This window comes from Podarcis gaigeae, assembly GCF_964106915.1.
Source record: "Podarcis gaigeae genome assembly, chromosome: 7".
In the NCBI taxonomy this organism is placed as follows: Eukaryota; Metazoa; Chordata; class Lepidosauria; order Squamata; family Lacertidae; genus Podarcis; species Podarcis gaigeae.
Genome location: NC_139683.1, coordinates 62,310,097 through 62,598,454, shown reverse-complemented (window position 1 = coordinate 62,598,454; position 288,358 = coordinate 62,310,097). Strand labels below are relative to the sequence as shown.

Below are 288,358 nucleotides of genomic sequence, written 5' to 3'. Positions count from 1 at the left end.
CGATATTACTAAACACAAGGCGGTTTACAAGCTGAAGAAACAACTAAACAGACAGCAAATATCACACACCGAATAACAATCTGATCCAATACAAAAAAGTCATAATAAAAACATAACTTTAAAATAAACCGATTGTATCCAATAAAGCAATATTCCATATTCCATTAGAATGTTGAGCATAAAAAAAATCAAGAAGGAAGCCCAAGAAACGAATTCCACTGAAACTAGTAGGACTAACAAAAAAAACCCAGCCATAACAACGTGACAATGCTACTTATATGTAATAATATTTAATAATTATTAATAATACTTTTTATTTTATTTATCTTCCAGGAGTTCAAGGCTGCGTGCATTGCTCTCAAACTGCTCGTTTTATCTCCACAACAACCCTGTGGGGTGGTGAGGCGGAGAGACTAGGACCTGAACCAAGGTCAGGCAGTGAGTGAGCTTCATGGCGAGTGCAGTTTTGAACACTCTAACCACTCCTCCATGCTGCCTCTCCTAAAAACTGCCCGATGCTGTTGGGCGATGTATATACTTGATCAATTATCCATGAGTGTGAACAATTAATTGCGGGGGGGTGTCAAAGATTTCTGAAGTGCTTGTTGAAATTATCTCTCCTCTCTCTCCATGCGTCCTGGGTACAGATAACCCTTTTCTGAACCTAGTGCAGATCAATTTTCCCTAATTGTATGTTATTTTCATTCAAGTCCCAAATCAAGTCTGTTTTCCCTGGGCGGAGCGAAATAATAAATAGCCCGACAACCTGTATACTACTAGACCAAAAACAATGCAGAGAATCTCCTTGCTCTGGACAACATTCCAAGATTACCGGGGGGGCGGGGTCCGGATAAATTGCCATCGAAGTTACAGTGGGAAACCCTCGATCGTCTGCTTGGAATCACCTGTGGAAACTAATCCCAGAGAATACTCCCATGTCTTCTACAAGACCTCCGTGAGATTATCCCCGAAATAATTGCCACCTGGGAGTGTTTTGCAACAGTGCTCTAATCCCTTTTAGGGTTGTATATGGAAGACAGGGTTAAAATTGGTGAATATGATGCCCAGTTATGGTTATAGACGTAGTGCGTTCTCCTCCACTCCTCTTCCAGCTGCATTACAGCCCGGAAGGAAAAGCTGAAATATGTAGACTCAAAGTCCAGAGGCACAAGAAAGCACCTATATTGCATTGGTTTTCTTCACATTTTTAAAAAGGTGCTTAATTTAGGCTGGGTTGTGCTATTTACAGTGCGGTTAAAGTGTGGTCGAGGTAACCTGACCCAGGAAGATTTGTTAAGGCGCAACCTTCCAGAATTAATGAGTGTCTGCTGCGATAATAAAAAGAGGTCAACAACAAAGAAAGGGTAGGATCCAGCTGAAGTTAACCACTTTCAGTGCAATCCTATGCATGTCTACCCAGAATTCCTCAGGTAAATGTGTATAATAGGGTGGCAGTCCCTTCCAGTTCCACTGATTTCAATGGCAGAAATTCACTCCCATTAAAATCAATGAGGTTTTCTAGGACTTCGTTTTGGCTGGATTGCTGCTCATGTTAAAGATGAAACTAGGGGTTCGGTCTCATTGAACTCATTGAGATCATCCTTGAGAAATCTTTCTCCTGTACTTGTTTGCTTGGAATAAAAGTAAGATATCCAAAGTTCCTGTGCATCGTTATTAGAACAATAGTTTACAAATGTAAGTATCACGATGATTTAAGTCTGACGGGTAGGGTTTCCCCCCAAAATATAATTTTTAAAACATACATATTAAGTTTATTTCATTCTTTGTATACAATGAAAAAATCTATATTTTTTAAAAAACTTTTAAAATTAATCTTAATGTAATGTAAGATTTGCACGTAATGCAGAGAGCAGTCTAAGAAAATTTTCAGAGATTCTGTAGTTCGAAGTAGGGGATCTCTGAAGTTCTTCCTTCTTCTAGGGCTTGTGATTAAATATATAAAACACGTTTCTAAAAGTATCTGCAGCCCGGCTATTCTCCAGACCTTGTTTTTCTCCGAGACCTTAAGGAAAAGGTTCTATAAAGGCCATTTCCTGTTCAAAATTAAGCGTGCTGATGGTTTTCTTCTTTTAGATGCAGCACAAAGAGAATGGAATAGGCTTGGACCATGTGAAAAGTCCTGTTTCCTTAAGTGAGAATGGTGTTGGGTATTTATTTGACCTTCTGGCATGAGCTGGTCCATGCCGCACCTGCTGCACCCTCTCTGTCCGACAGCAGATTTCACTAAACACTGAAGCTGGCGACCCAAATCCTTCACGACATTCGCCTACCTTGTCCCAAGTCAGGCTGTTATGCATAGCCTACTTGATCTGGCTGCAGTTCTCCAGCGTCTCAGGCGAGGCTCAACGGCACCATCCAGTCCTTTGAATTGAAGATGTTAAGGACTAGATCTGGGAATTCCTGCATCAAGAAGGTGAGCCGTGCCGCTGAGCAGCGGTACCCTAGGATGGAGTGCAGAGTGCTTTGACATAATCTATGGAGCGAAAGCAATCTGGGCCACGAGGCACGCCGACCACTAAAAATAGACTAACCTGCCAGAGATGCTGCGATCTAATCTTGTTGTGTGCAGAGAGTTTATGGCATTGACCCCACCCCCAACCCAACCATTCTGCATCACAGGGGACCTATTTCGAGAGGGGTGGGGGCAAGATCGTAAGTCCCAGCATATTAAGGGAGGGAGGGGTGTTTGGCTGGATCCATAGACTTGTGAAATCGAAATTTCGAACCGAAAACGACATGCACTACTGATCCTGGCGTATTTTTTCTCTGAAGCAAGTCGCACTGAGCTCAGTGGGTTGAGCCCTGGGGATAACAGAAGAGGCTCAAAGCGAGTCCAACTCCGGTTTAAATCGACCGTGGGGTGTGTAATTGCACCCATAGTTAGGATTGGAGCTTCCCGAGGGTGCGACGGAAGTGAAATAAGCAACATAATTATTTTACTACGTACAGAGAAGAAACACTGTTTCGAACTTGCTGGTTTCGCTGGCCTCGCGAAAGAAACAAATCACGTTGTTTATACACAGCTTCGTGCACCTTTCTCCAAAAACGGCTGCGCAAATCCTGGGCAAACCGATTCCAGGCTTCTTGCCCCCCCCCACCCCGATATGTAAGCTATCTGACTCCGGATTCGTTTATCCGAAATAACTGACGTGCCTGGTGGTTCAATGTTCAAAAAGCACGAATGAGGACTGGGATCTGGATCCCATCGCTCTGGGGAAATGAGATGGGGGGGGGGAATGTTTGTTCCTCGGAGGGATTTCCGGAGCATTTCTGAACGTTCAAAAGAGCAGCTAATTCGGGTGAAGCGAGGTTGAGTCCGAATAGCCGTTCGCTTCTCCTAGAAATTTAGGCATGCGAGTGGGAAAAAAACACACACACACACACACACACAAGCACACGGTCCAGTCTTCTCTTTCACGGGGGGCTGTTTTCCATTCTTTAAACGGGAGCCACCGAGCGTGACTCACGGAAACGATCAAGAAGTCCTCCTCTCGGTCCTTCTACTCCTCCTACTCCTCTAGCTTGTAGTAAGAAATCTGGTGCGAGGGGATGGGATGGAGGCTATTCTGCACCTCTGCACGGTGGAAGGGTGTTGGGTTGGGGGGGGGGGAGCGAGAGAGAGAGAGAGAGAGAAGGGGGGGCATTAGTATTCCCGAACCTCTTCGCTTCCAGTCGCAACTCCAGCAGCAGCGGCGATGATGGAAAGTCCTTTGTCATGCCCGGCGCTCTCCCCCCCCCCAGTCGTGATCTAACGATCTGCTTCTGCTTTATGGCCCTGACCCCTGCGCCCAAGACTCGCCGGCTTCTCCCCCTATAATGGGCCGATAAAGGGGAAGGGGCTTTAACTGGGGGGTCGGTGTGGGAAGGGGAGCAGATGTTGGTTTTCCAGCACTTGTCTAACCTGATTATTCTTTGGACACGTTAGGCAAGCGGGAGTGATGGATAATGACGCTTCGTCGCGGAGGCCCCTTCCATCCGGAAAGAGCAGGGCTGGCTGGGCGGATGACGGCGCGAAGAGATGGAGGTGATGAGATCCATACAGAGGAAGAGATCAGCCGGGGCCCCGGCCAGTAGAAAAGCGTGCAAACGAGTTGATAGTGTGGTGGATCCGTAAGCCCGACGCGGGTGCCGTGGGCTGCTTTGTCTGTATGGGCGATCTAGCCAGATGTTGCTGCTGCTGCTGCTGCAAACTGCGTTTCTTATGACGAGGCTAATGGAGAGCTGCGGCTGAAGCCCCTGGTCCAAATCTCGATTTATTCACTAGATAAGCCTTGGACAAATGGTTGTCTCGCATCCTTGCCTCCTTTGGCTGGAATGTGGCGATAAAAAGAAATAACGGACCTACCTCGCAGGCTTGTTGTAAATACCAGTCACATAATGGGCGAGCGCTCACGCAGTGCTGCGCAAATGCCTCCACTTATAGCTCAATAGTGCATGAGACTCTTAATCTCAGGGCGCTGGGTTCGAGCCCCAAATTGGACCAAGGATTCCTGCATTGCAGAAGGGGTTGGACTAGATGGCCCTCGTAGTTCCCTTCCAGCTATATGATTCCATGATTCTAATAGTGAAGCTGGCAGTTGTCTAAATTGAGATGCAACGCTCAGCACTAACGAACGAAGTGTCGAAAGGGAGGTCTTTCAAGGCAACGATCATATTCCGCCTCTTTAACTCCATTAAGCGAGCTGCTGCGCCAAAAACAGGGTTCCTGGTTTTCTTCTTAAAAACTCCCTCGAAACATGCATATTCAGCTGTTTATTTAGGCTGTCGTTTTCCTCCGTTAAAATCAATGGGATGCATTCATTCATTCAGTTTCTTTGGCTTCAAGGAAGAGCTGAATTGCGACCGTGCAGCCCAATCCTATGTATGCTGATCTGGAGGAAAATCTCACCGTCTTCAGATAGGATTGTATCCTTACAGTCCAATCCTGTACCTGCGCGCCCAGAAGTCTCACCGAGTTCATCAGGCCTTCGCCCCCTTATAGGACTGGAGCCTTGGTTGTTAATGGCAAAAAGCCTTCGGGCGTTAATACTCCAAGTTGAGAGGGGCTATGGTTTTTGCGATGGCACTTCTTTATTTTGGCAGAGTTTATTCGTGAGATATACATTATCCTCATCTTGGTTTTGGCAGTGAGTTAAGTGGCAGCCCAGCTAACGAACGACATACTGAAGAATCAAGCACATTTTCTACTTCATCCTATACATGTATTGGAACTTCAGCCCGAAACACATTTACTTAAGAGTAGGTTCAGCCGGTTTCAATGAAACTTAATCTACATTCTGTGATCTAGCATCATAGATGTTTAAGTCGAACTCAGCGAAATCGTAGCTTGCCTGTGTATGTATGTGTGTGTGTTAAGAGAGAAAACGAGATATACCCATTATGGAATTTACAGCGATTCCAAGCAAACAAGCAAAGGCTTGATCTGATTATGCACTTAGATTTAACATGGGCAATCAAAGAAATCTCCTTTATATTTAAGGATTTGGATAAATGAATATTCCTAGCAAGTGAATAAAATGTATTCAATTAACTCAAAACCTCCTGCACTTCTGAACTGAAGTGGAATCGACTGTAATTGATTTATTTGAAACCAGAGGTTAAGGACTGAATTAGCTAAGTACAACTGGGTATTTCAAGCCACTGACTTATCAAATGTCAAATCTCTTCTATTTTAAATATTATTTCAGCTGCGGGGCATTGCTGTCCTGATGGCTGTTCCACCAGTTAAATCTCAAATTATATTAATATTCGATTTTGGAGGTTGGAAGGGAGGAGGGATAGATGATGATTTATTACAGAGGAGGGTGGTAACCATTCAACTCGAAGAAGCATTGTGCTACATTTTTAAAAATGCATAAATTAGCATAGCATGAAGGAACTGAGCTATAACTCATTAACATTTAACCATTCATCCTAATTTCAGATAATCTAAAGAGCAAAGGGAAAAAAACATTTTAGGGTTAGCAGCTAAAAGCATGGCCTAGAATTTGAAAGGCTGAAACAATGATTGATTACAATGTGTAAAATACCACCCTCCCCCCCCCAAAAAAAAGAATGTGAAAGTAATTAGCACGATTTGGTAACTGCACTTTGGTCACAGCAGATGAGCCCTAAACTTCAATGAGCTGCATTTCCATTAATTTTGCAGGCAAAAGTTACCAGTTCCCTTTGTTTGTTTTTTAAAAAAATGGTAAACAAAATGAAATAATAGTAGGATAGAAATTATTCAGTAATTTCATTCAATTTCTCAAAAGTGATATAGTGAGGGTACCTTACTAATAATCAACACCATAGTTCTAAGTAGGTTACTTCCACTGAAAATGCAAATGAATGAGATTATGTTCAAGTAAGGATCTAAACAGCTACACTGCACTGAAAATACATTTCAGGCTTATTCAGCTTATTTTGAGTGCAATGGAAGTTAGCATATATCAACAGTAAATTTCAAGAAAACTATCAATTAGCAACTCAGTTATAATGTTCACTTACTTCAAAGTAGACCCACTGATTTCAATTGACTTTACTTTGAAGTAAAGGTACTTAACATTGGATTGCGGGGGGGGGCATAGAATGCAATGGCAAATCTCTAATTGATTTCACTAGGCCTAGATTGTAGCCTTAAAAATATAGAAGTCTAAAATCAATTGGTTAATTATATATAATACACCTTTTAATATGGGCTATGTTAGTCATTCCTTACACTGACTTTGTATAATAATGTCACAAGGCCACAATCATGAAAACATCTTAAAACAGTTGTTTGCAGTGTATCAAATATGCAATATTATTCATTGCATTTAATTTCTTAAATTGTATTTTATAGCCACATCCTTAAAATTATTAGGACCTCCTTGTGTTTCAAGATTAAGTCTGTTTTTATACATTGCCCAGCTACAGCCTAAAACGATTAGGCAGACTTTTAAAAAAAAAGGAACAAGCATCTGTAAAACCAGATATGAATGAATGGTATTTAATAAGATTGTTTTTACTCATTTAAAAATGAGTATTTATGCATAGCTGGAGAAAGAGCAGCAGTGTGTGCATTGCTGTTTATGAATGCCATTGTGCCTGAGGTTAGGATCCCCCACACAATCTGTGATGCAGCCAACAAAAACAGCCCAGATAGACAATGCTTCACTTCACCTGCTAGAACGCTGTGCACTTCATTTATGTCAAGGCTGCGTGTACAGTTAGGGTTCATTCACCTCATTATTTTGTTACATCCACTTTACAGTTAACCAATGTATCTTGGGGAGGAAAAATGAATAAGCATTTTCAAAATGATGCCATCTTTACAAGCAGAAGATCTTCTCTCACTCACACACACACACACACACACACACACACACACACCCCATTTCACCAACAGTCTGTCGCTGTAAAAATAGCATTTCAATTTCACCAGCTCTCCTTCCTCTGCTTGACCACACTGGTTTTCTACTGCCTTCCCTAATGAGATTACCAAACTGGGAGAATGGAACATCTTGTGCTTTATCTTATGCGTTTGGCCTCACCCACCTACCAACAGGAAAAGCACAGAAGCAGCAGGCCCAATTCTCTTTGAAGATACACTGAGACATGCATCAAGCTTGCTAACCTCTCTCAATTCTGCCCGAGAAATAGAAAGCCTCCAAAAACACACAGTGCAAAGTTGCCTCATAAATACCATCACACATTCACCTATTTTGCAACGCTTCACGAAATACAAGATGGAGCCAACCAGATTGCACTGGGAGTTAAGTTTCACAATGTTTTGCTCACTCAGACGCTTCAGGTTTAGCATTCCAAATAAGCACTATAAGCAAATTGTTTTGCTGTTTTGTTTTTTTTTTCAAAGTTACCACAGGGAGAACATCTTAAGGACAGCCCTGGAGAGGGGCCCCACCTCCACTTCTGTTCTATCAAAGCCATCTTTGCATAGACAACCCTGCACCACAAAACACCACAATGAAGCTGAAACAATGAGGCTAACTGCGTTTTTTCCACAAGTCTACATTCTGAGACCATTTAAGTTGGTTAAAAACAAGCAAGTATCTGTTTCCACTGAATACCTATTCTGACTGGAGCTGAGATCTGCACAATATGAGAATATTCTATATCCAATATTTACTTTGCACTGATAATAATTTAGAACATTTATTACTGGGATGCCATGCATTTCACATCCTCCCTCATCCAAAACAATGAAAAAATATGCTGAAATCTATGAATAAATATGTACATCAGATAGATAGATATATATATATATATATATATATATATATATATATATATATATATATACTGAAACACAATTATTATAAAATATGAACAATAGGTATTGCTTCAGTATACCTTTATACCATTATATACTATAGTCACACATTAAATCCATTATTTAAAAGTTGTGTGCAAGCATTTGCATGTGTACACTTGCAATTATCCTTAACCAGGTATATGCTTTCCCCTTCCTCCCCAACTGGCTAATAGAGATTAAAAGGCAATGCAAATTAAGATTATGTCAGACATTTATGATAAGTAATACTGATCCTTAATTATGAAGCAGGAATAAAAACCTAAAGATCAAATAAATAAAATAAAACTTTATTTTTTAAAAAATAAAAGTACCTTTCAGTTAAAGAAAAGTATGCCATTTCTTTAACAGTACAATTTTTTTTTTATCCAAAAGAGTACATTGTGTTTTATTGTGTAATTTGTCTGAATACAGACTCAGTGGAATATCTAAATGATACCCTGCTCTGAACTCCAACTTGAAAGTAAGTTTTTATTATACTTGAGGGAAACAATGGGTTCAGCTGCTTATTGCAAGGAGCAATTGTCAAGGGAGAGTTAAACTCAATTACTGTAACCATACTGAATAAAAAATACTGCCAAGAACAAAAATACGCCTGGGTAAAGACAGCCACTGAATAAAAAAAAATCGACATAAAGCGTATCAAATATTTATTTATCTGGGCAACAAAGGACTATGATACATTGACAGGCATGGAAACTACTGCCAGCACAACTCAATACAATACAACTATAACTGCTTCCAATATGGATGGTGGAAATAGAGGATACCAGGTGGTCCCAAATGTATGGAAGTTCTTTGAATAAAAAAAACCAACTCAAAATGAAGGGGGGGTGAAGATCCCTAAATCCTTTATCTAAATAGACAATATCAATTTATTGCTCTGATGATGCTTTCAGTAGAAGAACACGGGATATAAACTTTTTGTTTATTTTTTTCCCCTTCTTTTTAAGCCACAACACATAAGGGGTTGTTAGAAACTACTAATACTTGAAAAAATCTGTCCTGAAGGAGACTGAACATCATTTCAGGTGGTGGTTAGGGGTCCTTTTCCGCTTTTATCCATTAGAAACTAAAGGTCATACTAATAATATATATTTTTTAAATCCAGATTATTTTATTTGTTTAGCTGCTTTATTGTTTCCTTTTAAAAAACATGCTACAACAGGGCTGAAGTGATGAATCCCAGAAAAATTCCACCCCCTCCCTCCAAAAAAGCTTCCCCCTCCCTTTTTTTTTTATTTCTAAATAAGTAACCATGAACCACAGTGATGGAACTAAGGAGGGGGAAAGATTTAAAAACCCACTAAACAAGAGGCAAACGAGATCACCAGATAAATAAAAAAAAAGTTTCAAACAGACTCACCATATTTACAATTCCCATTAAATTACACATAAATAAATATATACATACATGAACACTGATCCCCTTATAGAACAACTGTGGGTTGGTGTTACCATAAGAAAGTTCAAATTGGTCGCTTTACCTTGGGCAGGAGAAAAGTTCTACAACTGAAGACATGACATGGAACTGCATGTGGTTTGTGTTCAAGTTTATTCACAATACTGATAAAATGTCATCATCATCCTTTTTGTCTCTCTCTCGCTCTCTCTCTTTTAAATATGGCTACAATCTTAAACGGAAGTTTATGTAAGGGAAGATGGTGATTCAGTCCGATGAAACTCATTTGTTTTCTCCACATTTACTTAATTGTTTATTTATTGTTTGTTTTAGTTCTCTCTCTCTCACTCACTCACACTTTGTCCTTTTTTTTAGAAAAAAGTTCTATTTGTTTAGTTTTTTTGAATTTTTCATCGTTTTTGTTTGTTTTTGCTTTTTTTTTAAAAAAAATGGAAAGTCCACACAAACTGAGTCGACCAGAAATAAAAAATAAAAATCCTAGGCTGGCTCCATTGCCTTGTTCATCTTCCTAGGCTCCAGACTGGGCAGCAACTGAGAATGAACTGGGAAGTACAGGAGGGAGAAAGGGAGGGAGGAGATTGGGGGCGGGGAGGGCCGTGGGTTTCCAGTCCTACTACGTGGGGTAGAAGATCTCTGAGCTTCTGCTGCTGTAGCCTTGGGGCTGATGAGGGAAGGAGGGAGAGACCGAAAGGAAAATGCAGCGAGAGCCAGGCTGGCTGGTTGGACAGGGGGGTTTGGAGAAGCAAAAAAAATCCTCATTTTCTGTGCTTCTCCTCTTTGTCGCCGCTTTTGGTGCTGTTGTCTGTGTGGCTGTTCGGGTTGTTGCTGAGGTACATTTTGTCCATGGCCTTGAGCGCCTCGGTGAGATAGTTCTGCAGGGCAGTGACTGCAGCGCACACAGCAGGGCTGCCGAAGCCGTGCGAGATGAGGTTGAAATGGGTCAGGCAGCTCTGGATGCCCGGCTCCAGGATGGGGGTGGGCCGAGAGTTCCCCAGAGGAGATCGGTCCTGAGCCAGCAGGTCGGTGAACTCCTTGCAGATCTGTCTGCAGCACAAATGGAGCAGAGAGAAGGAGAAGAGGAGGAAAATGAGCCAGCCTTGTCAGCAAGCAGCCAAGCCAAGGAGTCAGTCAATGCCTTCAGAGATCAGCGGACACAAACACACACACACACCTCCATGTGCACATTTCTTTTCCAGGAGCAATATTTTCCTTTCTGCTTTCTAACACATCTATGCATTTTTAAACTGAAGAAACCTCTTTTTTTTGTATGCAACCCACACATTCTCGGCCAGCTTTCCTTTGTGTTTCTGCTAGTCTCCTAGGCAGTCTGCCTGAAGGAGGGGGCTGTGCCTTTATTTCCTTCTAAGAACAATATTTGGTTCCTGTTTACATTAACTAACAACAACAACATTGTCAAGAACACACTGTCTCAATAATCTTACTGAGCCACCCACAAAACCTTACAAAAGCACCATACAAATGCTATTAATAAATAAAGTAATCTCAACCCTACTCTCCCTACAACTATCAGATGTAACCTATCTAGCATTTATTCCTCCACTTGCAGGCACTCAGGTTGACTTCAGACACACAAGACCTCTCTCTCACACACAAGACAGGTCTCTCTCCCTTTAACACAACTCCTCACTTTCATAAACAGATGTGCATCTTCATACACACGCTAAATACAGCAGAAACCACACAGGCACACCCCTTCACTGCACAATTTCTCTTTCACTTCCTCTCTACATGTTCCTCCCCCCGCCGCCCCCCACACAAAATACATCCCTTTCAACCATTTTTAAAAACACCATACCCAAGTTCAAGTCAGCTGTTAGCTTATAGCATGATTTTAAAAGCCATTATTTGTTGGAAGTAAGTTGAAGTGACTGCAATAACACTTACACCCTAGTAAGATTTTAAAGAGATGGGCTCCTTTGAACGTCCTGCTAGGCCTATCAACCCAAGGACCTCCCCTTTGACAGAAGTAAGACCTACTTTCCCTGGAGTTGAAATGTGGAGGGTCCTGAGCAGAACTCACATTCAGAACAGTATCTGAGCCAATTGTTTGGGGTGGAGGGGAATACAGCAGAAAAATAAGTGGCATATTGAAACACTTGGCTCTCTAAAGGCCAGTGTTAAATATCTCCCAGGCATAAACTACCTCCAACTTCAGCTGGTGGGTGCCCTCTGGCGCAGTGCCCTTTGGTGACATCGCCACCGGTAATTAAGGAGTGCTAAACAAGGCTTTTAATTTCCAGCAAACACATCATGCACAACAGCCGGGGCTTCTCTCTCTTCCTCCCCCCACCCCACCCAACCTGGAAGTCTAGTTGGTTTTCTTATCCACTAGACTTACAAACACATATCCTTCTGCTAAAATAACCCCCATTGGCAGTTTTGCAGTTTGCAGGTTCAAATATCAATGGACAAAATAGGAAAAGGGTAGGGAAATGTTGCCAGTTCTTAAGATCTAGTATGCAGTCTGTCTGATCTTATACGTGTTTTGGGTATCTCAAGTTCCACTGAGATCAATCCTATTTACTCCCAAGTAAGTGAACACAGAATTCTGATATCCTATGTATGTTTACTTGGGAATAAGTCCCACTGTGTTCAGCGGGGCTTTTTCAAGGTAAGTGTGCAGAGGCTTACAGACTTAACGAGCCATTTTTACTTCACTGCTAAAAAATGGAATATCCTTCCTCTTTGAATTTATAAGCTCAGATCTAACCATCACTTTGCAGACATCACAATCTCGGGGGGGGGTGGGTATGTGGAAGGGTCCTTCTCAGTCATCTACACAAACTTGGTTTGGACAGTAATAATATACTCTTGAATGAATGCATGTTTTATAAAGTTAATTATACAATGTGAATCTTGTATGCATGGTGAAAGCTATCACCCACAATTAATAAATGTGAAAACTAATAATCACACAATATCAGAACAAGCAAGCAAGCAATGGAAAGCCTTCCTTACAGCTCAGTGATACTCCACAAAGGTAAATATCTTACTTTGTAGCTAGAAGCATGTTTTTTCTTGTGACTTGCTCATTTGGATCGGAATGTTGTCGGTTGAGAAATTCAGCTACTGCTTTGGCAGGAAATTCTGTTTCACAGACATAACCAAAATCTCTTGCTAGATGAACGGCTTCTCCTGAAATGAGGGGTAGGTGGAGTGGGAAGACAAAGCTAATCAATACACAAAGCTCAAGCAGGGCTGAGAAGGAGAACTTAGTAACATGGTTGAGCAGCTAGCCCACTCCATTACAATCAATGGGAGCTTTCTAGTTGACTTCCCTAGGTGTATAATTGCACATTTGGACTTTTAACATACACTCCAGACAATGAAGACCCCAAACTACTAAAAAATCTGCAAATGTATAATTTGTAAGTAAAAAAAAAAGCTGGTTTAAAGAAAGTACTATGAAAACCCTGGTGTAAGATTAATCAGAACACGTGATTGTTATAAATGTAAGATTTCAGCACAAGAAATATTTTGTAAGCATTTCCTGCAGGAAATGATCAGTTCCTCATTAGCTGCATTAGGAGAACACAGCTTTTTAAAACCTTGTTTTAAAATCAAGCAACGGGCATTGTTTACATAATGAACATTAACACTGAACATTGTCTCTTCACGGGCAACAGATCATATTAAAGTTTGTTAAAATTTGCTGTGGGAGGGGACTGTGATTAATAAACACCTTGGTTAAACTGCTTATTAATCCACTAAACTCTTTCAGTGTTAAATCGTACCACAATATATTTTATTTTAAAATACACAAAATTTATCTGGAATACTTATTTTCTGCAAAGTGAATAATGAGCTTGTGTTTGTACACTTAAGGAGATCCATTCACGCCTTATATACAGGAAGAAAATATATATATACATGCCTGGGCAAAAGCATATGTTTAAGATATGCTAACTCTTCTTATTTCTTATCACACACTAGAGATTAATATTGATTATTGATCACCATTAATTCTAGAGCTCCCCTAAATGGATTGCATTAAACAGTTAAGTGTTTAAAATTTAACTTGATCGCATATAATTATCCACCCTTCCCTTCCCCCCTCCCTTCAAACGATTAACCATAAGAATTTTAGGGTCATTCTGCTGAGTCTGTCTGTTTTGTTGATTTTCAAATCTTTGGTTTTAATTTCCTGAACCAGTTGGTTTTTACTGCAGGGCTTCCTGCCATTAGCTTTAGGTCCGGAAGAACGCATGCGCCAATTAGAGCTTCAAAGCCTCAGTCCAGTGAGCTTGTTTCCATAAAATGGAGCGGATCATAAACAATAACAGTACTTTAAAAACTGCCTCATCGCACAGGGACTCACAGCCAAAACAACTGTATATTATCTCTCAAAGGGGAAAAAATTGCCCACTATTATCAGTTTATCTGAGCATTAGCCTTTACTCCTTTGTTTTTTCTCTAATATAAGTGGATCAAACCCTAGCTAATTGTTATTTTTTATAAAACCTTTATAAAGAAAAGTATGAGGTCAGCAAATAGATCCTATTAAACCTTTTACATATTACTTAACATCGCAATAGCAATAGCATTAGCACTGGCCAGTTGCCCCTGCCAATTCTTTTTGTATGTTTCCCATTTTATTATTTTCTTCAGTATACATTGAATTCTTTTTTTCCCTTCAGCTGCTTGTAAACTTTGTTTTGCTTTGCTTGGTTACGCATCAGTTACTTATGCCATGGAAATATACTTTAGTTACAAACGACAAATGAAAATCTCCTTGATACTCTTTCAGTTGTGGCTGGCATTCTTAAAATACTCCAGCTTTACATCTTTGAACCGTTCAATATTTTTTAAAGCAGGCCACAAAGCAAAGAAAACTATTAGGCTATTTCTAAGCAAAACCAAAGCTAACCAGGGGTCAAGAAAAGCTTAAAAAACACTCTACAGTTATTGAAATCGGGGTTAAAGACCTCGAGAATTAAACACTGGAGAAGAAAGGTTGCATGAGTATCAACCCCATATCAACTTCCTTGTGTCAACAGCTGTGGCAAACTAACCCCACTTAAAGCTGGACCAATATGTTTCTTTCCACATTATAAGGCATTTGGCTAAATGAAGCTTCCTAGCCCTTGCACTCTCATTAATGTTAGAATAGTATGTCCTTCCTCCCCCTTTTTACAATTGGAAAAGATATCAAAGAATGTTCCCCCCATAATATGCAGCAATTGGGAACAAAGGCGGAGTTCAGTGGCTGGCTGCGAAGCTTTCAGGACACCATTAAATCATGACTTAGGTCAAGGATTCCAAAACTAATTCAGGAAGTAATGGTCATGCATTTCTCAAATGCAGATGTCAGAACAACTTAAATTATTTACTGGTATGCAGTTTGAAGCAGCAGAGGCTTACTTCTTTTCGGGTGGCTGCAGCACCTAGCATTTAAAGCTGCCTAGTGATGAACTGAGAATGAAAGGGGGAAGGCTGAAGATCTGCATTGAAAGATGGTCTGCTCAGATAGACCTGTTAGACTGCATCAACGCAGCACATAAATAAATTGCCAAATGAAAACAAAGAAGGGTCTGGCCTAATTTCTAAACAAGTTTCTTTTTTCTACCCAACTTCACAGAAATTGGAAAATTTGTTTGAGGCTGGAATTTGTTGGTGTGGTGGTATTCTTGGTGCAGCAACCGGCAAAAATCGGGGTCTTCCTAGCGAAGTGTAACACTGCCATACACTCTTTCAACGTAGGCCATTCATATAGAATGTGAGAGGCGGCCTGCTAGAATACTTTTAATGCGCTATTTAATCATGAACAGTAATCACATCCCACAGATTAATAGGCCAAGATGTTACTGGTAGTCTAGTGCTACCCCTGATATATGTATTACAGCTGTTGTGGTACAGGGGTCCGATTGCTGGACTAGGTCCAATGAGACCCTAGTTCAATTTCCCTCGCACTCATAAAGCTCATGGGGTGACCTTACCCAGCCTTTCTCAACCTCGGGTCCCCAGATGTTGTCAGACTACAACTCCCATCATTCCTAGCCAGCATGATGGGAGTTGTAGTTCAAGAACATCTGGGGACCTAAATTTGAGAGAGGTTGGCTCAATCTCACAGGGGTTTTTTGAAGATAAAATGAGGCTGGGGAAAACAGATAAGCCACCTTGACCTCTTTGGAAGAAAGGCTGAATATAAACTCTAATAAATAAGTATTCTGTCCAGCTTTATATTTGTTACATTTATAAGGCCTTCACTGGTGATGGGGCTTTTTGAGATTGGAAGTGGTCAACAATTATTGCAACGTATTAACATTTTGAATTCATTATAATGTTCTTTCTGCAAGCAGCTACTCATATAAGCCGCAAAGCAGCATGGGTCTCATTTTACACACAAAGCTCTTGCACAATTAAGAGTCATTTTGAACTTATTTAGGCCCATTCATTTCTGCAGAACTAACAGAACAGAACCACAGGCTTCAACAGTAATACACTTTTCTCTCAGTATTGCAATGAGTATTATTTGTGCCTGATTGTCATCTGGATTCACAAGCTAACCAAACAGGAATGTTCGAATTCAACCTGATTTGAAGATTACATACAGACCTACAATGCACTTAAGTTAACATATTTGGCTTTTAACAAATTTACACCCAGATCCTAAACACATTTAGGCTGCAATCAAACCAGGAGTACGGTATGTCTCATTGAACTCAGTGTGTTTTACTTCTGAGTAGACTTTCATAGGATGGTACTGTCATTGCGATCTGTTAATTCATTTATAACATATTTAGAGAGAAGTCTATTTGGAGAGCAGCCTTCATTCAATTGATGTGAATGACCTAAACAGGTTTAAATGCAACTGGACTACAGTTTTACATATCAATTTTAAAAAAAAAGTTCTACCCATATTGACTGGTGAATTGGAATCTAGTTACCTATAGTAGCACAATTAATCAGTTCATTAATAAACACTAAGTTTCACTTCTCCCGAAAATAAACTTCTTTTGACTAAGAAGTCCAGCTAAGTCATTTCTTGTTTATAAAACCGTCACAACCCCCAGTCCCTGTTGTCTGAATTAAGATGTGTACAATGATTGTACACATCACTACCATGCCCCTTTCACTGGGGACTGCACTGATGCAAAATCCAATTAAAATCCACCATGTCAATCAGTGATTAATAAATTAATTCATTAATTATGCTTAATTAATATTTTCAGCCCTACTTTTTTAATGCAAGTGAACAACCCAGTTAAACTGAACTTTCAGAATTTATAACCAACTTAGTTTCATTCACTTCAATGAGGTCTGGCAACCCAGAACCTAACCACATTACAGGGATTTAAGCCCAGATTTCAACAGAGCCGGCTTCCAAATATTTTGAGATAAATGGTTTCTGGACTGGGCTGACAGCTTCAATTCACCTTTTGAAAAAGTACAAAGCAAAAAGGTCAAAATGAGCATTTTCCTCAGACATAATGATTTAAATTAAACAATGCCCATAAACATTTCAGCACAGGCCTCCAAAAGGTTCTGGTTTTGTTCAGTGGTAAAAGCAAACGATAAAAATACACATTTCCCAAAGAATGCCCTTCTCCTCGCCAAATCCAAAGCCATCACTTACCTTCCACTAGTGATGTCAGCAGGGTAACATTAGCAGCCTTACGTCTCCCGGCTGGCAAATTTAATCCTATTTTGTCCAGTTTTTCTCTCAAAGATCTCCCTCCATTTTTTGATTTCGCCCTGTTCCACACATTAAAAAAACAACAACACTTAACACATGATTTGGAGTTCATATTGCAATTCATATTAGCAGTTCGTATTGCAATGCTTTCAAATATTTTCCTCCAAAGCTATTTTACAAATCCTTATTATAAGTGATATAGTGGCGTTCCATTTCAGGAAATGCTAGGTGTGGAAGACATGCTATGAAAGGGACAATGAAATGCAAAACAGGGAAATGCCCTGAAATATTTCCTTGTGTCTGAAATAACCAGGGAGATAGAACAGCTAAAATTAAGCCCTTTACGTTCTCACAGTGTCTACTACAAACCATAAACAGGCACCAGGTGGCCCTTACCTTATCATGGTCTTGACCAAAGTCATAACCACTGTTAGTGCTTTCACACATTTGCAATCCAATGGGGACTTGCTTAAGCCAACCCCATTTGCATTGTTAACCAGCCTAATTCACAACTGTCAAGTGTGTTCATTTGCCTTCCATTATGGAAACTGCACTCAGTTTGCTCAAAATATGAAGTTGGAATGATACCTGCTATTTTGTCCCTGTTCCGGTGTGGTTTTCTTTTAAAAAGAAAATACTTCATTGTATCCCTGTAGCAGGCGACTTGGATCAAATCTTTTTAATATCCCTTATTGTATTGTAGCTTAGCATTACTCGCTTGTTGCAGCATTACTCAGCAAAGCAATGCTGGCAGTGCCCTCAGCTGGTGTGTGTAAGCTTTCAAGATGTTTTGCTGAGATGCATGCCCTGCTATGATGAGGGGACAGTGCTCCTTGCTGAGGCTGCTGACTGGATGCATTGGCATTGTGTGGCAGTGTTGTGTGATTATGGCACATGCTACATACAACAACAACCACAATGATAACAGCAGATATAATTAATGTTTTTTTTTCATATTTAAGGTCATCTCTGCACTTTCAGTAAGCACATTTCTATCTGCAGTTTACAGGATGCTGTGTAACATGATCTCATTATTAACAACCCTGTGAGATGGGTGGTTCATTTTGCAGAGGGGTGTTGTTGTTTTTCAAGGCCCCAAACTAAGGCTGAAGAATAGTTACTTGCTCAACACATTTTCCAGGTTCAACGGCTTGAAAGCAAGTGATGTCCTCTCATTAAAGACACTCAGGTCACTACTGAACTTAGATTCTGATCTCAAAATATTCTGCAGAGCTGGTGTGTTCTGAGGTTAACTACTGCCTTCTCGTGCCCCATGTAACAACATATCCACACAAAAGGGATAACTTTTTACAATTGTGAACCCAGAACAAATATTAACACAAGAGGCACTGGGCTTTGCGGTAGCACTGAGGTGAGAACAAAACCACTTAACACGTGAGTAATATCTCGTCTGCAATTGTCAGAAATCAGGTGAGGCCACCACCTTGATGAAACTACGCAAGTCTGGGTCTGGTAAGTGGCTGGATGGAGAGACTGCCTGGGAACCACATATATGCCAGCTTGGGTTCCATGTTGGAAGAAAGGAGGGAAATAAACAAGTGAAAGATAAATATATACATTTCCCTCCAAAAATCTATTATACAGTATCCTTATTATGAAAGATACTTAGCTTATCCTGAAATGAAGCCATAGGCCATTAAGGCAAACTAGGCTGACATGATTTTACTGTTTCAGGTAGGTAGCATTGCTGGTCTGATGCACTCAAAATAAAAATTTAAAATTTAAAAATTGTCCAGTAGCACCTTAGAGACCAAGTTTGTTTGAAAGCTTATACCCAGAACAAACTTAGTTGGTCTCTAAGGTGCTACTGGACAATTTTAAAAAATAAATAAATATTTATTTCGATTATTTTATTGAAATAATTGTAGAGCTTGGCTTAAAACGACCAGGTTGGCAGCACCTGCTCTGGTCTCTTCTTGAATGTGACCCTGAAGCGTGTGGAGCATCATTGACAACACAAGCAAGAGCAGTTTCCCCTTCCCTCCTGACTAACCCAAGGCACCGTGGAGGATCTGCCTAGGTTTCTAGCCTAGGAGGATGCACACTGAGCAATGGTGCCTCGGGGCTTGGGAATTAAGCACCGGCAGAACTGTGGAGGAGTGGCGCCCTTTGGCGAGCAAGTGATTGGACGGGGCGCTACCACCTCAAGTCGCGCGCACGGTCCCTTCCAATGGGCTCCCTTCCCTCCAAAAAGAGATCCCGCCCCACCACCCTGCTTCGTTTCCCGCGACTCGGGCTGCCTCACCTCCGAAGCACTCCGCCCAGCAGAGACGCGTTGAGGCACTCCGGCGGGGACAGGCGCCTCTGCACTTCCGCCACCGTGACCTTGTACTTGGAGGTGGAGCTGAGGAGGGACAGGCGCCCGGGCACCGAGCAGAAGACTTCGTTGGGGTTCACCACGCCGCCGAAGAGCGTGTCCTTGTTGATGGGGATGGAGGAGACGGCGTTGGCGTTAGACTTGGACAGGGACACGGGGCCTGCAGAGTCCGGGAAGGGGGGGCGGGTTGGGTAGGAGAGGAAGAGGGGAGGGCGAGGGGAGGGAGAGCCGCGTTAGTGCACAAATGCTGAGGGGATTAGCAGCTGCCAGCAGCCTGAGGGGGAGGGGCGCCTGGGAGGGAGAGGAGCTGCCTCGGGATAAACTTCGTGGTGGGGAAGAAGACGACAACGACAAGCCAGGAAAGGTGGCGGCAGATGGAAGACGACAGGGATGAAAAGGAGGGGGGCGCTTAGTCGACCACTATGGCGGGCAAGAAGCGGGGGCCCCTCGGGCACTGTCCTCCGCGCCAAGGGACGCTGGAAAACCCCCGGGGGCGGCTGGCTGGCTGGCTGACTGGCGGCTGCTTCTTTCTTTCTCCCCCCCCCCCAGCTCCAAGCACCACTTCCTCCTACCCCCTCGCTTTTTTTTACTTTGAAGGCCGAAGGCTGAGAGAAGCAGTTTTCTCCCTTCCTTCCCGCACGTTGCACAGGAGGAGGCAGGAGGGGTGCCAACTCGAATAAAATACTCGGGGGAGCTGGGGCAGGTTAGCTCCCACCCCCCACATAATCGATCACAGGACACGGCACATGCACACCATTTGAATGGCCAGGCCCATCTCAGATATTTTATTGGCTCCTATGCGAGGAGAGAGAGGGAATGGGGGACGACGACACGAAGGCCTGAAAGCCCAGACTCCGCCGCCTGCTCTGAAATGCCACCGAATAAACAGGCAAACAAGCAGCTGCACCACCTGACTCAAGCCAAGATGTTATTTACAGAGCACGCCACGTTTGTTTTGTTTTGTTTTGTTTCTGGGGGCGGGGAGACATTGTGGGGAGGTGAAAGCTCAAGGGGCTTGCAATCTCTGGCTTAAAAGCCTGATGCATCCCGATGTATATTGACTATGCCTTGAACTGAATTAAGCTTCTTTAAAGGAGCTGGCATGAGGCAGGGACACCAACAAGGCGAGCGTCTGGGCTGGTTTGTTCTCCGCCCGCCCCCTTCGGGGAAAAGGCCAATCAGAAGCGGGGGTTGTGTCAAGCGGTGAGGAGGGGGCGGAGCTTACGGGGAATTGCCTCTCATCTGCTAAACGGTTCCAGGGGCATCTAAGTCCTATGGATCTCGCTGGAACTTGGAGCCAAATTAATGTTCTCAAGCTGGTAGCCTGATGAACACTTACCATACTCGCTATATCACAGAGAGAGAGAGATGTTACATTCATCCTTTTAGAGTTAAAAGCGAGACGTTCAAACAATGCACCTTAGCCGGTTCTGGAAGATCTAAGCGTGCCATTGTTCTAGAGTAGCCTCCCCGCTTCCCCAACACACACTGTCTCCAAGTGTTTCAAATAAACTGGGCCGAGTGTCGCAGCCTCTCTGCGTGCAACTTTTCACACTGGGAAGCGTGAAACAAGGGAGGCGGTTTCTATCGTCAAAAGAACATGACAGTGGAGCGCTTTGTTTAAAAGAAGAAGAAGCACGCCTAGATCCTTAAAGAGCTGCTTCTCAAAATGGGGAAAAAACAAAAACAAACCACCTCCCTACTGCCGCCTTCATATCTTTCCCCTTAAGAGACAGAAAGATCTAGGGCTTTGTTAGGAGATATCCAGGACCAGCACAAAACTCAGCAAGCCTTATTTTTCGTTTCCCAACTTGGCTAAGCATAAGTGGAAAAAATAAGGGCAGCCGCCTTTGCATGCGATGGGCGCTGTGCTCACGTTCCAGGCCGGTTACACTATAAATATTTACTCTTTTGTCATCATCTGCTTCTTCCCCTCGTTCCCAATCCCACCCCCGTTTCACATCCTCACTTTAGTGGGCCTAATCCAAATGTTAAAGGGTGGAGCGAGGGGGGGGGGATATCTAGGTTTTGGATAGATCACTTGTGACATTAATAGCTCTGGGGAGGCTAATAGAGACAATAGGAGTTAAACGAACTCTTGAGATTACTAATAAAAGAGCCAATTATCATGTCGACTCGGAAAGAGCATCTCTTTAAGATTTATTCCTTGCACATCTAATTTGACGTGACAAAAGCTCCCCAGATTGAGGGGGGTGGGTGTGGGTGAAACTTTAGCTTTCACTGTGGCGGTACTGAGGTTTCCAAAGCTTTGTAGAGCATCAGACCCTGGCGGTGCCTAAAATACCCAGACACTCCGCTAGAGCGAAGGCAAACACGCGCCCCTTTCCCAGCGAATAATAGCCAAGCGCTCAACCCGGAGAGAGCTTCACTCTCCAACAGCAGTCTTCCGAGCAGTACCCAAAAGGGGAGCCCATCGTTTCGCTCCCTTGCCAGCACTGAGAAATCAAGAAAAAGAAAGCCCGAGCCCATGAAACCCCTTGCAAAGTCATTTGAAAGGGGCTGGGAATGAGAGCACTCTGTCTTCTAGACACCCAACGACAGCACACCATTAAGAACCAGTAGCAGCAACAACAACCCAGAAGGGACTAGTCCAGAAACAAGCGGAAGCCACCGCCGCGGAGACAACACCAAAGCCCCCTTCCCATATCCTTAGCTCGCTTGCTACAACAAAGCCTACTGATATAAACAATTCAGAACAATCTCATAAACCTGAAGTCCGCCGTGGGGGTTGGGGGTGGGAGAGACAGAGAGACTAGGGTCTGGAAAGGGTTGGTGCGGGGTTCTGGTCAAGAGAGATAATTTCACTGTAGAAATTCGAAGTCAGTTCCTAACCGCGAATGGGATTATTAGGAAGAATTAAAACCTGGATCCGTTCGAGAGAGATAATATAATCGCACACATTCAAAAATCACGGCGCCGCGTTTGGGCTCGCGTGAAAGGTGGTTTGCAACCAGGACTGTCCATGTCGTTGTCCACTTTCAAAAGCCTGTTGTGAATTACATGGAAGGGGGTGAGGAGGGGAGGGGAACAATGGCTTTATCAAGTTCTCTCCGCAACAGCACCGAGCTTGTGAGGACATGCCTGGAATGTTAAAGGAAATGGCTTACCTTTCTTAATTACAGTTTGATCTGGGATGTTAATACCCGGGTCCTCTACGTGCTGCAACAAAAGGGATACACAAGGATGTGAATATTTAAACATACCAAAAGAAACATGTTACGAAGCTGCTTTTCTTTCTTTCTTCCTCTTTCTTTATTTCTTTTTCTAATGTTTCTGCCTTACGGTACTTGGATCCAAAACACACAAACAGATATGGATATATATGCAGTGCGGAAATGTTTCATTTCGATGCATTATAGTGCAAGGATTTAACAAAGGGGGGGCAATATTTTAACCATAGCCCCCAGGTCTAATCGGGATGGGGCATTTGGCTGGGCTGTTGGAATCTTACAATTAATAGCTCAGTCTTTTCGCTACGTTTACTCGACAGTAAAGCCGCATCGGTTTCAATACAACTTACTTCCAAAAACGCATGCACACGATTGCAGCCTGTGCAGGGGAACGCTGAACATATTTACTCGCAAGTAACACCCGCTGGCTACAAATATGGGCGTCTATTTGCAGCCACGCAACGGAATCTTATGCATGTTTACTCGGAAGTAAGTTGCAATTGTGTCCCCAGGAAATGTGCACAGGACTAGTGTCTTAGTCTTCCAGTATTAAAAAAAAAAGTGATTAAAGGTGATTTGGAGATTTCAGAATGGTAATTTTGTGCCACTACTGGGCACAGAGAACAGAGGGGAAAATACAATGGAAACCAGGGAGAAGAAGCAGAATAATCCGTTTGGGAAGGAGGCACAGAGGTGAGGACATTTTTTAGGGGGAAACGAACTGGAGGGGAAAGGAAGCCAGCTTTATATTAGCTGAATAACCCAAGAACATGAAGCCTCGCTCGCGGCTCTATTGTCCACTAGCAGATTCGGCTGATGCCTTTTTAATTCTCCTACAGATGGATTTGCGCGCGCGTGTGTGTGCCCGCGTGCCCGCGAGGCGCGCCCTCGACTTCGAAACGTGATTAGAAAGTAAAATGAAAATCATGTTTTCTAATTCCCAACCTGACAGTCAATCTAATGTGTCTGTCTGTGTTTACAAATTAGCACTAGCGCTGCTGAGATATAGAACATTTCGCGGCCGCGTTGCAAAAATTGCAGGCGACCGGCCGCCGTTCAAAACACAGCCGCGCAGAGATACCCCCAAACCCCCTTTTCCCCCTTCCTTCTCTGTCTCTGTCCAGCAATAATACCGAGCCTAACATTTTCCATTCTGCCTTGGATTTATGCTCCTGTTAATTGTGCCTGATCTCAATGATTCCGGGTGGATGGTACGAAGTTGCTTTATTACGGGTTTTATTGTACTCAATGCTCTCATTTGTAACTTGCCTAAAGTGCTTCTGGATTTGAGCATAATTAAATTGAGAAATGTTCAGAAATGACTAACGCTGCAGTTTTCTTTGGGGGTCTTTTTTTTTTTAACTATATAGGGAAATATGATCCCTTCAAGCAGGAGGCCCCAAACCCATAAAGTAAATGTAGTGGGGCGTAACGTTTTTATTTGTCTGATTCCTCTACCTATATGGAGTCCACGCAAGCCACCGACTGTTAGGTTTTAAAATCCCGCCGAGATATTTATGCTTAAATAATTCTCGCCCTCGACTTAGCATGTCTTCAGAACCGAGGACTCGCTCCTAGGAAAGGTTAACTGCGGCAGCAACGGGGACACTGAAAATGACCCTTTTTCTTTGACCCACATTTCTTGATAAAGGGATTCACAACCAACCCCACAAGCGATCTCTCTCTCTCTCTCTCTCTCTCTCTCTCTCTGTGTGTGTGTGTGTGTGTGTTCAATTGCCAAAGCAGTTTCATGCCACTTTTGTCTGCTTAATGGAACCACAACTCAAAGCTAGGTGATCCACCTTAACTGGGTTGTGGGTCCGGCTCACTTTAAGGGCGGGCGTGAGGAGTGGGAATTTAATCTAGCTGGCAACTGACTTTTCTGAAAACGTGCCAGCGATAAGTCATCTCTTGCCAGAGCAGGGAATAAAATGGGATGTATTTATCATTCAAATGCAATTTGCGCTTTGCAATAGACTTTGAACAAAACGAAATTCCGAAAGAGGAATATATTTTAGCTCATGTTCCTTGCAAGAACCGAAACCACAGCTGCTAGCTTCAAAATCGTTTACATCTTGACATGTGTTGGGAAGTCCCATTGGTTTCAACTGTACTCCTTTCTCTTGGAAGTAGATCCCGGCCATTTAAAAGGCGTTTCCATATAGAGAAGTATTTTTAAGAACCGCAGCCTGTCCCAAACGTGCTTTGCGTATTGTTCTGCTCTTTTCATCCCCAACCGTTCCCTAAATTCCCACACACGGGAATGCATGCGTTTGTTGCAAAACAACTGAAGGTAAAAATCTGTTTCGTAGGGAGGGCGGGATGTCACGAAATCCCCTATTCAACACCACCTCCAAGTATGATTTACTAAACCGGGAAGGAATAAAAGGCTTCCAAAATGACACCCAAATAGGTGAACCCATCGGAACATTATCCTTGCAACATGAAACTGTAAATCATTAAACTGTCAGTGGACATATTGTTATAATATTTGATCCTGTAATTTGGGGTGGCGTTTTAGCAACAACAGCAAAAATCACATCCAGATACCAGGAGCTGCTTCTACCAGCAACCAGCCCCAGCTCCCCCCCCCCCCCGCAAATGCTTTTTGCCTGTTATAATGAGCCTTGCATAATATTACTGGCCTACTCAAATACTCTTTTCAGCCGGGGAGCCAGAAGGCAAGGGGACCTCTGACGGCGAGTTCCCCTTTGGAGCCAAGCACGTAAGGTGCTTCCCCGCGGACAATGGCCCTCTTCGCTTGCAAAGGGGCCGAGATCCGAACGCGGGCTCCGTGAGAAATCTTCCCCAACGAGTAAGAGAGCCCAACTCCAGAATGTGGGCAGCAAATATTCAGGGTACCAAAAGATATTGGTCAGAATATGACTACTTATCTGTTGTCAGCTACTAGTACCTTCTCACCCCCAACGAATAAAGGACATTCATTAAAAAAACCACCCAAAAATAATGCATTCTCTTTCTTCCATCCGCCTGGCTAACCACTTCAGACTATGCCAATTCTTCAGTCCGGAATAACGTGGTTTTTTGTTTTGTTTTTAATGGTTTGGTGTTGATTTGCAATTCATTTTGCAGGCTCCCTTTCTTCTCCCGACCGAGAAATGCATGAAGCCTTAGGCATGTTTAGGTCGACTGATTGCTTTCCCAAGACATCTAGGATCCTACCGAAGGCAAGGCCCGAGGATCACATTAATTCTAATTCTAATACTATTATTATTATTATTATTATTATTATTATTATTATTATTACTACTACTACTACTACTACTACTACTATTATTACTGCACGGCCTTCCCTATAGCTCCCACTCATTGTCATTGGGCATGGGGGAAAAACCGTCAAGGATTATTTTCGTTGGATTATTTCTCCCCTGGTGCGTCTCCCTCTCAACTCCCCGTTAATGCAGTGGTAGGGACAGATGCAAACAACTATTACTGTGTGCTGGATATTACTACTATTATTCTATTTTTTGCAGGGGAGACGCTGGCGCGATTAAAATGGCCCGGTTGCAAACGGTGGAGAGACACCATTGCCTCGCTGCCTTTCTCTGCGGTCATTTGGCTGGGTGCGCCCAGCGCAAGTCCCATCCACCAGCCCGAGGGCGCGCGGGATGTGCGCAGCGCAGGCCGGAGAACGAGGCGTTGTTGGTGTCAGCCGCCGCGAGGATACAGGCACGGAGTTCTCCTTACCGGTACGTCTTCTAAAGAGTGAGGTATCGAATGAATGGGGATGTCGCCTAGTCCTGAGCTCAAGCCATGAGGTCCGTGCAATAGATCTTCATGCCGCCGGTAATCCCTTCGCGGATCCAAGCCGGAGAGCTGGTGCGGAAGTCCTCGGTGGGTGTGCAAAAGCCCCGTTTCCTGGTTCTGTCTCTGTCCCGGCCAGCCTGGGTGTTGGGGTTGGGGCTGGGCGTGAAGAGGGTTCAAGCTATAAGGGTCGTTAACGTGGGAATAGGGGTCTTGGGACTGAGGGTAGATGGGCTGGTACGGCGGCGGGAAGTAGGGGGGCTGGAAGTCAGCGTTGGGGGTGTGAGAGAGCGGTGGGGCGCTGGTGTAGGGCGACTGGCCCACGCTCCCCAACTGGGGTAGGCGGGCTGTCCCGTTGCTGGTGCCATCGTGACGGTCCTGAGGAACGAGGAAAAGAGGGGGAGAGAAAGAGAGAGCAGATCAAAATCAAGACGGTTTGAAGGCCTCGCACACACCCCATTATACACCCAACGCACACACACAAAGGATGCGATTTGCAAACATTTGGTTCCAAGCATCTTCCAAACGGAAACGCGTTGAAATTCCTTACAACAAAAGGAAAATCATAAATAGAAAAACCAACCAAATCCGTACGCTGACGGCAGATCCGAGGGCGGGGGAAATCTTAGAGGGGATTCTGGTTTTTTTTTTTGTCATTCGAAAATTCAGCCTATCTTTCTCCCATCCCCCACCCATCCAAAGCGTTCCCACACCATTTACGAAAAAGACTCTCATCTGCCTGGAACTTTTAAATGGGAACGACTGTAAATGGTGCAGAAGCGGACCTGTATCGTCGTCGCATTCCCAGGGCAACCCTACCCAAAAGAGCTGCTATTCCTTCAAAGCGCGTCCATAAATATGATCAAAATGTGGGTTTGAATAAGTTATTTGTAGAAAGAAAAATGATTGACGACTCATTAAAAATGTGCTGCTTTGTTAGTTGGAACTGTGATATAATATAAAATATCACACACACTATACATACATACATACATATATTGCATATGCACACACATTCTTCATAAAAGAATGAAATGTCCACAAATTAAGGCGAATAACTAGAAAACAAAAATAAAAATAAAGCGCGTGGGGAAAGAGGAACGAAAATGTAAATGGTTTTGCCGGCGTGCAATTGGGACTTGGAAGGTTATGAAATTATAGCCCACAGGTACGACTAAAGGAAATTAACAGCCACAGAAATGGAAAGGAGGGGGGACGGGCGAGGGCGGCAGTTGGGAATTATAAGAAAGATGTCGTTAAATGCCTTCGACTTCAATCTCTCAAGGAGTGTGATGATCCCCGGGAAAAAGAGAGGAGCGGAAAAGATGTGAAATCCAGCGGGGAAAGCGGGAAGGGACAGAACAGGACAAAAACACCAACACAATAGACGGGCATGGAAGCGGAAACGAGGATTTCTGTAGTTAACTTGCAGCAGCCAACGCAATAATAAGGAAGTTGGGGTTTTTTTGTATTCTCGAAATAAAAAATAAAAAAGGAGGAAAGACAGAGAGGACAGACAGAGCCTGGCAGGATGTGAAACACGCACACATATAATAAGCAAGACTGAGAAAAGGCACAAGCAGGACCATCCCATCCCGCCACCCCCCCGATAGAGAATGCTAAGAAAGCCACTCACCATCGCTGAGAAACTGTGAACTAACATCTGCGCGGATTCGGGGGGACCAAGTCAGGGCACAGGAGAAAAACAAAAAGGCAGAGAAAAGTCGGCTCTTTTTAGCTCTGGTTCTCGGGCTCTCTCGCGCTGCCTGCGTCTCTTGCTCTCTGCCTCTCCGGCACGCGAGCAGCGCGCTCTCCCTATCCCTCTCCTCTCTCACACACTCACACACACGCACAAAAGGAGGAGAAGAAGCCCAGGTCTAGACTGTGACTACACCAAGTGCCCAACGCCCAGGCTGGTCCGCGAGCAGCACTGGGGACGCGGCGCGACTCAAATCCATCAGAACTTGACCCAAACGCCCGGCGATCTGCAGCGGCGAAAAAAAGGCGAGGGAGAGCCGGATCCGGCGGTGCTATTGCGGTGCAAAGTTGTGTGTGTGTGTGTGTTCCTTAATCCGTGTGTGCGTGTGTGGTGCGTTGCCCCCACACACCTCTCTCTCTCTCCCCCTCCCTCTCCGACTGCTTCACGTGAGCTCCTAATAAGAGAGAGAGAGAGAGAGAAAGAGAGAAGGAGGGAGGGAGAGATCTGCGGCTCGCTTTCCTCGAGAGTCCTAATAGCAGATATTCATGACTGTTAATATTACACGAATACTTAATAAGGGAAGAATGGCTGGAAATCGAGCGTGAAGCGAGGAAGCAACTCAAGGCAGAGGCTGTTCTAAATGACGTCCATTGAATGAAGAATCAGTGTATCTAATCAGAGGGGGGAGGGGGAGCGAGAGAAGGGGGGGAGAGGACGGAGAGAGAGGGAGAGACAAAAAGAGAGCGAGGGGAGGGGGGAGGAAGAGAGAGAGAGCCATGCCGCCGCCGCTGCGTCTGACGAATCACAGGAAAGGGACAACATTTTAAAAGGTTGTAGGGCATGAAGAAGTGAGAGAGAGAGAGAGCCAGGCAGAAGCAAGAGGGTGGGAGCAGGCAGGCAGGCGGGGGGGGGGGGGAGAGAAGAAAGGCGAGTGGATAGGAGAAGGAAGGGCAGAGGGGTAAGTAGAGAGGGAGGGGAACGGGCAGCGCGCGTGGGAAAGGGAAGGAAAGAAGCGGCAGGCCGAGGAAAAGGTCTCGGGTGGGTTCCGGGGCTTGGGGTGAACTTGGGGAGGGGGCAGCAAGGGACTCACGGGGAGGGAGGAGAGAAAGAGACTGAGAGGGGAAGGCAGGAAGGCAGTGAACGAGGAAGAAGCGAGAGGGAAGAGACGGCCCGACGAGGAGCGCAGCAAGGAGGCAGGGAAAGAGGAGACCTGGGCCCGGTGGGGCAATCGTGGAAGGAGCGAGAGAGGCCCAGGCAAGGTCTGGGGCAGCAGGGAAGCGAAGAAGGGCGCACCTCGGGCGGCGGAGGCTGGGCGAAGGCCGCGCCGTCGAAGGGCAGCGCCAAGAGCTGCGCGTCTCCAGCTGCCCTCTTGCTCCGCGAGGAGCCGCTCTCGGAGGAGCCCGCCTCGGCGCCGCCGCCTCCTTTCAGCTGCCCCGGCTCTCCTGGGCCTGGCGGCTTGGCTCCGGCGGCGTCCTGCTGCGTCACGTCCATGGCTCGAGGGCCCGAGGCGGCGGCGGCAGCAGCAACAACAGGGCCTCGCCGGAGCCCCGGGCTGGAGGGGAAGGGCCCTCCCTGCTCCGCGCGTGGAATCTCCGCCGCCCTTTCGGAGCTCCGTTCTCCCAGAGGTTGTGGCGGCGGAGGGGACGGGAATCGGGGCGGCGGTGCTACTCTCGGGAACCCCGCGGAGCCCTTTTTTTCCCCTTTGGGGCTGAGGATCGTGGAAAAGGGGTGGTGAAGACTGTCGGGGGGGAGGGGAGGGAAAGAAAAAGGGAGGCGACTGGCGCTTGGCTGGCCCGGACAAGCTGGGGCTCCCAGGCTCGGCCCAACCCGCTCAACTGGCTGGGCAACTCGCAGCCAGTGAATCCTGGGAGGTGACAGGCATGCTTCACTTTTCCTGCTGCTGCCGACTTATCATAACAACAGGCGCTCTGCCGCCGACCGAGCATGTCCCTGCAAAACTCCCGGAGAGCGCACCTCGCCGAGTGGAGAAGGATAGGGGGCGGGGGGGGGCGGGGAGAGAAGCATGCACCTTCAGCTTTTGTAAGCCTGTTACCTCCCGACTTTCTATTTCCATATAGAGAAAAGCAGGAGAACTGTAGCTTCACCGCCGAAACACCCTCTCTTACGATTGCTTATGTCTCCAAATTGCTGCATGGGCGATTTGGGGCGCCATCCGAAGCCAAGCGCATTAAGCAAACGCCGAAGCAAGTTCAGTCCAGCTCAAGAGCACTACCGCGTTCCAGAAGCTGCTCCCGCACACAGACAGACTTTAGAAATAAAATTGAAATCAAGCCCATCTCCTCCGAACTCTGGAGCACTCAGTACCTTATGTATGTTTACCTGAAGTGAATCCCACTAGGATCAATGGGACTTACTTCTGCGTAAGTGGGCGGGTGTCACTGCAGCCATAAGCTGCAATTCTGCACCGACTGACCTGAGAGCAAACCCCATTTAACTCCCATGCACGTCTAGGATTGCGCGCACGTCTAGGATTGCGTTGCTAGTCCATTTCAAGTGCTGCTAGTCAGCTTCAAGCGTTGTGCTACCGCCCTAACCGTAGCGATACCTTCTCTTAACAGAAGAAAATCGCGCCTAAGCACTCACAGCTCTCCAAACACACCACCCTCGCCTACTCCGGAAGCCTCACCGCTGGATTGGTTTGTTTATCAGCTCCATGTGAAGCAACACAAGCCATTTCCAAGCAAATCCACAACCGCACGTGCACTTCGCTTAGACACTGAGAAGCGAACGGCTTTCGCCCTAAAACGGCTTTTTTCCGGACGTGTGGGTGAAAAAGAGGGAGAGAACCCCACATCCTTTTCCATTCTGTAGAGAAAGTGAGAATGAGATCTGCATGCCGCCTACTCTCAGTTTCTGACATTTGTAGACAGGCTCGCCTCTCCAAAGGAGCCATAAATCTCAGCACCAACCCACATTTGTTTTCTTAATTAATCTTCCAGGCTGGCGCTTGTCAGATTCTATTCTGTGCACAGAATTAAGGAAGCGTGCGTGTATTTGTGTGTGTTTGTGTGTGCGCGCAAAGAGAAATAATGTGTTGCTCACCAAACCGTTGGATTGAGATAGAAAAGAAAGACTTGCGAAACAGAGTTTTGAAGCACCAAATCCCACCAGGGAAACAAATATTTTAAAGTATTCAACAGTACAGCTCTTGTACACAGCCACTCTAAGATGCGTTTATTTGAAAAGCATCCTTGAGGTCACCCTAGCGGTTTAACCTATCCATCTATGCCTGTCTATGCACCTACCTCTCTGGCTTTTAAAAAATAATAATCAACATCAGACATCACATATATGCATCTCTCCGTCTCCTCCATCAACCTCCAACATCATCTCTAGTTACATTTTATATACCTCTAATAAATATCAAGAGTCTTGTAAAGCGAAGGAACGAGTAAGCATCTTCTCTGCCACCGCGCGCAGTAGGCACCCCTGATCTGCTTCTGTCTCTGTTCCACACTACCTGTGCGAGGAGCATCTCCCAATAGCCTTCGAGGAGGCTTTTGGAGTTTGAAAGGCGTGCTCTTAAAAGCCCAGCAACTCGTTAAAACCCTCACCAACTGGCTGAGAAGAATTGCAGCCAGCAAGATCTGACGCGGAAGTGACAACGGTCCAAACCAGAGAAAAAAGTCGCTCAGTGCGCCTCAGCAGAACTTGTGGCTCAAAAAGAGCTCTGTCGGGGGCAGTCCTCTTTAGGACATCTTGGGGCTCCTTCTGCTGACTCGAGGGTCGTCTCGATCGTCCTCATTCATTCGTTTTGCTCATCCATTCCATCTTCTCCCCCTCCTCTCCTCAATAACTGTTTCAGCACTGGTGCAGAAAGATCTGCCTGGGCTTCCTCCTCCCACCCCACCCGCTTCCTATCTCCTTCTGGTCTCCTTAGGCCGAGGAGGTCGATTCCCCCACCCCCACCCCCACCCCCACCCTGCCTAAGCACCCCCTTCCTTCCTCAACGCCTAGCCTCCTCCACCTGGCATCCAGGTATAAACCCACCACAGGCGCCCTCTCTCCAGCTGCGAAGTCTGCTCGGTCGCCTAGCGCAGAAGTTGGTCTTCCAACGACATCGCTAGCTGCTGCAAGGTGCTCCCCCAAAACAGCTGGGTTGTCTGTTTGTTTGTTTGTTAGGTGGAGCGGGGGTGGGGAAGGCTGGACGGATTGGGGGACGGGGGACCCGGAGATCCTCTCTGATGTGTGCCCCAGCCGCGGGAAAGCGCTTACCTCACATTCCTCATATTTGATATTATCCGTCAGTTTCCAAAGCATTTTCATGGATTGGCGTGGCGAGAGAACGAGAGAGACAGACCGATACAGACAGAGTCAGAAAGAGAAAAAGGGAGGGAGAGAGAAAGAGAGAAGGAGAAAGAGAGAGAAGAGGCTCTTTTGCCCTGCCTTGCCTGCCTTGCGCTCTCCTCTGGCATGCAGAGCGCGCCCGCTGGAGTGCTTGAGCAGGAGGAGGAGGAAGAGGAGGAGGAGGAAGAGCAGCAGGAGGAGGAGATCTCCTGTGCCCGCTCGGAGATCTCCCTCTAATGGTCGAAACTTTTCCCTTTTTTCTTTCCAAGCGAGTCTTTTCACCAACAGCCTAATCGCCTCATTAGCATAGCAACAATAGGCCAATTGCTCCGCTGCGCAACAATCTGCGCGCGAATGGACTCAGGTAGCCAAGAAAACGCCCGCTACCCTTGCGTTTGGCCTGGGTTGGGCTAAGCTACTTTTAAACAGCAGGACTCTTGGCAGGCGAGAGGGAGGGAGGTGAGACAGAGGAGGGGAGGGGTTTATTGTGATGGAGGGGCGTATGTGTGTTTTAAAGTCACCATTCTTGCGATCTTCTTCTTTGAGTCCATTTACTTTTTCGTTCTCACGTCCTTCTGTTCTTACTTTTGCTATCTAATTGCTCTCAGCCTCTCCCTTTCTCCCTCCTCTTTAAATAACTTTTAAACTTTAAACTAGATGCAGTTTTATTTGCAAAGCTGTCAAAAGGAACAGTTCCATGGGCGCGAACGGATCGCAACGTGCAACCCGATCCTATGCACGTTTACAAGTGTGCGGGGCGTGGCGCTAGTTTACTCCCGATTGTGATAAGGTTTTACCCGCGCAGCCCTGTCCTGTTCGTGTTTACCCAGAAGTGAGTCCTATCCCACCGAGTTCGATAGGATTCCTTTCCATAGGGTTGCAGTTCTTTTGACTTAAGGACGCTAAGGCGTTTAGGAGTTCCCAGCAAAGCACTCCATCCTTCCTTTTCTGATTTGGGTTTTGTTTCGCGAAACTGAGGCCTATCCCCCCCACCACCACCTCGTAAGGACCAGATTTGAACCAGCAGCTCCTTTTGGGGGACGAAAACAACAACGCCCACTTCCTGGGGTTTTTAACATCTCTCCCCCTCCCCGCCTCGCCGTGGGGACAACCGAGAGTCTGTTATGTATTTGTGTGGTTTTCTTTGCGTATAAGGACAAGCGACGCTTGGGCTGAAAGATACATTCGTGCAAATAATCCTAGACTGCGCCAGTATTGTCCAAACGTGGGATCCTGAGCGCAATTATTTCGGAATAAGTTCGGCAGAAATCGAGGAGAGCTGTGGCCAAGAAAGGCGGCGGTGCAGTTCGGGGAATTGTAGACTTCGCAGTTAATGGACTTGGTGGGGGGGGGGATATATCGTTACTTCAAGATGTGCCCTGACGTATTTGGGGGTCCTTTAACTTGTTCTGCTGAGTGGAGACCTGAATTCTTCTGCCCCCACCCCAATCCTGCCCTGTGAGGGCACCACTGAAGTACAGTATTAGGAACCGATCAGAGGGCAGAGACAGTGGACAGTGTAGGAAGTTGGGGGTGGGGTGGGGAGTGGTCTCCTACTCTACCTATTTGAACCCCATGCAAACCTTTCTCTCAGCCACTTGAAGAAAGGCATGAACGCTTAGCCGCAGGCTATTTTGCGCTGTGATCCTAAGCAGACCGCATTCAGACGAGTATAGACAGGCAATAAGATTTACTTCCGGAAGACTGCCGTGTTTAGGGTCGGATGGAGGATGTGAGGGAGAATCAGTGGTACCACCGGAGTCAATGCCACCTGAGCTTAAACTGGGAGCTGCGAGATCCAGCTTCAGTTCCCGTTACTCTCACCCTCTTTTATGCTAACCTGCTCTCTCTTTTCGGAACCCGAGGGCGAATGCTGGAACATGTGAAGTCATACTAGAAAGGACAGTGCCTCATAAGCATGTGCAGAGTGTTTTTCTCTCAACAGCACTCTGTCCCCGCAGCATTCAGGTTTAAAAAGCAGGTTGCAGAGCATCCTGACTGGTTCGATTAGGGTCCCGGAACTGCTGTTTCAATCAGCACTGACACCAGGGACAGACAGGTAGGTGCATATGTGAACCTGCCCCTAAGTATAGTGAGGACTGCAACCTTGCGCTCTCATGGGAACGGCTGCGCCCCCTTCCTCTCCAGCTCCCCTCTTCCTCACCCGACTCCTTTCTTATATTTGCTTTGTATATTATATTTTCTTATATTTGCTTTGTATAGCTCAAACACACTGTTTCATAATAGATCCCCTCCGACTGGGTTTTTATTTATTTTTTGCCGTGGCTGACACTGTTTTTGATTTTTACTCCGGATTCATTTCGGATCTCTCAGGTTGGAGTCCTCCTCTGTCTTTTACTAGAAACCGTGCTTCCTGAGACAAAGAAGCAACATCTTTCCTACTCTCCCAGCTTTGCAGGTCAGGATCAAAAGACACCAGGTGTCAAGGCAGGTGTGGTGCCGGCCCTTTTACAAGCGAATCGTCGCATTTGGCGGATTCAGATACCGCCATGCGTACATTCTCATTAGGGTCTGTACGTGTCTTCATAAAGAGGCCACCTAGAGCTGCAATTCGAGACCAGCCTCCTGAATAGAACCAACCTTCCGCGATGCGCTCCTATTGTTGAACCACAGCGAGATCTACAGGTCCAAGGAGGCAGAGGCATCCTTTGCACGGGAAACGCACTGCGATTCGCCTGTCTGGGAGACTCTGAAGTTCCCCCAAAAGGAGAACCCAAGCCAGTTAAACCGGATGAAATTGGATTAAGGTCCACTGGAGAATTTAGAATTTGGCATCGACTCAGGTTTGTTCCGGCTTAAGCAGCTTGTAGATCGGGATGGTAAGGGATTTTCTTTTTTGAGAGAGAGAGAGGGGGGGGGGGGAAATCTACAAGTCAACGCCACGGCGCCAGAGATTCTGGACGATCTAAGAAACGGCGAGTTTCCCCAGAGATTCTGGACGGCCACAAAACGGTGAGCCCCCTTTTTCGGATTCTGCAGGACCACCGCGCCTGGCTCGCCACCTCTGGGCTCTTCCTAGGAATAAAAGAGTCGGTGCACTGTCCATTGATGGTGTACTTCCAAGGGAGCTGTGGGGAGGTGGCGAGACAGAGGCGACTCCGAGGAAGGCGCGGTCTCCCTCGCTTTCACCCCTCCGATACACAGGAGTCCAGGGTCGGTCTAAAACGCCCATTGCCTTGACGCCAGGGCGCTCGGTGGCAGATCAATGTGCGCGCGCGCGCGCGGTCCTGCGCCTTCCAGCGGCGATTGCGCCACTGGGCTCCCAGGCTCTAACGGGAGTGGAAGATTCCCCCCCCCCCCAACACACAGACACACACACACACACCCCACAACTCAATACTACTGCGGGTTGCACGGACGCACGGGAAGGGGGTGGATCTCTCTCTCTCTCTCTCTCTTTCTCCACTCCTCTTCTCTCTTCCGCTGCCAGAGAGAGAGGGAATCAGTCCAACCGGCCTCCTTGGCGGCACAGCCGTGTGGGAACTTCGCAAAGCTTTGGGTGCTCCCTCTCGCCGAAGACTTCGGCGGTTGCGAAACCCAACAGAGAGCTAGAGGCGTGCAGCTTTTGCAAGACTCGGGGAATTGCATTCCCGGACAGGGCTTCAAGCCCTCGCAGGAACCGAAGCTAGTGGTAGTAGCTCACCAGGTGGCTGCAGAAAACCGACCTAAACACACACACTCGCGCGCGCACTCACACGCGCGTATCTATAAAGATTAGCGAGCGAAGGGCCTCAAGGCGCCGCGTCGCCTTCCCCTCCCTCTCCCTCGCAGCGCCTTCCTTCTGTTGCCCGCCTGATAGCGGCTGGATGAGTCCCAGTTGACTTCAGAGCCACAGGTCGAAAGCGAGGCGACTACTTGGGAGTAAGTGGAAAGAATGGCCGGCCCTGGGAATGTAAGGAAAACGCGGGGTCCTAATCAATCGCTTGGAGTCTTCTGTCCCCTTGAGCTGAAATCAGTGGCGCTTCCTTCCTTAGAATTAGTGGGGAAGGGGTGCTGCAAAGCCCACACCTTTTGTGACAATCCCCATACTGTTTGTAGTGTTTGTACAGCGCTATGGGGAAAGCATGATTAAGATGAAACTGGGACTAGTCCGGAATAAGATCTACTTGGATGGCTACCCATCTCGCGGTGGGAGGGAGGGAAGAATCGGTCCGAGGGGGCTAGGCTCAGAATACTATACATACACTATTTGCAACCCGATCAATATCTGCATAGCTGTACTTAAGTCAATGCCATTCTGTTAAATAGGGACAAAATAGGAAAACAAAGCAAAAGACCTTAACTTTAATCCAGCCTTATTTGGACACATTTTCCACGGAAGTGTGCTTAGGATCAGGTTTCTTATAGGTAAATTATGCTCCATTCAAACAAATGTCGGGTGTGTACCCCCCCCCCCCCAGCAAATGCCTTAAAGATTTAGGATTGCTCTCCATGACTCAGCCCAAGTTAAGCGCTCTTAAGGCCCTGGAGATTTTCAGTTGGAGAGAGTTTAGCTTCTGGTAAACCTTTCCAGTGAAGTTCCCTGTTTACGGTCGTTCCCAAAGGATAATTGGGGTACTGAAAAACCATTCGGAATAAAAGGAACGAAGGTAAGAGCTGAATTTTAACTTCCTCGGGATCGTTTACCCGAAGAGCAAAAGCCACCGGTTTCAATGGCGCACCGAGTTCACTTTTCCCTGCTTGCGGGGCCTGAAATCAGAAAAAAAGGCGCGAGCCACAAGGAAGAGGCGCAAGTTCGGCCACAGGTTGAGCATGGAAGTTCGACGCGGAGAGGGAGAGTTTCCCAACCCTGATCCACTTTGGAAAAGAAGGCCCCCTACCATTCACCCAGTAAAAGCCTGCGAGGCCTAGTCTAGCGCGGAGCAGCGTTCGCCTTTGAAAGTGCTCAGAATTGGAGCACTTTAAAGAGTTAGAACTCCTGCAAAACTTAGGCTGGGTCTATTAAAACCATTTTAAAAACCTTTCACACAAACTAGTTTTCGGCGCCCAACATAAAGAGAACCAGTTTACAGGAGAACTCCACCACCGGTTTGCCAGATCAGTGGTGGTTTGACATCAACAGCGATCACGCGGCAAGATTCTTTCGAAATGTCGGTGGGGGGCGATTGTTGTAGACGAGGAAGCCCGTGGCGCCGTTTGCTGCTCCGTGTGCTCTCTTCCCCCACCTGTTGAGCAGCCATCAAAGCTCTCCTTTACGCAAAGAATTTTACGCGCTGTGAATTGTCCTTATTAGGTGGCTTGCCCTCCCCAAAATGCCCCGAGAGAGGAACCCCAAGTCGCTCTTCGTCTGTTGGGTCTGGATCCGAGCCTCCTAGTTTTCCCTATCCTTATCCCCAGACAAAACGAGGAAGAAAAGCAAAGGCGGGCGGGGGTGGAGAGAAGAGAAGAGAAATCGCGTTACCTGCCAGTCTCCCATTTTCGCAAGGAGTGACATTCTGGCTCCGGGCTGCCTATCACAAGGTCCCTGCCGGTCATGGAAGGAGTGATCTGCCCGCCTGCCTCTCCTGCGATCTCTTTAGGCAAAGCCTTCTTTTACCTGCCTGAGGAGCTCACCTGGTCAAAAAAAAAAAAAAAGGCAGGGTGCTGCCTGCCCGCGCCTGCGCACTGGCGCAGGAATGCATTTTGACCAGCTCCCTTCCAGAGCTCGCAACCTGTCTCCGCGGATGATGGATTTATAGCAAACAGCAGCTCTCTGGAGCGGAGTTTCTTGACTTCCCACCTCCGGGGAGCCGTCCTGATCTCCTCCTGGAGGGGATCAAAACAGCAGGGAGGCAGAGGAGCTGCTGGGATTCCTCTTTCCCCTCTCGTCGCCTTTCTCCCCTCACCCCCACTCTCCTCCTATTGTTTGGCTTTGCTGCAGTGTGGAGAAAAGCCAGGGGAGTGAAATTGGGTGTATATTGGTGGGTGGGCGAAGAAAAAGGAGAACGAGAGAGATGGAGACCGGCAACTAACTCCCGCGGGCCTCAGAGATCCGGAGCGTGGAGCCGGCGCTGCTGGGCAACCTGATTTTAAGCTGGGAGGGGGGGAAGGGCGGGGGCAACGACCGAAATAAGGAGAGACGAGGAGTTGTGTGCCGAAAAAGCAGCTGCCACAAGGGTTCAATTGCAGATTTGGATGCTTTAGGTCTCCTGTTGCTCGGGGAAAATAAAGACTTAGCTAGAGAGAGGCTGTCTGCTGGGACAAGCAACCCCCCCCCCCGCTTCCAACGGAGGGCAATTGCTCTCCAGACCCGCCCCCCTTCTTTTCCCCGGCTTCGAGACGTGACTGGCGAGGATTCCCCGTCCGCTGCACTGTCTGCGCGGCATCCTTTCAACGGCCCTTTGCCAAGACGACCCACTTGCGCAGAAGCGCCCGTCGAGTCCAGATTGGAACTCGATCGGCTTCGGCGCAAAATAGCCGGGGCTGTAGGACGAGTTGAGGGCCAGAGCAGCAGCAGAGATGATATACACCGGGTCTCTCACGTTCAAATAAAGCGGGGATTGTTTTAAAATGTGTTCTGTATCCGTTAGCAAGACAGTTAAGACTTTTTGGAAAACTAAGCCTGGGGCGCGGGAGGCAGTAAAAGCAGTGCTGCGTACGCGGCAGAATTGCGGGTTCCAGTTGCTACAGCAAGAGGCACGATTCTGTTTAATCGTCGCCGTTCATGGGTTTAATTCAAATTGCGGATCGGGTTGTTAAATTCTGCACGGACTCTGTTTACCGAAACAATGCAGCTGTTGGAGTGATAATAGAATGGAGAAATGGGGTATAAGAGAACTAAAAGCAGCATCTTTTATGCCTTTAATATTTTAAGTGTTCGGGGTCTTTTCAAACGCGTCTGACTTCACTTTTCCATAGTGAACAAGGGGGCTTCCACTATTGTTCCAGAAGGAGCTGGGTCTGCTTATATGTATGAAAGGATATTTTTCACCTAATTACGGCGAGCGAGCAGCAGAGCCAGAGCAGATCACCGCAAGCTGTAGTTTTCGTTTTACCAACTTTCAGAGACTTTCCACAAAATTTTAAACTTCCTCCCACAAAATAAATAAATAACAAATCTTAAGACAAGGTCTAGGAGTTTTCAAAGCCTTCTTTTCCCGAGAGTTAAAAAAAAAAGAGGGGGGGAGCCGCATTTCCTGTGACGCCATTGTGTGCAAGTATCGGACGAGAGATCTGCGCGGAACTGTGCTTGTATCAAGACGAAACTTTGTACGTGGAAAAGGAAATACGGTAATAAAAAGAGTCACGCTCCTTTCTCCTTTTCAGCTCTGGTCTCGATGCGATGAGCCGGATCTCCGACCAGATGGGCGCCCACTTTGGCTAGGAAATAAGTTTTACTCTAGAGTAGCTCCGTAAAAAGTTTAGGGTCAGTGGCGTCTGTAGAAAGAAAGAAAGGCATTAGAGAGAGAGCTAGCCATGTATGTAGGATTTGACTGAAGGAGCGCTTTGATCCTGAACACTCTTCTCGAAAGCAACGCAACCTAGCAGGCGTAAACCTTGCTGCTTCTGCTTAACAGATTTATGGATCTGCCTCCTCCGAGTCAGGGAGACTAAAGTGCCCTCTAGCTTGATCGGGGTCGTAGACCCTCTTTGGATCCTGTTCACCAGTGATGCCTTCAGGGCGCAGGACCTTGGGACGGAAATCCAGGCCCCACCAAAACCAGCAGAAGGAGCAGGAGAGCTTCCCAAGGGCAACAGGTCCGGCTTCTCACATTTTAAAGCAATACACCTCACCTGTCTAAAAAGGGAACTCGCGCCCTCCCCTCCCCTCCACAGCGCCCTAACTGTACCATTGCTGCTCAAAACAACCCTAATTTAAGCAGAGAATAAGAGACCCTTTAAGTCACCAGAACTACATCAACTGCGTTGTTTTGCGGATCGGGGCCCTAGTTTTTACACAAGTTTTTCTCATGGGGGTTCTTTCTTCCTGGGAATCTATCCCTTCCCCGAAAGGAGGGAAGTTTTGCACGTGCCCTAAAGTGCGGTTCAGGTAGCTAAGCGATTTTTAAATTTTATTTTAAGGGAGCGTCCTTTATTTTTCCGAAGGGCAAAGAGTTCATCCGATTAGCAATTACGAGATTTCTATCCCTGCGGAGGTTGCAGGGCGGGCTGGGAAGTAGAAATCCGGGCCCAGCCAGAGATTTTAAACGAAACAGCCACCTATGACCACCAAACACTAGCGTCGTCTTCACCACGGTGCTTTGAACGCCAGGAGGGCCCAGAACCAAGCTATGCTCTGAATGAATCCAGCTCACCGATTTCCCCCCCTGACCAATTCTCCATTAGGATTGCTGGTTTCAAAGGTCTCCGGCCCAAATCCCTTGTGAATCTCAGTCCCACCAACGCCCACTGGCAAGCCTTTAAAATCAGCCAGCAGGAAAGGAAACGGATTAGATCTCCGATTAGATCCAGTCCCATGTGCCAATCCCTGTGGCATCACATTTTCCCTCTGCACCTGGTCCGTCCTATAAAAAAAGTTATATTAAGTGGCTCTAAACCCTTGGAGGAGGGCGAGAGGACGCCGTTTAATCGGAAAAGAAGAGTCCGGGTCTGCCCGATTTCTCCCCTTGGACAGCAAAAGCTCGAACGGGTTTACCCCGCTGAAGGGTCGGCTGTTCAGGGGGCGCTGCAACAGGTGAGAGTCGTTAGGAACTTCAACAGAGGAAGGCTTACAAGAGTGGCTGGGGAAACCCAGCCAGATGGGCGGGGAATACTAATAATGATGATGGTTGTGGGTGCAAGTCGGCTCGGACCCCTGTAGTGTTCTATTTTGGGTATCTGCTAATATTAATATTAATAATAATAATAATAGCGGGGACTTCAAACCCTTTACTGGGATGCAGTAGGGTCCTCAGTGGGATGTACCTCGTGAATCACCAACCAATTGCTTGGATTACAAATTCCTATTGCACACAATGGAACTTTGATTCAAGAATGTATGAAACTCACCCGATATTCCACTTTTCGAGTTTCTGCTTGTTAGAACATGAAACTGGCAACTTTTCCTTGCTGATTCCCAGCAAAATATACTGCTACTGTTAGTGGAGGTTCCACTGAGATATCATTCCGTTTGGGAAAACCTCGCGATAGACATCCCCCCCCCCCCATCCACATTTCTTTTTTTAGCCGTCTAAACCAACGGCTATCGACACATCTAGCGACTCTTTGAGCTCAGCGAGGCTTACTGCCAAATCAGTGGGCATAGGATCGCAGCCTACACACGGACGAGTTCCTGGTGTGCTGCAATCTCATTAGTCTGCAACTGACGGCCAACCAGTTGCATTTGAGTATATGGGACAAGTAGGGAAAAGTTTTTTCTGCATTCTTAGAACGTTATGACCCTCTTATCTTGCTTCTCGTCAGGATGAGCAAAAGGTAGTTTGGGATCTACTGGTAGATCTCAGGATGATTTAGATCAGCAAGGGTTTCCAAATCCCAAGAGCAGCAAAATTAGTTTGCTAGGGGAAGGGCGTTTATGGGGGGGAGCAGGAGTGGACTTACTGACATATTTAGTGTCATATGACTTAGGAGCTTGATTCTGGTACTGATCACACATTCATTAGCTCCTCGTGTTCTTTAGAGGCACATCTTTACTTACTTGTTAACTGAGTCACTATTTTGCACCCTGTTCTGATTGGTGGACCTCACGGTTGCATTTACAAAAATACAACAAAACCCCACAGCCCTGAAGTATGTGGGCTAAGCGAAGCGCAAATCTGCCCCAAGCAAATAAATGTGACTGAGGCGCTAGTCCGTGTGAATCTCGCATCTACTGTTTAATAACATACATTTAGAGCCAATAACAGTGCTAGGCGCTGCGGCTTCCCCCAGTTACGTGGGGGACCCCGAGTCTGGGCTAATATTGGACTTTGGGACATACTGGTCCTAGTCTTGCTCCCTATTCTTGCTGAAGCCAGATTCAGTCCTATGCCTATGTATCCCGAAGGAAGTCCCACTGAACCCAAGGGGATTTACTCGGAGGTAAATGCGTATTGCAGCCCTGGATGCAGTGTCCTCCATGGAAACCGAGCCGTCAATAACTTCACCTGGATAGGCGCCAAGATCAATTCAACAGGACATCATTTCCAAGCTAGTCTTGGGATGGAGGTCCGAGGCAGAAAATACCCTTGGGCTGTGTGGATTGAATCCCCAATCTCCCAGGGAATCGCGCGGACCATCGTAGATGGAGGGTCCCGGGAATTTCTCAGCCTAGCCACGCCCATGCAGAAACTATTCGACTTCATCCCAGTCCCAGCGCCTCGGGGAGACCTGCTGCAGTTTGTGGATGCAGTTAGAGTGAACCGGGAAACACGCGATCCGCATTATACGAGGTTAGATACGTTTAGGTCGTCGGACTGTAACAGCCGGCAAGGTAGAGGCGATGCATTAATTTCTCTCCCGCTCTCAAGGGTGGGATTCTACCCTGGGCCAAAAAAAAAAAAAGAGGAGGGCGGGGAAAAGTTAGCAAGGATCTGGGAAAGAACCATGAACGCGCCTCTTTGGCAGTGGAAAGGAGGTTGAAGGTGACACCTCAAAGGAACCTACACTTTTGCACCTTGGAGATTTGAGCCTTGAGGGGAGGGCTTGCCTCGTAGCAAAATTAATTGAGCAAAATTAAAGTGCTGCGTTCAGTAGGTTTCTTCCACAGTACTCAGTGCAGACTAGCCAAAATCTAATCTTGATACTTATACAGATATAACTGAAAGGAGAAAGGACACGATCCAGCTAACACTGAACTGTTTTAGATCTCTTTGGCTTCAGCTGGGGGAATCAATAAGACATAAAAATAGTTGGCTGGCTGGGGCGTCTTGCCTGCCTAAATCTCCTCGGATTTCATTGATGTTTTCCCAGATTGCAGCTCTGAAACCGCTGGTTCCCTCTCATGTAACCTACACGTGAACACAAGGGTGTCAGGGGGTTTTCTGGCCCCAGTACACTGTATGAAGTCTGAGTCCTCCACTTCACCCGCAATATACAGTGGTACCTCGGGTTACATACGCTTCAGGTTACAGTCTCCGCTAACCCAGAAATAGTGCTTCAGGTTAAGAACTTTGCTTCAGGATGAGAACAGAAATCGTGCTCCAGCGGCACAGCGGCAGCAGAAGGCCCCATTAGCTAAAGTGCTGCTTCAGGTTAAGAACAGTTTCAGGTTAAGAACAGACCTCCGAAACGAATTAAGTACTTAACCCGAGGTACCACTGTATTGGCAAAAACTACTATATCGCCTACCATACCCTCACTAGCTCCTCCTTTGGTTTATGGTTCTGTTGTTGTTGTTGCGGCTGCTACTTGGGAGTAAGTACCTTTGACTCTACTGGGACTTATTCCAGAGGAAACCTGCATAATAGGAAACCTGCGTAAAAGGCCACAACCTTTTCGGAAAAGCGGTCCAAGCGGCGGCCTATGATCAGGCCCCATATCCTTGACCCATGTATTGTGCGTTTAATCCAAAAACCCGGTGAGATGATAACGTATAATTTTATTTCTCTCGCACCCTCTCATTTGCTACCTAGAAACTGGCTAAGAACTGCCATCCCCGCAGAAGAGAACGTTGCGCCCGATCCAAAACAGATAACCAGATGTCCGGAAGTGGAGTCGCTGCAGCCAACAGGCGTGGACTTCGACCTTCCAGGCAGCCTCATCAAACTCCGTTAAACTAAAGCCCAATGGGGGCAAGGGATTAAAACTGGTTTAATCCCCAGTATTTTGGTTTACATCCGCCAACAAATACAACTAACCCAGCACTGGGTCCTCACCCCCTGTCCAGAGATTATTTCTTCCGTGGATCCTTTCAAAGTGCGCGCGCGGAGGGGGGGGGGCGTTTCTTCCCCCTCCCCTGCGGCGCAATTGGAGCCGGAGGATTGTTCTGTAAGCTTTCGCAAGTTGCTGCGGAGGCATGGCCATTATCAGCCTGAGATTTTCCTTCTGTTTACACAGCAATCCCGGCATCAAAGGAGGCGAAATCACCACTTATCCGTCCTGTCAAAAGTTTAATCCGCCCTGGAGGAAAAACCGTATAAATACTTGTGCAAGGAGAGGGACGGAGGCGAGGAAACCAGAGGACACACTTCAAAACGCAGCTTCATCTGTGACTTAAAGCGTATTTGAATATTGGCAAAGGCTGCCCGTGGAGCAAGATGCCCTCCCTCAATAAATCCATTGTCTGCTGAGTAATTTTCTTCTCTCCCCCCAAAATAAGAAAAGACATTAGAAGGAAAGACATTATCTACAATCCCATATCCATTTATCTGGAAGCCGCTTGAACTCCCATTGAGTTTCTTCGGGGTAGAGTTGTATAAGATTGCGCTGACAGGGAAGTGTCTGAGGCAGTTTATAGAAGCGTCCACTCCTTAGCCTTTTGTTGCGGAATGATCACCCTCAAAAATCAGAGGGAAGGCAATAATACTTTCCATAAAAAACTTCCCTGTTCAACAAGGATCCTTATAAATGGACTAGGAGTTCAGCTGGGAATTCCCACTGTTTTCCGTCGTGAAACGTCCACGGGTTGCAGTGGGGGAGGCTCAAATACGCCTTCCGTAGAAAGCGAAGGGAATTGAGGTTCTAGGCGAACTCCATTGGACTCAGCGCTGCTTCTGCGCAAAGATTCTCAGAGCAGGGTTTACCGGTACCTCCGGAGTTGCCTTTTGGCTAGAGATCGTGGCCCTGTCCGTTCACTTCACGTGATAAATTTGGAGGAAAGGGCTTGTTAAAAAAAAAAAGTTCTGGGTCAGAACAATCCCGACAAGCAACCGGATCTGGATCCCGGAACATGTTAAGGTCTAAACTGAATGAGGTTTGATGTGTAATTTGAGCGATAGATAGAGAGGACGGGTTGCTGCTCACATTACTGCCCTCGCTATAGTGACAAACCCACTTACCTGGAGGCAATGCGGAGCTGAAGACCAGTGGGTGACGGCTCGATCCTAAACACATTTACTCGGAAGAAAACAAGCCTCGGTTTTTTGCTTATAAGGGAGACTGATACGCCTTCAGGCAGGGCTAATTGTCCCTATATATACGTACGTGGGTGTGTATTTATTTATATATGTGTGTATACACACCCCGCCCCTCCCCTCCAGGTTTTCACATTACATTACCAACAGGCTTCTATGTACTGTATACGAACCCTCTCTTATCCAGTTTTGTGTTTACTTATCTTTAACATATAATCTGAGCATTAGTTATAAATAATATGTACATTTAGAGTAACCCTCGTGAATTATGCTGTCACCCTCAAGACAAGGTAGGTCAGTGTTAGTAAACAGAGCGAGATTATATACCATGTTAAAGTGCAATCCATGTTATACTTGGGTCTTCCTCTGTTTTACACACTTTCCCAAGTGTTTTGTATGAGTGTTGCTTTTTTCCCCCTAAGAAAAATTTTAAAAAACGTTTTAAATACACAATCATTAAAAAAAAACAACCCGAAAAGACTCGAGCTATGCAATCAAAGCAAACCACCTTGAAGCCCCTTTGATTTTAACTGGAATGCGAAGCGTCCATTGAAGTCAATGGGATTTAACGAGCGCTTCGCTTTGTGTCCCGCGCAACCTTCCAGCCCGTGACGTTTATCCGGCATGAATGTTGCTCTGCAAGCCTTTTACTCTGGTGAGATCTCCCTGAAACCCGGCTGTAAGTGCTCTACTAGAGTTACTCCAAAACCATGCTTTGGGGTGGATTACAAGCCTAGAAAAAGCCAAACGCTGCACCCAATGACGTGGGAGTCAGGTTGTACTTGTTTGAGGTGCTAACATAAATTATGCAATCTAGGATTCCGATATTTACGCAGGTTTTCTTAGACGTAACTGCCATTGGAAATAACGCAATTACTCCTGGATAAATAAGAGGGGAGGGACCCTAGAACACGTTCAGTCCTCGGCACCTCCAGTTGCAGTGAATAATAGTTATTCTTAGTCTGTGTTATTTTTTTTTCTTATTCTGTGTTATCTCTCCCCCCACCCCGAGATCACTGGGCTCCGCAGTCTGCTCCTCACAGAGTAACAAATCCTAGCAACCCTTAACGAATTCTTTGAGGGAAAGAACGTGCTTAGAACAATGCTTTAAATGTACCGTGTGAACACAGACTTCGTAAATATGAAGTGGGTTTGCAACGTTTGCGTGTTCCAGGGCGGGGCCTTTATGCAGGCCAGAGTTCTTGGGGTCGGGTAGGGTAAGGCACTCACAGAAGAACGAGCCTGATGCCCGCCCCCACCTGTTATGGGAGGTTCACTGCTTGCTTGAAGCAGAAGAAGTTGACCGACGTTCACCTTATCCACCAGGGGTCGCCAAAGCGGAGAGGTTTCCTGCAAAGGGACCCCTGACCATTAGGTCCAGTCGTGGCCGACTCTGGGGTTGCGGCACTCATCTCGCTTTATTGGCCGAGGTAGCTATACGTCTCCCCAAAAGTAAGTCTCACTGAGTTCGGCAGGAAGACTTGCTTCAAGTCAATGGATAGGATTGCAAATTTAGTCACCCCCTTGGATAATCTGAGGCTCGCAGTCTTATGGACTCTTACCTGGCGCAGGAAACCTTTTAGGACTTACTATTTGTGAGTAAACATGCATAGGGTTGAGGGAGGAGTCAGCCTCAACTAAGACGTTGGCATTTATATGTGAATACACATGAACTCCCATTCTTCTCAATGGGACTTAAGGACGACTCCCTTCTCTAGGTCGGGCCCAAGGGTGTGTTAAAAAAACAACTCAGTGGGGATTTTGTTTTAGTCTTAGGTGGTCGGGTGACGCCGCTTCTCCTGCACAGCCCTTAAAGGTGCAAGGAACCCTCTTTTGTTGTTCACCTGGACTCTTTAGTCTAGTTGTAGTAAGAGCTTTGCATCCACTCCACAGAAGAACATCCCACTCGCATTTCACCTGCAGACCAAAAGAGCAGAGAGTTTTGAAAGTTTCGCTTTCTGACAACTTCGAAAAACAGCTCTTCCTCATGACTGGGAAAGTAAAGTTTGGGGAAACGTGGATCTTTTTTCTATCGCGTTCAGGCTGATCATCTGCAACCACGAATGAAGAACTTAAAGCCCGCCCCTCTTGTGTGTAGGAGTGGCATTGTAATTCCAGGTGAATTACAAACTCGATCCTCAACTCAGTGGCTCTAGAACTGTATTTAGAAGAAATCCCCATGAGGGTGAATGGAACTGGTATTGTAACCAGCCGCGGATTTCGAGCAATTTATCTTGAGAAAAGTGATTGTTTAAATCTGATTGTAACAGATTGAGCATTTTCAAGGACTGCAGTATAACTTTATTCAGCTCTTCAGGCCGGATGCGCATGCTAAACGCACCTATTGGCCAAAGTAGATTCAATTGATTCGAAATCGAAACTGTTTCCAAGCTTCTACGCATGTTTATTCGCCACTGTTTGATAGGGTTACCCAGGGAAGTTTTCAGATGCTTGCAGCCATGCTTTCCAATCCTATACAACTGTAAGGTAAAAAAGGTAAAGGATCCCTGGACGGTTAAGTCCAGTCAAAGGCGAATATGGGGTGCAGCGCTCGTCTCGCTTTTCAGGCCGAGGGAGCCAGCGTTTATTCACAGGCAGCTTTCCGGGCCATGTGGCCATCATGGCTAAACCGCTACTGGCGCACGGAGGACTGTGACAGAAGCTAGAGAGCGGGGAAACGCCGTTTACCTTCCCACCGCAGCGGTACCTATTTATCTCCTTGCACCGGTGTGCTTTTGAACTGCTAGAAGCTGGAATAGAGCAACGGGAGCTCACCCCGTTGAGGGGATTCGTACCTCCGACGTTCCGATCAGCAAGCCCACGAGGCTCAGTGGTTTAGACCACAGCACCACCCACTCCCTTTTTCCTATACAAAGATCAACACCTGGCAGCCCGATCCCTATTTAGGTTTACTCGGAAGTAATTCCCACTGTGTTCAATGGGACTCACTCCTTTGAAAGAGCTGTAGTTTACCTCTGTGTAAGCTCCGGCTGTGCAGTTGCACTCCTCGGCACGTTTACCCGAGAGTGCACCTTTGGACTTAGTGTGACTTACTTCAAGTAAGGGCATATTATTGGGGTGCTCTTACCTTACTTTCAAAGATCAGCAAAGATATTGAAATGAGTATTTGGCAGCACAGGCGGCATTCGGCAAGTAGGTTATCAGGAGATCAATTTCTCTTGAGTGAAACGCAACCCTCCCCCTCCCCCGCATCATTTAGAAAGCTACCTCCAACGTTTTTTGGATGTGGAAATATACTCTTGGCAAAAAGACTATCAGCACATAACGTGCTTTCAGTCAGCAGAAGCCTCAATTAAAACCAGTCACAAAATTAATCTACATTTGAATTTCTAAAAAGTAAGACTTCCTCGATGAAGCACGACCAGTGCACTAAGTCTTACTTAAGGCACGCCAGGTGTGTTCAAAGTCAGGTTTCCCCAACCTGGTGCTCTACAGATTTTGGATCCCAGTTCGTATTTGCCCCAGCAAGCGGGATCCAAGTACGATGGTGAGCGGAGTCCAAACTACCTGGAGGGCACCAGATGGGGAAGCGTGGCCGAAATAAAAAGGGCGTCGCCCAGTAAAAAGTGTTATTGGAGCATAGACCGTTTCGGACTGCAGGTGAAAGACTGGCGAATGATATTCTCAGAACACGCAATGCAGGAATATGCAGTTGCAAATCTCCTTGTGCACAGAAAACTCAGGCAGAAGGATTCCAGGCACGGAGTTTTTACACCTATACAAAGCGATCCTCGCCTGCATGCAACAATATTGAGATGGATTGCCACATTACAAAAAAACCCCCAAAAACGCTAAACGTGTGCTTCCGCTAGGTGTCTAAGACAGCGGCTTTAGTTTAAAAGAACGTTTTCTAGGCAAACAAGCGAATCCTCCCCGCGGGTTCCTTCCTGGTATCTGTGTCAGCCAATAGCCGTCAAGGGACTTGACAAAACGTTCACCTTCCAAGCATTTGTTTGCTTTTCACACTTCTTCGCTTCCGATCTCTGGAATCCACCTGCAAAGCAACTCAGGAGGAGTCTCCTGCGGCAGGACTTGTTGGGCGGTTGCCAGCCGGGATTGGACAATTTCTCCTTAGGTCAGGTGCCAAAATGCAGCTGAATTAGCCTCCCAAAACCTGGTGCCCTCCAGATATTTTGGATTACAGTACAGTGTATACAATCCCCACAGTGCTGGGCGGGGCTGGTGTGTGTCGTAGCCCAAAATCTCTAGAGGCTGCGAAAGCATCGGCGCCTCCTTTCTTCCTCCAAGAAAGGCAAGATACGCAGGCAACCTCTGGATCCGGGATTCTGGGAAACCCAGGCCTGAGTTTCCCTTCTCCCTTCCAGCAAGGCATCCTTGGAACGCGACAGCGCCACCTTCCGAAGGAGATGGAGACTCGCGCATCCGGTTGTGGCTGGCGACACTTCCGGCAATGTTGGCAGCCACTGTCCCCATCGGTTAAATGGGCATAACCGTGCCTCCTCCCCACATAGTGTTGCCCTGAGGGTGACCACTGTAAAGATGAGAAAGAACTTTAAGGGGGCAGGGAGAGACACGGGGGGGGGGGGATTGAGAAGAGGCATAAATTGTGGGTTTAGCTTTGCTTCTGGTGCCAGATCTTGTGCGCGCGTTTATAACTGTTAGAAAAGGACTCAACCTTTAAAGCTGCGATTCTTCGCGCCCATTGATAGGCATTTAAAAAAACAAAAAACGGAGCGATTAGACTGCAGTCGGTTCAGTCTCAGTGCTGTTAACAGGAACGAAATCGCTTCCTAGGATTGACTGGGGCGCTCGCCTTTGGTGTCTGCTACTGAGCCATCCATCTGCCCTTAAAAACGTTGCATTGCTCTGGGTTCCTGCTTTATTTGACGAAATGTAGCTGCTGGCAAGCGCCGAGGCACCTTTGCCTTCCTCTTCTCCTTTGATCAGGACCTGATTTTCCGGGTGGGGCTGTTTGAATTCCTTTGCCCTGAGAACTTTTGTCAGCTTCCTCCCCTAGCGCCTCGGGAACGTGAAGGCGCCGCCCTAAAGACTTTCTCTGCTTGGAACAGCAGAATTTCAGAAGCCTCCTTTCCATTCGAATGGCTCCCCTCCCCTGCCCCCCAAAGCACAGGGTTGAGAACATGTGACCCTGCAGGTGTTTCTGGACTACAGAGCCCATCACCTGTGACCACTGGCTATGCTGGCTGGGGTTGATGGGAGTTGGAGTCCAACATTTAGAGACCCATTTGTTCCCTATCCAGAGGCAGATTTAGGGGAGCACAATTAGTTTGGGTGCACTGGGCGCAGAGCCTCTGGGAAGCTGCAGAGGACGCCACAACTGTTATTTAGAATGGAGTGTGCGAGAGGCAGCAGGACACTGAATTTTGGAGTTGCACAGGGTGCCACTGAAATTTGAGCCCTCAAGGTCCACTACTGCCCCGTCCTTTTTAAAGAACTTCTGGGAGGAATATTGTGAAAGCAGAGAACATCTCCAATGTATTGTTGGTGGCTGGGGGAAAACACCCTTCTGTCCACCACCCCAAGTTGAGTCAAAATGGGGCATGGAAGGTCTTTTAAAGCTGCAGGCCTGCCCTCTTTGTCCCCCACCAAGTGGAAAGCAGTCGAGCAACCATGATGATCCTTTTGTTTTGCAGTCCCCCTGACAGGTATAAAGATCGGGGTCCATCCAACATAGTTGATGGGTTTGGTTTGGTTTTCAAGCCTGGAATGGATAATTCAGCCCTGTATGTACAGGAAAGCATATCCCCAGAGTGGCTGGGGAAACCCAGCCAGATGGGTGGGGTAGAAATAAATTATTATTATTAGTAGTATTAGTATTATTATTATTATTCCAAATCCTTGCTCACCTATGAAGTTTAGTGGGTGACCTTGGGCACCCATGGTGCACAGTATTTATTAAGAAGGCTTACTGTGAAGTTTAAATGAATTCAACAAACACCACGATGAGCTCATCAGAGGATGGGCAGGAGATAAATGTCCTCACTGCTACTTAAGCACATTTGCAAGAGTGTGATATGATTGCTCCATCTGCACCCTGCTCCAGTCTGTTTTTTAGCTGGGAATGAAGTAAGTGAATCTAATATCCTTATGCCCAGCATTTCTCTCTTCCTATCTAAATTGCTGGAGTGCTGGACTGCAATACATTCAGCACATTTTTTGTCTGACATTGTGCTAGCATGCTGGTGGATACATCCTTTAAAAAACTTTTAAAGCTGTCTTAAACATGTTAAACTCTCTGAAGTGGTGCTTCTATTGCAAGCGTAGACCAAGCCTCAATCTGCCTCCAGGATTTTCCATGAGAACCACAGCATAGTTTCCAATCCCAAAGACACCCCCCAACACTTTATTTTGCAAGCTGATTTTTGTTTTGCACCCCGGCAAAGGTTTCTTTAACCACTTTCTTCCAGTGTGAACAGTGGGCTGAACTCTAACAAAGTCTCTCTTGTTGTTCCCATTTGGCAGAAGGGGCTTTTGGTGTGACAGGGCTTGTGCAGGAGCATATCAGTGCTCAGAGCCAAACTGTCTGGTCCTTCCACCCATATTCAATTCAGAAGATGGCCTTAGATTCCCAAGTCATAAAATCATAGAATTGTAGAACTGGAAAGGACCCAGAGGATCATCTACTTCAGGGTTCCCCAAATTTGGCCACCATCTGTTTTTGGACTACAACTCCCATCATCCTTAGCTAGCAGGGCCAGTGGTCAGGGATGATGGGGTTGTAGTCCAAAACAGCTGGAGGCCCAAGTTTGGGAAACTCTGATCTAGTCCATCCCCCTGCAATGCAGGAATAAACAGCTGTCCATTATGGGGATCAAGCCTGCAACCTTGGTGTTATCAGCATCATGCTCTAACCAGTTTCCCAGCATGGTCAATATGAGGTCCAAAGTTTCATTACAGGGAGCAGCATTGGTTTCTCTCTATAAGGCTCCAGTTTTCCAGTGCCAACTAAGGCTAACCCCAACTTACATGGGAGCGAGTGCCCACTGACTTCAGTAGGACTTTGGTTAGGCTTGCACAATGCACGAAACCTCTTGTGACTGAAGCCATGCATATGTCACTGCTGGGATGCCATGGTAGAGCAGACCTACAGGAGAGGAAGAGCTGGCAAAAGGTTTGTATTCAGGGGAAGGAGCTGAGGATGACACACTGCCCAGGCATGTCAGAGCGGCCTCCCTGAAACCCCGCCGTTCAGCAGTTTCAGAGGGCAGGAGTATAGTGGCATGGAGGAGCAAGGTTACTGAGTCCAAGGAGAAGCACTAATTAGCCTGTGATGCAGTGGGTGGAAATGTACAGCTCCATGATTGGAGAAGAGCCTGCCCAGCTGGATTCGCTCGGCTTATTTGTGCATCAAATAATAACCTTTGTTTGACTTCTGAGTGGGCAGCAGACACTGCAAGATTCAAATCACTCACTGCTCCTGAGTGATCTTATCTTACTGCCGTGACAGTAAAAAGATTGCCATCACCACAGCCACGAAGCACAAAACATTTCCCCATTTCATCGTTCAGATAGTTACCACTATGTGTCTCTTAAATTACATTGACGAGAGATTGCCATGTCTATACAGGGTGCAAATATACGATGCATTACAACAATAGTAGGAATTGTGTTTGCTAAGGCTGGAAGAATACCAGCCCCTCCCCCAACAAACTAGACACAATTAGGAAAATTTGGGAACAGCACTATGTAATCCAACTATCAGCGATGTTATGAAAGAAACATAATTGTGCTGATGTGCTAGACAAAGGAGTTTGATAGTTGAAGGGGTGGACTTCAGTCATAAGAGTTACCTATAACTTCAATATTTAATATTAATATTTTGTTAGATTTGTTACACTAGCACAGTGATGACTTAGGATGTATTCACTCTTTTGGGGTAGCTTCCCCCCTGTGTAATTTTGTTACTAGAAAGCTGTGTAGCATGAAAATACTGTAGCTGAATAAAACAGTAAAGTTAAGTTACCAGCAAGTATAATGAACTACAGATATATCAAATGGTGTTGATAGAGGTGTGAATTCCAGGAAGCAGCTATGAGTAGAAACAGGAAGTGGAGTGACACTCTGTTCTCTCTATCCCAAGCCAGGTGAGAAAGTTCAAGTTCAATGTTTAGACAAAGAGATATGTTTTTAGGAAGGTTGAGTATTGTTTCAGCAACATTATCAATCCAGGTATCAGCAGAGCTAGAATTTGCCCTGATACCATGAGATCAAAGCTATATGTGTTTACCTGGATGTGAGTCCCATTGATCACCGTGGTACTTACTTCTGAGTAGACAATGCACAGCACTTAACTATATCGGTTCCTAAGTCCATAAACTGAGTTGTTGTTGTTTAGTCGTTTAGTCGTGTCCGACTCTTCGTGACCCCATGGACCAGAGCACGCCAGGCACTTCTGTCTTCCACTGCCTCCCGCAGTTTGGTCAGACTCATGTTTGTAGCTTCGAAGACACTATCCAACCATCTCATCCTCTGTCGTCCCCTTCTCCTTGTGCCCTCCCTCTTCCCCAACATCAGGGTCTTTTCCAGGGAGTCTTCTCTTCTCATGAGGTGGCCAAAGTATTGGAGCCTCAGTTTCACGATCTGTCCTTCCAGTGAGCACTCAGGGCTGATTTCCCTAAGAATGGATCGGTTTGTTCTTCTTGCAGTCCATGGGACTCTCAAGAATAAACTGAGTAGGGTCCTGTAATTTTACCAGCTGCAGAAATGTAAGAATTCTACCATCAGTAACAGGAAAAACTGCCTCTGGTGGAACTCTGCCCTGTTCCATTCTTAAAGGTAGAAGAAGATTAATCTTGACCTGTCAGCCCTAATCAACTTTCTTCTTACTAAAATTAAAATAAGAGAACAGGCTAAACAAAAGTGAGAGTCAAGGTCTAAACTTAAGCTCTTACTTTTCCTTGAAGAAAGAGGTGATTTTATAAAGTTATGCAAAATGCCAAACATTGGGTTATCTGCTGGCATGTTTCACAATCATGGCGTTCACCAACCCACCAAGAATATATGAATCCTTAAAAGGCTACTTTCAGTGGGGTTTATGTGAGTTCATTACACAACAATGGCATCATGAAGCATTGATCACCATGTATATATGAGTCACCACAGATCAAACATTCAGGCAGAGCTTCCTATCACTGCAGCAACCATACCTCAATGGAAGCAAGTTCACATGGAGTCATTGAGCAATTTTATTTGCATGGATTTGTGTCACAGTGATTTATCAGGTTACTGATGAGTGGCATACACGTGGCTGCAGTCCAGTCTTTAAGAACATAATGAAAGCTCTGCTGGATCAGCCTCAAGTCCTATCTAGTTCAGCATCCACAGATGTCCATGGAAAGCCCAGAAACAGAACCTGAGAGCAAAAGTCTTCCATCCACATAGTGTGATTTGTTGATTCCTCACCACCACACACACATTCTTTAGCAGGTAAAATGTTTACCTAACAAGTCTTTATTCCAGTCAGAAGAATGAAACGCACCACAAAGGGGCAAATCTTCATATAATCTTTAGATTATCTCTTGCATTATTGTTGGACGATACTACTGAATGTAAAGTCCTTTTACTTCTCTGAATAAATTGAATAAGGCCAGGAAGAGGGACACTTGCTTCTTCTCACTGACTCTGTGTTTGCGTCAAGCACCATCAGAAATCACTTTCAGCTAAGCAGTTTTTCTACTCCTTCATAATGTTAAGTAAATACATCTAGCTATCACCAGCAAGCTGCCAAGGGAGAGGCTCTTCTTTCTTTTTCTTTTTTAAGAGAATGGGAGTCATTTTGTTGTCGCCATCATTAAACAACTGGCAGACAGAAACCCTTGTTGTATAAATGCCGGCATAAGATCTATGTGTACATCCAGATTTACTTACTTGCCTTAGAAATAATTTCCAAAGTGGAATGTACTCCACATTCATTACTTTACTCCACATTCAAGGTAGCGTCAGGAGGCAGCATTGAAAATGTCCCATGAAAACTTGTTATAGGCTGCACATCAAAACAGAAAGACTTGCCTTCATTTCTAAAACAGAAGATTCTTTTTACCTGGACTTCTCCATGATTTTTATAATGGAATATTAAAAGGAGAAGTTTGGCTGTGGTAAGGCATAAAAAGAACATTGAGGGAATCCCATTGATTCCCTGCATAACAACTGGTCACAAACCAACACAGTCTCAAATGCAATTAAAAACCCTTTGATGTCAACAGCTTTAGTGTGCTTAACTTTGTGTTGGACCAAGGCCACTCTGGAGACCTTCAAAATGTATTTGTGCCCTAGAATAGGGTTGCCAATTTGGAGCCTTTGCAGTTAACGTACATACACATATTTAACTTATTTTCCTAAGCACGTCTTTATTTTGTCCTGCATCGACAGTTGATGGTAGGTTTCAGGACATACAAAGTGATTATTATCTTAAAGCAGACTGCAAAAATGTGATTCTGGTTTTTTTTTTGGGGGGGACAGAGATAGACAAATCCCCCATTTAAAGTGTGGAGCCCTTTAGGCATTTCTCTTTGGCTGCTTGTCCTCTCAAATGCTGCTCATTAATGGCTGGATCCTGAAGACAATATTCAGACAAAACCTCCATTGTAGAGTCAGACAATAAGACTCAATCCTGCTAAAATTTACATGTGTGCTTAATTTTACCCAGTGAGTCATTCAGCAGATTTCAGCAAGCCTTTAGATCAGGGTCTGGGATGTAGTAATAAAGTTTTGTAGATGTTTTGCCTTGGGACAAGGGATCTGAAACTTGGCTGATCTTTCGTACCACAAAGGTCCATATTATGACAGTGATTGTATTGTTCCTTAGGGCTGTTGGGTCACTCCTGAGATTCTCACCTAACACACAGTACTGTAACTCGTCATTTCTTACACTCAAGGTAAGCCATTCCTTTGCTTGACACCACTTTGAGGTTTTGGAATCACACAAATTCAGACAGACCATCCTACCTCCTGAGACAGACAAAGAAGTTAAAAGCATTAAACAGGAATTTCCACAGAAATCCATCCCGAGAGTGCCATTTCAAGTGGTTGGATGAATATAAAGTTTTCAGTAGGAGCCTTGGGGCATAATTTATGGCATGATTCAAAGCTCATTCTGGATTGAATTCCATACAAAATGGGAGAAGACGACTATGGGTGGATCTACACTCAGGAAAAACCAGCTATAAATAAGTCAGAAATTAAATCATTATAAGAAAAGGGGGGGAAATCACTATGGAAAATTGCAGATAACTTTTTTTTTGCTCTCCAGCGCTATCTGGTGTTGCATGTTTATAATGCATTGAAAACACTGGGTGTTGTTGTTTTTTACTAATGTAGCTGACTCCTATATTAAACCATTTGTTGATGACATTTTCTTCTGCATTAAGTTGTATAGCTGTCATCAATGCAGATCAAACACTCACTGTTTGGTACACTGTTTTGTTTGGTCACTGTTTTGTACACTTGGGGGGCCCTTGTGCCCTTGGTATGACTAGGCAAAGGGAGGACTATTGACTTCTTGCACAAATTGTGGTCTTCTTGGAAGTATCTGGTTGGTTACTATAGGAAAGAGGATGCCAAAACTTGATGAACCTTTGGCCTGAATCAGCAAGATTCTTGTGTTTTTAAATTGTTCACAACAATAGACTTAATGTCTATAAAATCAGTGGAAGGTTCTACAGAGGTCCCCCCCCCAATTCTCTTCAGTCAGAGATGGGGAACCTGTGGCCTTCCAGATATTGTTTGGCTACAGTTATCATCTTTGACAGCTGGTATCTAACAACATCTGGAGGCAATCTTTTCCGTAACTGAAACCCTTGATTGACCCCTCTGGACAGTGATTGGCAAGATATGAGGTAGTAGTGAACAACAATTGTGTACCCTTTATGGATCCTAGCTGCTCAGGCTGGTGTAATGTTGACAAGGACTTAGCTCAGATGCTGTGATACAACCCACCCCACCCCCCAACCTTCTGTTGTCTTGTCAACAGCAATAGCTGGCCAGAATGACACATCTCCACTCCCTTCTTTCCCAACTAGTAGGATTCAGCGGTAGAAACACAGAGACAGAAAATGACTAAAGTCACACAGAGCCTGGTATTGTATTGAGAGTTACCATTGACCGTGCTTCCCTATGGATGGATCACTCTATACTGCCAAAATGAAAAGAAGCTGAGAGCAGAGGAAGGGAAGGAAACAGGACTCGGTTTCTGTAAGGAAGGACAATGTGCTATTCAGTTCTGGCACTCAAAAACAAATTCCTGGGCTCAGAATTCTGCAGTTTGAGTAAGTGAACCTGTCCGTGCCTGGGAGATTTGGGGGTTCTAGTAAAAAAAAAAGGAAAGAAAGTACTATTTATTTTTATTCATTGGATTTGTTTATTGACCATCCAATTATGACCGTTCACAACAAAATAACTGGACAGTTCACAATATATTAATAAAACAATAAAAATACCACCCATAAAACCATCACATGTAGGTAAAACCAGGAATTTACAGCTCCTCATGTCAGTACAGCAAACAATAAGAGCAATTTAGATGACCCAGCCATATACTCATACCGCCCAAAGGTCTGGATGAATAGGTGTGCCTTGAGGTGTGCCTCAAGGATCAATCGCTGGCATCTCCATGTAGGGCTGGCAAATATTCCTTGCCTGAAACACCAGAAAGCCACTGCTAGATGGCATGGGCAGTACTGACTTAGAGGGTCCACCAGTCTGACTCTGTATAATAAGGCTGAGTTCCTGTGTTCCTTTGTCCCTATACAGATCTGCTGGTCTGCACTGTTGCATGAAACGAAGATGAACCTGCAATATACTTAAGGCTTCCTGGGTGCTGAGCGTTGCTTGTGGAAGATTGACAGCTATAAGCAAGCCATCTGCCACTGAGGACATCTTGTTTGACTCATTACCGATCATCACATCACAAGAAGCTTCAATAAGCTTCCCAAGAATCCCAGGGATTCCTTAGAACAAAGCCTGGAATCCATTGTTCTTAGGGGTTGCTGCAGGTTTACAATGCTTTTGATATCATTTACTTTGGGAACATGCAAACTTTGGACATCATTTCAATCTTGTAACCTTGCTTTATATAACTTCTTGGCTCCTCCCCTCATGCCACATACACCAACATCCTCTCCCTCAGCTTCCATTTATTTTCAGACAGGTATACTTCCCAAGGCTTTCTCATCATTCAAGGCAGAAGATACAACTGTTGCCCTCCGCTTTGTTGCTAAAAATAATTCCTTTTGGTACAGTTGCCTGAAGGAGCATCTCTATCCCAGTTGCTCAGTCCGGATACTGAAGCCCAGCTCTGAGGGCCTTCTGGTGGTTCCCTCTCTGTGAGAAGTGAAATTACAGGGAACCAGGCAGAGGGCCTTTTCAGTGGCCACATCCACCCTGTGGAACACCCTCTCGGTAGATGTCAAAGAGCTGAACAACTGTATAAGTTTTGGTAGACATCTGAAGGTAGCCCTGTTTCAGGAAGTTTTTAATGTTTGATGGTGTGCTTTTGTTGGAAGCCACCCAGAGTGGCTGGGGCAACCCAGTCAGATAGGTCGGGTATAAGAAATAAATTATTATTATTGCTTTTTAATGGATCTTCTAATTAGTATTTTGTGCGTGCACACACCAGCTTAGCACCCTGTGCAGGGGAACCACCTGCATTGCCCTAAATCCAACACTTCTGTAGGGAAGTTGTACAGCTCCCATGATCCCTGACCATTGGCGATGCTGGCTGGGACTGATGGGAGTTGGAGTCCAGCAATATCTGGAAAGCACCAGGATCCGTGTCTCTCTACTCTACTTGCTTATTTTTAGTATGCCAGGGTCTGCTGGAAGATGCAGACTTGCACTAGGACAATGGTTAAGAACTTAATCCCAGAGGTAAAATTAATTGCAGCTGCAGCAATCTGGTGTAGATTAAAGAACACCGCTTTGTAAGTTTCCTGTCAAAATTATCTTTTAAGGCTTTGGGGGAGGAGGGGTAGGGGGAGATTAATATTGTTCAGGACATTGCAATCTTCAATCGTCAGTTTCCAGTCATGTTTTCGAAAGGCTCTGATTTTTTGTAGTTATGAAACCCTTAGTATTGAACATAATCTTTCTGATCATTGCCCAGATATCTGAGAAGACAATGGTGGGTAGGTGTATGTTTAAATCACAGACTAATGCCACATATTTCATACAATCTGCTTACAAACAATAACATGCATCAGGAAAAAAACTCCACTTCGGTTTCATGTCTCAAATCTTTAAAGAACTCAGATCAAAACACTTCAACACTGAAACTTAGCAGTCTCTGGGCATGATCTACCAGAGTGCTCACCTGGGCAGACATCGGTGAAATTAAGAGGAACTACACAAGAGCACAACCTGCCAGGAAGTTTTCCTGGGCAAGCCTGATTGACACGAAAGAGCCTCACTATCCTCTCAGGCAGCTCCCATTTAGTTCAATGGGATTCTGAATCAATGCATAGAGCTCAGCTTCTGAAAAATCAGCTTTTATCAGAGCAGAAAGGACTTGCCTACTGCTATATCCTGAAGGGTCCCTGACTTCAGCTGGTGTTGGACATGAATGCCTTATTTACATTAGAACACAGTGAAGCTAACCCCCATCTCACCTGCAGTCCAGCTTGGGAGAAAGGTGGGAAATAAATTTATTTACTAATAATACAGGCAAATTTCTTCCTCATTCTCAGGTCTTATTAGAATTTCTTCAGAACTTTTGGAGGGCACAGGGTTTAGTGTACTTTATCATTCCCAAGTGTCCATGGATGCTGCATGTGTTTTTCTTTCCACTAAATATTTCTACAGCAGTTATGAGTTACCAGTCTCTGCAGCCACAGCAGGCGCTGTGATTCTCCAGCAGTTTGGCTTCACCCCCAGAGGTGCAATCCATTGTCTCCTGAGACAGACAGATGCCAACAATAACTCTGCAGCCTCCTTGGCTTGCTGCACTTCCTGATACGAAAAAGGCCCACAGAACGACCTGGGATTGGTGTGTCTGCTGATTTTGTTTTAAGGGAAGTATTTCCTTTGACCTCTTAAAAAAAGAAAACCACACTGATGCCTTTAAAGGTTATGTTTAACAAAGTAAGAACAAGCAGCTGTCAGTGAAGAGTAGGCACCTCCCAGTGCTAACAGGAAAGCCCACTTGAGGATGTCATGGGGTTTGCAGGAAAGATGAGCACCCAGGAAGGCTGCAGAGTGCAGACCACCAGAGAAAAGGTATGTAAAATGAAAGAGAAGACCCTCACAAATGTCCTTTGGCTCACCTTGAAAGTAAGGTAAGCAAAGCAAAACCCTGCACTCCACCCATGAGAATGTTGCTGAAATTTTCACTCATCTTCAATAACTTTCAAATGCAATTTCTATATCATTAATTGATGGGAAATGGTTAAAAAATAATGCAGATTTTTGTGTGTGTGCTTGGGTGTGAAACCCTGCACTATTTTGAAAATATACTTTTCAAACAGTGTAATCCTTAGCCCAGAACAATATATTTATGGGATCAATAGGAACTAACCAGTTAAAGCACGAATATTTCAACTTAACTGGCCACACAATCCTATGCAATTTTTTAAGGAAGTTAGCTCCATTGAGCTCAGTGGCACCTACCTCTGAATAGAAAGCAGGACTGCACAACTCACTATGGATCAAAATTAAGACTTCATTAAGATTTACAGTACAATCCTGTTTTCATGAAACATTTTCAACGCTGCCCATTTTTAGAGCAGACAGTTTTAAAAAGAAAGTCAAGTACAAAAAAGGGAATAGTTTATTTCCATTTTATTGTTTAATTGTTTTATTTCATGTATCATGATCATCATTTTGCATTATGTTTGGTCCCACTGTGAAATGTTTTTCTGTAAACAACATAAAAATACAAAAAGAAGGACACAAATCACATAATAAAAGAAAAACAAACCAATAACCTGTCCCGCCGCTAAACACATTTAAAAGACCATAGAATGATCATCAGCCCAAGGCCTGGTTGTAGAGAGATGTTTTCACCTGGCACTTAAAGATATGTTATGAAGGTGCCAGGTGAGCCTCTCTGGGGAGAGAATTCCACAAACAGGGAGCCACTGCAGAAAAGGCCTGTTCTTCTGTTGCCACCCTCTGGACCTCTTGTGGAAGAGGCTCAAGTGATGATTGCAGGGTCACTACCAACCAAGCAACAACTATATGAAAAATAATTTATTGTTAATCCCTTTCCCCAAGGTATGGAGACACGTTAAAGTGTCTCATGCAACATGTTTGTCAACATGACTAAGAATCATTTCCATTAATCACAGTTCTTATAAAATTTGGTAAACCATTAAAAGGAAATGCATTGAAATTCAACCAAGGGGAAGTGAGGAAGTCACTTAACAATGTTAATAAGTGTAATTTTTAATAAGGTTATGATTTATGTTTGTTTGTTATATGTATTTGTTTATAATTTTGTGGAAATCAATAAAAAAATTGGGGGGGGGGGAGAATCATTTCCACCAATACTGCCTTTTTTTCATTTCTGATACATTCTGTGTGCGCCGTGAATTGATTTTGAAGAGACGCTGCCATAAAAGGAGCCTGGAGAAACTCTAAATCTTTTCCTAAGCTTTTGGCGCCCTCATGTGTCTAGTCCTGTTTAAGGCTAGAGAATTTTTTTTGGTCAATCGCATCCTTGCAAAACGGGAAGAGCAACTGGCACTGTGTGTGTCACAGTTTGTACTTGACGGGCAGGTATCAACTGACATTCTTTTCACAAGTATGCTGAAATAACAACACAAAGAACATGATTAAAAAATAATTGCTTGGTTGCCAGGAAGTAGCATGGCTTAGCTTTTCCTTTACAGCAGTGGCAGGAGGCAGGTAGAGTTAGGCTTACCAGATGTCCCTGGTTCCCAGGTACAGTCCCCAAATTCACCAATCTGTCCCTGGACAAAATCCATCCTCGGAATGTCCCCAGAATTTAATTAATGTCCCCTGATTTTTCCCAGAGAATGGGAAAGCCAAGCTGAGGAGGTGCAGGACAAGCCCTTCCCTCACACACTGGGCCACCGCTCTTGCCCTCCAAGCAGCTGCCCCACCCACCTGTCACTCTCCTTGGGCATCCCCAAGTACCAGCAGCAGCAGCCCCAGCAGCAGCCAGAGGCACAGCACACTCGGTGACGGCCACAGCACCAGCAGCAAGAAGGTGCTTTGCACCTCCACCGCTGCACCATTGGGCGGTCTCACTGCTCTTCTGCACAGAGCTCGACCTCTCTGGTTGTGTAGCACATGGGCAGAGAGAGAGAGAGAGAGAGAGAAGAGAGAGAAGAGAGAGGGAGGGAGGCGGAGGCGAGCTGTGCCCCATGCGGTGGGAGCAAGTCAGCGGGGCCTGTTGCAAATTCCTCGCGGCGCTTTTAGCAGAATGCTCAGAGTCCCAGGTTCTTCAGTGCAGTATTTATTATTGTGAGCTAAATATATATACAAATATCTACAGAAGCATATAATGAGACAGAGTACCTGGCTGCACCTTGAGGCAAAAAGAAGACACTCCTCTACACCACCACAATTACTATTGGACAGGCTTCCCTTTTAAACTGGTGACAGCCAATCACATTCTGACCCAGCACCTCCACAGAGAGTATTGCATCAGCCTGTTGTATAATCTAGCAAACTGAAGCCTGCAGACTTACTTACACAGCATCCTGTGAATCTCAACAGGGCCAGCGGTGTGACCAGCAGGAGGAGTGAAGAGACGTGCAATGGACGGTGCTTGGCTAGGTGAAGAGGAGAGAAGAGAGGGATTGGGGGGGCAACCAGATGCTTCAGAGAGGCAAGATTGGGTTGCTTTACCCACCGAGGAAGCGAGGGGGGCAGCGGGAGAGATTTCGCCAGATTTCACCGAGGGTGGCAACCCCAGGAAGTGTTGGCTTGACAACAGTGCATTATGAAAAGGATATAGGGTATTAGTAGACCAGAAGCTTAATATGCTTCAACAGGCTGATGCAGCAGTAAAAAATGATAATGTAATTCTAGGCTGCATCAACAGAAGTACAGTGTCCAGATCAAGGGAAGTAATAGTACCCTATTCTCCCTTGGTCAGGCCACACCTGGAGTCCTTTGTCCAGTTCTGGGCACCACAGTTTAAGAAGGATATGGACAAGCTGGAATGTGTGCCGAGAAGGTCAGCCAATATGATATTGGGTCTGGAAACCAAGCCTTATGAGCCGAGGCGAATCTGGGTTGGCCAGGTTGGTTCTGTGAAGAGCGCCTGTGGGGGGGGGCAAAAATCATGCCTTGCTACTCTGGCATGGTGTGGCTAGAAGCCCACACACTCCCTGGACTGCTCCTCCACTGCTCTGGGTGACCAGGTGAGATGTACAGGCTCCTCTGGCAAGGGCACATGAAGCAGGGGACACCGATACAGCTCCTTGCCAAGGAATTGTAGCTCTGTCAAGGGAATGGGAGTCTCCGAGCAACTCGCACTAGCCTTGCCAGGATCTTTGGAGGAACCCATGACTGTTTCAAGTTGTATGAAATTCAATGTAGCCCATTTAGCACCATCCACACACCAGAGGGAACTGTGAGCTTAGAGGTCAGCAGCACTCCCCAAAAATCTTTAGGGTGGGAAATCCTCAAGGGGGACCAAGGCCCAAAACAGCCCAGTGTGGACTGGTCACAAAATGCTCAGAAATAGCTCAAAAATGTCCAATTTCTTTGCAAAAAAGCTCAACAACTTCTAAAAATAGGTAGGTAGCCGTGTTGTTCTGACGCAATCGAAATGTAATTAAAAATACAACAAAGTTGTCCAGTAGCACCTTAGAGACCAACTAAGTTTGTTCTGGGTATAAGCTGTCTGAAGAAGTGTGCGTGCACACGAAAGCTTATACCCAGAACAAACTTATTTTAGAATTCTTTTTTAAAAAAGTGTCCCCAAATTCACTGGAAAAAAATCTGGTAACCATAGGTAGAGTGGAATCTACTCACATGCTGATTTGGGCTTGTATCTCAAGACATCAGAAGCTGTCTTAGGGCTTGTCCACACTTGACTTCTTCTGTGCCTAGGGATTTCATGTGGATTCTGCTTGCCCTATGCTTCCTATGCACAGATCTGAGCAGCTTTCCATTTGCTCTGCCACGTCCTCCCAGGGAAACCCAAGTTACATTTGCTCTGATTCAGCAGTAAAGGGCAGGTTTTCTGAGGAGAAAACAGCAAGGCAAGCAGTTGTGTGAATGATCAGATCCCAGCCAAGCAAAGCTGCTCAAAGGGAACACAAAGTCCTTCTCACACAGCCTTCCCTGAGCCAGCTCAGCTTTATGAGACTGGGATCGGATCAGATCTCAGCATTGCAAAGGAGCACAGGACTAGTTTGGGGAGGGTGGCATGAGTAAAAGGTAAAGGGACCCCTGACCATTAGGTCCAGTTGTGGCCGACTCTGGGGTTGCGGCGCTCATCTCGCTTTATTGGCCGAGGCAGCCAGCGTACAGCTTCCGGGGCAAGCGGCCAACATGACTAAGCTGCTTCTGGCAAAACAGAGCAGCGCACAGAAATGCCATTTACCTTCCCGCCAGAGCAGTACCTATTTATCTTTTTTTTTTTTTTTAAACATTTTTTATTGCTTTTTAGAAATACAGAAAAAAGAATAAAGAGTGGTTATAAGAAGATAGGGTATAAGTAACAAGTTTCCATATTCTTTTTCCATCTATTCTATAGGACTTCCCCACATCCTCCGAACCCTGCGTTCTCTGTCTTATAAAGCATCAGCAATTTGTTAACTTATTTCAAAACTTATTGTAACTTCCATTTTATCATGTTCCCTATTTTCAATTTTACTGTAACTCAATTCTTATATGTTTTATATTAAACACAATAAAGTTATTTCATTATTTTACCTCTGAATTCTTGTGTCTTAATTTTCATTTCATTAACTTACATTTGCTGAAGCTAGAATTTCCTGAAAGGTGCATTTTTTAACATTCATACAGCTTATAATGTTTTTTCAAATAGTCCTTAAACTTTTCCCAGTCCTCCTCAGTTGTTTCTTCTCCCACGTCTCGGATTCTGCCAGTCATTTCAGCCAGCTCCATATAGTCCATCAACTGCGACTGCCATTCCTCCAGCGTGGGCAAATCTTGTGTCTTCCAATATTTCGCAATCAGGATCCTTGCTGCTGTGGTAGCATACATAAAAAAGGTTCTGTCCTTCTTAAGCACTCTCTGATCTACCATGCCCAGAAGGAAGGCCTCTGGTTTTTTAGGTAAGGTAAATCTCAGTACCTTTTTTAGTTCATTATGGATCATTTCCCAGAAGGCCTTCACTTTCGGGCAGGTCCACCAGAGATGAAAGAATGTCCCTTCCGCCTCTCCACATTTCCAACATTTGTTGTCAGACAGATGATATATCTTGGCTAACTTGACTGGGGTCATGTACCACCGGTATACCATTTTCATAATATTTTCCTTCAAGGCAGTGCAAGCCGTGAATTTCAAACCGGTGTTCCATAACCTTTCCCAGTCTGCAAACATAATGTTATGCCCCACATCCTGAGCCCATTTTATCATGGCGGATTTGACTGTCTCATCCTGTGTATTCCACTTAAGCAGCAAGTTATACATTCTCGAAAGTAGCTTACTTTTTGGCTCTAACAATTCAATCTCCAGTTTCGATTTTTCCACCTGGAATCCAACTTTTTTATCTATTTTAAATACCTCTTGAATTTGCGCATAGTGCAACCAATCTCGTACCTTAGTTTTCAATTTCTCCAAACTTAGCAGCCTCCAATTGTCTCCAGTTTTTTCAATTATTTCCCAATATTTAGGCCAATGGGCCTCCATGTTGGGTCTCTTACGTGCCTTGGCCTCCACCGGTGAGAGCCACCTCGGAGTTTTACTCTCCAATAAGTCTTTGTATTTTATCCAGACCCTCCAAATTGCTCTTCTAACAATATGGTTTTTAAACAATTTGTGCACTTTAACCTTGTCATACCACAAATATGCATGCCACCCAAACGCATTGTCAAACCCTTCCAGATCCAGGACGTCAGTGTTCTCCAATAAAATCCAATCTTTCAACCAGCAGAAGGCTGCAGATTCATAATATAGCCTCAAGTCTGGCAGGGCAAATCCCCCTCTTTCTTTCGCATCAGTTAATATCTTAAACTTTATTCGGGGCTTTTTGCCCTGCCAAACAAACTTAGAGATATCCTTCTGCCACTTTCCAAAACATTCCACCTTGTCCACGATCTGTAGGGCCTGAAACAAAAATAACATTTTCGGCAATACATTCATCTTTACAGCAGCTATTCGGCCTAACAAGGAAAGTTTCAATCTTGACCATATTTCCAAGTCTCTTTTAATTTCTGACCAACATTTCTCATAGTTATCTTTAAACAAATTCAAATTTTTGGAGGTCAAGTACACCCCTAGGTATTTTACCTTTTTAACCACATTCAGCTCCATTTCTTTGGAGAACTCATCTGTTTCTGTAACTGTCAAATTTTTTGCTAAAACCTTAGTTTTTTGCTTATTTAACTTAAACCCCGCCACCCGACCAAAATCAGAAATTAATTCTAACACTCTTTTAGTGCTGGAGACTGGTTCCTGAAGTGTTAATACCAAGTCATCTGCAAATGCTTTCATTTTATATTGTTTCACTCCGACCTCGATTCCCTGAACCAACCGGTCCTTTCTAATCATATTTAGCAACACCTCCAGAACCGAAATAAACAATAGGGGGGATAGGGGGCACCTATTTATCTACTTGCACTTTGACATGCTTTCGAACTGCTAGGTTGGCAGGAACTGGGACCGAGCAACGGGAGCTCACCCCGTCGCGGGGATTTGAACCACCGACCTTCTGATCGGCAAGTCCTAGGCTCTGTGGCATGAGTAGCGCCCCCTAGACACACCCAGGGTGATTGCCCCAGCAGTGCTCCTCATGCTATGCCCCTGCATACAAGGAATACAGATCTTATTTCTGCCTAACTTGCCAAAGCAGAGTGAGGAGCATGTTCTGAACTGACTTCCAAGACATGTAAAAAAGAAAGCAAGATAGTAACTGATGGTCAGTTTGCACAATGAATGGAATGAAATGGCACTCACCCAGGGTCTGTGTTCCTTTGGAAAACTGAGACATGGTGGAAGCTGTCGTAGCTTTAAAAAATGGTTTATTCACCTATTTACACCTCCGGTCTGCATGGAGGGGGTCCAGATCTTACAGCATGGTCATTTCAAGAGGGGCTTGTCCCCCCACAGCAGTGCAGCATCAGAACTCCCAACCTGCCTTCAGTCAGCCTGCCCAAGATGGATCCCAGTCATTGTTCTCCTTCATCCCAGAACACCTTGCTCAAAAACCCTCTTGGCCTGGCTGCAGGCGGGGTCGTCCTCTTATATACCTGCTGGGATTGACAAGACAAGGCATCTGACCCTCACCTGAATCTCATAGCTCTCTTGATTAGTTATCATTTAACTCTTGGGGGTTCCATGCACACGTCATGTGCATGGAAGTTGCTGAACCAATTAACCAACTAGAAGGGTTACTGTTAATAGCACCAGTTTTCCTATAACTTCTTATTACTGGATAGTTCTGATGAACTGCAAAAGCATTTTTAGTTTGCTTTCTGTTGCTACCCTGGAATTTTTCTTTATTAGTGCTACTTTGTTTTGTACAATTCCTTGCAAATAAAGGAAAACAACTTTTCTGCTTGTATATGTTGATAATATAATTTTGGTTACTAAGGACAAACAAGATTGTACAAAAACAAGATTGGGTGCAGGCCTGGCCAGGACATAGGCATCCTGACTGTGACAAAGGTGACCTGTGTGCTTGCTTGGTTGATTAACAACTGTTGGGAACTTCAAGGTCCCTGCTCTTCCTTCTTATGGTCTTTGTACTGGACCTGAAGAGAGCATTCCATGTCAAGAAGGAGGGCAAGTGGGCACTCTATCAAATGACAGGGCAGGAGTTACACGGAGCAGGGCCATTTCACTGGTGGTGCCCATTGTATGCCTCGCTCTTCCCAGACCTACTCTCTTTTGGCCTGTATTTTGGAGCTTTATAATTTAGGAAGACTTTGGAAGAACTGGTTGACAAGTCTTATCAGTCGCTGATGTATGAGCAGATTTTATTTGCTGCTATTCTGGGCTCACCTAATAGCAACAGTTCTGCTACTCCTCCTTGCCAAAGTTGTGCTTTGTGCATGGAGGGAAAGCGGCGGGTTTAACCCTTTGCATGGAAGCCTGCTCTCATTTCATTTTAAAGCACATAAATATATATCAGTCACCCCCACCTCCACGCAGTCTCCGCTTTTCTTTTCCCCCCAACCACAATGGATGACGAGAAGGGCAGATGCCAGGAGCGCAAAAAGTGTAGCACAACAAGCAAGCCGGGTGGGAGATGTGATTGGGGGCAGGGGTGGAAGTGTTTCCAAGCCTCAGCCCCCGCCCCAAAAGCAATCGCAGAGAGTGACAGCTGTGAATGAACTGCCGCCGCCCCAAAAAACACAGACACCGAGCAAGCCCTATGGCGTGCCTAGAAGAAAGAAGAGCCAAGTGGAGGAAGAAGAGGAGACAACAGCTTGCTACCTCAAGTCGCTCGCAGCCCAGAAACTGGACAGGGATGGGAGCAGAGAAGAGAGAGACCCTGTCTGGGCAGAGGCGAGGTCAGGTGCAGGGAGCCGCGCTCACCTCTTGCGAAAGAGAGGGGGCGGCGGAGGGTCTCTCTCTGACATGTCACACCACCGCCAAGCTCCCGGAGTGCGCATGGGTGCACCCCCCAACACAGTTGGAGCCTCCCTCCTCCCTGGCCGGGAGGGAGGGAGGGAGGGAGGGAGAGGAGCTGCTTCTTTTGAAACCTGGGAAATTTAAGGGACTTTATCAATCTGGGACAGCAGCAGGACATGGCGCTGGGATAAGGGACTGTCCCGCCAAATAAGGGACGGTTGACAGCTAGGCCTAGAAGAAGGCTGGAGAAGGAAGGGTGTGTGTGTGTGTGTGTGTGTGTGTGTAAAGCTCTGGCCTTTTGTACAGCTGGAAATGTCACCTACTGTACATTTTCTCACCTGGCCCCACTTAGCACCGGTGCATGCTGTCCCAATAACATTGCCCCAGTGCAGCCCTTGCATTGAAAAGGTTTCCCCACCATTGGGGTAAATGAAAGTCAACGAGCCCGGTATGTATTTGTTTCCCTACAGTTCCTTTTTCTCAAGCGGAGACGCACTTGGGAAGTTACTACATGTTTCTTTGAAGGTTGAGATGCCTCCTTCCTTCCACAGTTAGTGTGTTTTACAGTGCAGCATGACAGCATGATTTTTATTGAAAATTAATTGTACAATTTCTCGTTCTTTCTCTAGTAACACTGGCTTACCCTTTCTGAACCAGGCGTGGGGAAAATGAGCCAACTACCATCTGCTGGTAGTAAATCATATATATTCCTCCTGGATTCACCATGATCTGTTATCTCACTGTTGCAATTGCTTGGTTTATTTTTTTTTTCATACAGAGAGAGCTTTGAATTATATCCTTGCATTGAAAAGTTCACAAGGTGGTATTCCCTTATTTAAAAAAGAAAAAGTTCAGAAGAAGAGGTGCATCTGAGAAAGTGGACTCCGGTCCATGAAAGCTTATGCCGTAAAAATTTTGTTCGTATTGAGAGTCCTACAAGAATTAATTGCTGCTCATTTTGTTGCTTTTAATGAACTACTTATTTGTATGATATATATTTGATGATGACTTCCTTGATTTATGTTTTCTGATGCTCCTAGCACGTTAGAAGGAGAACAGGATATAGAAATAAATAAACTTAGGTTTTCTGAGGTTTTGCTGCAATAGAGGAACGTCGCTGGAAATTTTGCCACTGATATCGGGCCCTACAAATCATAGAATCACAGAATTCCCAGTTTCACCCAGACTTGGGAATTGGATTGCAGCTTGCCTGCCTATTTGTCCAATGGCAGGCAGGCTGCAGCCCCAGTCCCAACACTGGGGCAGATCCGACTGAAGCAGCAGGCTTCACTCTGCTTCGCCCCATGGATTTTAAGAAATAATTTTACAATTTCAAGCTTCAAGGTGTCATATTTACAACAACATATTTCTTTACAATGTTGTAGGATGTAGGTAGAAATAAAGATACATAAAAGAATGCAAATTTGTCACGGCATCCTTCTGTTTGTTTGCTTAAAGAGGGTAGATTTCCGGGGGGGGCCCCCTGAGTTGTTTATTTATTTATTTTCTGAAAAGGGAGTGGTAAGCCAAATAAGTTTGGAAACCTCTGGTGTAAATGTTTCACATTTTATCAAAACTCAAAACATAGGCATGGTGTCCAAATGTAACCACTTCTTCCTTAAAGGAAAGCTTTCTCTAGTCCTTCCATAGAAAACAAGACATTCCAAAATGACAACTGATGTAGCTATAGATATAGGTGCAGAAAGATAGATATCCAACTTCTGCTAATGTGGGCACATGCAAATGTTTGTAGTACAGTACAGTGGAACCTTGCTTCCCGAACACCCACACTGTCGAACGTTTCAGTTCTCGAACGCCAAAAACCCGGAAGTAAATGCTTCCATTTTTGAACGTTCCTTGGAACTTGAACGTCTAACACAGCTTCCGCTGAGTGCAAGAAGCTCTTGCAACCAAACAGAAGCCACACCTCGGTTGTTAAATGTTTCAGAAGTCGAACAGTCTTCCAGAATGGATTACATTTGACAACTGAGCTATCACTGTACATTAAATTCTTTTCTGTATGTATGTATGAGAAAGAACTCTGTGCAACGCAAAACTTGGCATGTTCTGAATTTATCCCACACAATTTCTCCCTTTTCTTATTCAAGATCTTCTATGCCCTGGGGACTAAACAGTCTATTTCAAGCCTCCTATGGTCACCTGATACACTGAGTGCCTTTGACTCCCATGGTTCTGCTCACATTGCTGACCGTCAGTGGAAGGAAACAGCCAGAGAACAATCTTAGAGAGTGCTAGGCAACATAATAGCAGGTGCTACAGCAGATCTCAACCTATAATTTGGAAAGCTCCAAAAGCAACTGCTGCAGTTCTTTAACACAAATGCAAGCCATAACTAGCAGAGTTCTTAAGATATTGTGTCCCCCCAATTTACACCTTGCCCACGAGAAGATTTGTTACTTGATGCTAACAAGTTCGGGAGAGTTATTTTCCTTTGTTTGCTTTTAATAAGATGATCCCAGTTTAGTTGACTTCAATGGAATTACAGGAAGGTCTGCCCATCAAATGATTAATCCATTTCTTGAACAGATTGAGCCCCCCAAAAGCCTGCAAGGATCAAGAGATTGAAAACACCCTTCTTTTGATCACAGGGTTTGATGGTTCAATGGGGAAGAGATTTTTGCTATGTTTGCAATAGACTAGCTTTCTTTCTCATGTTAGCTGCTACTCATTCTTTCTTGCAGAAGAGTGTTTTCTTCACACCCCTCCGAAATGAGGACAAGCTAGAGCCTAGCATATGTCTGCCAAGCAGGGAGGCATTATTTAAAAGTAGAAAAATCAAAGAAGACGAAGAAACCACCTAGAGTAGGGAACTAAAGTGCAGTTCTTTGATTTCCATGTGATATTATGTTGTTTTGCAAAGAATAATTGAGCACCTTCACTACCCCTTTGTGTGGTCTGGCTGTGTGGTCTAACACAGCTGGAGCTTTCTGACACAGAAAATTTATTTGTCCTAGCAAGCAGTACCATGCTTGGACTCACAGCATTTCTGACAAGAGACAAGTCCAAAATGGATGCTAAGCAGAAAAACCTGTGAGGTGCAGGAGGAAACAGCAACATGGGCACCTGATGGCCTAATTGCAGTCTCAGTGCTGTCTATTGCTGGGAAAACAACTTTACTCAGTGACACAACCCTGGTACGCATCCCTATTACAAAACCCTATTATAAAATATCATCATAAAACATGTTCTCCATTTGGCATGAGTCAAATGCCATGGTCCAGCTGATTCCACTTCATGCCATATTCTTAGGTTTGTTGGACGAGAACAGCTTCAGCTCCTGGTTATAATTGTTTTAATTATAGTGCATTTCCCCTACTGCCTTGAAAACTGCAACTGATGTGTATGTATATGTGATGGATGATTCCGTCTGCTTAGCACAGTGGCATCAGATGGCGCTTGTTTATACAAGTGCTTTTTTACTTTTTTATTTTGTTTTTTGCTTAGCTCACATCTCTGTTGCAACAAAGCCAGCTGCATTCAAACAGAGAAAGAGAGAGAGGGAGAGAGAGAGACAGAGAATGCAGTTCAGCAAACTGGCAGGGCAGGAGAAGAGGGGAATTATGGAGCTTGTTCGAAACCTGAGTTGGCTTTAAGAATCTCCAAGCAAAAATGCTGGATGGCTGATGTAAGTTTATGGGAGATTTGATATTCTGCCCACTTGCTAGATAATGAACTGGCTGGGCCATCTGCCCTTGGAGAGGTGTAAGATGGCAGTGAACCCATCAGTTGCTTTTTTTTTGCTAGAAATATGTCTTGAATGCTGATATCTGGACATTTTGCTTATGTTTTAATGAGCCAAGATGATACTTCAAGCTCTATATCCCACCCACTGGTTTGGAAAATTGTTGCTTAAAAAATAATAATAATCCAGAGTCTTTGGAGCTTTTTGTCTTGTCATCAGGCAGACTACTATTTTTCTTCCATTCTTTTCCTTGTTGCCTCATTGAAGACCCTTAGCCAACAGTTGCAGGATAAAATACTCAGAGCTGAAGTTGATTGCATGGAAATAAATGCCAGCCAGTAAGTGGGCATTGCTCTCCAGAGGGAGAGTGCATTGAAACTAAGAGCAAATAAAAAGGGGATATAATCTGAGATTTTATGGGAGGGGGTGTATTTCCTCCAGAAATGTTGTGTGCATAGCAGAATTTAAATGCATGGACAAGCATTGCCCCTGTAAAATTCAGATTATAAGAAATACACAGTGGCAAAGAGGATCTTGTCTGGTTACTGACTTAAGAGAGTGTTTCAGCTGTAGAACAAACTACTTCAGGACATGGTGAGTGCTCCTTTGCTAGAAGCATTTAAGCAGAAGCTGGGAGACCAGCTGTCAGGGATTCATCTTTAGCCATTGATCCTTGCAGTCCTCTAAAATTCCTTCCAATTCTAGGATCAAATGCTAGGATTCTGTGCACCTCACAAATATGCATGAATCTAGCTCTTGAACAAAAACATAAAAGTCCAATCATGATTGTGATTATTTTTAATTATATTTTATTAAGTTTCAATGTTTTTAACATGCAGTCAAAACACAATTTCATATTTTCTCTCTTTTTTTGTCGACTTCCCACCCCTTTCCCCATGGAGTTGTTGTTTCTCTCCTTCTGCTGCACCCTATCTTCAAATCATAACCACAGTATTATAATCTAATTACTTTTGTTGCTCATAGCTCAAATCCTGCTTGCATGTTCACCATACTGTAATATTCCTTGCAGTAAGTAGTCCCAAAAAGTCACCCATTCTTCCATAAAACACGCATTAGATTCTCTAAATTTTGCTGTTCGTTTTGCCAGTTCTGCATAGCCCATTATCTTACTTATCCATGAGGATTGAATAGGAAACATGATGTCATGTAAAGTAGTATACAGTACTGATCCAGATATCTAATAAAGGGGCAGACTGACTGCAGGGCAATCTTTACAATGGGCATGAATGGCATTTATGACCAGCACAGGGCAGATGCTGTGGCTAGGGCACACTGCAGGCCCAGCGCCGCTCGCGGGGCTAGTGCCTGCCAGTTGTGTCCTTCCCAGCCACCCTCTGGCAGCTGGAGGGGGGTGCAGCAGCTTGGCGCTCTGAGAGCCCAGCCCCAGGCTACACTGCTTTGGGGAGTAGCATGCCAGGCTCTGGGGCGTCTGGACTTATGCATCACCTTGGGCTTAGGCGTGCCACCCCTAAAGGTAAGTGCCACCGGGGGCACCCTGCCATCTTGCCCCCTAGCTATGCTACTGTGTCACAGACTCTTCTTGTCCACTAACCCATTATCTATTCAGCTCCTGACATCTCCTCCTCCCAGTCTTCTCTCCCCCCCCCCCCCGGCCACTCATTGTTGTCCCACTACAAATGCTCTGGCTCTTAGCCTTCTTCCTTGTGGGTTCCCCAACTGGTGCCTTTCACCACTCATGCATCCAGCCAGTCAATGGCATTAAAGGGACCCCTGACCATTAGGTCCAGTCGTGACAGACTCTGGGGTTGCGGCGCTCATCTCGCTTTATTGGCCGAGGGAGCCAGCGTACAGCTTCCGGGTCACGTGGCCAGCATGACTAAGCCGCTTCTGGTGAACCAGAGCAGCACACGGAAACACTCTTTACCTTCCCGCCAGAGTGGTACCTATTTATCTACTTGCACTTTGACGTGCTTTCAAACTGCTAGGTTGGCAGGAGCAGGGACCGAGTAACAGGAGCTCACCCGTCGTGGGGATTCAAACTGCTGACCTTCTGATTGGCAAGTCCTAGGCCCTGTGGTTTAACCCACAGCACCACCTGCGTCCCTCCCGTCAATGGCGTTAGGGATAAATAAATAATTCTTTGTAACGTTTTCTGTTGCTTTGAACATCCATGCAAATAAGGAACTATCTCATGCTGCATCAGCTATGTTACTTTTCCTCACCCCGTGTGCCCCCAAAATCTGCTCTGGAGGTTCCCCCCAACCCTGCAGAAGTGATCTGAGAGCATGCAAGGGGGGGCTGGAGAGGGAGCTCCTTTGAGCACACAGAAGTCTGTTGCGCCAGCAAAGCTGTAGCATTGGATATGGCCCAAGGAACAACTTCATCGTCATAGCGTCTACAAGCGTAGCTTGGTCACCAAAAGAGCTCAGATGCAAATAATAATGTTCAGGCAGAACCTGCACAACCAAAGAAACCATTTTTTAAAAACTCCTTTTCAAATGGATATAGCCAGGAGGGACGGTAAATAGGGAGAGTATTTCTGAGTTGTGTCAAAGGAAGAGAATGTGGGGCACTGTTTTAGAAGGGGAGGGGAGGGGAGGAAACAAGCAACCAATAAAGCTGAAGAGAACGGCCCTTCTTTTGGGAAATACGATTTCTCTATTCTCCATGGGAGTGTGGGAAAAACTGGTTTCACAATATATAATCAGATATTAGATAGGCAGTCAAAAACCTGGAATCTTACACAACTCATGAATTAAATAAGAGCATTACCATTGGTGTACACAACCTAAGAATATACCGGTAAGTGGTATACTAACACTCTGTAGTTGCTGCAGTGTAGTATTTTTATCAACATGCTACAGTAACACTAATGGGATGATAACAAAATGAAAAAATAATGATAGTACATTAATTGCCATTGATGCGACTTAAGGGAATGAAATGTTGTCAGCATGGTGGGGAAAAGGAGACACGGCAGGTGCACACTTAATTCCAGAAGCTGTAAGTTTTCATACATGTATGTGCATGTCTGAAGCTGCCGTACTGGCATAATGCTGTGTGTGCTTACTCACTGTGTTCAATTGGCTTTACTTCCAAGTCAGCGTGCACAGGACTGCAGCATGGCAGGGCAATCCCACACTTCCTTTCCTGTGAACATCTTGTATAAAAATATTTGTTACAAATAAAGATGAAGTGAAATTAGTTGCAAACTAGTGGCTTTGGAAATAACAACTTCTGCTCAAGGCATTTGGGCTCTGCAATGCATTTTGCCACCTCAAAAAGGTAAAGGGACCCCTGACCATTCCTCTCATACTCGCCAGGTAAAATCTCCATTCTAAGGCACTTCTTTGTTTTGGTGTCCCACCCATGCTTCCTGGCCATCTCTTCTACTGCTGAGTAATTTGTACTCTGATAAGATTGCTCCTATCCCTTGCTAGCATTCTCCTGGGTTTGGGAGATTCCACTTAGATGATAATAATAATAATAATAATAATAATAATAATAATAATAATAATAATAATAATTTATTATTTGTACCCCGCCCATCTGGCTGGGTTTCCCCAGCCACTCTGCCACTGCTTTGCTTCCAGAAATTCAAGTCCTATCCATTTGCATATCTCCTTTCTCACATATTTTTTTTTTATAATAATTTTTATTAAGGTTTTCCAAATTAAAACAAATTAAATCAAATTAAATCCAATTTATAAACTTTTTGCCAATAACCAGGACTTCCCCTCCCTACCCCCTCTTGTGTTCCAAATCTTCCAAATAAGCAATTAAATTCAACAAGTTCTTATCCCCAAATTACACTCATCATCAGTAACCCAATTTATCCAAATTCCCATCCCCTAAGATCGATCTATTCCCTTCCACGAGTTCCCCCCTTTCAAACATAGTACAGATGGAAATAAAATAAATATGAGTAGTGATTTTACAACCTTTGGATTCCAACTTTCCCTCCCCTCTTTCCCCTTTGCGTTTCACCTATCCCTCTACTTCTAATATCTTCCTGGAGTTCCCACATTACACTATGTCCCTCAGGTTCTTTGCCAGTCTTTAATTACGAGTGTCCAATCATAGAAGGAGTCTATCAAAAAAGGGGCCCATTTCTTCTATCCAGGTTTTTATATCCAGGAGTAAAAACTCCAATTTTGTTTCCATAAGCTTGTCAAACCTGGATATCCCAAATGTTCCCTCTCCCAGTTCTGTCCAGTTCTTGTTGTTTCCTTGTTCTTGTCAATCATTCTCCTCCTTTTTGTTTCTCTGTTCTCCCACAGAAATGTTCTTTTTCCAAAAGTTTCTAGTGTCTCTGCAGAGGCTTGTTATTCAGGAGCAAAGCATTGCATCATGTTCCTTTCATTTTCCAACAAATAGTTCCATTGTTTCCTGTAGTGTATAGACCTCTGTAGACAAAATAATGTTCCATTCCTGCAGTTTCCCAGGAGATTAAAAGTTCCATTCAACTGTTCAAGTTTCCTGTCAAAAACACATGCAATATCCCTCAGCTCCTCTAGATGGATTACAGTAGCAAAGTTCCCTTCCAGAATCACATCCACCAGTCCAAGTAGCTTGTTAGCCCATATTTGAAACAGTTTATGTTCAATTTATAACAAATGTAACCGGCAAAGTCCTCATAACAAAGTCTCTATTTTAATCTTCCTTTTTGACAGCTCTTTGATAGCTGTCAAAACCTCCATTGCTTTTCTCCAGGCAGTTTCACGAATCGCTCCAGGGATTCCGGGGGGGGGGGGGTTGCTTTTTTAAAACAATTCCACTTTTCTCCTCCAGCTCAATCTTATAATTTTCCCTCGCGAAGTTGCTAATTCGGCGAAATAAGGTTACACTCGATCTTAGTTGTCCAGTCCTTTGTTTTGGCTCTTCTACAATTTAGGGGTGGGCTGACTTCCTTTTTTCCGCCTCCCCCGTTCGCTCCAAATTTTAAAAATTTATCCCTTTTTTTTTAGTCCATATTCCAATTACTCACGGGTTCTTCTTTAGATCCAAATTTTCAATAGAAGAAGTCAGCGCTCTCTGCCGGATGGCATGCAGCTGCGCTCGGCAGGGATAGCAGAGAACTCAAAGCACCACGCTTCTCCCCGGCACCCGATCCGTAGCCTTTAAAAAGGCTCCTTCACGAGTCGGGAGAGCGCTAACGGTGCCAGCCGAGTCTCCATGTCCACGGCCTCCTCTGGCCGTGGTTTTTAAGGGTCCCCGCATCGCCGGTGCGGTAGGACCCAGCCCCTGCCAAGCAGGCTCCCTCCGGAGCTCGGAGGGAGTCCGCCATTCGGCGATGGCGCCGACCCGGAAGTCCATATCTCCTTTCTCACATAGATTCATTTTAATTTCCAACCTGTGCATTATTGGTTTCCCCAGCCACTCTGCCACTGCTTTGCTTCCAGAAATTCAAGTCCTATCCATTTGCATATCTCCTTTCTCACATAGATTCATTTTAATTTCCAACCTGTGCATTACTGGAGCCTTTGGTTTAAGGGCATGTGAAAGAAACAGAGATCTTGAATGTGTGTGGGTGAGTGGGCAGGTTGGAGCCCATCTCTTCAGGTTGGTTAAAACCATACTAACCACCAAGAGGGTGCCTGAGGGGAAGAGAGCAGGCAAAGATTCCTTTAAAATATATATATATATTTATTGAAGTTTCAAAAAAGTTACAAAAATGAAAAAAGAAAAGAGAAAACACAAAATACAAAATACAGAAAAATAAAAACAATTGAAAACAAGTCAATCTTTCCATATCTTGTCTTTCATTTACTTGTTTCCCTGACCTCCTCACACCTCCCTTTTTTGTATTCTAGTTCAATTAGTTATTTCAGCAAATCCTTTCCATTTTTGCTTTTATCTTAATAATTTATCTTAATATATTGCAACTTTACATTAACAATCCATTTTTACATACCCCTTTGTAACATTACTGCTAAAACCACATAACTTCATTCCAGCATCCTTCTAACATTCCTTAATTTTACAGTGTTTCTGTAAATAGTCTTTAAATTTCTTCCAATCTTCTTCTACCAACTCTTCTCCCTGGTCTCGGATTCTGCCGGTCATTTCCGCCAGTTCCATGTACTCCATCACCTTCATCTGCCATTCTTCCCGGGTGGGTAGATCTTGTGTCTTCCAATACTTTGCGATAAGTATTCTTGCTGCTGTTGTAGCATACATAAAAAAAGTTCTATCCTTCTTTAACACCAATTGGCCAACCATGCCCAGGAGAAAGGCCTCTGGTTTCTTAAGGAAGGTATATTTAAATACCTTTTTCATTTCATTATAGATCATCTTCTAGAAAGCCTTAATCCTTGGGCACGTCCACCAAAGGTGAAAGAATGTACCTTCAGTTTCTTTACATTTCCAGCATTTATTAGCAGGCAAATGATATATTTTTGCAAGCTTGACTGGTGTCATGTACCACCTGTATACCATTTTTATAATATTCTCTCTTAAGGCATTACATGCCGTAAATTTCATACCTGTGGTCCACAACTGTTCCCAGTCAGCCAACATAATGTTATGTCCAACATCTTGTGCCCATTTAATCATAGCAGATTTCATCGTTTCATCCTGAGTGTTCCATTTCAACAGCAAGTTATACATTCTTGATAAAATCTTAGTTTTGGGGTCTAACAGTTCTGTTTCCAATTTTGATTTTTCCACCTGGAAGCCAATTTTCTTGTCCAAATTGTAAGCCTCCATTATTTGATAATAATGAAGCCAATCTCGCACTTTGTCTTTTAGTTTCTCAAAGCTCTGCAATTTCAATTTGTCTCCTTCTTGTTCCAAAATTTCCCAATATTTCGGCCATTTGGCCTCCATACTGAGCTTTTTCTGAGCCTTCGCTTCCATCGGTGACAACCACCTGGGGTTTTATTTTCAAGTAGGTCTTTATATCTTGTCCAGACATTAAACAATGCTTTCCTGACAATATGATTTTTAAACGCTTTATGTGCTTTGACCTTATCATACCACAAATATGTATGCCACCCAAATACGTTATTGAAACCTTCTAAGTCCAAAATGTCTGTGTTCTCAAGAAGCAGCCATTCTTTCAGCCAGCAAAATGCAGCTGATTCATAGTAAAGTTTAAGGTCTGGCAGGGCAAATCCACCTTTCTTTTACATCAGTTAGTATTTTAAATTTTATTCTGGGCTTCTTGCCCTGCCAGACAAATCTAGAAATATCTCTCTGCCACTTCTTGAAACAGTCCATTTTATCCAAAATTTGCAGTGTTTGAAACAAAAACAACATTCTTGGCAATACATTCATTTTTATCACAGCAATACGGCCTAGCAATGAAAGCTTCAAATTTGACCATATTTCTAGATCTTTTTTCACTTCCGTCCAGCATTTTTCATAGTTATCTTTAAATAAATTCACATTCTTAGCTGTCATATTAACCCCCAGGTATTTCACTTTCTTAACCAATGTTAAACCTGTCTCCTTCTGAAACCTCTCTCTCTCAATCACTGTTAGATTTTTCTCTAAAACCTTAGTTTTTAACTTATTCAACTTAAATCCTGCCAATTGGTCCCTTCTAATCATATTTAAGAGGACCTCCAGGACCGATATAAAAAGCAATGGGGAAACTGGGCAACCTTGTCGTGTCCCTTTCTCTATCTTAAATTCCTCCGTCACCACATTATTAACAATTAGTTTGGCCTTTTGTTCAGAATATATTGCACCTATACCATTTCCAAAACCTTGACCAACCCCCAACCCCTGTAGATTCTTCATAAAACTCCAAGAAATGTTGTCAAAAGCTTTCTCCGCGTCCACAAATATCAAAACTGCCTTAGTATTGATATTCACTTGTAGTTTTTCTAAGATGTTAATTATATTTCTCGTGTTATCAGACAAGTGTCTGCCTGGGAGAAAGCCTGAGAGCAGGCAAAAATTCCAGTTCTGTCCCATTAGCTGGTTCTTCCAGCTCCTCTAGCTTGATCTCCTGTTTTTCTCTCCACCGTGCTCTTCTACCCTCCCTCCCTCCCTCCCTCCCTCCCTCTTGCTTTCTGTTCCAGTTTGGGATGCAGCATTCCTACCACCACTACTCTGTTGACAAATAACTTACTCTCCCCTCACCAAATACCTGAAAGGGGCTAGGTCTGCTCAAGGGTCCTTTTCTGCTGGTCACTCTGCTCCATGACTGGCTCTCCGGATGGTAAGTGCTTACTTCTGACCATCTTTTCCAATTCCACAGACTCACTTTCATACAAACAAACAACCAACAAGTGTTGACAGGCTGGTCCTAGACCAGGAGTCAGCAAACTTTTTCAGCAGGGGGCCGGTCCACTGTCCCTCAGACCTTGTAGGGGGCTGGACTATTTTGGGGGGGGTGAACGAATTCCTATGCCCCACAAATAACCCAGAGATGCATTTTAAATAAAAGGACACATTCTACTCTTGTAAAAACACGCTGATTCCTGGACAGTCCGTGGGCCGGATTTAGAAGGCGATTGGGCTGGACCTGGCCCCCAGGCCTTAGTTTGCCTACCCATGTCCTAGACCAAATATCACCTCAGGCAAGGAAAGGTTTCGACACCTTTCTTCAATGTTTCAACTTTTGTAGAGCCTCTTTTTTACAAATGTATTTGCTTTCCAGTTCATGACTGGGATGCATGATTTGCAGACATGATTTATTATTTTTTAAAATAATTCAGGCCAGGATCAGATTAACTGTTTGTATTATTTGTTTCAACTGTTGACTAGATATTTAAGTAGATAGCCTACACAGCACGTGTGTGTGTGTGTGCGCCCATGCAAGCCTGGCACCCCAGGGAAATTTAGGGTCAATTGGTCCTAAAACTAGCCCTGCATGCATGCCACCCATTCACTCAAATACAACAGCATGGACCCATGAGAATCTCCCCCCACCCCCGCCTTCAGGTGCCCTTGTCCTGTGCTGCAGCTTTGGATTCTTGGTGTAAGAAGTGACTTACTCAGCTATGTATGGCTCTTTTGGTGACTCAGTGGGGAATCAGTGACAAGTCTCAGTGGAACGTTTGTAAAAAGCAGGTTGAAATATACGCTCTGTGCTCAGGTTTGCAGCTAAACAAGCAAGTGTGCAAACTGCTGGATCAGCTACTCTGTTTGTTGATGGTGGGGGTCAGTACAAAGAATTGAGGGGAAATAGAGAGGACTGTATCAGGGCTTGATTTTCCAGAACAAACTGTATATCTTGTTACGTATATCTGTATATCTCCCCTTTGGGAGCGGGGCAGACTCGCCATAATCTCTAGAGTCGGTAAAGAGCTAGAATTTGAGCAAACTCATAAATTCACAAAGTAAGGAAAGTCTGGTTTGTTAAAACTAAGCCAAGTGCTGTTGCATTCAGTTTAGGAGCAGGTAGCTAGCCAGGGATAAGCCAAGCCGATGACAAAAGGTGTTGATAGCCCATCTAAGTAACCACCCAGGTGGCATTTGGTGGTTTCTTTAGCTGGAGTTGAGGCAGTCTCACCTTGCCTGGGAGAAGCCCCACTGAATTCAGTGGGACTTACTTCTGAGAACACAGGTTAGGATTGCACTGTAAGTCCATACATTTCAAGCACATGACTCCCCCGCAAAAAAAAAACCAATAATGGGAACTGTAGTTTATTGAGGGTGATGGGAATTATAGCTATGTGAGGGGTAAACTACAATTCCCATTATTGTTTTCACTCTGTGTGTGATTTACATCCTTTAACTATGCTTTAAATGTATGGTATCAGTAATATTTAATCTTTTACTGCACCTTTAGACCAAACATTAATTTGGGGACCCATTTCTCCTTTTTTCCTATTTTTAAAACCACCAACTTTAATGCTGTGTATCTTCTTTGTTTTACCCAGCATTTTCAGCAGCGGCCATGAATTCACAAATGCGTCCCATTCTGACTCTTTTCATCTTTGTGGTTTTCCTCTCCATCCTATTATACACCTCAAGACTATCGGATGAAAATATCCCAAGGAGATTCAACCAGTCGGCCACCTCATTCTTAGCAGAAACTTGCAAAGCTATTACTGAAGGAAAAAAGCACTTCTCACCCCGAAAGATGCTGAAGACATCCTTTGGGGTACCAAACTGCAGTGATTACGTGACCCAAAGCCACTACATTACCAGACCCCTCTCTGCAGAAGAAGCTGCCTTTCCTTTAGCCTACGTGATAACCCTGCACAAAGAGTTTGATACTTTTGAGAGGCTCTTTAGGGCCATATATATGCCCCAAAATGTCTACTGTGTCCATGTGGACAAGAAGGCCACCCGTGCATTTAAGAGAAAGGTGGAGCAATTGCTAGGCTGTTTCCCCAATGCTTTCCTTGCTTCAAAACTGGAGCTGGTGGTTTATGCTGGGGTATCGAGGCTCCAGGCTGATCTGAACTGCATGAAGGATCTTGTAAAATCCAAAGTGCCCTGGAAATACCTTCTCAACACATGTGGGCAAGATTTCCCCTTGAGAACCAACAAGGAGATAGTTCGGTACCTGAAAGGGTTCAAAGGGCAGAACATCACTCCGGGGGTGTTGCCTCCACATCATATTCTTAAGAGGACAAAATACATCTACCGAGAACAGGTTTACAGCATCTTTTCCTTCATGCTGGGGACTTTTCTGCAGAAATCGCCACCTCCGCACAACCTGACCATCTATTTCGGCACTGCTTACATTGCACTTTCAAGGGAATTTGCAGACTTTATCCTCAACGACCGGAGGTCTCTTGATCTCCTTGAATGGTCTAAAGATACCTACAGTCCAGATGAACATTTCTGGGTGACACTCAACAGGCTGCCAGGTATGCTCCTTTTCCTTCAAAAAGTTGTTCTGTTGTTGATAATAACGGTGGTAGTAATAATAATAATAGTGTTACAAACGTCAGGTGCCCCCCCCTGCCGGGCGGTGGCAAGAGTTTATGGGGTTCCAGGCACTCACCCAGGGCCTGTGGTCCATTGGAGAATTGAGACATGACGGAGACTGTCATAGCTTTAATATTTACACCTTCAGTCTGCATGGAGGGAGTCCCAGTCTTACTGCATGGTCATTTCGCTGGATTTTACCCCCAGAACTAGAAAGGCCTCGGGCATCATGCAGACTAGACTAACCACACACCCCACCCCCAGCTCACAAATTATTTTTGAGGTTTGGCAACCAGAACTGAACACATTATTCCAGGTGTAACCACAGCCCAGATTTGTACCAACAGTTTCATTTTCAAATCATTTCCTCTTCATTCCTAACACACAGAATACAACTCCCCCCCCCCCCCCAAGTTACTCCATACTTTAATTCAGCTGTCCATCTCTTTCTTAGCTGGTCAATGCCTGTTCAAGCCCCATAGGCAAAAATGTGAAGTTTGGATTTCTTTTGCCACAAAGTTCCATCAACCCCAGGCAATACAGTCAATGATCAAGGAAGATGCAAGTTGTATTTCCACAACATCTGATGGGCACCACATTAGATACCTCTGACCTAGAAGGAGTCATTGTTAACGCTGGAAAATTTCCTCTGTTCGTGTTTCCCTACATTTTATTATATACATTATATGCTAATGTTCAAATAGTAACATATAAATAAAAAGACACCTGTATTTAAGAAAAATAATTTTGCAAGCTGAGTTCCCTGCAGCCCGTATCATGCTTAACTTCTTCAATCTAGGGAAATGCAATAGATGGGGAAGAGATGGGTATCAGGATGGTAAGAGGGAAGGGCTTGTGTTGTTTGTTTATGGAGCATTCAGTCTGATTTGTTTGTGCAAAGTTTGCAGGGAGGTCACATGACATCAGCTGTTTATTGAGGATTCAGTCTGATTTTTTTGCAAGGAGGTTAAGGGATGCCACTTCAAGAAGTTGTTATCCCACACCAGGGTTCAGCAACCTTTTTCAGCCGTGGGCTGGTCCACTGTCCCTCAGACCATGTGGTGGGCCGGATTATATTTTTGGGGAACAAATGAATGAATTCCTATGCCCCACAAATAACCCAGAGATGCATTTTAAATAAAAGACACATCCTACTCATGTAAAAATATGCTGATTCCCGGACTGTCCACGGGCTGGATTTATTATTTTTTTTAGCAAATAATATTTATTGCTTTTAAAGTTTACAAAAAAGGAAAAGAAGAAAGAAAAGACAAAAGAAAAAAACAAAAGAAACAAGAAAAACAATACAATACAAAATATAAACAATACACAACACAACCTTAACACATTAAACTAAACACATTAAACTAAACAAAACTCTATCCCTAACCCTAACCCTAAACTAAACAAAACAAAAACAAATTAAAAACATACATCACTCCTTTTCCATACTCTATTTTTCATTCCCTTGTTTCATCGACCTCCTCTCACCTCCCTTTTTGTATTCCACTTCTATTAATTGTTTCAGCAAATCCTTTCCATCTTTCTCTGTTTTCTGTCATACTATAAATATCTTAACATATTTTTAACCTTATTTTCCATTAAAACTAGAATACTTGTATATGCTTAACTCCTTATAACATTTCTACTAAGGCCATAAAATTTCATTCCAACATTTTTCTATCACTCATTAATTTTACAGTATTTCCATAAATAAACTTTAAATTTTCCAATCTTGTTCCACCATCTCTTCTCCCTGGTCTCGGATTCTGCCAGTCCTTTCCGTAAATTCCATATAGTCCATCAATCTGGAGATCTTATGTCCGAGGCTCTTAACTCTTTTCCAAGTCCCTTCTGCAGATCTTCTTCATATTCTTTAATGCTAAAGAGCAGATCTTGGGGAGACTCCAACCTAACAATGCTTTTATTCCTTCTCGACAGGTCAGCCAAATTTCCATAGCTAAAATTAAGATCCATAAAGTATTTCAGAACATGTTTCAAGCTTCCTCCAAATCCAAAGGCCCCCAGAGCTTCAATCTCCTCCTGGCCCAAGTCCATATCCCAAAAGTCCGTTGATCCCTGAATAGAGGGATCTTTCCAACTTTCCTTCTCCAATCCAAGCCGGGCTCCGATCCTCAAAATCTGACTTTTTCTAGATTCAATCATAAAAGGCCTCAACTTATAGTCGTCAGTTTGCTTCTGTAAGGCTGGGGCTTCCACTTGTATTACTTTAGGTTCGACAACAACAGCTTTCTCCTTCTTCTCCACAATTTGTCCTGCCAAAGTAGATTCCTGAACTAAATCCTGAATACTTTCTGTGTTGGTGCTCACTTTTTGTCTCAAATTAATCACTTTTTGTCCCAAGTTGTCAATTTTAATAGTCATGTCATCCGTCTTCTTGTGAGTCTGTTCCAGCGAGTAGCTTATCTTACATAATGCAGTCACTATGGCTTCTCCTGTCAACATTTTTAAATAGTCCAAGGTCAATCTCTGGTTCTGACAATTTCTTATCTTGCAGCTGGAGATTCCCCAGTTACACTCCTGTAACAGTTTCAAAAAGCTCCCTCTAGAGGGAAACAGTCTCCACTTGTATCAGTCCTTTCAGGCACAACTCAAGCAATAAAGATAGTTTCAATTTTCAGTTACTTTTCCTCCTTTTTAAACGCAGAAGAGGACAATGAAACAGTATCTTTCTCTTATCTAGCCAGCTGTCAAATATGTTCTGTTCACAGTCAATGAACTCTCCCAAAACATCACTCTTTCTGGCAGCCCGTTTCCAGGTTCAGAGCAGTGGTAATTTGATTTTTCACTCTCTCCTGCAGGCTCGCTAGGTCCAAAATTCCCCCCCTCTTCCCCTGCTTCCAAGGGGGGGATTGTAGTTTTAACCGATGGAAATTTAATCCTTTGCCAAAGGCTTTCCAAGACTTTAGCTTGTAACGTCTTTGCTTCGATCTATTTACAAAAGAGGAAGGCGAACTTCCTGTTTAAAACCTTCCTGTTTCGGTGCCAAATTAAGGTATTTAAAGATCCAATTTTCCGTTCTACTCACGGGTAGTTGTTTAAAGTCCAATTGTCCACAGGAAAAAGTCAGCGCTCTCTGGCAACAGCAATGCGGCTTCACTCCGTGAAAGAAGCAGTCAATTCGAAGCACCATGCCACTCACCCCACGTCGCTCCGGATCCCCAAAACAGGGTTTCCCCGTGAGTAGGGGAGGCGCAAAAGGTGCCAGCTGAATCCCAGGTTCACAAGCTTCTCCCGCCTGTGATTTCAGTGGGGCTCCGCCTTCGCCGTGGCGGTCAGACCCTGTTTTCCACGGAGCAAGTTCCTCCCGATCGGAGGAGCTCCGCCATTGCCGGACGCGCCAACCCAGAAGTCCCGTGGGCTGGATTTAGAAGGCAATTGGGCCGCATCCAGCCCCTGGGCCTTAGTTTGCCTACCTGTCCCATACTTCCCACCAGGGCATTTTCCTGTCACTTTCTTAACCACAAACAGTCTACGGGGCAGGAGAGAGAGGGGGGTTGCTGTTCAGGAGCACCTAATCTACTTTAACTGGGCAACCTGAATTTACAGGTATGCATTTTCATCCCACCCACAGAACAGTGACAGTCTGGAAGTGACCCTAGAGAAGAAATTGTGGGCTCAGGCTGTTAAGAGGTGTGGAACAGAAGAAAAGGAGGCATGTGAATTAAGAGATTGTGTAAAGTTGTGAGGAAACAGGGATGGGGCTGTGAGAATGTGCAACAACTCACTCTCTCCAACATAGCTATTAGAGAAACAGCCTGGAGTTGTACTAAATTGAAAACTGAAGCAACAACTTTGAAACAACAATTGATTAGAAAAGAAAGAAAAGCAAATGGGAATTTGGGAAATGTTTATTGATTATGCATCCTGATGTGTTTGCAGAGAGATTAGATGAAGCTGGCTATTTAATAAGCATTCACCCTGATTTGTGTTGCATCAAAGCACACTTTCCAGTGCATTTTCCTCTGTGTGTGTGTGTGTGTGTGTGTGTGTAGTCCAATCTTTTCAGGAACTGGGTTGTTACACAAGACCTCTAACTGACTGTAATGGTGCAACCTGGATTTCTAAGTATGTTATTGATTCCCACCTGAAAGTAGTGATATCTGGAAGCGCCCTTGGTAAAGTAAGAGGAATAGCCATGAAAGGTGTTGTCTGGTTGAACACCTGGCATAGACAAGTAGAAGTTTCATGGAATAGACAAGTAGAAGTATAAAGGTCACATATGCCTTTGGGGGAAATTTTTAGGTGGAGTAAACCTAATGGTTGAATTCAATGTCATTTCTGCTTGCCTGATGGAACCATCTCCCCTCTCTTCCTCCCTGTTCTATGGGCTCTCCCAGCCCCCCTAGAGCCAATCTGGGGAGCTCAGGGGTACTGGGGAGAAGAGGGGAAGCCCTGTTGCACTAGCAGGACTTGTTGCATTGGCTCTCAGTACCTCAACTATTTAGTTGGATCCAGTGGCGTAGCATGGGTTGTCAGCACCTGGGGCAAGGCAAGTAATTTGCGCCCCCTAATCCGTGGATTTGCGCCCCCTAACCCTAACCCCCAGATGTTGCGCCCGGTGCGGCCAACCCCCCCTGCACCCCCCCATGCTACGCTACTGGTTAGATCCAACTCAACAACTTGATCTGGAGCTGTGTTGGTGGTAACAGCCCATTCCTGATTTGATAACATATTGCAACATGGTGGCATCCTCAGCTGAAGGTACAGCACCACCACTCTTACCATTGTTATGTGACTCTTTGTACAACCTTTGGACATTACAGATACCATCTTCGTCATGCTTCCTTTCATTTGCAAAATCCAAAATGCTACCCATAGCTTCTTCCCTATCGCACTCGGTAATCAACATTTCCTCTTTGATTTGGAGAGGGTGTTTTCATGTCTTTCATAATCTACCTTCAGGTAATGTATAGGGGTGTCCCATTAAAACAGGACTCGCTGCATTTTTCTCCTCATATGGAGCAAGCACAGCTTCTCTCCCCCCGGCCCCCGGCCTCCAAATGCATTGGACAGAAGAAGCATGTCAGTAGAAGTGTCTATCTTGCCATGTGGAGCCACTAATGCCTTTGGACCCATTTGGAAATTTGAGAAAGTATTGTGGGCACCACCCCTCTTCACCTTGTCATTCTGTACATGCAGAGAAAGCACACACACACACACACACACCTTTTGCATTTCCATGGCCCTGGGTAAAAGTCGAACCCAGCAGAATAAAAAACGGATCCTCTTGGTTTTACATACCTCCTCCAAACTACCATCAGATTAAACTTTACATTGGTAGACTGCAGAGTAAAAAGAGAAACAGATCCGGTGCCTACCAGCACCACAACACCACTCATAAATCTCCTTGATTCTCACCTAGCATAACAATAAAGTCACCGACAAATAACAGAATACAACTGTGGACACATACGGTAAGTGGCCTGTTAATAGATGATGACTTTGAAGAGATCCCTTGTAAAAGTTATTCTGATCCACAAGTGAGTGTGATAGCTGGCTAGCTCACTTGGTAGAGCATGAGACTCTTAATCTTAGGGTTGTGGGTTTGAGCCCCATGTTGGGCAAAAGAGTTCTGCATTGCAGGGGGCTGGACTAGAGGACCCTTGTGGTCCCTTCCAACTCTACAGTTCTATTATTCTATAAGGATCTATTACTCACTTTTTGCACAATGGCAGCACTGGAAAGACTCAGATCTGCATTTTTTTTAATGAGTTATGTCAGTTTAAAATGTAAAACTGCACACGATGAGAGTATTTTGTTGTTGCTGCTGCTGCTTATTAAGGTTAACAAATTGATGTTTGTTTTATATCAGGAGTGTGGAAAGTAGTAATCAAATCATGGAGTGAGGGGAGATGCCTGCTTTTCTGGCTTGTGTTACCCCTTTTTGCATCTGAATGCTCTATTACCTTTATAAGGCATGTGTGTGTGTGTTTTCCTGTTTGATGTTTTTAATCTGAACTCATCAAGAATAAGGCAATGGAATGGTGGGACAGTGCTTTCCATCTGAAGTGTTGCAATGCAGTCTCCTAGGGAGATACAACAGGAAGGGAGGGGTTGGTTAAGTTGATTGCAGCCAGGGTGGGGTGATTAACTGCTTTCCTGCCCATGGGGGCAAAATAGCAGGGTTCTCAAGACGAATTGTTGCTGCGGGTATGAACATTTCAATGAGAACTTTCATGCTAAAACTCTCAAATCTTGTTTCACTTCTTTTTTTTTTAAAGTGACCTCCTGACTTTTGATGATAACGTTGCAGATGGATATGTTACTTCCTTTTTAAAACAATTTAAATCTTGAATTCATCCAAGCATGGGCATCTGAACAACATTGCTATAAATCTCATTTGCGTTTGAACCCCTTCCACAGCTGGTCTCGCACTGAATGTTGCATTGTCAATGCAGGATCAGTTGATGAAAAGCCTACAGTAATATAAATGCTTTGCAATGCATAAAACTTGAGTCTTTTGTGTGGTTTACGGTTGCCTGGTAGAATCCATCAGAGGCGGGTAGCTACCTTGGTCAGTAGATAGAAAAGAATGCATGGGCATAGCCAGGATTTTTGTTGGGGGGGCAGGCCTTGTGGGGGGGCAGAACCTCAGTCAGCTATGTATTTTTACTGATTTTTATTGATTACGGGGGAGCGGCTGCCCCTTCCTGCCCCCCCTCTCCTTGGTTATGCCCATGGTAGATTGTTCTGTATTTCACCAGCAAAGATCCCTGTGTTCTCCTAGGTCCTGCCTGGTGCATGGTCAGCCTGATTTGCAGTTAGGGATTGGTCAATGTGGGATTCTTTTTTGGCAACAGAATGTTCAATATTATTATTATTATTATTATTATTATTATTATTATTATTTATTTTTATTATTATTATTCTAAGTGGACCAATAATCTAATAATGCATGTATTATAATTACAGTTTCCTATGCATCAGTGTTAGTTTTCAGTGCTCCTCCTGACTCAAGTGCGTTCAGAATAAGATTGCAGGCTTCTTTTATTGTATCACATGCCTGCATGTGACATATGGTGAGCTTCTGTTTACCAATTTGCAAGGTGCTACCTATGGCCAGGGGACGTGGGTGGCACTGTGGTCTAAACCACAGAGCCTAGGGCTTGCTTATTTGAAGGTCGGTGGTTCGAATCCCTGCAACAGGGTGAGCTCCCGTTGTTCGGTCCCAGCTCTTGCCAACCTAGCAGTTCAAAAGCACATCAAGTGTAAGTAAATAAATAGGTACCGCTCTGGCGGGAAGATAAACAGCATTTCCATACACCGCTCTGGTTCGCCAGAAGCGGCTTAGTCAGGCTGGCCACATGACCTGGAAATGGTACGCTGGCTCCTTCGGCCAGTAAAGCGAGATGAGTGCCGCAACCCCAGAGTCGTCCGCAACTGGACTTAATGGTCAGGGGTCCCTTTACCTATGTCCAAGCCAGCAAAGGGTGAGAAAGTTCAACCAAATTAATGTGTGGGCTTGGGCAACCAGTTTATTCAGTGGTGTACAGACATGCACACAGTCAGAAGTCACAACAGCTTATTTATAGCAACCTCCTCCTTCCTGAACTCAATTATAAGATAAACTAGGAAGGCTATATTTCTATGCCTGTGAAGAAGAAATAAATAAATGGTCAAAAAGGTCAAAATCACACTAAGTGTGTTCTTTCTGTGCCAACATTTCCTCATATTTGACAGCACAGTATTTTAAATGGCTAGCAGCCATGAGGCATGACCTCAAACTGAGCATTAGGGAAGGCAGGAGTTAGTCATGCCTTCCTTATCCTTAGCATTAGGATTACCAGTAAATATTATTTATTCAGCTTTTGGGGTAGAATTAAAAAGTTTAATATTTAAGTTAAACGTAACATAGAGCAACACAATCAACCCTCCTTTAAGTTATTGCCACCTCCTTTATGAATCATATGTTTTACAGATTGCTTTTTCTTTCTTTCTCATTTATGATTTTATTGTCTAAATTATGCCAGTGAAGGCTGAATGAATGAACTGATGAATCATATGGGTGTAAATGTTAAGAATGTTTGGACAAATCAAATCAATCTTGGTTATATATTTGGCTTTGAAATAAAACGATGACTGAAAGGTTGACTTGTCACAGACTTACGGGCTTGCCAGACAAGCAATATTGCTGCCAGAGTCCTTTTATTTTACACAAACGTCAACTTCCGGATTCAGTACAAGGGTTGGGTAGCCAAAAGGGTAATTTTGGATAGGAGATGCAAGATACCATAATTCTCTACCCTAAAAATTGCACTGTAACAGCATTAGGCTATGCCTATGCCACAGATTTACAAGAACTTCAGTTCTCTGCAGTAATCGTGATTCTAGGCTTGAAACTGTGAATTGCAATTATATGAAAATGAGGGGGTTTGGCGGGGTGGGACACAGAATCAACAACTTTGATATTTCATCCCCTCCTGGAAATGCTTCTGTTTCACTAGGTGTTTTTTGAGAATGAATTTGCTTCAGTGTTAGTAATTTGTTCCGCATTTTATTTTATAATTTTGTGACATTTTAATGATTTTAGTGCATACCACCGTGATAGCTCTTTGAACGAGTTCATAGTTTATAAACACACTTATCAAGCAATATAAGTCATTTTCAGAACCCACTAATTCACTTTCAGACCAGATTAAATTTGCAATGTAGATATGCCAAATATTAACACAAATTTTAAAAGCATTTAAAACAATGAACTTTCAGATGAAGTTGTGCCATATCAGCAAATATTTCTATCACCTTAAAGTTTCTCCAAAAAAAGTGTCATTGGTCCCCATTCCACTACATTAAGTTCTGAAGTTGTTGAGGGGATGTCAAGGATGCTTTCTTAGGGAGGAAAGTGAGCCCCATTGTATTCAATGGGACATATGTATACTCCCTGTAGTGTGCAGGAGTGCAGTTGTGTTTATGCTGAAATATTGTGCATTCATTTTGTTTTCACCAGCGGTATCCTTGCTGAGCAATAATCTCCCCAGAGAGGCTTGTATGGAGCATCATTATGGCCCTTTTTATGTTTCAGGTTTTTAAAATTCTCTCAGGTTTTTAAAATCTCAGTTTTTATTATACTGGTCACATGGATATTGGTATATTGTGATTGCTGTTATAATATTTTAATATTGCATCTTATGAATTTTTCTTTTCTTTCTGAGCTGCCAATAAGAATATTGTGAGCTGCCTTGAGCACTGCTTTGTTGTTGTTTTTTAAAATAATCTTTATTACTTTTCAAACTTACAAGAAAAGAAAAAAGAAAAGAAAAGTCAGGGAAAAAAGACAAAATAGAGCAGACAAGAAAAAAGAACAAAAGATAAAACAATACAATAAACAATACAAAACACAACCTTAACACTAAACAAAACAACAACAATTTAAAAACATATAGCATGCCATTTCATTACTCTATCTTTCATTCCCTTATTTCATCGACCTCCTCTCACCTCCCTTTTTGTATTCCACTTCTGTTACTTGTTTCAGCAATTCCTTTCCATCTTTTTCTATTTTTATCATTATGAATATCTTAACATATTTTTAACCTTATTTTCCATTAATACTAAAGTACTTATTTATACTTAACTCCTTATAACATTTCTGCTAAAGCCATAAAGTTTCATTCCAACAATTTTCAAACACTCATTAATTTTACAATATTTCTATATACAAACTTTAAACTTTCCCAATCTTCTACCACCATCTCTTCTCCCTGGTCTCAGATTCTGCCAGTCATTTCCGTCCATTCCATATAGTTCATCAACCTGGAGATCTTCTGTCCGAGGCTCTTAAATCTTTTCCAAGTCCCTTCTGCAATTCTTCTTCATATTCTTTGATGCTGAAGATGCTGAAGAGCAAGTCTCGGGGGGGGGCCCAACCCAACGATGCCCCCATTCCCTCTCGACAGGCCAGCCAACTCTCCACAGCTAGAACCAAGGTCCATACAATATCTCAAATCATGTTTAAAGGCTCCTCCAGATCCAAAGGCCTCCTCAACTCCAATCACCTCCTGACCCAAATTCAGGACCCAAAGGTCAGTAAATCCCTGCATGAAAGAGTCTATCCAACCTTCCTTCTCCAGTCCAAGCAGGGCTCCAATCTTCAAATTCTGACGTTTTCTATATTCATTCATAAAAGGCCTCCACTTATAGTCCTCAATTTGCCTCTGTAAGGCTGGGGCTTCCACTTGTATTACTTTAGGTTCAACAACAACAACTTTCTCCTTCGTCTTCTCCCCAGTTTGTCCTGTCAAAGTAGGTTCCTGTGTCAAATCCTGAACAATTTCTGTATTGATGGTCACTTTTTGTCCCAAATTTATCAATTTTTGTTCCAAGTTCTCAAGTTTGGTATTCATGACATCCGTCTTCTTGTGAAGCTGTTCCAACGAATAGCTTATCGTACATAAAACAGTCACTAAGGCTCCTTCTGTCAACATTCTTAAAATCCAAGGTCAATCTCTGATTCTCACAGTTCTTATCTTGCAGCTGGAAAAAACCCAGCTCTACTCTTGTAACAGTTTCAAAAGCTCCCTCTAGAGGGAAACAGTCTCCACTTGTATCAATCCTTTCAAACACAATTTAAACTATAAAGTTAGTTTCAATTTTCAGTTACTTTTCCTCCTTTTTAAACGCAGAAGAGGACAATGGAAACAATATATTTCTCTTATTTAGCCATCTGTCAACATGCTTTCTGTTCACAGTCAATGAACTCTCCCAAAACATCACTCTTTCTGGCAGCCCGTTTCCAGGTTCAGAGCAGTGGTTATTTAATTTTTCACTCTCTCCTGCAAGCTCGCTAGGTCCAAAATTTCCCCCCTCTTCTCCTGCTTCAAAGGGGGATTTAATAGTTTTAACCGATGGAGATTTAATCCTTTACAAAAGACTTTCCAAGGCTTTAACTTGCAACGCCTTTGCTTCAATCTATTTACAAAAGAGGAAGGCGGACCTCCTGTTTAAAACCTTCCCGTTTCGATGCCAAATTAATGAATTTAAAGATCCAATTTCCGTTCTACTCACAGGTAGTTGTTTAAAGTCAAATTGTCCACAGGAAAAAGTCAGCGCTCTCCGGCAACAGCGATGTGGCTTCACTCCATGAAAGAAGCAGTCAATTCGAAGCACCGCGCCACTCACCCCACGTCGCTCCGGATCCCCAAATCAGGGTTTCCCCATGAGTAGGGGAGGCGCAAAAGGTGCTAGCCGAATCCCAGGTTCACAAGCTTCTCCCGCCTGTGATTTCAGTGGGTCTCCGCCTTCGCCATGGCGATCAGACCCTGATTTCCACAGAGCAACATTGCCTGGAGGAGCCAACCCTTGAGCACTGCTTTGATTTGTGTGCGTGTGTGTGTATGTGTTTGTTTTCAAGAGTGGAAAACCAGGATATATGCATATAAATAAATTCTTGCATTGTGGGAGACCTCTGCCACCTGCTACCTGGTTCACCCCTTACCAAATATAAGGCTTTGCTTCTTCAGCTCTAGGGCCACATTCTCTCACAGGGAAAATGGGGTGGGCTTGGAAGGAATGCCAGGGGTGAGCAGAGAGAAAACTGCATGGAGCCAGAAGCAAAAAGTGGGCAGAGCAATGGGTGTGACTCTTACCTTCGTACAATAGATTAAATTCCAGTCACATAAAAGTCAGAGGTTCCTACACATGTAAAGGTAAAGGGACCCCTGACCATTAGGTCCAGTCGTGACCGACTCTGGGGTTGTGGCTCTCATCTCGTTTTATTGGCCTAGGGAGCCGGTGTACAGCTTCCAGGTCATGTGGCCAGTATGACTAAGCCACTTCTGGTGAACCAGAGCAGCGCACGGAAACGCTGTTTACCTTCCCGCTGGAGCGGTACCTATTCATCTACTTGCACTTTGATGTGCTTTCGAACTGCTAGGTTGACAGGAGCAGGGACTGAGCAACGGGAGCTCACCCCATCGTGGGGATTCAAACCACCAACCTTCTGATCGGCAAGTCCTAGGCTCTGTGGTTTAACCCACAGCGCCACCCTTGTCCCTCCTACATATGTACACACCTCTAAAGGCTAGCAAGAGGCACTATCACAATTCAAACTAGGCAAAGAGGACTGGGGAGCAGTGTGGCTTGGGGAGCAGACATGTGTGCCCCAGGGAGAGCATTTCCAAGGCTGGATAGAAAGGGCATGGAGGGCTGCATACCCTTGTTTCAAACATAGCGGCAGTGACAGAGCTTTATGCTCCAGCACCGGGGGTGGGTGGGAGTGGAGAGCAGGCGGGGATGGGGCTGGCACGTGTCCCAGGGGTGTGCTACGCCGCCACAGGGGTGTGACATGCGTCCTGTAGGTGTGGAGCGCCACCCACAGGGATGTGGCATGCGCCCTTGGGGAGTGGTGCTTAGCGCAGGAGGGAGATGCAACTGCGATAGCACCACATTGGGATTGTGCTGCCAGGGGCGGTGCGCTCTCCCCACACTCCTCTTCCTCCTCCAGTGCATGGCAGGTTTTTCTTTGCATGAATCTACTCAACTACAGTGGTACACTGGGTTACATACGCTTCAGGTTACAGACTCCACTAACCCAGAAATATTACCTCAGGTTAAGAACTTTGCTTCAGGATGAGAACAGAAATCGTGCTCCGGCGGCACGGCGGCAGTGGGAGGCCCCATTAGCTAAAGTGGTGCTTCAGGTTAAGAACAGTTTCAGGTTCCGAACGGACCTCCAGAACGAATTAAATACGGTACTTAACCCGAGGTACCACTGCATATGCATACCAGAACAATTGTAAATTTTTTTGAAGTGCAGAACCCATGGAAACTCCCTCCGGATGTTGTGTGAGAATGCTCTTGTGATTTGAGATAGCAGGGATTTTATAAATCCTCACCATAGATGGGACTAGAGGGGGCAGGTGGGGCAATTGTCCCATTCCCCCACCCCCACTGCCACCACTGCCAAAGGAGCTCACTTCCTCTCTCGCCTCCCCATTTCTGAACTCCTGTCATTAACATCTGCTGTTATTTTTCTTTCGTACCCACCGAGAAATATAACCTGCTCCTCCTGCAACAATTTTTCTTTCTGGTGCTGCTACTTACTCTCACACGTGTGTGTGTGTGTGTGTGTGTGTGTGTGTGTGTGTGTGTGTGTGTGTGTGTCTTCTCTCTCTCCCTCCCTCCCTCCCCCTCCTTCCCCTCTCCTCCTATTTACACAATTTTTCAATTGTTGCAAAATTTTGAAATTGCCACTAGCTTCTAGTGCTTGGCCAGCTCGTTCCTTCACCATTCAAAAGCCTGTGCAAACATGGAAATAAATAAGCAAAAACCTCTCCTCAGGGCACAGCCAAATTCTGCCTTTTAACACAAAGGTGTACAATCAATAAGAATTAAGTTTGCAGCACACCCAGAAACTGGTTTGCTTCCCCAAAAGATGTTGGGGAAAAAACAGCAAGGCTGACCCTGTCAGGTTCATGAAAAGCAGGAAGAGGAAACCTGAACCAAGCTAATAGTTACACAATCCAGCACTTGGAGCCATCTGTTACTGTCCACTGCTGGGTTAAAGGCTACAGGAGTCTAGGGCCACACACACCGGCTTTGGGCCTCGTATCAGATCCTTACAGAGCCCTTTCTCCTGCTTCACAAGGAGAATGAGAATGCAGGTTCACAGTCTTGAGCACTCTATAATATTGTAAAACACCACCCCAATCTCTAGAGCTGGATCTAGACGCAGCAAAGAAGCATTTCAGTTTAAAGAGTTGTAAAGTTAAACAGGGAAAACAGATAGAGGAAAAGTGGGATTCCACGTTGCCATCTGTGGGCACAATGTTATACTGCACATACAAAGCATATGAATCGCTTTTTGTTTACCAGTCTAGCTGAGTCCTGGGCAAATGAGATATTCCAGCGTTTCCAGGTGCTCACCCAGGGTTCAGTTTCCTTGGAAGGGCAGCAGATGCCATGGTGTCTTAATAATATAAGGCTTATTTACACATATATACAACCTGGGGCTAATATGGAGGGACACACAGCGTTAACACCCCAAGAGGTCTTGCTTCTCCCATAGTCACAGCCTTGGGTTCAAGCAGAAATCAAGCATGGCTCTCATTCTCTCACTTCTGCCTGTTTATAACCCATCTCTCTCTCTCTCTCTCTCTCTCTCTCTCTCTCTCTCTCTCACACACACACACACACACACACACACACACCTACCTCTGACTTTTGTCTTTCTCACTACCAGCCAGGTGATGGAGGGACCCCCCCACCCACCTGCCCTCTGGCACAGAGCCACTTCCTCTGTTATGCTAAAAACACTATTTAAGCCATTATCTCACTAAGAAGCTTACCTGGCTAGTTCTTCAATAATGGAATCCTCTATTAGATTTAACCCTCACTGGATTTTACCCCAGGAACTAGAAAGGCCTCGGGCATCATGCAGACTAGACTAACCACAAACCACGCACCCCACCCCCAGCTCACAACAATTTTATTTTGGGGTTTGGCAACCAGAACTGAACACATCATTCCAGGTTTAGCCACACCCCAGATTTGTACCAACAGTTTTATTTTCAAATCATTTCCTCTTCATTCCTAACACACAGAATACAACTCCCCCCCCCCCCAAGTTACTCCATACTTTAATTCAGCTGTCCATCTCTTTCTTAGCTGGTCAATGCCTGTTCAAGCCCCACAGGCAAAAATGTGAAGTTTGGATTTCTTTTGCCACAAAGTTCCATCAACCCCAGGCAATACAGTCAATGATCAAGGAAGATGCAAGTTGTATTTCCACAACATCTGATGGGCACCACATTAGATACCTCTGACCTAGAAGGAGTCATTGTTAACGCTGGAAAATTTCCTCTGTTCGTGTTTCCCTACGTTTTATTATATACATTATATACTAGCGTTCAAATAGTAACATATAAATAAAAGACACCTGTATTTAAGAAAAATCCTTTTGCAAGCTGAGTACAACACGTCACACACTGGTTTTATTAGTTTTCTTCCCCACCTTAGGTAAATTTGGACTTTGGATAACTAGGTTCTGTCCTAACCAGGAAGTATGTATAGCTCATGTTAACAGTAAATCCATTAAAAAATAGCTCTAGTCTTTCACAATCCTCAAAGACTGTACATGGGGTGTTAATTTCCTATGCTGGCTATTCATATCTGTAAGATTTCAGCCTTAAGACCTGTGTTTTATACTAGTGTGTTCTGGAAGGACAACACTAAAAAAAAAATCACTTTAGAATTTTGATTATGCATTTGAGGCACAAGTCAAAGTGAAGATATGTCCTTTTTATTACTAAGCTATCTTATTTAATCTATCTTTTCAATGGGTTATTGATAAATATTGACATTTCTTACAAAATACAGCGGGCTATGATGGGAAACCCATTATTATCAAAAACTGGGAAAGTGCCTTGATCATCCTCTAGTCCAAGGTTTCCAAACTTGGGACTCCAGCTGTTTTGGACCACAATTCCCAGCAACCCTGACCACTGGTCTTGCTAGCTAGGGATGATGGGAGTTGTAGTCCAAAAACAGCTGGAGACCCCCATTTGGGAAACCCTGTTCCAATAACCTGCTGATACAAGAAATTCATAATAGGGGACCATCTAGGCTCTGCTTTAAAAACTCCAATGAAGGAGCATCCACCAGGCCTGACCTGGGGGCAGGATAGGAGGAGATGCGGTGGCAGCACCACTGGGCTGCCCAGTCTACCAGGGGAGCACCACACTTGCCCCACCCCGGGAGCCAGCAGCCACTGCTACACCACTGGTCCCTCATGTCCCTAAACTCTTGATTCATGCTGCTTGTGTCTGTGTGTGTGCATGTGAGCTGAGTTTGATAGGGGCGTGGGGACAAGCTGTCTTAGTCTCTGGGGAGATCTTCACTCCCCTCCCATACTGTTATACCAGAACCACCCTTGTTGCTCAGGGTGACAAAGCCCTCAACAGTTCATATACAAGTACCCATTCAACAACTTGCAGAGAAGTAGCCAGTCTCAGTGCATTTCTGCAGAAGACGGAGGGATGTCCAACGCCATATGGCAAAATTTGGTGCCTTCCATGGTACATTGGCCTACCAACTGAAGATAAAACACCTGATGCATCTCATGACTGGTCCATGACTGTCATCTGTTAGTCTTCAAGGTGCCACAAGACTCTTTTAAGGTATTCATTTATATTCGTGTAAATGTGGATATGAAGAACAGAGGTTTTGGTGACTGAAGTATAAAAGACGTGTGGCGTAAACGGTGGAAGTCTTTTAAAACATTTTAATTAAGGCTGATATCTAGCAAGATGGAAATATATGCAAGTATAGATCTTAAACTGTTGTTTATGGTGAACACTTCTATTTTCTAAATTTCCATTTTAATTTTTTCTTTCTTCTTTTCTTCTTTTCTTCCTTTTTTCTTTCTTCGTTTATTCTTTTTCCCCTCCCCCTCTTTCTTTCTGAATATTACTTTATAGATGTATAAATAACTATGTTTATGTGTATATGTATGAAATTTGTTTCGTATTTCTTTTCTTATTTGATATTCTTTTTTGTATTCAATAAAATTTACAATAATTTTAAAAAATTAAAAAATTTAAAAAAATTATTCGTGTAAACGTGGCTTGCTCAATGGAATGAAGACCCTGGGTTGCTGTTCAGCTCTTTGTTTCCCAATATGTTCGCCTTGGCTTGCAGGCCTTCTTCTCCCTCCTTCACCCTGAGGGTTTCCCTTTCACATGCTAAGCGGGTCGGGCGCCCCAAACCTGCTCCACGCGCGCCCGGAGGATTCGGGCCCCAAACCGACAGGTGGGCGTGGAAGCCGCGGCGCCAGCAGCCAATCACACGGCCGGGAGCAAAGAAGAAGCCCGTTCCCCGAAGGCGGGGCCGAGCCGCTGAACCAAAGGGCTACCAAAGAAGAGCCGGCGAGGAGTCCGGCGAGGAGCGCGCGCAAAGGAGAGGCGGCACAGGCGAGGCTCTCGCGCCTCTGCGCTCTTGAGGGAACGCTCAGCCTGCTTCCATTGCGGCCGCTAGGAAGAGGCAGCCCGGCGTCTTGCTTAGCAACAGGCTGAGCGAACACAAAAGCCCTGCCTTGGCGACCTCGCTAGCCGTGGGCATGCGGGAAGAAACCCCATGCAGCGCGGCGGCGCCCAGCTGAGGAGCCGCATGCCTCGCGCGCAGCAGGGCTGCAGCCGGCGGGAGCTCCTTCCTGAGGCGGTCGCGCTGCGCCTGGCGGCTTTGGCGTCGCGCGCCACAATGCTGCCTCGCAGGCTCTCCTACCTTCTGGTAGCCCTCGCCCTCAGCAGCCTGACGGCGTTGCTGGTTTTCCTCCGCGGCCAGCCCGACCCTCCGGGTCCCAAGGAGGAGGCCCGGCGGCCGCGGGGTCAACAGCCCCGGCAGCAGCCCCAGCCTGGGAGAGAAGGCGACTTCCTCCGCGGGGCTTGCGGCGCCCTGGCCGCTGAGGAGAAGGCGTTCGTGTGGGGCAACCACCTGCGCACGCCCTTCGGGCAGTCGCCCGACTGCGCCGAGTACGTGGAGGGCAGCCACTACGTCACGCGAGCCCTCTCGGAGGAAGAGGTCGCCTTCCCGCTCGCCTACGTCATCACCCTCCACAAAGAGTTCGCCACGTTCGAAAGAGTCTTCCGCGCGCTTTACGCGCCCCAGAACGTGTACTGCGTCCACGTGGACGAGAAGGTGTCCGGCGACTACAAGCAGAGCGTGGAGAGGCTGCTGGGCTGCTTCCCCAACGCCTTCCTCGTGTCCAAAGCCGAGCCGGTCATTTACGCGGGGATCTCGCGTCTCCAGGCCGACCTGAACTGCATGAAGGACTTGCTGCGCTCCGAGGTCCGCTGGAAGTATGTGCTCAACATGTGCGGCCAAGACTTCCCGTTGAAAACCAACAGGGAAGTCGTCCGCCACTTGAAAAACTTCAAAGGGAAGAACATCACCCCCGGCATCCTCCCTCCTGAGCCGATCACCGTAAGGACCAAGTACGTTTACAAGGAGCACATAGACAGAGAGTCCTCTTACATGAAAAGGACTGGTACCCTCAAATCACCTGCGCCCCACAATCTGACAATTTACTTTGGCTCTGCCTACATTGCCCTCACCAGACCGTTTGTGGAGTTCCTTTTCCAGGACAAACGGGCCCTCGATTTGCTGGAATGGTCCAAGGACACCTATAGTCCGGATGAACATTACTGGGTGACGCTCAACAGGATACCAGGTACGTTAATGGCATCTGGCAGTTTCTGATTTGGGTGGTTTCTGGTCTCCCAAGGCACGTTTCCAGATGGAGCCTCTTTAGCGTGGGAAATAATTCACTGCATCTCTCAAAACTCCAACTGTGAGCTGTCCAAACCACAGAGCAAAACCCTGGACAGTTTTCCACCTTGCTTTTATTTTTCAAGGACACATTTCCCACCTTTTCCAGTTCAACAATAAATCACATTGTTCCCAGTGGTGCAGGGAATAATTGCCTGGATACAGGCTCCGCTGTTAAGGGTTGATCACACAGGACACAAGTTATTGAGCTGTGTAATAATAACAGCGTATACCCAGCAGACTTTAGTGGAACTTAGTTAAAAGTCCTGCCCAGCTTGGCAGAAGCAGGATGAGAGGACAATGCCTCTTTCTTATAGATGGACAGATATATCAGAAAGAATGAAGTAGTGGAGTTTCCCAATAATCTTGTCCTGGGGCTATTTAATGTAATTTATTTGTGCGTGATCTGAAATTGAGGGTAAGCAGTGAGGTAGCCAGGATGAAAATTCAAGGAGGTAAAGCGCTCCAAAAGAATCTCACCAAATCTATGCCTGCAGGTGAGAAAAGGGAAAATGAAAGTGAATGTAAGTAGGTGTAAAATGATGCATATCTGGGGCAACCACACACACAGCTTTCCTTATGCACTTATGGGAGCTGAGCTGGCTGTGATTAACAGCACCACAGGAATGTCTGGAATGCCTGCCAGTGGCTGTTAACATGAAAACTAACAGTGCAGCGATATGCCTATCTATTTAGAAGTACAGTAAGCTTCATTGAGTTAGGTATTGCCACCTAAATGTTAGAGCCTCCATGCCTCTCAAAACCAGTTGCTGGGTAACTTACAATGGCAATGAGCTGATGCCTCCACATTTTACATTTTTCGGCTTCCCCGATGTATCTCCTTCAGAGGAAAGGTTAAACTTAGCAAGAGAAAACCATGAGTAAGGAGAGGGTGGCATGATAGGGATGTGTAAAATTATGTGGAATGTGGAGAAAGCAGATAAACTTATTTTATCCTTCTTTCATAATGCAATAACTTGGGTTGCATCAAATGAAGCTAAGAGTTGGAAGATTCAGGGCAGACAAAAACAAACACTTTTCCCACACCAAACCAAGTTAAAATATGTGATTTTACAATTGAAAAAGTGAATCTGTTCCTTTTGGCAATTGAAAACCTTAATTCCATGACAAGTTTGTAGCAAATGAATTGGCTGTGATGATTCTAGCAACTGACAAAGCTCTATGAAACATTGCGTTAAGAGATGAAACCGAGAAATGATATAATGGTATATGTGCTTGATGGCAGGACCTCAGGCTCAGAACAGGCATGCAAACTTGGACTCCAAGCATGTTGATTATGGAAAAGATAAACAAATAAACCCGATATTGTGTTAGGCTTAACATATTTTAACGTCAGAATATTTTCAATGTTGTCTCCTTGGTTACCTCATGTGGTCAGAAGAATGTGTGCAGTATACATTCGTTATGGTCTTCTGGCTTGAGATGCATTTCATTGCAGTAGCTGCAGTGATTTGGGGTGTCACACAGAATGTGAGGCACTCTCCCAAATCTTGCTTCAAAGGGAAACTCCACTCAGAGGCTTCCTAGCTTCATTTGCAGTGCCTGCCATGCCTCTATTGGGTACTGAACCGGATAGTAAATCACACTTTCATTTGACTTATAGAATCACAGAATTGTAGAGTTGAAAGGGATTACGAGGGTCATCTAGTCCAAACCCCAGTAATATATACACTCCCCCCCACACACACTTGTAGGTTATATAGTGGGTAAGCTTTAGACATAAAATGTGTCGTGAGATGCAACATGAAGATGCAAATGTGGCTTGGTCATTCCACCATTTTCTACAGACCCTCATTCCCGCCCCCAATCCCCCCCCCCTTTTCTTATTTATTGAATCAGTCTTATTGTAGCCCACTCGCCCCCCCCCCAGTTTTCGCTTTTCCTCTAAGAAAGATGTTTTCTTCATCTGACAGCCTGCCACCTTTGCTCTTTTGGTTGGGTGCCATACATTGGCCATACCAGCTCCCTGAAGGTATGGTAATAGCTAGTTAGTTGTCTCCTCTAACAAGCCCAGGCAGGTGAATTGGGCCTGTGGAGCAGGGTGGTTGCTATTATTGTCCATGCATCCTAGACACAGGAACATTTGGCACAGAGGGAATTCTCCGTGCCCTTGCCTTTTCTTCCTTTCAGATCTCTGGTTTCTCTTATTAATGTTGCTTCCCAAAAGAAAGCAGAAGCTTTGTTCACCTGTGTGTGTGTGTGTGTGTGTGCGCGCGCAATTTGAATTCGCAAACTATTTCCCAAAGAAATATAATAGAACTTGAAAGATGGGGACCCACCTCCAGTACATAAAGAAGGTTATTAGATGGCAGTGTCTTAATGCATTTCTGATAACTCAAAGGGATATATCTGACTCGCCCACACTCATAGCTGACTAATGAAATCAATAGTCTTAAGTTAATTGCATGTGATTTAAATCCATTCATTTTAGTGGGTCTACTCTGTGTATGTCTTGAATATAACTCAGTACAGGAGATTCCTGCAAAAGAAATACTGTATTTTGCCAAGAAAACTTCTGTAGGTGCTCTGGCCAGCTGATGATCTTGGAACATAAGAACCTCTACTGGATCAGGACAATGGCCGAACTGGTTCTGTTCTTGTAGTGGTCAACTAAATGCTTGTGGGAAGCACATAAGCAGAGCCTGAGCACAAGACTTGCCCTCAGCCCCCAGCAACTGATATTCAGTGGTATAGTGCTTCTGATAGTGGAGGTGCAATGTGATCACCATGGCTAGTAGCCACTGATAGTCTTATCCTCCATGAATTTGTCTGATTTTCTAAGTCAACCAAGTTGGTGGCCTTCACTGCCCGCTGTGGGAGTGAGTTCCACCATTTAACAGTGTGCATTGCTGAAGAATATCAACAATGGCCTTCATGGTGGAACTGGATGATTACTGTACTGGGTGCTGAAGCTTTAGAAAGGCGCATATTGCAGAATTATCCCATAAATCTGTTGGTTGGACTAGAAGGTCTGCTATGATCGTTCTATAAACCTTGGGACCTCACAAATCAGGTTGTTCCGTGGTTTCGTGGCATGGAACATGTTGCTTTTCTGATGTTATTAAATTCCTTCTCCCATGAGACCCAGCTAGCATGGCCAATGGTCAAGGGCTGTAGGAGCTTTAGTCCAGCAACACTTGACAAACTGGACTCTGGCACACAAAGGCTTGTGCCATTACAAATTTGTCATTTTTTGCTGCAGTGGAGCAACACCACTATCCCTTTGGAAACAGGACTGTGGAGAGGCAGAGAAGCTGAGCATCAGCACAAAGCAGAGATGGGGAAGCTGTAGCCCTTCAGTGCAGCCAATGGTCAAAGATGATGGGAGTAGGGGGCCCAGGAGCATCCGGGGGACCATCAGTCCCCATCCCTGGCAGTCTGCAGAACATGAGACTCCTAATCTCAGGGTCGTGGGTTTGAGCCCTATCTTGGGCAAAAAAAATCCTGCATTGCAGGGGGTTGGACGAGATGACCCACGTGGTCCCTTCCAACTCTGCAGCTCTATGATTCTATGATCCGCCAACCAATCCTTCTAGGAATGCCCATGATGAGCAGCCTGGTAAAGTAGCACAACCACCCTGGCTAAAGCACACAACAGCTTTGATGTATCGCAACAGTACTTGCTACTTGTTGTGTAATTCATTTTCTAAGAGCCCAGCCCTTTTCTTCCCGAGCTACTTTTCCTGACCTTTAAAGCTCCCCTGAGGGCACTCCTTTGTTAGGAGCGTTGCAAAGTGCTCATACTTGTCACCTGGGGTAAAGTAATGTTTCAACTGTCTTTCAAATTATACCCTTTGGCAAAAAAAGAAAAGAAAACCCACCTCCTTGGATCTTGTGAAAGCTACACTGGCTGGAAAGACAGGTCAGCCCTCTTGAGAGCTTCTGTTTTGCCCTTTCCATTGCTCCCAGCTATTTCACAATCTTCAGGAGTGAAACCTGAACAACAACGAAATGTCCAGATATTTACATGCCCTTTCATCCATTTCCTGGGGGGAGGGCAAATGAGCCAAAGAAAAGGAAGAAAGGATCTTAGGCATAACCTTGGGGTGGGGGGGATCAAAGTGTTTGGATGCCAGAAGAGCATAAAAGATAGCATAAAATTGGTTTCACCATCATGAGATTTCCAAAGAAGCTGGCCTAAGGATTATAGTGGGGGGGGGGTGTCCCAAGTAGTACTCACCTGAACCCCCCCCCCAAAAAAAAATTCAATTGGACTGCTGCTATTATTAGTTTATCTGCAGTGACTTTGATACGAAATATTTTTCCCATATTTTTCTTGGCCTCCGGCAGTCTCCTATACACAAACTCCAGAAAAAGCCTCATGAACAATAAATATACATACATACGCACATCATTTTTTTGGATGCATTTCCATAGTTAAAACCATGCTCAAGGCGGCTTACAACATGAAAAAGAAACCAGAATTACAAAAGTTGAGAGAAACAATAAATAAAACACATCAAAAAGCACACAACCAAATTGAACAGTTCCAAGATAAATCATAGTCTCTGGCCTCTTCAGCAGCCTTAGCATTTGTAGCTGGAGTCAGTCAGGGCCCCTCCCTCCCAGACCAGGTGGAGAAAGGCCTGCAAGGCAGGGAGGCAAGGTCTTCCAGGACTCACAGCCAATGTGGAATCATCCAAAACAAGGCTTTGATCCTAAGCTAAAGTTGACTGAAGGAAGTACATAGAAAGAGCATTTCTGTCCTTCCTTCTGCCACTCTTCGCACCCACATTTGCCAAGGCTGTGCCAAAGTGACTGCTGCTTCCAGGCCACCTCTGCCATCAGCAAAGCAGACTTGAGGAATCTGTGGCCTTCCAGATCTTGGTTGCTAGACTCCAAACTTCCATCAGCTGCAGGGCCAGTGATTGGGGATGATGAGAGCTGTAACCCAGCCACATCTGGGAGGCCACAGGCTCCCCAGCCTAGCATTAAACCCAGTGCGGTGGGATGACTTGCTGGAGACACTCTGCTCAGGGGCCCTTCATGCAACTTTGCTGCGATACCTAGCAGGTTGATAGACCAGCTAATAACCTGGGGTTATTCTTTTTTATCCCTCTTGCTTGAAAACTGGCACCACAATGCTAGTCTTCCAAACTCAGTAGGCTATTCCTTTTCCATTGATTGTGGCGAGTAATGCCACAAGACCAGAATGCCACCAGTTAAGGTTTGTTGTAGGGATTTGTTGCCCCCAAGAACCTTGGAGCTACTTACCATTTTTAATGAGATTCAGTTTCATTGGGGAACAAAGGAAGCCAACTAAGTATATCATCTAAGAATCAGTTCAGTATATATATCTGTGGTATTTGGAAGCTTAGCTGCTGAGCAGTGTCCTTGCAACACGCTGGGAATTGTTATTGTGATCAGCTGACGATGAGAGTCAGGAAAGAAACCCATCTGCTTCTACCATAGGAAGGAAGTGGAATTATGGAGTTGAGAGTAAGTGACATTTATTGAGCATAATTTGCTGTTGCAGGTTTGTTGCAGAATGTTGTGCGTTGATGCTACTATTGCGTTGTAAATAATATTATGCACGCTGTGTCTACTGTTACATTAGTGCTTTCCCTCTACCCCAGAGATAGGTAAACAAGCAGATCAGAATCTGCTGGTATATGTTTGTGTGATCTGTAGTAGATAGACACGGCTTTCTGACACCCAGTTGCTTAACAACAGGAAGTAAAATATGCAAGTTAAAAAACAAAACTCTCTGGGAGGAATTCAACATCATTATATGGCTAGCGGTGCATTTAGGGCAGCATGACTGGTTCCTCTGCACTGGGCGCCAAGCCTAGGGGGTGCTGCAGGACATTGCAACTGTAACGTAGTGAATTGAGCAGAACAGAAGATGAGAAGTGGAGGGTGCTGAATTTTGGGCCCACACAGGGCACTGCTGAAATTTGAAAGATCAAAATCTGCCTCTGCTATGGCCATTGTTCCACCAGTGCAAACATTTCAGTTTGCCAGGTGGAAGGGTCCCCCATCTCTTGTCTCCCCCCTGCACTGTTTTTTTAGGGGGGGTTCTCCCACCTACCTACTGAACCAATTTTGGGGGCACAAGGACAGGGGTAAGCAGCTCTGCATTACTAGAAGTCCTTATGTGGGCTTCTGTTAGCAAGACACATTTGCCGAATCTTTCCCTCTGTGCTGTTCACCTATAACAGGCTTCCTCAACCTTGGCCCTCCAGATGTTTTGAGACTACAATTCCCATCATCCCTGACCACTGGTCCTGCTAGCTAGGGATCATGGGAGTTGTAGGCCAAAACCATCTGGAGGGCTGAGGTTGAGGAAGCCTGACCTATAACATATTCATATTCATTGATTCCCTTTTACCACATCTTAGTGCAACCCTGTGGGGTAGTTTTAGAGGTTTGTGCTTAGAATCCTTAATCTGCAGTAACTCAATACATATATACACCTGGAGAATTTGGGCTACAGTAGGTAAGGCTCCCATGCTCCAAAAGCACCATTTTGCATTGTTCTGCAGCTGCTATTTTGCACCGGCTCTGATTGGTGGACCTTTGGGCCATAGTAAAAATGAAGTAGATGCCACAAATTTCACCTTTGCTGTACTCCATTCATGCCTGTGTGCAGTGCAACCAGTTCTGTTGACTCTCAGCATTTCTTCCAAAAGTTGGTATTGGGTCCAGGAACACAAACATTCCTTATGGCATTTGCAGGACGTATCATAAGCAGCACATGCAGACTGACCGGAGATAGTATTTCCTCCAGGCTCGTCCTTGTGCATGGACATTCAACTTTGTTTTACTGCAGGGTTCACAGGTCGACAGGAAAACCATACCTCCCTTTGTGATGCAGAAACTATTTGTACAGCTGGAGATTTTGGAAAAAAACTTTTAGAGATCAGGATATGTGTATTGTTTTTAACACAAGCTGGCTCGGGCAAAAGCCAGAGGCTTCCAAGTAGAAACCTTTGCCTTTGAAGAAACTGAGATGAATGAGGATCTCCAACAGGGTGGCACAACAGTGTTCACTTCTTCAAGAGCGAACCACCTCGTTTTAAGAATAAGACTTATATTTCTCTTGTGTTCTCTCTTCAACAAACAGGTGTCCCCGGCTCCATGCCAGATGGTAAATGGGAAGGTGACCTGAGAGCTGTCAAGTGGAGCAATGATGAAACTAAACATGGAGGATGTCATGGTAAAGAACACGTAGTTTTGGCGTTTTGTTTCAGTCAACCGTGGGAAGCTTGATTCTCCCCACTAATTTTTCCCCCAAAACCATTGTTAACATCCATAAAGTTGGAAAGATAAAGATCCAGTTAGTAAGGTAAAATGGGACTTTGTTTTTAGTAGACCTACATAAGGCTGCTCAGCTGTCTCACGTACACAAGCACACCCTTGCTCAGTTGACTATATCTGGGGAAAAATCCGTAGGAGACGGGACTGTGAAGAAAAAGAAAAGGAGAAGAAAAATCAGATGCACAGAGGGGGAGGAAAGGGAAGAGTAGGAGGCAGAAAGAGTGGCATATTGAGAGGAGGGCAGAAGGAAGGAAGGAGTAAAGAACAGGAGAAAAACAAAGATGTAATGAGCAGAAAACTATTGGCAAAATAGAAAAGAAAGGAAAGGAAAGGAAAAAATAGAAGGGAAGGCACACAAAACAATGGTTTTGAACTGCAGCCATAGTGAACAAGCTTAGAGGAAATGACAATGTGGGTGCAGCAGCCAGAATTTTCCTGGAAAGGGAACTGCCTGCTACTCCCTTCCCTCAGTAGTAGTGCATTGTCATTTTGCGCAGCCGCTAGAGATGGAGCCACCAGCCAGTGTGGAGGGAAGGGGGCTGCTTGGGGACAAGGATCCAGGGTGTGGTCGTTCCACCCCCCCTGAAGCAAACTGCCTTCCTTTGATTCCAGACAGGGCAGTCTCCTATTTCTGCTTCCTTTCTTTATTGCTCTTTTGTTTATTTCTCTGTAGCTTTGTGTACTTTGCTTATCCAGCCATGTAGCACACACCTCCTTGAATCTGAAAGGAAAACAAAGACGGGAATGTGGTTTTGCTACACAGCAGAGATTTCCCTCTTGCAACACAGCTCTCGATACTATGTGGTCACATTAAATGTTTCCATTGGTGATACACTGAGAATGCTCCACTAGCGCCCCCCTTTTTTTTAGTAATATGTAATATGGAAATTACATAAAATATTTACACACATAGAATCATACAATAATAGAATTACAATTACACACACAGAATCATAGAACTGTAGAGTTGGAAGGGACCCCGAGGGTCATCTATCTCAACCCCCTACAATGCAGGAATCTCAACTAAATCATACATGGCTGATGACCACCCAGCCTCTGCTTAAAAACATTAAAGGAAGGAGAGTCCACCACCTGGGATTCTGTTTCACTGTCAAACTCTTCTTACTGTCAGAAAGTTCTTCCTGATACAGTGGTACCTCGGGTAAAGAACTTAATTCATTCCGGAGGTCTGTTCTTAACCTGAAGCACCACTTTAGCTAATGGGGCTTCCCGCTGCTGCTGCATCGCCGGAGCACAATTTTTGTTCTCATCCTGAAGCAAAGTTCATAACCCAAGGTACTATTTCTGGGTTAGCGGAGTCTGTAACCTGAAGCGTATGTAACCCGAGGTACCACTGTATTTAGTTGGAATTTCCTTCCTTGTAACTTGAAGTCATTGGTTCGGGTCCTAGCCTCCAGACAATGAGAAAAAAAGCTTGCTCCATCTTTCATGTGACAGCCCTTTAGATACTGAAGATGGCTATCATATCTCCTTTCAGTCTCCTCTTTTCCAGGCTAAACATACCCAACTCCCTCAACCTTTCCTCATAAGACTTGGTTTCCACACCCTTAATCATCTTGGTTGCCCTCCTCTGCACAGATTCCAGCCTGTCAATATCCTCCTTAAATTGTGGCAGCAAGAAATGGACACAGTATTCTAGGAGTGGTCTGACCAACATAAGGTCTTGGGCACAGGCATGCATTCCAGGCCCTTCCTGTCTTGTCCACAAAAAAAGAAGAAAAGTTTTTGTGTGTGATTATTTTGTTCTTCCCCTATTCCTTGGCAGGTCGTTATGTCAGAGCCATTTGTATCTATGGAACTGGTGATCTGAAGTGGCTGCTGAAATCCAAAAGCCTTTTTGCTAACAAGTTTGAACTGGAAACATACCCACCAACCATGGAATGCCTGGAGTTGAGTGTTCGGGAGAGAGCACTCAATCAGAGTGAGATACCGGTGGAACCAAGTTGGTACCTATAGGAAAAGATACCTTTTAAGTTGTTGAACAGAAAGAATCATGGAAAGCCAGCATTTTGGATGGACCATTCATCGCACCTTGAAGCTGTGCTTCTTCAGAATACTCAATACGAGCCGTTTTTATAACACTTTAAATACCTTTGCACTAAGGCTGAAACAAGATTTCAGGGCAATCAATATATTAGCTGAACTTCCTTGATATTTTAAAGATTTTGGAAAAGGGTTATTCGCCCTGCCCAGAAAAAAACACTCAGGTATTATTTATTAATACTTTGGGAACTGGTTTGTATTAACCAAGAGAAAGACAGTGACTTCAGATTTCAAGCTGGTCATGTTAGAGCTTGCCCTTTGTTATAGTCAGGTCTCGCTAAGTGATGGTTCAGGTCAGTGGATTAAAATTGACTACATCTCTTCAGCTTCAGCTTTCAACTCGTTAGCTGGGCAACTTGTGCCAGCTTCTGCTGTCCTACATACAAGCATTGTACTTGATACTGAATTGACCTCTGCCAGCAATTTAGAAACCTGCTTCCTGGACCTCCAGGGTTCTCTCAGTAGAAGGAGAACCCCACACCCAACCCCACAAATGTTAACTGAGTTTTATCTCCCCTCTTTAGCCCAGGAAGTATTGCATGTATGGCAGGGATAGTGTGGGAAGTCTGAATCACAGCCCCAGAGGGTTAAGTAGGAGAGTGAAATAGAAACTCAGAGATGGGAAGGGAAATGTTTCTATTGGACCAGTTGCCTGTTTACACTTGCTACATTTGGATTGACTGTTAATTGATCCCAGAAATAAAAAAGAAAGGGGCTATCAGTGGTGTCCAGGACCTAGTTCATTAGGCCCAACTCTCTTTGTGGCAAGGAACTGTTGCTTGGGAGAAACGAGACTGCTTTATTCAGAGGAAATGAGCCTAAGCACTATTGCACACATTCTGATAAAGTTAAGCCAGAGCTGTATCTAGCCAGGTTTTTTTCCTCCCAGGTGAAGCCTCCAGGGGGCACCATTGAGAATCCCAGCCTGTGTATGTGTGTACACAAATGCGCATGTGGGGGGGGGGGTTGCAAACTGGGTCTTTGACTCGGGTGAAATAAAGTCTAGTTTCACCTCTGGTTAAGCAGGAGTCATTTCCACTTCTGAAAACATATCTGCCCACAATCTAAATCTCCCAACTTCTGGGATTTAGAGAGAAGACAGAAAAGGTGATTAAGAAGTGCTTAAAAGCATTGGGGAGAAAGCTAAATAGCCCAGAGACATTTCTCTCTCCAGATGTTAGGATTATAAAGTGATTATACACACACACACACACACACACACACACACACACACTTTTGTGCAAGATTCCAACCTTCTCCCCATATATATGCAGAATGGGGTGGAGGTTGGAATCTTTCACAAAAGGTTTTATCCAGTCCAATGTCCACCAGCTCTTCTGAATGCATGAAAACGGTGTGTTAAAATTTGGGGTTGATGGATTCGTTAATAAAATACCCACTTTGAAAACAGCCCTTCAACTTGTGATACAATTTTAGTTAAGCTCTTTCTGTGAAACACATTGTTGTTGTTGTTGTTGTTGTTGTTGTTTAGTCGTTTAGTCGTGTCCGACTCTTCGTGATCCCATGGACCAGAGCACGCCAGGCACTCCTGTCTTCCACTGCCTCCCGCAGTTTGGTCAAACTCACGCTGGTAGCTTCAAGAACACTATCCAACCATCTCATCCTCTGTTGTCCCCTTCTCCTTGTGCCCTCAATCTTTCCCAACATCAGGGTCTTTTCCAAGGAGTCTTCTCTTCTCATGAGGTGGCCAAAGTATTGGAGCCTCAGCTTCACACATAACATGTCTCAAATATTGTTCATTTACTGCTGCATTTTTAACTGAATCGTATGTTTTCCTACTAAGGAAGCACATTTGCACATACCAAGCATTGGAGGCTACTCACTGTAAAAATAAATAAATAAATAATAAAGTTGATTGGTTTCTTGTTAATTTTTAAAAGCAACCCTCACCAAACTGATCACAAGTTGCAGGTATTACTCAGTGTCTCCATGCTATGAAAAGTTTCACCTGCTAATTTCTACCAAATTGCTTTAAATTGCAAAGACCACTTTATATATTTATATTGGTGACAGAAGCTTGGGCCAGCTGTAGTAACAACTTTCAGGACAAGGAATTCACCATTTGGATGGTATCGACCATGCCATAGGTTACAAACAGAAAGTGTGTGGATGCTAGAAAATCCAAAGGTTCTAATCTTCTGATTATTTTGAATATTTTAAAAACAGAACACTAGATAGGATGGGTTGTCAACACTTTGGGGACAATGGGCATATTTGGAATGCTGAGAGAGTGCTGCTGTGGGCGCCAGTCACAAAATGGCTACCATGGAGGTTACAATCCTCAGAGGAAGGGCCATATAAAAAATTAACAAACATATAATAATAATAATTTATTATTTCTACCCTGCCCATCTGGCTGAGTTTCCCCAGTCACTCTGGGCTGCTCCCAATCGAGTGTTAAAAACAATATAGCATTAAATATTAAAAACTTCCCTAAACAGGGCTGCCTTCAGATGTCTTCTAAACGTCAGATAGTTGTTTATTTCCTTGACATCTGATGGGAGGGTGTTCCACAGGCGCCACTACCGAGAAGGCCCTCTGCCTGGTTCCCTGTCACCTCACTTCTCGCAATGAGGGAACCACCAGAAGGCCCTCGGTGCTGGATCAAACAAACAAATAGCAGACCAGGCTGTTTGCTAAGTGCTGCATATCAGGAATGTTGGGTGTACCTTGTGGAATCTCAGTCACAGAAAACAGCCATTTAGTAGAGTTGTCTTTACTAGGTTATCAGTGCATAGACAAACAGTAGTTAGGCTATCTGTCAAGATAGGGATGCAGCTGGGCCACTAGATGAAGCTGGTGGCCACTGAGGCCACCTGAGCTTCAAGCAAAGGTTCCAGAAGTAGTCCCAAGCTATGTGCCTGCTCCTTCCAAGGGAGCATAACCTCATCAGGAGCAGTTGTTACAAGTAGTCTTCTCTTTCTGAGCCCAGAGAGGGTTCTTTGCTTCAAAGTCCTTTCTACTTAGTCCACAGCCAAGTCCTTAGTTCATTGGCTTGCAAAGCTCTGCAACAGATAAGAGGTTTCAAATTCTGAAGTCTGGCAATATCCCAACTTCTTCCTCAGATGATCTCTTCGAAAAATCCGAACTTGAATCCACAACCCCAACAGAAAGCCTTCAACAATTCCTGCAATCTCCTCCCACAACCCACACACTATGTTGCCCTTGTATACATGAAGTTACTTGCCAAATCTGCCCAATAACACACGTGAAGAGTTGCAAGCTGCCTGCAGGTGCATTATGAGTGATTGAGTTGGGTTTTCTAACTTACGAAGAATTAACCCATTAACTGCATTACCAAGGGACACTAAGCAGTGTTGCTAGGCTATAGAATGAATGTTGAAATGCACATTATACAAATGAGATACTCCCAGGTGTTCCTGTCATCCTTTTAAATAAAAGGTGCAGAGAAACATATGAACCAGAACTGACCTTTGACCAACCCCCCCCCCATTCTTGACGATGTGCGCATTGCAGCTACTTTTGACCTTTCTCAAGGTCAGATATGTAGAGGCGAATCTTTTCACAGCATGCTTAAAATAAAATTAAAAGTAGTGGAAACAGATTCTGCTGCCTAATTTGTGTGCATCAAGCTGTTGTTAAAAGGCACAGCAGACCCATTAAAAATCAAAGCTGCAACTGGAAGTCAAGCAGTTGTTCACCATTAAAAAAACCAAAAAGGATTATCAACTGCGTCTTTTCCACACTGGCTTGTTTGCCAGTACTGTCTAGGCAAAAACGATATCTGATAACAAGGAAGTGTAAAACAGAGACTCCGATATTGTTTTGCATCGTTTGCCTTTTGAACAGCAAAAAGTTCATGAGTTTCCATCAACAGTTTTAAGGGCATGTCTTATCACTGGCATTTCTAAGCTGCCCTATGAGCCTTTTGGGTGAGTGAGCAGGAAATTAAATGAAAAAATCACAATGCACGGCTAAATCATAAAACCTGTTTAGTTAGAATTACAAACCCTCTCAGTTCAGCAAAGCTTTCTTCCTTAGTGAGCATGGTTAGGCTTGCAGCTTGAATCTGTGAAGGTTACTCAAGAGCCAGCCACACTTTGCTCAATGGAAATTACTTCAAAGTTGGTGTGTTCAGGATTGCAGCTTTGGAGTCCCGTTGACTTCAGCAAGGCTGATCTTCTACCTGCAAAGACTGCAGGTGCCTTTCCTTAGGATCACAACCTAAACAGGCAATGAGAATTCATGGTGTGGAGTGGGGGAATTACATGGTCAGTTCAAAACTGTTAAAGCGACCTCTTTCCTCACACATATCACTATAATCAGTACAAATACATACAGGCAGAGTGGGTAGGCGTCATTCTACAACCAATCTTTCCCCCTAACACGGTCTTTCAGACCTAACACGGACACTGGCACCAGAGCCTGCAATAAACCCAGATGCCAACTTTGCTGCCACATACACCCAGACAACACCATTACTGGCCCCAACAACATCACACATACCATCTCGGGACTATTTAATTGCTCATCGTCTAACATTGTGTATGCCATCAAATGCCAACAGTGTCCTTCAGCTCTCTATATTGGACAAACAGGCCAGACCTTACGCCAAAGAATAAACGGACATAAATCGGACATCAGGAATCACAAGACAGAGAAACCAGTAGGAGAACACTTCAATCTCCCAGGACATTCTATACAAGATCTCAAAGTAGCTGTTTTACTACAAAGGAATTTCAGAAATAGACTGGAAAGAGAAGCTGCTGAATTACAACTTATCACCAAACTTAAAACCATGGAGAAACCTGGCCTGAACAAAGACCTTGGATTCTTATCTCATTATACATGACAAAGCCATTTTTCACCTTTTCACCCCTTGCTTCTTCCTGTAAGACCTATTGCAGTCGTTAAGAGTCGTCAACAGGCTCATCACAGCTATCTGCCAATCACCCATTCCCACCAGCCTTCTGAGTAATACCCCTCCCCACCCATATAGAAGGGTCTGGAAACTTCTGTTTCAGTGTATCTGAAGAAGTGTGCATGCACACGAAAGCTCATACCAAGAACTGACTTAGTTGGTCTTTAAGGTGCTACTGGAAGGAATTTTTTTTGTTTTGACTATGGCAGACCAACACGGCTACCTATCTGTAACTCAATCTTTCCCCCGTTTCGTATACTTTATTCTAGGGACCTGTGTGTGTGTTTGTGCAATGGAAATTAATAAAACGAAGTTATTCAGATGCATTCCATGATAACGGATTACTAGAAGAAACATGAACTTCCTTCCCTGCACTCTTTTAAATCCTTTAATTACATGTTTGTTCAGTTGCATTTATTGTATTTTAATGTTCTGCTGGAAGCCGCCCAGAGTGGCTGAGGAAACCAAGCCAGATGGGCAGGATATTAATAATAAATTATTGTTGTTGTCATTTACATTTATCCAGTTGCATTTATATAGTTATATAGTTCCCTGACATTTCCTGACACAGTTCTGAACTTTGTGAAGAGTTCAATTGTAATAATAATATTAAAAACAGCTTCATACAACACCCTCCCTTTAAAATAATACACTGATCTAATCAGCTCCGTACATTTAAAGCACAAGGCTATCTCCAAAGAATCCAGGGACCTGTAGTTTACCCCTCACAGAGCTACCATCCCTAGCACCCTTAACAAACTACATTTCCCAGGATTCTTTGGGGAAAACATTGTGTTTTCAATGCATGGTCTGGATGTGACCAGGGTTAATTTCATGCCACCATTTAAGTAGCTGTTGGAAAGCCACTTCAGATTATTGTGCGCACTGTTGTCACAGAGTGTGCCGGTGAGTAAAATCACACCATTCATTGTTGGACTTAACTCTTTATTAACAAAAACATGATCTCCACAGACTTGGTTGAAGGTCAGGTAAAATGAGCACAGCAGCTCATTCCCTGTGGGTCTTACTCCATGAAATCAGTTGCTGAGCCAAAGGTCCCTGCCTCCCCACAGCTGTCTATGTTACCGCCTCTCCAAGGTGTTTTACAAACAATCGGAGACTGTGCTTGCGTGCAGCCAATCTCTCTGTTCTTTTTATGTCTCTCCTGCTTCTGGGAGATGGGCAGAAGGAGCTTGTCACAGCAGGAGTCAGGAAGCGGAGACACCTGTGACTCTCCACCAGCCTGACTCATCTCTGTCTCTTGACCTTCCTCATCCCAGTTGCCAGCTTCAGCTTCTGATTCTTGACTTTCTGCCACAGACTCTCCCAGCTTACCAAGCCCTTCCTCTTCCGACACCTACTCTTTCCAGTCTTCTCTCTCTGACTACTCATCGTTGTCACATCCCACTCCCCAGACTCTAAGCCTTCTTCCCTTGGTTGGTTTCCCAACCTGGTTCCTCCTACCATGCCTTTGCATCCAACCAGCCCACCAGTGTCCACACACAGCTCACACAACACACACTTTCACACATATGTGATTAGGGCTGCTAACAGTAGGGCTGCTACTAATTCTACCTCAGTAGCTGTGCCTAACAACAGCTTGAGCCATAGAAATAAGCAAAGGAGGCATTTCATCTCTCATGACAATGTGGTAGTGAAAGGATTGGGTTGGGGAGATCCCCACTGAGCCACAAACTGGACTGACTCAAGAAATTTTGCTGACTGAGACAGCAAGACAGGGTACCCCTTCCCCCTCATAAGACTAGCCAAGTTACTTTGGAACTTGAAGGCAGAAAATCACACAAATGCCTCTTTCTGGCAGCAAAAATAGTCATAAATCAAAACTATCCATTTGCTGCCTTTCTACTCTTTCTTTTGCCTCACTCTGCCTAGTGGTAGATCTATCCCTATCCACAAAGGCTTACTGGGGAACCTCGAGGCAGTCACTGTTTCTCAACCTAATCCACCTCACAGTGTTGTTATGAATATAAAGGTGATGTATCCCTTTACAGCAGCCTGGAGTCTTGGGGGAAGTATGGGGACACAGAGCTGACAGGCGGGGTATGACATTTATCTTGTGAAATCTGATAACTGCTGCAAAACAACCCACTGTGACAAAAGCCAGTTGAAAAGGTGCTGAGCATCCTAACCTCCACCGACCTTAATGGTATTTCATGAAGCTTGCACCCAATCTTTTCTGCAAAGAGGCACAACAGGTAAAGTAGATGCTGACTGCAAGCAAAACGCCCGTGCACTATTACAAGCTGCAGGTCGTATGGCTACGATACTTGGCTTGAAAAGCTAGGGTTGCCCTCTTTGAAAAAGCAAAAACCTTTGCGAAACTTTCCTATGAACAATGTTTCAAACTATGCTAGCAGAGCTGCCGTATCTTTTCAACACCTGCGAAATACATTGCCCCTTTGTTTATTCTCCATCTAACGTCATGAAGCCCCAAAGGATTCCTCAGAGCACAAAAGATCCACTTTGCTTTGGAGTCCTGGGTGTGTTTCTGTGATAGCTGCCACCGAGAATGCCTTCTGCCAGGCGGCTGCCACCAGACCCCTGAGCCTCTGAGGATGGAGGAACTACCAAGAGGGCTGCCTCTGCCTGTCTCAGCATCCTAGAGAAGGAGGCAGTCTTCCATATATTTGAGGCCCGATTCATTTAGGACTTTAAACACCAACTTAAGCACCTTGAACTGGGCCCAGGAACAAACCGACAACCGATGCAGCTGTTTTAAAACAGTGGTGATACGAGATCTAAATGGAACCCTAGCTGTTAATTTGGCTGCTGCATTTCTGAACCAACAGATGTCTCCAAGTCGTCTTCAAGGGCAGTCCCCTTTACAGAATGTTGTAGTAATAATCCAACCTGGAAGTAACTGGAGAATGGAGTAGAGTGGCCAGATCATTTCCATCCAAAAGGGATCTGCATCTAATCCATCACTGCCTCCATGCATGGATCTAACACCTCAACCACCTCTCCTGATTCAGATGGAACAGAGAAAAAGCAGGTTGCCATCAGCTCCTGGAGGCTTTGTATAGATCAGTGGTTCCCAATTAGGGGTTCACGGCCCCAGCCCTTGCCTCCCCCCCCCCATTTTTTTGGTCATTTTTGCATAGCAATACCAAAATTTTATGGTCTTTTTGTTCGTTTTCAGCATACTTAAAATCCTTTGCTTATTAGGGGCTACCCCACATTTTGTTCAAAAAATTGCTTTGTAGAGGTAATTGCCATAGAGTTATCAAAATTTTCAAAAGTAAGGGGTCCGTGGCTTGGCTTTTGAAAAATAGGGGGTCCTCAGTAATTAGCTAATTGGGAACCACTGATATAGATGAGAAATGGCACAGGGGGATAAGATTGAACCCTGTGAGACACCCCAAGACAACTCCCATGTTGCTGAATGGTAGCCTTCCATGATGACTACATTCTGGAATTGAGATACTTTCCCAACCAAGTATGTGTGCACATTGAACTGTTTTTTTCTTTGACTTCTAAGTATCATAGCTACAAGTTTTAGGCATTGTTTCTGTAACAGTGGGTGTGCCTTTATTTTGATTGTGTTGTAGAACATACATGAGTAATAAGTGCCCTGTATAATATTTCACAAGATAATAAATAACTCATGCTCAAGCTACACCCACCTGAAGGCAAATATGTCAGTTAAGGTTCTATGGAATGCCTTTAGACATTGTACACTTAGGTAAAAAGGTAAAAGGAAAAGGACCCCTGGATGGTTAAGTCCAGTCAAAGGTGACTATAGGGTTGCAGCACTCATCTCACTTTCAGGCCGAGGGAGCCGGCGTTTGTCCACAGACAGCTTTCCGGGTCGTGTGGCCAGCAGGACTAAACTGCTTCTGGCGCAATGGAACACCGTGATGGACACCAGAGTGCACGGAAATGACGTTTACCTTCCCGCTGGAGCGGTACCTATTTATCTACTTGCACTGGTGTGCTTTTGAACTGCTAGGTTGGCAGGAGCTGAGACAAAGCAACGGGAGCTCACCCCGTCACGGGAATTCAAACCACCAACCTTCCAATTGGCAAGCCCAAGAGGCTTGGTGGTTTATACCACAGCAGCACCTGCGTTTCTGGGATTGTACATTCAATGATGTGCCATAACGTCAATCCCTCATTGACATCTGCTTCCACCTACATTGATTTTTCAGAAAACAACAAAACCAGAGGTTTTTCCCCTTTTTTTCTTTTTAAAATCTGTCCCCTGCCCCCCAGGCCTTCACATCTCTAAGCTAAACCATGGCATACTACTGCATAGCAGGGCAACAGAAGGATCTCTGGAGGAGTGCTGTGATCTCTCTGGGAGTGCACACATTTGCTGGTTCATGCTAAGTTATGGTTTGGCTAAGTGTTATGTGCCAACCAGGTCTGAGGTGGCAATTCTATACAGTTACTTAGGCCCAAGTCCCATGGAACTCATTGGGGGCTTACTTCTAAAAAGGCATGTTTAGGACTGTGCTCTCAATAATCCCAAATATTCTAGCTTGCTCTACACAAATAATTATTTGATATTAAGGAGTTAAAGGCAGAGGAGCTTATTTTGGCACTGGAAAGCAATTTACTCCTATCCTTTTATAATCTGCAAACAAAGGATTGTTTTTTCATGGCTCCAAGTTTATGAGGAGAGTTTGAGATTCCCACGCATGCATATCTAGTTGCATTTGGTTAAAAGTCCTCAGTTTGCAGTTGTAATTTGTTTTGTGGAAACAAGACAGGTAAGGCGAGGCTGAAATTGCTTTTGAATTGAGAAGCTTCATCCCTTGGCCTTCCAATGCCATTAAAACCCAAGAAGAAAAAGGCCAGTTCATTAGAGGTGGCTGTGGTGAACAGTGTGCTCTCTGCATATGCTCCGAAACACTCTTAACATTCCACTGAAATTTATAGAGAACCGAACCCTGGTATTCAAAGCAGTCTCTGCAGATGGTGTGTGCAAAGGTAAAGAAAGAATGAAACCCAGCTTCAAAAGCCCTTCCTATTGGCCGATGAGTTGCAAATAACTGTGCGTGGTGGAGGTGTTTGCTAAAATGATTTCAAACTTTGCCATAAAGTATCCTGGACCTGCAATGCCAGTTCTCTCTCTCAGAGAATTAGACAAGCACATTTTGATGGCCTGTACAAACCCCCAGATAGGGACGCGGGTGGCGCTGTGGGTTAAACCACAGAGCCTAGGACTTGCCGATCAGAAGGTCGGCGGTTCGAATCCCTGCGATCGGGTGAGCTCCCGTTGCTCGGTCCCAGCTCCTGCCAACCTAGCAGTTCGAAAGCACGTCAAAGTGCAAGTAGATAAATAGGTACCACTCTGACGGGAAGGTAAACGGCGTTTCCGTGCGCTGCTCTGGTTCGCCAGAAGCAGCTTACTCATGCTGGCCACATGACCCATAAGCTGTACGCCGGCTTCCTCGGCCAATAAAGCGAGATGAGCACTGCAACCCCAGAGTCGGTCACGACTGGACCTAATGGTCAGGGGTTCCTTTACCTTTACCTTACAAACCCCCAAACAAGTGCTGTCATATATTATTAGTGGTGGTTTCACAAGATCAGCCCTCAGATATAACATTTTTCCTGGCAATAGGAATTGTAATTGATTGCATGTTTGCTTCCTATATTCTAAATTAATAAAAAATATATTAAAAAGAGCCATCACCTCCCATCCTCAAGCACATCTGCTTGGACATAGTTGAATACCATCCCTACGGGAAGGGCCATAGCTCAGTAGTAGGCTATCTGCCTTGCATGCAGAACATCCCAGGACTAGGTATAGGGATGCCTTAACTGGGATTTGGCCATCACAAACAGTGTCTGGGCAGAAATCACTTTAAAAACAAACAAACAAACAGACAGACAAACAAACAGAAAAGTCTGGGGAAATCTGGAAGCATTGCAACCCATGTCAGAAGTGTAGATTTTGCAGAATTTATTTAAGAATAACTTAAAAACTTCAATTTTATTTTATTTTTGGAGATTTTGCAAAAAAAACAAACAAAAACACCCAAAAAGTTCAATAACTTTGGGCAAAACTAAAAAATATATCAATAACTCCCCCCCCCCCATAAAAAAATACACCTGGGGAGCCATTGCCGCTCAGTGTAGACAATACTGAACTAGGTGGACCAAGAATTGCAGAGCTGGAAGGGAGCCCGAGGGTCATCTAGTCCAACCCCTTGCAATGCACGAATCAAATCAGAACCAGGATTCAGTATAAAACAGCTTCTTATGCACGCACCTCTCCAAAAAACAAGAAGGGACGGCAGCTAAGCAAGAGAATCACCGCACTGACAGCGCTTGGCTCGTGAGCTCCGGGCAAAGTGCCGCTCGTCCCTCGCTCTCCAGCACGGAAACTTCGGGCGTGCTGCTGGTTGTCCACGCTTGCGCGCTCCCGCAGCGGAGAGGACTCTGGGAGACCGAGTAGCTCGGCGTCAGTGGGGGAGGGGGAGCGTCCCAGGCAATCCTCACGCTGTGCGCCCTTGGAGGAAGAAGGTCAGTCTGGGGCGCTGCGCTGTGCGCTCCGTTGCAGCAGGGGGGAATCCTTTGCCTTTGCTGCATCTTCCCTCTGAGGTACAATTTGGGGTTGGAAGAGTAGGAACTATGGAATCCGCCCCATTGCAATGGTCTGTGGCTGCTTGGTGCAAATGTGGGGCGATCAAGCCCAAGTGGTGGATTTGCTTCCTATATGGGGGAAAGAGATTCCCTACTTTGCAGGTGCATCGGGGCACCTTGCTGCATTGGGCACGCTGCCCTCGCTTGCAGGAAGCGCCCGATCATCGCGAAGGTTGTGCCGCCGGCTAGACTCAGCCGGTCTCCGCCCATTGCCCGGCCTGTTTATTATTAGCCCATCTAAAGGCCGAGAGTTACAGTTCTGCCGCCGCCGGGATACAGTTTCTCTCTCTCCCGAATACTGACTGTTTCCTTACTGGGTGCTACATTGTTTTAGACTCCAGATCAGGAACAGGCAAACTCGGCCCTCCAGATGTTTTGGAACTACAACTCCCATCATCCCTGACCACTGGTCCCGTTAGCTAGGGATGATGGGAGTTAGCTAGGGATGATGGCACAGCAGGTGGATGTTCAACAGGCGCAGCAGGGTGTGGAAGGGGTTAGCTTCCCCCCTGCCACAACTTGTTTCAAGGCCCGTTCTGGTGGTTTACCTAATGCCAGCTGTTTTGCTGAGGTCCTTGCACCTGTTTGCTGGTTCTGACCCAGAAAAGCGCTTAGAATCATAGAATTGTAGCGTTGGAAGGGACCCCAAGGGTCATCTAGTCCAACCCCCGGCAATACAGGATTCTCAGCTAAAGCATCCATGACAAGATGACCAACAAACCTCTGCTTAAAAACCTCCAAGGAAGGAGAGTTCACAACCTCCAGAGGATGTCCCTTCCACAGCTCTTGTTGTCAGAAAGTTTTTCCTGATGTTTAGTCAGAATCTCCTTTAACACAGAATAGTCATGCTTGTCACCTTCGTATATTTTAAATGTGACTGCAGGGATTATAGACTGCAACAAGAAGAATGGTCAACCCACTCAGAATGAATTAAGGAGATAGCTCAGTCTGTAGAGCATGAAATCTCAAGGATCGTGGGTTTGAGCCCCACATTGGGCAAAAGGTTCATGCATTGCAGGGGGTTAGATTAGATGACCCTCTGGGTCTCTTCCAACTCTGATTATTAGCTCCTTTCTCACTGTGTGGTGGTCCCCTCTGTTGCCTTTCTCCTGACATAAAATTTTAATTTTAAATACAGCGGTACTTCAGGTTAAGTGCTTAATTCATTCTGGAGGTCTGTTCTTAACCTGAAACTGTTCTTAACCTGAAGCACCACTTTAGCAAATGGGGCCTCCTGCTGCTGCCACGCTGCTGGAGCACGATTGCTGTTCTCCTCCTGAAGCAAAGTTCTTAACCCGAGGTACTATTTCTGGGTTAGCGGAGTCTGTAACCTGAAGCGTATGTAACCTGAAACATATGTAACCCAAGGTACCACTGTAGATGGATGTGTGCTTTTTTACACTTGGATTTCCCCTGCAGATTTATGAACTGTAGTCAGGGGTAGATAAGCTACTGTTGTTTCATGACCTTCACTTCCCCTGTGGTGGGACTTATTCATTGGTACCGTTTTGTTCCCACCCACCTTCTTCCAAGGACATCGAAGCAGAGCTCTCGCCTCAACAAATCTGCGTTCTGCTGTGTCAAAGTGTTGTGTTGGAAAGGTCACCTAACATGGTAATATCTGTCTTACAGTGGAACTGACTGCAAAGAGGTAATGGTAAAAGTCTCCCTTCCTGGAGGTCTTCAAGCAGAGGCTAGGAAGCCCTCTGGATTGAACTAAGCAGGCCACCAGGCACCCTCCAATTCACTGATTTAGGCATCATCACCAGTAGGAGATGGCATGGTAGGGATGCGACACTCACCTGACTTCTCTCTGGCTGCATCACTGCTGCATAGCTGGACAGAAAAGGGAGAGGAGAGGAGCGATGGTGGTGAGATCAGTGCAGTGCAAATGCACCGGTGGAGCCAAGCCAATGCTCCTGCTGCCATGTTTGCACTGCACTGGCCTTGTTGACATGCCTTGTTGACATGTCATGGTGATACTTGGTAGTTATTAAATTTGCAAGTGAAATCCAAGTGTAAAACAGGTATATGCAAACATTTCAGGTCATGGAATGTGTACCTTTTTATCCTGTTGCCCTTGCCCCCCCCCTTCAGCCTCCTCTGCGCAACATCACCTCCAAGAGAGGAGAGAGAAAGGAGAAGCATTAAGATAAGGACGTATTGCTGTAAAAGAACGTGACTTTGGGAAGTGGAACTGCGTGCCCCTAGCAAACAAACAGGTGAGATGAAAGCCAGAGGAAGGAGAGAGGTAATTTTTGTTCTGAGTTACCTTCTACTGCCCCTTGCAAGAAGACGGGTCTGTAGCCCCTAAGCTTGCCTCTTGTGCAACTGTGCATGCAATACCCCAATGCATGCTAAATAAGGGTATGTTTACAGTGCATTTAGACCTGGGAAATCTTGCGTTGGTTTTCCTGATTATAAGGCTAGCACTTCTGTCCCATTTGCTAATATATCATTCACGGTACCTGTTGCATTCTGGAACTGTGGCTTTTGGCTCAACATACTGGCAGGTCACATTAAATTTAATTCACAAGTAGGCTTGGCATGACACAACAACAAACGTCATTGGTCAGCGTAATTACTCCCCCACTCTTTCCGCACATACATGCTTCTGTTCCCTTTTGATTCCCCCATGAAGACAGTAGGGGAGAAATGCATGCTGGTATTCTGCCCCACATTTCATCACTTTACGCCTGAGATTTTCTGGGCTAATGGGGGTTGCAAACATCTTTTTTTCCTGGAAGCAATTAACACAGAAATGGGTGCTAACATTCCATTATGTTCCACTCCAAAAGCATTTATTACTTTGTGTGAAAGCTCGGATATAATGTATTTAATAAGTTTTGATGAATGAATGCGGCATTGCAGCCTCCATTTTTAATAGCCATGAAATCCTTCACCATCAGCTCAGCTGAAAATATTTGAACATTGCATTTTCATCTTTATGTTCCAGAATGAGTACGGACTGGCTTGGCTACGGTTACGCAGCACTGGTTGCTTCAGGTGGAGTAATTGGCTATGCAAAAGCAGGTATAGTATTAAGAAAGACCCTTTTTCTGTTTTCTCCATCCTTCAATCAGCATTGTGACATGGACATTTGTGCTTCGTATCCTTTGCTGGTACAATAATTTTTAGGACTCAGAACTCACTTCATTCCCATTATCACCAAATGCTGAGAGATTCAGGGCAAACAAAATCATTTATTCACACAGCACATTAAAATAATTATTTCAATTATTATTTTAAAAGCAGCATGGTCATGTAATGTGTTTTTTAATTGTACTTAAAAAAATTAAGCATGCGTTTTCTTCCCTGGGACCATTTGGTTAACGGTTCATTACAGTTTTTCCAAATAAGGTTAACTATGGACTTGGCACCCACAAGATGTAATGTCCCTTCATTGTCTTTTCTCAAAAAGAAATACTAGTTTGTAGATTTAATAATGGAACTCGCTTCCCAGAGGACCTCATTAGGCCGCCTCTGTTCTTCCTTGTCAACAAATTATTTTTCTGTTCCAGGAGCCTTTCAGGGGCTAGATGAGTTTTAATTGCTGTTGGCTAGCTTGCCTTGAAAAGGGGCCTGTTGCTAGTAATTTGAGCCACTTTAAATTAATTTATTATGTGCTGTTTTTATTCTCTTTTAGGATCCCAGTTTTAACAGTAGTATTATATTGTCTTGTGACATGCATTGAAGTAAAAAATTCAGACAAACTGAATGGCCAGCCCCTGTTCATTTGCATTTGTGTCCTCCCTCACTTTAGTAAGCCTTTCAATGCTGAAGAAATCCAAGGGAGTTTTGCTGCTCATTAGCCTTCCACAATCCTCTTGTACTTTTACTCTAGGTAGCGTTCCTTCTCTCGCTGCTGGTCTCTTGTTTGGTGGTTTAGCAGGCGTGGGTGCTTATCAGCAGTCTCAGGATCCCAAGAATGTTTGGCTTTCTCTGAGTAAGTATTTTATTTAGATTTATTTGACCAAAACAACAACATCATCCCACCCAATGTGATTCCTCCTTCTGCAATCTCTTCCTTCCCAAATCATAAACTCACGGTCAGCCATTGTTGCTTGCAAAGTTCCCATTTGCTGCAAAGGAAATGGGATGTGGCATGCCCAGCAAGCCTCCCCCAATGTACCACTGTTGCCTGGTGTCCTTTCTCCATTTTTATAATAGTGGCAGCCTACATTCAAATTCTAGCAATGAAACACAACGTGGAACCAGAAACTGCAGAATTTGGGGGTTTGATGTAAGGAATTATAACGTTCCTTATGGAGGCTCGGGCTGTGGTCTAAACGTGACCATGTCTTATGGCATGCGTAGGCAAACTAAGGCCCAGGGTCCAATCGCCTTCTCAATCTGGCCTGCAGACAGTCCGGGAATCAGAGTGTTTTTACATGAGTAGAATGTGTCCTTTTATTTAAAATGCATCTCTGGGTTATTTGTGGGGCCTGCCTGGTGTTTTTACATGAGTAGAATGCGTGCGTTTACTTAAAATTGGTGTTTTTACATGAGTAGAATGTGTGCTTTTACTTAAAATCTCTGGGTTATTTGTGGGGCACAGGAATTTGTTCTTTAAAAAAAAATAGTTCGGCACCCCAAGGACTGGCCCCCTGCTGAAAAAGTTTGCTGACCCCTGTCTTATGGTATCAGGTGATTCCTAGGTTGGCAATCCCAACCTCTTTTAAAGTGTTCTGCAGAGGGCTGGCCACCCCTGGATCCAGGCAGGAGTCCAAGGGGTGGACAGTGGAAAGGGGATTTGTCAGATTCTGTGTCACCCATGAGACAGGGCTGGGAGAAGAGGAGTAGTCCAGGTGGTCAAAGGGAGGAGGAGAGCAGGCAGAGAAAGAGTTGTGCCATCTCCAAGGACAAAGAGGGGCTTAAAGTGGCGGCAGCAGCTGGAGAAGTCGCCAGTGGCTTACGTGCACTACATCAGATGAGGGGGATTAACTAAGCTGGAAGGGGCGTCATCGTGCTGTTGCTCCAAGGGTCCAGGTTGCAGCACAAGTCTGAAGTGGGAGGTGCCCAGCTAGCTATTCAGCAGGAGCGGTGCATATAATTACTGCAATTTAGGAGCTGATGTAATAGTTGCCAATAAAGAACTAAACTTTCCAACGCTTGTCTTCACTGGAGCTGGGTGTGCTCAGAGGACACCCCTTGTCTTAAGGCACAGGACGTAACAATTTGGCAGAGGCTAGAAAGGTCTAGGTCTGCATGGGGGAAGCACCTGGGAACCTTATGCATCCAGCCTTCAGCTCCACTGAACAAAATGCAGGATGTAAATGTAACACTTGAATGAAGCTTTGGCTTGCATTAAGCTTTGCAGGTAATGTGGACTAATGTATCCTCCTCAATTCTTGTGATTTCCCCCCATTAGTTGCTTCTGGAACCTTAACCGGTGTGATGGGAATGAGGTTCTATAACTCCAGGAAATTCATGCCCGCAGGGTTAATTGCTGGTGCCAGGTACAAAATTCCATTTTCCTTCTCCATCTTTCCTGCCATGAACTATTATTTGGTTTAATGGAATGTGGGTACCTGTAAGATATAGTTAACACAGTCATAACATGGACTCGTCATTATCGTAAACTACAGTGAAACATTTAGATTATGGTACTGTGCTGTTTACTGAAATGTTGGTTTGTGTTTGAATTTAAACAGTCTGTTGATGGTGGGAAAACTTGGACTACAGCTGATGGAAAAACCCCTCCAGCCATAAGCGTGCAACAGATAAAAAGCAAATAAAGTACCTGAAGACAGCTTTCAAGCCACATAAAAACAGCTGAAGTATTTGACTTTTAAAAATATTGCTAGCATCTGGAGAAGATACTTAACTACAGAAGCAGACCAGCATATTATCTCTATTGGCTCCTTTTGCACAATTCTAAAGTGTCATAGCTACAAAATTACAGCTTCCACATCACACTTTTAAAATTAAAAAACGTACACATTTCTTCCCATAGCCTTGTGCACTTGAAGATTGTGAATGGGGGAAAAGTGGCAGTGATAACCACTGCTGCTGCTGTGTTATCTATCATAAATATTTCCTTAACTTGTATCATATTTCACTTCTCTGTCCTGAAAAACTTAAATTTTCGATGCTGCATAGAGGGACTTCTTAGTATAAATTTGTATCTGTACTTACAGGGCTACTATCAAGGTGACTAATTTTGTTTAAGTGTCTACAAATAATATATATATATAAAATCAGGTGAAAGTTTGCTAAACCTGTTGTTGAGTTGTTTTTTTAAGATAGTAGTAAATAAACCATTTCTCCAATAATAAAAAACAATTAGTTCTAAGTACCTTTCAGGGTGGAAGGCAGATTTTGTTTTGTGCGTCTCTGTGTGTATGGGTGTGTTTTACTTGCTGGCTGCCCTTGGTCAGCAGTACCTGAAAATATACTATTCAGGTAAAGATACTAAATGCTTACACAGATATTTGTTGATGGTTCATTGCCTTTAAAGAGATTATGGTACTGATCCAGTGATTATGTGGGTGCTGTGAAATATCCATAGCAGTTGAATGGAATGAATACATTCCCTCAATATTGCATGAGGATAGCACTGCATTACAGCCACAGAAGCAGAGCGGGCAGGGTACTGTTTTTATAATGGTCCAGAAAGACCCTAAAAGCAGATAAAGTACAGTCCTAAATAGCTTCATGAATACATGACCCCTTGCTGCCGAAGTAGCAGAAGAGCTGCTTCTTTGTCTGATTCAGGCAATTTTAATCACACAATAAACACAAGCAGTCCAGACATTACGTTATCACAGTGACACTTTCTAAGTTTTCAAAATTTCCTGCCACAACCAACATCTCAACTTTGAAGTCATGCACCCCTGTTAGCATAGGAGCAAACTCCTAGGGGCTGTGGGGGCTTTGGCCCCCACAAAAAAATATTTGAGGGGGACATTCCCCAAAGCTGATGGGCTTTGCCATTCACATGGTGTGTGTGCATTGTGTCATGTGATCAATTATATGGGGCTTACCTGGGCCCCCACAATATTTTATTCAAGTTGACACCCCTGCTGTACCATTTCCCAGAAACTAAGCATGAAATCACACGTTCTAAAGGACACTGCCACAATGCCCCCTCTCTCCATAACATCATTTACTCTGTGGGTTGAGGTCAATTTCATGTTTCCATCCTAGGCCTACCTAGGGGGAAAACATACATAAGAATTATGTCTAGGTACAAAACAGAACAGTTCATTACAGTGATGGAACAGGTTCCCTGTAAATGTATAGCTTCGGCCTAAAGTTAAGACTCTCGTGTGTGTGTGTTCTAATGGAAGACTATTATAGTCTTGCGTATCTGAGAAGTTAACTTTATTATAAAAGAAAATGATTTTCATCTGAAAACACCCCAGGCAGAAAGGCAAGTTCCTTGCTTTTTACTAACATACAAACCTGTAGATGGATACCTACAATATAGCATTTCAGTGAAACTGCATAAACCTGGAGAGACTGAAACCCCACTTAACACGAGGGAACTAGTACAGTATTAGTCTGATGTTCCTGCAACTCTGCATAGGAACATAATATTGCCTGCATAGCAGCAGCTTAGGTAAACTACTGAATTAATATAATCACTTGCCCCTTTTTGCTACTAGTTAATTCAAGGTTTTCATGTTAAAACACACTTAACACATCAGTAAACTATTCAACTTATGAAAATGTGTTCAAGTGAGTTATAGCTTAAATCCTAGTTCAAGCCTCAAATCAGCCAATAAATACTCTACAACAGAACTGTACATTAAAAAACACATAAAAATACATGTTAGCCTGCAAGTAACTCTAACATTTTACAAGTTAAAAATATACAATACAATACATGCTATTTTTTAAACTTTGGATTGTCAGGTTTAATACAACTTTACATATCATAACATTTAGCAGTTAAAGCAGCAGACCTTATATATCTCTCCACAGTTTGGATCTCTGTTGTCTAGTATATTAGCAAATCTACTAAAAACAGAAATATACTGAAATAGCACATAGGTTTGGGGCCACTGTGTACTTTATGGCATCCAAAAGGGGGAAAGGAGGTCATAAATGTGTCCCTGGCCAGAGAATGCAGCTATATGCTACAAGTATGAGATTTCAACGATAAACACGCTTCAGGAACCGGTAGGAAATTCTATAGTTGTTCAGCTTTGGTTACCAGGCAAAGGCACTACAGTAAGTGGGACTAACTAAAATTTCTGATTCAACAAAATTAGTGAAGAGTTTAAAAAAAAAAACCCCACAAAAAACCCCAGTGGCCTAGACTTCCTGCAGACATTTTGTGACAAAACACCAGAACTCTGGTTCCATAAAGGTGGGGATAAAAGTTCATTGCAGAGCACAAAGATTAAAGGTCTTCAGTCAGTAATTACAATTAAAATACCCATCTATTTCCTGGCTTGGCAATTATGCTAAACCTACTGGGTAGGAAGCCAGGCTTCCTCAACACCATTCACAGGGTGTATTTCTCAATCACAGGATTAAACTTGCAAATGATCTCCAAGAAAACTTCCACCTCAATCCAGGGGCTCCTTAGGGTTCCAGTGCTCCTGTTCACACCTCCTTTGTGCAATGAAAGGCTTCTTTCATTGCAGTGTCATGCAAAGGTAACAACCACCACATCGATGTATCCAGTACACTTTTGCACATAACTGTCTGGGGATTAGGGCAAAAATGCTGTACAGATGAATCTCTTCCCTACTCACTTGTAAGTCAGACCCAGAGATAAGCTGTATACATTGGTCACTAGTTAAATAGTTTACAAGGTTTACAGCCTTCACAATACTTCTGCAGGATCCACATGCAAGGAGGGGTCCCATGCCTGCATAATACAACATGAAATGGGCTCTTGGGGATGTGTCACCTTTGTAAAACACTTATTTTAGTGGGCTCGCTGACTACGGATGGCCGAGGTGGGAAATCTGTGGCCCTCTAGATGTTGTTGGCCAGGATGATGGAAGTTGTGAGTCCAGCAACGTCTCAAAGGCTGCAGCTTTCTCACCCCTGACGTATGGATTCACTCTCTGCAAACAAAAAGGTAGTTAAGGACATAGAGCAACCCAAAACAAAGTCAAATGGCTGTGGTTTAGTTCTGGACCCTTTGATGCTAGCTAGACAATGCAATAGAAGATTATTCTCCAGGAATCATTATGACTTTCATTGTTCAAATCTGATTTTATCTGTAAATGTTCTGGAAGCAACATCTGTTTGAAAGTCACCCTTTACCCTACATTTTGCACATCTGCTGTTCTCCGCATAGAAATGACTCACAGTTTCTCAATGGTAAACATGTGCATTTGCTTTTTTTATGTCATTTAAAAACATTTTTAAAAGGAAACATCAAAGGGATCCAATAAAAACTTACCGAGAAAGAGTTGAAATACTCATTAGTTTTGGCAATATACTTTATAGAATACTTTGTAATGTAAACAAAATCAAACAACAACCCTACCTTAGAGACACTATTTTGAAGAACGCTTTCTAAGTAAAATGTATTTATTATTACTTTTCCCCCCTAGAGGTAATAAAATACAGGCTCTCGGTTCTTTCCAGAATTGATATTCTATTGGTAGAAACGTGCTTTAAAGTGTCCCGGAAGTAAATGAAGGGAAGTGCATAACAGTCACAGTGGGAGCAAGCCCTCCTATCGATGCCCGCCATATTTGGCCACCCAGTCGGTCCTTCCATGGATGGGTTGCACTGGAGGTGGGCGAGTTAAAATGTTCATGCCTTTCGCTGCTGGGTTGTATGTCGGCCCTGGTAACTGAGAACGAGCAGCTTTCGTTTTCCAAGCATATTCTGCATATTCTGAATACAAAAAAACACAAAAGTCAATATAAGCCAGAATCCAGTGGCTAAAACTTTACTTCTCTCTCTGTTAAACAGAGTAATTGGTTTTTTTAATTTAATAAGTTTATAGTACACGATACTGAATATTACTATTCACACAAAAGGGGGGAAATATACTCTAGCTGTAATAGCACACATTGGTAACGAGCAGAGAAAGGAAAGAAGGGCGTTTATCTTCTCTTTTTGTTGATGTAATAGCATATATGTCGCTACCAAAGCCACACAACTAATCACCTATGCCAAAACCACAGAGTTCTACAGCAGTACAAGGACAGACAACAAAACAGCCTCAAGGTAAGCTATTTCATCCCTGGATAGTTTGGCTGGCTGTATCAGTGTTAGAAACTCAGATATATATAAGCTGGGCGCCAAATGGCTCCTTAAACCAGGGTTACAGTTGCCAAAACAGAATGCCTAGATGCCCTTTTGGAGGCAGAGGGCTTGAAAGTCACATTTTTCAATACAACTTTTTGGTTCATGAAATTAATTTTGATTGTGCAGATGAAATATAATGGATAGGATATAATGGATAGGATGTGTTGCTAGTGTGTGAAAACAGTCGAGATCCAAGGATCCCCAGGCATGCACCTCCAGATGGCGGAGACATAAGGCACCATCCTGGCACCCAGGCACCTTCACTTGGTTGCAAGAGGCCAATAGCCAGGTGCAAAATGCAAACACTGGCCTGTATCGTAACTGCTACCAATGGGAATGTCTCTGGACCTTGTCATCCAGCAATACCTTAAATTATAGAACACATTTACTTTTTGCTATCACTCACAAGCGCCTAAATACCTATGAACCTACAAAACACATCTCTACAAAGAGCATGAATAAACATCCACAACTCATTCAAATGCTATGGAAACAAACCTTTAATAGCACCAACATACTAAATATTGCCATACACAAGTTTTTAAACTGTCCTATTACCCCACCCGCCTTATTAGACAACTAAAAACTAGATGCACAGCCCTAGGCAAGCCTCGTTTATATCAGACAGCAGAGGTGATGTTGCTGAGAATGGTACCCAACCATGGAGCAAGGTAAACGATCTCTGGACCTCCCTAAACCAAAGCCTCCCAGAAGATAGAGAACTCCAGACTGAATTCACATGCACTAAAATGAATTTCCACCCTGTTCTTCTGAGTACCACCCACACAGACCAGCATAATAATAATAATATTAATAATAATAATAATAATAATAAATTTATACCCCGCTCATCTGGGCAGCTTCCAACAAAATATTAAAATACAATAGTCCTTAGATATTAAAAACTTCCCTAAACAGGGCTGCCTTCAGATGTCTTTCAGCTTAAGGCAGGTAAGCATTGCTTTGTTTGCTTATTCATTAGGAAGTGCAAACATTGGCACTCAACTCCAAAAGAATAGAAAAGTCTCAGTTTGTCATTCTCTGACATTTCCAATCCATCATCCCACATACTATTGGCAGGGACTCCAGGGATAGGAGGAGAGAAAAGCGATGTTGCCAGAGATATGTTCAGATTCAGCAAGTGCCTTTGAGGTTTTATTATAATCAGTGCTTTCCCCCCAAGGGGGGAACTCACAGTACCAGCACTTCTTTTTGTTGTTGTTAAAAAGTGTGGCACTTACTGTAACAACTGCATGGTGCGGACCGGCACCTATCTTTCTAGAAAAAAGCACTGATTATAATCAAGTGGTGTACAAATCTTGTGAAAGAATAAAGTAAGTTCTGTGGCAATTTGCACTCATCACAACTGCACATAGGAGCCACGAGGGGCTGTCCCTTTGCCCCCCCCTAAAATATTTGCAGGGCCCAGCCCCCCCCCAAGTTGATGGGCATTGCCATTCAAATAGTGTGTGTGGAATCTTTTGTCTTTTGTCAGTTATGCAGGAAGGGGCTTACCCAGGCCCTTCAATATTACTTTCAAGTTGGCACCAGTACAACTGCATATAATGAAGATAATCCACTCTGCACATTTCAGCCAGCATTTGCCCAAAAGTGCTTTCCATGAGGTAGCAGATTCAAACCTATAAACTTTTATCAACAGGGTATGCTGGATACACTGCTTTATTCATGCTCCTCATTACATCACCATCAGTTCTAAACAATTTATTTATCACACAGCTTCCTAACTTTACCTTTCTTTGTGTCACAGATAGTAGGAAGCTCTGACAGGCAAAATGAATGAAGTGATAAAAAGGTGAGAACATGACAAGAAAAATAAACATGTTTGCTGTACAAAGTGGGAGGAGAAAGCTAGAATACAATAGAATAGTTAAGTCTTTCCCTCTGGGTGTTACAGAAAAAGATCTCCAGCTTTTTCCTGACAGAGTTTCTGTTCAATTAATAGCTGCACGATGGGTAGAAATTCAGGGCGCCATGTTTTCCATACCATGATGATTTAATGGGGAAACTGTAGCTGTTGGTATTTCTGAACACCAGGGAGCCATTATAGAACTGATCTCTCAGGGAAAAAAAAAGCTGGTGGGCAGGAGGGAAACCAGCAACCCTAGTTATGGGGCAAGGATTCCCACTGGTAACTGCATTCCTAAAGGTTGCGGAGTCAAGGAATAGTTTTCTCCAACAAGCAACCAACAACTTCTAGTCCATGTATGTAAATGACTAGAGACAAATCCATTATGTGGAGACAGTTAAAAGGTGACTAGATATGGCACTAGCCAGACAGCACGTTTTGTGGAATAAGGGCTACAGAAATCGATGTGCCTCACACACTAGATCTGTAGTGAGTTGGGATACCCATCTCTCACTCTACCTTTGATGTTTGTGGTTTTAAATGGTGTTTTTTTCCTTGTTGCAACTATCAAGGCCCAAGCAGAATAAGGAAGTGGGACCTTTTCACCCACTATGGCAGTACCTAAGTTTCCTACCTCAAGACTGCTCTGCCCACACCCTGGGTCCGCTTTCTCTCTCTAAAAAGCCACTTCCACAGCCCTTATATCCAGGTGGAGATAACGAGCCACCTGCAAATAGCGAGTCAGTAAAACACACACAGTTCTAGATCACCTTCCAAAACATGGGAGCGCCAAGTATTCCCAGCTTACTCCTTTGTAAACTTAAGCCCTTGTCAAAATAAAAATACACCGGCATCATGAATGTAATTCTGAAGAGTATAACATAAAATGTGTGTCCGGTATCTATAGAATATTCATTACTTTATAAAGGTATAGTGGCCAAGCGGTCCTGGAAGGTGAAGTAACAGGTTGCCAACTGTTCAATTCACCTCTATAGGTTGTGATTTGATCAACGGCAATTGGCAAAGGATGCATTTTATCTCCACACCATGAAAAGTTTCACCTGCCAATTCCCTGCATTTCACCCTGCTTTTAAAAATCAACAGCTACAGGGTCCGGCTGAAGACTTGGCAACCCCAGGGTGAAGTTTCATTTAGTCTTAAGTGCTGTAGTCTGCACATCTATTACTGGGCACTTAATCAAGGAACTTCGTGAACTTCTGATTCTTGCTTTTATGGTGCCTTAAAAAATACTCTCCAATTAATCAATGGTTCTTTGGCAAAGGGGTTTCAGGTGTGTATGACTTATCACAGACTATTATTAGCCACACTTTAATATGGAGCCAAATCTTTAACTGCTGTACAAAAAAACAAACACCCTATAACGTTTTAAAACAGAAAGCCATGTTAATGCTCAGTGGCAGTTGTGGAATTTACTGTTAACAAGATAAATATCATTTGTGGTGCAATACCCTATAATAACAACTAGAAAGCTTTTTTTTTTTTTTTTTTGCTAGCTCCTACATAATGAGATAGATGTGAACTTTAAATAATTGCCAATAGGAATCAAAAGTAAATATGCCAAGCTGAAGTGAAGTTTTAATATGAAAATGGGCAAACTTATGCTTGAGAACAGTTTTTTCACTGTAGTTCAGTTCAGTTAGTTATGGGTGGTGTTTACGCTAAGGTAAAGGTAAAGGTACCCCTGCCCGTACAGGCCAGTCTTGACAGACTCTGGGGTTGTGCGCCCATCTCACTTAAGAGGCCAGGGGCCAGCGCTGTCCGGAGACACTTGCGGGTCACGTGGCCAGCATGACATCGCTGCTCTGGCGAGCCAGAGCCGCACACGGAAACGCCGTTTACCTTCCCGCTGGTAATCGGTCCCTATTTATCTACTTGCACCTGGAGGTGCTTTCGAACTGCTAGGTTGGCAGGCGCTGGGACCGAGCAGCGGGAGCGCACCCCACCGCAGGGATTCGAACCGCCGACCTTTCGATCGGCATGTCCTAGGCGCTGAGGCTTTAACCCACAGCGCCACCTGCGTCCCAGGTGTTTACGCTACTCAGTAACTAAGTTATATTTGTGTCTTACAACAAAGAAAACAATTTAGATACAAAATAAGATATAAAATTATAAAATCAAGACAACTAAAAAACAAACACACACCTCATCACACACTCAAAATTAAAACCTTTGCAAGACCAGTCTAATGTTTCAGACATGATACATTAAGGGTGGTATTTAATTGTTACTCAGAATAGACCTACTGAAATTAATGGAGCATAGTTGTGTTCATTAATTTCAATGGGTCTAGTCTTGAGAAAAACCTTAAGCATAGCCATAGTGATCTGGCCCAAATCCTTACAGAAAGCCCACGAGATAAGAGACTTCAGAAACACGTGATGGTTTGTTTCACTATAGATAAGACAATAATGCAATCTTACCAGTCGCTGATGGACCAAGAGGTGCTAGTTGTATCCTTTGACCAGCTGAACCAACCTCCTTTTTGTGAAAGGAAGGGATATATCCAGTGGTATTGTAAGCAGCTCCTACAAAGCCAGGATTTCCTGTGGAAAGGAACAAAGATCTGAAGGATCATTTTAGGACTGTACTAGTCATTCAGAGGTATTCAAAGATGTGTTCACTGTTCGTAATTTTATACAAGTTAGTATATTCTTCTTGCCTAGAAACTTGGATGCAAGGGATAAGGTTCCTGTGTGTCATAAGCATCCCCAGATAGACTGGTACATACAAAACCGGTACAAAGAATTATCAGCGGAATTAGATGCAAGCATTACGTCTTACATAAAGTGCAGGCAAACCACAAGACAGTAGAAATGCTGTGACAGAAAGTTGTTCAACACAAAAACCCCAATGATCAGTGAGTGCACCAAGTCCAGCTTTCTTCTCTCCGGGTCTTACTGGTTCATTCTTCAGTGTCAGTGTGCGTACAACTAAAAATGCAATCATACTGACAAGAAATAGTACAATCTATAGTTTTGAGGCAAGCGGCACTGCATTGGACGATCAGCTTCCAAAAAACGTTCCAAAACTTATGGTACTTCCAGGTTTTTGGCATTTGGGAGCCAATTTGTTCGTGAACTAAGTCGTTTGAGAACTCAGGTTCCACTGTACAGTCTTGGTTCTAAGAAATTCAGTCTCCAATGAAGCCCACTGGAGTCCTAATGCCAGCATCACACTTCTAGTGGTGCATCTTGCCCAAACACTGTACTCTTGATCAGAGATGTTTTCAGGGAGATTAATGCACACGGTTGGTTTTACTGTCGTTCTCTAGCCCATGTATGCATCCAAGACCTCTCTGAAACAATAGTATCTGCACCAGAGGAACCGATTTATCTATGCTGTCTCAGAATGAATTATCATTAACCCTCCACTGATAGAAAAGTTGAATTTTCCAATCCAGTATTAGGGGTCAAATGCACCTGAAGAAAGCCAGAGAAATAAAATACTGGGTGGAAGTCGTTAAGCACAACACTATTGGCTAATATCATGGAAATGTAGCTTGTCCTAGGTAGGACTTTAGTTATCTTAAATAAACAGGCAAGAACAATGATAACCAACAAGGAGTCCATTTATTTATTTAATTCTGCTGCAGCAGGTCTTTACCCCAGGTCAAAACCCAAAGGCACAGCCCAAACAAAGAAATTGTCAAGCATTTTATACATTAAAAAAAAAATCCAAATGATTTTTATTGGTTTTCATGTAAATGCAAGAACCACATATAAATACAGTAACTTATACATTCTTATTCAGTTTCATATGCAGTACACAGTGCACAAGCAATACGTTTACTTGGGCACTTTCAATTCAAGTATCCTCTCCACAAAGATTCTTGTCTTGTGGGTGGAATAAAAGTATATTTTGTCTCATTTATAAAGGAAAAGAATGGAAGCCAAGTCTCACCAAAAGTGTCTATCTTTGAAGTGCCTTTAATTACCCTTCTATGGCGAGTAAGGTGACCCGATAGAGCTACATTCCAAATATTATTCACCCAGATTTCTATGGGTTGTTTGCAGTATTGGGCATTTTTTTGTAACTAGAAATTAATGAGCAAATATTGACAGAATGTATCAAAGCAGTGAAAATATGGGTGTTCATCGGCTTTATCTAAATTTGTATCAATATTCTTTATTGCTGCTTATATCTGTCAGATGGCCAATCAACCACTGCTTAAAAACCTCCAAGGAAGGAGAGTCCACCACCTTGTGGGGGTCCGTTCCACTGTCAAACAGCTCTGTCTGAAAGTTCTTCCTGACCTTTAGTTGGAATCTCCTTTCTTGTAACTTGAAGCCACTGGTTCAGGTCCTACTCTCCAGAGCAGAAGAAAACAAGCTCTGCTCTGTGTACTCCTGGCTGAGTTGGGGTGAGGGAGTTATAATCAAGAGCGCAAGTTTTCAGCAGAACATTGAATGCATGCAGATTTGCATTCTTAAAACATATGCGCTTCATTAGGTATAATTGAAAGTGGGGACATGTGGACAGCCTGCCGGGTTACCCTGCAGATCTAAGTGTTGGGAAGGGGGGAAAGAGAAGAGGATGGCTAATTAACCAAAACCCAAGGAAAACTGTTTTACCAGTTTTATTTAGGAAACTTTTTTTTAAGGTAACCTCAATTGTGTTCCCCCATCACAATTGGCTCCTGTGAATCCTTACTGCAGAAGGCAAAGCAGAGAGTTCAAAAGAAAGCAGCTGAACCTTTTGCAAGCCATGTGGAAATGCATGAAACATGGAATATCTCCATCTCTGGAATCTAGTTAGAAATACAAAAGAGAAAAAGACTGACAGTGAAGGTAAGAGGAAAAACTGCAACAAGAAGAAGAAAATTAGAAAATATTAAATCCAAGCCTACAAATACGGAAAGATTAGGAAAGGGGAATCCTTACCTCTTCCAAGCACTGTCATTCACAGGTGGTTGTGTTCATCCACATGCTTATATGGCCTCCCAGGCCTACAGATGGTTTGGAAGTGGATACAGAGGGAACTATGTACTCTCTGCAATGGTATCATCCAGAGTGGGATGCAAGCCGTACTACTGTAAATTACGCAATAGTCTGAGAATCATAGAATTGTAGAGTTGGAAGGAACCTTGTCATGCTGGCCACATGACCCGGAAGCTGTACACCGGCTCCCTCGGCCAATAAAGCGAGATGAGCACCGCAACCCCAGAGTCGGCCATGACTGGACCTAATGGTCAGGAGTCCCTTTACATTTAAGGGACCCTGAGGGTCATCTCAGCCAAAGCATCCATTACAGATGGCCATCCAGCCTCTGCTTAAAATCCTCCCTCATGCAAAAAAGAGCAATCATCATTTGAAGCAGCAGTTGGAACCATTCAGATGTTTGAAAAGATACACACTATTGCCAGAGAAACCCACCAGCTGATTACACACTAAAGTGATGGAACTGGAAACCTGATGGGAACCAGAATCGGGTATGCTACACTTTGTAATTATTACGTTTGTATGCACATACAAATCTCTCTACTCAAAGTAAGTGCTCAGCCCCAACCTTCTGGCATGGAAAAACCTACAGAAAGAAACATAGCATGCCACTAAAAGCATGATTCAGACAGCTCTGCCACATTACAGTGGTACCTTGGGTTACAGACGCTTCAGGTTACAGACTCTGCTAACCCAGAAATAGTACCTCGGGTTAAGAACTTTGCTTCAGGATGAGAACAGAAATCGTGCTCCGGCGGCATGAGGCCCCATTAGCTAAAGTGGTATCCCGGGTTAAGAACAATTTCAGGTTAAGAACGGACCTCCAAAACGATTTAAGTTCTTAACCCAAGGTACCACTGTATTAAAATGAATGGCATAAAGTTACGCACCCATTTGTGCCTAGAAAATTTAAACAAACCAACAGGAAATTAGAGGACTCCTTCAAGCCTCTCATACTTAAGCGAGTCTTTACACAATCAGGAAACTTTTGCACATTTCCCATGCATTTGTAGTGGGTTGCGCCCTTTGCAAATTCAACAAAAGAATCACCATCTCAGTCACAAATATTCACTGGAATGCAGCCCTAGTCCCAGGAAATTATTATTGGCATTTTCTTTTGCATATTTTCATCTTGTTTATACCACAAAACACAATAGGATACAGAAAGAAACACAATAAAAAGAGACATAAACAATATCAGCATCATTATTCCTAGTTTTCAAAACACTAAGTCCATTGTAAATAACAAACAAACAAGGAGAAAGCAAGTAGAAGTAAATTAAAACTTTTTCAAATAACTCCGGAGACCCTTGCTCAAATGTGTTGGAGAGTCACACAGGATATGTACGGTTTCTTAGGTCTTTAAAAACCTAATCCCAACAGTTATAGTTTGTACTTGATCTATAATGCTTGATGCAAAGTAAATGGGGACAAAGTTCACTTTGGAACATATTGCTTATGCTCCATGACTACCATCTCTAATTCTATACACATTTACCAGGGGTAAGCTACATTTACTTCTAAATATACATGTATATGATTTCACTGTAAGGCAGCAATTCTGTGTGTATGTACCTGAGTGTATGCCCTATTGTACACACACAGGATTGCTCCGTAAAGATTTTTTTAAGTATAACTCCCTTTCCAGCTGAGGGAAAAGACACACCCTTCATGACAGTGAACAAATCCTGATTCTACTCAGTGTTCAAAAGGTCCTACTTCTGTCTTCCATATCCTTGGAATAATCTAAATATGTGCAAGTACCTCCTATTGCTGCCCAACAAATCTGACTTAGATTGGTTCCCTGAATTATCTGGACCTAGTTAGCCTTGAAGAATCTTCTCTGTGCCTGTGACACACAGTGATCCAGAGACTGGATGGATTGATGGCGGTTGATTCATTTTTTGGCAAACATGTTTGACCAGATGGCCCTGTGGAATCTTCCAAATCCAAGAGCCTCTTACGATCTCTTTGATCATAAAAGTGAACAAGGAAGCTTCTGCACACACAAGATTCTCTGTGCACATTGGAGATGCTAAGCTAAAGCCATGACATATGTCAAACTAAAATACTACGGCTCAAATGATACAATTAATGCCTTTTCAAAAGCAAATAAATAAATATGATTTGAATATGAAAAAAAACCCCAAAACCTGCAAAAGATTAAGCACTGCCAAACGTAATTGCCAGGAATTACCTTTTGGGTCCTCTAATTTTTCATTCACTCTTTCTTTGCATGATAGTTTTTCAATTGGTTTAATTAAGTTTTCTTCTTCAGAGGAGGCAGTAAAACAGATGGAGGAAAAGAAAAGGATGAAAATAAATACCTTAGGCAAACAGAATGAATGGATGAAACTAATGGAAGACACACAAAAAATAAATAAAAAAGCAATCTGGAATACAGCATGTGTGAGTGAGCCTCTAGGATGCTGAATGAGTTCTGTAAATGTTGAAAGATTCATCTCTAAAACAGAAGCTAGACCAGTGAGTACTTATTACCAAGAATCAAACAAGCATAGCAAAAGGTAATTGAGAGTGGTTATGATCATAAGCATAATGAAGGAATGGGATACTGAAATACCAAATTACCTTTATTAATCCTAGAAAGAGAATATTACAGAATTCTAACAAATCTGTATTTAAATGCATAGTGTATTTTTCTTGTATGAAAAGGTTACAGGACAATCCTATGCATGTCTCCTCAGAATTAAGCCCCGGGGACCAATTCTCACATAAGTGTGCATAGGACTGCAGCCTTCGTATGTGCAGTCAGCTAATAATCATCAATACAGTAAAAGTAATTACTATTATTTGCTAACGGAAGAGTACTTCAAATAGGTTAAAGAAGACACTGAGTAAAGCTGATTTACCTGCCTCTAAAGCCCAGACAGGATATTTATAATATTTTCATATATATTTTTGTCTGCCCTGTATGATCATGCAAAGGTTCAATACAAACCCAGAAAAATAAAGCAAATCTAGCCCCACGTAGGGTCATAGCAATACGAGCTTTATTCCATGTGCTGCAAACAGATAAAGTGAGTGGTCTGAAGAACAGAACAGAACATTACTTACCAGAAAACCCGGACAATATGCACAATATCATTGTAACACAAAAGAAGCAGTCTTATTTATTTGAGATTTCTGATTATCTTGATATTTAGGGTATTATGCAAGGGTTTGAAATAAACTGCCATGGAACTGTAATCATAGCTGTTAAAAAAAAAGCTCAACCTGAAAAACGTTGTCTACATAGAAATAGACTAGAACTTAGGTTATGCTGCTTTCAATAACTTAAAATGTTTTGAGATTAGTCAGATCTACAGTTTTAATTTTGAAGTAATTTGCTTTCTTTTAATAAGCTCTTTAATATTGTTTGAAACCAACAGAGGAATGATGGAGGTCAATTTACTTGTAAATTAACACAGGATAAATATGAAAACTTCCCAGGCTGTGTTTCAGCATTATACTTAGCATATACTTGCCCCATACATGTCCCAATTCCCTTCCTCGACTGAGAACCCCTCATACATAGACATGCATCTGGACGCTTATGAATACCACAAAAGACATTCCGACAAGAGGCATTTGACACAGCCATGTTCAGCACTATGTAGTGCAACGCTGATACAAATGGACAATGACCGTCTCAGGCTGCATACTTGCTGCTCTGCACATTGATAGCAGAATTACAAATAGAACACTGAAAACACACGCTGCTTGAAAACCATCACAAAAATAACATAGTAAATAAATTTTACAAAATCTATCAAATATATGAGACAGGGGGGTACACAGAGATTTTTAACTATCCATTACATTAATTACCTGCACTGACTCTGCTGAAAGACAGTCCTCCAATTGGTGCCATCGGTTTTGAAAACAAGGAATTATTCCAGTTACCGTGGGATCCTTCTTTACCGGCTGCTCCTGAGGAGACATTCTTAGGGTTTACACCTTAGAAAAAGAATAATGATAACAGTTAATATATGGTTGCCAATTCAGGGCATAACCTATCAAGAGTGCTGAAGTCACAATGTGCTTTGCAACACCTTTCACTGAAAACTGTGCCTCTTGAAATAAAGTTTGTTCTAGCTCCTGGATTCCCCCCTCTTTTTGCCCACTTATTCCTCTGACCTATGTATACTAACAGAAGAAAAGGCACAAAAAAACCCCACCACCCAACCAATGTAATCAAAAGCATTAAAGAACTGCCTCCTTACCAGGTAGGTATCTTGACTGTTTTAAGTAGTACTGTTTTGCTGAAGTCGTTGATATTCCAGAGTCATTTCTCTTCAGAACTTTGTTTTCTCCTGACTGGCCAGATCTGGGGGACATACACCCAGGAACACTGAAAGTGAAGATAACCCATGACACAAATTAACTCTTGATCCAAAACAACAGTGTTTTCCAGCATCTTAGGGATGCTGCATTTTCACATTCAGTGCAGAGTTGAAGCAGACCTAGAATGCAGATTCCATGCAGAGCCTATACAGTGGTACCTCAGGTTACATACACTTCAGGTTACAGACTGCACTAACCCAGAAATAGTACCTCGGGTTAAGAACTTTGCTTCAGGATGAGAACAGAAATCGTGCCGCAGTGGTGCGGCAGCAGCAGGAGGCCCCATTAGTGAGAGTGGTGTTTCAGGTTAAGAACAGACCTCCGGAACGAATTATGTACGTAACCAGAGGTACCACTGTACTGAAAAAGTTTAGGCAAGAATGTCAGGAAGCTGTGTGGGAACAGTTAAAAAATGAAGCACTTCTGGGGAAAAACAACCCTCATTGTGATGCAAAGAGATACACTGCCCATAATTCCACACTAACCCCACAGGCAATGATTGCAATGTGTGTGGATAGGTCCAGCCTGCCTTTGTGTATTTTGCTGCTTTTGTATAGGAGACTCTCCAGACTTGGGGTGGTAAAGCTCTGGGGGGTGGTGTGGTCTCAAGTTAGCCCAATGGGACATATTCCCCAAGCTACAACCACCTGTCCACCAGCTGGGTGACATCAGCTAAGGGGTAGAGGGTTCAAGCATGCTGGGTGCTGCCTCGCCCACCCTGTGGGTCAACATTGAAAGGTGGATGGGACTGCCCACCTATGAGTTACCTGATGTCAACATGACATCAGATGATTAACAAGTTAAGTGGCCTTGCCCATTTGTCAATGTTCGCCTGTGGGGGTGGGTGGGGAATAAGTATCAGGCCCACTGGGCCAAAAGCTCTAGAGCAGTGTTTCCCAACCTTTTTTGGGCAAAGGCACACTTGTTTCATGAAAAAAATCTCGAGGCACACCACCATTAGAAAATGTTTAAAAAATTAACTCTGTGCCTATATTGACTATATGCCGCTTGGGGCGGCAGCCTGTTGCCCGAAGCACAGGGAGCCCTACGGAGGGCTCCCCGTGCTTCCGGCGAGTGTCTGCAACCCTGCGCGCCCGGCAGGAGCTCCTGCCAGGCGCGCAAGGCTTGGGGCGGCAGCTTGTTGCCCGAAGCACAGGGAGCCCTACGGAGGGCTCCCCGTGCTTCGGGCGAGTGTCTGCAACCCTGCGCGCCCGGCAGGAGCTCCTGCCAGGCGGCAAGGCTTGGGGCGGCAGCCTGTTGCCCGAAGCACAGGGAGCCCTACGGAGGGCTCCCCGTGCTTCGGGCGAGTGTCTGCAAGCCTTGCGCGCCCGGCAGGAGCTCCTGCCAGGCGCGCAAGGCTTGGGGCGGCAGCCTGTTGCCCGAAGCACAGGGAGCCCTACGGAGGGCTCCCCGTGCTTCGGGCGAGTGTCTGCAACCCTGCGCGCCCGGCAGGAGCTCCTGCCAGGCGGCAAGGCTTGGGGCGGCAGCCTGTTGCCCGAAGCACAGGGAGCCCTACGGAGGGCTCCCCGTGCTTCGGGCGAGTGTCTGCAAGCCTTGCGCGCCCGGCAGGAGCTCCTGCCAGGCGCGCAAGGCTTGGGGCGGCAGCCTGTTGCCCGAAGCACAGGGAGCCCTACGGAGGGCTGCCCGTGCTTCGGGCGAGTGTCTGCAACCCTGCGCGCCCGGCAGGAGCTCCTGCCAGGCGCGCAAGGCTTGGGGCGGCAGCCTGTTGCCCGAAGCACAGGGAGCCCTACGGAGGGCTGCCCGTGCTTCGGGCGAGTGTCTGCAAGTCTTGCGCGCCCGGCAGGAGCTCCTGCCAGGCGCGCAAGGCTTGGGGCGGCAGCCTGTTGCCCGAAGCACAGGGAGCCCTACGGAGGGCTCCCCGTGCTTCGGGCGAGTGTCTGCAACCCTGCGCGCCCGGCAGGAGCTCCTGCCAGGCGGCAAGGCTTGGGGCGGCAGCCTGTTGCCCGAAGCACAGGGAGCCCTACGGAGGGCTCCCCGTGCTTCGGGCGAGTGTCTGCAAGCCTTGCGCGCCCGGCAGGAGCTCCTGCCAAGCGCGCAAGGCTTGGGGCGGCAGCCTGTTGCCCGAAGCACAGGGAGCCCTACGGAGGGCTGCCCGTGCTTCGGGCGAGTGTCTGCAAGTCTTGCGCACCCGGCAGGAGCTCCTGCCAGGCGCGCAAGGCTTGGGGCGGCAGCCTGTTGCCCGAAGCACAGGGAGCCCTACGGAGGGCTGCCCGTGCTTCGGGCGAGTGTCTGCAAGTCTTGCGCGCCCGGCAGGAGCTCCTGCCAGGCGCGCAAGGCTTGGGGCGGCAGCCTGTTGCCCGAAGCACAGGGAGCCCTACGGAGGGCTCCCCGTGCTTCGGGCGAGTGTCTGCAAGCCTTGCGCGCCCGGCAGGAGCTCCTGCCAGGCGCGCAAGGCTTGGGGCGGCAGCCTGTTGCCCGAAGCACAGGGAGCCCTACGGAGGGCTCCCTGTGCTTCGGACGAGTGTCTGCAACCCTGCGCGCCCGGCAGGAGCTCCCGCTGGGCGCGCGAGGCTTGGGGCGGCAGCCTGTTGCCCGAAGCACGCGGAGCCCTCCGGAGGGTGCCCCGTGCTTCGGGCGAGTGTCTGCAAGCCTTGCGCACCCGGCAGGAGCTCCCGTCGGGCGCGCGAGGCTTGGGGCGGCAGCCTGTTGCTCTAAGCACATGGAGCCCGCCTCCCTCCCACGGCACACCAGGCAAAGTCTCGCGGCACACTAGTGTGCCGCGGAACACCGGTTGGGAAACACTGCTCTAGAGGAGCGGTTCTCAACCTGTGGGTCCCCAGATGTTGTTGGACTACAACTCCCATCATTCCTGAGCTCTGGCCTTGCTAGCTAGGGGTGATGGGAGTTGTAGTTCAAGAACATCTGGGGACCCACAGGTTGAGAAAGGCTGCTCTAGAGAAACAACTCATCCTGCTTTTGGTCTTCAGACGGCAAGTATTGCAGATTGCTTCCCTGCTCCCACACATACCAATTATAAACTAGGAGGGAAAACAGGACAAAATATAATGCCTTACCTAAAAAGAGATTCCTTTGTTTTCTTTTCACTTAACATGGTGATGCTAGGCTTCTTAGAATACGAAATCCCAAATTCAGAGTCATCCAAATTGTCCCAGCTATCCATCGCCTGTAACATAGTCTGGCCCCATCGGCGCCGACAGTTTTTTAGGCCTACTGCACCATTTGACGGTCCTATGGCTATCTGCTTCTGTTTCAAGTACACACACACAAAAAGGCTATATTATTTCTGAAACATCTTGCTACCTGTACATTACTATCCTAAATTGGAAACTGGTTGGAAGTATTTCTTGGTTTGTAGGAGTTCTGACCACAAAGCTAGAATAAATCTGGTGTGCAGAGAGTGTACATGCTACAGGGTAAGGAAAGACGTAAGCACCATGGAGAGAAAAACAAGAGATATCAGAGAAATCTATAGTAGTTTGCTTGAGGGAAAGGAGAGGTATGGGTACAAGTGGAAAGTGGCTTTGTAAAGAATGGATTTCAGAATAAAACACCAAGTCAAAATTTACACAGAATGCTGCAGATTATGCAACCCTATTGAATTAATACGAATGTAAAACAGGACTTCAGAGTAATTACTTAGTACTTTAGACTTGTTCATAGGTAAATAGCCACTTGACAGCAACTTACTGGTGTTGAATTTTTATTGATGGCTGGAAGGAATGATTGCTGCTGCTGCTTTGATGGTTGATGATTGGCTGCATTCTGTGGCAACTGAATTGCCTGGAGGGGCTGCTGGCTATTCTTTGATACACACTGCAGCTGAAACTTATCAAGCGCATCTGGTGAAGACTGAGATTCTGGCTTAGATACGGGTTCTAATTTTGATACAGGGTCCAGCTTGGATAGAGACGGCTTTGGATCTGCTGCTTGAATTGATTTGGGATGAGACTGTTTCTGATCCAAATATTGTGGAGGTGGTCCTAAAACTTGGCCCACTTGAAAGTAAGGATACTTCAATGCCTGAAGAAAGAGAGAATGCTGATAACTAGAATGCAGATAAAATGTCTACAATCATTCTAGCGTACGGCTGATAAAACAGTTCTCCTTAAGCAAAATCTTATAGAAGCATGTTTGTGGCATGGACCATATCATGCACAGGACAGAACAGCCAAGGAGGAATTTTAACTGCATATAAAACGGAGAAACTGGTGTAGCAGTCAGGCAGGACATTCCCAATTCAAATGTCATATTAACCTTAAGTTCAACAGGCCCTGGGAAAGCAACAATTTCTCAATTCCTTTACAACATGGGAATAGCATTACTGGTATACCTCACAGGGGTGGTATTATTAAGGTAACATATGAGATGTACTTTGTACGCTTGAAAGAACCTTTTATGGATTTTATCAACTTTGTTTTATTCCCACTTTTACTGTTCACAATGCCATAAAAATAGGAAGCAAAACCAACTCAATACTGAATAAAACACCAAAGCCAGGTATAGCACTGAGCAACCACCTGAGGTCAATTGCTCCCCCTCTTTCCTTTTGATCTACAGGTTAAATCTTACTTGAAGGCCAGCAAGGAAGGATATGAAGATGCCTCTTGGACAGTATTAGTCCAGAAAGATGGAGCCACCACTAAGAATGACCTGCTCCTTACTGGTGACTATCTGATTTCCATTGAAGGAAAGAGTTTGTAACATGACTTTCAAAAATGAATTTAGAAGCCCCAAACTTTCTATTGGAGTGCTACTTTCTTTAAACTTTAAACTGCAATAGGGAATTAGATGTTGCTGACTTTATTTCCCACAGTCCCTAACTACTGGCCATGCCAGCTGGTGCTGATAGGAGCAGTGGTCCATGATAACTCATGATAATTTTTAAAAACTATTTTGCATATGACATACCTGACTTGCTGTAGGTCGTTTCTTTGGATCCCAGTTCAGCATGTCACACATAAGCTGTATTGCCTCATTACTGGCATTTGGAATGAGAGTCTTTAAGTTTAGGGAGACACATTGAGGGAAGCGAAAATTCATTGCAGTGGCAAGTTGGTATCCTTCTGGCCAATCATTCTGAGAAAAAGGCATACAACAGCAGTCATGAAACATCAGATAAGAAGATGTTTCATTTTTTTAAAAAAGCTGGGGGGGGGGAATGAACTCTTCTAGACCAGGAGTGGGCAGATTTCAGGCTTGTGGGATCTACTTTCTTTTTCATTAGAAATCTGAGATCCACCAATGGGAGCCTAGTGTAAAAGACATACAGGCAACTCCCCATTTACACAGGGTGGGTGGGTGTTCCGAGGCACAGTTTGTGTCCCCTTGTGGTGCCAAAACAGCACATGTGTCAGTGGTCACATGTGTGCTGATCACACACAAATGGGGAGTTGCCTGTACATTTAAAATTAGAGAATTATGAACCCAGAAGTTTGTTTTCAGTACAAAAGTAAATGGAGCTCACATTCCATCTACACAAAAACACTCCTGGTTACCCGGCTTTCTGCCTTTCAGCAGTGTGCCACTGTTAAAAAATAGGAATAATATTTCACATTGCTCAGGAGCCTCCTGAGAGGTGTTGGGGCAGAGAAGAGATGACGAACTTTCCGTTTGTGAACTTGCTTAATTTAACTTAGCATCCAAGCCATTGCATATTCTCAAAGTAGCTTACCTTCTTGGGAGTGCCTAACACCTGGCAAATTTTGAAGATTTCGTCAACTTCACTTGTTCCTGGAAAAAGTGGTCTTAGTGTGTATAGTTCAGCCATTATGCTGCCAACAGCCCATATGTCAATAGGAGAACTATAAACAGAGGATCGCAGTAAAACCTCAGGTGCACGGTACCTGTGATGGTGAAGAGAAATAATTGAATACATTCATGCAGAGATGCAAAAGGTAAGTGAAGGTCATGCTGAATAACAACACAGTCCGAACCATGTCTATTCAGAAGCAAGTGATGTTGAATTCAGTGGGGTTTACTCCCAGATAAAGTGGGGTTACAAATGCAGCCATACTTACCATCTGGTAGAAACATAATCTGTATATGGAGGCTGAGATCTAAGTTCTCTAGCCAGTCCAAAGTCAGCTATTTTAACAAGTTCAGGACCCATACAGAGAAGGTTTTCAGGTTTCATATCCCGGTGGAAAAATCCTGTAAATGTGAATACGGACAAAGAAATAATAAACAAACAGACAGACAGACAAACCACAGTATCAACAACTACCTGAAATATGGAACTTGGGCATGGAATTCAAGTGGAAAATAAAAGTAATCTCTCTTGAATTAATTCTAAACTAGTTTACCATTTCTTTTTTAAAAAAATCTGTTTATCAAATTAAATACAGAGAACATTCTGACCTGTAGCAGCTGGCATTTAGTAATTATGGCAACTGATTAAAGAATTTTAATTAAAGAATGATGAACCACCTGCTTTTAAACAAACTAGGGCAAAATCCTGCAGTCCCAAAAATGGTGGTGGTGGGATGTTGAAAGATCTGCCTGTGGCACCTGCATTTTAACTGCCAGAGCAAATCTATCTGTGATACTTGCACTTTACTGCTTCCTACTATTTTAAGGTATTGAACCGTATTTTTACCTACTCATATGTACTACTCAGTGTTAACATTGTGTAGGATCATACATTGGTATAAAGTTTTTAATGGTTCAGATTGCTTCAACGCAGGGATGGGAAACCTGTTACCTGTCAGATGTTGCTAGACTACAACACCCATCGTCCCTGACCAATGTCCATGGGTAGCTGAAGCTGATAGAGTTCAGCAGCATCCTAGGGACCATAGGTTCCCCAGCCCTGCTTTTTAAATACATGCACTTTGTTACTGGGTCAAGCTTATCCAAAGACCATGCAGAATCCAAATATAAAGTCAACTTGAATCATGTGCTTAGGAGTATGTGCTTTGGGGGCATAGTCAGAGCACCTCAATAACCAGGGATATCGTTTGGAGCATGGTCAGGCCAGCTGAGAAGTGACTGCATCTGGACCATCTCTCAACCATCACAGTTTGAATGACTATGTCAATTTGCCTCCCACTGCTCCCCAAGTGGTGCTGCCGACGAACGCATCAGCCAATAATAAAATTACCACCATCCATGATTTCATTTTGGATGAAGGGGTTAACTTGCAATGTATTCAGAAAACCTGGGTGGATCATCTACTTTGAACTAGCTCTGTCTACCTGAGCATTTTGTACAGAACCAGCACAGGCTGGTGGGTTGGAAGGGGGCATCAGCCAAAAAAATTGCAATCTTTCTTTCAGGGAAGCCAGTGCACCTGGGCACCTGATTTGATACTTTCTTCCCTGTGACAGAACAGGGATCTTATTAGTGTACCATCGATCCCACTACTAAACAGCTTCACTATGGCCATGAAGTCCTGGGGCTGGCTTGGAGCTTCATAGTCACCATGACAACCATGCGTCCGTCTCAGTACATCACTGGCCTAACCCATGGAGCAGGCCTAGATATTTATTTTTATTGCTACAGGGCCTTCTGCTTGAGGTCCAATGGTTGGGATGGATTCAACTTGAGGTAAAATTAATATTGCCTTGAAAACTGAAGATAGAACAAAGGATTTAAACATAACACTCTTTGGGTGGGTGGGGAATTGCCAACTATCGTGTAGTGACAAATACACAGCTGTAGCTTTGTTTCAGAGGACTGTCTGAATTATGTATCATTCAGAAGGTTCCTTCTCCATTTGATCCACTGACACTGCATAACAGTAATAATATACACCAATTTTTAACAAATCATGAAGCATTTCCCCCCAAGTTACAAATGCTTATCACTGTACATTTACTTTACTCAGATAAAGAAAGGATAGTGAAGTGTCTTACCGTGTTTATGGATGAAAGCTAACCCTTGTAATATCTGGTACATAATGTTCCTGATGACAGACTCAGGGAACAACTTATTTCTGAAAGGAAACAAATTGACAATGTCAGCAGATTTTTGCAGCATTAAAGTTTTTTGTGCTTATGAAGCAGAAAAATCTCATTTTAAAATGTGGCAGTCTTATATAAATGCAGTAAATCAACCCATACAGCCTTGATTTAACCATCCAGAATGGTATTCAGTTTTCATTTACTTCTTCCAGTGAATTCACACTGCAACTTTTCTAAGGATGCCCAACAATATAAATATAAAATCACAATGATCGATGTTCACAATTATTCTAAACTTTTCTGCAACTCTTCCTACATGTAAACAATTCTGAACTCTAGCAATCTTCTCACTGATCTTCTCTGGGGTGATATGAGAGCAAGCTTACATCCCGCCTCCCAGGTATGTTCAGGTATACCACTTCTGCCAGACATCCACATATATGCACTAACATCTGAATAGAGCAAATGTGCATAAAAAGCAGTATGTGTAGGCTTGAACAGTGCAGTCAATATCCATGAACAATTTGGAAATCATGCAATTTGTACCTATGCGCACTGTGTTTTATGCACTCTTCAAACACATGGATGGATGTCTGGCAGATGGGTCTGATGAGCAGGGCAGAAAGCTGCAACCTTGCCGCTCTGCTGGTCCTCCCAAGTGATCCTATGGCTTTGGTGACCACTTCATTTGAAAGCTGCTAGGTTAAAAATTCAATTTCATTTAATTTAATATTGACCACAGGGCACAACTGAATACAAAACATGGCTTTAAATAAATAGTAAATAGTATAACAGAATCAGTGAACTGATTAATCTGTACTTCTTGATGGCAATTTATGACATGCAACTCAACAAAAGCAACACAAGGTTTAGATAATCCCCAACATGTTGCTGACTAATAATAGTATTCAATTAAATATGTGCACTAGTGCATGGATTAGCACTATGGGACTTCTCCCCTCCCCATGTATACCCCACTCTGTTCCAAAATCTTCTCTGGAGGGTTCAGGAACTCCCAGAAGAGATTTAGGGGGCACATAAGAGGAGGAGGGGGCAGAACATTCTATTGTGCAAGGAGAAATCCTTGGGCTGAAAAAACGTTCTCTTACTGCAATGTTGAGTACAACTCTTAAATAACACTTTCTGGCTAACAAAGTAAATCTTCTGAAGAGTTCATTAGTTTTCTTTGTCCATCAGAAATTGCAAGAGAAACTTGTTTCAGACTGACATACAGATAGGATGCCAAGGATGTCAAAAAGGTAACATACAAAGTTCTCGGTTTCTGTTGTGCCACATAAACAAGGCTCCCTTCCAAGACAAATTGAAAAGCATCCAATTAAAACTGAGTAACAAAAAGGCTCTTCTCAGAGGAAAATTGGCCTGCTTAAGATACCTGAAACATGAACATTTCCCCTTTGATATTGTAATAATCACCTTTCTGTGCTGTACTGAGAACTGTGAACAGAGTTCTAGGGGGAAAAGCAAACAGGATGTTGTACCCAATGAGCAGTGGGTACCAGATCTAAGCAAAGTTCTAAAAGTGGACATACCTGTCTTTCATTAGCTGATAGAGATTTTCCTTCATATATTCAAACACGAAATAAAGATGGTCATTTTCTCGAATAACTTCTTTCAGCTTTATCACATTGGCATGATTAAGTTTTTTCAGAGACTGCAATACATCAGAGAAACTAATTATGATGATGTCATTGGTTCCAACACAGGCCTAAACAGTTATTTAGTAAATATGAGCATTACCTTGACTTCTCTAAGATTCATACATTCATCCCAAGAGTAGAACTTTCTTTTCATTCTGAAATAAAAGTCACAAGGAACCCATGCTTATTAGGTAAAAAGTGAAACCCGCAAAGAAGATAGAAAGTAGATTATACAGAGCACTGAAATATTATTTCCTGATTCAGAAGTTACAAACCTGCTCTACTTAATATCAGAACAAATTAAAAAGTCTTGGCAGCAATTTCAATGCAAGCTACTGAACAGAATTTGAAAAAGGTAAGAAATGAATGGGCAGGGTACATTCCATTAACGGCTTATTCCAATCAGCATAACTTAAAATAAAGCAGCGCAGAAAGGGTCCCAATGCTGCAGTTCAGCTAGCCAGAAGCAGCAGCCCAGCAAAAGGCAAAAAGCCATCTCAGAATGCAAAGTGGGAGAAAAACGAGGTGGCTCACAAAGCACAAGCCAACAGGGAGGGGGGGAATTACATGTGATTTCTACTACTGCTTAAAGATCATCCAGAATGAGGCTTCAGTCATTTACATATTTGTTGTTATTTATATTTTGTCAATGTTTCACTAACAGCAACCAACATCATATGCAACATCACTCCTTCCTACTTGGAACTAATTCCCACTGACCTCAATGGGCCTACTTCTGAGTAGACATGTGTAACATTGCACTGCCATGCATGAAGATTTAATGGCACGTACCTTTTGATGGCCACAAGCTCCCCTGATTCATTGCTCTTCCCCATCAGTACACTGCCATATGTTCCATCCCCAAGTTGCTTCATGGTTGTGTAGCGATTCATTTTGTAAAAACAGGTTAGCCAAATCCTTTAAAATGCTAAAACTGCTTCTTTTTCAAGCAGGGGCTTTTGAGAATGTTGCTGTTACATGGGCGAGTAATCTGTCATAGTACTTGCTTAAGTCATCAGTCTTCTTTTCCAGTATTATAACCACACTATCCGGAAATAACGTCGTAGTGAAGGGAATGATGCTGCCATTCTTATAAGAGTCCTTAATAGAAACAGATATTTTGTTTAAGTATTCTGTGGGAAAGCATGTAACTATCATGCAACAAGCAAACTAAAACATTTTATATTTAAAAAGTAAACATGCAAAGTAGATTTGAGCTAAATCCAAGCAGAATGCCAAACTAGCTTTCCTGCAAAGTGGGGAAATTCCCTCTAGAATAAAAAAAGAGAGAGCAAGAATGGCTAATACTGCAGTAGAATCAAGTGAAATGACACTGCAGGTTCTGACTATTAATAATCATGATTGCTAATTAATTATACAACATATTATTTCAAGCCAACATATAGGTTGAGATATTAGCAGGGCAATCCTATTCATGTTTACTCACAACTAAGTCCTCTAAGTCCTACTGAGTTTAATGGAACTTACTCCCAGGTAAGTGTGTATAGGATTGCTGCTTTTAGACCATACCTAAACCCACTTACTAGAAAGTAAACACTACTTAACTTTGTGGAACTTACTATCATCGTCATTTACTTAATTAGTGGGACTTAATTCTGCCATAGGACTGTGCAGGATGTCACCAAAGTGATCAAAGTTTTCATTTCTAGACTGCCACAACACCAGCTACAATTCTAATACTCTACAATTTCATTATTAAATACAGGTTTCTAGCTCTCATGGAGGTAAAGAAAGCTCCCAAACACGATTCTATTAGGCATGTCAGAGTAGTTCCCAAACTGAGATGCTATAGCAGCACACATGCTACAGTGAATGCTTTTACAGGGAATTCTCCAAACAATGCAGTGAAGAAAAATTCCTAAAGCACACAAGAGGATCTTCAGTGACCAGGCTACTGCTTGTATGAAAAGAGATTCTCTGGTAGTGCTGAAACAGACGAAGCAAATATAGAACCCCCCAAATGGATACTTTAAGTGTTGTCTGATTAATAATAATAATAATAATAACAACAACAACAACAACAACAACATAGTGAAAAACCGGAAGCCTATGAAGCTGTCACCTAGCTATATATGAAGGCTACAAAGGAGACAATTGTGTCAAAATGGAATTAAAAGGGTAGCCGAGTTTTAGAGGATGGAAATGAAGGACATTTTACAGCTGTTGGTATGATTTAATTGCATAACAGCTTTCAGAGGAAGTATGTAAGGAGAGAATAGGATGGTGGTGCAGGAATAAGCAAATGAAGTCCTTCTGTTGATTGCACATTCCACCCACTTCTTAATACGATTTTAAAAATCATTATTCTTAAGGACAATTTGATCAGGCACACAGAGCCTTATATGCAGGCCCCACAGCCTACTTCTGACTCTTAAGCAGAACTTGGAGACAAGTGTATATCACATTCCCCTGGGAGTTTCCCAAGGGAGATGGAGAAAAAATGCTATTGTAAACAACAGATTGTTCCTCATTGTTCAAGACATGCTGCCAATAATCTCCTCAAGGAGGATCAAGGGAGGATTAAAGCAGAGGACAGATAAAGGTCAAGTTGCCATAATGCAAATGCACCTAGAAGGATCAGAAAAATTGCAGAAAGCAATAGCTAGCTATGTATGAATCAAAGTAATTCAGTGATTGACTAATTGCCATCCTTTCAAGACAAATTTCAGTAAAAAGATAGTTACCAGAAATGCCATCTTTATGTTAAGGCGTAACCTTATAGAGAAAGCATCACAACTGAAAGAGAGCCTGCAGAAGCTCTGGTGCACATACATTTGTTTCCTAGAGAAACTTTTCAAAAACAGAAGCCAAATTTAGTGGGCAAAAAGGACATCAAAGTTGATGACACTGCCTGTAAACTGCTATTCTAAAAATAAAATAGTACAACTGGCAGAACTAAAGCCTAAGTAATCAGTGTTGACTAACCACATTCACTGCCAGTAAAACACACACATTCTAAAAAATCATTTGTGGAAATGTGACATCCTTCAGGTAATTAAAAGTCACTAGCAGCAACAACAGAAGATGCTTATATCACCTTTCCAGTTACTTGCTGAAGTGATTATTCTGAACCAAGAGAACTACTACGGGACATTGGCTTGTCAATCTGCTACTGAAATCCTATACTTGTCTATGTAAGAATAAACCCCACTAAGTTCAATGCGGCTCACCCTCAGGTCAGGGAATATAGGACTATGTAACATACTAGCTCACAACAAAATGCCATTATTTTCAGTAAGATTCACTGTTTAAAATCAGGGCATGACAGCCAGATCCAAAAGCCTATTGTTATTTTAGGGCTTTGTGATGACATCATCTATAGGAAAGCTTAGAAAAGAACAACAGGAGCATTGGCAAAATGGGAGAATGAGAGAGGATGTGGATTTTGCCCAAATATTTGGAACTTAGGATCTTTAGACTTCATTTGCTTGACTGAGCAAATGAAGAGGCACTAATTGGGACAATGACAGCATACTCTTCATCAACACTTGTAGAGGGCATGAACTGGCTGCAGAAGACCCATGAAATTAGGTTGAGGGTCACAAGTTGCCTACCCCAGCAGCCAAGTATGGCAAAGCCATTCAACTCTACCATACTTTTAATGAAAACCACAGGTGTGCTACTGTGCAGAATTACATAAACAATCTTAGATCTTGTGCTGTGGGAAGGAAAATCCCTTCTGTGCTCAAAGCAAGCCTGTTGCACTGAACAACAGCGTCACAAAGGGGCTAGGGGAAAGCAGAAGCATAGTAGTGCTGACAGTTAACATTTCCACCATTGGGTCCCTGCACTGGAAATAAAGAAACAAGAAAATATCAGTTGACATTAGTGTCTTATTTAGAATATTGCTTCACATTTTTTTAATCGAAAAGCAGGTCACACTGATCACCTTCCAGAAAACTTGTCACAGATAAAGATAAAAGATAAACCTCATGAATGCTAAGCAATAAAAGTCCAGATCAGGCTCACCTTGCAAACAATTTTGTCACTGGCTTCATGAGAGCTAGCAGTGACTGTACAGTTCATTATTATTTTGTTTCAAATGCAATAACAAAAATTGACAGAAAATTCAGAAAGGTAGCTGCTACAGGCAAAACTCTTGCTCCATTGGAAATAGGAAACAGATGGTGTTTAAATGCATGGCAGGGGCAATTAATGCATACTCATATTTGAAGAGATTTCATTTTGCTTTAGTTTCCTTTCCGTGTTTACTTTTACAGGACAAACTGCTGCTGTTGCTAAAGAGTGACAAGTGGTAGTCAAGGTGGTAAACAAGGTAGTTTCACATATTTTTATTCAAGTGGAAACTGCACCCTTCATTCTGTGAATAAAGAACACTATTTGAACTCTTCTCTTCTTGGCATTTGTATATCTGTCATCATCCCCATAGTTAAGAGAAGACGCTGTCCCTACCCTTCTACGTTTTGTTCAGCACACCTAGAAACAATATGCATTCAATAATTTCACCCACTTTATTATAATCTGCTCTTAATTGTATCTACTTGAAAATGTTTATACAGTAAGTGATTTCAGTGGAGGGAACATTAAAAAAATACAGTACTATCAAGTGCAGCATTAAGCCTACCTATTGGAATCAATGTAAAATTTCTCTGCTTCAGACTGAGCTCAACATATATTTAGGGTTGCGGCCACAGTTCTAAATTATCTTAGGCTAATTGGAAATTTTAGATTTCTGAATCTCCAGCTCATAGCAATTTAAAAATATTTCTTTTTCCCATATGAAAAAGCTTATAAATGATGTTTGGCAGATTGTGGTTGATCTTTGTTTTGATCAGCTTCTTGAAGGCAAAACCAATCCTCCCGCCATGGAATTTCAGCCCATAGCCTCCCACCAATAGTTCTATCTAACTTTGCAACAATCCTGTTATCACAAGTGAATAGAAAATATCTACCACAATTTTGTATGAGGAAGGTGACAGCTGTGATTGGTCAAGCAAACCCTGCACAGGTGTTTCTTTTTTTTCGGAGGGGGTGGGGGTTGATGACATACTGTAGATCAGTGTTTCCCAACCTTTTCCCGACCATGGTCCCCTTCTGACCTTGTTTTGTTCTTGTGGCCCTCCAATCTTACCAGTAGATAGGGTAGCCAGAGATTTTGAAGAAATACATAGTTGAGTTGGGATAGCTCAGTCCATAGAGCATGAGACTCTTAATCTCAGGGATGTGGGTTCAAGCCCCATGTTGGGTGAAAGATTGCTGCATTGCAGGGGGTTGCTCATGTTCTCTTCCAACTCTACAATGCAATTCTACATCTTACAACTCCCCATTACATCCATCAGATCTCTTTCTGGGTAGTACACGTTTCCGACTGTCATTCTTGGAAATATCAACCCACGTCTCAATAAGTACCCAAATTAAGTACTGTTAAGAGCCACTGTAACACAGTGGAAGAAAGTAATATTGGATCCTGGGGGGAGGCCCAGATTCAAATCCGCATACAGCTATGAAACTCAGTGGGTTGACCACCTCCTTTCAGGCTTACCCACTCCTCCCTGCGTGGATAAAATAAGTGACGCGAGCCACTCGGAGGGAAAAGTGAGATACAGTACATAAACGAAAAGCGCTAAGTCGCCCCTATGCTTGCCATTTTAAGCTGCTTCCCACTGAAATCGACGCGATTTTAAAGGCCCTTATAGCTTTGGCTAGATCGCGCCTGAAACTCTGAAGTCCCGCCCAAAGTTAACGGGAGCCTGGGAAGTCCCAAGTCACAAGAATCATGGAATCGTAGAGTTGGAAGGGGGTCACCGGGGTCATCTAGACCAACCCCCTGCAATGCTTCAAACGGGGCCAGAATAAGAGCGGGGTGTGTGTGTGTTAAAGGCTTTTTTTTCTTTGCCTGCCCGCCTCGTCACCCTCCTTAATCCCTCCCTGCCTCCGCCGCCACCTTTCGCCTCACTCACCGCTGAGCTGCTGGCTGCCTGCGGAGGCTCCGGGGCCGCCCCCTCCGGGTCCTCCTCCTTCTTCCCTTGGCCGCCTCATCCCAACCTCCGAACCACGAGCAGCTCCCTCGACCCGGCCAGGGGTCTAGAGCCGGCGGCGGCAGCGGCAGCGTCAAGCAGCAAGCGGCGGCGGCGACCCGTTTCCTAGGCAACACGAATCGCCGGCGCCACCTCTCGAGGCACGCAGGCGGAGCGGGCGGGCCTAAGAGCAGTTGAGGAGGAGGAGGGCCGTAGGAACGAGAGGTGGTGGCGGGGTGGCGCTCGAGCTTCGCGTCGTTGATCCTGATTGGCTGGGAGCTGACTTGAGTGACGGTTCGAGAACGGCCGGGCCCAGCAACTCGGGAGGGCGGGGCGGACGTAAGCTGCGCGAGCGTGGCAGCGGCGGCGATGACGCTTCCCACTTAAGCCTCCGAGCCGTAGAAAGGCAAGAAGGTCGCGCGCGCGCGCGTTCGACTTGTTGATTATGCGCGCACGCGCCGGCGAATTAAATAAAAAAAAAGTGGCCTCCTCAAGAAGAGAGAAAGTGCGCGCGCACCTGCTTGTAGAATCGAGGGGGCGGTCCTTTGCGCGCTTGCGCAGGAGCGTCGTGCTGAATATTTCATCTTTCGAATTCCAAAAAATGAGGGGTGTTAAAAAGTTGTACAGTAATATGAACTTGGGAATTCAAAACACGTTTGGACTAAGTTAATACGATCTAGTTTTGCTTGCTAAGTAAAATGTGTGTAACGTTGCATAGAAATGATTGCCAAGTACTTGCAGTTTTATTATATATTGATTTTATTTTTTTATTATTATTAGTTAGCATTACCTGACATTTTCAGAAAATGAAATTAAAATTATTTGGTTTTCCAAGAGCAATTTATGTTGTTTTTTTTTAAAAAATCAAACGTAGATTTACCAAGCAAAATGTCCCGTTGCTAAAGTAATATCGTAGCAGATTTGAATTCCTCACACCCAGAAACCCCTCGCTAAAGAAATGTGCAAAAAATAAGTTTCACCCCTAAAATGACACCCCCTATGCCCTACACTGTTCAGTGTCCCCCTCCGATAGCCACCATGGCTGTTCTCTGGAACCTCACTGAATGTCAGTTGTTGGAAACGCATACCCTCCAACATTTTTCTGATGAAAATAGGGACGTCCTATTTCATAATACAGTACAGTCAAACCTCGGTTCCCAAACGCCTCCATTTTGGCATGTTTTGGCTCCTGAACTCTGAAAACATGGAAGTAACTGCTCGGGTTTTCAAACGATTTTCGGAAGCCGAACGTGCTATGCAGCTTCCGTATTGAGGCTTCCACTTTCAGTTTTCAGTTGTCAAACATTTTGCAAGTCAAACTGTCTTCCGGAATGGATTACGTTCAACAACCGAGGTTTGACTGTAATAATAAGAATAAGAATACCCCGTCCATTTGACTAGATTGCCCCTGCCACTCTGGATAGCTTCCAACATATATAAAAACATAAAACAAAAAACTTTTTTTAAAAAAAGACTTCCTTATACAGTACAGAGCTGCCTTCAGATGGCTTGAGGGGTCGGTTAACTCATTTCTCCAGTGAAAATAAGGATGTCCTACCATGCCCTGCAACATTTCTCCGATGAAAATAGGGACATCTTAAGGAAAAGCGGGACATTCTGAGACCAAGTCAGAAACCTGAGCAGCTTCTGTAAATCCAGGTCTGCCCCTGGAAAATAGGGACACTTGGAGGGTCTGGAAACCACAGGTGGGGAGGGCTTTCTTGCAGCGCACATGTGCTGTTTGTGGTTTCCCCACAGGCATCTGGTTGATCACTGAGGACAGGAAGATGGACCAGGTTGGCTGTTGGCCTGATCCGGCAGGACTCAACTTTCATTGCAAAAAGATGTGTCTACTGCTACTCTGTGTATTTATATGGATGACGTGTGAGGCTGTGTACGCATTACCCTTTTGCTCTGGCTCAAGTGCACTCCAACTTCTGAGTACCTGAAGCCAAGTGCACACGGCATTAGCCACAAACCGTAGGATCCTTCTGTTTATTGGTGCATTTCCCCTCCAACTAGCTTCCATCTGATTTAAAAACGCAAGCTGTTGGTTGTGCTTGCGCAGATGGCAGCTTTCTTGTACAGTTTAGAAGTTCGGGGGGGGCTGCAGGGGTGGGAAAACAAAGCAGGTAACGTGCATTGGCCGAAGCGAAGCCACCCCTGCGTCCTCTCTGTACAGCAGATTAGAAGTGAAAAATCACTTGACTTACTTTTCTTTTTGCATTCAACTGTAAACCTGATCAGCTTCTTTGCTGCAGATATAGGCTTATGTTGACAGACAAATTGATTCTACAGCAAGTCAACTGGAAAGTCAGGGTAACAGAGTCAGTTTTCTGGAATCCAGAGGATAAACTGTTGAAAACAATAGATCTTGCCGTTGAAAAGATGTTCAAAAGAAGTCTTAAAACTAGTGCCATAAAGCAAATTAGGCATGGAGCCCTACTGCTATTGTTTACATTAAATGTGGTAACACTTAATTCCTGGTTTAATGAGCAATTTAAACAAGGAGGAAAAGTTTAAAAATTAGCTATTTGGAGTTCAAATGGCTAAAAACACATTGCCAGTTAAATAGCACTAACACCATACACGAAGATTTCAATCAGAAATCAGACTGCTTTATATCTCTGGATAAAAACAGCAAGCTTTACTGCTCTGAGCATCAACAAGATAAGAATTCCTAGCAAACAAGCATTTTCAAAGTCTTATCTTACCCTGCAGCCACTGATTATTAGATAGGTCCAGTCATTTGATACCAAGAGCTGGCTCAGTGTTTATGCTTCAATACCTTCTCAAGGTAACTGTATTATGCTACAGATTCAGTACTGCTAGTGTAGTTTCACCTGATGTTTTGCTTTATTGCATTTATAACTATGCATTTTTGCATTTATGCCTCACCTTTGCAGGAAGAAGAAAAGGCTAAGGAGTAAACAAATCTTGAGTGGAGTCCCTAAGACAGTTGGATGTCACCTTGTACGCCTCCTTCCAGTAACTGCCGCGGCCAAACTGGTGCCAAAAGTATTGCTCTCCTTTCCTTTGGACCATATCAGTGAGGCTGAGAGAAGGGGAGTCTTTTCATCTGGGCAGCCTGGGACCTCCATCCACGCTGCCCAGGCTTGTGTCCCATGGAGGTCACTACGGTGCTGCTAACACAGCAATTTGACATCTCCATTGCCTCTTGAGACAGATGGATGCCAAAAGACTCACCTTTCCCTCAAGGAGCTCAAGGTGGCATCCATATTTTTCACCCATCCCCATTTTATTACCACAACAACCCTATGAGGTAGGTTAGGCTGTGAGTGTGTGAATGACCCAAGGTCACCTGGTGAGCTTCATGGCTGAGTAGGGATTTGAATCTGGGTTTCCTTGGATTAAACTGTATGCAGAATGTAGAAGCATATCCTGTCCTGATAGAAGAAATTGTATTTGTTTTGTTAATCCAAATATGAATGGATATGGAATGGAATCCCTGTCTATTGAAATTGGAATTTCCCATAAAGTAACCTTTTTATGGCACAATCCTAATACAGTGGTACCTCAGGTTACATACGCTTCAGGTTACAGACTCCGCTAACCCAGAAATAGTGCTTCAGGTTAAGAACTTTGCTTCAGGATGAGAACAGAAATCGTGTTTCGGTGGTGCGGTGGCAGCAGGAGGCCCCATTAGCTAAAGTGCTGCTTCAGGTTAAGAACACTTTCAGGTTAAGAACAGACCTCCGGAACGAATTAAGTACTTAACCCGAGGTACCACTGTATATGGCTACTCAAGACAAGAACCATTATTTTCAGTGGGTGTAGAATTTCAGCTTTAAAGGTCTTTCCTTTCCTTCCACCACCATCCTCTCTCTCTCCCCGCCCCCCTCACACACATACCACATTTTAACTAATACCTCTTTTTTGTCAGAACTTTACTAACATCTCTATAGGCAGTCTCATTGTAGATTAAAGTTAAATTCATATTTCTCATGTTTCTTTTCCCCTTTTTGCATTTTGTTGTGCCACATCACATGTCACATTTTTCATATTTGAAAGCACTTCTGAATAGGAAAAACTGAAACGTAGGACATCTGATGATACAGGGAAACAACTGGCCAGTCACAGCTTGCAAGTGACAACAGTGAAAGAAATACTTGTATGGCTCTCTCCTACTTTTTGAACCCTTAAAGCAGCAGCAGTAATTCTAAATACATTTCTATCAACCATGTGCCTTAGTTTCAAAGATACGAAATGCTCTTAACGATATCATGTATTCCACCATCCTATCTATAGTATTCAGCCTCTGACAAGAAGAATTATTATTGATGCCTAATCTTTAAGTGGCAAAGGCACTGGGCAGTAGTTCTTTAGCAAGCTTAGCATTAAGAATAAATAAATGTGATGTTGGTGTATTTGAGCTTGTGTGATCATGTTTACTGCACATGCCTGTGTTGCTCTTCATGGGTTATCTATCACACAGTTGCTTTTTGATGTTGTTCTTTGATAGCAGTTCTTAGGTTTCATAGATAATAGGTCAGTTTGACCTTAGAAGAACAACCTGCCGGTGTTTCCCAAAGCAATGGGATCAACAACATGTGCCGATCAGTTTGCACGTCATTTTGCCCCACAGACATAACAGCAGCAACTTGCTGTGAACCAGGAAATGAAAGATAATCGACAAGAGCTAAAAGATCCATGAAGAGCAACACAGTTTGCATTTTTACAAAAGAAGCTGGAAACGACAACATCCAAACGCACCTGCTCCCTGACTCATTTTACACTTCGCCGTGTTCACGTTATGGTGCACCCAAGTTGGCTCCTATTTTAAATGAATATAACTTTTTGAAATGGACTTCAGGCATATTCCCCAACCAAGTTAATAAATAAAATACGTTGTTTAGTTTGAATTTATTCCGTATCCTACATTTCCTCTAAGGAACTCCAGGAGCTGCATGTGGTTCTGCCCCCTTCCCTTCAGCCTCATGACAAATTGGCTAGACTGTGTGACTAGCCCAAGGTCGCCTTGTGAACTTTGATGTCCGAGGGAGAATTTGAACCTGGGTCTCCCCTAGTCTAGCACTCTTAGCTCAAGGGTAAGGGAAGGGGCCTTCTTTAGGCTGAGGGCCACATCCCCTTCGGGGTAACCTTCTGAGGGCCACATGCAAGTGTTGGGGAGGACTAGCAATGTCATGGTCAACACAGGCCAAGTTCTTTACTGTCTTCACGATTGCTTCTAGCTGAGAAATAACAGTTGCAATAGCAGTACAGATTCCACAAAGCAAGGAACATTAGGCCACATTCCAGTGCCCACTTCCATAGCACTAAACCGTGTCCTTTAAAAACTGTTTCAAACTCATTTGGGCTACCACATAAAAACGAGACGCAATTGAAGATGTTTAATTTTATTTTAGGAGCCTCTTAACTACATAGCAGCTGCTACTGATGATTCTGATAATGCAATTAGGTGTATTAATTAGAAGGGGAAATAAACAGCAAAGAAAACAAGCTCTCAATGAATACGTGAAGGGCAAAGGCTGCTCTGAGAATCTGCCTGTGGTGAATGTGGTACGGATGAGATCAATATACTGTATTATTTTTCTCACATTTCTATTCCAACCTTTCCTGCAGTGACCTCAGGGTGGCACGTGCATGAGTGCAATCCCATGTTATCCTTACAATTGCCCCTGTGATATAGGCTCAGGGATGGTGTAACAGGCCCAATGAGCTTTATGGCAAGTGGGGCTTTGAGCCCCAGTCTCTCCAGTCCAAGTCTGACTTACTACCAAGATGCTAACCACTCTGGATCAGTCGATCTTGTAAAAGGTATTTGTTGTAGGAAAATGACAACCATAGAGGAGCAACAGGTAAATATTTTCAAGCACTCTGTAAAGAAAGACGCTGTCTGTGCCATACTTCATGATGCACAAATATGAGCCCAAATTCATTTTACTGTTTTGATCTCACCTGCTAAACTGGCTTCCCATTCATGAGTAGTGTATGGATCAAGAAGAATGGTTTTCCTGCAACCAAGCTTCCTTATGAGAAATATGGTTGTGTGAGCTAATCCACTATCTCTGTTTCTGTTTTATTGATTCATGAAAAGGTGCTTTTAAAAAGTGCTGGGGAACCTATGAGACTCTGCATGTTGTTGGACTATAACTCTTGTAATCCCAGGCACTGGCCATATTGGCTGGGGCTGACGGGAGAGTACAGCAACATCTGGAGGACCACAGGCTATTGAAATGGATATTACAAGCCTTGCAAGCTTCCTTTCTCCATTCTGCTTAATTATCTAATCATAGAATTGTAAAGTTTGAAGAGACCCTGAGTCCAGCCCTGTGCAATGCGGGAACACGCAGCTGTCCTATAAGGGATTAAACCTGCAGCCATGGCATTATAAGCACCACAGTCTACCCAACTGAGCTTTCTGGCCCATGCAGTGAATGAGGGCTGTTCTTTATGTTGGTTTCGTTTTGTAGCTTTCATTGACGAAACTGATTGGAATATTTGTTGCTGCAGTGAAATTCAGCCCTCCAGGAACACAAATTCTGTTCCATGAAAATTATAGTGATGTGTGCTTAGAATCAGAAAGTTGTAGGGTTGGAAATGATAAAAAAAAACTTAAATAAAACTGATTCAAGTTCATAAAATATCATCATGTATTGGGATGAAGGGCTGTATAAAAATGCAATAACTAAATAAAATTGTTTGATTTCCATCTTATGTCTTCAAATTAATGTTCGACATAATAGCTTAATAAATTGATTTTTTGAAGGTGATTTTGTTTATTACTTGTTGGTTGATGGTTTTTCAGCCTTTAAAGAGTCACATTTTGATAGCATTTTATACTGCCATAAAGATTGAATAGGTGCTTTCAACAGGGTTGTGGAGCATGTGGTCCTCCAGATTTTGTTGGACTTTGTCTCCCATAAACACAGACCATTGTCCCTGCTGGTTGGGGATGATGGAATTTAAAGTCCAGCAACATCTGAAGAGCCATATAGGTTCCCCATCCTTAAAACCTAACCATAACCACACAAGGAGCTAATGTGAAATAATATCATTACAAAGGGCACACACATACTGATAATTTATCATGTGCATGGCAGATTAAAAAGAATAGAGGTTCACTGTTCACTCATGCAGTATCCATGTGTTTCCACTGAGCATGCACAGCTGATGTTCTCAGTGATCTGCACTCACAATACTCACAATGGAGCGATTTTGAGTAAAATACCAAAGTTTACAACAGCATTTTGAGCCTATATAATTCTGGCACTGTATGTATTGTATATGCCAACAGCTTAAATTCTTCCAAATCTTTAGATGATATCCAACGAAGTCATTTTCAGATTTCAGTGGACCTCTGGTATGACTGACATTGCATCACCCTTTAACCTAGCCATGACTTAACTGCTGTGTGGTTTCTACATTGTGACTTTAATGTTATGTTTAGAATGAATAACATGAGCCACAGTGTTGATCAGATCTCCCAAAACCAACAGATTTCCCACAAAATATTTTATAATCTATTGGTTAAAAATAAATCCTTATCTTCTCTCTCTCTCTCTCTCTCTCTCTCTCTCTATATATATATATATATATAGAATCTGTGTGTACACAAATCTTGCCACACCTGAGGCTTAGTATTCAGTATTCTCAAATTGGAATGTTTGTCCTTCATATCCAGTATAAACTTTTCCTGCATCAGTACTATCCTGGCATTTATTCACTGATGCTATATGCTCCTCCTTATCAATTGTCAGAAAATGCTCACCAATCTCATTTGGTTTGCCCATTCCCCAGTCGTCTTGAAGGCTTATCTCTCGACAGACATTCCCTGAAATGCTTTCTGCCAAGGTACAACTCATAAGATCTTTTGGATCATATAAACTGTCATCGTACTTCACAGGAGGCTTGTAGGCTTCAAGGGACATCTTGGTAGTTGTGGTTATAACAGTTTGCAAAGGCGGGCCTTCCAAAGAGGAATGACTGCTATATCTGCAAGCATATTCTTCACAGTAATGGGGATGATTAACATTGACTTGACTAGATTCATCGCCAATCCTTTCTCCGTAGTTAGTTTCAGCTAAGGCCTGTTTTAGTCCATGATGTTTATGGGTGCCATCAAAGTTCTTTTCATGGGCATTTAGTGAATTTACATGGTACTGAAGTCCATTCAACACAACATAGTCAGCATCCCCTGGAATATCCATTGGATCTTTGTGAAAGGTATACAGACTGGAATTGATGTAACCAGGAAATGAGCATTCATAGCCACAAGTTGGTTTAGATGTATAGATTTTGGGGCTCGGACGCTTCTGAAGTGGTGATAACACATCCTCTTGAAAGCTGGCTGCATCGCAGGTAATGTTGTAAGGTTCTATATTTTGAAATAAATGGTGCGGCTGAGCTAGGAGTGGCAAGCCGGTATCTGTAATTATGTTGATTTTTTCTGATCCTTCTTCACATCCCAGATGATGAATATAATGAAAGTGACTGCTGTTCTCAAAACACATTCCTGTCTGATGAGAAGATAAATAAAAAGACTTCAGGAGAAATGGCTGCATGCACCAATGAAATATGGCGAATGGCTATTTCAGTTGTTGCCAGTTGTGGTTCAAATTAATTTTGCTCAGGTTTTTCAAATGAAGCATCAGAGATGGCTTCAAATGGCTATTTGACATCAGAAACACCTGGATCTAGTGCTGATGTTCTGTACACATCTTGGAATCACCATAAACATTTGTTGGATAATTTTAATTTTATGGGTTTATTTATTGGTTTATTTCAAGCCTAGGGCATTTCCAGGTAAGTCTTTTGCTGTGGGTGTATGCAGCAGCAACCCACTGATGGGATTAAAGTGAAATTGTACTGATTTTCTGCACCTCCTACTTCATAAATTATTATGTGATGTTCCAGCATCACTGCCTTCACACTAGCGTTGCTCCTCACCCCCCACAAATTAGACAACTCTCCAGCCCCTACAACAGATATTGCTGCTCTTGCTAGCACTGGACACACACACCACTTCCCTGCTTTGCCAAAGGTGAGGAGTGAAGCAGATGGATATAGTGGCTGGGTAGCTGCCTGTCTATCCCCATGCACTGCAACTCACAAACGCTTATACCTGGATAAATTTGTTAGTCTTTAAGGTGCCACAAAGCTCTCTGTGGTTCTGCAACCTTATAGTTACCTGAAATTCCAGAAGCCTTTTTTTCTGAGATGAATGAGAAGGTGGTGTTTGCTTTTTAAGCGCACTTCTTCTGATCTCTGTTTCTGATTTACTCTCTGGTCTAGGGTGGTCATGTATTCCCTTGGCCTGGAGAAATATGGACACGTGAACAATGTTCTTAGTTACAGGAAACACACGAGCATAGAGACATTTCAACCCATCCACAAACTAGTTAATTTGGAGTGATCTTATAAGCAGTTTAATATGGTATGAAGGTCATTTTCTTCTGTCAAAAGCTATGGTCAGGAACATTTATATAAGTCTGACCTTGTAACAAGAAATTGCTTTTTTAATCTATCTGGAGTTTTGCTAACGTCTGTGGATTGAAGTTTGTATCATTTATTAGAAATGAAGTCAACTTTTGTTGTGCAAGCCTCATTGAAACGAACCAGAGAAACTGATTAAAGTGAGTGTTGGTAGTCTCCCCTGGCTCAGATGGACAGCTTATTTTCACCAGGACTTGTGCATTCAGGTCTAACTCTGTAGTACCGAGCTGAGATCAGACACCCCTCTGTTGAGCCGCAGGCACCTGAGGAAGAGCTTTGCATCCCAGCAGGCATTTTAAGTAAGTTGTATTAGGCCTATATGGCTTGATTTAAACACCATATTATTTGATTAGTGCATTGTTCTATTGATTGATTTGTAAACTGCTTTGAGACCATTCATGGTAAAAAGTGGTCTATAAATATTGAGAATGAATAAACAAATGAAATAAGTAGTGAATGCTGGATCAAACATAGGAAAGGATCCAGAGAGCTACTTTGGACATGCCAAAGGGTTGAGGCATACCCATCGTGCCATATGATAACAAACTCTTTGAAATGTCCTTCCATTTCATAAAAAGGTTGCCATGAAACCTTGGGGCTAAAATTTAGCTTCAAAGTCCTTGGGGCGTAAATTGTTCAAATAATTAATTGGATTCCGGCCACCATGTTTTTGGACTCCAAATCAATGGCTTTGGAATTATGTTAATATTCAATATATCAAAGACCCAAAAGTTACACGGCCTGCCATCTTATCAATGCCAGGCTATTGCTGCAGACCCTCAGTTAGTGCAACATGATTAATTTCATTCAAAAGCACTAAAAATTGAAAAGGGTGAGTACAGGTGATTATCACAAGCAATTCCAGTTTGAATTTCTTCTATGTGGTGGACAAATATGATCATGGATTTTCCATCCACAAATTCCGAATCACTGAAGAGGGAAAAAACACAAGCTGCTCAAAATCCAAAAGCACTATTTATATTTTACCTGGAAAAATATTGCCTTGCCTTCATGTCTCCAGAAGTTAGTTACTGGGTAGCCGCTGTGCCCCCGGCAAGGAATTAATTCAAGAGCTGAATTGCAGTTTGGACAAAGTTTTTCTGTGAGACAGAGGGATAATAGGTTAAAGTGATGAACAGAAGGCAAGTCAGATTCAATCATTCTGTAGTAAAATCTCCAGGCAGAATTATTTTTGAAGCAGATTTGATAAATGGTGGAATTATTAACTTAGAACCTCTAAAGTACAAACCTCTTCAGAACTGATGTTGCTTGTAACTTAAAATGATTTATGAATCTGATAGCCTTCCACATTTTATGAACTCTCCAAAATTGAACCCACCACCAACTCCTCCCCTCTGTAGCATTCCAGGAGCTTTCCATTGGGTTTGTGTGTCAACACTTGCCACTCCAGTAATATTGCCTACTTTCCCCCAACAATCCAGAAGGGGAAGTCCTACAGGCAGGGTGGAATGACAAGATCGTAAATTTACTTTGCACAGAAATACATTAGTAGGATGGTGTATAATAACAATGGGGACTTTGGTTTAAAGATGTTTGAAACCCTATTAATTGCAAGTGCTCACAGTTGCCAGAATGAAAGGTAGGACACCTAGAGCTGGCTCAGATATCTTTGGCATTTGCAGGATGCTTACAACATGATTTTTGACATCCATGAGACAAAAGTGATCCTATAAGTACAATGCAGAAAGAAAAATTACACCTGAAACAGTTATGTCTGCAGTTTTTCTAGGGATGGTATTGAAAGCAGATATTTGATTCCTGTTGGTTGTTACTCACAGATTCAAGATTACTGTTGGGTCTTCCTTGGATTCCTCAGATACATTCCTTGGAAAGTGATGGAAATTCCAGGGTAATTTTTAAATAGAAAAATGGTTTGCAGTTACAGGATCACTTCAAAACATCATCCCATGAGTGCCAAAACAATATTCTCTAAGAGGACTCTACAGTTGCACCTTGGATCTCCAACAGCTTAGTTGCCAAATGTTTTGGCTCCTGAACGATCGAAAACCAGAAGTGAGTGTTCGACGGGGCTTACGGGGTTTCTGATTGGTTGCAGGAGCTTCCTGCAGCAAATCAGAAGTTGTGCTTTGGCTTCCAAACTTTTGGAAGTCGAATGGACTTCCAGAATGGATTCCGGTCGACTTCCAAGGCACGACTGTACTTTTAAAAACACTGAGAAAATATTTAACAGAGCTGTGTTGAGGCTTGAAATCTCCTGGACAGATTTTCCTTGACTTATTACATAAACCACCTTTCATCCAAAAACAGATTCCAAAGCGATACACAAAGAAATTTAAAATGGCAGAAATGTTGTAACAAAAACCAGCACAATAAAATTAAGAGGAATGAAGCCGCCCAACCACCTAAGAATGCCACCATCTAAAATGCCTCTGCAAATAAGAAGACTTTAACCTGGCATCAATAATGTTACAGCATGGATGCCAGGTGTACCTCCCTGAGGATGCCATCCGACTGAACTCTCTGCTGTAAACACCACAAAGGCCCCCTATGGCTCCCAAATCAGAGCAAGATGCAGCAGCCGTTGGGTGGCTTCCCCCATCACAATTCTCTCACTTTGCTGCTTTTGGCGAGCCTTGTCGCATATGGCAGGCCGGAGCTGCAGCTTGGTCCCATCCAACAGGGTGCAGTCCCCGGCACATGCCACTACACCAAGGCAGGACTTCTTGAGGATCTGGCAGTTGTGGTTGTTGGTGTTGCGCATGGCCCACCCGCTGAGGTGGCGCTGTGCGTTTTTATCCTCGTTGGAGTAGATGAGCCGCAAATAGCCGTCAGGCCACTCCTGGAAGGAATCAAAGTGCTTGGGCTCCTGCATCAGCGGCAAAGGGATGAGAGAAAGAGGAACAGATGGAGGCTATATTAGCAAAGCATCTCATTAAGGTGAAAACCAGTCTGGGCCTTTATCATTTCTACACACACACACAATGTGTTAACAAAATAATGCAAGCAGTGGCTCAAATGCACATGTGAAGATCCACCATGACAGCAACATCCCAAAATCGTGTCTAGTTCAGCTCCACATTTAGATCCCAGATTAATGCTGCAAGTCTGCACATTCCATTGAAATCTGTTAGATTTATAATTGTGGGCTTGTAATTGTGCAAATGTCACAGGCTCAAGCAACTAATGCAGTTTCCTTGTGACTTTATTGGTGATGAACAATGCAATTCTCCTCTTTGGGCTTTATTATTCAAGCTATGTATTTTTTCCCCAAAAAAATGTGCTTCAGTGGAGAATATTTTTAAATAGAAATGAGCAGCTAATATAATTCCACTGGCACAAGCACACACATATACAATATCATTTTGTAGTCCTCTGTTTTTAATTTTCAGGGGTGCTTTGCTCCCCTTCTCTTCTTCTGGAGCAAATATCCATCTGGATCCACAAAGTAAGAGGGAGAATAAGAACAGAAACACCTCTGCACCACTGCTAGCAATTGCCTATAAATCAGCCATCATATCTTTACTGCTTGTTTGCTGTTGCAGAAGCATCCTACAAAGATACAGTGTAGTTGGGGGTGTGCTTTGTTGGGGTGTACAGGGCCATCCTATACACACCAACTCAAGAAAAAGCCCCAATGAGCTCAGTAAGGCTGACTTTCAAGTGTGTTTTGCGGTCTTAGAAAACTAGCCCACAAATTCATTCAAGCAGGTTTCTTCCAAACCTCCCTCCTTGAACTGTACCTGTGGTAACTTGGGATCATTGATATCCCAGGTTAACTTCATCCCATAGGAGCAGGTGTAGTCTGAGTCCTTTGACATGTTAACCATGGATCTAGGTAAATAATATAACAAAAAAGATACAGCAAAAAGTAAAGATTAATCTGGAGATATTAACCTTAAGCTGTAAAAAAGGCCAGAATTACCTTATATTTACTTTATTTTTTATTTACCAGAATTTATATATATAATACTCTGTTAGAGGTAAACCTCTAAGCTGTTTACCTAACATATAAAATGTGCATTAAAGGCAGATGTTAAAATTACCCGCCTTTTTCCAAAATAAAACCAGCAGTTAAAAAAACCACTACAAACTAAAATGTCCTATTAAAATACACATCATATTTAGACATCTGGGTAGTCTTGCTTAAACAAAGAAGAGTTTAGCAGTGGTAGAGAAGGTGCTTGTCTAAGGACAATGGGCAGGGAGGTGCTGCCAAACTGAAGGATGGAAATCCTTGCAAGTCCCACATATCCAAGTGGTTGAGCAGGCATCTATGAAGTAAGGTGATCCTCATGCCCCAGCTAAGAGGAGGGGAGGGGAACATAAGAGAATCATGCAATTCCTAAGGCCAGGCAGCGAGTTCATGGTTGATGTGGGAGTTGATATAGATGATTTCTGCTCCCAGTTCACCATTCTCACCCATGGCCCAACAGTCCTCAGCAGCTGCTGTGGAGTGGCAGTTAAAGCGCTGCAGTCTCCAAATCCCTACTCAGCCACGAAGCTACTTGAATGCCCCTGGGCCAGTTTCTATTTATCAGACTGACCTACCTCACAGGGCTGCTATTTGCAGGGGGTGGGAGAAATCATGTGAGCAGCTCTGGGCCCCCTGGAGGAGAGGCAGACATAAATAAATACCCCAGCACCTCCCTTTGTAATAATAATAATAATAATAATAATAATAATAATAATAATTTATTATTTATACCCATCCCATCTGATTGGGTTTCCCCAGCGACTCTGGGTGGCTTCCAACAAAACACTAAAATACAATAAACTTTGTAAGGTGCCCACACAGCGGTTCTCAACCTGTGGGTCCCCAGATGTTGTTGGACTACAACTTCCATCATCCCTGAGCTCTGACCTTGCTAGCTAGGGGTGATGGGAGTTGTAGTCCAACAACATATGGGAACCCACAGGTTGAGAAAGGCTGCTCTACAGTGATGGCAAAAGAGAACAAACTGAAAGGGATGAAGGTGAGGATGAGAGACAGGACAGGACAGGAGAGGGAATCAAGGGTGTTGCACAACCTGCCTTAAACAGCGGCGTCCTCGCCTTGCCTTTGCGTTTGGCCGCTGTCCGTCTCTTGTGGTGCTGAAAAGAACTCTCTGTTGCCCTTACCCTCTCGAGCTCCGCTTCTGATCTGCTGCTTACTCCGGGAAGGGGATCTTTTTTGTCCCCGACCTTCACCCTCCCACATAGCTGTCCTCCGAGGTGTTAAAAGCACGTGGGGGAGGGAGGGCGACTCCTCCTCCTTCAGCCCCTGTGCTGAAGGCGCAGGAATCCAGTATTCTCCGCCCCGCACACACAAAAATTAATTAAACAAAAAAATAATAAAGCCCCTCAATAGGGTGCCGATCCCCAAGCCAGCAAAGGTGTCCTTTGAATGGGAGGCTGCAATGCGAAATCCGCTTACTCAGAATAAGTCTGTTCGCCTGACTGCAGTTCAGTAACTACTACTACAACAACAACTTATAATTTATGATGGTTATCATTACGCATTTCGGCTTTTTAGCACTCTCTTCGGCCAAAAACAGCTTCCAAATTGCGCTCCACAAAACCGCGTTGAGCTTCAGCGTCGGCTCAGAACTTCTGAATGGATTTCCAGCGCTGAGTGGATTTTAACTCAGCTGCGCACTCAACTCGAAGAGGGTGTATAGTTATCTGAGTAATGCTTAGGCTTGCCAACCTGGCGCCCTCCAGATGTTTTGGACTAGAACGCCAGATGTTTTGGATGCTGATGGGAGTTGCGGGCCAAAACATCTGAAGGGCACCAGCTTGAGCAAAAGCTGAACTACAGGAAATATTAATTGGAGGTTTTTAAACCGAGGTTGGCTGGCCATCTGTCTGGGATTCTTTAGGTGAGATTCCTGCATTGCAGGGGGTTGGCCCAGATGAGGTCGCTTCCTTGAGGTCCCTTCCTACTCTACAATTCTATTATTCACTGTCCCTGAAATGGTTAGATACAAAGGAGCTTAACAACTACAACGAAGGCAGCTGGAGTTGCAAGTGACCAAGTACAATCCGAACCATGTCTGCTTAGAAGTAAGTCCTATTGAATTCCGTGGGACTTACTCCCAGTCAGGTAAGTGGAGAAAGGACTGCAGCCTGAATTAGAACATGAATTAGACCACGCACCATGTTGGTTCTCTCATATCCAGTGGTGGAAAACCGGAAGGCTCTGCAAAGTTGTTGTTTGATATCCTTTGCAACGACTCGAGGCAAGCTCTCTTTAATCTTTCTAATGTTAATTCTGCAATATGACAAAATTCCATCACACCGATGGCGGCAGGCAGGGAGACGGGGGGGGGAGCCATTTCCGCACGCTGACAACGAAAAGTATTGTTTCATAACGATTTTGCATTTTTCCTATGATGTTAGTTAGTTCACAGTTTTTAAACCGATAGGCAGGCCATCTTTGAGTTAATTAAACAAATCTCTTCTCTGTTCTAAGATACCAAAGACTAGACTCCTGAACACACTGAATACTTTCCTGCCTTCTCTTTTTTTACTTTCGATTTTGGGTTTTATTCGCCGATACCATCCTGAAGACATTTAAGCCAGCTCTCTGGCACGTAAAACGACGATCCAATACACAATTACCTGGGAGTAAATCTCATAGAACTCAGTGGTTCTTACCTTTGAGGAGACACGTTAAATAAAGTCAGCGTTTGGTGCTCAGCATTGTGCAGGGCACTGGCTGCGATCGTATCCGATGCACACTTACGTGGCAGGTAACGTAGGCGTTATTAATTTCAGCCCTCCAGATTTGCTAAAATACCCTAAAAACTTTACAAGCTTCTGGGGTATTTTAGCAAACCTGCAGGGCTGAAATTAATAACGCATTTATTCCGCCGCAGTCTCGATCCCTAAACACACTTGCTAGGGAGTGAGTCCCAATGAAGAAAATGGGATGTACTTCCGAGGGGGGGGGGGAACGCGCGCAGTATTCCGCTACCGCGTATTCTCAAAAGCAGACGACGCGGCTGCGTACAATCAGCGGACTTGGTTCTGCCTAGCACAAACCTCTTGGAAAAGGATCACTCTGTTAATAAAATATATCACGGGGTATATTCTGCCACACACACACACACACACACACACACATTTGATTTTTGTCCCCGAAACAAGCATTCTAAATAAACTCAGCGTAATAGTTACGACAGTTTGTTCTAAAATTATGCACTGCTAGGATCTATTTTGTTGTGGCCGATAATAAAAGAAATCGCCTCCCCTCGACCGTTTGGCAAATACAGGACGCGAAACTTTATAGATTTTTGTTCTCCAATAAAAATAATAAAATGCCAGTTATTTTATTTGCGGATTACTGGAACGAGAATCATATTGACAATGTTCTTCCTTTGTCTTTACTTCCCTCGCTTTGCGTTACATTCTTTCACTTTTTTGTGACTAGGATTTATCATAATGCTAGACCCGATTTATGAATGTATGTTTTTATTTTATTGTTTTTATTTCATTGGCCGCTTTTCCATCTGTCTGTCTGTCTGTTTAAAGCATGAATAAAATAAAGGCGGGGCCTCCCTCCAATGACCCTGGAGGCGTGTTTTCTGATATATGTTCCTAAACATCTTTTAAGGCATAGATTCTTGTTTGTTTAATGTTAACCTTCATAGTTATTGTGAAGCAACTAAGTAAGTGGCACCTGTTGAACTGGTCATGACGCACCCACAACACCGTTTTACATGCGCCGGTTGGTATTCAAGTTTTACTCAAGAGTCAGAGTAGACTCGTTAATGAATATGCATAAAACCTAGTTGAATACCATCCTTTAAAAGCTACCCTTTAAAAGAGCAGTCCTATACTTCAGTGTAGTTTGCACCAAGGTAAACGGGTATAGGATTGCTAAACCTACAGCTCACAAGATGGCTATAATGGGCGAAAAATCCGGTTGCGGTAGGCTTATTTTTTGGCAGGATCCTAAGGTCTCCAACACAATGGAACTTCCTTTTGAGCAGACAAGTCTAGTCTTGCCCTATAAACTGCGTTCTTGGTAGTGGTGCCCTCAAGGGAGTACGAAATTCAAATTTTCCTTTGTGATTGGAGATTTTAATCTACCTTGGATACAGAAAATATTAACCTTTGGGCTTCAATCATATATAGGCACGCCTTCATTTAGGAGCGTCATTAAATCCAGTAGGTCTGCGTAAACGTAATGCAAAATCTCTTCTGCGTTTGCAACACCTCCACCGAAGTGACCCTTCGAATCCACTCGAGAGTCCAGCTCTGTAGGCTCGTTTTCCAGGCAGAATGAAAGGCGCGCAACTCTTTCGGGACTCAACGATCCTGCTTCCTTCCTCTCCCTTTTAAGTCGGGGACAGAAATAAGACTTCCTCTCGGCGGGGTTTATAAGGCGCACCGTCCGGATTGCAAGCGTGGCGCGGAACTCCATCTCTTCTCGTTCTGCCCACTTACAAAATAATGTCCCCCATCCTAAACGCATAATTGATAAACCAATCCTAGGGACATATGCGCAGCAGCAAGGAATAAAATCCCCCTGCACCCCAAGGATCAATGCCTACTAGGAAGGGATGCATAGCTTTCCTTTCAGGAAATCGCCTCTTAAAGTAACCCCTCCAACGTAGGGAGGGGGGGGAGAGTGGATCGGGCTCCGAGCGCGCTCAGCCACCCTCAATTCACGCCCTTGGGCGCAGGTGGCAGCATCAGCTGCGCGTGGAACGCGCGTCAGACGCTGCCCGAACGCTTATTAAGGCCGCGCTTGGCGCCGCGCCACCCTTTCCTGGAGGATTTGGAGCCGCCATGCAGGATCAGGTCGGTGGGCCGCTTGCAGGCCCGCGGGAGGGACTCTGTTGACTGGTGTAAAGACTGGGTCTCCAGCATTGTGCTCATGACAAAGGGGGGGGGGCAAGCCTGTTGTGGGCTTTTTTTTTTTTTTTTTGAGAGTGTGCCCCATGGGCCCTCCCCGTGGGGGATCCTTCTCAAGTACACATGCGTCTGATTAGGCTGACCTGAGATTAACCCCTTGGAGATGCATAGGGTCACCTTGCAAAACGCTCAAGGTGGGGGTTATCCAAGAAGCCTCAAAGGTCTTTTTTTCTGGGATTTTGGCTGACTTTTTCTTGGCTGCAAATGGGTGGTGATACTTTTTTATTTTTTTTTGCTGGGGACACATTGAAAATCTATGCCCCATCTTTTAATCAAATACTACCAGGAGTGGCTTATAGCAGATGAAATACTCTGCAGGAGGAGGAGCTGCTTCTGAACACCAGCTGTTGGAAATCACAGGAGGGGAGAGAGCTCCTGTGCTCTGCTCCCGTTTCTGGGCTTTCTTAAAGTAAAGGTAAAGGTACCCCTGTCTGTATGGGCCAGTCTTGACAGCCTCTGGGGTTGTGCGCCCATCTCACTTACGAGGCCGGGGGCCAGTGCTGTCCGGAGACACTTCCGGGTCACGTGGCCAGCATGACAAGCTGCATCTGGCGAGCCAGCGCAGCACACGGAACGCCGTTTACCTTCCCGCTGCTAAGCGGTCCCTATTTATCTACTTGCACCCGGGGGTGCTTTCGAACTGCTAGGTTGGCAGGTGCTGGGACTGAACGATGGGAGCGCACCCCGCCGCGGGGATTCGAACCGCCGACCTTTCGATCGGCAAGCCCTAGGTGCTGAGGCTTTTACCCACAGCGCCACCCGCGTCCCCAACCTGGGCTTTCTTATGTTCACTTAAAAACAATTCTGGCACAAGTTCACTGATGCTCTTTCTTGAGGACATCTCCAGTCTTTTTTCCAGTGATCGACATAAGTACTGGAATTACTGAGTTGGGTGGGGAGGCATTGTGGAGAGGGCCATCGCCTTTACCTTTCCTAATGGTCTTGGGGTGGGGGCCTAGTGGGCAAAATTGGTGAGTATGAGCAGCTGGGCAAGTGAGCTTCCATTAAGGCCCCCCCCCCCGCCATTTCTGCCCACAATTTGAGCTCTGGGTAGATATTTCTAATCAAAATGTGTATGTTTCAAATGATTGTGTGTGTGTCCCCCTCACGTATAGGAAGAAGAGAGTAGAGAAAATGATGGTGACATGCCGGACAGATCTGAATACTATGTAAATATCACCATGTGCACAACATTGTTCAGTCAGCTTAAAATCAGATGTCTTTGTTTCAGAGACACTCATCTTTTCAGCATATTGAGGGCCAAATGAGCCCCACTAGCAGAAGCTCACACAAGACTTTCCACCATTGTCCTCCCCTCACACTCTTCCAAATTGGCTTGTGTGTGTTTCAGGAGAAGCGCCAAAGAAGAGTGTAGGGAGAAGAGTGGGGAGCAGGCTAAAATGCTTGTGCTGATGGAGCCATTTCCATAGCGCTATGTTGAATTTCTCACTCTGTTTTCAAAGTTGGTATGGACCAGTGGTGGGAAAGCTAATCTGTCCATAACTGAAAGGCTACAAATTTTTCAAAAAGTTGTTTCTGCATGTTTTATTCTAGCTAGAGTCATTACTGAGTGATGCCTTCAAGGGAAAAGGATTTCAGAAAATAAAAGAAATAATCCAAGGGAATGATACTTATCCTCAGAAGTACAGCAAGCAACTGTTAAACCAACTGGACAAAGTTCTAAAAAAGGCAAGTAGGAAAAAGCTCCATTGTTTCAGCTGCAATTCTGTAGCTTCTTTCTGAAGAGTAAGCCCCATTGAACTCAATGAGGCTCGCTTCTGAGTAGACATTTATAGGACTGCAGTGTTAATCTCTTAAAACTCAGTCCATTGAATTGCTTGTTTATGCAGTAATGCAGGATTTCCCTCCATCCTAGGAACTGGACAAAAATGAGTTCACAAATGTATCCCTCTTGTTGAAGTGCATTCAGCAGTATTGTAGAAGTGATCCTCGAGATGGTGTAAATTTGCTTCTTCAGGAGGGATTGATAGCAAAGATAAGTAACCCTATGCGTGAATGGTTGTTTAAGTGCTATGCTGTGTATAAACCATACTAATGCTCCATGAAACAGAAATTTCCTTGTTCTTAGAAGTGGTGATCTTAGCCCAGAGCTGACCAAAGCAAACTTCTAAATAGCCCTCCTTTCCATTGCTGATTCATTGTCTCCCCTCCCCCTCCCCCTCCCCCCCACCAAAAAAACCCCAAACCATTTAATTTTTTTTGCAGTCAGTTTGTTTGACCTCATTTTCTTACTTATGGACAAGGATGACAATCTTTTTTGTTTTATGCAGCTAGGCATGGTTCTGTGGAGATTTGTGTTATTTCATTGAAAGAAGAAATTGGTTTCATAAATTGGGAATAACCCACATGAGACGGGCAGGCAATATCCATGGGCAGCTTTTATCTTACTCTTCAACCCTCCCTGTATAATAAAAACACTCGTGGGTCCCCATTCCCATGTAATTGTCTTCTTTCTCCTAGCTGCATTTCTGTAAGTAGAAAACTAGCTTTGAGACATTCCTTTGACTTTGCATCTTGTTTGTTTTACATGGTCATTTGGTTTGAAAGAACCAGAGAATTTCTCAGCCTGATCGAACCAAGTGAAAGTACATTCTTGGTCCACCTTGTTGAAGACTTCTTCGACACTGCCTTGGTAAGTGCACAGAGACAAACGTGCTGTGTTGCCTTTTGGCAACCATATTTGTGCGCCATGAAGCGGCTGGTTATGAACCCCATGAATCTCACTTTTCCCTGTAGCCATGCCTATTTGTGACCTTTATTTTGAAAAAGTGCTTTTTGGACTTGACCTTTTCCCACGTGGACGTAGGGATGGGGGAGCCTGTGGCCTGCCGGAATTTGTCGGACTCCAACTCCCATGAGTCCCAAACAGCATGGCCAAAGGTCAGGGATGATGGGAGCTGTAGTCCAACAACATCTGGAGGAACAAGTTCCCCAGCTAGTGGTAAGCTAATGCTTTCCTTGTATGATTATAATGGACTGTATGGATGCAGCTTTGTGCAATACTAGGACATCATAGTAATGTGGAAAGCCATCCTGTGAGCCTGTTAATATGCAAAGATGCATGTGGTTGTTGTGCAGACCCTCCAAGTGTTCCTGTTTTCTAGGGACAGTCCTGGATTTACAGAAGCCGTAGCAGTTTCTGATTTAGTCCCAGATTATCCCACTTTTCCTTAAGATGTCTTTATTTTAATCAGAGAAATGTTGGAGGGTATGGAGTTTTGTCACACACCCCGAGCCAAAGAGATAACTATACAACCTTTAAAAGGCATCTGTATGTATAGGGACTTTATAAAAAATGTTTCTATATACGTTGGAAGTTACCCAGAGTGGCTGGGGAACCCCGTCGGATGTGTGGGGTATAAATATTATTATTGTTATTGAATACGATGTCCCTTTCTTTATTGGAGAAATGTTGAAGGGTGTGGTTGTGCAAGTTAAGGCTGATTTTGATAAATGCTCCCAGTGATAAACTGGACAATGGAAGTTGCTTCTGGGCTTCCATGTGTCTGCAGGAACATTATGTTCATTTCCCATATGGTTCAGCTGCATTGTAGCAAGTACCCATGCCAGCGCCACAGGGTGGCAATGCTAGTGAGGCCAGCATCCATGACATCTGTGGGATCCATGACATCTCTGGGACAAATGTGGGATTTGCTGCTTCAGATTTTCCTGTGAAGACCCAACCATGCAATTTTTGCTGGAAGCTATATTGTTCAAAGTAAATAGCAGTTGGCCCTAACGTGTCATCGTACTACGTAGTATTTTTACAAAACCTGCATGGAAAAATGGGAATGTAGAAAATGCATGTGAAAATCTGTACATGGTTGAAATGCACTGCATGAATGACAATGATAATAATTCAGGACGAGTCTAAATTTGAAAAAAAACTCAGTGTTGAGGAGCAGAAACTTGTTCAGTTTGAACCTGGCCGGTATTACGGTTAAGCACACTTTACAATGCTGTGATATATTAGTGCTGGTGTGTAAGTTTTATAAACTGGGCAGTATTTTGAATGTGCTACATTTTGATGCATGCCAATAAGGTATTAACTTTGAGTTATATCCATTCTGTTTCTCTTCCCATCCCTGCAACATCTTGCTTTCAGATTATCGGCAAAAGCAACGCTGAAGGTCAGTCGCTAAATACCTTTAAGTATCTGATGATGATTTATTATCAGAGCAGTCCCAAGGCAACATGACAAAAGACAAATACAAAAATTACATTTTAAAAAAAGAAATGGTGGTTTGAAGTAGAGAAAATTTATGGCTGTTAAATGCATATGATTTGTGACTACAATACTATGCATACCTCTCCAGGAGTAAATCCTATGGAACACATTGAGATTTACTACTGTGTAAACATGCAATATTTTTGTTCGGCTTTCTTTCTATATTGTTTTGAGTCCTTGTGGAGAATAGGAGTAAACAAAAGAAGTGAGGCTGCCAGGTTTATTTAGACTGAATTAGACAACCAATTAATACTTTGGATCAGTGGTTCCCAATTAGCTAAGTACTGAGGAGCCCCTGTTTTTCAAAAGCCACGAACCCCTAATTTGGAATATTTTGATATCTCTGTGGTAGTTTTTGTTATGTGAATGGTGCCACAGACCCCCGGTACCTGCGGACCACCAATTGGGAACCACTGTTTAGCTCATTCTAGTGGGTCCCCTCTAGTTAATCAGTCTGAGAGATTAGGATACTGTTGTCTGTTTCTGATGTTTTGTTTCTGATGCTTTGCTGTAGTAAGGAATTGGAATGGGGGACACACTATAAATGGATTTTCCTTCTGTTGTCTTCCATATTGCGAAAGTCACACACACTTCAGTAATGTACAAATATATTTAATTGACTAAAAAGCAAATTATTGATCAGCTAAAAACGATCTAATCTGTGTTCAGCTCTAGTAAAAATGCAATAGGTATTTAAAATTCTACAATGAGGGAGCGAAAAGCAAACCTCTTCTACAGTGGTACTTCGGGTTAAGTACTTAATTTGTTCCGGAGGTCCGTTCTTAACCTGAAACTGTTCTTAACCTGAAGCACCACTTTAGCTAATGGGGCCTCCCGCTGCTGCCGCGCCGTCAGAGCACGATTTCTGTTCTCATCCTGAAGCAAAGTTCTTAACCCAAGGTACTATTTCTGGGTTAGCAGAGTCTGTAACCTGAAGCGTATGTAACCTGAAGCGTATGTAACCTGAAGTGTATGCAACCCGAGGTACCACTGTACAATATTACAAAAAGCAGGTGACACTGATTTGGGAAGATTGCTATTCAAATAAGAGAGACTGTGGCACTGCTTTGAAACTTAGAGGTCTTGCTGCCTAACTGGTAACAAATGTGTGTTTCTCTCCCAACATTTCTGTTATAGGGAAAAAACAGTTGCTGGAGTCTTTCATACCATATTTAGGACATCTAGCTGCTGATTCTCATGTGAGCTGTTTCCTTCGACAGGAGGTCAGTTTCAAACAAGGAATATGTGAAATGATTTCTAGGAAGTAAATCAAAGTCATTAGTTACTTAATCTTGTCTTCCTACGTTTCTTACACTTCCTGCATCAAAGGCTTTGAGAACCTTAAACACTCTGCTAGATAAAACTGGAAAAGAGGAGAAAAAGAAGTTTGCCGGGTCTGAAGAGATGTGTCTGCTTATGTAAGCATCTTTGTCACATGTGGACTTGATCCTTGTGTGTCTTCTGTGCTCTGTTAGGTGCTAGGAAGGAATCTTTCCCCTCATTTCTTATTATATGTACTTAACAGAAGGTTTGAATTTTTGCTGAAGTAAATGAGGAGACATTTGCATCCAATAATGTCTTGCATTTGTGCAGTGTGGCTAGCCTATGTGGTCCTGCAGCTGTTTTTGGACTACAACTCCCATTATCCCTGACCTCAACTAGACCAAACGCACCACTGGCTATCTAAGAACATAAGACTAGTCCAGGGGTCTGCAACCTTTAAGACAAAAAGAGCCACTTGGACCCATTTCCGAAGAAAAATAACCTGGGAGCCGCAAACATGCGCGCCGCTGCCCTCCGATCTGACAGCGGGCGGGAAGGTGACGTCGGGACGCTGTGTGACTAACGCACGCACCGCCCCCATGCGACGTCACAGCCAGTACAGTGCCCGCCACAGTGGGGAGTGTCGGGGCGCACAATGCGCCTCCTCCCCTCGCTAGTATCCGCCCAGGAGCTGCGGCAAAGGTGTAAAAGAGCCACATGTGGCTCCAGAGCCGCGGGTTGCTGACCCCTGGACTAGTCTGTTGGACAAGGCCTATGGCCCATCTAGTCCAGTTTTCACGGTGGCCAACCAGATGCCTGTGGAAAAGCAGAATATGAGCACAGGAGCACTCCATAAATAGCCCTGCTTCAGTTACTGCTGGGAAACATATGGAAACAGTTTTAAATTTTTGTATACCACAGCACTGTGCCTGTAGCTGAAGATCAAATATGTCTGTTCAAGTGAAGAACTTCCTTTTATGAATGGTGCATTTGAATATTAGGGAGAAAGGCATTTGGTTGCTGTGGCCCTAAACTGCTACGTTGCTTCAAAAAGATTAAATTGGACAGTCTTGGCAAAAGTTCCCTTTAAGTCCACTCCTGTTATGCATGTTTTGTTTCTCGGTTTTGACTTTTCATACCTTATGTCTAAATATTTAATCCCCAATTGTTTCTCTCTCACTCTCTAAGGCTTAAAGCTCATTAATGGGTTATGTTGTTTCAGGAAAGAACTTGCAAAAGCAATTCTGGATGTTGGTGGTAAGAAAATCTTATCATCTTGGTTGGGGCTGGGAAAAGGCCAGGTACCTGTTTTGACCAGGCCTTAGAATCTGATGCTAAAATCCAAGAATACGGAAACTCCTGTGTAGAGTGGTGCTTTTCAACTGATGTTAGCTGTAAAACTAAGCGGCTGCCTACGAATTGAGTGAAGCCACCCACATGTGCCCTGATGTCCCAGTGAAATGTCCCTTACCAGCTTTTGCCCACTCACATGATCAGGACTTACAAAGCCCTTTTACCTGCCTCACATCTAATGGCGTAGATGATGCCAGGTGAGCAAAAACAGGTGGGCAAAAACAGCGCATGGACCAAATGCAAAGACCTGGTAGGCCTGATTAGTCCCAGGGAATGCTTGGGTGAGATTGTTGTAGCTTCCCTGCCATCACTAGTTGCTCTAATATCTGATGCACCCCATTCTTCTTATTCCTGCATTGTGTTAAAATGTTAAGGGAATACTGACTAGGCATGGGTTAAACTGCTGTCTCTAAAGAACAAGAATTAATTTGAAGCAACTCTTCTTCAGAAATGCTACGTGCAAACAAATATTTTGATATTAATAACTTTTTAAGCAATAGGTTCTTTGGAAAGGTGAGATCTCTTCCCTAGCAGTAGAATTAAATTAGGTGCATTAGTGGCGCTAGTTCTAATTCCCATGGTTTTTTATGGGACAAAAGTGGCAAACCTTTGTTGAGTCATAGCCAATGAACCTGTAATGGTTGCACATGAATATTTGACTATTCTCGGAAATGCAAAAGTCATAAGACTGTAGTAATAAATCACATTTTCCTTTAGCAAGATAAATAGTGTAGCAATAGCATCAAACTCCCCAGGAGGGAAGGAAAGCATGCTGCTTTTTAAAATATTGGAATAATGGACTCGGGCAAAGGCTGAATATAAAGCGGAATAGTTCTTGATCTAAACTTGTAGTGCAAGGAAGGATGGAAGGAAGTTTTTCATCACTTGGTAAGATACTTTGCATATGGGATGCTGAATATATTGTTTCCAAGAACTCTTTTCTTTGTGCAGACTATGATATCCAGATTGCTATTGTGGAAGCCCTGTTCAGGATAATGTTGAAAAAGCTGAGAGATGATCTTGTTCACAACTGGTTTGAAGATCAATACCTTGCTAAGGCTTTTAGAGAAATCAAAGAAAGAGATTTTGAGACAGTAAGGGTTTTTGTTTTTTTGGCTTCTTGTTTTTGCTAATCTTCAAATGTATAGCAACAGCGCAATTTTTTTTGAAAGGGTATAGCAAACTGGTTTCTCTCCCTTTTCACTGAATTAATGGATGTAATCTGCTAACAGTGCATTCTCATGAAGAAAATCAAACATCGCTGGTTGTCTTTAAAACAAATCTGAAGCTGACTGATTTGTGATATTCCGGCCTTCTGAACTCATTTTGCATTTGTACGGTGGCTTATGTGCCACTGGGAAGAGCATGCAATGTTTTGTTTTTTTAAAAAAAATGGAATTGGCGTTGGAACAATTTTTGAAAATAATTGTCACATTCTGCTTTGCTTCCCCCCCCCCCCCGAAGGATTCCAGGTTATTTCTTAACAAACTGAATGAAAGACTTGGAGATAAAAGAAGGTAAGGAATTGCCACGAACATGCTCACCTGAGAGAGTTTGAGCACCCATTTATCACAGGCTTTTGCAGGTTTTGTTTACCGACTCTATTTCTGGGCTTACCCACAGAAGTAACTGGGTGCCCCAGACTCTTTCCTCCCCACCCAATGTAGGCATGTCCCTTCTGAGGTGCTGCTGAGGCAAGCTTGCTATGAGTCCCAAGTTCTCCCGTTCAGGCCAGTAATGCATAAACTCCAGTGTCTAGGCATGTGAAGTTATGTTGCAGAACTACACCAGTCTTGAGCACTGAAAGCATGGAGGCAGAAAGATGTAGCGCTACAGATCATGTCAGATACAAATTCAGCTTCGGAATGGATGGCAGTTTGCTGAGTTGGTCTTAAAAGCTTCAAAAGTTACAAAGCTAAGAATCAGCATGCTGTCACCTTGATACTTATAAGAGAGAATCTGGATGGTGAGTTTTTCGGTTGCTCTCGCTCATGCACACATGGAGGAGACATTGGGGGTGGAATTTTCCTGTGGGAGGCTTATCCAGTTGAGCCCAAAAGTACAGGGCTTAGTCATGTACAAATATTGGGTCAGCTTAGAAGAAGAGAGGAATAATAATTTGGATTTGATATCCCTCTTTATCACTACCCTAAGGAGTCTCAAAGTGGCTAACATTCTCCTTTCCCTTCCTCCCCCACAACAAACTCTCTGTGAGGTGAGTGAGGCTGAGAGACTTCAAAGAAGTGTGACTGGCCCAAGGTCACCCAGCAGCTGCATGTGGAGGAGCGGGGATGTGAACCTGGTTCACCAGATTACGAGTCCACTGCTCTTAACCACTACACCATGCTGGCTCCTACTTAGTGGCTTAGTGGGGGGAGTCATCTTTGAAGCTGGCCCTGCCACTCATGGGGTTTAGCTAATTATGTAGAAATATTATTTCCTGGTTTCAGTATTGGGCATTTTGGATAGTAAGGTCTTAATACTTAGAATCATAGAATTGCAGAGATGGAAGGGAGCCTGAGGATCATCTAGACCAGTGGTTCTCAACCTGTGGGACCCCAGATGTTGTTGGACTACAACTCCCATCATCCCTGAGCTCTGGCATTGCTAGCTAGGGGTGATGGGAGTTGTAGTTCAACAACATCTGGAGACCCACAGGTTGAGAAAGGCTGCTCTAGTCCAACTCCCTGCAATGCTGAAATATGCATCCCTCCCATACAGGGATCGAACCTGCAACCTTGGCATTATCAGCACCACACTCTAAGCAACTGCTGTCCTGTTAACTTAAAGGAATCTGTTTTTTTTAAAAAAAAAAACAATGATGAATATTCAGGCTATTTAATGGCATTTTCCCATCAAGTAGTGCATTTGACATGCTTGGAATGATTTCTGAAATTTGACGGTAGGCTAAGGCCATAGATGTGAAATAAATTTACTTACGAGTTCTGTCTGCTTCCCAACATACATTCAAGTCTCCCTTTGCTCAAGCTTCTAAACATCTTGAAAGGGCAAACTTTCTTTCACAGGAGATCGGAGATGGTTTATTCATTTGTTTTTCAAATTTTTTTTGCCCTGATTCCATTGTTGTCGAAATCTGCTGGGTGTTTCCCCAGCGGCATGGAAAGAGCTATGTGGCCACGTCAGAAGCTGGAAGTCATGTGTGCATGTCTGCTTCCTATTCCAGTGTTGTCCTCCAGTGCGACGCTGGCTCAGGCAGTATCCATATTTGCAACCTCTTTCACTTGATACGCTGATATGATTGCCTTGGTAGTACTGTGGAAAGGAAAGGATCTTACTTAATGAAGTGTGAATTGCTGATGGGGCATGGGAAGAGATGCGGGCCCACCTTGTTTGCCATGGCAGATGGTGTTGATGTGAGCTGGTGCTGACCTGCCTTGAAGTTCTCCAAACAGATGGGCTAGCTTAGGCTCAATCACCACCTCTCATGTTCAGTCTTGCTGTAGGTCATTGCTAACTTGGAGGACTGCCACTGCAATTGTACATTAAGTGGCTTCTGATGCTGTGAGAGAACAGCATGGGCACATAGATCACAGGAAGTCAACGGGTCACCCTCCATACAGTGGTACCTCGGGTTTCAAACGCTTCGGGTTACAAATGCTTCAGGTTACAGACTCCGCTAACCCGGAAGTAGTACCTCGGGTTAAGAACTTTACCTCAGGATGAGAACAGAAATGCCGTGGCGGCAGCGGGAGGCCCCATTAGCTAAAGTGGTACCTCAGGTTAAGAACAGTTTCAGATTAGGAACGGACCTCCGGAATGAATTAAGTTCTTAACCAGAGGTACCACTGTATATTGTTAGATTTCAGGTCCCATCAGCCCCAGTCAGTATGCCCTGTGGTCAGGGGTGGCAGAAATCTTAGTCCAGTGACATTTTTGTAGGACACCAAATTGACTACCCCCTGGCATGCATACGGTTACACATCTGGGACATGTTTGTACTCGTCCATTTCCATTCTCAGGCTTGCCAGCGCTGCTTGTGGGGCATTTTCTACCTGCTTGGGCTGCACTTAGCATTGTCTGCTTTAAATAAAAATGTTGTGAAAGGCATTTATTATTATTATTATTGAAAGATTTTTCATAGGTAACAAAAGTACATTCAGTGTCTCTGTTTTAGGCATCCTTCATACAGTCGTTTTGAGACATTTTTTGTTGTAGTTAATGTGGGGTGGTGGCAAGGTGGGGAGGGAGAGGGGAGAAAGTAGAGAAAGAGAAAGTTTGGAGGGAGATGAGCTATTTCCATAGCTGTGAGATGGGGGAAGCAGGGGTCGGAGCAGATTGTATTTGAGACCGATATCCTAGTGGCGAATTTGTTCTTTTGCAGGGTTTACTCAGTTCCATGCAAAGCTGCTGTTGCTGATGCGAACATGGTAATGCTTAAAAATCGCTGTGATATTGCATTAAGCTCGATAATGTTTAATAGGGCTCCTATGGCCTTCTTCAGGTATTTTGCATCTGAGCAACGTAAATACATGAGAGGGAGGTGGTGGGGAGCAGCATGCCACCTCCATCGTTGTCTTGGTTGCTGTCTACAACTGGGAGGGCAGACTTCTGAAACTGGAAGCTCCCTGTCCTCTTAGAGGCTCCCTGAGTGTTTTTAGACTTCTCATTTTTCCAGGGACCTAAAATGTACAGGAGGCTCTCCCTCCTATCTCACAAAAGACCACAAAAACAGAGTCTCTTTAACTATATCAAAGCTGGCTAACTTGGAAAAACCTTCATTTTACACTGCAGCTGTCCACGTGCAGCAAAGGCTAAGTGGCCTCGTTTCTCTTGCAAGACACCTTTGGGGGAGATGTTTTGGGAGAGATGGAGAAAGGAAGGCTTAGCCACTACCCCTGCCACTTGGTGTTGGGACCCCCATGGTGGTCAAAGCAGTACTCATGGCTTTGTAACATATGTGGCTTGTTTCTTGTGTTCCCTAAACCATTAAGCAAGATATTTACAATTTGTAGAAGGGTATCCATGTTAGTTGCAGCAAAAACGTGTGTCTTACAACGACACCTTGAAGATGAACAAATGTGGCTTAAGCTTTCATGTACTGAAGTCCACAGGTTATCGAGTTTTTCCTTTCTTTCTGAAAACAAGCAGAAAAGTTTCCCATTTCTTTCCAAGTTACAGAAACCAGCTGATGACAAACTAAAGGAGTTTTGGATTGACTTCAATTTTGGAAGTGAGAGCATTACTTTCTACGTGGACAGCCTTGAGGTAAAAAGAAAAGAAAAAGATAATGAGCTCCTTTGCCCTTGGCTGCTCTTCGCTGTACTAAAATAACGGACACAATTTTACTTCAAATATCCTTTCAGGGTGGTCTTTGGGAGTCGGTGAGGTTGGCAAAGGAAGCAGTTAGTAGCTATCGTCTGACAGGTGAGACTCATACGCTCAAAGGAAACGTATATGTGTAAACTGAGCTTGTGCGAATGGAGAGAAATCTTAGTTACTGTTGACAGGAAATAGACACTCGCTGTATGAATCGAGATGTGAAACAGGAAGAGTGTTTTAGATTCTTAAGGTGTTTTGTGGGGAAACATGAGTGGCTTCAGATTCAAGAGAGCCTTTTTCTGGAATTTGCTCTCTCTGCTCTCTCTAGTTATCCCACTCTGTGTAGATGACAGGAGCGGCCATCTTGCCATAGGCAAATAATGGTAACTTTTGACATGTAGGGGGAAGATAGCAGATACGGAAATACACCATGAGGTTTTTTTGGGTTTGGAGAAAGGTTAAACCATTATTGCAGCTGCAATTGTTTTTGTGGTCTGCCTTTGTGGTGCCTTATTTATGCTGTTTGAACAAAGTGTTGGCATCTTCTAGAAAACATGCATTTTTCTTTTTTTCTAAAGAGGAAGGGGGAGAAAAGATTCTTAAAATGGTCTTGAAGGATCCCACGGCCATCAACAAAAAAGAAGTAAACAAGATACAAATTCACTTTGATAACCAGTTTGATGTGTTGACACAGCTCTTCAATGTAATGGGAAACGATAAAGTGATGGCAAGTATTTCTCCCCCTCCCTTCATTTGACCTTTGTTCAGAACCCTTCTGTGGTCTTGAATTTTGTGTGTCATGTTGGTTCACTTTATGGACGTTAATATAACAGCCAAGTGCTCAGGTCATTTGTTAAATAAGCACAACTAATACCTGCTCCATTTGCCTCATGTTATAAAGCATTGGCTGGTTGCTTAATAATAACAACAAAATTCAAAACTGGAAAGCTGCAGATTCTGAACTTGGCAGGCATTTTTTCATTTCCTACAACTTTTATCCATGAGCGAGTGCTTTTCCTGGATTAAACTCTGCTTTTCCAATAACTTAATTGAACAGATAGTGCTTGACCAAGATGACGATAACTGCAGTGGAGATCAGCCACAGCAAAGTACAATAGGTGAGTGTCTTTTGAATGCACCAATATTAGTATCCAAGTCAGATGTGATGCTTAATTGTAGTCTTCCTGGGTCCTCCGGCCATTTGATTCTAGATATCTGGTACCCAAGGAGAGGATGCTCTTCCTTGTGGCATTTTGTGGTTGTAATTCCAGGTGCATCCCAGTGAAGATTGCCTGGTGCTAACTGTGATTACTTTTTTGGTGCTGTGCAAAGTCGTCTTTATTTGCTCAGGCGATCAGCATGTTTTATAATAGCCGGTCAATTATGTGCGTCTTACAGATTTACTGATTTTAACTGTGGTTTTGGCTGTTGCTTCTGTGATTTGTACTGAATGCTTTTTTTGTTGTTGCTCATCACCCTGAGAGGTTTTGTACTGGAGGGCAGCCTGTAAATTTACTGACAGTCTATTAACTGTCTCAGCCATGTATGTAATATCCTCAATCTTACCTTTTGCCATATCCTGTATATAAAGATCCCCATCTGTACAAGAGCAGCAATTTTAGCAAAAAAAAGAGGACTCTTTCTAGCCTTTCCCCCTTTTTGTGTTGGTTTAATTTCACAACTGTTGTGTGCTTCTTCCTTGCACTCTCTTGGCTATTGCTTCAGGAGACTTGAGTGTGGAAGCATCGTTATTATTTTTAATATTACACACACACACACACACACACACACACACACACACTTATTGATATAAACACATACAGAATACAACCCTTGTTTTTATTCAGCCCTTGTTTTTTTCCACGACCGGAGTTCACTGAGATTGAGAAGAGAGGATTGCATTGCTGCCCCTTCGCCTTTCCACAGCTGGCATTCCAGAAGCATTCCTTTTTAGAGTTATGCCTCCCTATCTTCACAGGGAGAATTAAACAAAGGGTAAATTGAGATTTGGGTTGGGCTTTCCCTTGGTCTTGGCGCCACGCTTCATTTGCAGTAAGAGCCATCTCTCTTCCAGGGTATTAGGGTCAAGGGTGTTTTTTTAAACACATGGCTTGTGCAAATGTTTCTGATGAGAGAAATAGTTTGTGCATCCGAAGCACCCCAACTGAACATGCCCGACTGAGCCGGTTTTCTCAATAAAGAAGTCATTGACAAGTCAAGATGGACCATGGCAAAGAGGGGCCAGAAGTGAGGGGTCTATGTGTGTGGTTGGAGACTTCATGTCTCTACTGTTTACATCCTGAGTATGTTTACATCAGGGGCTGTATGGGTGGCACCAGAGCTAATCATGGAGAAAAAAAGTCTTAATCTGGAACAAATGCCTCCTTCCTTTAGTTTTCACCAGGCATAGGCAAACTCCGGCCTTCCAGATGTTTGGGACTATAATTCCCACCATCCCTAGCTAACAGGACCCATGGTCAGGGATGATGGGAATTGTAGTCCCAAACATCTGGAGGGCCAGAGTTTGCCTATGCCTGGCTTTCACCATAGCTACCTTTTTAGAGCCTCGTTCAAGTCTATTCTGAGTTTGGTGGGGTTCATGTCAAGTATTTTTCTTCCTTACTACAACCAACTAATACAGCTACAGTGCTGGAAAGCAAGTGAAATTAATCATTTGTGACCAGGCTTTTTTTTTCTATCCAGAATGGAAGCCTCCCCTCTCCTCAGCTGAACAGCCTCAACAAGCCTCTGGCTGGCAAGGAGACACCCAGAGCCCGAAGATTATCCTCTTTGAGCTCTGGAGTGGGTCTGCTGGGGAAAGTGCACTCTGGCACCTTTTTTCTGGGGGAAAAAGCACTGTTTGAGACTATAGTGTGACATAGAATGTAGAACACACACACACATATATGCATTACACTTCATATAAATGGTAGACAGCTGGGGTTGAGGTTTTTTCCTGACCAAACCATACAATTATGAAAAAGTTTATATTGTATCAAATTAAATGTGGCTCCTTCCGATACTTCTGAAACTGCATAGAAAGAGGGAAACGTTTTTAAAAGCTGGGGGAAAGAAAGAGGGATTTTAAAATGGGAACTCTGGAAGGATGGTAAAATGGGGCAGCTTCTGGAGGTATTGGGGTGTGTGGTAAAATGCATTTGAACCCTTGGACAACAGCATGCCCATGTTTGGCCTAGAAAATTTGTCTATACTGCTGATTTTTTTTATTATCATTTTTTTACAGTGGTAAGCAGACATGTGGAGAGTAGAAAAGATCTTGAGGGTTCAGATTCCTTACTGAACATTTCAACATTACTGTCGGTTGCAGCTACATCCGTGAGCATATTTGGGGACAACATTTGCCAGATGGGGTTGTTGCAGTTGCTGGCTGCCCAGCTTTCTGTTCTTTCCTTTGCTGCTGAATACAAGTGAATACAAAATTACATAGAGCCATGTGACATCATAGCTCAGTCGGTAGAGCACGAGACTCTTAATCTCAGGGTCGTGGGTTTGAGCTCCTTGTTGGGCAGAAAGATTCCTGCATTGCAGAAGGTTGGACTTAGATGACCCTCATGGTCTTTTCCAACTCTACAATTCTGTTATTCCATTCTATGAACTACTCATCAAAATCCAGTATCCCCAACCCTCATAATGTCCTCAGCTGACAGCTGTTGTAAAATTGTCAACTCAGCAGCCATATATGAACGAGAGAGGTAAAATGGTAGGAACTGAGAAAATAAAGAAGGTGTTGGGGAAAGTTGCTGTGTGTCAGAAGAAGCACTGCAGGAGCTGAAGCAAGGTGACCTAAATGGGGTTGGAGTGTTACTGTTTGAAGAGTTACTTTAAAAGTTCCCAAAAAAGTACATTGCTGCAAAGAGGGTGGCAAATAAAAACCCCAACAGGATTTGTTGGGACAGATGGGGGAGGGAGGAGGATCTTGATAATTAATTCACTATATATTTCGGAAAGTTGTTTGTTTGATATGCATTTGTATGCCTCAATTTTGCATGATGGTTCCTGAGATCAAGGAACAGGTTTTCATCTATGTTTGGATACAGTGGGAGCCATTTTGAAACAAATCTATGGCCCGAACCTTTCAAAACAGTGCTGATTTTGGGGGGTTTCTTAGAATTCCTGAGCAAAGCCAGGTGTGAACCTGCTAGCAGTATAATATTTGTTTATCCTGGTTAGCTTTCCCAGTAAGTCTATACAAATGCTACCACACATCATTGTTTGGCCCTTTATATATGAAGGAATGTCTCTACCCCCACCGTCCAGTTCTGAGGGCCTTCTGACAGTTCCTTCACTGTGAGAAGGGAAGTTATAGGGAACCAGGCAGAGGGCCTTCTTGGTAGTGGCTCCCGCTCTGGGGAACGCTCTCCTGTCAGATATCAAGGAGATAAACAATGACACAGTTTTCCTAAGAGATCTGAAAGCAGCCCTGTGACAGGAAGTTTTTAATGTTTGATTATGTTTTTAAATCTGTTGGAAGCCACCCAGAGTAGCCGGAGCAACCCAGTCAGATGGGCGAGGTACAAATAGTAGTAGTAGTACAGTCATACCTTGGGTTACAGATGCTTCAGGTTGTGTTTTTTTGGTTTATGGACCACCAGAACCCGGAAGTACCGGAACGGGTTACTTCTGGGTTTCGGCGGTCGAGCATGTGGAGAAGCACCGAATCGCAACCTGTGTGTGCGCAGACGCGCCGCTGCGGGTTGCGAACGTGCATCCAGCACGGATCATATTCACAACCCGAGCGTCCACTGTAATAGTTAATAATAATTAAAGGTAAAGGGTAAAGGGACCCTTGACCATTAGGTCCAGTCGTGACCCACTCTGGGGTTGCGGCGCCCATCTCGCTTTATTGGCCAAGGGAGCCGGCGTACAGTTTCCAGGTCATGTGGCCAGCATGACTAAGCCGCTTCTGGCAAACCAGAGGAGTGCACGGAAACGGCGTTTACCTTTCTGCCGGAGTGGTACCTATTTATCTACTTGCACTTTGACATGCTTTCAAACTGCTAGGTTGGCAGGAGCAGGGACCAAGCAGGGGATTCGAACCGCCGACCTTCTGATTGGCAAGTCCTAGGCTCTGTGGTTTAACCCACAGCGCCACCCGCATCCCTTGTATTAGTTATTCATCACCTGAAAGAAGAAGAAAATCTTGTTATGTAGGACTTCGCTGATTTTGCCCAAAGGCAAGTCTGCTTAAAAGCCTGTTTCCATGTCTAGCCTGAAAAAATACATTTCTAACTGGTGTAAATATCTATTTTCTTACATCTCCCAAACAGACGTTTATAAATGTACTCTGTTGATGCTCATCCACTACCTTTTTCTTTCTAGCAGAAAGCCATTGCTCCTGCAGATGCCACTGCAACTAGAGAGAGTCAACTGACAGGAAAACAAAATGACAGTCAAGGTCAGAATGGTTCTTGCTGTTTCCTGTTCCAAGGCCTCAATCCTAACCATGTCTACTCAAAAGCAAGTCCCGCTTAATTCAATGGGGCTTGCTCCCAGATAAATGAGGTTAAGATTGCAGGCTGTGTATGATTACTTATTATTTAAACCAGTAGGACCTGTTCAGAAAGTGAATGAATTTAGGGTTGGGTTTCTAGCCCTGCATGGCATTTTAATGTTTATAAACTCTGCTGATTTAGTTTTCTCTCCCTTTTTCAATTGAAAGCTTCTGGTGATGTAGGTGCAGTTTCTGGAACAAATGCTTTGAAAACTCCGCCATTGAAGACAAGTGCATCAAATGCCTCTCCACAGAGACGAAAGGATAGGGCTGTGTAAGTGCAGCCGTAGAGATCTCTATTAAAAGACAGTTTTATTGTGGAATGTTCAGTTGTCTGATGGTCCATCTGACTGCTTTGCAGCTTCATCAGTTTATATAGAAAGTGTCATGGGGGCCCCAGTTTTTTAAACTTGTGCTTTGTACAGGAAAAATTACAAGGCATCTTAGCATGGTCACTCTCCCTCAGCTAACCTACTTCAGGGAGGTTGTAATAAAAAAGAATGTACATTTGTGTGTTGCCCTATTTGGAAGTCAATAATATTGGACCTAAGTATCTTTACTTCAGAGAAAAATCCCACTGAAACTGGCTGGGCTTCCTTCCCAGCAAATTTGTGTTAGGACTGACATTTAAGCGAACTTTCCACAGATGCTATTTGGTTCTGTTGGCCTTGGGATGACAGCTCTGGCATATAATTCTTGCCTGTCATTCTTTCTGCTGCTTTTAGTGAGCCAGGCATTGAAGGCGAATCCCAACTGCAAGGTATACAAGCATTTCCCGTAGACGTGGATTTAAAGCTTTCACCCAGTTGCAACAGTACGGGTTTAGTGAAGGTAACTTGCATTTTTAAACTTGGTTTTCTTAGCAGGTTCCAAAGGTTTTAATTCTTTGCTTGTGTTCTGTTTCACTTGATTAGCTTATTGATTTTTTTACTTATTTAAGGGACTTGCACCTCACCTTTTGACAGGTTTGACGGGGGCGGGGCTTAGCACTGTATGTAAATGTGCAGTGAGCTGGAATGGAAGAAATTGTATATAATTGATTTCTGACAGTTAAAACACTGTTATTCCCTTTGATAACTGGCCCTACTTTGCTCGGTAGTATTCTTTTTTTCTAAAAAGTAACCCAAGAGACTTACCTTTACTGGTGTGAGGTAATTGCTGTTGTTTCATTATACCCACTTCTAATTAAAACAAAGCAGACTAGGTTCCCATTCTTGAATCTGTGATTATTTGACTCTCCATGTTTCCTTTCCAGGATACTCTGCTGGAGAAGACAAATGCCGTCAGAAGTTCAGCCAGACAGATCACAGAGGCAAAGTAAGGAAGTTTTGTTTGGTATGTTTTAAACCAGGGGTTGATAACCTAAGGCCCATGGACCACAAGCAGCCCATGGGGGTCATTTAATTGGCCCATGGACCCCTGCCACCCGGTCGGTCAGCTCCCATGCACTGCACCAAACCAGCGTGGAGCAGAGCAGGGACCGCCTTCCACGACACTGGCCGGCTTCCCATTGGCTGCAGGAAGCTCCTGCAGCCAATGGGAAACTGCACACGCCGCCTCCGTGCCAGAAGGAGCGAAGGAAATAGTATTTACATGTGTGCGCACACACACTCCAGCCCACCATGCCGTCTGCGGGACCATGAACCGGCCCAAGCCACAAAAACTTTGCCAACCCCTGTTTTAAACAGACGGGGCAAATTTTTTAAATTTACATATTATCCACTGATTAAGGGCAAGTAATTCTGTTTCAAACATCCACAATACTCTGTTCATGGCAGAAGTATAATATTTTTAAAGTAGCTCCTAAGGATCAGAGGTTACCTTAACTTTTTTAATACATTTCATGAGGTGATTTTTCATGTTCATTTCTCATGGTTGACAAATTATCCATATTCGTTCTCTGTGAAGTGAGAAGAAGTATTTTGCACATCAGAGAAACCCACAGGAATCTGCCATGGCCTGGTATGAATGATACCAAGAAGCACTAAATTGGTATAAATCCCTATGTGACTGTGGTGGACTTTGGTAATCTTTGCTAACATGGTGCCCTAAGGGAGGCCAAAATCTGGCACAAACAAATGGATCTTCTCAGTTATGGATTGTCTCAATTTTGCACCCTCTCAGCTTGGCATCCTATGTGGGCAGTCCGCCCACACCACCCTAAATCTGGTGTTGACCATGTAAAAATGTAGCCCAAGAAATGTCAGTCCATCGAGAATCATAAGGGCAGGAAGTGGGAGAGCCCATGCCTTGCAAGCAGACAATTCCAGGTTGAACCCTTGACGCTTCCAGTTAAAACGAACTAGACAGCAGATGCTTTGGAAATCTTCCACCAGAAATCCGGGAGAACCGCTTCTGGTCAATCAAAATCAAGCCTGGACTAATAGTGTGTCCAATATGCAGCTTCCTGTTGTCCTAAGAGGCCATCATGCTGGAGGTGGGTAGGGGGTAGCTGAGTTCAGCCATTGATTTGGAAAGCTATGGCTGCAGCTCCGCCCATCTTTGAATTTTCATAGCGACTGTAAAAATGCATCCTGCTTTTAGGTTATTTTTACAGGAGTAAAAAGTTCTGTTTATCTGGAAACATTCACTTTGCAGGAAGGATGCGTACGAATTCGAATACACGTCTGATCCTGCCACACATGAGATGGTGAGACACTTAAGTTGGAGAAATGTTTTGAACAGAGTTTTTGGTGAACAAATTATATCGTGAATAGTTAATATGAATTGTGCCCTTCTCTTCCACCTTTCCCACACACCTAGTAGTTAGTGGTGTTTCTCAGACACCCTGAATTTGGTTGTTGTTTTTTTAAAGAGAAAGATTTTGTGCCCTAGGTTTGCTACTTGCTGGCAGTAGTAAATTAGAAATGAATTCATAGCTGAGACTTCAAACGCAGCTTTGGAGGAAATTTGGTGAGATCACTACAGGGCCTAGTAGAATTATTGTGCTGGGGTTGGGAGTGTTTTTCATTTTTAAAAAACCAAACCCAAAAAAAAACCTTGAATGTATTTTCAGTTCACTTTGTTTTCAGGTCTCTGAAATGAAGCAAAAGGTATTTGTCCAGAAGGCTGCTTTACCCAGGTATAGTTGGAATCTTGCACTGAAATTCTCTTGGGGCTGTTGTACAGATATAATTATGAAAGTATATCCAGATGAGATGCTGGAAATGAGAAGCAAAATCAGAGAGATGCTGCCTGAGAAATGGAATGAGTGGGGATTGAAACACTTAAGAGTATTTTAGTTGTGATCCAATTTGAGCAGTGTGGAATCTTCCACTGAGTAGTAAGCCTTTGCTTACTTGAGGAGCTCTTGATCATTGAAATTATGGGAAGGGGTTCTGGGGTGAGAGCCAACGCTGTGTTGTCATGACTGAATTAAATTCTGCTTGTGTTGTGATTTTATGGGCTGCTGGCCAAGAGTGTGGCTCCACCCCTTACAACCCACCACTGCTGCCGCTTAATGAATTCTGCTTGTTTGGGTCAACCCTGTGAGGTGGTAATAATAATAATAATAATAATAATAATAATAATAATAATAATAATATCTGATGAAAATAGGGGTGATTAATATAATTAATATAATATAATATAATATAATATAATATAATATAATATAATAATATTTATACCCTGCCCATGTGGCTGGGTTTCCTCAGCCACTCTGGGTGGCTTCCAGCTCATATAAAAACATAAGTTTATAAAAAGATTAGATTATGCAGAGCAAGTGGCTGGCCCAAGGTCTTCCAGTGAGCTTCACGGCTAACCAAGTATGTGAATCTGGGAACCCCAGTCTGATGCTCAAACCTAGTGTTTCCCAAAGTTGGGTCTCCAGCTGCTTTCGGACTACAGCCTCCATCATCCCTGGCCATTGGTCTTCTTAACTAGGGTTGAAGAAGAAGAAGAAGAAGAGTTTGGATTTGATATCCCGCCTTTCACTCCCCTTCAGGAGTCTCAAAGCGGCTAACATTCTCCTTTCCCTTCCTCCCCCACAACAAACACTCTGTGAGGTGAGTGGGGCTGAGAGACTTCAAAGTGTGACTGGCCCAAGGTCACCCAGCAGCTGCATGTGGAGGAGCGGAGACGCGAACCCGGTTCCCCAGATTACGAGACTACCGCTCCTAACCACTACACCACACTGGCAACACTGGGTTGATCGGAGTTGTAGTCCAAAACCAGCTGGAGATCCAAGTTTGGGAAAGCACTGCTCTAACCCGAGGGCCACTTTCTCCCTTCGCCATCACTGGCAGCCCAAGGTAGGTGTCGCAACCTCACACATTCACATGCATACCTCCTCATACATAAAGATCCTGCAGCTCACATCTTCCATTTAGCAGTGACCGAACAGCTGAGGTGGGGGTGCTTGTTTTGATGATGCGAGAGGACAGACCTCTCCACCCACTCAGCACTGGAGTGCCTGCTTGGTTTTCTCTTTATTTTTTGCTTGGCACTGCCACAGTCAAAGGTGTCTTGTGGGCATACAGTGGGCAGGGAAAAAAAATGCTTGGGAGCACAGGATCAGGTCTAAGGCTGTTGTGTTGGCTACCTATTCCCCCTTTCTGGCTCTCAGCCTGGATATTTTAACACCTGAAGGTAAAGTTGCTGTAATTAGCAGGGAAGTGTGGGCGGGAGCTGAGCTTGGGAGACTTCTAAAATTGTAGCCTTCAGTATCTAAGCATGTGTAACTCAGGACTTTGCAGAGTTGTCCTAAATCCTTTGGAAGCGTCTCGTGCCATCTCTTTAACATCGTGATTTTTGTGTTGTACACAGGAGTTCCAGCAAAGGAGACCTTGAACATAGCAAGTCTAAGAGAAGACTGGTAACAAGGCCCATTCTTAAGTCTTAATGGGAATAGGGATCTCAGAAATGGATGGGGCATAGTTGTCAGGCATCCAGAAAGAAATAGTAGTTCTTGAAATGTGTGATCAGCCGTAAGGCTTTTTGAGCACTTATTGGCTTCTGAGTTGGAATAATTTATCATCATCATCATCTGGCTGGGCCTTCCCAGCCACTCTGGGTGGCTCCCAATAATATATTAAGAACAGAATAAAGCTTCAAACATTATAAACGTCCCTAAACAGGGCTGCCTTCAGATGTCTTCTAAAAGTCAGATAGTTGTTTATTTCCTTGGCATCTGGTGGGAGGGCGTTCCACAGGACGGGTGCCACCACTGAGAAGGCCCTTTGCTTGGAAAGGTCCCCCCCACTCTGTATTGTGAAATACTGTGTCTGAAACTAGAGTCGCCGGCATAACTTTTTTTAAAAAGCTAGTTCTGTGTTTAATGTTGATTTTGAGATTATTTATGCATTTGAATTGTTTTGTTGTGACATCCCCATTCTTTCTTGCAAAAGATTGGTAGATTGAACTAACTTCTATCTTCACCTCTTTTTTTACAAGTCTGCCAGCTACAGGAATAATCTCCCTTCAGAGAGCAACCAAGAAACTCCAAGCAACAGTGAGAATGAGAAAAGCTGGGTCCTTGACTCTCAGAAAAAGCTGGTGTCAAAATCCGCAGACTATACTCGGAAAAAGAAGAGGGTTAGGAGCAAGTTAAAAGGTGAAAATGGGGTATACAGCACAATTTTGAATTAGCCACCTGATGCAGACTAAATGAGAGATGTAGCCAGATTCTGTTTTGGTTTGGAAAGGAGCCCTGAAAACCTCAGCAGCACTTGCACCCAAGTAAATGTGGATGGGGCCAGAGTCTGTAATGACAGATACTTGTGGCTCTCTAGGCTTCATATTATTCCCTGTCTGGGTGTGGCTAAAATAACTGTATTATTAAGAAAAGCAGGAAGAATGCAAAGTGTGACTTGAAAGAGTGTATAAATGCGACAGTTTGTGGATTGGTAGTTCACATTCCAGTTAGTGGTTTCTTTAAAAAAAATAATTTTTATTAACTGGCCAATCACATCAAATTAAATCACATCACATAAATTCCGAATTACAAAGCCAAATTTTGAATTTTGTTGGGGGGACCCATACTTCAAGTTCCAGTTAGTGTTAGGGGGTTGGAGTGGGGAGACTGGTCTATTTCCTCTTTTTTGGTTATGAAGCCTTACTCAATTGCCAAGAGCCATTCATTAGTATTATTTCTAGTTTGTTACCTTTAGCAGATTAGAAAAGCTACCTTGTGTTTCTGCTGTTCTTAATGAATACCTTTTGTCTTCCCCTCCATCCCTTAGTATTGCCACTGTCTTCCCCAAGTAGTGGCAGCGATCACCATGGAAAGAAGGTAAGGAAATGCTCAATTCTAATATTCATATTTGTTTATTGAGACCAGGCTCTTGCAGTGTCAGAAAGCCTAACATTCATGAATCATCTAGATCTGCTTACATAAGAAAATCTTCATGTGCCGTTTCTGATTCTTAGAAATAATATGGCTGAATTTTAATCAAACTTAAAGTGATAGCAAAGAGTCTCGGGGACGCAGGTGGCGCTGTGGGTTAAAGCCTCAGCGCCTAGGACTTGCCGATCGAAAGGTCGGCGGTTCGAATCCCTGCGGTGGGGTGCGCTCCCGCTGCTCGGTCCCAGCGCCTGCCAACCTAGCAGTTCGAAAGCACCTCCGGATGCAAGTAGATAAATAGGGACCGCTTACCAGCAGGAAGGTAAACGGCGTTTCCGTGTGCGGCTCTGGCTCGCCAGAGCAGCGATGTCACGCTGGCCACGTGACCCGGAAGTGTCTCCGGACAGCACTGGCCCCTGGCCTCTTGAGTGACATGGGCGCACAACCCCAGAGTCTGTCAAGACTGGCCTGTACGGGCAGGGGTACCTTTACCTTTACCTTTTAAAGAGTCTCGGACACATGTCTATATCTCATCCATGTATGTCAGTGATGATATGAAACGAGGGGGTTGCAAAACGCTTTCTCACAGTGAGATTTAACTTGATTTCTTTCTTACTACTGCAGAAGCTTTATTCTATGGGTCTGCCTCACTCAGTATTGTTTAAGCAGATTATCTCCCTAGAGAGTTTGAAACGGGAATCAATCCCAGCCCTGTAGATGATGGTGAATCTAGAACCTTTTGCATAAAACGTATCTGCTCCACTAGTGAGCTCTGCGACCTTCCCAGAAGAGTATGTTCCATGAGCTACACGGGTAGATAACTCTTGTTTCTTAAGAGCCTGGGTTGCACATTCAATACTCTGCTGCTAGACCTTTCTCCCATAATAGACTTGTTGCCTTTGCCTTCTCTTCCAGGTGGGGAGTTCACCAAGCGGGGAGCAAAGGATGGAGCCAAGCACAGAGCTGTATGACTTTGCTGCAATGCAGCCACCAATCGTTTCCTCAACCCCTATATCGCATGTTAGAGACAGTAGGTGGTTCCCCCTAATATACCATATATCTCTGCGATTCTCGGGCTTTTGTTTTGAGAGGAAAAGATAAGCCAGTGGATCTCTGGAAAGCATAAGCTTTGCTCTATATCCTCTCTTAGTAGTTCTTGCCTTGACTGAGAGCTGAGTCCTCAGTAGGCATTGCAGTGTCATCACAACTTATGGGGGGGTCACGTTCTGGGGGTTCGTGCATTACAGCAAAATTGCATTAAGTCAGGACAGCTTCCAGGACTGCCCCCGTGCAACCATCCCTACCTGACTGAAGTCAGCATGCTGAGCGGGCCTTTGCCCCCAGACCAAAACAGTGAGTTTTTAAGGCCTCCATCTTGCTTACTGGGCTCTGGTGAAGTCGCATATGAGCTCTGCAAGGTCTTGGGAGGCTCCCACAAGATCTCGCAGGGCCGTCTGACATCCCACGAAATCTCTGTGGAGTTCCCCAGAGCCCGGAAAGCGAGGCAAAGGCAGAAAACCCCAGTGCAGAAAGAGCTTTTTAAACCCCCCGCCTTGATTTACTGGGCTCTGGAGACTCCTGCAGAATCTTGAATGGCCCCTTCCAACATCCCTCCTCCACTTTCCCACCCCCTTTTCATTCATTTATTTTTCAGCCAAGTGCGTAAACATATGATTGTGTAAGTAAAATCAGCGTAAATTGCGATCGCACTGTATTAAGTTCTGAATGTGGACAGAGATATAGCTAGCTCTCTTGTGTCCTTGGCAAGGAGTTATATTGGTACCCACTCTGTCCCTTGGCAACCACCAGCTCTCTTTGCCTTTCCTCTTGCACCCCTCCCCCCAGGCTTGGGCTCCTGGCAGGGGCCAACCTGGCTAGCCTCTAGGGATGCTGCTGAGTGCTGAGTGTGGAGTGGTAACGACTGAAGGGGGCCTGTATTCACTTGAAAGGACTTGGAAGTCTCTCAGCAATGGGGAAAGCCCATGCCATGGCAACCCCCAGTCTCTCAGAATTGTACCTCCTCCTTCATCTGCATAGCACAATCCTAAAGTCTGTTTCTAAGGCCTGTTTCTCAGAACATATGAGCTGGCAAGCCTATGTCTTGCTTAGGGGCTTTACACAATGGAACAACAACAACATTTGTATGCTACCCATTTGACTGGGCTGCCCCACTCTGGGCGGCTCCCAACAGAATTCTAAAAACATGATAAAACATCAAATATGAAAAACTTCCCTAAACAGGGCTGCCTTCAGATGTCTTCTAAAAGTCAGATAGTTGTTTATTTCCTTGACATCTGATGGGAGGGCGTTCCACAGGGCGGGTGACACTACTGAGAAGGCCCTCTGCCTGGTTCCCTATAACTTTGCTTTTCGCAAGGCCATTTAGGGCTTTAAAGGTCACTTTAATTGTGCTCGGAAACGTACTGGGAGCCAATGTAGATCCTTTAAGACCTTTAAGTGTTATAGGGTCCCAGTGGCCACTTCCAGTCACCAGTCTAGCAGCCACATTGTGGATTAGTTGTAGATTCCGAGTCACCTTCAAAGGTGAAACACTTTCTCCATACATAAAAATAAAAATCCCTGCAGATAGTAAATAGCATGTCAAGGAGAAGAGTTGTAGTCTAGCCTTCTTGGCATGTTAGTTTCCTATAACTATATTGTTTTATTCAGTTGTGGGGGAAACAACATTCCATCCTACAAGTCCCTCCTAGCTTGACTGAACCCTGTCAATCTCTGGTTTGTGGGTTTGAGCTCCACATTGAGCAAAAAGATTCCTGCATTGCAGAGGGGGTGGGACTAGATAAGCCTTGTCATACCTTCTAACTCAACGATTCTGTGATTCTTCTCCCCCCCCCCCCCCAGTAGTGCAAAGTCCTGCGTGGTTAAAGGTTTGTCACCTCATCTGTGGTTTGGGAGGCTGTGGTCACAGCAAAATGTGACTGAATTTGGGGGAACCTTTGGGTAGTGGCTTGTCTGTCCAGATATACAGACTTCTAGGTAGATGGAGCAGCACTTCTCATTGACGCTTTCATGCTATTGTGTTTTGGCAAGATTCTGTGGACATCAAGGACCTGCAGATGCATCTCACAGATTAATTGCTTCTTTTTTAGATGACTTGGAAATGGCGGACGACACTTTGCCGAGTCACTTTTTGCCCAATAGCTCAAAAGCTGGAGCGAGCAAGGTACAGTTACTGGATGTGTGGGTGATGTATTTGTGGTATTTCACCTGTTTGCATGTGAAATATAGATAAAAGTGTGTGTGTGGAAACAGAAACGCTGCACTTGTTATTTGCAAACCGACAAACAGAGAGCCACAGAAACCAGAAAGAATGCAAAAAGAAACTTGATCTCAGAAGTGCTCACCAGACAGATTTTCTGCGGCTCAGCATGTTTCGAAACACAGCTTTCTTCTTTGGGAGCGATCTTAAACTTCATTCAATTCTGTAGGGTAGCTGGAACAACATGAATGGCTGCTGCTGTCTTCCTGGCATCATGGTAGCACTATTTGCCAGATAAGCAATTTGAGGACAAGCTGCAGAATTTGAAAAAAGATTTCAGATTGCTCCTGAAGAAGTCCCCAAATTGGTTGTGCTGTGGCAAATGAAAATAAGTTTCTCACTGCTTTGCACTATTTCTTACTTTGTAATTCCCAGTTGTAATACAGTCGTACCTTGGTTTTCGAACAGCTTAGTTCTCAAACGTTTTGGCTCCCGAATGCCGCAAACCCAAAAGTGAGTGTTCTGGTTTGCAAACTACTTTTGGAAGCTGAACGTCAGACAGAGCTTCTGCGGCTTCCTATTGGCTGCAGGAGCTTTGGAAGTCAAACATTTGACGTCCAAGGTACGACTGCATGGGGATATCATATGCCTTTTTTTTACATACTGCAGTTGCCGCATTGTCTTGGTTTTGCTCTTCTTAGAAACATGAAGCTGCTTCTAGCACTCTGCCCATGGAAGATGAAGTCTCCAAATCCAAGCGGAAGTTTTCAGGTAAAGAAGAAGGGTCTCTAACCCTCAACCCCCTCATTTACAGTATCCTGAGCCCAGGGATATGAGCAGCCACCACTACTGCAAGGCAAATAATAATAATAATAGTTTATTATTTATACCCCGCCCATCTGGCTGGGTTTCCTCAGCCACTCTGGGCAGCTTCCAACAGAACACTAAAAACAGAATAAAACTACAAACATTAAAAACTTCCCTAAACAGGGCTGCCTTCAGATGTCTTCTAAAAGTTGGATAGTTGTTTATTTCTTTGACATCTGGTGGGAGGACGTTCCACAGGGTGGGCGCCACTACCAAGAAGGCCCTCTGCCTGGTTCCCTGTAACTTCACTTCTCGCAGTGAGGGAACCGCCAGAAGACCTTCAGAGGTGGACCTCAGTGTCCAGGCTGAACGATGGGGGTGGAGACGCTTCCAGGTGGCGAAAGTTTGGAATCTCATCATGGTATGGACCTAAGTTTGCTTTAACAGAGAAGTTTCACTGAAGTCCCTTGGGACTTAATTCAAGGAGAATGCATGTTAGCATTCGTCTGTCAGCAAGCAAAGCCTTATAAGAACCTCCAGCAACAAAGAAATAGGCTTGGGATTCTGTCTTTGCTAGATTTGTCAGCTGGTACCAGTGGAAAGCACTCAAAGCTCACCAGGAGGCAGCCCAGGGATGAGTGCTCCCCTACCATTCCTTTTGTACCAAGAAAACTCTTCAACTCCCCGGAGATGGAAGAGGAGACTCGGGAAGGTGACTACTTTGAAACAGAAACCAGCAAGCCTTTGCTGCAGCTGTACTGAATTGAATTCCTTTCACATTTCCTAATTCCCCTACTTCCTGTGTTTTGTTGACAGTGAAGATCTACCTGTGTTTTCCAGAACATTCCACTGCAGAGGTTTCTCCTTTGTTTTTATAGTAACTCTGGCTTCTAGCAGCCATTGATCTTGAGGCTTTTTTAATGTACTCTGTGATTGGCTTTTATTATCAGTTGCTCTCTGGAAAGGTGGCCAAGCTAGATTTGATGTGCCGTGTGGTTTTGCTGTGTGTGTGTGTGTGTGTGTGTGTGTGTGTGTGTGTGAGAGAGAGAGAGAGAGAGAGAGAGAGAGAGAGAGAGAGTGTTAATTAACTAAATTTATATCTTGCCCTTCCTTCTAAAGAAGCCCAGGACAGCAAAACACATTGTAATGCTTCCAGAGTATTCCTTTAAAATATGCTGCAGTTTAGTAGTGATTTCCCCAAGATACTGAGCATACACAAAGTTCTTATAGTGTGTGTGTGTGTGTGTGTGTGTGTGTGTGTGTGTGTGTGTGGTGTGTCTTTCTTGCAGGCCATAATTTAGAAGAGTTAGAGGAAGATGTATTTTTCTCCAAAATACTTGAGGAAGGAGCTGGTGATTCGGAGGTCATTGCTGCGTTTGAAAGCTTCACACACGTATTGAAGAAAACGTTTTGGGTAACTAATAATTTACAACATCATGCTTATTTTAAGTGCACCACGGGTTGCTTACAGACTGGCATGAATATTTCAACATGTATCTTCACCTGTTCCAAGTATTTTCCCCATTCTAATTTGCTGGCATTGTGACTAGTCTAGGTACAAGAGGATGGCGATTTATACCCAAAACGTTCTGAGGACGTCTGAACGGCATATTTTGGCATTATTGAATCAGATTCACCAGGGCCGGTACGTGGCATCCATCAAATAACTGTGTGGCATCTCTTCTGCAGTAATTGCTGTCAAAAGCCTCAAGTCTTATCATGCATGTGACTTGTTATTGGTACAAATGCAGGAGGTTTGCAAGAAGAGACTGCTGTACCGTGTTGTTCACTGAAGTGAAGATGTCTATTCTTTTGGTACAGAGGTTTTCCTAGGGCTAATGAAGCAGGCCTGGGAGCATTGTAATCTAAGCTGCTTCCTCCCTTATCTCAATCAATGAAAACTGTTTTCCAGCTTGTGTCTTGCATTTTATTAGGCTTGCTTTACTAGTCCAGCCCAAGAGGTGTCCATCAGGACGTCACAATGTCAAAGGACCTAGCTGCAAGCCAGCTGCCTGATGTAGTAGATGGTTCTCCTTATACTGTTTTCCATATTGTGTTCACATCTTTCCCCCCAGCTCTGTCAATTCTCATTAGTGAGATGAGTGTCAAATGCTGCTTTCCTGAAGCGGTAAAATGACTTATGTTTGTCCGCAACAGGCTGAATGAACTGGAACACTTCCACAAGACAGTTACCCAGGAACTTGCCAATCTCGAGAAGAAAACTCAGTTTCTTTCAAACCTTGAGAAGGATACTTTGGTGTGTGTATTTCCTTTCCATTTTATTTGTTGTCTGTGGATTGATTTAACGACTCACGTTGAGAATGTTTGTTTCAGGAATTTTGGACTAAGCAATCCAGCAAACTCAACAGCAAAATGAACAATTTTTGTATTCGTCAAATGCAGAGGTATTTATCATCTTGCTGTCTGTCCAATGTGCACCGCTTAAAAAATTGTGCACTGTTTTCCTCCATCTGTTGGGCTTGCTATCTTCTGGGTACTTTAGCGCATGCATCTCTACATCACTGATGGTGTCTCCAAATGGCACAGCTGGAAGAAGCAAGCCCAGTTGACTGGGTGTTCCTTCTACTGTACTTTTCTTTTCACACAGCCACCCTGGAGTGAGTGGGTGGGTGTATATCTGCTCATGCTTTTCCAGATTATTTTATTTGAACAAAGATGTGCTTCTGCTGCCAGGGACATTGGATTCCCCCTGGCAATTCTCAAAGCCGCAATAAATTGTAAGTTTGGGGAAGCTGAATGCCCCTCCTGCAACAAGCCTACAGCACAACCTGTGTGTAAAATGTAAATGTCAATTTCCTTATCCGACACCACAATTTCAAAAGCCATTTATGAAAAATAATATAATGACATTAAAAAAAAAAGAACCAACTCATGCAGAACCAGTAATCCACAGAACATTTTCCGAATCTCGGCTTCTTGGCTCCTGTTTTTATTTTTAAAAAATGTATAAAAGAGGAATGATAATGGTGATGCTAAGGGCCAAGTTGCGTCTTACATGAAATGCATCTTTAGTTTTGCTTGTGCATGTGGTTTAGGGTGTCGTTTTCTTTCTTTTTAAAAGTAATAGCCATGGTACACACACCACCCCCCTGTTTGGATTGAGGCTTGTGTAGGGGTTAGTTCTGTAGTTCCGCCCCATCCCTGTTTCTTTCATGGTTAGGACTTTGTGGCAGGAGGAGAAGGTTAAACCTTCCCTGATCTCCAAAATCCATGTGGCCACTGTTGAGGATCTCATCCTTGCATTCATGGATAAACTGTTGGGAAAGGAGACTCCATCAGAGAAGAAAGTTTAGGGTCAATCAGGCTGAAATGTTTGGGCCACTTTATGTAGTGGGTGCAGTGTTCAACAGCCCACCACTGTCTTAGATGTCAGCGTTGCCCATCCCAGGCTACAGCTGTCGTCATACAAAGAGCTGCCTTAATACTATTGGCAACCAATGTCATCAGGCAGCATCATGAGCTGTTTCCCCCCCTCTCTTCCTTCCTTCCTTCCTTCCTTCCTTCCTTCCTCCCTCCTCACTTCGACCTTCACCCTGGGTTTTGACTGCAGCTTGGGGGAGAATGAGCAGTAACTTTAGCTGCACCAAATTCAACTATACCCATTTTGGTTTCTTTCATAGGATACAGTCCATGGATTCAGAGCTGGCAGGAGCAGCAAAGAACCTGGAGGACGCAGCCCCAAATAGAAAGGTAAGGGCTGTCGCTGGGCAGATTGCCACACATTGCATACTGAACAGCAGGTGTGAGTCTTGGGAACTACAAGGAGAAGCAAAGGCTCTTATTGAGCAGGCAAGATGGCAATTCTTTAACTGTTTAACACCTTCATTTATAGTCAGTACATCTCTGAGCCAAACCATGCCTTGAGACAAATCCACAGGCTCCCTGAGAGGAGGTGGCGGCTGCTTTGGTATAAACTGTGGCTTGCTTTAGCATGCCATCTGAAGCTTGGCTTCAGACTGATCGCAGCCTGTAACCAAGGTTTAGTCCTGGTGTAGTTAATGGGTTGGGTGTAAGTTTGAGAGTACTACTATTTCCTTATCCCTTTCCATAAAGGGTTTGCCGCGGTCATTTTTTGTAGAACGAGGCTTCCCACAGTCATAATGGCTTTTGGCTGTTCCTGTGATGCGTTGGTCCCAAATGTATGAAAATACTTAGGGTGGTATTCAGTGGCAGTGGGACTCATAGTAGACCTATTGAAGTTAACAAGCCGTAGGTTCATGTATTTCAGTTGGTCTCCTCTGAGTAGTACTCGGTGAATATAGGTAAGGACTGTGCTGTAAAGCACTAATAGATTTTGCATGCTTTTTTTCTCCCCCACAGTTTGAGGAAGCAGAAGATCATGAGGAGAGAAGCAAGACTTCTGTCATTGCCTCCGACTGATTTAAATTAATTTAAGCTGACCCGAAGAGCTCTGATCAATGCTGACGTGTCTGAATCATTTCTTAAAATATGCTGGACCAATGCCTTCAATCCATAACTATAAACAGTTGTCTGTTAATACGTACTCGATGCTTAAATGAGTTTTGCTCTCTCTCTTTCCCACAAGGGGGTAGTGTTGAGGGGTTTCTGGTGCCAACAATTTGTGAAATGCATAGCGTAGCTGATATTTCAGTTGATATTATTCCTTCCCATCCTTATCTGTCGTTTATATTTTATATGCAGCCAATTGTGTTAGAAATCTTGTAAACACAAATTAAAGATAACCTTCTCCTAACAAGAAGCAATTGTTTGAGTGTCCCCGCCCCCCAATTTCTTATTGGATGAAAACTCTTTTTATTATTTTATTATGATTTACCTCTTGCTTGACTTGTCTAAGGGACTAACAGATTAAGAAATGTATTTGAAGAGTGTGGTCTGTTGGACACAAGTGATTCCATCTAGCAGTGCTTGGTGTGGCCCAAATTGCAGCTCAGTTTTGCCTGCCTCAAGTGCCCATGAAAGGGATTCGTGTAGCACAGAAGATAGGGCAGCACAGTTCTTAATAGCCATAACTGCCAGGTTTTAATAATACTGGCAACATGGGTAGAAAACAACTAAGGGGCGGGGTTATGACTTCACATTTAATCAGCACCTCAAAAGGAAATGGGTATGAGTTGTCTTGCACTTCTACCTGACAGAGTGCAGTTTCCAAATTACTTATTTTATTTTATTTATTAGATTTATATACAGCCCTTCATTGCAAGATCTCAGGACGGTTCACAAGATAAAAATACAAGGTAAAAGCACAAATAGTTAAAACAGAAATAATCAAAATAATAACCCCTGCTCCCACAAACACATTTAAAAGGCTGTACAATATTAATCAACCAAAGGCCTGGTTGAAGAGGAATGTTTTCGCCTGGCACCTAAAGATATTTAATGAAGGTACCAGACGAACCTCCTCCGCTAACAGGGTGTCACTGCAGAAAAGGCCCATTCTCGTATTGCCACACTCCAGACCTCTTGGGGAGGGGACACATGAAGAGGGGCCTCAGATGATGAGCACAAGAGTTTGGGTCAGTTTATATGGGGAGAGGCAGGATATAATGGGAATATAATAGGGCATGTAATGGGTGATAGAATGTGGCTCCTCCCCACCCCCCAACTTAGTGCTGAAAAAACAACAACAATTAACACCCTTACCCCACCCCCGTTATGCCAAATCTTGGGTATTTTCATATTCCAAGCTATTGCACTGTCACATAGCAAGAACAGAAGCCCGCAAAACGCATTGACTGTAAAACGTGTTTTATTTTCAACAGCAAACACTGATACAGGAAAATAATTTCAGAAGTTGTTATCCTGATGGTTGTTCAAAATAGCAGCATGTTACTAGTTTTTGCGTATTCAGACATGTACCTGATTACGATTTTATCAAGTGGTTTTAAATCTACAGTGTATTTTTCAGCCCTTTGAAAGATTGAGTAAGGCAATGTTCCTCCCCTTCCCTGCCCCCCCCAGCACATCCTTAAAAAATGGAACAAAAACCCTTTAAACCCAGGGGTGAGGTGTGCAGTTGCTAACACTACCAACAGCCTCCAGTGCCTGCCAGCCTGGCCAAGTTGGATGGGAGTTGGGGCTTCAGCAACACCAGCAATGGTTAGCCACCCCTGCTGAATGTTCGCTGCACAGTAAACTCTCATACCTGAACTAACAAATACCAGGAGATCTGAGAGCTCCTCGGAATGGCTTGTCATTTTTGGATGAATTTCACATCCCGACGCAAAGGTTTTCAGGCTCTGTTTGGATTAAAAGTGTGTCTGTCTCAGGTTAAAATTCAAACACCTGTTTGTTCCAAGAGTTGTTTTCAGCAGTCATCAAGTGTTGGAAGTCAAGTGGAACCATGTCTCCCCGAGATGAAGGACTCAAGCACCCATCACGGCTTCAGCAGGTTACATATCTGTAGGTTGCTCCTCACACAGATGGGGATTGCTTCAGGCATTATGGAATGCTGGTGAGAATTTCTATGCCAGAACTCTAAATTCAAGTGGATTTTATTTGAGTAAAATAGAGGCAAGGAATTAGTCACGTCAAGGATCTTTCTGGCAACACTCAAGTGGTCATTTGGTTTCATGTAGTGCTGTGTGTACTACCCTCTAGAGGGGGAAATTGTCATTGCTTCCTGGCTTCCACTTGAATTCCTAAAGGTTTATGGTTTCTAAGAATCAAATGCTTAGGGTGCTTTGATGAATCTTATTTTCTTACACCCAATGTGATACTGTTTTTACCCATCAGTGGCAACAGTTCACCTTCATAAAGGCATGGTGCATATATTTGCTGCGCCCCCCCCCCGCCCCCCGGTCTTCTAGCAAAGCTTTTATTCTCCCCAGAGTAAGTCCTACTGATTTAAGTGAGAATCATTTGCAAGTAAACATGCTCAGGGTCATAGTCCTTGTGCTGATGCTGAGCTTTTAGGATTCTGTTGTGTCCTGCACCTGGACTCCAGACACAACTATTTTTTCCTTTCCCCAACACTTCTGCCTCCAGGTTTTAATGTGTGCCGATTACATTTGGAGCCATCAGTCGTACAAAGTTAGGGTGCCAAATTGTCTAAGGTGGCCGGTCTTGCTTGCACCAACTGGGAGAGGGGTGGCCAACATGGGAATGAAATAATGGATGTGTGGAATGGTAAGTGTTTTTCTTACGCCAACTGCAGGCAGCAAGGCTGAGCTGTCTTAGCTGCAGTGCTGCTTCCTCCTGCTGATGTTTTGTCATAGTACAGAATCAAGCAGCTGCTTGGTAGGGTGAATTTCTTAGGTTCATACTGGGAATAAAAGCTGCATTAAACCAACCTCTGTCACTACCAATGTCCATCAGCAGCAAATGTTAAGTGTCCCACAATATAAAACTGTTTGAAAGGGGACTGTATGCTTTGATGACACTTATGTGTGGCAGAATCTAGCTTCTTACCACTGTAACGGTAAGCCATAGCATCCGAGTGGCGAACAGGCTTAATCTGCTGGTAACAGACCACACCTAAAACAGGTATGGTGGCTGCTAGAATAGAGTAGAGAGAGAAGCACTTAAATGTCGGAGAAGGTAGCTCAAGCATGTGGGCTTTGTGGACCCACAGCAAGAAATTAAGAAGGTGCAAAGCTCATGAAGTAGGGGTTCAGCTTTCAGAACAGGGGCTGCTGGTGGTGCAAGTGATCCGACTTGTCATATTTTAATGCTAAAACTCTGACGCTGCAATCCCTCATGCAGGACACTAAGTCCCATTGAAATGGGTAGGATTTATTTCTCAGCAAACCTGTATAGGGTTGCCTTAAAAGTCTTATCAGCTGTGTACTTTTGTGCTGCAGTAATAATGATGCCTGCCTGTAAACAAGCCCCTCTTCCTGGTTTCCACCTTATTGCTTCATAGGAAGCATATTATGGTGCATCTAGTGAACTTGTATTCTGCAGTCACACAGATTTAAAACCGGGGGGGGGGTTGAATATAAACCATACCTTTCTTGGTTAGCCAAGGAAGCATTATGAAGGGGGGGGGGAGACAATAGCAAGGTTGCAGTCGGCTCTGTCAGGTGACCGACTGCTGCTTATCATAACGGGTTATGCCCCAACACATTTTCTGCAAGGTGATCTGCAGCTGGTATACCTGTTGCAGCACATTTTTAAAGGCTGGCAGCAGGTACACCAGCATTTGGATGGTTTCAGGGTGAACAATGCAGTTCAGGTGTTCTTAGTTGGCACGTGAAGTTGGAGGAAATTCTGGAGCACCTTACACTGCCTCTTGCTAGAACTTGGAATAGGAGTAATCCTCCTACCTCTCTTTATCCCCATGAAGATAATAACAAAGTTTTTTAGTATACAAGTCACTTTTTTCCTGGAATCCAAGAGGGAAACAAATTTAGTGTCACCATGCAACCATACTAAAACACACACTTCTTCCTAAGACAGAGATTATATACTCTGTATGTCTGCACAACTAATACCTGTGAACCTGCCGCTGGTTTCAATAGGTAGGATTTTGTTCAAAGCACCACCACCCCAAACCATCATCCCAAGGAACAACTCTTGTCAGGCATTCTGCCCATGATTAAAATTTACAAAATGTGGCTTTGTTTTGGCTGGGTGAAAGAGACAGCATGTCCTCACCGTTTCGATGGAGATATTTATCAAAACACTTGAAACTATGTTGTTAAAAACAAGTCATCAATCGTGAGTTAAACAAGGGAGTAAAAATTGCTAAACATTAAGGAAACAGAGTCAAATCTCATACTAAAGCTGTGCACAACTGCCTGGTCAACTCGTGTTTTGGGGGGGCTTTAGCAAAAAAAAAAAAAAGAGGAAGGATTTTGTACACTACAGTATAATAAAATATATTTCTTATTGTGCTTTTTTGTTCAGAGCACCATTAGCTGCCATTATGTAGTCTTTATGGAACCCGTTCTTCACTTCTGTTACTAGAAAGGCCTCTTTTGTATTGGTTCTTGAAGGTCTTTTCCGATATGTCTGGAAGGAAAAACAGAAGTAATCAAAATTAGGGCCATCCTCTTCTAAGTAGATTTGAATGTTTTTAGCCATAGCCAAAGTTCTTTTTCCTGCAGTTAAAAAGCATACAACAGCATGACTTCTGTTTTAACAGTTTCCACTATTGATAGTGCATCCTTATCCAGTATTTTTTCCAAAGGCTTTTGTCTAATGTACTATCATCTCTCCTCACAAAATAAACATACTTGGGGCTGTATCCAACTAAGGTTCACATCAAGTAGACCTGTTGAAATCAATGGACCTGAGCCATTAATGAGTCTACCCTGAACAGGACTAACAACTGATGCAACCCCAATTGAATACTAGCCTTCATCAAGCTGGTGTTATGGCAACTGCTATAACATACTGGTGCTGGCTGTAGAATATCATACTCAACAGAATGGAGTAGATTTGTTTTTTTCTCTGTTTGCACTTAAAATGTCACACCTAGGGAGAAAATGCATTCATTATCCACAGAGAAATCTCTTCCGGAAGCCCAGAAAACAGATTGACAGTTGAGAAGAACAGAAATGTGCTCCTGGACTTACACAGAGAAACTCATGGCAGATGCATTTGTTTGAAATACATGGTATCATGCTGGAGAAATTCTGGTTTTGTATGCATTCGCTTTTGCCACTACTTAACAACTCTCTTTTAACAAAACCTCTTCCCTATAAGTTACCTAAACAAACTCAATAGACATCCTTTATAGAGGGCTAAAAAGCAATGGATCAGCAAAACCACTAGAGGTCAGCAAGGCAGCAGCAGTTGCCCGACTGCCCGCCACTGACCTTATCATCAGCCCTGCTGTGGCTTACTGGGAGGGGTGGTGGTGCGGTGCAAACCCATCAAAGGCCACATTGCATTGGCTCAGCCAGTGTGTTTGCAGCAGCCTCACCCCCCTCAGCAAGCTATAGAGATGCTGCTGACTACCCAGCCAACTGCTACGGAGAAGAACACCTACAAACAATCTTAGATGTAGATCTATTGCATCTAGAAGTGATTTTATCTACACCTGACTGCAGGAAGAACTGCTGAGCTGCACTATGCAATAAACTTAGAGCTGTTTTGTAGTGTTTCCCCACCCCAGGCTGTTGCTCCAGTTTCTTTTCCCATTTAAGCATTGCTGTGCAAGATTTCACAGGAAAGTCCTTTCATTTGATCCTTTCCCACACTGAGATCCAGCACCGAGGGCCTTCTGACGGTTCCCTCATTGCGAGAAGTGAGGTTACAGGGAACCAGACAGAGGGCCTTCTCGGTAGCGGCGCCCGCCCTGTGGAACGCCCTCCCTTCAGATGTGAAGGAAATAAGACATCTGAAGGCAGCCCTGTTTAGGGAAGTTTTTAATATTTAATGCTGTATTGTTTTTAACACTCGATTGGAATCTGCCCAGAGTGCCTGAGGAAACTCAGCCAAATGGGCAGGGTATAAATAATAAATTATTATTATTATTAATTATATTATTATTATTATTATTATTATTTTATTACAGAGGTTGAATAGAGTATGTCACAGTAGTTGCATTCTGTCATTGGTGTGCTATTTCTCTGTGACACAACAGCATAAAATTCCAACCCTGTATGTATAGGATAAAAGGGGTTAGCCATGCTGCTGTTCTTTTTTAAAAAATAAATAAATAAATAGGCACATAGATACGTAATTGGGAGACCTCTGTATAATGTTCGTGAAATTCCTGTAGGCAGGGGAGGGGTGTGCTTTGCCACCTTTTTTGAAAAATGCAGGGTAAGCATTCAAGCGCTAGATTTGCTGAAATGTGAACAGCGCTGCTCTTACAAGAAGCACTGAATGTGCTACCATCTCAAATAATTTAGATAATAAAACAAGTAAAGATAATAATATAGTGTAGCTTTGAGTACAGGAAGAACGCTGTAACTCTTAGCAGAAGAACAGCCTTGAAAGAGAAAAAAGTAAGTGGAGCATGTGAAACAAGTTAATAGCAAAGCAAATTTATTGCACAGAAAAGTGATGTGGAAAAGGTGGTTGTGCTCTCTTGCTTAAGAATCTGTCGCTGGAACTAATGTTGCCCTTGATTCTGGCCCATTCTGCACCCGGAGAAGGGATAAGAGCCACTGTAGTGTAGTGGCTAGAGCAGGCATCCCCAAACTCGGTCCTCCAGATGTTTTGGGACTATAACTCCCATCATCCCTAGCTAACAGGACCAGTGGTCAGGAATGATGGGAATTGTAGTCCCAAAACATCTGGAGGGCCGAGTTTGGGGGTGCCTAGGCTAGAGTGCTGGACCAGGATGTAGGAGACCAGGTTTCACATCCCCACTGAGCCCATGATGCTCACTTGGTGTCCTTTGAGCGGGGAGGGGGGAGAGTCACTATCCCCTAGCACTACCTTGGAGGGGGGAAATTGGAAGGTGAACCCATGTTACCTTCAGCTCTTGGAGGGAAGGTGGGATGTAAATCTAATAATAAAGCTAATACTGGATTAAATATTTCAGCCCTGCTTCACCAAGGAAGGTCTGCCCACAGAAACAGCTTCTACATATGCAGCAGATGAACCTGCATTGCAAAGCCCAGCTGGGTCTGGGTGAAGCGGCCAGATTATTTTCTTTTGATGTGGATGGCAAATGCACATTCCTAACTCGGCCTGCCCATCATTTTCCATTAGGACTCCATTGTAGCCATTGAAGCATAATTTTTGCCTGTATTTTCTGCCTGCTTGCTGAAGCTTTGCAGTACAGAGTTTGCTGGATTCTGCTGAATTGGTGGACACACTAGTGGACTTAATCTATCTTTTCATTATAAGTGAAGGTTCGGTTTGATTTTGCTGTCACGTTTCCTTTCCCCCACGTTTCTCGGGAACTGAATACCGGCAAGGAGCCTTGCAACAAAGGCTCTTAACATTGCAGAATTGGACACGCCAATAAGAAACATTATATCACACTGCAGTGGATGTTGCATAATTGCTGACGGCATGACTCTGCTTCCTTCACCTCAGTGCCCCCTTCAAGTTCAACTCAATGAGCAATTTGAGGAAGATCCTTAAAGTTTGTTTTAAAAACCAGCATGGGGCGGAAACCAAGCTTGACTCCGTTAAAGCTAGGAATGCCAAGTTTCAAGACACTCTTCATTAAGCATATGCAGCTATCCTTTTCCTGTTCAACTTACCTGAACATAGAAGTTAACAAACAGAATGACCAGTGTGGCCATGTATGAAGACTGGAAGATGAGGCAACCAAATGGAAATCCACATGGCTTCACAACTGCACTGAGCGTGTGTGTAATGGTGAGCAAAAACTGGATCTGTTGAAGAAAGAAATATCAGTGCCCATCATTTTCAGGATTAGGCCTTCCCCAGGTGAAATTCATACCCCTTCCTCGTGGCTGATAGTTGTGTTGTCAATCTACAAGTTCCTCTCTACCACCGTTCACCTATATTTAATACCCAGGTTGTTAATGAATGTATAAAAAATCGCAGTTTCCCTTTGGAATGGCTGTTTTGCTGGAGAGAGAAGCCAGGGTGACTCCACATCAATTCTGTTCAGAAAGTTACAGGTCGCACCTTGACACCATAGTGGCAATGTTGACTACTCATACCTGCTGACACTTGTGGCAACACCAACAAAAATAAGGCCATTAATGTTTTAGGGGTTCTTACATATTCTGTTCACCTGGCCTTAATATATTGAATAGTTTGCCACAAGGATCCTGCTTAGTGCAGGAGAGCTGTGATGTCTGATGGCACCAGCTTGGAAACTCTTCAGGTGATGAAGTGTCACTTAATGCATGAGTTTTCTACAAGTCAAGACAGGAGCATGGAGCAGCCGTGCTCCAAATTGCAACAGCGTCGATGTGACGGGCATAACACTATCCCTCAAGAGCACATCAAAGAACATGCCCATATATCGTCTCAGCACAGAGCAGCTCTGGCTATTACAATGTTGAATAGTGGGCAGGATGAACAAGTGCAACAGCCAGTTATATCTGGAATGTGACTTGCATCTGTGCCACACAGGTTGTCCTTCGAATTTGAACCTAGGCAAGGCTCACACTAAAACATGGGCCAGTGTCAATGAGTAGAAGGATCAACTACAATTACACTGGGGCCACTTCTGTTCCTGCCAGCACTTGGTATTGCTTCAGTATAGTATATTCCCCCACCCACAAAACCCCCAGTTCTTATAAGATTCTTGTGGCTTTTCAAATTGAATGACTTCCATCACACTTCTCCCAAATACTGGCCTTGAGCAACTCATTGCCTGGCTGTGTGTTCCTTGCTCCCTTCTTCCAAGACATAAGGTCTCTTCATGGTTTTCATGGTGGAGCAGCTACACTGAGATGGCCCCAAGCCTGATTCTATGTAGAATTAGGCGTACACATCTTAGAAGATTTGTGTTGCAGACAAACCCACTACATCACGCTCATTCCCACATGCAGCGTGAATGTGTAATGCATGATGCAGATGTGCATATACATGTTTGGAAGCTGGGATAGGGCTGTGGCTCCTTGCCATTGTGCAAGTGTCCCTGGACAGTGGAAGAAGAAGGAACATAATCTGCCTTGAAGAACTAAAAGCTTCCCCACCCTCAACTTCATCTTCCATTGCAAACTGGCTCATTGCTAGCTTGACCTTGCTACACAGGATTTATATATTTATTTTCAGAACTATGGCCAGTACAAATGACAAAATGTTGTAAGCGTACCAGTTGTGCCTGAGTGAGGTATTTCTTCCACCACAGATACTTGCGCATGGATGGAATGACGGACAGTCCATAGTAGGAGTACATGAGGACGTGGATAAAACTATTCAAGGTGGGTCCAAAGAAACCTGTGATTGAATTGAACACATTGTTAAGACTTTGCTTCTGAGAATTCTCAATACTATCAATACTACGGTTCACTGGCAATGTAAAGAACTGGCAGGGTTTCCTTTGGCAGCTGAGCTCAGAGCCTCTATTACCATGGCATAGGAGTGTTACATAAGGATGGTTCCATGAGTTTATGCTGTTTTCCTTCTTGTAGCGTATATGGGTTTCTTTCTAACCTTGTTCAAGTGGTGTTGGTTCTGGTGGTGAGTTGGCTCACAACTGCTGCTGGGGTGGCTAAAGCTGCTTTAAAGGACAGATAATCCAGGCAGATGGTTTGGGCCACTGGACTGGGGAGGTGTCAGTGAAGCGTAAGGTGTAGGACGAGCCTAACCCTACACCTGAGGCCATAGAGATGTGGCTCCACCAAAAGGGGATTTGCAAGCACCACTAAGTGGGTGGTGCCTGCAAAGTTCTGTGCATAGTTCTCCGCAAACACTGGTGATTAATTGGGCTTCGCAGGCTGTGCATTTGCTAGCATGGTTCGATTCCAAACTGCAGGCAAAAACATGCCATCTGATGTCATTAGGATGTCAAATGATTGACAGATAGACTGCCACACCTGTCAAACTCGATCTGTGGGGGATGGGGATGATAGCACCTTACTCTAGCCTTTGAAATGTTTCTCACCCCAATATAATTATATGCAAGGAGAATAAAAGGGAGTGATGGAAACCAGGGGGGCAGAGGGAAGTTAATTAATGAACAATTTGGATTAGATATGTATATATAAAAAGAAAAAAATGTTATTTTCAAAAATGAAAAATAAAATATTTATTTTATTATTTTATTATTTTATTATTTATATTTTATTTATTTTATTATTTATTTTAAGTTTCTCACCCTTGCTCTATCCTTTTAAAACTGCAACCGGTTCCTGTGTTAATAGGCTAATTAGCTCAGAGTCATTTCCCTTACTTCACCTCACTACAAGGGGAAAGTAGATCTCTGAGTCCCCTCCAAACTTTGCTGTGCCGGAGGACTACAGAAAATTCTTGCATCCTCAGTATTTCTCGTTGCACAAGAGAGACTCAGAAAGGAAGAAGCATGTGCTTCTGCACAATGCTCACAAACCAAGATCGGGATGGTATGCATGTGAGATTTGAACTAGTGATCTCAAGGAATGTGCTGCAGTATTCTAGCTGTTCTGTGCACTTTAATCCATTACATCATCTGCAGGATACAGGAGGTGTCTGAGGTCGATTCTACAATATAACATATTTTTCACCCTATAGGACGCACTTTTTCCCCTCCAAAAATGAAGGGGAAATCTGAGTGCATCCTATGGAGCGAATGCAGGCTTTCGCTGAAGCTTGGAGAGTGAGAGGGCTTGGTGCGCACTGACCCCTCTCGCTCTCCAGGCTTCAGGAAGCTATCAGCAAGCCTGGGGAGCCCGCAGGAGTTCCCGCAGGGCTCCCTAGGCTGCGGATAGCAGCCTGTTGCCTGGAGCATGGGGCAGGCTGAAGCCGCGGCTGGGGAGGGAATAATTTTTTTTCTGTATTTCCCCCCTCAAAAAAAACCAACTAGGTGCATCCTATGGGTTGGTGCGTCCTATAGGGCGAAAAATACAGTACTAAATGCAGCAGAACATTTCAACAGAGCAAAATGGCAACTGAGTTGCTGCTGTGTGTTTACTTCAGACGGAGCGTGAGCCTAACAGCTTACTCAACATTTTGTTCATGTTTACTAAATGAGATTCACCTCCACCTTCCCCCAAATGGCAGGACTGCATAGATCTGCTGTGAGATCTATCATATATGAAGGTACTCTAGGTATGTTGCCTGGTTACATTTTAAGTCTGCGTCTCCGAATACTAACTTTGTCCGCAAGGTATCCAGTTCATGACGCACCACCAGATGTTAAACATAGTGGCGTGATGATAAACGTGAAGGAAAGTAATCTGACTGTTTTTCTTCCGCAGAACAAAGAACATCGTGTCAGCAAATTCAATGACTTTGGAGAAGTAATACCACCACAACACCTTGGCCACCTGCAGGAACAAGACAGATGAATTAATATCTCTCTTCTTGGAGGAACATGTTCTGCTATCCTTGAATAATCCTTTAGTCAGGCAAAACTCAGATTTAAGATATTTTCCTATGGCTTAAAACAGGGGCGATGAACCTGCCCTTCTCAAACTGTTGTTGGGCAACCACTTCCACTTCCACCATCCCTGGCCATTGGCTGTGAGGAGCTGTAATCCATCAACATCTGGACTGCCTCAGATTTCCCATATCTGGCTTACAGTAATAAAAAAATGGGTACTGCCTGGTCCTATGCAGATGCAAGCCCCCCCCCCCCCCGGTATTCCATGGGGCTTACTCTTTACAGGCACAGGTCTGCACTTAAAAGCTCTGTGTCCTAGCTTTGCTTTTTGCCTTGGCGTTTTCTCCATGAAAACTCACATTTTAGTGCTCAATCACAGCAAACATCAATTCAGGTTTTCTGCGGGTTGCTGTTCGCTCCAATTGAGCTTCAAAGAGGGGGTTTTAAAGAGCAAACAAAAGGGTTCCCAGACACAGAGCTTTTAAGCATGGACCATGTCTGGAAAGAGCAGTGTGCACAAGCCCAGAGAGTGCAACAGATTCAGACTTCGTTCCTAGAGGTAGTCTTAAACACAAGCCATTGGAAGTAATCCTCGTAGATTCCAGTGGGATTTAATTCTGAGCAACTACAATTCCTGTCTTAGAAAAGGAACCTACTTAGTATGCAATGCTGAGTCCCCGAGCAGCTGTTGTTTATTAATGCCCTCTCTCCTTTGCATTTTCTCAGCAAGGCTTCCAAATTACTCCTCAGAATCACGATCTAGCAGCAGAACTCTGCAATTCATGGTGGGCTTTGCAACAGGGTATCAGGCTCTAATAATGGATAATGAATTGAGCAGAACAAGTAAATTGTGCGAGGCATTTACATATGGCCCTGCATGCCGTTGACTGTGGAGAAATTCTTACACACGGTGGGAGTAAATACAATGTTCTCAGCTTACAAAGAACATGCTTGCTATATTCAGAGGCTCCCTTATGTTGGGGCAAATCGTTTGTGCAGTATTTACTTACTCTCTCCCTGTTCTGCCAGACTAGGTTTCTGTGGTACAAGAGTGCTGTGTACCATATTTTGCCAGGTGGCAGATCTCCTTGAATCCCAGCTTGGGAGAAAGGAGAGTTATAAGTACATTAAATCTCTACTATGGCATTTAATTGATTTTATATTCCACCTTTCCTCTGAGGAGCTCAAGGTTCTCCCCTTCCCCATTTTATCCTCTCAACAGTCTCATGAGGTAGCTAAGGCCATAGATGCCAGCTTTATGGGGCTGAGGATACCTGAGCCTCCCTGAAATATGTGGGGATGGGGCTGAGCCCTCCCTCCCAATATTGAGGGTCTTGGCTGCTGCAGCCTTGTCAGGCCTCCCTGCAGTGGCAGAGGGCCTCGCTGGGCCTCCAAGCAGTGGTGTTGGGCCTCTCTATGGTGATGGAGGCCCTGTCAGCCCCGAGGCCTCCTCCCGACTCTTGTGATGTCACACGTGTGTGCTGCACTTGTGACATCACACGCACGTGACAAAGCCCCCCAACGTCAAGCATAACTTGGCACGTATGGTTAAGGCTAAGAGTCATTGACTAGCCCAAGGTTACCCATGGCTGAGTGGGAATTTGAACTTCTGTCTCCCATGTTCTAGTCCAACACTGTCCACTCTTAAGATTTCATTGGAGATAATAGGGACCGTCCTTTCTATTAACTCATTTGAATGCTGGGGGGGGGGCAGGGACAACAACCCTGCATGTATTTGCACAATAAGCATCCATCTAGAAGCACCATCACTTCTTGCAGGCACCAAATTCCAGAGTTTAGCTGTATCCTGTTTGCATAATTCAGTTAAGCCAACTGCTTGGGGACTGATACCTTAAGAGCACAGGCAGGCAAGCAAACATCAGAGAGGGTTGTTTGTTTGTTTTTTGTGTTTGGCTATGCCAAACACTGCCTTTCATCTGGGTCACCTTAACTCCAACTGAGCTAGTTGCTCAACTTTTGGAGGGGAAACAGCACAGGTCACAGAAACTTCCCCGAAACGCAGTGGGCAGAAGATCAGCAGAGATGGCTCCTCGATGCTTGCATCACCCAGACCAGCAGTCTGAGCCTATAGCCGAAGCCCCACCACAATACAGTCATAGCATTGCCACCAGCAACACCAGGGGAAGGTACAGCAATACCATCAGCCTCATCACCACCAGCTGCACTCCTGCCGTCTGCCCTCAATGAAGCTGATTTGCAGGAGAGTGGGGAGGGAAGCAGCAGGGAGGGTGATCATTTGCCACTGGAAACAAACTCTTCACCTAACGGTAGGACCAGCCGCGATGCCACTTGTTGCCAGAGAACCCATAGGAAGCTACCTTTACGGAACCAGACTAGTGGGTTCCTCTAGCTCAGGTTTTCCCAAATTTGGGTCTCCCATTGTTTCTGGACTACAATTCCCATCATCCCTGACCACTGGTTTTTGCTAGCTGGGGACAATGGGAGTTGTAGTCCAAAAACAGCTGGAGATCCAAGTTTGGGAGCCCTGCTCTAGCTCAATGTTAGTTATGCTAACTGGCGGTGGCTCTCGAGGGTCTGAGGCTGAAGTCTCCAGGCACTGCCTGGGGACTGAAGCAGTGTTCTTCTGCATGCATAGCAGATGCGCTACCCACCCACCTATGGCTCTGTTCCTGTCTATGCAACAGTCTATGCCTAGCTCCCCCCGCCTCATTTTCCCTCCAACTAATCTTCATAAAAATGCTTTCCCACCCCAACAACTGTACTCCCTTCCTTCTTATAAATTAATTCCCTACCCCTCTCCTACAACTTCGTTTGTGAAAGGACTCACACGGGCTCAACCCAGGAGTGTTGTCTTCAGTGCCAATTCTTGAGTCTGGAAATACGCAGGATTGGAGGTTAAAAACCTTGGAGGTTTTTAAGCAGAGGTTGGACAACCATCTCTCACGTATGATCTAGCGGAGATTCCTGCATTGCTAAGGAGGGGCTGGACTAGATTGCCCTTGGGGGTCCTTTTCCAACTCTACAATTCTATGCAAGTGAATAGTGCCTTTGAATCTGGAGGAGCAGAAACAGCAAGCCAAGAGTAAAAGCATCTAATGTGAATTCAGCACCAAGGCTTTTGGGAGGAAAGTTCAGAGGGAAGTGAAATCGGCAATTGCAGTTAGAAGAATACCTTTCGTGCCAGTTCTTTTTCTTGTCTCACTTAGAACTCTAAGATTAAAGATATAAAGAGTATACAAAGAGAGATATACACAGACCCACATACACATACAAGTTTGATAGGCAATTTCTTTATGGCTACTTTCCGATTCCAGCTTTTGCTACCGGGCAAGTAAATAGTGCAAAAAGGAAAAGAGAAGGAAAACATAGTTTCTTTTCTAGAATTGGGTCCTGGCTGAATCCAGACAGCTGCTGAAGAAGGCGCAGCATGAGAAGAGATACGTGGAGAGGTAGGAAGTATTTTCTTAATTTTGAGGGGGGGGAATAGCCTCTCTTAGCTGCTGAAGGTTGTAAGCTTTTTCCTTTTGAAAAACAATTTTTAGGAAATGCTTGCTTGAATTTTCCCATTAAAAAGCACCAGCATAAGCTGTACACCAAAGAGATCGTCATGTGAAAAACAGCCTGAAACAAACAAACAAACCCACCCCAATGGACAAAATTTAAAAGGCAGAGTTAAAGATTAGCCATAGAATGATAAATGCATTTTTTAAAAAAAAATTCTACCAAGGTATAGAAATGTGGCAATGGTGCGATCCTCTATATACCTATCCAGAAGGAAGCCCAATAGAGTTCAATGGGACTTGCCCCTAAGCTAAGTGTGTATACATGAATACAGCCTAAGAAAGAACTGTGAGACATTAAGGTGTGGCTAGCCTAGCCCTTGCCAACCTGGTTCCTTCCAGATATTTTGGAATACGACTCCTGCCAGCCTCACAGCCAACTTTCAGTTCTTGGGTTGCTTTTTGTTTCTTACCCGGATGTCAGCTTCTCCTGCACTGGTCAGGTTTTGACATTGTAAGTTATAACCTCCTTCCCAAGTGGCAAGAATTAGCTGGAGAAGAAGAAAACAGATTCTGTTACTCCGAATAGAATTTCCCATTGTTAATAATTATTAATCATGTGGGGTTTTGAAGGGTGGATAGCTTTCTGCTCTATGCATGGGAACAAATTTAAATCCCTGTTCTCATAAAAAAAGATGTGCAAAATTATAAGTATGGGAGGGGAATTTAAAATCACGAAAGAACAACAAAAATCACTAGGAACAAAATGGCAGGTATCTTCAAAAATTTCAAACGTAGTCTCACTACTAACACCCTAAATACCGTAAATATCTACTTTGTGTCTGATCCAGACTAAGTCAGTCTTAGAACCCAAGGAAATCGATGAGATGACTTCTTCATGACTGAAGTCCCATTGGTTAATTAAAGGTAACTAAGTCTGAATTCTCAGTTTCGGGGGGGGATCACCACTATGAGTTCTGCTCAGATCTAATCCAACCTTCGACCTACAAGCAATGTTTCAAACTATTAGTGTTAAGCATTTTACCCATCACTCAAAATAATGGTGCTGATCTAGAGATTCCTGCATATAACAGTAGGCTGAATGTGACTACCTGCATTCAGAGATCATTCCAGTCCCCAGGGGTGGCTTTTGGTACTACGGTGCCCTGAGCTAGGCAAAAATTTGGTGCCCCTTTCCAGGCCTTCTGCTGTTTGGACTTTGGGAAGGAGGTGTGCGGGCTCGGGCAGGGTCCTAGAGCCCTTCCTGCTCCTTCCCAAAGCTGGAAAAGCACTAAGTAGGTTTTGGGGAGGAGGAAGGGCTATAGTACCCCGTCAGAGCTTTCATGTCAGGGCCCAGTGTGGAAGAACTGGTCACGCTGCCCTAAAACTGCCTCTGCACTCTTGATCCCCCCCTTACATGAAGAACTACTTTGCATGTGTGAACCTGATCCCTAAGGAAGTATATTTCGATGTGCAGTATGCAGGATTAGAGCAAGCAATATTGCTTTGTAAGTTCAGTTACCTCAGAAGAAAATGGGCATTCCTCTAAAAGACAAGCAATAATTATTAAAGGAGCTGAAGAAGGTATGAAAGACAGGCATGAACCCCTTTCCCCTTGGAGGAATCATAGTAGTTCTTTACAAACATGTTGCATGGTGGTTCTTTTTTTTAAGGCATCTTGCATAACCAATGGCTCTCCCTATATTTCTGTGACAAACATTGTTGCCCACAGCATTCCCACTCATTTCCTTTGCCTGCCCAGAAAAACTGGAAAAAAACATGCTTACAATCCAAGAGCAGGACTAGATTGGAGCAGAAGTGGTGGAAATGTTGAATGCACACTTAATGCAAAAAACAAAAAAAACCAACCCTGCAAATCAGTTTGAATAGGAATGAAGCACAAAATGTGAATGTCTGCAGTGTAAGAAACTCTCAGTCACATCACATTTAACTGTCTGGAAGAAAGAAAAAGGGAAATATGTTTCTCCAGCCACAACTTCTGAAACTTCTTCATTGGCATTTCATAACATTACAGATGAAATTCTAAATACTGGCCTCTAAAGCAGGGGGTGAGGAACCTTTTTCCAGACTGAGGGGACTCAGCTATACAGCTGCAAATAAATGTTTTAAGTGTGTTGTAAAGTGCATTATACAAAATGTGACATAAGCTGCTGATGGTGAGCTATGGCAAATTCAATATATTTTTCAAAACGGTTTTTTTTAAAAAAAAATTCAGAGTTTTTTTTATATGTGTCTAGATTCCACTTGGGTCACATTCCTTTCTGGGCAACCTTTGGGGATATGGTGGGGGGGAGGGGTGCCAACTTGAATAAAATAGGGGGGGGAGGTAAGCCCCAACCCACATAATTGATCACAAGATGCAGTGCACACACACCAATTGAATGGCAATTTCCATCAACTTTGGAGGGTCTGGCCCTCTCAAATATTTTACTGGGGGCAGGGAAAGGACCTCAGCCCCTAGGAGTTATCACCCGGGGCGGGGCATATGCCAGTGAATGGTGGAGCCAAAGTGAAAAGAGAGCAACAGATGAAATTTTACCTTTGCATAGCAGGCTCACCTATGCACAAGCTGAGACGCCCCTCTTTAGCTTCCATCCAGGCAAGGAGGAAGCATTAGCTAGATAGACTCAAATGACTGCATTCAGTCCCACCAGGGGCTGAGGTTTCCTCATCCCTTTCCTAAAGATTGGCTTTATTTTGCTGCTGCAGTGCCCGCCCCTGCCGCCATTACTGCTAAGAAAGCCAACAGAGCCCTTTTAACCATAGCATCCTTCTTTTAAGTCTATACGTATGCATGTATGTGGAGATGCCTTACTGGCAGCAATCCTGCACATACTTACCTGGGAGTAAGCTCCATTGAAAAGAATGGGACTTCCCACGTATAGGTGTGCATGTATAGGCGTGCACTGCCAAACCATGCTTTCCTAAAGCAAGGTACTGTATTCCTTTTTTTTTTTAGGCCTGCAGGGCTCCTGAAAGCCAGGTTCTTGATGCTAATTGCAAAGCTCAATGCCAGTTACTAATTGCCAAGGGCTTGCAGCTCATTTCCAACTCTCATCACTTTCCATAACAGTGCAATTGGTGAACTCCAGTTGGTAATAGCATGACAAACATAACTGAGCACTGCACTTACTCTGCTGCCAGAGCTGAAATTGATATTGCCCATTAGTAATCCCTTACGCTGGCTATTTGCCTGAGCAGCTTTTCACTTGTCCTCTCTTTGGAAGCAGAAGACAGATATCCTTACTCAAAAGCACACTACGTGCTAACACATTTCAGAAACTTTCACTTAATAAAACGAAACGGCGACCTTCAACAACCCTATCTCTTTTGCCCTTCATCGTCACCTTGTATTGCTGTAGGCATTATTTTATTTCATTGTTTTAAATCAAACATTTAGTTTATCCTAAATACTGCCTGCTCAGAGCATAGTGGCAGGGTGAATACGTTGATTTATTTTTTCCAGTGTCTGGGAAAGCCCCAAGACTTCTGTTTCAAGAGTTGAAAGGCAAACAACCCAGTTTTCTTTATAAAACTGACTCACTGATGTTCCAACTTAGAAGCTGACAAGTCAAAAGGATCCACTCAGCACTGCAGATGTGGAAACACCATTTCAACAGAGGTTTGCTGAAGTTGAGCTGAGGGTGGACTGGACTGCAGCAATTTTTAAAGGAATTATACCTTTGCTCTGCCAATCCAGGGAGTTAATGAAATGGGTCATTATCAAACACAGTCCCTTTAACTCTGAAATGTCACATGTCTGCAGTCAGAATAATCCAGAGAGCAGTGGCTTGCACCCAGCTGAGTGCAGGAGAGGCAGATGGGAAGAGTAACGTGACCACTGCATACTGACAAATATATTTGATGGAAACTGAAGGAGCATAGATTTCTTATTCATTAGAGCAGCCTGCATATCATTTCACTCGCTTGCAGGGTGGTGTGAGGTCACAAAGGCAGGCAAGGAAGCTGGGGACTCTGTCTTCAAAACAGAGCTAGGAGGTCCCATTTAAGGGCCTGATGAAGCTACAATCCTACTAATTCTACAAAGAAACAACTGCTCTCTCCCCATTTGTTACATTCCACCAGTTTCCTCCATGCTAGGGATGCGTCTTCTGTGGCTGTAAGGCAGCCTTGGCCAGCTTAATGGCTGATACTCTCCAGAGGTTTTGGATTGGGGGTTGAAAGAAGTGTAGTCCAAAACACCTGGTCGGTGCCCAGCTGGCAAAGGTTGCAGTGTGGAATGTACTGCATCAGAATTTATTTGGGAGAGTTAAATAGACAAGCAAGTCTTTACTTCTGAATTGTCTGAGTGTTACCCCTTTTTATTTGGGCAAATTGCTTTTGCACCCCACAAAGGGGTGCAAGCTACTTATTCCCCACCAAAACCAGAGAAAGCACCTCCACGCACTAACGAAGTGGGGCAGGCCACCTGCAAAATTCACCATAGGAACCATTGCAAAAATAACCACAGCCCTAGAACGCTGCAAAAGTTATGTCTTTTGCAATCGGTTGGAGAGAGTGTGACTCAGTGAGTCAGTAATATTTATTTCCCATCATCTAATGCAAGGCTGCATACCTGCGCTGATTCAGCATGCAGTTTATTAAGAATCTGCCAAACTTCAAGCCATGCTGGTTGGCTAATTCAGAGAGTGAAAGGAAACTAAGCTCCCTGTTCCCCCAGAAGTGCATCGAACTTGCACTGTGCATTCCTAAGCTGGAGGAGGATATACCGTATTTTTCGCTCTACAAGACGCACCAGACCACAAGACGCACCTAGTTTTTGGAGGAGGAAAACAAGAAAAAAAATATTCTGAATCTCAGAAGCCAGAACAGCAAGAGGGATCACTGCACATTGAAAGCAGCAATCTATCTTGCTGTTCTGGCTTCTGGGATAGCTGCGCAGCCTGCATTCACTCCATAAGACGCACACACATTTCCCCTTACTTTTTAGGAGGGAAAAAGTGAGTCTTATAGATCAAAAAATACAGTAAATGCTTACAGGTTAGAGGCTACCTCTCTGCCCTTGCCTGTGTGGCTGGTTCTCTTGCCTCATTCTCTATTTGCCTTCCCATCAGTCTTTCTTTCCACTCTTTCCCTGCATCCTAATTTCAACCATCCCAGTCCAAGTTTCTTAGCTGTGACCGTGTGGGTGATCTTGTCTCTATATTCCCTTTCCAGCACTGTATGCATCTATTGTCTTATTTCCACCTAGACACTCCTGTAAGCCCTTTACTTCGTGTGATCCTGCCAGGTGCCCAGAATACCTATAGCCCAGTGCTGCAGGAACAAGTGATATCTGAACGACAGCTTTAGACCTTAGTTTTTAAATCATCAGAAAAGTACACTCAGGGCTCCATCTTAAGTGTCCAGTCCTAAACATTTGTCTGTTTCTAAAAAGCTATCTTAACACCTCTTCAATAGTAGAACAGTGTTTTGTTTTGTGACAACATCCCTTCATAAGTTGTAGCACACAGTCCATAATAAATGATTATTATTTCCTGAACACAGCTCTGTATATGGAAGCTTTTTAAATGTTTAATGTTTTATTACATTTTTATGTATGTTGGAAGCCACCCAGAGTGGCTGTGGAAACCCAGTCAGATGGGCAGGGTACAAATTATTATTATTATTAGCATATTTGTAGCATGCTATCTCAGCTATCATGATGTATAGTTATGTTTTGTCATTAGTTCCTCAATAATGAAATACTACAAAATTCTGTACAACAGCAAAACTTCCTGATATTTAATTTTAGGGGGCAAATTACCTCCACACGCATAACCTAATGAACAAATCTCCATTGTAACATGAGTAAATGGCCTCTGTTTGACAATTCAACTATAAATAGACTCTGCTCACAATGGCAGCTTTGTTCTAAGCATAATTATCCTGCCTGTTTGAATATATGTGGGAATATGGGAAAGAAAACACCCTTAATTTGAAGTCACTTCCGAATATTGACATGGGGAAGTGAAACTATGCTGAAGATGGCAGTATATATACTGGCTGGCTTGAAAGAAGACCTGGCAAAGTTATCTGAAGGAGAAGTTCAAGGAAAGTGAACAGGCCCGAAATAGCCACTGCAACCCAGCAAGAACTCCATGACAACCGTCCAAGCATACAACTCAAGTACCGCATATGAATGCAAACACCCTCATGTGCAACTGCTTCACAGCTCTCTGAATTTGATGGGAGTGTGTCTGCATATGTAAATGAAGCTCCACATTGGAGGCCATTGAAAAAAAAATTAAGGTCTTATATAATAAATGTTCATAAATGTACCAAGCAAACACGTACATAAATATATAAACCACATATCTGAAGCTGCACAGGAAAACAGCCTTGAAACCATTTTGACTCCCAAACTGACCAAATGTTTTCTCTGCAAGGTTGAAATCCTGTCTTAAGGGTATGTCTGTGTATGAATAGAGTGAGCCTGTGACCTGGCTCAGGAACTAAGTATTTGTCATTACAAAAGACTAGCCAGGCTCCCCAGGGTATCCAATCAAGTGACCATTAACAGGTCTGCCAGACAGGAGATAAACAATACACTCAGATTTCTGTTGTAGACCACCCTTTCTGTGATGTATGTATGTTGTTTCTGGGGAGTGGTCTTGGACTCCAGGACGGGAAATTTAAAATGTCTATATAAGGGCAGGCACACCTTTGTTCGGGGTCCTCCTCCTTTCCTGCACGTGAAGGGAGCACCCTGTTGTAACAGTTCAATAAAGATCAGGCTTATGAGCTGCTTTGCTTCTCAATATTCTCTGGTTGGCCTCTGGAGAACGTACAAAGGACTCTAAGGGTTCTTGTGTTACCCATAAGGGAATAAGGGCAGATGTTTGTTTATTACACCATGCACAACAGGTGTAATACGAGCTGGCTGAGGACCCAAGAAAGGTTTGGTATAGGCTATTGGGGTTTCCCTGTCAGCTCTATTCCTGTTATGTACTAAGCTTGGATCCTTGTAGGAATTGCCTTAGAACCTGAGGATGAGGCAAGACTCTTCTGTTTGGGAACTGTTTGGGATAAGCAAAGGGTTTATTGAAACCAAAGCCTTGGGTTTTGGCAAAAAGGTGAAGTCTGCTTCTTTTCAGATGGATTAGGAGGGATCCATGGAAAGAACCAATGGGACGTGGGTGGCGCTGTGGGTTAAACCACAGAGCCTTGGGCTTGCCGATCAGAAGGTCAGCGGTTCGAATCCCCGTGACGGAGTGAGCTCCCGTTGCTTGGTCCCTGCTCCTGTCCACCTAGCAGTTTGAAAGCACGTCAAAGTGCAAGTAGATAAATAGGTACAGCTCAGGCGTTTCTGTGCGCTGCTCTGGTTCGCCAGAAGCGGCTTAGTCATGCTGGCCACATGACCCGGAAGCTGTACTCCGGCTCCCTCGGCCAATAAAGCTAGATGAGCACCGCAACCCCAGAGTCGGCCACGACTGGACCTAATAGTCAGGGGTCCCTTTACCTTTACCTTATGGAAAGAAGCAGAACAGATCCTGCAAACAAAAGCTGGAGGTGGAGGGCAGGGAGAGAGACAAGGCCCTGCATTTCTATTTGTTCAGGAAGTTAGAGAAAACCCAGCACTCCAGAGTTCCTGCTTCACTGAAGCCCTGCTTTCTATGTAGGTTGCCTATTTTTAGATGATCTTTGAAGAGCCACTGTTTAATCCGTGGTTTTAGATGGGCTGCTGAGATATAATGCAGCCCGTACTTAAAGACTGCAGCTAGCGTGCCCCAGAGACCTCAAACACTTGAACACAGCGGAGGTTACTGTATATGCTACAGTAAATATCCAAAATAGGTTTGATGCTCCAATACTGACAAGGTCAGAGTCAGAGGTATTTGTCTCTGGCAACCTGAATAATGGAATTTATGGAAAGGAGACTCCTGGTCCTCCTCATGCGGTCATGGGTTTTCGTATGAGAACTTCCACTTCCCACATGTTCTGAAGACAGCCATCACAGTTTAACTGGACTAGTGGTTGACCTTTTAAAAACACCACCACCAGCACAGATGTACAGCAGAGTCCTAACCCTGCCTACTCAAATGTAAGCCTTATTGAATTCAATGAGTCTTACTCCACCAGTAAATGGGGTTCATACTGCAGCCTTAGCTAAACAGGAAGATATTATTACTCTGGCCATGTGTTACCTAATATACAGTAATTACTCTCAGGTTGGGGAGAGGTGCTAGATTCCACCCCCCACCCCGCCAGCCGGGAGTCAAATTTAAATGCTTGGAATGCAGGGAGGAAGAAGGCATTGCGTGGGTTTGTTTTTGCTTTTGTTTTGCAGTGTGGAGAAAAAAGCGAGTTATGCATGGCCCCTCTGCTCAAAATGAGCTTCTCCCAATGCAGAAAAGTGTCCACTGGGGCTGTTTTGTACATAATTTGTGTATCGTGTGTGCCCTTTGGTGACAGTGCTTCAGATCCTCCCCTTTTCCCTCCCTTTTGTAAAACAAATGGCTAAAAAATGGTAATGTAAGGCATCTCTTATGTTTATGCTTCAAAATATAGTTCATTACAGACTCATTTCTAGAAGTCACCAGAAGGTCACCCAGTCCAGTCTTTGCACATATGATTCAATAAAGCTCCTATAAGATCACTGAGATCACAGAAGATCAACTATGGAAGCAGGAACGATAGATGTACCCTGAATGTAGAGCAAGGAATAATTCAAACTCTGCATGTCTGGATGGCTCAGGCAGGTGAACCATGTGATACTGGTGAAAATAAAGAGCAAAATATAGAAAGTAAAACACTAGGATTCCCAGAAAATATGACCTGTGAAAAGCAATTTTGCCAAACTGCCCAATCTATTAAACTTGGAGAACAACAGCAAAACTGGGCCAAAACTGAAAAGACTCACCTCTATAAGCATGTAAAACGAAAGCATGGTGACTCCAAGGTTATATACAATGAGAAGACCCCTGAGTGACAGAGCAGGCCTGTTCTTCATAAATGTGGTACCCAGCCATATGAAGAGAAGATACGCAACAGTGAGAGAAAAAGTGGGCAAGTAAGAATCCAGCATGAGCCATCCTCTGACCCTGGGATCTGAAGAAACAAAAGCAAAAAGCCTCATGAAATCAGCACATATCAATATTTCTTGTTCAATACAGTCATTCAATGGGCGACCAACGCCTTTTCAGTCTCCCAGTAATACCCAGCCTCCGGTCTTTACAACCTCCTCCTAGGATGCTCTTCTAATGTGGGGTTTTTAGTTTGTTCTTGCTCTTGTTTTTATTATGTCCTCCCCCCAGTACTTTTATGTTGTGAACCGTCCTGACATCTATGGATGAAGAATGGTACATACAATTCTTAATAAATAACAACAGCTGATTATTCAATTAAATTTAATGGGTGAGAACCGAAATAGCACAAGCAAGTGTCTTCTTGTGCAACAGGGCTTCTCTTGCTTCTCAACCCCCTACAGAACCCACGTGCCCCCAAAATCTGCTCCAGAGGGCTGAAGGACTATCCAGAGAAGAGTTTGGGGGCACAAAAGGGAGGTGGAGGAGAGAAAAGAGAATGCACAAGCAGATTTCTGCTGTGGAAGTGGGCAGACATTACTGGATGTCATCCAATATATTTGCACATTACCGAAACCCCAATAAACGATCATATATAAGCCTTTGATTTTTTTAATCATTACTACCATTTGTTAGAAGAAGAAGTCGCCATCTACAATGTCTTTTTTCACACAGCAGTACACTGTCCAGAACCAGAATAGCTTAAAAACCATAAGAAGAATTCATCATTCCTGGATGCAAACATAAGTATGTCCTAAATGGGCAGTTATGCCCTCCAGTAGGCAGGTTAAGGCCTAATGAAGTGCTGTCAATTTCAGTCAAAGTATTCCCAGGTGAATGGTAAGACCCACCTTATTTTTATGCCCGTAAGTAGTTTTACATTGTTTTTAATGTTGGCTTTTAATGCTGTGACCCACCCTTGGAACTTAGGGTGAAGGGAGGGAAATAAATAAAAATAATTGAAAGGTTATTGGTACAACAAAAGATAGCAAACCAATAAACTTCACAAATCAAAGCAAGAGTTAACATCTGTGTGTGATGATTCAGTTAGAACAGGCACTGCCAAACTTGGCCCTCCAGATGTTTTGGGACTACAATTCCCAGCACTCCTGACCACTAGTCCTGTTAGCTAGGTATGATGGGAGTTGTAGTCCCAAAACATCTGGAGGGCCAAGTTTGGCCATGCCTGAGTTAGAAGTTACTCTAAGAGAACAAGAAGGAAGCTTAGAATCAGAAAAATAAGATCATACCTTATTTGACCATAGCAAGTGGGGCTCTGCTTAATAATTATTATTACAGAGTCACCTGGCCAGTATCTGATCCCCATTATTTATTGTCCCCAAACCACACATATTGTCGACTGCATACACCCTGGGTAGCTGTGGCAAAGCATCAGTTCATTTCTATTCTAAGCTTGGACTTTCATACCTGAATCTTTATGCGCTTCCTTGTAAAGCTATAAGTCCTTACATTATAAACTAAATGCCTTTGGCAGTTTCTTAAGGTAGCTGACCTGAAGCTTTTGCACAAGTGAAGCTTTCAATGACTAGGGATTTTTTTTTAAGGCGACTCATCCCTTCCTGCTATCTATGCTGCATTTTCCTTTTCTTTATCGGGCCCTGATGAATGCCAAGCATAACTACCTCAAAGTCTCCCAAAATGGGTGACTATTTGTGCAAAGTCAACAAACTATACCAGCAATCAACTTGGATAATGCCTTCATTGCTGTAGCTGTGACTTAATGACTGCAATGCTGCAACGATCATTCCTTGCACTTCTGAACCTGCTAGGTAACAGCTCCAGGTAAAAGCACCCTTAAGGAAGCACCCTTTTAAAACAAACAACAACAAAACATCCGCTATGATTTTTTTACACATTTGACACTAGCCTATTTAAAAGTAAGAGGAGGAAACAGAGGCAAGTGTGTTGCAAACCAAGACCCTGTACTTTAAGAAAGTGTATCAAATCAGAACCCTGTGATCTGCAGAGGTATCCCTCTCTGCACCAGAAGATAAGGACAAAAAGGGGCCAAGGGCTGTTGCTTCCAAGCCCCGCTTCTCAGGGGCATCTGAATTGCCACTATTTAAAACACAATGCTGCAGTTGAAATAAACTTTCATCCTCAGCCAACAAAGCATTTTCCCTATTCACGTTTCTAGCTTCACACCATATTCTGTTTAAGCTCTTTAAGTTGCCTAAAAAGCAGCAAGAACACGAATTACCTCAAAATTCAACACAGCACAATGCTCCCTCTATGCTTACCTAGTCAATAGCTGGACTAGTCAATGGCTTGATATGAAATACGTAGTTTCCTCTTCCCACAATGAAATCCTGATGGTTCTACTAAATCCTGGCAGTTTCCCTTTTTGTTGTAGCCAACAAAGCAAATGTTTTCACAATTGTATCCTCCTATGACCAGGTAAAAGTCATTCACATCAACTTGCTTTCACTGGAAACACTGGTTTCTTCCTGTCAAGCAAGCTTCCCCTTTCATCAAATGAACAAATTGGCACAGGTAGAATTCATTAGACTTAAGTACCTTTAAGTCCCTTGGGAGCTAGAACAAGTGATTTTTATTAGCCACAATGAACAATCGCTCCAGCTGCATTTCTGAACAGAAAGATTTTTTTTTAAGCACCGGCAATTGGGAGAGCAAAAAGTGTCACTATCTTCTTTAAACTAAGGGCTAGCTTCCAAATCTTTAACTAAAATATTACATGAGGAAATTATATATATGGTATATATATATATATATATATATATATATACACACACACATATACACAAGCTTAAAAGAGAGTGAAGTGTCATGTAAAAGAATTCCCTGGGAGTAAATAGATGAGATATGCTGCCTGTTATACATTCCACTAGGAGTTATCAGAACCAGCTATATATTCTTTTTGAACTAAATGCACTTATCTCCCAGTTTTCTTAAATCACCATGGCACACATATTATAATGACCCTCCAGCAGAGCTGGTGCAGGTGAGGGGAGCCTGGTAGCACCATGAAAGAAGCACCTACCTCTAGCTCCAAACATATAGTCCACAAACTCATTTACTTCATGGTCAAATGCCTTCAGATGTTCCTAAAAAGAAAGCAGAAGGAAACAAGGGTCAGTCCTCATTTACAGAGATGTACAGCCTCTTGGGCTTGCCGATCAGAAGGGTGGCAGTTCGAATCCCCATGACGGGATGAGCTCCCTTTCCTCGGTCCCTGCTCCTGCCAACCTAGCAGTTCAAAAGCACGCCAAAAAGTGCAAGTAGATAAATAGGTACCACTGGCAGGAAGGTAAACGCCGTTTCTGTGCACCGCTCTGGTTTCGGTGTTCGGTTGCGCCAGAAGCAGCTTAGTCATGTTGGCCACATGACCCAGAAAAACTGCGGACAAACGCAGGCTCCCTCGGCCTGTAAAGCGAGATGAGCGCCGCAACCCCAGAGTCATCTGCGACTGGACCTAATGGGTCCTTTACCTTTTCACAGCCACGACAGCTAAATTGAGTATGGAGTACCAACATACATCTGGGTATCTAATACTAGCAGCAAACAACGGGGAGAGGTTGCCTTTCTGCATTTCTTCATCTGGGTGGTCATTTTTGGAAAAAATAAGATGGATCCTTGGGCTGATCCAAAAGGGATCTTCTTCATAGGATCTTAATGCAAATGTAAGATTGGCGGGAAACAACAGAGACTTGAAGCATTTTAAAGACTAACAGATTTATTATGGCCCAAACCCTCACAATCTAGAAACTTCTCTATTTTATGCATGAAGTGCTAACCTCAGTTGACAGGCATATATGGATCCACTAGTACAGTTACTATTTGTGAGAATTAAAGCTCCAAGGAAGACTCAGAGTAGAGCCACTGAAATTAATAGATGAAACCAGAGTAGAGCCACTGAAATTAATAGATGAAACTTAGTCATGTTAGTGGGTCTACTCTGAATAAGCTTAATTGAATACTGCTCCCCAATGAGCAATAATCACAATGACCACAAAAGCAGTATCTGGTGATTCCACAATAACCTTATCATTCCTAATTAAAGCAGGAAACAATTGTCTCTATTGAAGTCCAAATGAATAGAATCAAACTGTTATAATTCAGCTATTTCACACTTTCAGAGTCTCCCTCTGAAATTCCTTTATAGGAGAATGGCAACTTTTAGGCGAGCAGCAAAATATCCTGAGAGATTGAAATGTTCTTTTGCTAGTTGCTAGGAGTTGCCTTTTCTGAGGTCAGATGAGACTGGCAGTGATTCTTTTCTGCAAAAGTGCCTCAAAAGTATCTGCCAACACAGGCTGACACTATGGAGGGTTTGAATGGGCAAGTCACCATGTAAGCTCAAATGCATGATCTGCTGTGGCTGGCAACTGAAAATTACAAGTTAGGAGGGGGTGGGGGGCAAATCAATAAAAGCAAACAAGTGGTTCATAACAGGAGTTGACCCAGGACATTGCACCAATGTCATGTTGATACTACAAACCAAGATAAGCCAACGAGGTGCTGCAGCTACTTGCGAAATGATTATGCAACAACACAAAAATGAACACAGAATAGACAGAGCACGAGAGGATGGGGGCAAAGCTTGAGATGATCTCCTAATACATTATCCTACTGGCCTTTCGGCTTCTACTGAAACCACCTGTATGGAGGACACAACCCTATGCACTGAATGTACTGCAGTAACATGTTATAAGTGGCAGGCTTGTTCCACAAGGGTTAAAACAAAAAAATTCCTTCCAGTAGCACCTTAAAGACCAACTAAGTTAGTTCTTGGTATGAGCTTTCGTGTGCATGCACACTTCTTCAGATACAGTGTACAGATTCAGTGTATCTGAAGAAGTGTGCATGCACATGAAAGCTCATACCAAGAACTAACTTAGTTGGTCTTTAAGGTGCTACTGGAAGGAATTTTTTTTGTTTTGACTATGGCAGACCAACACGGCTACCTATCTGTATCCACAAGGGTTGTCAGCATAGTAAGCTTCTGTGCAAATTCTGCCAGCAACAGATATCAATAGGATCAATGCATTCTTCAAACACTCTTTAGGGAAGACCATATTCTGCAGAGGATCTACATAAACAGTTTGCATTGTTTAGTGAAATCTGCAAGCACAAAAGCAAAGGCAGGATAGATGTTCCAAAGATGCTGTTGAAGATATGTTCAATTGAAATATGGGAAAGCATTAAAGTACCTTTGAAAGGTATAGTGATTGCGGCAAGGTTTGTTGCATTTTGAGATCAATGTATGTTTTCTAGTTTTCTTATTTACGGTAATTGTACTGCCATTCAGCTCATAGTTTGGCTGTTAATCATCATTACAAAGTATACATGCCATTGATCCCAGGGCCTCCTGTATATCAGAATGCTCTGTTTATATTCTAAGTAGTTAATTTGAGACTCCTTTTAATACCATTATCTGGTTGGAAACACCAGCCTGATTCTACAAAAGTGCTACTGATTTAACATAAAAAGAGAAATTGTTTCAATCAAAACTAAATTTTCACTTGCTCTATTAAGATGATTTGGGATGCGAGTGGCACCACTGAAGCCTCTTGGGCTTGCCAATAAGAAGGCTGGTGGTTCAAATCAGCACAACGGGGTGAGCTCCTGTTCCTCTGTCCCAGCTCCTGCCTACCTAGCAGTTCGAAAGCACGTCAAAGTGCAAGTAGATAAATAGGTACCACTGTGGCAGGAAGGTAAACAGCATTTCCGTGCGCTCTGGTTTCCATCATGGTGTTCCGTTGTGCCAGAAGCAGTTTAGTCATGCTGGCCACATGACCTGGAAAGCTGTCTGTGGACAAACGCCAGCTCCCTTGGCCTGAAAGTGAGATGAGTGCTGCAACCCCATAGTCACCTTTGACTGGACTTAACCATCCAGGGATCCTTTACCTTTAACCTTTTACCTTAAGATGATATAATCTATATCCATAAGAATATATCTTCAAATAGTTTGAGTTGAAACATTTGCCTGCAGCTGCCCTACATTAATATTAAAACATTTTAAATGTACACCTAGAAATGTAAGGTGCAAATGTGATAAATACAAATTTCCAAATATGTCTATCATACTAAAACTTATCAGGGAACTGTGTTCACAAGGCTAGCTGGTTTCAACAAAAAATAGTTTCAGATGAGGAGCTGAGTCAAGAAACATGGAGTGTGAGAAAACAGAGAACCTCAACTTTAGCCTTCTCTTACTGCTTCTGTTTCACAGAGATCCCATTGTCCAAAGTTTTAACATGACATTTTAAAAATGTAACAATATTTTGTTCATCTCTATGTGGCTTATAACAAATGGAAAATCAAAGCACAAAAGCTTTAATTTATTATTAGTTGACATAAGTGGTATTTACACAAAATAGGAACAATATCACTATTAACATGAATTCTAGTGCCAGTGGACAAATCTCTGCTCAAGGCTGAAATTTAATACGTATGAGGGACATGTTGGTTTATTGGTACTGGTGGATGAAGGTTGGGAAATGCAAAAGGGGAATTCGTTGGGAAGAAAAGCTTCTGCATCTAAGAGGCTTTCCTGTAAAATCGCTATTTTCATTTGCTGTGCACATTAACCACATGAAATTATTTCCATCAAGCTTTTTCCTTTGGTGTAAACGAAATCTATACAACTGCTGCTTTCCCTTCAGTCCTTGTTAATGAGTGAACTTGTTGAATTTAGTGTAATTGCTGTGACTGCAATACTAAGCTACTTGGCATTGCACAGCAGCGAAGAGACTGAGATGCAAAGCAGGAAGCCCCAGCTCAGTTCTCACCTTTCCATGAACTCATTAGGTGCCCTTAGACAAGCTGCTCTCTCTGTCTCAGCCTTTCTACAATATGGGGAATACTAACAATTTTGATTCATTTTGTGACGTTGCTGTAAGAATTGCAGCTATCTTTATGAATTATTACTTTATTTCCCCTTATTTGATTACTCAACAACACTTGATGCAGCTGCTGCTGAATGTGTGATCCAACTCCATCTGAAAGTATTGCATTTAAAGTGACACAGGATCACAATAATGTTCTATATGTGGTATGGCTTCAAATCCGTGATGGTCTATTCACACACACATGCAAGTTATCACTTGATGGCACAGTTATCAAATGACAGGTGTGCATGTGTGAACCTGTGTTATATGATCTGGCAGTATTCCACCATGGCAAAATATCTCACTGAAAAGTTCCCTCCTCCATCTAGACCAGCTCTCAGAGAACTGAAAACATTAATCTTAGTATAAGTAAGGTGCAGGGAGATGTGTCCTCCATTCTGGAATACTCAGGTCATTTCCTCAATCTCAGAGATGAAGACCTACTATATAGAGTTTTTATTTTATACACATTGGAAGGAAGAGTTATGTAACAGCAGAACTATTTCCCACATGACTGAGCATATAATATCTCCTGAGATATGAGGGGAGAAAAAAGAGACAGGATGACGTAAGAAGGATGTGGGGGGTTTTTAAGTTTGCTTTTCTAACTCAAAATGTGTCACATGCAATTAAGATCAAGCTATTCAGTGCTTCTCAATTTGTTTGTACTCTAAAAGCTTTTCTTAAACATTTTTTTAAAAAAACCTAACCACTTTCTGTCTAGGTTTTTACACAGTGCAGATGCTTCTGTTTCTCAACTCTCCCTGAACCCAAAAGGGAACCATATTCAGTTATGCTATTTAAGTAGAATACAACAAAGTGGAGATATGATGTGTCAGAGCTCGAATAAGTAGGACGTGTGTCTTTTCTCTTGAAATACTCCCCAACTCTGCTGTCTGACTCCTTTTGTCCATCTGCTGTGCATGATGGCAAATCTACATGTTACATACAAATTGGTGTAATTAAACCCTAATGGCCATATCACTAATAGAACAGCAATGTTGGGAGATAGGACCAGCCCAAGAAATTTAGTTGCCCAAGCTGAGGAACAATATAATGGCACCACCCCATTCCACAGAAAAATGCTGACCAGACTGGCAGCTGAATCTGACTTCATCTATCACCCAGGGAGGCAGGGAGCAGGTTAACTTAGGGAGGGCAGGCTGTTCACAAGGAGATCTAGCCTTCCATTCCTCACTGCTGTAACCTCATTGTTTCACCTGATGCCTGCTTGCTGCCCAGGTCTAATTTTACTTTGGAGGCTTATGGAGTTTTCTAATATTTGTGTTTAATTACAAATATGCAGGTTGAGCCCCAGCTTAAGCAGTCAAAGGTAAAGGTAAAGGGACCCCTGACCATTAGGTCCAGTCGTGACCGACTCTGGGGTTGCGGCACTCATCTCACTTTATTGGCCGAGGGAGCAGCTTTCGGATCATGTGGCCAGCATGACTAAGCCGCTTCTGGCGAACCAGAGCAGCGTACGGAAACGCCGTTTACCTTCCCGCTGGAGCGGTACCTATTTATCTACTGGCACTTTGACTTGCTTTCGAACTGCTAGGTTGGCAGGAGCAGGGACCGAGCAACGGGAGCTCACCCCATCATGGGGATTCGAACCACCAACCTTCTGATCGGCAAGCCCTAGGCTCTGTGGTTTAACCCACAGCGCCACCCACGTCCCTGTCAAACAGAGGGCCAAATCCATTTCCCCAGACAGAGATGGCACCCTAAATGACAGAACTAAAGGCTGTTAGCTTACCGAGCCCCCAAACACAGCTTTTTCTAGGGTTACTCTGAACACAACCTGTTTCTACACATTTACAAGAGTGTAACACTTATTAATGGGACGCGGGTGGCACTGTGGTCTAAACCACTGAGCCTAGGGGTTGTTGATCAGGAAGGTCAGCAGTTCGAATCCCCGCAACGGGGTGAATTTGTACAGTGGTACCACTGGTTAAGACTTAATTCGTTCTGGAGGTCCATTCTTAACCCAAAACTGTTCTTAACCTGAAGTACCACTTTAGCTAATGGGGCCTCCCGCTGCCTCCGCCGCCGCACAATTTCTGTTCTCATCCTGAGGTAATGTTTTTAACCCAAGGTACTACTTCCGGGTTAATGGAGTCTGTAACCTGAGGTGTTTGCAACCCGAGGTACCACTGTACTCCTGGACTATTGTGTACAGAGGAAAACAGACTGCACAGTTGTTGAATGTAACCTGTGAAGGCCCCTCCTGTAACTTCTACACTCTAAAACCGTGGTCTATGTTTTCCTATATACAGACATAGATGACATAATCTTTACCTAGGAGTTGGGGGAGAAAGTCATGCCCTGTTTCAGGTATCTCCTAGCCCAGTGGTGGCGAACCTATGGCATGTGTACCAGAAAGGGCACTCAGAGGCCTCTCTGTGGGCATGCGTGCAGGGCTGTAGCTTCTGTGCTGGGGCTGGAGGGAGGAGGAGGAGAGGAGGGCTTGTGTGCAAGCAGGAGGGGAGGTGGGGATCTCTCAGAAGTGGAATGGAGGCTTCACGCTGAGAGATTCCCACCTCCACTCCTGCTTGCACTCAACTCCTGCTTGCACTCAAGTAGGAGTGGCATCGGGCTGCTCAGTTGAGAAGTGCCTGGCTGCCTTCTGGTGGTGCAGAGGCTCTCAGATGCAGCTTCCGGGCTGCCTCCACCTACCCCAACCCCAGCAACCATTCAGCCTGGCTGCCTTCACAGGGTGGCAGGGGATCAGATGCGGAGGTGGGGGCTCCTTTAAATTCTCCCTTGAGGGGAGTGCAGCCATGAAACCCTCAATGGAAAGTGTGCATCTCCCCAGCTGAGCAGCCCTGATCCAGCTGCTGTTACCATGCAAGCAGCAATGCTGCATAGCAGAGCAGCCTGATCCCACTCCTACTTGCTTGCATGCAGGACCAGGCTGGGGAAGGGGTGATGGTGACATCCCTTGCCTGTTCGTGTAACGGAAGTGTGGCACTCAAACCGGAAGTTATACTCAGAACAGAGCACATTCGGCTTCTGAAAAAAAGTTCCAAAACTGGAACACTCATTTCCAGGTTTGAAGTGTTCAGGTTCCAAGCAGTTCAAGAACTAAGCTGTTCAAAAACGAGGTACCACTGTATTTATTTTTCCCAATTTGAACTGTATTTATTTTCCCCGATTTGAACTGTATTTCTTTTTCCCCCAGTGGTGATTTTATTGAGTCAAAATGAGAGTACCCTTAAACATTTTTTTTTTTAGAAAAAAGCACTGTTATACCATAAAGTTATATATCAATGGAAATATAATTTAATGAAGAATGTAATGCAATAACTTTTATGAAGGATTATTTATTGCAACAGCAGTCCAGTCATAAAGAAGAAACGTGAAAGACACAGAAAAAATGAGATATACAGGTTAAATTGCCGTGTTGGAACTTTGCGATAAATAAGTGGGTTTTGGGTTGCAGTTTGGGCACTTGATCTCTTAAAGGTTCACCATCATTGTCCTAACCATTCAGAAGACTCAAGAAGATCTTGCTATTGTGAGCAATCTGCCAATCTCTCTAACAAAGGAGGTACTTGTTAACTTTGACAGATTACTTCTGGCTCCATTAACCCTTTCTTGTATAACCCATTTCCAAACTCCCAACTGTGTTTTTGCAAAACACAGTGGCTTTTAAAGAGAACGGATCTGAGTCAAGACTCAAGAGAAATAAATTAAAATCCCACACTCAATAGTGTTCTTCTAACCAAAATGGGGCAAGGTCCACTAGATTAATAGCTTCATATGCCTATTACTATTACAATAATATTGCTTCAGAGGAAGGAAAGAGAGGCTAACATTCTGCACATTGCAATTTTGTAAATTGGGAACTTGTGGCCAGCCTTCTTGCTGAGTGTGAAAGGGTTGGCTTCTATGGATACTGACCATCCCTGGACCTGTTTGGGAGAAAGGGACCCAAAAGCAAGTGAGTCCATAAGCTTATTTCGTCTGTATGCCTCCTATTAAGAGTGCATATTTGCATCCTGATTCTATTCTGCTTCCAAATCCTGAATTTAATTGCAAGACTCTAATTTAAGTTTGAGCAAAAGAAAAAGAAAAACGCTCGTTCGTTCTTTTCCCTTACTGCATATTTGCTTAGTTTTGCTGACTCTTGTTCCTGCTCAGATGGTGAAACTTATGAATCAACTAGTAGAATATCCTAATCCAGTGTTTTATTTATGGTGGGAATGCACCTGAGAACCTTGAGTGGAAGATGGCACTGAAGGGATATCCACAGATACCAGGTATTTCACAAAAAGCATTCCATACATCATCTGTACCTGGAAAGACTAAAATGAAGTGACATTGATCAAAATCTTTTAGCAAAGAAGAAAAAGCGAACACGTTGGTAACTTTGAACCCAGAGTCCCAGCACTAAAGCCTTTCCTTCAAAATAAATAAAAATGCAAAAAGGGGTTTGTGTGTACCCTTTATACTAAGTAAGTCATCTCTGTGGTCAGTGTGTCTGTGTGCAGAATTCCTGCATGGCAAGGGGTTGGACTGTATGACTCTGGGAATCCCTGCCAACTCCACAATTCTATGATCCTAGTATTTATTAGACAATTGTCTAGTACCAATTCCACAGTTATTTTACTGTCTTTTTTAAAAAAGAAAACAACCCTGTTATAATGAAGTGTTGCAAACATATGTACCACACACAAAATCTGGCCAAATTAAGAAAATATGATGTTTACAGCTCTGGAATCTCCCTGCTCTTAACACTGCAATATCAGCCTGGCCCGGAAAGGAGATTAGTGCAATCCATTTAAAAGTAATCCTATTCTATGCTACCTACTTCATAGTGGAACATCAGCTTAATTTGTAATTAAGGAAGATTTATCTGGGGAGAGACTATCTGAAGAAGCCTTCTTCCCCAATCTGGTGCCCTCCAGATGTTTTGGACTGTAATTTTCGCCAGCTGCAGGCATGCTGGCTGAGGCTGATGGGAGTCTTAACCACTGGCGGACGAACGGGGGGGGGGGCGGGGGAGCGCACCACCCTCGACACCATCAGGGAGGGGGGTACCATTGTGGCTGCCCCCTGACATGCACTGTGCATTTCCCCCCACTGCGCTGGGAGCCACGCCCCCACAAGCAGTGTGTCACGCCCCCAGGACACATGCTAGGCCCCTGTGGGCAGCACCTCACACCCCCGGGATGCACGCCACGCCCCCGTGGGCAACGTGGCATGCCCCATGCTCCCCGGAATGCGCGCCAACCACGCCCCCACCTGCTCTCCACCCCGGTGCCAGAGCCACTGGTCTTAACGCCTGAAAGGCATCAGACTGGGGGAGGCTGGTTTTAGCTCACCTCACCTCAAAATGGATATTGCAGAGTTGGAAAAGATTCAGAAACAGGCAACCAAAATGATCAAGGAGATGGAGCGACTTTGCTGTGAGGAAAGGTTCCAGAATTTTTGACTTTTTCCATTGAGAGAAAGGGTGACATGACAGAAGTTTGCAACTGATGCATGGCCTGGGGAAAGTGGATAGAGAAAAGTGTTTCTCCCTCTCTCAAAACATGTGAAATTGTGGGCATCCCATGAAACGGAATGTTGGAAGGTTCCAGATAAATAAAAGGAATTACTTCTTCACACAGTGCATAGTTAAAATTACAAGTATTGTTTTCTCACTGAATTGTATTTTACATATTGAACAAATATTGTTTCATGAGATTTTATGTTGTTCACTGCTGAATATTATCTTATTAAGCAAGCTATAAATTTGTATAATAAGGAAATGTGTAAATAAATAAATCACTTCTATTGTTTATTCTTAGAATTTAAAATGTTGGCTTTCTACATGAGTGCAAAGAAATCTACCAACAAGTTTGAGGCTTACGCTAGCTACAAGTTAGATGGCAGCTACCATGAAATAATGGGTTTTTTAAATAGAATACATTATTTTATCACAGTTTGACCCTGCCCTTTCTGCAAGGAGCTTAGACCACCATGCATAGTTGCCGTTCATCTTCACAAATTGCCCTCTCTTTAGGCAGGGAATGTGTGCGACTCACTCAGCATTGTTAGTTATTTGTAGAGGAAATGTATTTCACACACAAAAAACGGTATTGGGGAAAGGAGGTGGCAGTTGGCAGTTGGCTGGTTATTCTGTTAGTTCTATCTTTAAGTGTGGATGTGAGAGTTGTGGGGATGCTGTATGGAGGACACTGTGAGGACAGGCAAGTTAATGGGTGAATAACTTATGCATTGCTATGAAGGAGTTTTGAAAGCAAAAAAGGACTAAATCCTCTCTTGAGCTCAAGGGAGAGAAATGCATTCCATTCATGAATGCATATGTAAATAATATTTGTTGTTCAACTGGGGCCAGCATGACAAGTAAAGATTTATCTCCAGCTATTTGTAAGGCATATCTATCTATCTATCTATCTTTCTTTCTTTCTTTCTTTCTTTCTTTCTTTCTTTCTTTCCTCCTCCTTCTTCTTCTTTGGCGATCACTTGTAGCCAAGTAAGAATGTCTTACATAGACACAGTTTTATATAGTGTCACCTAATGAGCTTCATGGTTTAGGGAGAAATTTGGAACTGGGTCTTCCTCATCCTAGCCCCATGATCTACACCAGGAGTGTAGACCTAGGGGTCAAACAGCAGTCCTCTCTGATCCTCAAAATTCTCTCCAGGCCATATACCACTCACTGGCCCTGCTCAACAACCTCCCTGAGTGCTCTTGCATGGCTGGAAGACATTGCTTAATTGTAATAATGTGCTTCTTGTTTGCCTGGCTGGAGGAATGTGCATATAGAAACCTCTGGCTTTGGTGTGACTGCAGTGCAGCCTACTATACAAGGAAAGGTTGCATTAATTGCTCTGGCTACTTTTCCTTCTGGCCCTGCCCACCAGTCTCAAGAAAGAAGCCCCTGAAAAATTGCCTACAACCAGGGCCAGCCCACCCATGAGGCAATTTGAGGAGATTGCCTCAGGTGGCAGGATTCACAAGGGCAGCAGATTCCATTGTAAATCTTTATCGCCCCTTGTTCCTGATGAACATCTTCCCTCACCCCTTCATCCCTGGTGGGAAGGGGGCCACTGTTTGGTGGTTTGCCTCAGGTGACGAAATGTTTGGGCGAGCCCTGCCTACGAGGGAGCAAAGCCCTTAGGCTGAAAATAATTCCTTGGCTCTGTTCCATCCACTAGGCAATGACCTTTGCCCCCCGAAGACTGCTTGTGATCGTGTTTGGTGATTCCTACAGTTATAGCAGCGGGCCAGTGTGGGAGAAGTCTTGCTGTGCTGCTAGGTTTATCCCTGAGTGCTGCAGGCTATGAGACATGTTGCCCTTACTGACAAATGGAACCATAATTAAGTAAAAATTAATTGACCCACATCTGCACAGCATCATTCTTAGAATATTTTACAATTATCTGACAATCAGAAAAACTGACCAGTCAATTGATTGCTAGTTGCTTTTCGGATGGTTTTATGGATTTTGATATCGTATCCGTTTTGCAAGGAAATCATGTATGCGTACAACTGTGCAGCTAGCATAACAAAATATTAAAAGAGTAGGCTGATGCATGTTATGTTGCTGACACAGACAAATGCACATTAGTGCATATGTTTAGGCACTGGATGTTTAGGAAATTATGGTGCCTTTGGCGTATCTCCTAGCTAATAGTGCAACTGAATATAAAATCTCTGGCACAAACAACAAAAACTATTATGCTACAGCCAGGATACATTCACACAACCAGCAGGCATGTGGGAACTTCAGCACATAACACTTGGCATGGATGCTTGTGATGACTGCCAGTCTATAGTGAGGTATTACCACACACAGTATTCAGCTTTCAGCATGTCTGGGGAAGCATCGGTGGGTTTGGATTAGAGGTAAGCGTCCCAATGTGTGCTGTAATATAAATCCCATGCTTGATCATAGATTTACACTGCACTGGGCTTCCGCATACTGGATTCCGCATACTGTGGCTATCTTGTGGTTAGATGGTTGCCTGAGCAGCTTCAATAGACCTGGCAATCTTTACAGATGGAAAATAGTTTGCTAACTTTTACTACTCCGGTTCAGTTCCATGCATTCAAATTTAATAGCAGATCAGGTATGCTTATCTAAATTAGTATCAATTTCTCCACTTTCCATTGCAGTCTATATTTACTCATACAAGTGTAACCAAGTATTTCTAAGCAGCCGGGCTGAATGACAGCACTGAGTTCGCTAATGGTAGAAGCAATGCTTTAAAATGTTTCCATTTTATGAAAACTGAAAAGGAGGGGTGGGGAGTATGAGAAAAATAATCCAGTCAATGTGATGCAGGGTAATTATCCATTTAGGAGCGGTAAACATCGCTAATCAGATTAGCTGGATTTGGACCTTAGGAAAGTCTGCTCTTTAACCATGCAAGCCTATGTGTGTCTACTTGGATGTAAGCCCTGTGGAGTTCAGTGGGACTTACTTTCAAGAACTGCAGCCTAATGGCCACATCTATTATTTATTATTTTATTTTATTTATAAGGTTCATATCCTGCCTCTCATTACATGCAATATCGAGAGGGACACAACCATTTGCAACAAAATATAAAACACTTTAATCATACCCTCACACTTCATTCATTAAATATATCAATCAAGATAGTGATGCAACTCAGCACACTTTAGTAAAAGTGAATACTTTGTTTACAAATGCTTCAGGAACAAAGGCAGCAATGGTCCTCTAAACGGGAAATCAAAACAGCAATATGTAACTGCATCTCTTTGTTTCTTATGCTGACTATGCTCCATATATGGGTCCGTTTGTATGGTTATGTGTACATATGCTTATGATAAATACTTTTTTGAAAATGTTTAAAAGGGAAAAGGAAGTGCAGAAGGAGGAGGTCAAGGAGAAGGGAGGAAGGCAAGCAAGATCTACAACAGAGCGGGGAATCAAAATTCTGTACACTGGTATAGATTATGTGCACATGATGAGACTTCTTGGCCAGCATGGGACCCCAAATCTCTCACTCCACACATTCATTTGTACACAGATCGATGTCTGAATAAGGATGGCGCACTCTAGGACTTAAGCGTACCGGCCATGATCCAGGAAGTGTTTAGCTGAAATCTTTTCTCAGTCACATACTCATTAAGTGATCGAGGCTTAAGCAAGCCCCTTTATGTCACCCACCATCTTACATCTGCAATATGAAGATGATGATGATGATATTGTCTTCTCTTGTAGGGTTGCTGTAAGGATTACCGGAAGAATGCATAGGTACATTTCAGCACTCTAAAATGCTACATAAATAATGCATGTGTTTATTAGTTAGAGATTGCAAAAAAATTACAGTGGTACCTCAGGTTACAGAAGCTTCAGGTTACATGCGCTTCAGGTTACAGACTCCGCTAACCCAGAAATAATATCTCGGGTTAAGAACTTTGCTTCAGGATGAGTACAGAAATCTTGCAGCGGCGGCAGCAGGAGGCCCCATTAGCTAAAGTGGTGCTTTAGGTTAAGAACAGTTTTAGGTTAAGAACGGACCTCCGGAACGAATTAAGTACTTAACCCGAGGTACCACTGTATAGAAAAAGTTTTGAACGAGTATGTCAAAGTCATACTGCCCATATATTTTTGTTAATTCCAGATGATGATGGTACCAATTTTTATAGCTTTCTGTTGAATGGAGGCATAAGAATGAGTTAGTGTTATTTATGCCATTGATAAACTGAGATTATCTTGCTATTTGAAACACATTTTGGATTACTGCAGGAGAATGGAAACGAGGCGGGATTAATTTTATCCCACTGAGGATATTTTTCACATCTTTCATTTTAACACATTTCAGACACTGGCGCACAGCTTGTGCACAGGATATCTATGCTAGTTCAGCAATTGAACTTTTTAAATAGAAAGAGAGAGAGGGAGAGAATGCCTTCAGTTTTACAACAGCTCCCTGTCTAGCCTTGAGACAAAGGCGGCTCTATGTTTAAGAAGGAGGTTTCTTGGTTGCTGTCCCAGCTGCCTGCAATGTAACACTGTGTCCCCAAGACTGGGATTAATGTACCAGGGGCTCCTCCTCCTTTTGCTGCCAGGCAGGGTCAGAAAGGATTTTCTACCACACATCCCCTTTACTGTACAGTGCAGTATTGCCACCTTAAAGAGCTTGCTCTAGATGGAAATGCAATTATCCACCTGCTTACTCATTTAAATATTTGGCTAAGATGTCATATTTCAAATAAGCCAAGTGCTTCAGAAACCAGAAGGCTATGCATTAAGCGCTGCATGCACACATTAGCTTCCACACCCCCAATTCCAACAGCAACCTTCCACACTGCTTGGGAGGCATGCTTCCTGAAAACTTAACATAATCTCCTTCATTACGTTATGCTCCTTCATCTGTTCCAGCTCAATTTCTACCTTTCAGGGTGTTTGTATCTTATAGGGTTTGGTATCAGATCTTAAAGCACGCTTGTTTGTGTTGTAAAGCATAAAAAAGTGACACCTACTGGGCTGTGGTTTCTGCTTTATGTAAATATGGGATGGGGTGCTCTGCAATCTTCTGTAGGTCATCCCTCTTAAATTGCTGTGGCATCAGCTCATAAATCACTTTTGGAACGATGATTGTCCCAAATATATTCTTCAGGAAAGGTTACTATCTTTACAAAATATGGAACCTAAGAAAAATAAGTCATCCACTACTGCTGTCACTTTTGAACACAGCAAAATAGCGTAATTTGGAGCACATCCTGAAATGTACGCTCCCATCACTGGGGCAAACTCCTCTGTGAATTCTTCCACTACTCGTGCATGCTGTTTGAAAGGGTATCTTTGTGTTGCAGAACACTTTTTAAATGGCAGGATTGCTTTTTCTTGGACTTCCAGTATGAATCTAAAGGTAAAGGTAAAAGGACCCCTGACCATTAGGTCCAGTCGTAACCGACTCTGGGGTTGCATGCTCATCTCGCTCTATAGGCCAAGGGAACCGGCGTTTGTCCGCAGACAGCTTCCAGGTCATGTGGCCAGCATGACTAAGCCGCTTCTGGCAAACCAAAGCAGCACACGGAAACACTGTTTACCTTCCCGCCGGAGCGGTATCTATTTATCTACTTGCACTTTGACATGCTTTCGAACTACTAGGTTGGCAGGAGCAGGGACCGAACAACGGGCGCTCACCCCGTTGCGGGGATTCGAACCGCCGACCTTCTGATCGGCAAGTCCTAGGCTCTGTGGTTTAACCCAAAGTGCCACCCGCGAGTATGAATCTACTCTTTTTCAAAATTACCACCTCTTCTTCGCATGTTTTATGGAGTAAAGGTTACCTTCTCCAAGTTGCTCCAAAGTTACCTTTCCTATCCTGCTCTGGGTTTTTGATGTACTCTGATTCCCTTGCTTATCTCCATGGCTTGGTGAAGGACTAAGTCTTCTATTAGCTACATTCTTTCAGGAACCCTTTCTGCAGAAAAGCCTTCCCCAGCGTAGTGCTTTCCATGTTTGGGTCTACAGGGCAGTGGAGACTGGTGCATTGGAGTGAATGGGGCAGTGCCCCACCAACCTCACTCTGTCTTCAGCCAGCCCCCACCTTCTCACAACCAGCCCAAGGGGGGTGCCACTGGCTGTCCACTTGCCCTTCCTCAGTCTTGATGTTGCTCTTGTGGAACTCAACAGGGCGGAGGATGGAGACAAAACTAGCATTAGTTGGTTTTGCTTGCAATTGGCTCTGATTCTTCCTACAGTTGGCATCCCTGTCTTCTTCCCTACCAGTCCCAATGGGTAATACCACTTCTACAGTACCCACCAGCCCCATCAAGCATGGCCCATAGTCAGGAATGGTGGGAACTGTGGTTCATAACTGATGGAGGGCAACAGATTGGAGAGATCGTTTCTAGAATTACAGCCACCAATGTATCTCTACCAGCACTCTCATGTTTTTTAACAGTAAATTCAGTCTTGTTCACAGAAAGCCCTAACAAATGACTCAAGGATTTGACTAGTCTTTGACAGCAGACTTCTCATAAGCCACATTCCTCTTGGGAGTGAAATAGGTATCTAATCTGGCTATGGTTGTGCTTGTTGCCCTCTTCAGCAAAGATAAAGAAATTGCAAACATTGGGCGATATCCAGTGTTAGCCATACTCAAGACTATAGCCACTGAAATCAACCAGTTGAATCCAATTGGTTTTCTCTGAGAAAAGTTCACATGAATGGCTTCTTTCCGCATAACATAAAGCGATGAGCTTTATGTGCACTATTCCTCTGAGGCCAGGCAAAAGCAAGCAAATATTTTCTTCTATTTCTTCCAGGGTGCAGGATTATTAGAGCTGAAGGCTTCTGGTGCAGGGAACAGTGTCATTTTCCTTGTCTGGTTAGGAATCTGTAAATTTACAACATGACTTCTGACACCATGTTATGGTCTTCCATCGATGTGTCATGCATTAAGACGCACATCTATCAAGACTCCTTTTATGTCTCTGAGGAGGAGCTCTGTCAACTTTAATGGAATCACTCTGAAATAATTAGTTACGAGAGTGAATGTTAAAAATTTAAATGTCAGTAAGCATTAGAGGTCCAAAGTTTCACATAGATGTCCCATTGACTTTAATTCATGAATTGTGAACTACTGCCCAAGGTTACATTTCTTACTGTGATCTAGTAAAATCAGTGGGGTTGTAGTGGAGTAAACGCAGTCAGAATTATACCTGGCTGTCTTTTCCAACCTCTAAACTACCACCCCTGGCTCAGAACAGAGTTAAATAAAATGTCCCTTTGTACCAGCAAATGCTTATTAAAGACACTGTCGCAATATAATTTATTCGACTTCCTACACAACTAACCAAAGCAAGCCATTACATAACAAGTAACTGGAAAGCAAATGTGGTGTGGATGCCATTATTTGGAACTTGTACTCTGATGAAAAGAATGCCAATTCCTTGAAACAGTATTTCCCCCACCCCCTTTTGGAGGTTTGTGCCAGTCATTCACTCGCTGCCAGTATGATGCTTTTTGGAAGGATTCTGTTCAGAGTTTGCGGCAGAGATTGCTGGGGATTCTTTTTTTTTTTTTCTTTGCATGCAAAAGGTCCCAGGTTCAATCCCTGGCATCTCCAGATAAGGCTGGGTAAAATGCCTACCTGAAACCTTACAGACTCGTTACTAGTTACTGTTGATAATACTGACCTAAATGGTTGAATGGCTTGACTTTGTATAAGGTAGGTTCCTATGTTGGGGCGGGGAGCATTTTTCAGTGTGGGGGTTGTATTCCTTCATGCACAATGCTCGTGCCAGTGGTGAGTAGGGCCAGAGCAATGGATACAACTCTTACCTTTATGCAGCAGGCAAAAGCACACAAAATTAAGAGGCTTCTCCACCCTCTCTCTATCCAGGCAAGCAAGAGGCATTGTCACAGTTCAAGGTCACATTCCAGCAAGGCAAAGGCACTCAGGGAAGGCATGAAACAGAGCCAATTGGGTGTCTGGCTTGGTGTGTCCTGGGGACAATCCTGAAAGCCAGACAGGGACCCCTGGAGAGCCACATCTGGCCACCCCATCCTATGTAGCTATGAAGAAGCTCTGCACAGTGGGAGTGAGGAAACTTGTGGTGTGAATTGGTCCTTTGTCACTAGACAAACTGATAGTTACCATCATTCACTTTTGACAGGCAATGCTTATGGCATGTCTGGGGTGTTCCACAGTTTGCAACTGCTGCAGAAAACATTGGTGGTTCCTGAAGTCTAGTATTTGGGGTGACATCCAATGGTGTCAGCCTGCCTGCACAACAAAAATTCAGTTTGCATAAATGGAGATTCTCCTGCCTATTCTCTCTTCTCCCCGCTGTAGCTCCCCAGTAATTCCAAAATCTGCTCCATTGCCTCTACTGGTCCATCTGGCTCAGCAGGGTCTCTTCTTACTGGTAGTGGCTTTCCAATGTATTTCCATGCATGTCTACTTGAGATGATCCAGTTTTAACTGGAGATCCTGGGGGAAATCAGGCTCATGGCTCAGAATAAGCATGCAACTGAGGCTGAGAACGCTGGTTAATATGGGAAGTATATTCCATAAACAGCAAAACAAAACAAACAAACACCCTGATGTCTTCAAAATGATTCTCAGGCTTGAGTGGGGTGAAACATTGTATCCCGATTCTCACAAATACTTTGCATGGCTATATCAAAAGATACAGTGTAATAATACATGCTTACTACAGAAACTGTATACAACTTTCAAACTAACGATTTCCCAAATAAAACACAGATACTGGCACCTTGACCTTGGGCATCACTGCCATTTCAGCGAATTGTACTTGCTTCCAAATGATGAGTTTATGATCAGCATGTAAGATGGCCAAGAGAATTTGTTTTTATATGTGTTTCCAGGTTTGTAGAACTTTGCAACCTGGGAAGCTGCTTTCCATCACATAACTGTGATCACTAAGAGTCTCTTTTGTCATTTCACTGTAGTTCAACTACACATGTCTCTGCATAAAAAGTGTGTCCATCTCATTCCCTGCACTGATTTTCTCCAATAAGTTACTGACTTAAAAAAACCAACTGCAAACAAAAAGCCATGCTGCCATTTCTGAATATGCTTTGGATGGAGCGAGTTCCCTCCATGGGCAGGAGATTGGCACATATTACCTTCCAACTCTATGATTCTATAAAACACATAAAACACTGTCAGGATAAATCACAAGTATGGAATATATTTATGCTGTCCAAAATCTAATTTCCCAAAAACTACTTGGGTGTATGGAGAGTTCAGAGTAACTGGTGCAAGCCAAAAGTTTCAGGTTTGGTGTTAGAATAAAAACTCAGTAGCACCTATATGTGACCTGATTCCTAGCTGATGTGCACTAGGTTGTTCATTATATCATACATCATTAACTTCATCTTATCATTAGTGCAGTCCTTGTGATCCTCTGGGACACAGGCTCAATGGTGTAACTACAAACACACACGAACACATTACTGATAATTGGGTTAGCTACTGAGCCACCTTGAACCTTCGTTTTCTCATCTGTATATTCATTGAGATGACTGATAGGCCCAGATAACATGAGGCTTCCAATCTCCTTTGTGGATCACCCTTACATTTCATGCTCTTACATTTCAAATTACATTTCAAAAGCTGTAAGCTTGGCAGGGTTTTTTAAATAAAAAAATTACACGCACAAAAGTCACCCAATAAGATTGCATTTTTCATTCATCTGTTAGCTCCCCACTTGTAAAACCTGCCTTAGTTAAGAAAGATTTGAACCCAGGTGAGTACCTTTTTAAAGCTATGAACAGTGCAGAACTGGGTTTGTTTCTTGGAATTGGCACAGCGAGAAATGTATACAATAACCTTTAAGGGGTTTCCAAAGCTTATCTGATTCTTGTTTCATGTCATTCTATGAAAGGCATGAAATATATTAGGGATAAAGCTATATACAACTGGAATTTTATCACAAACACACCCTTTCTCCTTCCATTCTTATTGCAGTTTTTCTGTGATGTGACTGTAAACTGTTACAACATTCATTAACATGGCTTTCAGCTAATTGTCAAGAATAGGTATTGTAGGTCTTGGAATACTTATTATTTCTTTCTCATTATGTACAGCTTGGTGTTCTTTTAGATAGATGGGGGTGGGGAGAGACAAATCCCATTTCAGCTTTGTTACTGTCAGAGGTGAATGGCTACATACCTGTCATCTGGCTACAATGGTCCTTTGGTCTGGTAACCGACCTTCCAGATAGTAACTAAGGGCTTTTCACACAGTAAGACCCAAATTTTGACCAAAAATATATATGTCATTGTCCTCGTTTTGTCTTACAGGCTGAAAACATTCCCTGAGCTGTTATCCTAACATGAGTATTTAATTTTGCCGCAAAAGAATACATATACAATCTGAACACTCACATAAAAGTCCTAATCCAAATATGGTCATGAAGAACCCGACTGAATAAGGGTAATGGTGGTGAAGCTGGAATGCTAATACTCTAACATGCATATGTTACATTCAGATGGATTTGTTCCCAAAGCTAGTAGCTAGATCTGAATTTCCTAGGATTTTCTAAATAACGTGGATCTGCAATAGGAAGGAAGGAGCAGAGTGCTGCCTTTTAAAGTGCAAAATCTGTTGGGCAATACTTTTATTGGGATCAACGAAAACATCACAAAAGTGTGGAGCTGTTGTGATATTTTGATTGATTCCAATAAAAATATGGCCCCACAATGTATGGTGGGGGTTTTTTTTAGGAACCTGCATGTCTACTTTGGTTTTTTATGTCCCTTTAAACTGGCCTTTCATCTTTAATTTGCATACTACTAGAGTAGGTGGGGAAGGAGTAATTTGGAAGTACTATTGGCAGCCAAGGATTCCTCCTAGAGTTCTTGAAGGCTTGCCTAAGCTGATGTTAGGACCAGTTTGTAACAATGGAGTGGTATAAACTAACTGCTTCACCCATTTCTACAACAGAGTTAGGTAAAAGGAAAGTTTCTTCTTCTTTTAACCCTTACTATAGCGGCACCATGAATGTTTTCTGTTCAAGTGTGCACAAAGACAGAAGATCTGCAAGGGCAGCTGATTAAGCCTGCAATCCTATAAACCCCTTTATCAGAGAGTAAACCCTATTGAACTTAATGGCACTTACTTCCAAGTAGACTTGTATAAGATTGCACCATATAGGAAGCAAGTGTGTGCATAAGTAGAGGAGCTCTTCATATACAGAGATAGGATGCATTTTGAAAAAATAAGCTGTGGGGCACAAAAGGAGGGGAAGTTGGGAGCTCAGTGTCTTCTGTTGGTGAAACCAGTATGTAAAATATGGCTTCCATGAGGTCCTCAGTGTGCTTTTGTTAATGGGTCTGAGAGCAACAAATGAAGAACTGTGAATCTGTATGTGTTGAGAAACAAACACCTGTATGCAGATAAGAACATGTGTCTGTCTGTGTGTGAGGAAACATTAGTTGGGGAGGTCAGGTGTGGGCGGGGAAGAGAGGATAAAGTAATGTGGGCACAGCATTTGTTGCCTATAGACACACAGAGAGAGAGAGAGAGAGAGAGAGAGAGAGAGAGAGCTATATATATGAGATACAGTGAGAGAAATGGATGGTGTTTGCCTGTGCGAGGGTGTGTGGGTGTGCTAACAAGAACAGTGTGCATATCGAGAAAATGCGGTGCATATGTTGCGCGAGGTACATTGTCTTGCAGAGAACAAGCATTTGTGTGCAAGGAAAAGGCTCAAGGTGTAAAAAGAATAATGATGGCATTGTGCTAGATGTGAGACAAAGGATAAAGTGGGCATGAGAGAGAGAGAAATGGGGTATAGGAGCGTGAGGCAGCATGTCATGTACAGGTGTGAGGAAAAGTGCCTGCGGGTAAGGATGTGGGAGAAAATGAGGGGATGAGGCAGAAGAATAAGGAGAAGGTGTGTGTGTGTGTTTGAGGGGAGGGAAGCATGTGTGAACGAGAATGAAGGGAATATGTGCACCTGCGTGTGTGTACGTGGGCAGGGATAGGTGCTGTGTGTGTATCCTTGGCTTGCTAAGCGTCTACGAGGAAAGCATGAATGGCGAGGGCGCACGGCTGTGGCAGGTGTTGGGGTGGGAAAGGCGCTGCTGTGTGTGGGCGCCTGTGAGGAGAGAGCCCGGCTCCTGTCCGTGGGGTCTCCTGGCTTCTTTCTCAGCCCTCATGGCTGGAGAGCGAGAGGGAGAGCGCTCTCCTCCTCCTCCTCCTCCTCGGAGGGATTTAGCGTCTCCCGGCGGGAGAAACGCGGCTGTCCGCTCCGGGCGCGCCAGAAATAGGCTGGTCCCTTCACTCACCATGTTGCCGCCGCCGAAGGGGGTCCCTGGGCGGGAAGGCGGCGGGGCGCGCTCGGCAAGGCGAGGAGGCGGCGGCGCGGCGAGGCGCTGTCCAGGGTATCCCGGCTCTCCGTCAGCTCGGCGAGCGCTCCAGCGAGTAGCGGTTCCTTCCCCGGCCGGGCGTGCTGGGCTTCCCGCTCTCTCCGCCTCCGCCTCTCGCTCTGCAGCTTAAGGCCAGCTCCGGCCTCCCCATGCTCCGCGCGCCCGCCCCGCCCCCCGGCCTCGCGCGAAAGGCGAGGGGCTGCTGGGGTGACTTCAGAGAGGGGGCGGGGCCAAGGGCGGCCCCGGGGGGGGGGAGGCGCGGAGGCTCCTCCTCCTCCTCTTCTTCTCCCCGCGCGAGCCAAGAGCTCAGCTTGCGCGCGCCAGCCGGTGGGTTTGCAAGGGAAAGGGAGCCGGCGGCGCCTGCTTTTCGCGGGGACGTTTGATCTTTACAACCCCTCCGCGGGGCTCCTTTGGCCCACTTGGCTCCGGGGCTGCTGCAAGGCTGCCAGCCCGTTTCTCTTGCACGGGCGGCGAGTTTAGCGACCTCCAGTTGCAGATCTGGAACGTTGCAATAGATTCCCTGACTCTGGAGCCGTGCTTAGAGAGCAGGGTTAGGCACCTGGGAGACCAGGGTTTGAATCCCTTCTCTGCCCTGAAGCTCACTTGGGCTTCTCTTAGCCTAAACGACCCCGCCGTGTTGTAGTAAATGAGGAGAGGGAGAACCGGGCACCTTGAGCTCCTTGGAGAAAAAAAGTGGGGTACAAACTGCGATCGATCAATAGATAGACAGTTCTGTATTAAAGAGAAAGTTGCAACAGCAAGCAAGCAAGCAGCAGCAGCAGCTTCGAGGGTCCCTCGCCTACAGCTCCTGTGCACTCCTGTGGGGATCTGGGAGTAAGCGCCATGGAACTTAGGGCCCCTTCAGAGGTGCTTTCCATTGCGTGTTCACGGTGTTACGCGCAGGAGTTACGCGCGGTCCCCGCTCTCCACACCCCTTTGCACCAGCAAACTTTGGGGGAGGGAGAGAGGATGTGCTGCCATGAAGCTCACCTAGGGTCCATTAGCATCCTAACCTGCCTCACAGGGTTGTTGTGAGGATAAAATGGTGAAGGGAGAACTGTGTGAACCACCATGACCTCCTTGAAATTGGGATGTTAATGTAATTTTAAAAAATAAAGAAATGTTGCAGAACTGCAAAAAGGCACCAGTATAGAGGTGCCCGCAATGGGGCTTATTTCTACCTTCAGACAGTTACCTAAGATTATTTCTTTAGTAGGAATATTTGGCCTTTTCAAAGTAATGCCACTTGTACTGTGTAAAGGCAACTTTTGGTACTGTACCACTGAAGCACAGAAGCAGAACTGGTACGAGACTCTTTTGTACCCCAGGCAAGGCTAACTTCTTGCACAAACACATCCTAAATTACTCACTTCAATTTTCAAAAACAGGCCTCTTGCAGAAAAAATGAAAAGCACCAAACTTGAATCTGCTAAATTTATTTTAAATTGCAATAAATAATACAACAATCTTTGATTAGCTTCTCAAATACAAAAGAAAATGTTTTAGCATGCAAATCATTTTGAATAATCTTGTGAATTGTGGTGTTAAAATTTAAGTTTCAATTTCAGGCACATCAAAATCTTGCTTAGCATATGCTTTTACCTTTACAAATTTTGCCACTGGTTCCTTCAAGTTGAGTGCTGATGCTTGAGCATTTTTTCATGGATATAGTTGCCAATCCAACCAGTTTTTGTTTTTTTTTTTGCAACATTGTTGAGCATATGTAAGTTTGTAAAAGTTTGAGTTTTGAGAAACTGTGTTCACCGCTTGCCACTGACACTGAAAGTGTGGGAAGGATGCTTAGATCAACAGAAACGTTAGGCATGTCATTCAGGAGTTTTTGTTGTAGTACAAAGAGAAGTATTCCTTTTGGCAGCAAAGACTTTGGAAGTCTTCAAGCTATTGCTGTAAGTTCACAGCACCCATCTTCATCATCAATATATTTGTTTCCATAGTGCATCAATTATTTTTCCAAATTCTTGCATCTTCAGTAGATTTGTTGTTGATACTGTATATATTGTTGTAGCTGTTGGGATCTCTCTTTAGCAGATTGTATGACCATGTCTAAGTAGAAACCTTCCTTAGTACATTCAAGGGAGCTTTGTTACTGACAGTGGTCATTTTAGGAATTTCTGCTGTGTTTCTCAACATGAAGGGTAAGGTTTTATCTCATTTCTGATAAAACTGAGCACACCTCAGCAAAGCAAGGTCCAAGGCTGCTGTCCACATGGCCTGTATGGCCAGATTATAGAAAAGCAAAACACCAGACCCAATGTGTACGATCTTTGCTGCCTCACCTTGTTCACACTATCAATTGCTGGATGTGACTGGAACCTAGCCAGAGACCTAGCACTGGATAATGTAGCTGGGTGATCATAATAGAATCTTGAGAATATCAGGTCAAATCCAGTAAATCTAGTAGACTACCTGGGGTGCTGGATTTATCACAGGCTACCTATCTAAGGGGTAAGCAACTTGGTGTTCGTGGATGATGGAAGTTGCAGTCCAAACATCTGAGGGTGCCACCATGGCTGTCTCTGATCTACCTCCACAGTTAGCCACTCAAAAGCTTCAACATATGGTACAAATTTCACTTTAGGCAAAACGATGGTGGCAACTCGGAAAAACAGAGTTCCTCGTCTGCAGCTCCAAGCCTTTATATTGCATCTGGTGTTGGACAGCTCCATGTATGCAGTGACCATGGTCAAACCACTGAGCCCTCTTGGGCTTGCTGATCAGAAGGCCGGCGGTTCAAATCCCGGCAACGGAGTGAGCTCCCATAGCTCTGTCCCAGCTCCTGCCAACCTAGCAGTTCGAAAGCATGCCAGTGCAAGTAGATAAACAGGTACTGCTGTGGCAGGAAGGTAAACAATGTTTCCATGTGCTCTGGTTTCTGTCACAGTGTTCCGTAGCACCAGAAGCTGGCCACATGACCTGGAAAGCTGTCTGTGGACAAACGCTAGCTCCCTCGGCCTAAAAGTTCCACACCCCATAGTTGCCTTTGATGGGACTTAACCTTCCAGGGGTCCTTTACCTTTACCCTTACCTTGCATCAATACCAGTTGGAAGCATCTATTTGCCTTTCATGTGGACTTTCCTCCCACTGCCTTTATCTCCTTTTTTCATGACAGCAAAGGGCCTGCTTACATCACCAAAGATTAAAGTACAAAGATAATTATGAAGCTCCCAATTATTTGGAGCCAGCACTTTTTAAAGAAATGCACCAAATCTGCAATGCCCGAAGCTGGGATATGCAAAACCTATGTATTTCATTTCTTAGGTTAATAACTTGACCAGACATCATCTCTGCAAACAAGCTCCAGTAATAAGGAGCAGTTTAGAAAGATTAAAATAAATCCCAAAGACTTTAACTTGTAAACTTTTGTCACTTAAGATTGCTAGGAAGGAGCCATAAATGGGCTCATTTTTTGAGACACTTTTCTGAATAGCTCTCCAGAAACAAAGTGAGCAAGGATACCCTTAAGACAAGCTTCATATTCCCAATTTTTAACCAAGGCCTCGTGTGATGTCCACCAGGCGTTGTTCTTCACACTGAGGTTTGTTCATGGGAATTTGTGCCCCATTAAATCATAGATTTGTACAGTTGGAAGAGATCCCAGTGTAAAGTGGCTTCTAACCAATGCAAGAGGCCAGGTGAAACTATGCAGTGGATGTTAGGAAGGGATTTCCAAGGAGGATATTTGCCTATTAAAGACAAACTGTTCCAGACCTTGGAAGAAGCTGGCAGAAGGTGTGGAGGTCGGAGTGTGAGAAACAAACAAAACTGGTGATAAATGGAAGACAGCATGCAAAGCAGGACATAGAAGAAGAGATCTTAAAACTACAGTTACATATTGTGGGATTCTCATGTAATTTAGAAATTTGATTACAACAACAACAATAATAACTCCTAATAATCAATCAGATTTGTGTTGCACCCCCTCCAGTCCTGGCTGGTATTGCTGCTCTAAGTAGTGCAATCACTGTATTTCTTTCTCCAAATAATTCCATACCTTCAAGCCACCTTGGGAGAGAAGCATTCCCACCCAGATTATTATTTTTTTTCTGCTGCAAGGAAGCACGTCTTAGAAAACTGGCCAGTTTTCTCTTCGTTTTTGCTTACTAAAACCTCTTTGGTAGATTTCTGGAATGGAAAAGTGTTGAAACAGATGGCTAATGTTTTCCATGCATCTGTGTGAACACTCAACATGGAGCTGCACAGGCTTCGAACATTTTGCATGATGGTCTGTACTGTGTTTTTGTTTTTTGTTTAATAAAAGTGTAACTCGGCTTAATAACTATATCTGTCTGTGTGTCAGGAAAAAAGTTATCTGCGTCTCCAGAAAAACCTCTGCTCCCCAAGCACACAATAACCTATGAACTCTCTATCTCTCTTTCACCTCTCCACCTCCCCATAGGTTTCCTGTTCATCTCAATATTAGTTAAATGTTGTTTCCTTGAGGTATGCATGCGTTATTGGGATGGATCTAATGCCAAGAAATGGTTGGTTAATGTTCTGGTTTGTATGTGGTTGTGGGGGATAATTATTGCTCCAAATACAGTGGTACCTCGGGTTACATATGCTTCAGGTTACATATGCTTCAGGTTACAGACTCTGCTAACCCAGAAATAGTGCTTCAGGTTAAGAACTTTGCTTCAGGATGAGAACAGAAATCATGCTCCGGCGGCGCGGCAGCAGCAGGAAGCCCCATTAGCTAAAGTGGTGCTTCAGGTTAAGAACAGTTTCAGGTTAAGTACGGACCCTCCGGAACGAATTAAGTACTTAACCCGAGGTACCACTGTACCTTGCAGCTTTTCATGACAGAGCAATGGGGGGGGGGGTTGTTGGGAGTTTAAAGTGCAGTGTTCCTGTTAAGAGTTAGTGTGAATGTTGCTTGATCAGAGAAGTGCTTATCTACCACCGCTTGCCAGGCAGAGGATAAGGCAATCTTCCCTTCAGTTTTCTGGGCATGACTTTTAAAATGGGTGCTTGTATCACATTGACACAGTTTCTATCAGAGCCCTTATGGGGTAGTCATATTGATTTTTGTTGTACTCCACCTCTGCCTTTCGATTGCTGCCAGCCTTTATTTGGTCTTGCTTTTAGATGCGGTGCTAACACAGGACTCACTTCCTTGCTTGCTAAGGAAACTTTACTTTTGGATATTGGGCAGTTTGGTAGTTTTTTGTTCTGCTGCTGTTGTCTGTTCAGTTTCCTTTTCCCCCAAAGATTTTTCTTCTACAAAATCACTACAGTGGTACCTCGGGTTAAGAACTTAATTTGTTCTGGAGGCCTGTTCTTAACCTGAAACTGTTCTTAACCTGAGGTACCACTTTAGCTAACGGGGCCTCCAGCTGCCGCTGCGCCACCGCTGTGCAATTTCTGTTCTCATCCTGAAGCAAAGTTCTTAACCCGAGGTACTATTTCAGGGTTAGCAGAGTCTGTAAACTGAAGTGTCTGTAACCTGAAGCGTCTGTAACCTGAGGTACCATTGTACTGGGGGGAAAAGGACCGAGATCTCATCCACACCGTCAAAATCCATCTTTCAACTAATTGGCAGTAATGCAGAATTTTTTCCAGAACTGATTATAGTGGTACCTCGGGTTAAGAACTTAATTTGTTCTGGAGGTCCGTTCGTAATCTGAAAACTGTTCTTAACCTGAGGTATCACTTTAGCTGATGGGGCCTCCTGCTGTTGCCACGCTGCCGCCACTGCCCAATTTCTGTTCTCATCCTGAAGCAAAGTTCTTAACCTGAGGTACTATTTCTGGGTTAGTGGAGTCTGTAACCTGAAGCGTCTGGAACCTGAAGCATCTGTAACCCAAGGTACCACTGTACAAGGTAATTTGCCTGTCAGCGTGCACCTACCATATCAAAGTTCTTCGGTTATCTCTGTTTTGCCCTTCTCAAAATTCCACCTATTTGGCATTATGCATACCTTTATCACAAGGCCTCACCCCTCTGCCCCTTATTTGCCCTTTTGGTTTCGCTGCTGTTCTATTTCTGGTGGAACCTTCCTCTAATTCCATCTTCCAATTCATTATTTATTTATTTTTTCAGGTTTGGTGCTTAAATGCATAATTGAACTAATACATATACAGTGGTACCTCGGGTTAAGTACTTAATTCGTTCCGGAGGTCTGTTCTTAACCTGAAACTGTTCTTAACCTGAAGCACCACTTTAGCTAATGGGGCCTCCTGCTGCCGGCATGCCACCGGAGCCCGATTTCTGTTCTTATACTGAAGCAAAGTTCTTAACCTAGGCACTATTTTTGGGTTAGTGGAGTCTGTAACTTGAAGCGTATGTAACCTGAAGCGTATGTAACCCGAGGTACCGCTGTACATTCAGCTTATAACTGCCCATTTTAATTCATTTTATTGCGAAAGAAAGGTACCCATTCCTGGTGCTCTAGGAATGCAGCCTACTTTCTCTGTCTACTGTATATTTCCTGTGCCTCTTTAGCATTCTGCTTTTTTTTTTTTAATCTTCTGCCAGTTGGTGCTGGACTCTGGAGGAGGTCCAGGGCCACTGAAAACAGTCTCTGGACACAGTCTCTGACACAGAAGCTCCCTATGTAAGCTGTCACCTTATTATGGAGAGCTGGTCCTCTGCCAAACATGCTGGTCTTTGGGGCACATGGGTGTGACAGAATTAACTACCACCACTGGAGTGCTCAGGAAACACACACTGATCCTCACGCATGTGTTTCCAAGGGACCTGAGGGCATCTGCTGTGGCACTATGTGTAGGTGTGGTGGTTGGCTTGTGGAACTGTGCAAAGTGCAAACTGGCAACAACTTGTGCTGCAGCAACAACATAGTACTTACAGCCCTCCATTTTGACTGAACACTTGCGGACAGTGGTTTGGAGGGTGCCTTGTCATTTTTACAAACTTCCGGATTGATCTACCCATAAGGTGCCTATGCAAAACTGGTGTCCAACCATCCTTGTTTCCCCATGTGCACATATGGAAGGGAGGCACCCCAACATTAACATCAGCCACCGCTAGAAATGGGGAAAGCTCATAAGGAGTCAGGGTGGTGCCACTGAAAAATAAAATAATAACCTGCAAGCTGTTGTTCCCAGGCTAATCTGCATGGACAAGTTCTAGAGACAATGCACAATCTCAGGACAGATTTATAGATACGGTTTTTGGCACTCTTTCACATGATTTTCATGCCAGCATGAACACATGACAAAAATTATGCGGGTTGCTATACTGTTGAAAATAAGCAGCTTTCCATTGAGCCTACTTTAATTGCTTATTTATCAAACCCTTCATGTGTAACCTCTGTCCTAGTTTGACCTCTGTGCTTCATCACGTAATTCTGTGCAAGAACGTTGAGCACTTCTTTTGGGAAGAGGATACCCGAGGGCAAGACTGCACCTCACTAATGCAACGTATGCCTTTACGATAGCTCACTGTGAAAGCAAATAATCAATAAGCAAATAAGAAAGCAAATAATGAGTAAATCAAAATCAAGACAAAAAAGAAGCAAAAAGTAACAGAAAAAACAAACGCAAGACAGCCTTGGAAGAAGTAATCAGACCACCTTAGATGCTCTGCTTAAGCAAACAAACCATGAAAGGGCCATAGCTGAGGCAACTTGATGAACCTGCAGTGTGTTGTTAATGAACCTGTATTTAGTTACGAGTAACATCCCACCTTGAGGGTACCCCAAGGCATGCTGCAAGCTCTGTTCAGCCACTTAGAACTTCTTGGTTGAAACTTGATGAATCTATGCCGCCCCTTAGTGGGCTTTTGAATTATAACACTCTCCTCCTTGAGTCAATGTTTAGGTGAAAAGCTCTTTCCCTCCAGATGTTGTTGGGCACCAACTTCCACCAGCTCTACCCAGCATGGCCAATGGTTAAGGATGATGGCCTTTGTAGTCCAGGAACATCTGGAGGGCCACAGCATCCCCACCCCTGGCTGAGTACCAGCAATTTGGATTCTTCCAACATATGCCATGCATGTTTCAGGAACCCTACAGCATTCTCACAACTCCCATGCCAGGGGGAGAATTCAGCAAGAAAGTGGACTTCATTATTGATAGCAATGCATTGCCCAGAAAGTTCAAATATCATGTTAGGGAAATTAAAAGTTAAGGGAAAGTCATGAAAATGGAATAAAACGCTGGAAGCAGAATGGGGTACATACAGGGATATATTAAGGTTTACTGGAGATGGTTGTGAATGGAAAAAAACAAGAAGTGCAGCACCAAGTAAATGAATTATTTAAGAAATATAGGATATTTGGCTTTATAGAACAAAGATCTGAAATTGAATTAAGACTAATAGAAGGTAAACAAAAACTGATTTTGAAAATGTATAAAATGTTGTTAGAATGGGAAATGAAAGACGAACTGGTTAAGTCAGCAATTATACATCAGGCTAAAGATTTGGGGCATAATATTGATATGGCTGCCTGGGAAAAGTTGTGGGAAGTAGATATGGAATTCACTGCCTGTTATACTTTCAAGGAAAATTATTTGAAAATGATATACAGGTTGTATTTAACACCTAATAAACTGACCAAGAAGGGACACAGGTGGCGCTGTGTGTTAAACCACTTAACCACACCACTTAAGGTAACCCAGCGGCTAATGAGAGAATGGGGTGCCCGCAACACGCAGAAATGGAAGCCTGTTCTGCAAAACCGAACCAATTGCACGGTCTGCACCCGGAATCTCTCGCACTCTGTGACCTACAGATGCTTTGGGAGGAGTACCCCTCCTCCCTGTGCCTTGGAATGAGTCCTCAGTTACGGCCCCGATTTTGGGTTCCGCCGGATTTTGGGTTGCGTTAAGTTTGACAGAAGGAGCCTGTGGCTTTAACATCTCTGACCATGGTGTAGCTATTCGGCACCTGGCAATAGAAAGAGAGAAGGTAGCCCATGTTCCTGTCCCAACCTGGAACAGATGGGACATGTCTTGGTTGACTGAGTGGCTTCCAAACCTGGGGTGGCTTAGAGGACCTTTTATGATGTTGATAGGCCCCTTGCTAATCTTGCTTCTTTTCTGCTCCTGTATACCCTGCTTAATGCAATGCTTGCAAAATATGATGCGTAAAATGATGTCACGAATGATTCGGCCCCAGATTATAGCACTGACACGAGAATACCAGCCAGTGCCTTGGGACGAGCCGTAAGGCTGTCCAAAAGAAGAGGAGGGAATGAAGGAATGGGTTGCTGTGTAGTAAGTTTAAAAACTGACTCAACCCCCCCCCCTTTTGTTCTTTCAAAAGAGAGCGCTTTTAAATGCGTAAAACTTGAACTGTTGAGCAAAACCATAATAAGGACACAACTGCATAAACAGTTCTGTTCTTTCTCAGGACAGGCAAGGGATGGCCTTGGCTCCCCAGGGGAACAACGAAAACACGTCAGAACTTGACTTATGTGCTGACCACAAAATACGCACAAAACCAATGTCCGGGGAAACCACCAAAAGCGTGTTCCCGGAGATTATGACGTCTTCCCAGATAAGAGTAGGAAGAGGAAGATCCTTTTATGGTCAGAAGTACAGGAAGGAAGATCCTTTTATGGTTGAGAGTACCAGAGCAGGAACATATGTGATGTCAACCTGTGTACGTAGGCCGACGTGGTTGGGCTCCTAGGGGAGGAATGAGAGGGTGCCTGGAGGATATATAAACTGCATGAAACCTGTCATTTCTTTGGACATGCTGTGGACTTGATCACGCAAGTGACTTCTATCCGGAGAGCAGAATAAACTCTTTCTTTGAATCAACCTCAGGTGTCGTTTGACTTCCTTCCTCCTGTCCCGGAGCAACGCAGACCCAATCAGTGAATTCCAATAAGGCTACACTAGGACTTGCTGATCAGAAGTGACATACACGCAGGTGGCACTGTGGGTTAAACCACAGAAACTAGGACTTGCCAATCAGAAGGTCGGCGATTTGAATCCCCATGATGGGGTGAGCTCCCATTGCTTAGTCCCTGCTCCTGCTAACCTAGCAGTTCAAAAGCACATCAAAGTACAAGTAGATAAATAGGTACCGCTCCGGCGGGAAGGTAAATGGTGTTTCCGTGTGCTGCTTGGTTCGCAAGAAGCGTCTTAGTCATGCTGGTCACATGACCCGGAAACTGTACGCCGGCTCCTTCGGCCAATAAAGCGAGATGAGCACTCTTTACCTAAACTGACCAAGATGTATAAGACTTTTATCAAGTAAATGCTGAAGGGTCTGAAGGGTGGTGGACTTGTAAAAAAGCAACAGGCTTTGGGGAATTGAAGAAGATGTTTAAAATAGTTATTCACAAAAGGCCTGAAGCATTTCTTTTGGGAATACTAGGGGCAGAGGTCCCCCCCCCCCCATCTGGTTAAATTGTTTATGTATAATGAGGGTGAAAGAGGAGAGCGCAAAATACGGTCTGAAGCTCAACATCAAAAAAACGAAGATCATGGCCACTGGGCCCAACACCTCCTGGCAAATAGAAGGGGAAGAAATGGAAGCAGTGAGAGATTTTACTTTCTTGGGCTCCATGATCACTGCAGATGGTAACAGCAGTCACAAAATTAAGAGACGCCTGCTTCTTGGGAGAAAAGCAATGACAAACCTAGACAGCACCTTAAAAAGCAGAGACATCACCCTGCCGACAAAGGACTATATAGTTAAAGCTCTGGTTTTCCCAGTAGTATGGAAGTGAGAGCTGGACCATAAAGAAGGCTGATCGCCGAAGAATTGATGCTTTTGAATTATGGTGCTGGAGGAGACTCTTGAGAGTCCCATGGACTGCAAGAAGATCAAACTTCTCCATTCTTGAGCTAATCAGCCCTGAGTGCTCACTGGAAGGACAGATCGTGAAGCTGAGGCTCCAATACTTTGGCCACCTCATGAGAAGAGAAGACTCTCTGGAAAAGACTCTGATGTTGGGAAAAATTGAGGGCACAAGGAGAAGGGGATGACAGAGGACAAGATGGTTGGACAGTGTTCTTGAAGCTACCAGCATGAGTTTGACCAAACTGCGGGAGGCAGTGGAAGACAGGAGTGCCTGGCGTGCTCTGGTCCATGGGGTCACAAAGAGTCGGACACGACTAAACAACAACAACAAAAATGCTACCACCGCAGCCAGAATTCTGTATGTGCGGAAATGGAAAGAAGAAGTTCCAGCACAAGAGGAATGGACTTTAAAACTATTGGACTATGTGGAGATGGCAAAATTGAGAGCAAAAATAAGAGACCAAAGAGACAAACTGCTTGTGGAAGAATGGAGACCCTTCTCAGACTATTTGAGAAAATACTATAGTCAAATGAAATCATAGGCAGGACTTGAAATACAGTGGTACCTCAGTTGTTGAACGTAATGTGTTCCGGAAAACCGTTCGACTTCCGAAACATTCAGCAACCAAGACGCAATGGGCGGTTGGCAAATTCCATTGAGAAAATGGAGAAACGCACCTCGGAAGCCGTTCAACTTCCGAGGCACGTTCGGAAATGGAAGCATTCACTTTCGGGTTTTTGTCATTCGGGTTCTGAATCGTTCAGCTTCTGAGATGCTCAAAAAACTGAGGTTCCACTGTATAAGCTAAAGAATGAGAATGATAAAGGAATGCAATGTAAGGTATATTTTTTTTGGGGGGGGGAAGTATTGCATTTAAGACAGTCCCTTTGTTAAGCTAATGGCCCTAGACAAGCCTGTTAAGACTCTTTTTTACATAACAAAAAGAGTTGTCTAAGTACAGGGTGTGCTGCCATAGAAACAACAAACTTAGTGTCACTTCCAGAAAATGAGGCAGGCCTTAACTCCCTCACCTGGCTGTAGACCAAGGCATAGGAGATGTAAGAGAACAATAGGCCAAGGACCAGTCTTGTCTGCTCTGGGAAGACGTAGCCTGGAAGACGTAAAGGCCTGACTTGCTCTCTGTGCTGAAACAAAAGCCATGCTTTTGCCTCTCCTCCTAGAAACCCATTCGGAGAGCAAGATTTGTTGGAATGTTAATGCTGTGAGACCTTCCAACTTACCGTATACTCAGCCTGGATGTATGTGTAAGTAAAAGCATGTATTATAATCTCTGGTCCCCTTTATTCCAAGGAAACCAAATGCGAGGAATGTGCTGGCACCCCTGAATTCTCTCACTGCTCAGAGACTGGGGCGCACACAGCAGCGAATATTATTTGAAGAGAGAGGACCTAGCGCTTTGCTGCTGTGTCAGAAATGGACAGAAGCCAAATGGCAAATACCACGTAACTTGAATTCCTCAAAGCATTGAAATGGAAACGTCAGGTCACAAAGGGTTTGTTAGATCCTGCTGCCACATTATAGGTACTAAACAAACACAAGGCACTGAGGTTAAGGACAACAACTGGTCCGTGGAAAATCATTAATCAGAAACAAGGTTGCTGCTGTCCTTAGCTACCCTGGCAATGAATCATTGGAGGCTGTTGACTGAACCTGACCCCGTCTATTCAGTGTGTTGGAGTGGATTAACAGCTGCCTTCTTATCCATTTTATATTATCATAATGATTATAGCCATATTTGCCTTTTGTTATGTATGCCTCCTGCTGTCTGTTGCATTTCACTGTCATGTGCAGTGTGTTCCTAAACAGATATATTGGATTTGTTTTCCTTTCACTGGCAGACACTTATTTCTTGAGATAGGTATTTGGCCGCCAACTGGCTGTTATGGCTAGGTCTTCTGAGGGCGGATGTTGTACTTACTTTCTTATTCTTCATGTGCTTTTAAATAGTTTTAAGTTTTTTTCTAGTGCTATCTTTAATATCTTTAATATAACGGTTACTTATTTAATTGTGCCTTTCAAAATATTTCTATTGACCCTCTACACTGCAATAATTTTTTGCCCAACATGGGGCTCAAACCCACAACCCTGAGATTAAGAGTCTAATGCTCTACCGACTGAGCTCTTTCAGCAGCCAAAAAAAATAAAAAAAAATGATACATACATATGCCTATATCTATGAAGTAAACCCCATTGTGTTCGGTGGGACTTACAGGTTGGTGAGTGTAGCATTGGCAGTTTAAGACCCGATAGTTTTTTTAAATGTTCACATTTACTCATTTATATTGCACATGCCTACTGAGGATAACACTTCATGTATTGAACAAAATGGGATCAAGTCAACGAAAGCTCAACAACTTTGTGGGTGTCAGGAATTTTACTTTTTGAAATATGGCAACCCTACTCTTGCCTAATTCTCCATGGTGGTGCCTAGTTTGGGAATGATCTCCCCATGGAGATCAGGTGGGTCCCAAATATGGCTTGTTTCCACTGACAACTAAAGCATATCTGTTTATTCAGGTATTTGCCAGACTTTTAATACCACTCCTACTATTTGATGCTTTTGCTCGGGGTAGGGAAACCCTGGTTCTTGGGCCAATCTTGGCCTGACAGAGGATCCAGTTTGGCTCATGAGGCCATTTCCCTCAAACCATGCTCACTTGCCCGTCAGCTGATGTCACTGGTGACATCAGCTGATCGGCGGAACTACAGATTTTAATCCTGCCTTGGCTATGTGCCTTGTTCTCAGGAGGGAACAGGTTTGCACAGCCAAGGTGGCAGGATTTAATCTCTCCTAATCTGCTTTAATTCATCAGTGTGTGGGACTAACCGCTTTAGAATAACATAGTACATAAAATCTACCAAAACCAATAATTAAGATCCAAGAAAAGAACCATATCCAAAACCACTCAATTTTAAGCATGATTTTAGTAAGTTGGCAGCCCTGATAAGCAGGAGCACTCTGTCCAATTTTTGTATTTGGTAGTATCCTATGCTTGTTAGTGGCATTTATGTTTGTGATATTCATTCTTACATACGATGCTTTTTAAAGTATTCCTCAACCCTCTCAAATTGCATGCTATCCTTTTACGATTAATAAAGCTGTGTTTGTAACCCAGTGAGTTTATTTTCTGCATGAAGATATTCAACCTGGGTGGACACTGGGGTCTGTGGCCAACCAAGTTAACAGGGGGCATTGTTTTCTGATTTTCCTCCCATCCTCCTCCCTTGCAAAGATACTGTGTACATTTAAACACCGGAGCCTCTTGCTCTTCTAGCCAGGTTGCAGACACGGAAGAAAGAATACGTGGTTTTAAATGTGTGTGTATGTGAAAGTTCAAATTTTTTATATCTAAAATGCTCTCCACAGCCATCCGAAGCGATTTGGAGAACCACTGCCCTGATTTAGAAAACCACTGCCCTGATTTGGATCTATGACAGCTCTCCCGCCCCCCGCCCCCGCGTCTTTCAATCAACTTGCGCCAAGCGCGGGGAAGGCGGGCCTTCACCCGCAAGGCCCGATGGGAATCGAAGTCCCAGTCGCTCTCTTCCTTCCGTGCGCCGCCAGGGCTCTCACCTCTACGTTAAAACCACACTTCCCATGATGCCTTCGCAGAAGAGTCCGGAGAAAAGAGAGAGACAGCCATGTCCGGGTGATGGGAGGCTGAGCTCCCTCCCTCCTTCTCCCGGCTCTTTTTTTTTGCGGCTGCCGTGGGTGTTTTCAGGGAGGGGGAGAAACCACTCTGCGGCTGGTGGAGGGGGGCGACGGTGTTGGCGCCCTTCCTCCCCCCGCGGAAGGAGCGATGGAGCTGCCGCCACTCAGCCTCCGGGCCGGGAGGAAATAGCGCTCTGCCCACTCTCAGCTGCACGTCTCCCTTTCGGTACCACCGGTGCCGCCGCTCCTCTTGCTTTCTTAACTCCCCAAAACCCCGGGAGCCCTTTACCCTGACTAATTTTTAATCCGTGTAGTTTGGGCTTCATTTATTTCCCCTGTCCCACCCTTCGAGCTCCGCGTCTCCTGGAACCCTCGTCCTGCGGAACTCCCTGCCTCTTGATTGCCTGCGCGAAGCCCTCGGGAAAGGGGGCAAGCGCGCTCCAGCCCATCCGTTTGCTTGTCGCGGTGGATTCCCCACTCCTGGAGGGCAGCGATGTTGCTGTCTCCTCTCTCCTCGTCGTCGTCTTTCCCGCAGTTAACCCAAGGGAACCGTGAAGAGCAAAGCCCCAGCTCTTAGTTGCGAAAATGTGGCAAAGCATTGGACTGTCCTTGTTGGTCGTCGTGGCCGCCCTCGCTTGCTTTCTGCTGCTAGTGCTTTGCGGTGAGTACTTTCTATTGATCTATCTTCCAGTAACCAGAAGTGTCTTGCCTTTTTCCTCTATCTCCGTTCCCTTTCCTGTGGTGGAATAAAAGGAAAGAAGAGAAAGGTGCAATAGCATGAAACAATAATGATTTCCCCAGCCTTTCTTTGTCCACTTTGATATTGGGAATGATGCTAAATTATCATCCTCATTGTGGTCCAGCTAGAAAGCCACAAGTGTTGCAATAAGCCTGGGGGATGTGGGTTCAAATTCCCACCCAGCCAGGAAGGTCGCTGGGTGATCTTTGGGCCAGCCATTGACCCTCATCCTTACCTACCTCACAGGGTGGTTGTTCTAATAATAAAATGGAAGGGGAGAACAGCATATGCTTCCTTGAGCTCTTTAGAAAAAAGGCAGGATATAAAATATAAGTGATAGACATAAAAATAAACAAGCCACACACTTATTAGGGGTGAACACTCTGACAAGAGGCCCTTAAACAGATTCATGTTAAACCTGTTGTTCTAATTGTGTGGGTGTGTGAGGACACACACAAACACCCTGGATTTGTGGTGAAGCAGTTGAGTGGAAGAAAGAATATGGGCACCTTTCCCTTTTATACTCAAGAAAAGATGAAAACCTAAACACTTACTAAAAATATAATTCCAGCTGAGATTGTAAGATGTCACCACAGTTGATTATCTAGATTTCTTTTCAAAAAGACCAAACTGATAAAAAGGACTTTGGTGGCGTGGAAGTTTGCTAGATGGAGTCTATCTTGGTGTCCAGGCGGTAGCTTATAGTCCCAAAACGGCAGCAATAAGGAATCATCGTCCAGCTTCCAAAAATAGCCAGGAATGAAGTTAAGAAGAGTCTGTGTTATCTGAATGACAGTGTGTAGTTATTTAACCCTTAAGAGCTTTGAGCTTGAATGGAAGCAGTTGGTGGTTTTTAAGACAGCCACAGGTGCTATGATAGCTGGGCATCCATTTATTTTTGCCCTGTTTTATCTCTAATCATACAGGTTTTGCAACTGGCCAAAGCACAGGAAGAAAATTGCCTGGCGGGGGTGATAGTGGGATGAGCATGTGCACCACTGGGGGGGGCACCTGCACCTCTGGTTAAGAGGATCAGGTAGCAGGTAATGCGGGAAGCTGCTGTGCTACACATTTAAAGCAATATTATACCACCTTAAGTAGCCATGACTTCTCTGGGAGCTGTAGTTCCTTAAGGTTGCTAGAGAGTTGTTAGGAGACCCCAGTTCCCCTCACAGAAGGACAGTTCTCAGGGTGGTTTTAATAGGTGGCCGTTCTTCCCCTGGAATTCTGGGAATTGTTGCACTTAGAAGCCTCCTAAGAATTCCCAGCACCCTTAATAAACTACACTTCCCAGGATTCTTTAGGAGAAGCTGTGGCTGTTTAAGGTAGTTTGGTGCTGCTTTAAATGGATAGTGTGGATGGGGCCCTCAGGGTTAGACAGTCCTTGGCTAGATGGACAGCCTAATCTGGTATAAGGCAGCTCTTCATAAAAATGAAAGGAATGTTGAACCAAGTGCTGAACCAAGACTTATGAAGCTTAGAGGGGTGTCACATTCTGCAGTCTCTTAGGACTCAGTGAGCGTCGCATAAGCTCGTCATGAGCCTATTGTTGGGGTTCAGTCCTGCCCAGCTGAAACCTGAGGTCTCCTAAAAGGAGGAGAAAGGGGAGCAATGCCCCAGCAGATCACCACACTGCCAGCAAAGAGCCATTCATTGCTTTCTCGCAGCTCCAAGCTCCTTGATCCAGAAATATGGATCCTTCACAACCCCTAGGCATCACTGCTCCCTTCCCCCTGCCTTATCACTGGTGATGGTATGTGACAATGACAGAAGTTAGTGAACCCTGCAGGGTTTGTACATTTGCAATGAAGCCACAACACCTGGTGCATTAAAATAAGACACTTGCAAGATTTTGGCCTGTATGACTAAATTGCCGCGAGTGTTTTTGTTTCAATACCCATGTGGGTCACATTGAAAGCACTTTTTCGCAGAACAAAATTTACAGCTGTAAATGTTACATATGCAGCATTTTTTTGAAATGGAGGCATGGTTTATAAAATTGGGGGGCAGGGAGGCAAATAAGTGGCTGAAAAAGCTGTGCATGTTTTGACTTCCAAGACACTTAAGGGGTGATATGATAGCAGTTGGAGCTGGACCCTTATCATTAGACAGAATGACATGGCTGCCTCTGGTACACTGAAGGATGCTATCCTGTAGCTATTGTTAAGTGTCCAGATGGCTTTATATGGAATAGGGAAGGGGTTCCCTTCTTGACAGGAGATTCCCCACCACATTCTGATACTCTCACAATTCATGGAGACACACAGCTTGTGTACAAACACCTGTTAAATACAGTAACAGGTGTATTTAAATAAATTTAAATACATGGTGATATACATAAATAATAAAGGGGGTGGGGTTCCAGGAAAAATGACTTTGGCAATCCCACCTACCATTGAAGCCGATGGGTTTTGACCATACACAATTTTGGCTTTAGGTGCGATCCCCAGTAAGTAACCCCCATGTAAGTTGCAAGACTCCTCTCACAACAAGAGTTGGGTAGAAAATTGCCAAGTGCAGCTTTTGCAACAACAGTACTGTAGTACACAAGTGATAGATGAAATTTTCTCCTTTTAATGCAAATCCTAGACCTTTTAGAGTTGCTTCAAAAAAGCATTTTGAACATGGCATCAAGTTTGGGGGAAAATCTATATTGCTGATATCTGAAACTGGAAATCTTTTCAAATTTTCACCTAGTATAGTATGTATCGTGCATGGAATGTAATTTCCTGACCTTTTATGTATTCACTGAAGGCCTTCATTGATGGCAAACAAAAGCTTGTGGACATTGGGAAATTTCAATTTCAATTCATGTTGCTAAAGATTATGGGCAGGGAGCAGAATGTCTTGGGCTGGAACTGGGAGCGGCCTTCAAATATCTGAAAGGCTGCCACACACAGAAGATGGTTTGTTCCCTGTTACTCCACAGGGCAGGGCTAGAACCGGTGGGTGGATGTTACAGGGTAACTGAACTTGGCCAAACATTAGGTGTAACTACCTAGTCAAGTCAAGTCAAGTAACCTTTACTGGCATCACATTAGAACATTCAGAATACATTCAGAATAGATAGGCCAGTGCGATCTCGCCCCCCCCCCCCCCACGGCACAGTCACCCACCAAAGGGCAGAAGAGGCGAGCAATCCGCCTCATCTCTGGGTTTCCAGCAAGGGCAGGATCCTGTAGCATATTTCGGTGACAAAAAATCAAATAGAGGAACTTAGCTACTGTCTTGGTGAGCTCCTGGTCTCTCCCCTGTAATAAGAAGCACATAACCTCCGTCTCTGGTTTCCATGTTGGAATACATAGATGGTCTAGAAATTGTTGGCGGAGATCATCATACATTTTTCATTTAAGGGCCATGTGAGCTAGAGTTTCCACCAGGTGGTAACTACCTAGTGGCAAGAGCTGTTTGCCAATGGAATGGCCTGTCTTGAGAGGTGGTGGGGACATCGCTCCTCCTGCAAGGTTCTTCCCAGGTCTTTGATTCTAGGAATAGAACACTGACTTGTCAAGGGAGTTGTGTTCTACGGTGCTTGCCCTCCTCTCCTTGTATTGCTCTGGTCCTTCTGTGACCGAGATGGATACAGCTGCTTATCCTCAGATGCTGAGATGAGGTGTTCCAGATTATTTCATTGCCAATAACCGAAAGCAGTTGCTTTTAAAAGATGCTGGGCTTTGTTTACTTTTGCTTTGCTGCTTTTCCGGTGACCTGCTGCTCGAGCTTAACTCTTTCAGCATTTGGGTGTTGGGTAAAAGGGACTTCTTTCCACCAAACCACCAAAGGCTTTGAGCATTAGATGGTGTCTTGTGACAATATAGTATTTGCTTCCTGCAGACAAGTGACCTGTGGCATAGATTTTTTGATTTTTTTTAAAAAAACATAGCAACCAGGAGGTGTAACTAGATAGGGAAAAACAAAGGAATGTAAAACCACAAAAATTGATGTGAGCGTGTAGCTGGCAGGTGCAGGAGCACCTGAAAGCCTTTAACCAGCAGCCTCCTGTATACCTGAAGGAACATCTCCACCCCCATCGTTCAGCCCGGATACTGGGATCCAGAACCGAGGGCCTTCTGATGGTTCCCTCATTGCGAGAAGTGAGGTTACAGGGAACCAGGCAGAGGGCCTTCTTGGCAGTGGCGCCCACCCTGTGGAACACCCTCCCTTCAGATGTAAAGGAAATAAGCAGCTATCCTATCTTTAAAAGACATCTGAAGGCAGCCCTGTTTAGGGAAGTTTTTAATATTTAATGCTGTTCTGTTTTTAACATTTGATTGGGAGCCGCCCAGACTGGCTGGGGAAACTCAGCCAGATGAACGGGGTATAAATAATAAATTATTATTATTATTCAAGGTTCCTCGCTTTTACTGTCACTATGTTTGCTTTTGCAGTACAGCTGTCCTTTTTGACAATCTGCCTTTCAGTTTCTTTCATCATTGACTTGAAATCTCTGGATTTATACAACTTTCTGGTCTCCCTGGCCCTAGTTTGACACTCTAACCACTATACCACGCTGATTCTCAACAGTTAGATATGTTGTCTTGCCTTTCCTCCAGGGAGCTGAAGGCAGCACACATGTTCCCATCTCTGTATTTTATCCTTACAACAGCCCTCTGAACAGGGCTCCCCCCAGGGGAACTTACAGGAACTCAGTTCCAGCACCTCTCAGTTGGGTGCCATTGCCATTATAAGAGAACAAAGGAGTTGTTCACAGTGATTTCCGGCACCTCCTTTTCTAGGAAAATAGCACTGCCGCTGAAGTTTTATCATCCTACTGGCACTTGGAGACATATCAGTGTAGACAAGCATGCCCCCATCTCTTGACTCCAACCTCCTGCTTTAATTGTTATTCCATTTTAACAGGCTTGTTTTATTGCGCATTTTAAATGTGCATGTTTAAAATGTTTATTAAAATATTGCATGTTTAAAATGTTCAATGTTTTGATGGAATTGTGTGTATTTATTGTGTATTTTCAATTAGCACGCGTTAATATTTTGTAATTGTCTTTTATACTTGGAAACCGCTTAGAAGCCATTTTGCTGATTAAGCAGTATATAAAACAATAATGGTTGTGATGATGATGATGATGTGTGGAGTGGGGACTTAAACCTCGATCTTCACTGTTACAGCCCAACAGTCTAGCAGCTACATCACACTGGCACCTAAACTTTCTGTGTGTGCCAAAGGTAACATAAACATCTACACATACAACATCTATTCGTGTATGGGGCAGTGTGTGTGTGTGTGTGTGTGTGTGTGTGTGTGTGTGTGTGTGTGTAGTTGCCCTGGCACAGCCTCTTCTTGTTTTTCTATGTAGATGTTCACAACATCAACTTTTTTTCCTTTCCTGGCACCTTCTGTAGGTTGGTACGTTGTCTGGCACCTCTTCCTATCGCAGTTCCGGTTCTTACGAGAGCTGATAGGAGACACAGGATCTCAGCAAGGGGATAATGCCGTGGTTGAGCCCGAAGCAGAGCAGGATGTGCCAGCTGCTCCACAGAGGAGATCTGCCCGGCAGCGAAGGGCACCCGCTGAAGAAGCAACTTAATTGGAGCTTCCTGGGCAATCCTCAAGAGATGGGTAGCCGGCGACTCTTCCGTGGCTTAGTAGTTTGGTGCTGCTGATACGCCGAACGAGGACAGCCAAGGATTCGTGAATTTAACTATGGACTGCTTCGGAAGAGGTTCCGGCGAGATTTTAATGGCGAGCAAGATGGGACCGAAGAGAAACGGGGAGAGCGGAGCCGAAATGGCTCCTCCCTGCTCGGGAGAAGAGTCAGCCAGGAGTGACACTCCTGGATCTGTTCCTCAGTGGTTAGGCCCAGCGTGAATCTGTGGATGAGCTTCCCAAAGCTGAAAATGGTTACTGACTGCTTTTGTATAGGACTGCAACTCATCACAGGTGGCATCTCTTGCGACCCTTCATTTCTACGTCTTGCAAAGAGGAAGCGTGTCTTTACTTGAGCCTTATCCACTTACACAAGGGTGTTCTGCTTTGGTGACCTAAAAGCGTGCCTCTATCCATAGGCTAAATTCGCTGTTAGGCTCATGTGGAGGCGTTGACAACTGACTTAAACATAAGTGGGCAATGAAACGCAGCATTTTAGTTTCAATGCACAGCAATTCCTTGCTCTGCTCTGCTTTTAATCTTAAGAGCTCATCAGGCTTGTGCACAAGTGTGTATGTGTCATCAAATCCTTTCTTATTTCCATAATAGAGAAAGGACAGGAGTATCTGTTACAAACCTTTCATGGAATGTCTTTTCTTTTTTAAAGGCACTAACTAATTGGTTTGAAGTAAGCTTCTTCTTCTTCTTCTTCTTCTTTTTTTTTTTTTTTTGCATCCTTTGCACCAAAAATCAGTTGAAACGAGTTACAGAAAACTTCTGGGGAGCAGCTTTTTAACCATAGTCTTGCCCTATTGCTAAATTGTATGACTGGGACCTTTGCATCTTTTGTTCCTCAAACAAATGATCAGTTTAGCAAATGCTTCTGCTTTGCCTTTGGGCAAAGGGAGCCCCACTTGATTGACACTACTTTCAGTATTGCTAAATGCATAAAACTAGCACCTGTAACTGTAGTAGAAGATAACTGATACTGACTTTGAACCAGTGGTAGGTAAGAGATGATGGTGCCCCCCCAGGATGCTCATGACTGACTTTTCCTTCAACTCCAGGATGTGTCTTGTTGAGCTGTGTTGACTTTCTTCTTGTTCAACTGCTTGCAGTTTTGCTCATCAGTGACTACGGAAAAGTGTCTTAATGCTTGATAGCAGCTGAAATCAAGCCGTCCTGAAGACTCTTAACTATAGACTCCTCATCTTGAACAGCAACCTTGAGTGACCTCCTTTAAAATTTGGGTCAAGAGCCTTGTTTGTTTGGGGGTTTTGTTTGTTCCTTGTCTAGTTACCTGTGTACACCCTTTGGAAAAGCAAAAAAGCCATTTGAAGATGACAATATTCACAAACCCATCAATGGCTCCTATTTTCCCACCCTCTGAAGTGGTTGTCCTGCTCTTATTTTATTTTCTTGGAAACTCCTCTTTGTTCTGTTTTTAATTAATACCTATTGGAGCATGTAATGAACATGGCAGTACAGGCCTGTTCCATGTACTGCACGACAGCAAACCTGGGTCTGTTCACATAAAAAAAGGATGCTCTTAAATCTGAAGATGTTGCAAATGAAAACCCTGGCGTATCAAAAAAGATTTCTGCAACTGGCTTCTTTAAGGTGGTGGGAGGAAATACTTGAAATTTAATAATGCCAGTTGTTTTCAGACTGATCTGCCTCATTTTCTCCCCCCTCCCAATCCGCCCCACAAATGGTTGCCTTATCAGATTTATATAACAACAGTCCACTGGATGATATCAGCTTTAAAAGAAATGCAGCTCAAAACTTATTTGTCCATGAAAGCCAATGACCGATTGTTCCCTGCCTCCCATTAGACTTTGTGTTCCACCTGCCGATTTTCAGGGTTCACCAGACATTTTCAAATTTGTGAAACTCTCATGAGCACCGCACTCCCGTGTAATGTAACCATGCCCCTACTGTAACCCATTCTATTGGCTCCTGTAAAATGCTTCCTTCAAGACTTCAGTGGAGGCAAGCAGAGCAGCGCCCGGAAAGGCCTGTGGGTGCCACGTTGGTGACCCCTATTTGAAGTTTTTATCCTGTTTCTGATGGCTCTTGTTTTTCTCTGTAATAGATAATATGGAAAAGGCTTCACCTAGGGAGGGAGCTAAGATACGTTTCATTCAAAGATGCGGAAGGGCACCAAACATCCCTCCTGCAGCTTGGTGAAATGTCCGTACCATAGCTGCTTGGCTGGAAAGCTAGTGCTTGTTATCTGTTCCCTCTGAACCAAGGAATGGATCATCCACTGGGCAGCTTCAGGAGTGGGCTAAATTGTGGCTGTACAGGGCTGTAATGACCTCGCCTTCAAAGCAAAGAAGCACAGTGACTTTGGAGTCGATGAGGACTTATTGCTTGCCTAGATTTTCCTTCAATGTAGCATTCAGCAGTGTGACACAGAGGGCTCAAGGAAAGCTTGTTGACACGGTGCTCTTCTGGCTAGATTGGTATCCCTTGTCCAGCTCACTGCTTCTTGAGCAGGACACCTGTCATCATTTCCTCCTGACATTTTGGAAAATGGAGAACGCTATCCCCTAAGCAATCCTGGTGCCCCAGTCTGTTTCATACCAGTAGCACCACGCCTGCCGACAATGTAGCACTCTTCTAGCTATGTTTGCACACCACATGCTTGGTCCACACCAAGTAGCTTCCGCCTTTTGGATTATCCAATCAGTTACAGGCCGAGTACTCTTCCCGCCGAGCCCCCTCCTGCATCCCAGTCAAGCTTGGCTGTGGTGAAGAGTTTGGTTGAAATGCTACACACGTTAGCTGTGTACTGAGTTCATGAGCATTTCCTGCGAAAACAGAGATGGAGAACCTTTGACCCTCCAGATGTTGGTGGGCTACCATCACCCTTGATCATTGGCTGTGCTGGGCTTGATGGGAGCTGGAATCCAATGATGTCTGTATGGCCCAAGGTTCCCCAGCCCAAGGTTCTCAAATGAATTGTGATGTCAGTCAGAGTCCCCAAAAAGGCCGAGGGAAGGTCCCTGGAAGTCTGGTTGGAGGAGGAGGGCTGTTCCCCTGAGCTGGAAGTATTCCTTTCTTAATGGAAGCATTGGTGGGGAGATGTGATGCCATGGACTCTCCATTGACTCATGCCCTAAAGAGCAGGTGGCGATGACCTCAGGATTCTCCCAGGCCCACAAACAGCCCCAAAGCAGAGACTGAAGAGCTTTCAGTGACAGTGGACTGAGGTAGCTGAGGTAGGGGGAGGTCAAAATGCTTCTCTGGCACCAAAGAGGGCAACCCCAAGCAAATGCGATCTGTTTCTCCTTAACACAAGCTTGCATTTAGTACAAACAACAACAACGTTATCATTCACAAACCTGCACCAGGGTTTGGACTTGCCCAAAGACTAATGGAAAGGTTACCTAACTGCAGGTACTCTTTAAACTGATCAGTGACTATGAGTTGACTCAGTCACGTAAGAAGCGGAGGCAGGTTCTAGCCACAAAGGCTAGCTGGAGTGGATTGAAGTGGTGCAGTTGAGTTAAAATAAATTGCACCTTTAGCAGAAAAAGGGTTTTCTTCAGAACCTTAGAGCACGTTGCACCACCAAGGCTTGTGGAAGTTATGTGAGACCCAGTGAAATTCTGTGCAGGTACTTGGAAATTTACCGCCGTTCTCACTGCTGCTTACTCAATAATAACGACAGAGGGTTGCAGCTTTTGGCCTGTGCAAGCATGGGCACTTGACTATGTGAAAGTGCTTCATAGGAGATAGGGGCAGGGGCTCTCTCTATATAGGTTGCCACTTGCAAGAGTGGCGTTGTGCGTGTCACTTTGCACGTAGTGTCCAGTTGTGACACGTGTTTTGCAATTGGGAATTTTGCCTTAAAAAACAAGCAAACCTGCTCTTTGTCCCCCGTTTCACCTAAAATTCAAGCTATTTCATCTGGACCTGTTTAAGAAAACTCACCCTTACCGTTTTAGCTGTTGCTCATCTTTTCTTCAAACATTATGGAATTTTAATACATGCAAGGGAGTTGAGAGTTTTATGTTTGTCGCTTCCTCTGTTAGTATTGCAACCATTTTAATGAATATGGCATTCAGTAGTTTGACCTGCTAGCTGCCAACATCGTTACGACTTCTGCAGATGAGTCGGGTAAACACTCAGCATGCAGACATAAACAAAAATAATAGTAGATATTATTCCTCCCCCCCCCCAAAAAAATGAAGATTGCATTTAAGATCCGTTTGCTTACAAAATGCTCCTTTGTCTCTACCGCGGTGCAACTAGTAGGTGTCACATTGTGGAAACACCAGGTAGCTTTGTAAAATAACATAGTCTGAATCGTTCATTCACAGCACTGCTGTTGCGGTCATCTCTGGGATATGCCGTTCACTGCATCACAGCTGATAAGTAGTTTTGCTGCTCCCGGTGACATTCGCAGTGAATTAGTTTACACCTGCAGATGTTCCAACATCAGTCATGGCCAGGGTTATACGTAGATGGCTGCAGTAACAACACATGAGGTTTCCTGTGCTCATTGGTTAAATATGTATACTGTACCAAATGTTTTTGTGTGTTCTGACTCCATCATGCTAACTATTTTCTCTTTTTTAATTATTATTTCTTAACTTAAAACTGACTCCACCAGTAACTTGACAAATAAAATGTAAGCAACCCGGCTTGATATGGGTGCCCAAACGTTTTGCATCTGGATTTTTTTTGTACGCATGATTCATTTATGGCTTGCCCGCTTCCAAAGGTTTGGAGCCGGGGTAGGCAGAAGGTAGATTGGGATTTGCTGGTAGGGCTCTGGGTGGTTGGCAAGTGGATCAGCAAGGCTTTCTGACAGCCAGGCAGTGAGGCTGGGAGCACGGCATTATTTCAACCAAAGGAATGTCTTGGAGCTAAATGGCAGTCCCACAAGCAACACATTGCAGTAATCTAACCCTCATGTACCAGGAGCATGAATACAGTGGTACCTCGGGTTACATACACTTCAGGTTACAGATGCTTCAGGTTACAGACTCCACTAACCCAGAAATAGTACCTCGGGTTAAGAACTTTGCTTCAAGATGAGAACAGAAATAGTTCTCCGGCGGCGCAGCAGCAGAGGGAGGTCCCATTAGCTAAAATGGTGCTTCAGGTTAAGAACAGTTTCAGGTTAAAAACCGACCTCCGGAACAAATTAAGTACTTAACCTGAGGTACCACTGTAACTCTGGCCAGGCAACTTCAGGCCAGGAAAGGCCACAACAATTGTTTTTCCTACACTGCTAAACAAGATGACATTCTAAATGCGTATTTTGTGATAAATGATTTTTTAAAAAATAGATTCTTGCAACATATAACAATATCATACATAAAATATCCCGCTCTAACCCAGAAGTTGGAGTTTAGGCAACACATTCAAAATAACATAAGTTCCTACCCTGCAGCTCATGCTAACCTAAAAGTTTTAGAATGTGAGGGGAATCCTTTATTTTCATTTTTAGTCATAATAGACCTGCACCAGTCAGTTGCAAAAGAGTCTTTACGCTTCATACATTGTGCTAACTTTATTTTATTAGCCGTTTTCCCCCACAAGCATTATTCGCCCTAATTTATTACACCAGTTTGTTCAAAGAAGCTCCGCCCCGCCCCCTTTTCTTCCCATAGCTCATTATGAGCCAGGCTGCCACTAAGAGAGACCTTACTAGGGATTTGCACTAGGGGTGCAGATCCAGCTCTGGATATCTCAAAGTGTTTTGTCCAGTAACTGCTTTTATTTCAAGAAATAACTTCCCCCACATAGTTTCGTTGGTACATTTTTAAATCATTGCTGAAAAGATCTGGCAGAATGGCCTGCCAAACTGACACAGGTTGGAAATGGGCAAATCTGTCTGTTCCTACTGTATAATAGCCAAATCAGAAGAGGCCACCTCAAATAATCAGCATCCTTCAAGCTTGCAGTTGGCACCAGTAGCTCCCCACACAGCAATCCAAACACAGCTAGCCTGAAGCAATAAAGGGGAAATTATATAAATGACTTGATGACTGGTTGTAGACAGCTCTTTTCAACTTTGTGTTATTAATTTCATGCCTTCTCAAGCCTTATCTAAAAAAAATCAAGGCAGTAATAAATACAGTAATTATTTAATATTAGCAAGCCCTGACATTTACTAGGGGGATTACTTCGATGATGTACACAGATACTGAAGCTTCTGCTTTAATAAAAAGGGGGAGGGAGAAGGCTGCCGTTTGATTATCTGTTAATTTATGTTCCAAAGTTCAGCTGGGAAAATACTATGAAATTCAGACCGCAACAAAATCATCCGTTGATAGAAGCCTTCTTAAAATTGGAACAAATTAGGTTTAAATTGAGTCTGGAACTATTTCAATTTCAAGGGCTGGCTGGATTCAGAGAAGTGGTGTGAGGCGCCAGCTAGGGAACCCCCAAGGGAAGAAGGCTCAGAGCCAGGGGATTGGTGGACAACCACAAGTGGGGGGAGGAGGTGTTGGAAGTTGGAAGAAATAACTGGGTTTAGTGAGTGGGCAGAGTCTGTGGTAGAGAGAAGCCCAGAATCAGAGACAAAAGCAGAGGCTTGAGAGGAGGTGGGTACAAGTGGCAGAGATTAGTCAGGCTGGTGAAGAATCATAGGTGTCTTTCCCCTCCTGCTGCGACAAGCTCCCCTTTCCTCTGGTCTCCCAGAACCAGAAGAGTTATGAAGAGGGAGGAACAAAGGCAGGCGACACAGTCTCAGATTGCTTGGGAAGGACCTGGAGGAGGAGGACACTTAGACAACAGTGGGAAGGTGGAGACCTTCAGTCCCTACCAACAGCCTCACAGGGACAAGATCTATCGGGACAAGTTGCTATGCTCACTAGGCCTACCCTGGGCCAACTGTGTTTCCTTGAATAAAGAGTTAACTTCAATGATGCTGTGTGATTTATTGCCAACCTGCTCCTGACTGCCAATCCTGACACTCAAAAGATGGGGGTTCTGTATTTTAGGATGCAGTCCTGTATTCAATAGGAGTTACTTCTAAGTAGATGGCATGAGATTATTCTGAGACATCAGTAAAGAAGGATTAAGGAGTAACTGGCTTTGTGTGAAGCAAAGTTTAAGGTAGGTTTAGATGGTCCTACTCAGCCAAAATTTTTCTGAAACCCCCTTGATAGATTTCCATCATTTTCTAGGGGAAGAGGCATGTCCACACAATGTATAACATGACTGGGGGGCTTCCTGCGACAGGATCCTGCTAGCAAAATTACTACAATTAAAAGACCATGGTTTCTGTGTCGGTTCACCACAAGATGGCACCTCTCAACCAATTTAGCAACACTGTGGTGGCTGAAGCCAGTTCTGAAACGTGCCCGGTTTTTTAAAGCATGAAAATGAATAAATGGAACAGCAGCAATCTATTTTAAGAAACAAACAAGCCTTGTACTAATAATAGGCATGTCATATCTCAATTTGGCTGACAGGACAAATGATGATGTGAGCCTCGTGTTCTCTTCCTCACAAGGCCTTTGGTTACTTAGGATGCTGAGGAGGCGATTGTTTGGCTGCTGTGGTCAAAGAAGTGCATTTATTTGAGTTGGAGCAGCAACTCTTTTCCAGCTGCTCCTGCAATAGAGAACATCACCTCCAAGGACGTTGCAGGACTTAGAAAGTTGTACACCCTCATGCCACGCAGTAGGCTTCCGAAGAGCACTTGGTAATTGCACTCAGAACATCACATAAAAACTTGGTTAGCCGCTGGAAGAACAGGATGCTAGCCTGTTTCAGCAGGTTGTGTCAAGATCAAGGGAAATAATACACCACTCTATTCTGCCTTAGTCAGACCCCACCTGGAGTCGTGCGTTTCGTTCTGGGCACCACAGTTTAAGAAGGATATTTACAAGCTAGAATGTGTGCAGAGGAAGGCGACTAAGATGATCAAGGGTCTGGAAACCAAGTTAAAACAAAAAAAAATTCCTTCCAGTAGCACCTTAAAGACCAACTAAGTCAGTTCTTGGTATGAGCTTTCGTGTGCATGCACACTTCTTCAGATACCAACACGGCTACCTATCTGTAACTGGAAACCAAGTTGTGTGAGGAACGGTTGAGGGAGCTGGGTATGTCTGGCCTGGTAAAGAGGTGACTGAAAGGAGATATGATAGTCATCTTCAAATATACATGGAAGATGCTGCAATCTTGTTTTCTCCTGCTCTGGAGGGTAGGACCTGAAGCTATGGCTTCAAGTTACAAGAAAGGAGATTCCAACTAAACATCAGAAAGAATTTTCAGATTGTA

The 288,358-nt window shown here is 44.0% G+C and overlaps 8 protein-coding genes and 1 long non-coding RNA gene across 25 annotated transcripts; 5 read left to right on the top strand and 4 right to left on the bottom strand.

Moving 5' to 3' along the window:
• Positions 1–8,947: 8,947 nt before the first annotated feature.
• TFAP2A (transcription factor AP-2 alpha) lies at positions 8,948–38,272 on the bottom strand. Of its 4 annotated transcripts, XM_083747341.1 has the most exons (8): positions 32,624–32,842; positions 28,325–28,351; positions 26,632–27,066; positions 22,861–22,912; positions 19,661–19,892; positions 17,335–17,453; positions 12,752–12,893; positions 8,948–10,781 (listed from the first exon to the last, which is right to left on the bottom strand). In XM_083747341.1, the coding sequence occupies exons 1-8, from the start codon at positions 32,672–32,674 to the stop codon at positions 10,493–10,495; spliced, it is 1,347 nt and encodes a 448-aa protein (XP_083603467.1). In that variant the 5' UTR covers positions 32,675–32,842; the 3' UTR covers positions 8,948–10,492. The 4 variants fall into 4 exon arrangements, with proteins under 4 accessions (XP_083603467.1, XP_083603469.1, XP_083603468.1 ...); XM_083747343.1 differs by lacking the exons at positions 28,325–28,351; positions 32,624–32,842 and adding an exon at positions 38,118–38,272; XM_083747342.1 differs by lacking the exon at positions 28,325–28,351.
• LOC310848451 lies at positions 34,902–44,869 on the top strand. Its single transcript, XR_014566409.1, has 2 exons — positions 34,902–35,668; positions 44,209–44,869. It is a non-coding gene; the product is annotated as an uncharacterized lncRNA (long non-coding RNA).
• An 18,422-nt stretch (positions 44,870–63,291) lies between these two features.
• On the top strand, positions 63,292–115,176 carry GCNT2 (glucosaminyl (N-acetyl) transferase 2 (I blood group)). Of its 4 annotated transcripts, none has more exons than XM_083747352.1 (4): positions 63,292–63,384; positions 82,846–83,784; positions 109,218–109,310; positions 111,198–111,795. In XM_083747352.1, the coding sequence occupies exons 1-4, from the start codon at positions 63,366–63,368 to the stop codon at positions 111,386–111,388; spliced, it is 1,242 nt and encodes a 413-aa protein (XP_083603478.1). In that variant the 5' UTR covers positions 63,292–63,365; the 3' UTR covers positions 111,389–111,795. The 4 variants fall into 4 exon arrangements, with proteins under 4 accessions (XP_083603478.1, XP_083603479.1, XP_083603480.1 ...); XM_083747353.1 differs by lacking the exon at positions 63,292–63,384 and adding an exon at positions 72,848–72,970; XM_083747354.1 differs by lacking the exon at positions 63,292–63,384 and adding an exon at positions 75,120–75,811.
• Positions 115,177–122,748: 7,572 nt separating this feature from the next.
• Positions 122,749–129,291, top strand: LOC310848407 (transmembrane protein 14C-like). Of its 2 annotated transcripts, XM_083747467.1 has the most exons (7): positions 122,762–122,873; positions 125,091–125,119; positions 125,151–125,215; positions 125,950–126,026; positions 126,838–126,939; positions 128,365–128,452; positions 128,648–129,291. In XM_083747467.1, exons 4-7 carry the CDS (start codon positions 125,951–125,953, stop codon positions 128,703–128,705), a joined length of 324 nt encoding a protein of 107 aa, XP_083603593.1. In that variant the 5' UTR covers positions 122,762–122,873; positions 125,091–125,119; positions 125,151–125,215; position 125,950; the 3' UTR covers positions 128,706–129,291. The 2 variants fall into 2 exon arrangements, with proteins under 2 accessions (XP_083603592.1, XP_083603593.1); XM_083747466.1 differs by having other exon boundaries at positions 122,749–122,873; positions 125,091–125,215.
• Positions 129,292–130,302: 1,011 nt separating this feature from the next.
• MAK (male germ cell associated kinase) lies at positions 130,303–160,362 on the bottom strand. 10 transcript variants are annotated; one of them, XM_083747281.1, is made up of 16 exons: positions 159,873–160,142; positions 154,723–155,031; positions 154,031–154,085; positions 153,823–153,944; positions 152,225–152,304; positions 150,389–150,521; positions 150,043–150,214; positions 149,280–149,447; positions 148,059–148,391; positions 147,425–147,615; positions 144,269–144,396; positions 143,874–144,002; positions 142,243–142,317; positions 137,529–137,651; positions 135,722–135,814; positions 130,303–132,803 (listed from the first exon to the last, which is right to left on the bottom strand). In XM_083747281.1, the coding sequence occupies exons 2-15, from the start codon at positions 154,821–154,823 to the stop codon at positions 135,723–135,725; spliced, it is 1,902 nt and encodes a 633-aa protein (XP_083603407.1). In that variant the 5' UTR covers positions 154,824–155,031; positions 159,873–160,142; the 3' UTR covers positions 130,303–132,803; position 135,722. The 10 variants fall into 10 exon arrangements, 9 of the variants coding, with proteins under 9 accessions (XP_083603407.1, XP_083603412.1, XP_083603409.1 ...); XM_083747286.1 differs by lacking the exon at positions 135,722–135,814 and adding an exon at positions 152,819–152,967 and having other exon boundaries at positions 159,873–160,139; XM_083747283.1 differs by lacking the exon at positions 142,243–142,317 and having other exon boundaries at positions 159,873–160,332.
• Positions 160,363–167,548: 7,186 nt separating this feature from the next.
• On the bottom strand, positions 167,549–173,215 carry GCM2 (glial cells missing transcription factor 2; the record flags this gene model as incomplete). Its single annotated transcript, XM_083749562.1, has 5 exons — positions 167,549–168,430; positions 169,102–169,227; positions 170,394–170,506; positions 172,002–172,254; positions 173,129–173,215. The coding sequence occupies 5 exons, from the start codon at positions 173,213–173,215 to the stop codon at positions 167,549–167,551; spliced, it is 1,461 nt and encodes a 486-aa protein (XP_083605688.1).
• Positions 173,216–179,434: 6,219 nt separating this feature from the next.
• On the top strand, positions 179,435–210,703 carry SYCP2L (synaptonemal complex protein 2 like; the record flags this gene model as incomplete). Its single annotated transcript, XM_083749561.1, has 33 exons — positions 179,435–179,464; positions 179,844–179,978; positions 180,166–180,308; positions 180,771–180,942; positions 182,416–182,440; positions 183,676–183,761; positions 183,868–183,956; positions 185,024–185,058; positions 186,106–186,248; positions 186,619–186,671; positions 188,426–188,528; positions 190,288–190,380; positions 190,479–190,539; positions 191,013–191,165; positions 191,496–191,552; positions 193,679–193,862; positions 196,672–196,777; positions 197,202–197,263; positions 198,545–198,596; positions 198,979–199,028; positions 200,714–200,762; positions 201,341–201,500; positions 202,129–202,178; positions 203,145–203,259; positions 205,340–205,413; positions 206,151–206,220; positions 206,834–206,968; positions 207,546–207,670; positions 207,807–207,901; positions 208,414–208,513; positions 208,591–208,661; positions 209,898–209,967; positions 210,598–210,703. The coding sequence occupies 33 exons, from the start codon at positions 179,435–179,437 to the stop codon at positions 210,655–210,657; spliced, it is 3,006 nt and encodes a 1,001-aa protein (XP_083605687.1). The 3' UTR covers positions 210,658–210,703.
• A 1,284-nt stretch (positions 210,704–211,987) lies between these two features.
• On the bottom strand, positions 211,988–259,541 carry ELOVL2 (ELOVL fatty acid elongase 2). Its single transcript, XM_083747426.1, has 8 exons — positions 259,273–259,541; positions 237,664–237,727; positions 234,479–234,666; positions 226,068–226,145; positions 221,885–222,056; positions 219,905–220,029; positions 218,370–218,504; positions 211,988–215,211 (listed from the first exon to the last, which is right to left on the bottom strand). Exons 1-8 carry the CDS (start codon positions 259,273–259,275, stop codon positions 215,086–215,088), a joined length of 891 nt encoding a protein of 296 aa, XP_083603552.1. The 5' UTR covers positions 259,276–259,541; the 3' UTR covers positions 211,988–215,085.
• Positions 259,542–273,749: 14,208 nt separating this feature from the next.
• On the top strand, positions 273,750–284,782 carry SMIM13 (small integral membrane protein 13). Its single transcript, XM_083747470.1, has 2 exons — positions 273,750–274,425; positions 279,865–284,782. Exons 1-2 carry the CDS (start codon positions 274,350–274,352, stop codon positions 280,047–280,049), a joined length of 261 nt encoding a protein of 86 aa, XP_083603596.1. The 5' UTR covers positions 273,750–274,349; the 3' UTR covers positions 280,050–284,782.
• Positions 284,783–288,358: the final 3,576 nt, after the last annotated feature.

What these genes read in the sequence shown, in the direction of transcription:
- TFAP2A (XM_083747340.1), bottom strand. Translation starts at nt 29,878, where the DNA reads ATGGACGTGACGCAGCAGGACGCCGCCGGAGCCAAGCCGCCAGGCCCA. An exon ending in TCAAACTGTAATTAAGAAAG is followed by an intron (nt 19,893 to 22,860) that starts GTAAGCCATTTC and finishes CGGACTCTGCAG; the next exon opens with GCCCCGTGTCCCTGTCCAAG. An exon ending in AACATGCTTCTAGCTACAAA is followed by an intron (nt 10,782 to 12,751) that starts GTAAGATATTTA and finishes TTTGTGCTGCAG; the next exon opens with ACAGATCTGCAAGGAGTTCA.
- GCNT2 (XM_083747351.1), top strand. Translation starts at nt 100,940, where the DNA reads ATGCAGCGCGGCGGCGCCCAGCTGAGGAGCCGCATGCCTCGCGCGCAG. An exon ending in GACGCTCAACAGGATACCAG is followed by an intron (nt 102,033 to 109,217) that starts GTACGTTAATGG and finishes TTCAACAAACAG; the next exon opens with GTGTCCCCGGCTCCATGCCA. An exon ending in TAAACATGGAGGATGTCATG is followed by an intron (nt 109,311 to 111,197) that starts GTAAAGAACACG and finishes ATTCCTTGGCAG; the next exon opens with GTCGTTATGTCAGAGCCATT.
- LOC310848407 (XM_083747466.1), top strand. Translation starts at nt 125,951, where the DNA reads ATGAGTACGGACTGGCTTGGCTACGGTTACGCAGCACTGGTTGCTTCA. An exon ending in GAATGTTTGGCTTTCTCTGA is followed by an intron (nt 126,940 to 128,364) that starts GTAAGTATTTTA and finishes TCCCCCCATTAG; the next exon opens with TTGCTTCTGGAACCTTAACC. An exon ending in GGGTTAATTGCTGGTGCCAG is followed by an intron (nt 128,453 to 128,647) that starts GTACAAAATTCC and finishes GAATTTAAACAG; the next exon opens with TCTGTTGATGGTGGGAAAAC.
- MAK (XM_083747278.1), bottom strand. Translation starts at nt 154,823, where the DNA reads ATGAATCGCTACACAACCATGAAGCAACTTGGGGATGGAACATATGGC. An exon ending in TCAATAAAAATTCAACACCA is followed by an intron (nt 147,616 to 148,058) that starts GTAAGTTGCTGT and finishes TACTTGAAACAG; the next exon opens with AAGCAGATAGCCATAGGACC. An exon ending in ACAAAGGAATCTCTTTTTAG is followed by an intron (nt 144,397 to 147,424) that starts GTAAGGCATTAT and finishes CTTCACTTTCAG; the next exon opens with TGTTCCTGGGTGTATGTCCC.
- ELOVL2 (XM_083747426.1), bottom strand. An exon ending in CTATATGTTTGGAGCTAGAG is followed by an intron (nt 234,667 to 237,663) that starts GTAGGTGCTTCT and finishes TTGTTTCTTCAG; the next exon opens with ATCCCAGGGTCAGAGGATGG. An exon ending in CGTTTTACATGCTTATAGAG is followed by an intron (nt 226,146 to 234,478) that starts GTGAGTCTTTTC and finishes CTTCTTCTCCAG; the next exon opens with CTAATTCTTGCCACTTGGGA.
- SMIM13 (XM_083747470.1), top strand. Translation starts at nt 274,350, where the DNA reads ATGTGGCAAAGCATTGGACTGTCCTTGTTGGTCGTCGTGGCCGCCCTC. An exon ending in TCTGCTGCTAGTGCTTTGCG is followed by an intron (nt 274,426 to 279,864) that starts GTGAGTACTTTC and finishes CACCTTCTGTAG; the next exon opens with GTTGGTACGTTGTCTGGCAC.